Source organism: Staurois parvus, unplaced genomic scaffold, assembly GCF_062004578.1.
Source record: "Staurois parvus isolate SC_StPar_1 unplaced genomic scaffold, SC_StPar_1.0 ptg000088l, whole genome shotgun sequence".
In the NCBI taxonomy this organism is placed as follows: domain Eukaryota; kingdom Metazoa; phylum Chordata; class Amphibia; order Anura; family Ranidae; genus Staurois; species Staurois parvus.
In genome coordinates, this window is record NW_028317884.1 from 1,655,662 (window position 1) to 1,900,570 (window position 244,909).

The 244,909-nt window shown below is 44.2% G+C and overlaps 2 protein-coding genes and 3 long non-coding RNA genes across 8 annotated transcripts; 2 read left to right on the forward strand and 3 right to left on the reverse strand.

Moving 5' to 3' along the window:
* Window positions 1-4,651: 4,651 nt before the first annotated feature.
* Window positions 4,652-29,804, reverse strand: VDAC3 (voltage dependent anion channel 3). Its single transcript, XM_089670249.1, has 9 exons — window positions 29,719-29,804; window positions 18,203-18,273; window positions 16,556-16,605; window positions 14,268-14,420; window positions 14,118-14,170; window positions 11,687-11,914; window positions 11,420-11,570; window positions 10,418-10,475; window positions 4,652-5,425 (listed from the first exon to the last, which is right to left on the reverse strand). The coding sequence occupies exons 2-9, from the start codon at window positions 18,267-18,269 to the stop codon at window positions 5,334-5,336; spliced, it is 852 nt and encodes a 283-aa protein (XP_089526375.1). The 5' UTR covers window positions 18,270-18,273; window positions 29,719-29,804; the 3' UTR covers window positions 4,652-5,333.
* Window positions 29,805-37,187: 7,383 nt separating this feature from the next.
* Window positions 37,188-119,258, reverse strand: IKBKB (inhibitor of nuclear factor kappa B kinase subunit beta). Of its 3 annotated transcripts, none has more exons than XM_089670251.1 (23): window positions 119,091-119,258; window positions 108,159-108,281; window positions 106,645-106,739; window positions 105,272-105,389; window positions 103,599-103,668; window positions 102,449-102,537; window positions 101,385-101,474; window positions 99,284-99,408; window positions 96,671-96,778; window positions 95,345-95,474; window positions 84,808-85,002; window positions 80,530-80,644; window positions 78,675-78,798; window positions 77,738-77,889; window positions 72,941-73,002; window positions 60,833-60,942; window positions 59,193-59,242; window positions 59,007-59,106; window positions 57,328-57,475; window positions 55,363-55,418; window positions 46,533-46,623; window positions 46,106-46,151; window positions 37,188-37,243 (listed from the first exon to the last, which is right to left on the reverse strand). In XM_089670251.1, the coding sequence occupies exons 1-23, from the start codon at window positions 119,100-119,102 to the stop codon at window positions 37,203-37,205; spliced, it is 2,250 nt and encodes a 749-aa protein (XP_089526377.1). In that variant the 5' UTR covers window positions 119,103-119,258; the 3' UTR covers window positions 37,188-37,202. The 3 variants fall into 3 exon arrangements, with proteins under 3 accessions (XP_089526377.1, XP_089526376.1, XP_089526378.1); XM_089670250.1 differs by lacking the exon at window positions 37,188-37,243 and adding an exon at window positions 42,143-43,519; XM_089670252.1 differs by lacking the exon at window positions 37,188-37,243 and having other exon boundaries at window positions 43,606-46,151; window positions 119,091-119,257.
* Window positions 119,097-206,274, forward strand: LOC149468371 (uncharacterized). The gene is made up of 5 exons (XR_016311727.1): window positions 119,097-119,288; window positions 121,780-121,900; window positions 152,951-153,080; window positions 164,021-164,092; window positions 206,230-206,274. It is a non-coding gene; the product is annotated as an uncharacterized LOC149468371 (long non-coding RNA).
* Window positions 206,275-213,058: 6,784 nt separating this feature from the next.
* Window positions 213,059-220,425, forward strand: LOC149468372 (uncharacterized). Of its 2 annotated transcripts, XR_016311735.1 has the most exons (3): window positions 213,059-213,091; window positions 213,887-214,016; window positions 220,156-220,425. It is a non-coding gene; the product is annotated as an uncharacterized LOC149468372 (long non-coding RNA). The 2 variants fall into 2 exon arrangements; XR_016311734.1 differs by lacking the exon at window positions 213,059-213,091 and having other exon boundaries at window positions 213,098-214,016.
* Window positions 220,426-220,485: 60 nt separating this feature from the next.
* On the reverse strand, window positions 220,486-223,365 carry LOC149468373 (uncharacterized). The gene is made up of 3 exons (XR_016311736.1): window positions 223,294-223,365; window positions 221,549-221,637; window positions 220,486-220,564 (listed from the first exon to the last, which is right to left on the reverse strand). It is a non-coding gene; the product is annotated as an uncharacterized LOC149468373 (long non-coding RNA).
* Between the last annotated feature and the right edge of the window lie 21,544 nt (window positions 223,366-244,909).

Genomic DNA, 244,909 nt, shown 5'->3' on the forward strand with positions numbered 1-244,909 from the left:
TGAGGTGGCATGGATAGGCGGCACTGATAGGTGGCACTGACTGGTGGGCACAGGTAGGTGCACTGCTGGGTGGCACAGGTGGGTGGAACTTGTGAGTGGCACTGCTGGGCACCGATCCCTGCTCTAACAATCGATCTGACAGCGTGAGGAAATTGCAGCCGAGAACCGGCAATTGCATTTCCCGGTGATCAGTGTGTCATTGGACACGGCTGATCACGTGGTAAAAGGCCGCTGTGATTGGTCTTTTACCACATCACGTGATCAGCTGTGTCCGTAGGACACAGCGATCACGGAGATCGCCGGCGGCGCGCAGGAGAGCGCGTTCTGGGAGGACGTCCTATGACGCCCACCCAGAACTGGCCGGCCGCAGTGTAGCTGTCATTCGGCTATCTGCGGTCGGCAAGTAGTTAAGGAAGGAAGGCAGCAAATGTTGTACATGCTGGTTACAGTGCATTTCTCTCTGAAATTCTGAAAAATGGGTCGTTCCAGACATTGTTCAGAAGAACAGTGTGCCTTGATTAAAAAGTTGGAGAGGGGAAAACATATAAAGTGCAGAAAATGATAGGCTGCTCAACTAAAATGATCGCAAATGCTTTAAAAGGGCAACCAAAACCTGAAAGACGTGGAAGAAAGCGAAAAACTACCATTCGAATGGATAGAATAGCCAAAATGGCAAGGACTCAGCCAACAATCAGCTCCAGGAAGATCAAAGAAGGTGTAAAGTTCCCTGTGAGTACTGTTACAATTAGAAGACGCCTATGTGAAGCCAAGCTATCTGCAAGAAGCCCCCGCAAAGTCCCACTGTTGAAAAAAAGCCATGTGCTAAAGAGGTTACAATTTGCCAAAGAGCACATTAACTGGCCTAAAGAGAAATGGCGCAACATTTTGTGGACTGATGAAAGTAAGATTGTTCTTTTTGGGTCTAGTGGCCGGAGACAGTTTGTCAGATGACCCCCAAACACTGAATTCAAGCCACAGTACACTGTGAAGACAGTGAAGCATGGTTGCGCAAGCATCATGATATGGGGATGCTTCTCATACTACGGTGTTGGGCCTATTTATCGCATACCAGGGATCATGGATCAGTTTGAATACATCAGAATACTTGAAGAGGAAATACCCTTGAAATGGGTGTTCCAACAAGACAACGACCCCAAACACACAAGTAAACGTGCAACATCTTGGTTTCAGACCAACAAGATTGACGTTATGGAGTGGCCAGTCCAATCCCCGGATCTTAATCCAATAGAAAACTTGTGGGGTGACATCAAAAATGCAGTTTGAGGCAAAACCAAGAGGAGAGCCGGTAATCGGCATTCCTCAGGAGGAGACATCTACACTGATCATCAGGTCACTGATCATCAGGTCACTGATCATCAGGGCAGCCCCATCAATGCCACATATCAGTGCCTACCAGTGAACATCAATTTCATATATCAGTGCCCATCTGAGCTGCCTTTCAGTGCCACCTAACAGTGCCATATATGAGTACTGCCTTTCAATGCCCATCAGTGATGTTTGTGAATGCCCATCACTGCAGCCTCATTAGCACACATCAGTGAAGTAGAAAAATTACTCAATTACAAAATTTTCTAACAAACTAAGAAAAAAACTTTTTTTTAAAAAAATTTTCAGTTTATCAAAAAATAAAAAAAACAGTGGTGATTAAATACCACCAAAATAAAGCTCTATCTGTCTTAAGAAAATTATAAAAATTTCATATGGGTACAGTGATGCATGACTGCGCAATTGTCATTCAAAGTGCAACAGCACTGAAAGCTGAAAATTGGCCTGGGCAGGAAGGGGGTGAAAGTACCCGGTAGGCTAGTGGTTAAACCACTGAACAACTACTGTGTCAATGAGCTGTGAAACCTGACCTTAAATACACATTAAGGCAATAAGCATAGACAATGTCCTGCCCAAGCCATCTAAAGATAGTGAAATGGTGCATCGTTATGTGGTCCATGCAAGAATACAAAAAGGAATCCATTTTCCTGAAAGAAGCAATGTCTGAGAGACAATCAGCCTAAACCTCATTCAGGCAATGGAAAGATGGGTGATTTTGGTTTACCTGTAAAATACTTTTCCTGACCTACATCACAGGGCATCATATACTGTACATGACTAGTTGGATTATGCTGCCACTTTCAAGTGAAAGGACACTGACCAAAAAAAGCAGGGATCCCCACCCTGTCATAACCCCTGCCAGCACAGCTAGCTAACCAGTAATGAGGAACACAAGAAATATGGGAGGGATCTCTTGTGTCCTGTAATGTACTCCAAGAAAAGGAATCCATGGAGGGATAAACATCTACCTTGTAGAACTAGGCAAACGTGAAGAGAATAACAGCAGCATTTCAAACTTGAACAGAAGCCTAGTAATCACTTTTGGTTAAATATGCCTTGACCTGGAAAGGAGGAACCTTGCCATTTCGACCAGACAAATCCACCTTGAAATGGAGCAGAGCCCTCATATCCCTCTTGTATTGAACTGTATTGTTACTGTATTGTCTCCCTTTATATTGTAAAGCGCTGAGCAAACTGTTGGTGCTAAATAAATCCTGTATAATAATGGTGGACCAAGATGCAGCCTGACTCTTATATGGACCATCAGACAAACAAGGAATCAGGCTATCAACTTCAGAGAATCAGAATCGCAGAGAAACCAGGCAGGATTACAAACATCTAACTAGATTTAAGACCCTCTACATAGGTCTTGTTGCCGGTTCACATATATGCTGATTGGATGCAGTTTGAGCCATAGAACATGTGAAAAAACATTGCTTCCTATGGTGCCTGTTCACATACACTATATTGTCAAAAGTATTGGGATGCCTGCCTTTACAAGCACATAAACTTTGACATCCAAGTCTTAGTCCGTAGGGTTCAATATTGAGTTGGCCCACCCTTTGCAGCTATAACAGCTTCAACTCTTCTGGGAAGGCTGTCCACAAGGTTTAGGAGTGTGTCTATGGGAATGTTTGACCATTCTTCCAGAAACACATTTGTGAGGTCAGGCACTGATGTCGCACGAGAATGCCTGGCTTGCAGTCTCTGCTCTAATTCATCCCAAAGGTGTTCTATCGGGTTGAGGCCAGTCAAGTTCCTCCACCCCAAACTCACTCATCCATGTCTTTATGGACCTTGCTTTGTGCACTGGTGTGCAGTCATGTTGGAACAGGAAGGGACCATCCCCAAACTGTTCCCACAACGTTGGGAGCATGAAATTGTCCAAAATGTCTTGGTATGCTGACGCCTTAATCGTTCCCTTCACTGGAACTAAGGGACCAAGTCCAACCCCTGAAAAAAAAAACCCCACACCATAATCCCCCCTCCACCAAACTTTACACTTGGCACAATGCAGTCAGGCAAGTACCATCTGACAACTGCCAAACACAGACACATTCATCGGATTGCCAGACAGAGAAGCATGATTAGTCTTTCCAGAAAACATGTCTCCACTGCTCTAGAGTCCAGTGGTGGCATGTTTTACACTACTGCATCCAACACTTTGCATTGCACTTGGTGATGTAAGGCTTGGATGCAGCTGCTCAGCCATGGAAACCCATTCCATGAAGCTCTATATGCACTGTTGTGCTGATCTGAAGGCCACATGGAATTTGGAGGTCTTTAGCTATTGACACTGCAGACAGTTGGCAACTTCTGTACTTCAGCATGCACTGACTCTACTTTGTCTTGGCTGAGTTGCTGTTGTTCCCAGTAGCTTCCACTTTGTTATAATACCACTAACAGTTGACTGTGGAATATTTAGTAACAAGGAAATTTCACGGATGGAGTTATTGCACAAGTGGCAACCTATTATGGTACCACACTTGAATTCACTGAGCTCCTGAGAGCGACCCATTCTTTCACAAATGTTTGTAGAAGCAGACTGCATGCCTAGGTGCTTGATTTTATACACCTGTGGCCATGGAGGCGATTGGAATCCAATGATTTGGAGGGGTGTCCCAATACTTTTGGCAATATAGTGCATGTCCCAGTGCACTGGCAGTGCGGTTTAAAAATGAGTCGTACAATTTCTGAGCAGTGCCTTCAGGTTCAGGTGCGGATTACAGGCTATTGACTTCTATGGGAACCGTTTCTAAACTGCTTATGTGTGAACAGGATAAAATCCTGAGCTAATCCTATCCTGAACCGCTGATCAATTAGCTGTGAAACCTGAGCTGCTATCCGCACTGCATATGTGTGAATCAGCTCTTAACAATTAGCCGTCCGGCCTATAGCCATTTGGCGGCCGCAAAAATGCTGCAGATTTCCGGGGTATACGCCATTTGGCGTCCTCCGGCACATGTGCAGTTCACGCGGTTGCAGAGCCGCGCAGCGGCGCGATCTGTCACCAGCTGTGTACCTCGGACACGGCCAATGACAGATCTGAGTACCAGCCCCCGTTGACACAGGTACCTATAGAATCCAAATTTCCTATTTAGGACAGTCCTATATAATTAGAAGTGTTGGTAATGACCTGACAAGGCAAATAAACTCCCAAATATCTTGCATAAAAGTTAGTTTTGTGTCTAAACGTTTTACCAGCATGCCATAATCTTTCTATATGGGAATACCAAACCCTGAGTCAAATCAAATACATTATTTAACTTCAATAGAAACGCAAAACAGCAGCAAACAGACTACATTTTCCAGTGTGCAGGTGGCCATCTTTATTACAATATCTCAAATATTAAATTACTTCATGATAACACTCTCGACAATGGGGTGTGCATTATTGGAACAGTAGTAGGATGAGCAGCATTGTCATTGCTATAGACAGGACCCTGGCCAGAATTTCTGCCTTGCCCTGGACAAAGTGCTACAACTTCATTGTAAAAGCAACTATCAGAGGGGCAAGACCCACCTACTGCAATCAGACAACTAGCTCAACACCTATGTAGAATTTCCTGGGAACTATGGAAATGGCTTCTTACGGTAAACTGTAGTGTACATTGCAAATAACAGCCTGATGCTGCTGGAATACAGATCAGAGGAATGGGGTAAATTGTGATCTCCGTAGAGCTACTCAAGAGAACCAGCCTAATTCCCTAAAGGGACATCAGGTGATTTATGGCCATTTCTACATCTCAGACTGTCATAGAGAAGGATGTTGAAGTGACAACCTTGGAGCAGTATTACCCTCTCCTGAAGCTGTGGAAAGGGTAACACTACTCCACAACCTCTGCACGCAGCTTCTGAAGATGAAGGGGCCGTTGGCACTGCTCGTACATCTCATGCTCTGTGCGAGTGAATCACATCTGGTTTGTGGTCGTCTCTTGTGGGAAGAAGGGCTGGGGCTCCAGGATTTTCACATGACAAACACCTCCTTATGCTTCCAGCTCAAAGCCCAAGCCCACCTTGTGACCTCCGGAACTAAAGTTCTTCCCGTTAATCAGAGCAGAGACAGTCAGCTTCACACCTGTAAATAAAAGTATAATTTCTGGTTAAAATGGAAATCTGTGGACTACCCTCAAGTGACAGATAGCAGTCCCTCCCTCACACACCTATTTGTTACCAGAATTGGGTGATGCAGTGTCACTACAATATGGTATCAAAGTGACCATAATGTTTTAAAAGATAATGCATATAGTGAGAATACTATTTTTGATTTTTCATCATTTCTATAATGGAAGAATACATAATACTGTAGTTCACATATTTGTGTTTTCACAATAAAATGCAGCGCACAACAGATCCAGAGTAACTCACAGTCATAACCGCAGGAAATGTAAACCCTGCAAAAAAAACAGCTGACACACAGAATATGATTTTTTTTTTTTCCCCCCAAAGTACCTACAATAAGCTTTCCTCAGAGTCTGCAATAAAAGAGAAACTCTGGATGGCGGGTGTACTTAAAGGAAATCTAAGGTCACAGACTATGCTTTCATTTTTTTTAACATCAGCATTATAGTAATATTACAAATAATAGTTATTGACAATCCAATATACGCTTACTTGAAATCTCCTTCCATGTTGTGAGCGCTGCCTCTCTGCTGGCCATCTCTTGCCACAACTTTCTGGATTCCCTACATGCTTAGCAGTTCTCCTCTTCTGTTTACTTTCCATTTCTATGGTACCTTGCTGCCTGCAAGCTGCAACTCCTGTACCAACTGTACCTCCTGAAACTCCTCCGAAAATTAGAAGGCAGGTTCTGTGACATGTATGACACAGCAGTGTCTACTCACACAGGACATAGTGATTACATGTCACAGAATGCAAGGACGCAAATTAAGTTTGAAACTTTGTGTTGATACACACACGATCATTTAGATTATTAGTAGTAGGTTGAAAATAATTGAAATACAATGTGGAAATGAATATAGGAGTTTACATTTTGACCATAGGCATGCTTTAAAAGCAGGGGTGTCCAAACTTTTCACTTTCCTGGGCCATGCTGGAAGAAGAGGAATGGTCTTGGGCCACACATAAAATACACGAACAATAAGGATAGCTGATGAGCAGGGCACAGTGAACGATCACTGATATAGACAATTACCCTGAGTAATAAAACTTCATTTTTTTGTAATATTTTTTATTATACATGTAAAAGAGGGCAACATAAAACTAGTGCAATATCTGACAAAGTTTTTGGTAAACTAACACATCAATATATAGTTCAATGGATGCAGTAGCAATTCTCAAAGTGCTCATCAGATATTTTGATTTTAATGTTGCCCTTCATGTGCTTCACAAGTCTATTGGTAATCATACATTTTAGGCATACTTCTATCTACGCTTGTTCTTTCTGCTAGGAGCTGGCAGAAAAATCCAGCAAAAAATAAAAATGCTCCTTTTGGCATTCAATTATGCCCATTTACAAGCATATGACATTTAGGAGTGTATGTGCATAAACTCAGAATAAATGCATATCCCAGCAAATAATATAACTGGTGGTGAAATTAGTTTACAAACCTTTATTTGGATTTAGCCACGTATGTGCATAAATTATGCCAGTAAGCTCCTCTCTGTTCCCCCTTGAACACTGCTCTAAAATACAAATCTAAAACTCCACTGTGCATGGACACATTGGCTGAAATGCAGCTACCTTCATAGGCATTAAAAGAAAAAAAAAAAGAAAAAAACTGAAAATGCATCTAAAAGCTGCATTTGTTTCTGTGCATGAGGCCATAATGTGTATTCATCTCTATCACTATGGCTGACATAGTAAGCACAGGCAGCACAAAAGTTCTATTGGTTTATTTGTTCCCAGTTCAAACCAGCACAATGGTGAAACATCCTGCATCATTACGAAGTATATTGCTTCATTAAATTTTAAATACAATTTGCTAACAAGACTAATGTGAAAAGAACTGAAAAGTGATGATCGCAGCTATCAATAAGATCTTGGTTTCTGTAGCAAGGCTGACTTCACAGCAGGAAGCGGTCATCCATGTACAGAGATCCCCAAGTCTAGGGATATCCAGAGCACTCAGAATCCTAGAGGCATATTGCAGGCACCGCTTCCTGCCTGATTTTAAAGAGACCCTGTCACCAGACCATTTACTTCAACAAAAATCTTACCATAAAGTTATATGTACATTTAAAGTGGTAGTAAACCATGGCTTTTTTTTTTTTTTAAACCTGCAAGACAATGGCATAATGTGCTAGTATGCGTCACATACTAGCATATTATTAAGTATTTAACGTAAAACGAAACCCTCCAGTGTCACTGCTGACAAGGCTTCAATCTTCACCCATTCTTCCTTCCAGGATTGCGTGCTCCAGCCTTCTGACTGACCGAGCTGCGATGACATTACGCCTGCACATGCGCGTGTAGGTACAAGTTTAAAAAAAATGACTTTACTACCACTTGATTCTACTTTATGCATGTTAATTACTTGTAAAGCCTCCCTTGTGTAGACATCCAAAAGGTTCAAGACTGCTGCTGGGGTCTACCATTTTGGATGTGATGGCAGCAGACAATGTCAATCTGTCAATCAAGTGACACTCTATAGTATTGTAGTGGTGCAAAGCTGGGCCAACACAGCCAGTAATTAGACACTCCCAGAAGAAGAGAAATCTATGACATGCAAGAAGGGAGGGGAAATGTGCGCTAGGGAACAGACTTATCCCAAAGAAGTCGTTATTTTTACAGAGGCATACTGAAAGTGAATAAAAAACAATAATGGAGAAGAAAACTGCTGAAAAGTAAGCATTTTTTCTGTGCTTTTATCAGACATTTTTCCAATTGTTTACAGAGTCTGTTAAAGGACTTATATCAGCTTTCATTAATTAGTGTGTACTAGGTTTGCATAAAAGTCGCAAAATGAACAAAGCAAAGCTTCGCTGATACCAGCACAACTACGACAATCTTGTTTTAAATGTAAACCACAGCAAATGTTCCTGTATCCTCAATTACAGGGATGTTGAATTTGTATCGCCTGACGCCCGGGACATGTAGTTCTAAGCGCCGGGCAGGTAGTTTTTTTTTTTTTTTCAACCTTCAGCCCTACTGTGGGCAAGCAGCAGGGCTCACCTGTCAGGTGAAAGCATTCGGGCAGCTGCGCTGCCACCCGATTGCTTTCACACAGCCCACTACGGTGTCAGCCTCCGTCCCTTCCCGTGCAAACCTCCGCCCGCCATGTCTGTCGGACTCCTCCTGCCCATTTGCGGGCCTGGGACTGGTTCAGCATGCACCGGTGGCTAGAAAGGAGGAAGGAGAGCAGACACGTCCACTCCCCTCCCATTCTTGTCCTACCCTGGAAGTGACGTTATGATGTCACTTCTGGGTCCCCGGTCACAGAAATAATGTAATGCAGTGTGATGTACACTGTATTACAATCAGGGGAGACATGCATGGTCTTTTAGACCCTGGATGTCTCAATAAAGAGAACCTGTCACCAAAAATCACATAGGGGACTTTTTGGCAAAAACTTCACATGGGCCTGGACATGTGCTTTCTTGAGCAGAGGGACCTTGCAGGCACTGCAGGATTTCAATCCTTGTCGGCATAGTGTGTTACCAATTGTTTTCTTGGTGACTGTGGTCCCAGCTGCCTGGAGATCATTGACAAGATCTTCACGTGTAATTCTGGGATGATTCCTCACTGTTGTCATGATCATTGACACTACACGAGGTGAGATCTTGCATGGTGCACCAGACCTAGGGAGACTGACAGTTGTTTTGCGTTTCTTCCATTTGCGAATGATTGCACCAACTGTTGTCACCTTCTCACCAAGCTGCTTGGCGATAGTTTGGTAGCCCAGTCCAGCCTTGTGTAGGTCTACAATCTAGTCCCTGACATCCTTAGACAGCTCTTTGGTCTTTGCCATGGTGGAGAGTTTGGAATCTGATTGTTTGATTGCTCCTGGGAAAAGGTGTCTTTTATACAGGTAACAAAATGAGATTAGCAGCATTCCTTTAAGAGAATGCTTCTAATCTCAGCTTGTTACCTGTATGAAAGACACCTCTTAGCCAGAAATCCTGCTGAATGATAGGGGTTCAAATACTTATTTCCCTCATGAAGATGCAAACCAGTGCTTAATTTGTTAGACATGCATTTCTTTTGAATTTTTTGTTGCTATTCTGTCTCTCAGTGTTACAATACACCTACCATTCGATTTTTAGACTGATCATTTCTTTGTGAGTGGGCAAACATTCAAAATCAACAGGGGATCAAATACTTATTTCCTTCACTGTATAAGGACTTTAAAAGGGTCGCCTATAGAAAATATATGGTACTGAAGTTTGCTGCCATTTTACGAGTGCATGTAAATTTAAGGTTTGACAAGTTGAATAACTATTTACTCGGTGTAACCTCATCTTTTACATTTTACCAAAAAATAGCATAATTTACTGCTGTTTTGTGCCCTAAAATTAACTTAAGTGTATTTTTTACTGACATTTTGCATTTTCTAGACCGTTGTGGTAATATTGTGCTACCACTATTTTTTTCTCTAGGATCTCTGCTTTCAGAAAATATCATGTTTGCAGATTTTTGTAATCTTCAAGCCCAAAATGAAAAATCTTCAAACACAAAAACGGCTCTGGCAGCGAAAGGGATAAAGGATAAGCCCGACACTCCCCTTTTCTGAGGAGCACCCAATCAGTGCTCATTACACTGCAAGGTCTCTTCCCTCCCTGCTAGTCCCCAGGTGCGGTGCTGGAGACAGGCAGGGAGGGGAGGAGAAACTATACAGCACAATGTTAAAAAAATTTAATGTTTAAGTTGCCATAAAGCCCCACACATTCCTAAAAACACCTCAGATTTAGATACAGATTTTTGTTAAAAAAAATTTTTTATCTGGACAAGTAGATTGGGACCCAGATTTAGTCCTTGGACAAGTAGTTTTTTTCAAAAATTTCCACACCCCTGAATTATATTATTATAGAGCGAGTCAAAACAATTCAAGACATAAGATTACTTCAGAAACACACAAATGAACAAGAAAAGAGGAAAGCCAGCACATACCAGGCCGCAAGCTCTGTGTGTAGCCCACTCCAATCAAACTGGCATTGTTAACTTTGGCCTAGAAAAAAAGAGAAAAAATTATGTTGCCACCAATTATATCCAAAATTTGGAGTAGGTTGGGGGCTGTTTTTTAGGTGCAGATCTATAAAAAAAAAATGGTTGTCCTGTGTGACATTCACCTCTTGTCCCATGAATATATGAAGGCTTTTGTATAGTCCTGTGACACATCTCTGCTTGGTATATTACAAAGCAAACAAAACACAGCCTCAGCTGCAGTACAAGGGTCAAGTAAGGAAATTAACTCTGGAACTGATGACCATTAAAAGGAAAGCAGTGTGCAAAGAACTAGCCATCATTATTGCTTTGGGTCTCCCTGCAGCTGATTTTTCTTCATCACTGATCTACCATGCAATCTTCTGCACTGTGTGGAAGCGGCCACCTTGGTAGAAGCAGGACTTTGCTTCCTGCTGTCAGAGCTCCCCAGCAAGGAGATTAGTGAGCTGCATAGCAGTAATATCCCAAAATCTCACTGCAAATCTTCTAGCAGTCAGACACAGAAGTGCCTTACAACTCATATAGAAATGCGGCTATGAGGCTGTAAATGAATAATTGTCTAGGCATACTTACATACCAGGATGTTTGTAGGGTACTACCTAAGCACTATCCCCAATAGTAGAACAAATCTTCACTTTGTGAGTTAAGTTCCACTTAAAGATGCTGGAAAAGCTGTAACTACCCTGCAATCCAGCAAAAAAAAAATTAACATTTGAATGATGAAGAAACCCCAACAGATGCACTGGAGTTCTAAATCACCACCCTCCCATTTTCCAGCCAAATTACTTTACTACTGATAGCTGCCTAATGTTGCTCTCCAATTCTTAGCAAAGTCCTGGATTTAGGAAATTACAAAGTGGTTTATTCCACAGACATCAATCCTGAAACTGTGCAAGACAGGGATTACAGGAAATATCAGTACCCACATAAAGTAAATAGGATACTTACAGAGAGGGTGGTGTTTGAATCCAGCTGGTACTTGGCTCCAATGCCAAAGCGTGTGTTGTTGCTACCTGCACTCCATGCCAGGCTCACAGAGGTCTCCACATCCTTATTGACCTTCTGATAGATAGATCCTCCAAACTCAGTGCCGTCATTCCTGGGTGACAAAGAACCAGAGGACTGTCATTCAGCACAGACATTACAACAACTGAACTACAAAGGTCAATTCCCATCACAAAGTAGCGTTCACGCGCAGCAGTAAATAACACTCACACGTTTGTATGCAGTTGGAAGTCTCCTGCCATGTAGCCCAGGGCAAAATTATTCTGTGCCAATCTGGATTTGGCAGTGTCGAAGGACATCTGATAGCCAGCCAGCCATCCTTGGTAACCCAGGACTCCCCAGCCAGTGATGGTAGGACCAGCCAGGTCCAGGTCAACATCAACTCCCAGATTTGCATAGTCTCTCTTATAGGAGGTCTTCAACTTAGCACTCTTCTTGCTGAAACACACAAACCAGTTAACTATATTGCACATTGACTTTACTTGTTCACACACATGCGGCCATTTTGTGTGCTGTTACAATAAACAATTCTGTATGTCCCTGGGACAAAAGGCACAAATGTGTATTGATTCAGAATGCTATCTACATGTAAGTAAATGTCCACATCAATCTAGTCTGGTCACTAAATAAAGAGAAAATACTCTTTTTATATTCTTACATCTAAGGAAGTGATTGTAAAGGTTCCATTTTTTTTTTATACAAACATGTCATATTTACCTGCTCTGTGCAATGGTTTTGCATAGAGCAGCCCCGATTCTCCTCTTCTCGGGTCCCCTGCCGACGCTCCAGGCCCCTTTCCCCTGAGTGCCCCAGAACAAGCTGCTTGCTCTGGGGGCACTCATGTGTGCTCGCTCCCGAGCCATGCTATGGGTCTCTATGAGACCCACCCCTTGCTCCCTCCTCACTGGCTGTGATTGAAAGCCAATGGCTCCTGCTGCTGTGTCTCAGCCAAGGAGGTGGCAGAGACCCAGGGGAGCTTCTGCTCTTGTGCACGTCGCTGGATCTGGATTGGGCTCAGGTGAGTATAACAGGGGGGCTGAGGGGAAGCTGCACATTGAAGAATGCATGAAGGTAAAAAAACCTTCAAGTTTTATAGTGATATTAAAGCGGAGTTCCACCCAAAAGTGGAAGCTCCGCTTGTTTGCCTCCTTCCCCCCCCCACCACTGCCATATTTGGGATTGGGAGCGGATACCTAGTTTTGACAGGCACCCACTCCCACTTCCGGCTCAGTTCACCGCGGCGAAGTGAGACGGAAGTTCTGCCCCCCTCCTTCCTCCCGTAGTCTGGGAACTTTCACAGGTCCCAGAAGAGTGCCGGACCAATCAGGATAGACAGCGCAACTCGTGCATGCGCAGTGGGCACCCAGCTGTGCTGTCGCAGCCTGGTGCCCACAGTTGTGATGCCGGCGCAAGAAGGAGAGAAGGGACAGCACGGGTGAGCACGTCGCTGGACCCCGAGACAGGTGAGTGTGTATTTATTAAAAGTCAGCAGCTACAGTTTTGCAGCTGATTATTTTTAATAAACACAAAAATGGCTGGAACTCTGCTTTGGAGTCCACATGTGTTTCAAAATCTGATAAAAATAACATAGCTCACATGTGCTGGCAGGATCTGTGAAGACCTTTAGAATTCTCCCCACCATGCATACTCCTGCATTGTACTACAGCTCTACATGCAGCTATTCAGAGTGCCACACGCACAGCCAGAGTGGAAAAGGGACAACGCAAAAGCCAAAGTCTCTCCTCCTGCTTCACAGCAGTGATTGACAGTGGCTGGCTCTGTGTCCCTCTCACGCTGGCTATGTGTGTAGCGTTCTAAACAGCTGCACATAGAATTGAAGTACAGAGCAGAACCATGCATATTGAAGAGACTACTACAGGATTCCATAGGTCCCAGCAGGGCGGTGGATAAGGGGGCACCACTGGTCCTCCTTTACAAGGCCCAGGCCAGCAGGTGGGTGATAGGCATGGGGGGGGGGGCGCAATTATTGGAACCGATCTCCTGTATGGCCCTCTCTGCAGCAGCTGAAAGCTGGTTTCTTCTTCTCTCCCTCCCACTGGCTTTCAGTTGCTGCAGAGAGCTATATAGAGGATCAGTTCCTGTAATTTCACCCCCCCCCCCATGCACCCATCACCCTCCCTGTGCACCATACATTTCCCCCTGCTGCCCAGGCCAGCCTGTGTGCTCCTGCCCCTGGAGTGCTGCCCACTGGCAGCTGCAAGCACACAATAGGATCCTTCAGGATGGAGAGTAGGGGAAGGGTCCGCTAACTAAGTAACATTTACCAGCCCCTTCCTTTCCTGAATGAGCACAATGAGTGCTCAATACCAATCACCAACTGTATTTATTAAAATTGAAGCATAGTAAACTTTTTTTTTGGGGGGGGGACCCTATCAGGTTGGCTGTATGGGGTCCTGTGGTTTCTAAGAGCAGCCCTGGGTTTCAGTGGCACATAACGGCAATGTAGCAGCTTGACCTTGGGACAACTGTAAAAGGAAGCTTCAAGCAGGACATTTATTTTAAAAAAATACATATAAAAAGCATGTAAATTATGTAGTTGTATCTTATGAAAACATTTACCACTTTAAACTCAATGCCATGGACAACAGAGAACTTTTATTCTTGAAAAAGTGCCACTCACCCAGTATTGGGTACAAACGTAGTGTCCAGTGCAAGCTTCAGACCTTTAGCCAACTGTAAAAAATACAAATTAAGACAAGGAAGACATTAACCCTTTGTACTCCTCATGTAATACTTGCCTCCTCCATTAAACAGAAGTGCTATAGCTCACCTTGTCTTCCAGGGACACTTCAGTCCCCAGGGTGTTGTCTGTGTTCCACTTCTGGGTAAAGGTGATTCCTGCATCTGGTACCTTGTACTTGGTCTCCAAGTTACCGGAAGCCTTCCCTGTGTCAGTGTTTGAAGAGCCACTGCTGGTAAACTCCTAGAAATAAAGTAGGAAGGAAAAGATGTTACTTGTAACTGACCTGCATCCATTTCTGCAGTTTTACTAAAGCAACAATATACAGACCCTTGGAAACACTCCACTATGTCACCTGATACATACTATATTTATCAAGCTGTGTATGAGTAAAAGCAATACAGAGGACATCGGAGAATTGTAAATCTGTTGAGTATGTTACAGAAACCTTTCATCATGCTAGGAAATCTCTCTCTGGTAGGGCAGTCACCTGCACAAGTAGTAACTAGCTGCAAATGTAGAGACGGAGAAATGCACTAAAACTGGAACTCAAAGTAATCTTGGCTGCTTTTCAGGAATTGGTAGAATGATTAAAAAACAAATGTGTGAGTGTCCAGCAGAGCCTAATGTCAGTACTTTTTTTACTCTACAAAGCAAAGAGCTTATACAATAAAGTAGTGCCCTGAGCAATGATATACAAAACCTATCCAACCATAGCAACCAACAGATTTAATCAATTACTTGATTGCAGTAAACTAAAATCTGGATGCTACAAGTTGTTTCCCTTGTACATTTATTACAATCTGAACGCTGTTATTAAAAAAACCTCAAATGCTCTGTAAGGCAAATGCTTCTTAATCATCTTAATATGGCTTCAAATCATTTTGTGAACTAAGGGGTTTAATTCTCAGTCTGAAATCAACCTGCCACCCTTTCCACTGGCAACTTTTGAAATCTGCTTTTATCTATAACCCGATCCAACTGGCAGCGTTAGTACTTACACCTATATATGATGCCAGCTTGTACACCTCACATGTTGTAAGACAGAGACACAATGCAATAGACATCCTCAGTACACAGCTTTGCTACTTCCAGATCCCAAAGGGGCACCAATGGCACTACACACATTACCCAGCACACCAGACCTTTCTCCACCCAATTAAAAGACATACAATTCCAGTAATATAAATAACATAAGAATGCAGCGCTTCAAATATCAAAAGATGCAATGTAAATAAAAGTCCAATTCGCATATGAAGACAGAATACATTCCTCTTCGTTAGGACACCAATATTATCATGATGCTTTAAATTTGATCAAGATGGGAAGAATTCACCATCACCAACACCCAAAGAAATTCAGCCTCTTACTAGACCATATAGACCCCCAATTACGGATGGGTGAAAATATGTGACAGAAATCCCAAAGATCAAAATGTGGACCTGGACGCTAAATAGCTCCAAAAGGATCAAGCTGTCTCCCAGTAATGAGTGGATAAATATCCGCTGAATTGATCCCAAAAATAAACCATGGTTCAAAATGATGAAAATGGCTCCGAACTAATTGCTCCAGAGAGTAGACCTGCAGAAAATGGATTATCCTCATAGAGGACAGTCCCAATTTAAAAAAGCAAAAAAATCCTTAGTGTAGTAATTTATAAAATATTTTTGCCTTAAAACGTAGTATCAAACGTACATCAATGAAAATAATAAAACAGCATGTCACCATAGGAAACAATATGTTTCAAACCAATAAAATGGCTGCCACGTTCCAGTATGTAATGACGTCACTCGCTCTGGCTCCTCCCTACGCATTTCGTTTGGGGGTGTATATGGTCTGGTAAGAGGCTGAATTTCTTTGGGCGTTGGCGATGGTGAACTCTTCCCTTATTCTTGATCAAATTTGAAGCATCATGATAATATTAGTGTCATAACGAAGAGGAATTTATTCTGTCTTCACATACAAATTGGACTTTTATTTACATTGCATCTTTTGATATTTGAAGCGCTGCATCTTTATGTTTTAGTATATGTATTGTTGCCTGCAATATTGTGGTGGCTGCGCATGTTTAATTAGATGCATATTTACCATAGAGCAGAATTGTTAAAATATTTAATTCCAGTAATATGCAGTGGGGGAACTGGTGGGTAAAAGACACCATCTGAAGTGGTAGCATAGGACCATTATTAGGCAGCAGAGAAATTAAGGTGGAAAGCAATATACTAAGCCCCAGTCCCTTACTAAAAGCAAGAGCTTTATTTTGTCTTACCATCTGTAGTTTATCCAGGCCGCATGGAGAGGAGGAAGAGAGTTCATATTACAAATAAAACGTATTGACAGATATACATAAAACAGTATATAAGCAGAGAGCCACTTACAACCCCACTGGAGGACTTTGTCTTCAGCTCCAACTTCACAAGACCGAACCCTACAATACAAAGCCATCACATTTCCAGTTTCAAAACAACAGAAGTTAATTTTTCCTTTGATACAGCCTGCAGCTTCAGGTCTCAGTTTAATTCAATGATTGAGCACATGTAAGTATGCACTTAAAACGGCTGTAAACCTGTAACAGGAGAGAAACTCAGTTTCTCTTCTATATGTCCACACAAAGTCCATGACTACATATTTTGTTCATAGCAATTGTAAACCTACCTGCTGAAGTGACTAGCCTTAAGTGATACATAGAGATGAAGAAAATCCCCCTATATAAGCTGTACCTGTTTATCTGGAGCCTTCAGAGTCCAGAATTTACACAGCATTTCTGAGTGTCAGACAGCAGAGGGCAGGGATCTCATATCACAGACTGCACAACAGAGAGCTGAGTGCAATCTGAGACATGAACAGAGGGAATGAACCCCCCCAAAACATAGTATCACAGGGAAACATGCACAGTTGAGGCTGTCAATCATCTGTATGCTGGGGAAGGACCATCTCCCAGGATGGTCTGGTGTGGGCATAGACCACGTTTCAAACACAAGATCTGTGAGCCAAATCCAGCCCACCAGGCTATTTCATGTGGCCTTTGCACCCCTACTGCAGCTGCGGCATGCCCCTGGACTCCGCCCCACCTTGTCTCAGCAGTCAGCATCAGAGAGGACAGAATTCCTCCTACAGATCCTGCGCCTCTCTAGGTGGCAGGAGCAGCGCCCCTTCATCTCCACTTCCATTGGTCTCAACATTCAGCAGCAGAATCCAGGACTCCTCTGGTCTCCCTCCAGACTTTGCCTGTTCTGCTTCACTGCTCCTCCTCCAGCTTCCTCCTGGCAGAAGAACAAGGTAATGGGGTGCACTGTGATGTAAGGCGGGGGCTCTTGACATTTAGTCTTGCAAATACAACTGGCCCTTTGAGGGAAAATATAATGCTCAAGTGGCCCGTATTTGACACCTCTAGCATAGACTTTCAGAAGTGAATCTTGCAGATAGCAGAGGAATAAAAAAGTCATACTAGGTGCTTTGGACAGACGTACACACTGTAAAGGGTATGCTTTGTTCATTTCTAATTTAAGAGGTTTACAAATACTTTATATACAAAAAGTCCCTATGCACTATTGTGCTACCAACTGCAACCATGATGTAGGGGCCAGGATCAAGACACAGTGGTGATTACTGTCAGTACAGAGTTCAATAAATGCATTAAAATTGGGTGGATATCAGCTAATCCTATAAGTGTCAAAATATATAAATCTATGTCCCTGGTCTCATCATTAGATATCTGGCAGTGTAATCATCCCACATAAATGTGACAGAAGCCAGGCAACACCAATTTGTGTTTTCTCTAATGTTTACATACTAGGAATGGCTATCTCTGGACTGGATCATGCCAGAAACAATTCCCTGTGTATGAATTATGAAAACCCAACAAAAGGAATTAATTTTGTGTCTTTCAGCTGCCAAAATCACTGTACCAGTACTATAATGTAAACAGGGCACAGATACTGTTGGCAATACCCTCTCTACTGATATATCTACCCCTCTATGCAGTGCCAGCTGTCTATGGGCACTTGACACTGAAAAAGACTTACCATAGCCTTTATTAAAAACATCACGGGCTGCCTTGCCCAGGTCTGCGTAGTTTGGTGGTACAGCCATGACTCTGTGAGAAGAAATGACAGTTAAATGACTTCTCTTTACCTGTATTCCCACCATTCTTAAACGGTTCACCATTAAAACATACCAATGCTAAAACAGGACCTTTTGCTTACTGTATCACAGCAAGGTTGCTATCTCCTTCAACTGCCTGAAGGTGCAGCAAAAAGATCTTACCCTCTTTACTCGTACTGGTGACCACTGCCACCAATACCAGGAAATCTAACATTTTGTGTTATCACTAGAACAGGAACTATGAAGAGATTTACGCTCACTTCCCGCTGTGTCTGGATAAAGAAAAAAAAGGAAATCCCCCCAATGGGACACAGATGGCAAATTAATTCAGAAAGAGATTTAACCATTCTTTGTGTCAGACTTTAACCTTTTTAACGTGAAGGAAATGTTATGGTCCCAGGGAACCCCTTTCTAATAGTTTATCTACATTATGGCACATTAGCAGAACAATAAGCTGCAAATCTACGAGTAAGAAATACTTAAGAGTTAGGCCTCATGAACATGGATGCTTAGTAGCTCCTGTGTGCTGAGGCTCAAAGCCCCCCATCGATATCTGGTGCCACCGGAGAGCTGCACACGGCTGCCAATACAAGTGAATGGCTGTATGGGTAAACACCAATGCTTTCTGCAACTGTGCGTACCTGCGCATGTGGCACACCTCCACTAATGTGAAAATGAATGATGCACTTGTATTGGCGGCTGTGACTGCCAAGTGTGGCTCTCCAGCACACAGGAGCAATACATTTTTCCTTTTGGGTTACGCTTTAAATTCTCAACCCTGAAAATAACGATGGTTTAACTGCTATCCACAAGCTAGAGAATGGGATATCAAGACAGCTCATAAATCCCTTCCTTCTAGCATGACTTATCAGGAAAGGCAGTAGCAGCTGATGGATTTCATTCAGTAAGCCCAAAATGTCTGCCTCTCCTCCACAGAGGTGACTTGTCTACAGAGAAGTAGAATGTATCTTCCCCATCTTCTAAAAAATATTTGTCATATGAATAACAGCCTAAGCTGTGCATAAACATGGCAGGTGCTGAAAGCTGCAGTCACATGACCACTTAACTAATGGCATTCAGCAAGTGACAGAAGACAGCTTCCATTGTACAGATATGCCATCCCTCCTCGCCACATGAGATAGTCTGCAATAAGCCTCTTATTTTTTGATGATCTAATCCATTTAAAAGATCAGAGTCCACTCAGCAGGCATACAGTACACTTTCTGCACAAAACTGACCAGAGTAAATATGCCTCATTCACCATCAACATCTCAGAGGAACCTGTCCTGCTCATTGCAGCCAACCAGATTGACACTTTAAAACAAAATGGAAGAATCTGGTTGCTACAAGAAAAGACGTTTATTTTTTTACTAACCTTTTGGTTAATGAGACCCAATAAGTATCTCTAAATGAACATGTCACAATGAATTCTAACCTAACAAAGGACCTCATGGGTCATTTTCTTCTTTTGAAAATGGCATATGTTCTATCTGAATTGGTTGACAAGAAGCAATAATGGTGTACATATACATATACACACACTATATTGCCAAAAGTATTGGGACACCCCTCCAAATCATTGGATTCAGGTGTTCCAATTACCTCCATGGCCACAGGTGTATACAATCAAGCACCTAGACATGCAGACTGCATCAACAAACATTTGTGAAAGAATGGGTCGCTCTCAGGAGCTCAGTGAATTCAAGGGTGGTACCGTGATAGGTTGTCACCTGAGCAATAAGTCCATCCATGAAATGTCCTTGCTACTAAATATTCCACGGTCAACTGTTGGTGGTATAACAAAGTGGAAGCAACAGCAACTCAGCCACGAATTGGTAGGCCACGTAAAATGACAGAGCGGGGTCAGCGAATGCTGAAGTGCGCAGAAGTCACCAACTGTCTGCAGAATCAATAGCTAAAGACCTCCAAACTTCGTTTGGCCTTCATATTAGCACAACAGTGCCTAGAGAGCTTCATGGAATGGGTTTCCATGGCCACGCAACTGCATCCAAGCCTTACATCACCTTGCTGTGCAAAGCATCGGATGCAGTGGTGTAAAGCACTCTGCCACTGGACTCTAGAGAAGTGGAGACGTGTTCTCTGGAGTGACGAATCACGCTTCCCTGTCTGGCAATCCGATGGACGTGTCTGGGTTTGGCAGTTGCCAGAACGGTACTTGCCTGACTGCATTGTTCCAAGTGTAAAGTTTGGCAGAGGGGGGATTATGGTGTGGGGTTGTTTTTCAGGGCTTGGGCTTGGCCCCTTAGTTCCAGTGAAGGGAATGCTTATGGCATCAGAAAACCAAGACATTTTGGACAATTTCATGCTCCCAACTTTGTGGAAACAGTTTGGGGATGGCCCCTTCCTGTTCCAGCATGACTGCGCACCAGGGCACAAAGCAAGGTCCATAAAGACATGGATGAGTTTGTGGTGGAGGAACTTGACTGTCCTACACAGAGTCCTGACCTCAACCCGATATAACACCTTTGGAATGAATTAGAGCGGAGACTGTGAGCCAGGCCTTTTTGTCCGACATCAGTGCCTGACCTCACAAATGTGCTTCTGGAGGAATGGTCAAACATTTCCATAGACACACTCCTAAACCTTGTGGATGGCCTACCTAGAAGAGTTGAAGCTGTTATAGCTGCAAAGGGTGGGCCAACTCAATATTGAACCCTACGGACTAAGACTGGGATACCATTAAAGTTCATGTGCATGTAAAGGCAGGCGTCCCAATACTTTTGGCAATATAGTGTATATAAATATGTGCTTTGTGATGCTATTCATGCCCAATTTCCTGCAAAGCTCCACCATGATTGCCATACTGGGGATCCCGTTTCAGCACATATGAACTGCAATATTTTAGAACTGTGTTGCGGTGCCATTTAACTAATCCCTTCCAACGAAAGATCCCCACAACAAAATAACCCCCCAGCAACAATAGACCCATGCCAACAATAGATCCCCGGCAATACAAGACCCCAGCAGCAACAAAAGTCCCCACCAGCATCAATAGACCCCCAGCAGCCAGCATCAATAAACCATCCAGCACCCCTTGCAATTACATACATTTGGAACTGAAAGTGTTGGGAACTGCATTCCTGCTGAAAAACAGCCCTGGTTATAAACCCAAACAGTACATTGCTATGTCTATGCATTTATTCCACTATAAGTAAGAAAAACGGCTTAAAAAGGAGCTCTTCTGAAGATGTACTCTGCCCAAGACTGTTGGACTGCCAGTCCAGTTCATTTTAGTAGTAGGATTACTCCATTGCTCTGCCAGGGTTCAGCATAGCACTTTCCCTCCCCACCTAATAGCCTAAGGCATGCCAACCAGTCTAAGCTGCATGCATAACATAACTGTATGTGTAATAGGTTAAAAGTCTTTAAAACAATGTGGAATGAAGGAAAACCTGCAGTCATATACCTGTTATATAGTGTTGTCCATAGAGCCAAATGACAAAACCAGTGAAATGCTAACCCCTCCCCCACCTCTGGAGATTCTGCAGAACTTCCATTATCAAGGAGTGATGCTGCTCCTGACCAGAGAGAATGACAATGTGAAATCAAGTACTACAGTAACCCTGCCAGATTTTTAGCCAGCAACACAATTACAAGTACGACGTAAGTCTAAGTGATCCGACTTGGCAATACGTCAGGCCTGATGGTCCTTATTTATAAAAGTATCAAAGTCAAAAATATTGGGGTTTTTTTCTCACAATTGTCGGTCTTTTTTTATAGCACAAAAAAAAAAAAAAAAAAAAAAAAAAAGGATCAAATACCACCAAAAGAAATCTAAATTTGTGGGGGAAAAAAAAGGACGTAAATTTCATTTGGGTACAACGTTGCATGACAGAGCAATTGTCAGTTAAAGTAACGTAGCGCCATAATGCAAAAAAAGGCCTGGTCAGGAAGGGGGGGGGGGGTAAATCCTCAGGAGGGCAAGTGGTTAAAAAAGGCAGTTATTTTCAATTGAGGTCAATGAGAGGTGAAAACAAGTCACCTGGGTGAAAATCAAGATCCTTTATACTTGTGTTCATGTTTTATGAACTGAGCCTATGGTCTCCAAAGTGTGCAAAACAGCATCACATAACAGAGCCCTATAGGGAAGAACAATGTAAACAACTGCAGGGCCCATGTTTGATCTGGTTATGGCTACTTAGTAGCTAGATGACAGCGTGTTATCAGCATGAATTTAAAGGCAGTGTTTCTCAACTCCAGTCCTTATGGACCCCCAACAGGTCATGTTTTCAGGATTTCCATTATTTTGCACAGGTGATTTGATCAGTTTCACTGCCTTAGTAATTACCACAGCTGTTTCATCTGAGGGAAATCCTGAAAACATGACCTGTTGGGGGTCCATGAGGACTGGAGTTGAGAAACACTGATTTAAGGAAACAACAATCAGACCTCGCAAGTCATCTCAGATCTCACTGATTGCTATTATTATTATTATACAGTATTTATAAAGCGCCAATAGTTCGCTCAGCGCTGTACATTACAAAGGGGGACAGAACAAGAACAATACAATACAATGCAAAACATGAGGGGATTGAGGGCCCTGCTCTTTCGAGCTTACAATCTAGGAGGGGGGGGATGGTGGCACAGGAGGAGATAGCTGTGGGGGATGGAGTGGTAGGAAGAGTGGAGGAGGTCGGCAAGTTAGCAGGGGGTGGGGTAGGCTTCCCTGAAGAGATGGGTTTTCAGGGTGCGCCTAAAGGGAGGAGAGTAGGTGATAATCTGATGGGTTGGGGCAGGGAGTTCCAGAGGATGGGTGATACCCTGGAGAAGTCCTGGAGGCAGGCATGGGAGGAGACCAGGGAACTAGAGAGAAGGAGGTCTTGTGAGGAGCTGAGTGTGCGTGCTGGGCGGTACTTGGATATTAGGTCAGTGATGTAGTTCGGGGCAGTATGGTGGACAGCTTTGTACGTCAGTGTTAGGATTTTGAATTTGATCCGTTGCGCAATCGGAAGCCAGTGGAGGGATTGGCAGAGGGGGGTGGCGGAGATGGAGCGGTTGGAAAGGTGAATGAGTCTGGCAGCCATATTTAGGATCGACTGAAGCGGGGATAGCCAGCGGCGAGGCACGCCAATGAGTTGCAGTAGTCGAGTCGTGATATGATGAGGGAGTGGATGAGCTGTTTAGTGGTTTCTGGGGTTAGGAACGTGCGGATTTTGGCAATGTTGCGGAGGTGGAGTCTGCACGAGTTTGTTAAAGATTGGACTTGGGGCTGGAAGGATAGGTTGGAGTCCAGAATGACACCAAGTACTCTGGCCTGCAGGGCGGGTTTGATGGTGCCGTTGTTGGATGTGATGGAGAAGTCAATGGGGGGTGGTGTCCGGGCTGGGGGGAAGACAAGAAACTCGGTTTTGCAGAGGTTCAGTTTAAGGAAGTGGAGCGACATCCAGTCTGATATGTCGCTCAGTAGGTGTGTGATTCGGGCGGAGACCGAGGGGGTGAGGTGGGGGGTTGAGAGATAGATTTGTGTGTCGTCGGCATAGAGGTTGTAGTTGGAGCCGTGAGAGTGTATGAGTTGGCCGAGGGAGGAGGTGTAGATGGAGAAGAGAAGGGGCCCGAGGACTGCTATAAAAAAAGTCCCCCTCATCCAAACTACACTAAACTGTGTACACGATCAGAAAATTGTACGAAAAATGCTGCTTTCAAAGTAATCGTACGACAATCTGATCGTTCGCACACAGCAATCATCTGAAATTACTTGAAGGGACAAGCATGAAAATATTTCTGGTACGATACCAGATACGATATTCGTTTAACCAGTACAGTTTTCATCTGGAAATGCAATACAAATACATTACATCACTTCCGAATTTTTATTCTGTCGTACGGGAATTTTTGTAACTTTAGAAACCTCTTCACTTTTGATAAGAGACTGACATTGAGGAAAAAAAATGGACGATCATTTGTCCGATATTCTAAACGTATATATGGGGCTTAAAGGACACCATAGATTATGCAACTTTCTTTCCTTCCACCATGCAAGGAATGAAATAAATTCACTTGATTCCCCCATCAAGACAGTCAGTGTTGATGGAGGAAATCCCTCCAGCAGTGTTATTGGGTTCTGCTGGCAGGGAGCTTTCCCAGCTGGCAGAACACAATGATCACTGCTAGCGGTTATAGCCACTGGCAGTGATCACATGTAAGAAATCCAACAGGCTGGTTGTACCCATGTCGATCAATGAATTGAATTTGGTACAACCAGCCTGCCCTTTGATGGATTGAATCTTGGCTGGTCCCTACTGAACCGGACGCAATTCAACCCATCTATGGCTGGTTTAAGTAAAGGTAAATCCAAAGGTAAGTATAAATCTTTCTTCAATAAGCATGCAGATTTACAACTTGAAATAGAAGGGAAGATTAAACTATTAACCAATTTATAACTCTAACCTTCCCATTGCTCTTTTTCTCTGTAGTCACAGGCTTCTCTGTGTATTGTGGAAATCAACAATGGGGCTGAATTACACAGAGCCGTGTCATAACCCACCAGAATCCAATGCTCCGTCTAGGCATTGTCGGCAGGGGACGGAGTTCCCTCCCACAAGCTACATAGAGAGAAGCAAGAGCTTTGTGGTCACGTGACCGAATAGAAAAAGTGTAATAAGAAAGAACTTATATTACAATTTATTGGAAAATGCACGCAGGGCGATGGTAAGCAATGGAATACCAAAATTTAAGTTGGTTTAGAGTTTAGCCTTTCCTTCTACTTTGACCTCTTGCTGCCCACGCAACACATATGTGCCAAGAAGGTTTGACTTTAGCGTCCATGCACCACACGTGTCCATGGGAGGCAGAGCTTTCTGTGATGAAAGTACACTCACTGCACTGCCCAGCACAGTGATTCAGCTGTCAAAGGCATCTCTTGATCCATACTAATGATTGAGGGTTGGCATGACCAGCTTCCAATCATGTGACAGCTAATCACAGTGGTCATGTGATCAGCCAATCCCTAAAGGCCCTATTAGAGGGATGCTGGGGCTAGGCAGGAAGAGGTTACGACTACAGATTCAGATTCTAACATAAGCCCAATTGTTATGGTTATTGCTTTCTAAAACAGACACTGTCGCTGCAAAATAAAAAAAAGGTGCAGAAGAAAAAATACTCACCTGTCTGGCGGGTGGTGCCTCCAGTCTTAGTTGTCTTTAAGATCCACAGAATATTTAGCATAACACTTATGGCGTTTAGGATGCCTGGTCCCCGCAATGAGCACTGTGGCTCCACCCACCAGGTCACTACTGTGTCCTGTAGTAACATTCAGGTTGGAGGGTAGAACTACAACACTTAGGAATCTGAAACTCTCTAAATGCTATGCTAAGAATTCCTCAGCCTCCATAGCTCTTCAGAGAAATCAAAGATCTGAGGCACTGCCCACTGGACACGCAAGCATTATTATTTTTGTGCTTTTGCAGGCAGCTCTTTCCCCTTCTTTTTTCAGAAAGAGTTTTGCATTAAATCTCAAATTCCAGGAAATGTGAAAATGACTCCTTGCAGTGGGGCTGTGCCCACATTGCAAGGGTTGCTTGTTCCTTTAGGCCAGAGACCTGAGAGGGAGCAGTATGTAGGACCTTTAGAAGTCTTGTTAACGAAGATTTCCATCTTTTCCCTAACTCTCCAAAGGTCCTCACGTCATGGAGACCAATGCAGGGTCCACATCCATGTACTAGACGAGGTGAAACTGAGGGACAGTCCACCACCGAAGTGTGGGGGAGAGCCATTTTCCAGGGGAAGCAGAGGATTAGCTAAGTAAAAGAGCTTCTCAGCTCCCCTAGTCTAAATGAACTATTAACTCTTGCAGTACAGGCACACCCCCAGTGCGAGGGATAATTTTCAAGTTTTCCAGGCTTTAAAGAGTATTCCCCCCACAAGGCAACTGTGCACAGAAATCCAGACCTGCCATGGCTCACCTACAGCAATGACCATAACCATAGCTACATTTCCCACAATTTCCAATCACTATACCTGCAATGCATTATTAAGCATGTCACACATCCAGGTGAGGATGACCTAAACCATACGTATGTGATCAGTGCCCCCCCCCCATGTACTAGTACAGCCTTAAGGTTTCTTCAGGGGTGCCTTGGCAAAATGTCTAAAAATTGCCCCAAACTTGTATACAAGCCAGCGGGTGGAACAAGTCTGCCTTTTAGTTACACAAAGCCACAGGTTTTCATTGTGCACCATTACAACCTTCTAGCCGCTGGCATCCAGACAACCAATGACATCATCAGTTGATAGGGAGGATGTCAGCTGCCTGTACAGCATCCTTGTCTGACCCTCTCCTGCCCCTCTCTGTCAGTGCTGGGGTCACATTAGCACAGTGATGGAGAAATACTGAGGGAGAAGAGAAACATTGGAATACTAGTCAGTACCAGTGTGCAGAAGTGTATTTGCTTTGGCAGAATAAATCACCTCTAATGTTGGGAGTCCTACTTGTGTGGATGCTGCTGCATTATATAAAACTAGAGTAGTTTTTCACATTTTAGAAAGGGTTGCATCAAGACTATCCATAATTTTAAAGAGTGCCTTGACTGAAAAAAGGTTGAGAAACACTGTACTAGTATACCTGTATGTACATCTATGTACTATATGCTGAGATCCCATACAGTACACCCCTCCCTCCTCAGCTCCAGACATATAACATTCCTATAGTAAAAAGGATAACTCACACTGACTTCCATCAGCCCTATATACTAGGGCTCATTCACACTTTCAGTGCTCTTTGAGGAGCGATCAATGTTCAGATTGCTCTTCAAAGACCATTTGAAAGGCGATTAGGAAACACTGTATCGCCTCTTCACCGCCTGCTTTAACCACTTGATCACTGCAGTGCACATGGATGCAGGCTGCTTGTAGAGCAGCTTGAATGGGTCGCAGTCAAGCAATTAGAAGTATAATGCGTGTCATGGCCACAAAGCAAAGCATTGCGACTGCAGCATGTGGACACCCCAGGTTACTACCTCTGCAGCTAAAAGGGATAGTGGTTGGGGATCAGTAAAAACACGGCACAACCACAGGGTTTCACCACCTCCCAACCTTACATGAGAACCAGCCCAGCACGGTCCACCTTTTGTAGCCATGTAATAAATGCACCTGCATTAATTAGAAAAAAAAATCAATGCATCATACCGGTAGGTGCAAAGCTCAGGTTCCTGCAGACTCTTTTCCCAGCCCCAGGCCTGTATGGTGGTTCAGACCGTCTACTATGGGGCTGGAGGAGACAAACAATGGACAAAGGGCTAGTTCACACTAGATGCAGTCCAGTGCACTTTTTTCTGCATCAAAAATGCATGCACAGTGTTTTCCATGTATTCCAATGGCCTTGGTTCACACCAGTGCAGTCAGTTCCAGTCAGTTTCCGATGCAGAAAAAAGTAGAACATGCTGCATTGTTTCCGCACAGAACCATACGGGAATATGGCAAATTGCATCAAAACTGCACCGGAGCTGCGTGTGGCATGAACTGTAAGCAAAAATGTATTCGGAATGCATCTGGAGTTTTTGTAGTGTGAACCGGCCCTAGTTTTTAGGTGTGCTGTTGAACTCTATTACAACACGCATTTTATGAAAGACCATCAAAGATGCAGCATGCAGGACTTGTATTCATGAAAATGCATCTTCTAATAGTTTCCTGCCAGCAAACCTAAAAAAAAGTGTGTACACTGCACAGATGTGAAAAGGGCCTAAGGGCATGTTCACAGTAGCAGGGTGGTAAAATCCCATGGATGAGCCATATTTTCACCACCCCTCAACCACGCCCCCTTCAGAAGCAGAGGCTACGGCTGGGGGTGCACACATGCCCTGGTAGGAATTATACCCCTTGACGCTTTCGGTGAGTGTAGCACCGGCTGAGCTCAAGGCATCCAAGTGAATGGAGACACTCTGCAGCCACATGCAATGCTAGTGCGGGGTTCTAGAAGTAAAGCAGGTGGTAAGGAGCTGACACAACACTGCCTGTCAAACGCTCTTTGAAGAGTGATGTGAACATGGATCGCTCTTCAGAGACCAAAGCAAGTGTGAACAAGCCTAAGGGCCTCATTTACACCTGCTTTGCTTTTTGAAGTGCAATCCGCATTCAGATCGCTCTTCATAGAGCAATAGACAAGTGTTGAGAAGGCGCTGTATCGCCTTGTCAATGCCTGATTAACCCCCTAAATCCTGGGCAGCCCCACCCAAATGGTTGCAGCTCAGCCTCATTCACAGTACAGCACGCCAATCGTGATATCCTAGATTGTAAGCTCCCAGGATCAGGCCCTCCTATCCCTCTTGTATTGAGCTGTATTGTCTCCCTTTATAGAGGGTAACATTCCTGCAATGCTTGTGAAGCAAAGCATAGCGGCTGTGGCAAGTGTACATCTCTGGTCACTGCTGCAGCACCAGCCAAAGGAGAGTGGTTGAAGGACGGTAAAAATGCAACCCAACCGTGGGCCTCTACCACCCCCCTCCCCCCAACACAAGTGTAAATGAGCCTGAAAAGAACACTGACATCACTTGTGAAGAGGTAATCTGTGAGCCCCTCTGCCACTGTGGTGGATGAGACTTGTAGTCTTCCCATTCACAGATCAATGTAAATGCATGATGTGGGCAGCAGGTAGCGCCACGCTAGATGCAAACACCACGTCTTTGTGGGGAGAAGCATCCTACGATTCAGGTAAGGGGGGGGGGGGGGGGAGAGGTTGGGGAATATGACCACATTAACTACACCCCTAGACTGCATTCATTCCAGAGGGATGCATTGCTACTATCCCCCTTTGGGCTGCATAGGGTAGCCCAGTCATTTGCAAGGGCTTCCATACGTACAACAAACGTGGCTCATGTACCTTTCTTGGCACTGAGCAAAGCACATTTTGCACTCCACCACAACAAAACGCAGGATTACTGCCCAAGTTTGGGGCGCCATATAAAAATCATTGCGCCACAAGCATGTTGTGCATTCCTGAACGGTTCAGGTGTGAATATGCTCTATATATTGGGGTGATGTAAAACATGGTGAGAAAGGTGGAGTATTCCTGTAAATCAGCACACCAGCAGCCTGGTGACATCCCAGATGACCCCTCCCATATCCCAGATGTGTAAACAACCCTCCCCCAATCCCTGGACACAGGGCATCCCTCCACGACAGCCCACCCATAGCCGAGGGGCCCCTCTACTACATACTGGCTCCTCCCAGGTCTATGGATCTTTCCATTCCTGGTCTCATTCTTACCATACCTCCCCCCATGTACTCCTGTATTGTCCACCATATGTGAGACCTCCATCAGTCTGGGCAGCTGTGAGTGGACCAAAAGTCCCAGCATGGCCCAAAATGCAGGTCATGGTGCCCCCTCCACAGGCTGCCTAGAGCTGAGCGCCCATCGCCTGACCAACCTTGTCCCCTCTCACAGTCTCGCAGTCTACCCCGAAGTCACCCCAGCCCCGGTCACCTGTCCCCAGCTGAAGGTCTCTGCGTCGCTCAGCGCCAGACGCATGCGCGAATCCCCCAATACTACTGTAGGACCACATGACACGCCCAGCCACACCCCCCAGCGCTAGAGGGAAGCCGTACATGCCTCCCATTGGCTGCCAGAGAGTCGGAGGACCTCACGTCCCACCGCAAGATCAGTTATCACCATAGAGTCCCGCGTTCCTCGCAGAGGGACTCCATCCTAGCTATGCTGTCATCTCTATGATACTTACACTTTGCTCCAAGGGGGTGGCTGCAGACTGGAGCTGTATTTTAGGCAGGAACATGTGACCTCCACTCCACCATTTTTTAATGAACCTTAATGTAGCAAAGAACCAATAGCTGCAGACTGGAGCTCCATTCGACAAGAAACATGTGACCTCCACTCCACCTTTTTTTTTTTTTTTTAAATGAACTCCGCGACGCTGCGTCCCTAGCAACCAATGAGTGCCATCCAGAACTCTTCAGCGCTTCTGCTCAGTCAGGTCCCATCACTGCTGGGGTCATGAGGTATCCGGCGCTATGGAGTGTCAGTCCGATCCACCATGACGATTCGGACTGGGCTGTCAGTAGGATCGGATACGGTCCGACATTCAGGGAGAGTGGTTCTAGCGGGAGGGCCAGGGACACAGGCAAGGCTGTGTTATACAAGTGCAATGATTTCATATATTTTAAATCATATTAAATGAATTGCTCTAGGGCTTGCACTTCTTCCTTGTTTCCCTCCTTTGTCCCATCAGAGAATGGTGAAGTTAGCAAGGGGGTCTGGCTGCAGACTGGAGCTCCACTTTCGACAGGAACCATGTGACCTCCACTCCATTTTTAAAAAAAATATAAACTGACAACCAATGGTTGCAGACTGGAGCTCCACTAGACAGCAAGCATGTAACATCCACTCCAATTTTTTTCTCTTTTTTTTAAAATGAACTTTAATGCAACAAACAAGCGAAAGACACAACTCGAGGATGTGAAGGTCACATGTGTCCTGTCGAGTGGAGCTCCAGTCTGAAGCCATTGGTTGTTACATTAAAGTTTTAAAAAAAAATGGTGGAATGGAGGTCACATGTTTCCTGTCAATGGTGGCGCTTTAGTCTGCAGCTCGAACCCTCTAATTTGCACAGAGGCTGAGGCTTGTGTTGCTTTCCATGCAGCTGGGTAATGGCTGTTTGAGTATTAACCACTTCAATACCGGGCACTTTTACCCCATTCCTGCCCAGGCCAATTTTCAGGGTTCAGCGCTCTCACACTTTGAATGACAATTGCACGGTCATACAACACTGTACCCAAACTAAAATTTTAACATTTTGTTCACACAGCTGGAGCTTTTTTTGGTGGTAATCAATCACCACCGGGGTTTTTATTTTTTGCTAAATTCACAAAAAAAAAACGAAAATTTTGAAAAAAAAAAAACCACGTTTTTCTTTGTTTTTGTTTTAAAAGTTTGCAAATAAATAATTGTTCTTCATAAATTTAGGCCACAATGTATTCTGCTACATGTCTTTTATAAATAACCCAAATCAGTATTTATTATTTAGTTTGTAGGAAAGTTATAGAGTTCACAAACTATGGGATATATCTGAAAATTGATCAATCCTGAAGTACTGACAGCCAATCTAATTTCTTGAGGGCCAAGAATGTCAGAACAGTACAGATATCCCCCAAATGGCCCCTTTTTGCCATAATTTTTCGAAGAATGAAGAAATTTAAAAACATTTTTTCACAATTTTTTTTTTTTTTTACATACTGTCACCAGTGCTTTTTTAAGATTTTGTTTTCATATTGCACTATGACCAAAGTAGCATAATGTTACTATAGTAACACTGTACTACTTTGGGGAAGTGATCAGTGTATTTTTTTCTTTTTTACACAATTTGATTATAGCAAAGAATTTCTTTGCTATAAGCAAGCATTTAACTGAAATAAAATTGATTCATTCAGGTTTTTTGTTGTTGTGATTAGCTGTGATTCGCCACGGCTAATCACATGACCCAGATGGACTGTGATTGAGCCAGCCTGTGCATGTGATTGCTGTGACCATTCACAGCTAGACACACTTATATACAATGGATGGCATGAAAGGAAGTCATCCATTGTATACAACTGTCATGTGACCTGCTATGATTGCTCACAGCAGGTCACATGGTAGTGACAACGGGGCAGGTAAACAGATCTGTCATCGGCCACGTCCAAGGTACACGGCCGGTGACAGATCTCACCATAGCGCGGCCCTGCAGGTACGTGCAAAGCGCGATCCGGGAAGGACGTCATATGGCGTCCTCCCGGAGAGACTAAGTGTGTGCCCGTCCGCCATTTGACTATAGGCAGGTGGCAACTGGGTAAAAACAACTGGGTGACCCTAAGTAACTACTTGAGTTCCAGAAGATTTTACCCCCTTCATGACCATGCCATTTTTTTCTTTACCACATTGTGCTACTTTAACTGGTATTTGCGCAGTCATGCAACACATATAAATGGGAAAAGAACGAAAATTTAGAAAAAAAAAAAACCTTAGACTGAACGCCTTTCAGGACAGCACCTGAAGAGATCATAGCTCCAAGCAAGCCTACTTCGTAACCCTCATTACCACCCTCTCCACCTGTCCTCGTCGGCTCTTCTCCACTTTCAACTCCCTGCTCCCCCCCCCCCCCCCCACCTCCACTCAGTACCTCACTCACCGCCCACGAAATTGCCAATCATTTCCAAAACAAGATTGACACAATCCGTAAGGACATTGTAAATTCACAATCTACCTCTCCACCTAGCCTTCCTCCCTCCATCACCCCATCAACTCTCCCCTCCTCTGACCTCGCAACCACACTGCCCCCCACCACACCTAATGTCCCGCACACTATAACCTCCCCAACACTCCACTCCCTCAGCCCTGCTACCACTGAGGAGGTCACTAAGGTCTTCACTGAAGCCCGCCTAACCACTTGCCCCCTGGACCCTATCCCCTCACAACTCCTCCGGTCACCCCCCTCCTCCATCATTCGCTCCCTCACCCACTTCTTCAATCTCTCCCTCTCTATTGGCGCATTCCCCTCCCCCTAAAGCACGCGCACATCACCCCCATATTCAAAAAACCCTCCCTGGACCCCACTGACCTGAACAACCTTAGACCCATCTCCCTGCTGCCACTCACCTCCAAGCTCCTTGAGCGCTTAGTCTACAATCGCCTAAGCACCCACCTCACTGACAACAACCTCCTTGATCCACTACAGTCTGGCTTCTGTCCCCTACACTCCACTGAAACTGCCCTACTTAAAATCACTAACAACCTGCTAACCGCCAAAGCTAATGGCCACTTCTCAGTCCTCCTACTCCTCGACCTCTCCGCAGCCTTCGACACAGTCGACCACCCCCTCCTCCTTACTAAACTACACTCCCTTGGCATCAGGGACTCTGCTCTCTCCTGGTTCTCCTCTTACCTATCCCAACGCTTCTTCAGCATTACCTATAACGCTGCCACCTCCCCCTCTCTGTTGGGGTCCCCCAAGGCTCTGTCCTCGGACCCCTTCTCTTCTCCATCTACACCTCCTCCCTTGGCAAATTGATACACTCCCACGGCTTCAACTATCACCTCTATGCCGATGACACACAAATTTACCTCTCCACCCCTCACCTCACCCCCTCACTCTCCGCCCGCATCACCCACCTCCTAAACGACATATCAGACTGGATGTCGCTCCATTTCCTCAAGTTAAACCTTTCCAAAACCGAGCTCCTAGTTTTCCCCCCAGCCCGCGCCCCTCCCCCATCCTCTCCATCACGACTAACAACGCCACCATCAATCCCACCCCACACGCCAAAGTCCTAGGTGTCACCCTGGACTCAAACCTTTCCTTCCAACCTCATGTCCAATCACTATCAAATTCATGCAGACTCTACCTCCGCAACATCTCCAAGATACGTACGTTCCTCACCCCAGACACCACTAAACAATTCGTACACTCCCTTATTATCTCACGCCTAGACTACTGCAACTCCCTTCTCACCGGCCTACCCCAACACACGCTATCCCCGCTCCAGTCTATCCTGAACTCAGTGGCTAGACTCATCCACCTCACCAACCGCTCCACTTCTGCCACCACCCTTTGCCAATCCCTTCACTGGCTCCCGATTGCCCAACGCATTAAATTCAAATTACTAACTCTGACATACAAAGCCATTCATAACGCCGCCCCAAACTACCTCACTGACCTGATACCCAAATACCACCCTACCCGTGCCCTTCGCTCCTCACAAGACCTCCTACTCTCTAGCTCCCTGGTCTCCTCCTCCCACGCCCGACTGCAGGACTTCTCCAGGACTTTCCCCATCCTCTGGAAGATCCCTACCCCCAATACATCAGACTGTCACCTACCCTCTTCACCTTCAGGTGCACCCTGAAAACCCATCTCTTCAGGGAAGCCTACCCCACCCTCACCTAACAGCCATTCTCCTCCACTCCTCCTACCACTCCATCCCCCACAGCAACTTCCTTCTCTACCTCTACCCTCCTAGATTGTAAGCTCGAAAGAGCAGGGCCCTCAAACCCCTTGTGTATTGTATTGTTACTGTATTGTCTCCTGCACTGTCCCCCGCTTTAATGTACAGCGCTGAGCAAACCTTTTGGCGCTATATAAATACTGTATAATAATAATAGCCCCACCCGTAATCACAGGGAACACCACAATTAAAAGTCTGTTTCTTCCACCATGTAACCTCTGCCATGCTGTAAAAACAGAAACAAACACCATGCCAACCACAGAATTACAGACATAAAAGTCACAAAAAAAGAGGGGGGGTTAGATGCTACTGTCTTGAACGGCTCATTTCAGGACAGCACCTGGAGAAGATAACCGAGTAACTTACCCCTAGGGTGGGACTACTGCTTGTAGGACCTTCCTGCTGAAAGACTGGTCCACCGCAGCCAACAAGTCCACTCTATAATGGTGTATAAATGTGGAAAACCTGGACCACGTAGCTTCTTTGCAAATCTGATCCGGAGATGCACCAGTCTAAAAGGCCGCCACCAATCTTGTAGAGTGTGCTTAACACCCAGAGCGATCAAGGCGTTAAATGTGTGCCTAACTACGTGTGAAGTGTGCTGGTTTTACTACTAGATCTCTAAGTTTCTCATCCCTGCTTTGCTTGTTCCCTCTGTCAAGACAGAGCTCTGGGAAGTTATTGTACACAGCCAATCAGCAGGTCCCTGCTGTGAATCATTGGCCGGAACTTACTGACAGGCTCCCGCTATAGCAATCACAGTGGGCGCTGGCCAGGGGGCACGGATGAAACCCAGAAATAGGCAGCAACATATGGTTGTGTCGGTTTGCCTACAGCGGCCACCCGTCCGCAGTATTGTGGGTGGGCAGTCGTTAAGTGGTTAACCAATTGCCCTCCAGAGGATTTACCCCCTTTCCTGACCAGGCCATTTTTTTGCGATACGGCGCTGTGTTATTTTAACTGACAATTGTGTGGTCATGCAACGCTGCACCCAAATTAAATTTATGTCCTTTTTTTCCCACAAATGGAGCTTTCTTTTGGTGGTATTTGATCACCTGTGTGTTTTAAATTTTTTGTACTATAAACAAAAAAAGGCCGACAATTTTGAGAAACGTTTGCTATTAAACATGTCCAGTACAAAAATGTATTCTGCTACATGTGTTTGCTAAAAAAAATTCCAATACATGTAAATTAACTGAAAGTTATAGCATCTGCAAATGGCGGTATATATACTGGAATATTTTTTTTTTTATACTAGTAATGGTGGCAATCAGCAACTTATAGCAGGACTGCGGCTGGCAGTCTGACACTGAGGGGAAATAACTAATTGCCACTACCATCCCACTGACATTAATACAGTGATCAGTGCTAATAAAACTGGGCAGAAAGGTGTTAACATCTGGGGCGATCAAAGGGTTAACTGTGTGCTGTTTTACTGCAGCGTGCTGGTGCTGACGGGTGAGGTCTGTATTGTTTACATACAGACCTCTCCTCTGTCAGTGCTTTTCCAAGTGCTGGCGGGGAATCTCCAGCCGAGACCCAGTGATCAACAGCTGTAGCCGCCAATGGTGGCATGGGTAGGGCAGTGTACACGCATGTGCCCCCTAGCAGGAGAAAAACGGCTGAAAAAGCCATTTGCAAATGTGTTTACATGAGCCAAACACTTGGACTTTTATTCATTTTATTGGCCAGAATAATAATTTATTCTGGCCACTGAAATGAATAAATGCTCAAGCTCAAAACATGCCTGTAAACATGCTTAGGTGCGTCTACATGTGTTTACGTGTTTTTTAGCAGTAACATGCTCCTCTCCCGAATGCACTGGCTCTGGCTTTTTTTTTTTTCTGCCTGTGTTCATGGACACCTAGGTTAACATTGAAGCAGGGGCGGACTGACCATTTGGAAACTCGGGCACTGCCCGAGGGCCCGGGGTCAGTAGAGGGACCCATGAGATGCCCCTGGTACCTTTTTCATAGGCTTTTTTGAGTTTGGGCAAAGATACAGGGGCCCCATGATCCCTTATTGCCCAGGGGCCCCATGAGTTGTCAGTCCGCCCCTGCATTGAAGGGAGTTTAGAGACAGAAAAAAAGTCAAACGTCCTTAAAAGTGGCATTTTTGATGCCCAGTGTGCATGAGGCCTAAAGCAAACAGTTACAAATAAAAACAAAAAAAGAGATTCCTAAATTTGTAAGCTCTCATGAGCAGGACCCTCTGGACCAACCCTCCTGGATTGGGATTGTAATTGTACTGTCTCTCTTTATTTAAAAAAACCTGCAGCACAAGCTGTTGGCACAATATAAATCATGTGTAATAATAAGACTGGTACTAAATATAGTAATTGTAACTAGATATATATCATACCTGGCTGGTGCCCCTGGAATCTGGAAATCACTGTGGATACTGATGGGCACTTGAATGCACAATACATTCTCCAGGGGGTTGGGAGTTAAAGCAAAGGTTTGTTTTTTTCTTTAGCCTGAAGTTCAGCATTAACCACTTGACTGGGTTTTCCCTGCTTGACGACCAGGGCCAGGGCATTTTTTTGTGATTCAGCATTGCACTACTTTAACTGGCAACTGCTCGGTCATGCAATACTGTACACCAATCTTTGGAACCCTTGAAATAACTTTCCTGTCTCAGAGAACCCCTGCTATAAGTTACTATATTTTGTACTTTCTGTTATAAAACATATCCAATTAAAAAAATACAATTTCTTCATAAAATTAGACCAAAATGTATTCTACATGTGTGTGGTAAAAAAAAAAAATCCAAATAAGTGTATATTAATTGGTTTGTGTGAAAGTTATAGGGTCAACAAACTATGATATATATACTGGAATTTAAACTACTATGACGTTAAAAGCATAAGGGGGCACCTCTAAGTGCAGTATTAAAAAACACTTTATTAAAACCATCATTATTGCACTCACATGAGTAGACAAGAAGATAAGTCCCTTTGCACATATTGCGCATTCATCAGTGGAAACGTCTGTCTTTTATTTGGGGCTCCACATGACCTAGAATTAATAAACAGCATTTATTTGCCCGTAGGACCAAGAGGGGATTGTCCATCCCGAATCTTCAGGCTTACTATTTAGTGGATAACATTGCTTCCCTAGCCCATTTTCACGCATCTTGCAATATTCCCCTGTGTGCTACTGTAGATCTGATGGACTCCCACCCGACACCACTTTCTTCTTTACCGTGACTTCCACCCTATTCATCACCCTTCACCTCTTAGTCTGATGTTGGCACGCACACTTCGACTTTGGGATTCTATTAAATTTTCCGCTAGTCTCATGTCTGCCCATCTACCTTTGCTGCGTTTGCTCCACAACCCATTATGTCTCCTGGGTGTTGGTAACCCCGGACAGTTCGCATGGTGGCTGGCTCATGGTTTCCATGATGTGCATTCTTTGCTCTCTACCACCCGAATACTCACCTTTGAGACTCTGCGTTCCTCTTATGATATCCCGCTGCGGGAGCACTTTGGCTACCCTCAACTCTGCCACTTCATTAATACAAGCACATTCGGGACGCTATAGGCTGACCCCCTTTGAAACTCTTTGCAGAAATATACCCCATGCTTGATTTCTCTTGTCTACTCTGCGATTATCTCTCACAGAACACCCAAGGTTCATTCTTATCATCAGCAGTGGCAGTTGGAACTAGGGGGATGTCTAGAACAGCAAGACTGGCGGATCATGACCTAAGCATTGTCAAAATGTTCCAGGAATGTTATCATTTTAGAAAATACCTATAAAGTCCACTATAGATGGTATTACACGCCTGCCCATGTGGACCATTTTATCCCCTCATACTCCCTGACTTGTTTTTGGGGTTGTCAACAAATAGGCACCATGGCTCATATTTGGTGGACTTGCCCCAAGGCTTGCAGATTGTGGATAAGGGTTTATGCCCTTCTTCGCACTATGTTTCATACAAACATTGCAACTTGGAAGACCCCCCCCTCCTCAGCTTCGAGGCAGTCAAGAATCGGATGAATTTTATAATGGTTAATGAGAAACTGACGGCTATGCTGTTAGACCAGCAATGGGCAAACTACGGCCCGGCGGACCTTTTAATCCGGCCCGCGGAGCTAGGCTCCCGCTAGGCTCCTCTCACAGTCCGCCCTGAAGACCGGTGTAGCATGAAAATCTGTCTCCTATGAGGATCTGTCCCCCTCGACGTATCTGCGCATGTGCCGGAGATCGCCGATCGGCTGCTAATGCCTGAAACTGGCACATGCGCAGATACGTCGAGGGGGACAGATCCTCATAGGAGACGGATTTTCATGCTACACCGGAACGGCGCGGGAACACGGCGAGAGGAACGCGCGGAGCAAAGGTAAGTAAATTGACACGGGGACTTAATATGGGGGATGAATTACTATAGGGGGGATGAATTACTATGGGGGATGAATTACTATATGGGGGATGAATTACTATGGGGGATGAATTACTATGGGGGATGAATTACTATATGGGGGATGAATTACTATATGGGGGATTAATTACTATGCTTACTATGGGGGAATATTACTATACTTACTATGGATGACACATACACACCATTCATCTACTCTTGGTCCGGCCCTCGGGTCCAATCTATGAACCCATTGCGGCCCTCAAGTCAAAAAGTTTGCCCACCCCTGTGTTAGACACTCACTTGAAGTTTCTGCAGATCTGGGGTCCCTGGCTTAATATAGCCCATCTAGGTTTGACCAGACCTTTTTATCGATATAGGATTTTTCTTGTACAATCAATCCCATGGAGCCTTTTCTTTGTCTTATCTTTCTTTTCTCCCGTTCTCTTTTCTGTTCTGTTGGTTTTCATGATATTTGCGCTGATGGTAATTTTCTCTAAAGAACTATACCAGCAATATTATATGTGCCTGTTGAAATCCCTTGGGAGTCCTGGATGTGAAGTACCAATATGCATACAGTGAGGTTCTGTGTTCCATTTTCCCTGCTTTCTGCATGCGGACTTTGTGATAGTTTCTGGCCTTTGCTTACTGATTCATTGGTCTTTATTGTCTGCTGTTTATGCAAATTATTGTGTTTTCAGTCATCTCTTCATGTACTGCACGTGTACTGTTTATTTCTTCATCTATACTTCAGCGCATTTATTGTACTCTTCATCAGAAAATTTGTATGTTTTATTTATGTATGTCAGTGATTTTGTCTATGACTGTTTCTCTGATACTGTCTAATCTATAATACAATTAATTGCAAAAGAAAATAAATAAAACTGGAAAAAAAACACTCATCTGCATTCTACTGTACTGAAGATCATTTAGAAGTACATTACATTGCCAAAAATATTGGGCCACCCCTCCAAATCATTGGATTCAGTTCATCTCCATGGCCACAGGTGTATAAAATCAAGTACCTAGGCATGCAGACTGCTTCTACAAACATTTGTGAAAGAATTGGTCGCTCTCAGGAGCTCTGTGAATCCAAGCGCGGTACTGAGATAGGTTGCCACCTGTTCAAGTCCATCCATTATATTTCCTTGCTACTTAATATTCCACGGTCAATTGTTAGTGGTATTATAACAAAGTAGAAGCAACTGGGAACAACAGCAACTCAGCCAAGAAGTGATAGGCCATGTAAAATGACAGAGCGGGGTCAGCGCGTGCTGAAGTACACAGAGCGCAAAAGTCGCCATCTGTCTGTATAGTCAATAGCTACAGAACTCCAAACTTCGTGTGGCCTTCAGGTTAGCGCAAGTGTATAGAGAGTTTCATGGAATTGGTTTCCATGGCCGAGCAGCTGCATTCAAGTCTTACATAACCAAGTGCAATGCAAAGGGTCGGATGCAGTGCTGTGAAGCACTCCGCCACTGGATCCTAGAGCAGTGGAGACGTGTTCTCTGGAGTGATGAATTGTCCGCAGAGGTTGAAGGGGTGGGGGAGTCAGCCTGTCAGTGCTCAGACCATACGCATCAACATTTTTTGGTCATATGCCTTATTATTATCATACTTACTATGTCAATTTTTTCATGTGAAATCCAGATAATGGTTTAGAAAATAAGCGGACTATGTCCTAAATTTACTTCATGACCTAGATTTCTATACTACAGCTCTCTCTGGCACTATCCCTCCTATTCCCACATCTTACACCCATTTCATCTGGGTTTTCAATAACCCTTCCTTGGTGCTGGGACTATAGCATGTGTGGCATCACCCTGGACAACCATAACATTCTCTTCTATTTTTCTCTTCGATAGTGGTGAGGCTCTCTCCTTTTATTGTTTTTGTTTTATCGTGTGTATTGATTCGTGTTATTACTGCAATTAAAGATTTATAAATTTTTCTTATTACAAGCCGCAGTTTGACCTCTTTTGGACCCGCTTGACTTAGGCATCTTGTGCCTCTGTCATTGTTTTCTCTTTTTCCTTCAGACCATACGCAACAACTCTGCATCAAATTGGTCTGCATGGCTGTCGTCCCAGAAGAAAGCCTCTTCTAAAGATGATGCACAAGAAAGCCCACAAACAGTTTGCTGAAGACAAGCAGACTAAGGACATGGATTACTGAAACCATGTCCTGTGGTGTGATGAGACCAAGATAAACTTATTTGGTTCAGATGGTGTCAAGCATGTATGGCGGCAACCAGGTGAGGAGTACAAAGAAAATTGTGTCTTGCCTACAGTCAAGCATGGTGGTGGGAGTGTCATGGTCTGGGGCTGCATGCTTGCTGCTGGCACTGGGGAGCTACAGTTCATTGAGGGAACCATGACTGCCAACATGTACTGTGACATACTGAAGCAGAGCATGATCCCCTCCCTTCGGAGACTGAGCCGCAGGGCAGTATTCCAATATGATAACGACCCCAAATACACCTCCAAGACAACCACTGCCTTGCTAAAGAAGCTGAGGGTAAAGGTGATGGACTGGCCAAGCATATCTACAGACCTATACCCTATTTAGCTTCCTCAAATGGAAGGTGGAGGAGCGCAAAGTCTCTAACATACACCAACTCCGTGATGTCATCATGGAGGAGTCGAAGAGGACTCCAGTTGCAACCTGTGAAGCTCTGGTGAACTCCATGCCCAAGTGCTGGAAAATAATGGTGGCCACACAAAATATTGACACTTTGGGCCCAATTTGGACATTTTCACTTAGGGGTGTACTCACTTTTGTTGCCAGCGGCTTAGACATTAATGGCTGTGTGTTGAGTTATTTTGAGGGGACAGCAAATTTACACTTATACAAGCTATACACTCACTATTTTACATTGTAGCAAAGTGTCATTTCTTCAATGTTGTCACATGAAAAGATAGAATAAAATATTTACAAAAATGTGAGGGGTGTACACACTTCTGTGAGATACTGTAAATGGCCTACACCTATAGCAAGGGCTCTATTCAACTTTGGCCAAAGCTGCACATTTTGTTTTTATCTACAGCCACCCCTTCCCTTCATAGGCAGTTTAATTTGTTAAAGGTGAACAAATCCTTTAAAGAGGTTTATACTGTACATGTTTACGGTTTTCTGAGTATCACTCAAAAATCAAACCAAACAGGCCATCTGACCTGGTACATCAGCACAGAACGAGCTTTACTGGATTCTTTAAACACCTTAACGTGTTTTTTTTTTTTTTTTTTTTCTTTTTTTTTTTTTTTTAGGGGGTTTTAGGTACAATTGTCATTTAACACAGGTGCAAGATGTTCTTAAAAACGGTGTCAGCATTGGAAGATTTCCCCCCTATTCCTGTTCTGGTGACAACTAAAATGTGGGGATTCTCATAACTTTTTGTCCCACTGATAAATGGTCACTAAGAAAAATAAAAAGTGTGAATCTCCTTTGTGCTATCCACACCATTAGTGTCAAGCTGTTGCTAGTAAATGGCTGTCAGTTTCCAATACTGACTGCTGGACACACGGAACGCAGACAGAATTAAAACATGGTGCTTTTCAGATACCACATGCCATGTATTATATGGCTGTTTAATGCTCACAGAGAAATACTATGGTGATTTTCATTTTAAATCAGAGAATGAAAAGCCAAAGGTCTCAATCAAAATAGGAATAGAGACCTGACCCACAATGGTTCTGAACACGTTGGTGTAGGAAGGAAAGGATTCCATCAAATGAAGAATATCCCAGGCTAGAAGCCCTCAGCCTCATACCAGGTGAAGTATGCATTTTAAATATGATGGCAGACCTTACAAGACATAGACATCTTAGCTTTTAACACCATGGGAATCAGATTCAGAGATGCCAGTCTCTCAGATCCTGGCTTTAATAGTCATGCCCTTAAGCCACCGACTGTGAAGCAGGATGGCGAATTGGCCCTTGAGACAGAAAATCCATACATACGGAAAAAGCCCATGGGGTGTCCGCCAAGAATTGTATCAGGTCAGGGTACCACATCTACCTAGGCCAGTGTAGAGCTATGAGAATTATCAGAATACCATCCATTTGATCCTGCAAAGCAGGCAAGGAAGAAGTCTGAAGGGGGAAAGGCAAACATCAGGTTTCCTGTGAGTCATCAGAACATCCATTGCTTCCACTAGATGATCCCTGTACCTAGAGACAAACCTGTCCAGTTTGTTGAATCTAGAAGCCATGAGGTCCACATCTGGCATCTACTAGCTGTGACAAGTTCTAGAAAACTGCCAGGTTTAGGGACCACTCCTCTGGGTCCAGATGCCTCATACTGAAGAAGACAGTCTACCAATTGTCCACATCTGGGATGTAAATTGTTGACAAGGCAGGACCATGAACCTCATGTTAGGACAGGATCTTTTACTGCTCTTGTTATGGCCATACTTCTGATTCATCCATGATGGTTGATCTCTGCCACAGCTGTAGTGGTATCTAATTCAACATCGGATGACCCTCCAGTCAGGTAGTCCAACGCTGCAAGAACAGGCAAATCACCTGAAGTTCCACGATGTTGATGGAGAGATAAGATTCCTCCAATATTCCACTTCCCCTGCACCAACAGGGTGCCCAGGACGCTTTCCCAACCCAAGAGACTGGCATCCATTGTGAGGATCTTCCAAAAGAAGCGATGGAAGGAATTTCACCTCTAGAGCTAGATTTCTGAGCCATCAAGCTTGGTTTTAGACTTCGAGGATGCAGAACTGGGGTGAAAAAAAACACTTTTTGATCTCCAGCAAGGTTTGAGTTCTCGCAGAAAAAAATGGTACACTTGTTACCAGTAGCATCCATAGTAGACTCAGAAAAACAATGGGCTCCATTCAAATTCCTCTCCCGCCTATGACTGGCAGTGCACTTTGGCAGCTTCCTGGTGGGATAGCTCAGGTGGGTTCAGACTAATCTCTGAGATCAAGTAAGAATGTGATATATGAACATTATGATAAGGTACAGTTTACAGTCAAAATCAATATTTATATAAACGACACAAGCACATATTAAATCAGTTTAATTATCAGTAATAAAACACTGTAGTGCACTTTGTCACTACACAGCATAAAGGCAATAATATTATATTATTATTAAAATGCATTTAGTTAAAGACAAAACAGTTTTTTTTACATAAAACATGGAAAAATATACATTTATAAAATAAAATATACTGTAAATTCCAAGTACAAAAATATTTAACATTTCTTATTTCCTGAATATAACCAACTTTTGCAGTTAAAATGCTTTCAGTGGTTGAATTCTAAAGCATCATAAGGTTTGACTCTAAGGAAATCAGTAGTGAAAGAATATGGAGGTTGACAATGCTATCCTTTTCTGTCTGAAAATACTAGTTGCCTGGCCATTATGGTGATCCAGAGGCTTCAAAAACTTCTGAGGCACAGACACACAAGTATTCTGGTCAGTTGTCCAAACTTCAATCTGATCCTTTAAATCTAATGGTTTACTCTCCAGGTCAGTCATAGAGCCCAATTCTAAGTGTGGATATACATACCTTACAGTGACATCACAGGTCTTCTTTATACTTAGTGGTGAGATTCCAACTGCTACATAGAGCAGCACCATATAATGACATAATGCCACTCTCTGCAGCATAAACCTGTGACTCCAGGATATGGGGCAGGCCCTTGACACTCTGGGCTCACAGAAGTGGGTTGCATGACACTGGGCGTCATTGAAACTAGGAGAAGTAACACTGGATTGGAGTTTTTGGGGGGTGAAAGTGCCAGAGATAAGGTGGGTATTGCAGTTGGAGTTTGTTTTTTTTCTTTTTTTTTTTTTTCCAACTTTAACTGGCACTGATCAACGTAATTTTTGCCATGCTAACAAAGCCAATGTAGCCAGGTAACTAGTACTCTTAATAGGAATGTCATCATTGGCAGCCCCTTCTTTCAGTATTGGTTTCAATATAAAAGCATCTTAAAATCAAATAACCATACTGCACTACCTGTTTACAGTCTGCATGTGGCAATTTACAAATCTGCACACTCAAATAAAAAACACAACGCTAACTTACATGTACATAAAGTCAAAATGTATTAGATGGCTTGCTAACATCTCTTCTTTGGAAGGCTGCAGTTCCATGTTATGATGCGGACTTTGTGGGACTCTATGGGCATATCTCTGCACCCATGTTCCCAGTACCTCCTATCTGCTAGTAAGTCTCAGTGTTTGATTATTTAAACATTCACCTATTTTCCATGACAATGAAGACAGCTGGAGGCACAGGAACTCCAGTCAACCCTTCTATGTTTGGTGGATAGACAGAACTGGGAATTGTGAAGAGGAGAACTCACCACTGGCATGTTCAAAAAGAATATGAATTGTCAAAGCACTGGCCTCCTACCACAACTGTTCTGTCAATTCATGGTGAACTGATCTTTGCATTTAAGGAGTAGTCACAACATCACCATTAGTATTCGGTCACACTGAATCCAAGTTTGAAATCATGTGACTTCACTTGAAGTCGCACAATTTCAAAGTCAGATGTCTGTGTGACTTGGAAAACATTTGTATGACTTCATGCACAGATCTCTGTGCAAATCGCACCTGAACTTGCAAAAAGTAACACATTAACTAGTTTTGTAATGGGAGTTGGAGTCACGCCAATTTGACAGCTTTCATTGCAGACAATAAGGTGCAACTTGTCATGCGATTTGAAACTATCATATCGCATGACAAGTCACACCAGTGTGACTGGGGACGTATTGTGGAAGGCACATCTAGTGACACGTGTAGAATATATTTAATATTATACATAGCCATTCTGTGTTCTGAATGTCCCAGAGAATCAGTAGAGGCTATTGACATCACTACGGAACTGGATACAAAGTGAAACAGGCGTGCCTGGAACTGCGTGCACTATTGTATTCAAAGAAGAATTAATAATATTTGGAGGCATAAGGCACATCCAGCATTATAGGTGTAAAAGTTAGGGTTTACAGTTATTGTCAGGCTATGCTTTTTATTTGGACAGAGCAGGGAAGACCCCATCAGCAAGATTTACCCTCACTTTTTATTTCTGTGGCTCTACAAGAGCATAGAGGTGAGTATGTGTGTGTGTTTTTTTGTTTGTTTGCAACCTCAAACTTCTCCTTTAAGAATTAGTTTTAGGGATTGGGTTGGGGAGTAAGCTTTAGGGTCAGCCATAAAAGGCAATGGGATTTTTTTTTTTCTTTTCTAGCAATGCAAACCCTGTGGCAAACATTGCCACTGTCAGGTTCTAAGCGCTAAACTCTAATGTAAGAAAAGGCTTCTTAGTATAAAAACCAGCCTAGGTTGGCCATTGCAATTCATCAGCTTTTTACTTTCTTTGTCTTTGACATGATGGTATAAGCCGATTGGTTTTTGAGGAACGGTCTAAACCTTAGATCTAAATGCCTGCCTCCACTGTCTAAGGGAGACCTGTACATGATACAAGTATCTGCTTATAATCCTTTGTTGTTGCTGGAGAGCCTCACGTTGCGGTGATTTGATACCCACCTCCTGCTTCCTCTTCCTGTGGAGGCAGCCAAGACCAATCAAAAGACTGAAAAAAAATAAATAGATAGATGAACAATGCAGAACAAAATGCATTCCATGTGTGATCAGAAGATACAAAGCATGGGACTGGGGGAGGGGAACCAGATGTGGGATCCAGGCTGTGTACTGTTGGCCATGTTATGCAAGAGTTCAGAAAGATAGTGGAAAGTCTGAGCATATTTCAACAAAGCATACAGAGCAGAAGTATCACTGTCACTAAAGATTATGCCTATCATTACCCTCGTTGGCAGAGTAGCAAGCATGTACAAAACACCCATTTAAGTATGCTACAATTTTCGTGGTTGGAATTAAAAATGACAATTATACCTTTATTAATCACCATGACAGGCAATGCTATGCCTGCACTTCCACTGCAGACAGTACTCACCATGAGACTGGAGTCTGGCTCTGTCATTAAACTTTTCACAGAAGACTCCAGGTCCCCACACAGCCTATGGGACTCTGAAAGAAGATCCTCACTGTGGGCAAATACACAAAAAAGCATTAAAAAAAAAAACTCCTTACAGCCATTTACTGATTTAAATAAGGATCTAGAGCCCCTTACATATGGTGTGTATTAAAGTGTACACCTTTGGAGGGCCATGTTTACCTTTATGGGGATGCACATATGAATCTGGGGAGGCACCAGGCCTCTGGATGCCCCCCTACACCCTAGAAGCCCAGTTAAGTCAGCTAGTTGGTGTTCGACTGTAAAACATTTTCCATATCAGACATTTCCATTTGGTTATAAATAAACCATCTCATCACTGAGGAATGTGATCTTAAAAACCAGTGTTGAACAGTATCACCCCACAGGAGGTATCCTATTTTGCATTCAAACACCCTCAAAGAGTCCTGATTATTTGGAAAAATTGGACAAAAGACCATCCAGTGGTTGGATGAACACCTAGCTGAGGTGTGTCAACGTGGGTGGCACTTTAGTATGCTTGTAAAAGGGCAATCTGCAATTTGTTTCCTCTCTCTGTGCCCCAGCCAAGACACAGAACATAAAGAGGTATTAATCTCACTTTTTTTAAATTGCTGACTAGTAGAGCTTTTATGACAGAAGAAACCCTATCAGTATAGCATACTAGCAGATTATGGCATTAACCTGCAGGGGGTATGATTAAAAAACTATTACACAGAGTTTACTACTGCTTTAAGAGGACTGACAGTTTGTGTAATGTAACATCTCTTCTATTTTTATTATTACATTTAGATCTATTTATGTACTTGTTCTTGACTTTCTCTCTTTGTAGTTAAACAAAACCTTTGCTTTTTTAACACTGATTTATCACTAATAATATTATCAGGAGATCTAACAGTTCAGCCTAAGTGGAACTGCACTACATCTGAGCACCACAAACCAAACATTCTATTTATTTAATTGTTATTATTCAAAGCAAACTCACCCATCCATCCATGTCTCCATGCTTTATTCTGCTGAAAAATCATTTTAAAAAACACCCCTAGCATTTGTCAGTGGCCATCTTGAGTAAGGGCAGATGATTCATGTAGCATTTACTTCCTGGAATCCATATGCCCTTGGCTCAGGCATTGGCTGAGCTAAAAACCCTCCCTCCCCTCCTGAAGACTGCTGGGATGTATGACATAATTTGCCTAGGTACAGAAACCAAGAAGTAAATGAAGAAATGTAAAAAAAAAAGCTACTAATGCTAGCAGCAGAAGGATTAAAAATAGTCCATGTTGATAGAGAGAGTGAAGTTCCACTTGAATTCAGGGGCATACACAATTGAAGAAATATTTCAGCTGGTAAATTAGCCCTGTCATATTGTTAAGTACTGTTTCTTTTTTTTTTTTTTTAATTTAAATATTTATTAAATTTTTCATGTTAATACAAAAACCCATAAAGGGGAAAAAATTCTCATACAAATAGACATTTATAACATTTCTACCTTTCCCTTACTAAAAACTCTTTTCTTTCCCATCCCACTACCCCCCCTTTCCGCCCCTTATCCCCCCACCTCCTCCTCCTCTGCAGACTCTAGCCCATTCTACTCTCTTGAGGCTTATTAATTTTTTACTAACATCCTAGTTCATGTTTTCCTATATTTTTCTTTCAATCCTGCTCTTTCCCACTTTTCCCATCTCCTAAAATAAACTCTCATCCTATCTTCCTGCATATGGTATGCTCTTTCCATTCTACCTATCTGGTTTACTCTGTTAATCCAGTCTTCCTCCTTCGGTACCTCAGATTTCAGCCAAAACTTGGGTATCAACCCCTTCGTCGCATTCAAGAAGTACCATATACCTGAATCTTTATATTTATTTACAGATGTCTCCACATTGTGTAGGAGGCACGTCATTGGGTCTAACCCTATGTCAATTTCAGTTATATCTTCAATCAATTTGACTATTATCTTCCAAAAAGCTTGGATTTTCGGACATTCCCACCATATGTGAAACACCGTGCCTATCCCTCCACATCCTCTCCAACACAAATTTGAATTTGAATTTTCCCCACTCATCTTGTGCTCTACACGCGGTGTAATGTGCAAACGTGTCACACACTTATAATTAACCTCAACCTCTCTCATACTAACATTATCGTGTATCAATCTAAACATCTTTCTCTGTCTATCCTCATCAATCCCAACTCCCATATCTCTTTCCCATTTTGTTATAAAGATTAACTTTGTGTTTGTGTCTAATTCTGTGAGTATTCTATACACTTTTGAAATACTGTACTTCCCATCCCTTCGTGTCTCTAACAACCTTTCAAACATATTCCACTCCTGTTTTGATCTCAGGGGTTTCGGTAAATTTCCAATAAAACATTTCAATTGATGATATTTCCACTCATCTATTCTAATAAAAATATCTCCCTTCTTCTCTATTAAATCTTTTAGTGATCTCAATTCCCCCTCCACCAAAACATCTCTCAGTTGGGTATCCTCCTTTCTAAACCATCTCCCTGATATCTTAATCTTTCCCGGGGGAAAGTACTCAGTGTTTGTGAGAGGCATTAATATAGAATTAAAATCCCATTTCATACTTTTGTGTAAATTATCCCATACCCTGAAGACATTTAAAGTGTAGGTACTTGTGCTTTCTTTAATTCCCCTGAACTGTGGTGGAACCCATATCATCTGACTCAATCTAATGCCACTAAGATCATTTTCAATTGTTACCCAGCTTTTCCCCTTATGGTTAAATGTCCAGTCATATATTTTTGCTAAAACCACTGCTTTATAATATCTCTTGACATCTGGTAGACCCAATCCCCCTTTCTCTTTAGTCCTACTCAATGTTTCATATGCTATTCTAGGTTTTTTATTCTTCCATATGTATCTTGTTAGTATTTTTTTCATTATCTTGAAGAAGGCTTCTGGAATTTTAATCGGTACCATTTGAAATCTATACAGTATTTTAGGCATGATTACCATTTTGACTAGGTTTATACGTCCTATCCAGGATGGGTTTCCTCCTTCTAGTCTTTTTAAATCTTCTCTGATCTCATTTATCAAAGAGATATAGTTTAATCTATACAAATGCTTAGATGAGGCAGTGAGTTTTATTCCTAGGCATTTTATCTCTTTTTCTCTCCATATAAAAGGGGAATTCTTTTTGTAGTTTTTCTTTTTCATTCTTTGATATATTAATATTCAAGATCTCTGTTTTCGTTGGATTAATTTTTAAATTTGATAGTTCACCGTACTCCTTCAGAATCTTCATTATATTTGGGAGAGTTATTCGGGGATTCCCCACATAGAATAATAAGTCGATTAATTTTTAAATTTGATAGTTCACCGTACTCCTTCAGAATCTTCATTATATTTGGGAGAGTTTTTCGGGGATTCCCCACATAGAATAATAAGTCGTCCGCAAAGGCCGCTACTCTATGTTCTATGGATTCTATCTGAATTCCCTTTACCGATCCACTATTTCTTATTATTGACAGCAGAGGTTCGAGTGACAATACATATAGCAAAGGGGACAGTGGAAAGCCCTGTCTTGTACCATTAGACATTCCAATGGGTTCTGATCTCTCCCCATTTACCGTGATGATTGCAGTGGGCTCCCTATATAATTTACTTATCCATTCTCGCATTCTATCACCTATCCCCAGCACTTTTAAGTTGTCCATCATAAAACCCCAGTCCACTCTATCAAATGCCTTCTCTGCATCAATTGACAAGAGCACCACCGGGGCTTTCCCTTTTCTACTTTTCTGAATAAGCATCAGGGTTCTCAGGCCGTTATCTCTACCTTCTCTCCCCGGTACAAAGCCCACCTGGTCTCCATGGATCCATTCAGGCATCAGATCTCTCAACCTGTTTGCTAACACCTTTGCATACAGTTTAGTGTCTGTGTTCAATAATGAGATCGGTCTATAGCTGGAGCACTGAGATGGATCTTTTCTCTCCTTGTGAATAAGTACTACATGGGCCTGTAGGGATTCTCTCCTCACTTCCATCCCACCTCCCAGGGCATTCATACATTTCTCCAACTTGGGTAACAGTACTTCACTAAATTTCTTATAGTATTTAACTGTGTAGCCATCCGGACCTGGGCTTTCCCCCGCCCCCCTGTGCCTTTTAATGCTATTTTGATTTCTTCCTGGGAAATTTCTGCATCTAGGGTGTTCAACTGTGCTTCACTTAATTTTGGTAATCCCGCATTTTTTAGGTATGTCATCTTTTTTTCATTAATTCCCTCTTGAGCTTCTTTTAGAGGGCCTTGGGGACTAATATTATATAACTTTTTGTAATACTCCGTAAACACTTTAATAATCTCTTTATATGAGTGGACCAACTCCCCCTTTGAACTTTTTATCTTTTCTATATAGATCCTATTTTTCTTTTTGTTCAGAGCTCTCATTAGATATCTTCCTGGTCTGTCTCCCCATCTATATCTCTCGTTCAAAACCCTGTTGTATACTCTTCTCCTCATCCATCAACCTCTCTAGTTCATCTTTTTTATCCAATAACTTCTGTCTCGTATCTTTTGTTATTTTCTTCTTATGGATCTGCTCCAAGTCCAATATTTCTTTTAAAAGCCCACTGACCCTCTCTCTTCTTTCCTTTTTCTTCCTTGCTCCTGCCGCAATCAAGATTCCTCTTATGAATACCTTGTGGCTTTCCCAGACTGTAGCTATCGATACCTCCTCTGTTTCGTTCTCCTTAAAGTATACCTTAATCTCTTTCTCGATTTTCTGAACTAAATCCTCATCCAGAAGAAGAACCTCATTTAACCTCCACCCTAATCCTCCAGTCCACCTTCTTCCCCATCCCATTTTCATTACGACCGGAGCGTGATCCGAGAACGTCCTTGTCTCTATGTCAATTTTAACCAGATGATCTATGAGTTGATGATCTATTAAGATGTAATCTAATCTCGAGTATATCTCATGTGCATTAGAGAAGAAGGTATAGTCTCTGTCTTTCATATGCATTATTCTCCAGGTGTCCACTAGTTGATATTCATGCATCACTTTTTTCAAAGATCTCAGAGACCTACTCCCCTCTCTTTGCACGAAAGAGGTATTATCCTTTTGTGGGTCCATACAGAAATTTAGGTCTCCAGCTACTATCAAGCACCCTTTTTTAAATTCCATTAATTTTTTCAACAAACCTTTCATATACATCTCCGGGTTTTTATTAGGGCAGTATATGTTGGCTAAAGTACACTCAATCCCCTGAAGTCTACCTTTTAAAAATAAAAACCTCCCCTCCGGGTCGGTTCTTCTATCCTCCAGCTCAAATCTCATATTCTTTGCCAAACCTATTGCAACCCCTTTTGCTCTTTTAATTGGGGAATCTGCATAGTACCATGTTGGGTAGTGTTTGGATTTCAATTTCACGTTTGCCTCTATCTCAAAATGCATCTCCTGTAAAAATACCACTGACGTAGCCCTATGATGTAACTCATTAAATAACCTAAATCTCTTCCCTGGACAACTCAGCCCGTTCACATTATAGGTTATAAACTGTATTTCTTCCATCATTCCCAATTAACTCCATCTCTCTTCCAGATTGCATGACAGAAGGGATAAAGAGGAAGAGGCAGAGTATTAACCCAATACCTCCTCCCCTCCCTCCCTCCCTCCCACCCCACTCCTATCCCCTCCTCCCATCCCACCCCCTTCCCTCCCCCCCCTCCCTTGCCTTTCCCTCCATCCCCCCTCCCAACCCCATTTTTCCCCCCTAACCTCACCCCCACCCCCCTCCCCACCACTAGGCATCTAATATACCTACTAATCATTTGTGGTTCTAAGAACCACTGTTGATTATTTTTGGGGTTTGAACTCTGTCCATGGACAGCTCCTCCTCCTTCACCCTCCTCCCCAGCTGTTCCCGTCCGTTATCTCATTCTTTCTTTACTTTTAACAATCCGTGGTTTCACCCCTAGGGAAAATCTCAGGAAAATCTCTATTTGGACAGTAATTAATTCTACTTTCTCCCTCTAACAGTCTGCCATTCCTTTTGTCTTGCTTCTCCTCCTTTATTTTCTTCTTCCCATCCAAGGATCTCCATCCTCTGCAACTCAAGTTTTTCACAAAAGTCTCTCATATCTTCTGGGAATCTCAGGTAGGCTGTTATCCCATTTTTCCATCCAATCAGACAAATTGGGGTTCCCCATCTATAGAGCACCTTCTTTTTTCTCATCTGCTCTGTCAGTGGTTTCAAAGTTCTTTTTCTCCACAAAGTTTCTGGTCCAAGGTCTGCAAAGATCTGAATATCCATTTCTCCATATTTAATCATTTTTTTTCCTTTAATCTTCCTCCAGATCTCTTCTCTGTCTCCATATCTATGTAATTGGACTATAACATCTCTTGGATTTTCCTTCCCGCCACTTTGAAACTTTCCTTTTCTCCAAACACCATCTGTTTTAATCACCTCTGATGCAGCTCTATTCAATATGGAATTTAAAATTTTACATATTTCTTTTTGTAATATTTCCCCTTCTATAGTCTCTGGGATTCCTCTCAGCCTTAGGTTGTTCTTCCTGTCCCTATTTTCTTGTACTTCCAATTTATACAGCAGCTTTATTTGCGTTTTCTCCATATTTTTTACTTTTTCCTCCAATTGAGATATATTCTGGGCCTGATGTTTTACTTTTCCTTCCATTTCCTCCACTCTGGTCAGCACCTGCCCCAGATCCTTCCGTATAGTTGCCATTTCATTCTTTATTATCTTTTCTAAGGCCTCAAACATTTCTGCCATCTTTTTATTTGGTGCTTGTAGATCACTTTCCATTTCTCTCCCATCCACTATTTCTGATATCTGCTGGTTAGTGACATCCAAGCCCAATGATAATCTAGGGCTTTTTTCCAGACTGGTATCCCCTTCTCTTTTCCCGTTTATACTTTGTGGTCTTTCTGGGGTTATATTTCCCTGCGATGTATATTTTTTAATTGTTCCTGATTGGGATCCTTTAAGACTACTTCCTTTAATGCTCTTATTCTTCATGTCTTCTATAGGGTTCTTTAATTTTTCCATATGCTATTAAATAGTATACTTCTATAATAGGGTCCCCTTTTAGCCTGTTAGGTTATCCTCTAGTTTTCCTGCTTTAATTACTAAGTTAGTCTCTCTTTCCAGATACCCTGGGAATCCCCTCCTTTCTCTTCTCTTTTGTTTTCTATTTTGTTGTGTCACATGCAACAAGTAAATACAAAGGAAACAATAACCCACAATTTTATGAGTTTTTTTTTTTCAGTTTTCAGCAGCTTCCACTCACCCAGCTCACCCCTCCTTCTCCTCGGTCTGGCTCCAGCTTGCTGTCTGTAGTTCCACTTAGATTGCTTGGGGATTCCACAGGGTCCTTTCCTTTTACTTTTCCCCCTCTTATTTCTTCTCCTCTTGGGGTATTTTTGGTTCCTGGATCAGCAGGTATTTTTTCCTTTCCCCCCCTTCGGTGCAGGCTCAGCAAGGGGGGTACTCGGAGAAGCCGCCTTGTCTCTCCCTGCCTCTTGTGAGACGCCAGCCGGCTTTCTCCTTTCCCAACACTCCTTTGCGGCTGGTCACATGGTCCCGCCGTCCTCCTGTCACCTCGGCAACCCGGCTCTCTCACTTGCCGCTGTCCGGGCAGACCTAGCCCGCATCAACAGCTCCTCTCTGTCTCTGCACCAGGGATCCACTCTGCCGTCGGTTACCCCGCTCTCCAGGTACCTCTTCGGCCGCTCATGCCTCTTTCCGTACGGGGTAGCTGGGGAGGGTCTGGACGGAGGAGTCCCGTCGGAGAGCTCCTATCGCATGCTCTCCGGCGCCGCCATGTTCAGGCTCCTCCCCCCTGTTAAGTACTGTTTCTAATACAGTTTCTGCTTATTTTAGCCATAGCATCTATAATTGACACTATATGGCAAAAAGTTTATGGATACCTGACCACTAAACCCATTCCAAAACCATGGGCAAAATAAAGAAATTGGCCTCCTCCCTTTGTGGCTATAATAATTTGGCTTGGCATTCCAAAGGTGTTCAGTAGGGTTAAGGTCAGAGTTCTGTGCAGGCCACTCAAGTTCCCCTAAACCAAACCAAGTATTATGGAGCTGGCTTTGTGCTGAATCACAGAAGGATCTTCCCCACACCGTTGCAACAAGGATGAAAACACAGTTATCTGTGCAGCACAGTGGCTCAGTGGTTAACACTTCCACTTAGCAGCACTAGGGTCCTCGGTTCGAATCTCAACCACAACACCACCTGCCTGGGATGTACATGCTCTCCCTGTGCTTGTGTGAGTTTCTGCTGGATATTACGGTTTCTTTCCGCACTCCAATGACATGCTGGTGGGTTTCTAAATTGGCCCTACTATGTGTGTGTATGAATGTGAGATCGGGACCTTAGACTGTAAGTTCCTGGAGGATTATGGACTGATGTGAATGTACAATATATGTAAAGCGCTGCGTAAATTGACAGCGCTACAAAAGTACCTGTAATAAATAAAATGATTTGCAATAAATGTCTATGCAATTTGTAGCATTAACAATACCTTCCAATGGAAAAGCCTGAACTCAATAACTTGGAGGGGAGTCTACATAATTCTGAGAAGGACTATACCTTTCTTCATCAAAGAGGCTGCCATCCAGAGGTTAGAGATGCATGGCAAAAAATTAATCTGTGCTTTTTAGTTTACAGAACAGCAGCCAAGAAAAGCCCACAAACCAGCAACTGGTATCTTTGGACCAGTTTCAAAGGACTTTCCATTCTCATTTCCCACATGCATTTTCCCCTGTTACAGACCATCACTGATATTACCTTTTCTTCACAGTCTCCTGAACAGGGGGGGTGATTCCAGGACCCCGAACTTTACTCTGAGCAGAAAAAGACAAAAGCATCATGACAGAAAAAAGTCATACTATAAACATATGAATATGACATCACATTTATAGGTCGATAATGCATTCATAATTGACAGCATATCAGATGTCTGACCAGACATTTTGCTAGTTTACTCTTTCTGTCTTACTTTTCATGCTCATGGAGGCCCCTGCATTCTGAATCAATATAATGCGTAACAGGATTACTGGCTAGTCAAAAATGTTCTATAAAAGTTTTTATCTGAACTCCAGGATACCATATAAAGAATTCCAAAACTTTAGCTCCTGCCAATATGTGTTGGCAAGGCCTCCATCTTCTATCATTTTCTACTCCCAAATCAGCTTCCCTCATCCCCTCTCCCTCTCTGTTGAGTGGCACATGGTCCCTGGATGCCGAGTTCAAAAAGGCATCAAGGCCCAGCGGGAGAGCTCATGGCTATCAACCCCAATTAGCCTGGCCCCCATATGTCTGCGAGACTCTGCTTGGAAAAGGATCGTAAAACCATAAACCAGTCCCTCGCTGAGCTTCAAAGACATTCCAGATAAGCCATAAAGCAGACATCACATTCAAAATCCACTTTCCCCTATGATTACATATCTTGGAATATGAAAGACTTACATAAAAACCAGGCATATATTCAGACCGGTCACTTTAATATAAGTCATCTGATATATTACACCCTCTAGCTGACACAAACAGGAGAGCAGAAAATGATATCTCCTTAACCATCCCAGCAGGTATGTCATATTTCATATCTAGACGTTCAGCAGATGATTCTGCGTATTAATCTACCCGTGAATAGAATGTGACATGTACCTAGGAAAAGTTATTGACCATAGTATAATTTACGAGGGATTTGGTCATAGCCTGAGCTCCCCGCCTACAACACCCCTCCCCAAATGAGGCGAATAGTTCTCTGCTTTAAGGAGACACCCTGCTGAGTTCCTAGAAAAAGGCTGTTATGCTTGGAGTTAAGCCAAGCTGAGTGGAGTTGGAGTTGAAGTTGAAGAAGCTTCCTTTTAACATTGGAACTAACTTAAGGAGATAAGGCCCTTTTGCTCTGACACTTGAAAGCTGCTTAAACCAAGGCTGACAGCAAGTACTTTATCCCTCTAAACTTCTTTCTGTTATCTCTTTGCTCTGTTATTGCTCTCTGTATATTTATATATATATATTGGCTACATCTTTTTTCTGTAAATATTTTTATTGCACCCTTTTAGTAATCTTACTTTCTGAAAGTGTTGAAATGTTTCTACAGCTCTTTAATGTAAACTAAGAACCCCTGTCTCTGAAAAGCGCTGTGTGTGTTTAACCCTCTGTGTACCCTGCCTGCGGTGACAGTGGTATACAGATGATTATTCAACCATCATAGTGTTATTGCTAATATTGCTGAGTTTCCTCTCTGTACAAAAAGGAGGTGGTGGCAGTGTGAAGGGTTAATTGCGTAATTAACCAGACTCAGCAACAATCGCTCCCAGGCTGCAAGTACACAGATTGTGGTCCATTAGCTGGAAAATCTTTGTGCAGGGTGCAGCTGGGCGTGGCATTGTTACGCACGTGACAGCGCGGTTTTAGATTGGCTAGTCCTTTGGTCACGAGTTTGGTGAGAAGGGCTGGGGTCTGACGCCGCGATCGTCACAGCAAGTAGTAGTGCTCTGGCAGTGGATCAGGTCAGTAGTGGACAGAATGGAAGGGAAGAAAATACAACTGACAATGCAACTTGTTCATTTTCCCTACAAGTTTCATAATTTAAATGTAGGCCTGTAAACCAGGAAAACCATAAATTCAGAAAATCATGATCACATGATACAAAGTCACTACAATCAGTAGGACAGCCTTACTTGCACACAAATGGCCAGAATAGTACAATCCATCATATGTATTGGAAAGGTTTTTGCTTACACAAGCAATCCTGAGTAGGTCCCAGAGCTCCTGCTGCCTCTTCTCCTGTCTCCTCACTACCATCTTCTCATCTTCTCTCATCAAGCTCATAACCTCCTTCACCCGGGGAGCAAGCTCCAGAGCTTTCCTCTTACACAGCACCGTTTTGCTGCAGAAGAAAGGAAACCTATACATGAACAACCAACCAGAGCCACCAGAAATACTGACATCTATGGATTAAAGGCCAAGTTCAAATTAAAGAAAAACAAATGTGCATTTATTTTTGTTTTTTATTGGAGGGAGAAGAGAGGGAGAAGAGAGGGAGAGGAGAGGGAGAGGAGAGGGAGAGGAGAGGGAGAGGAGAGGGAGAAGAGAGGGAGAAGAGAGGGAGAAGAGAGGGAGAAGAGAGGGAGAAGAGAGGGAGAAGAGAGGGAGAAGAGAGGGAGAAGAGAGGGAGAAGAGAGGGAGAAGAGAGGGAGAAGAGAGGGAGAAGAGAGGGAGAAGAGAGGGAGAAGAGAGGGAGAAGAGAGGGAGAAACACTCCTCTTCTGGTGACTACAGTCACATAGACTAGAACAGAAGGAAAACTCAAAATATGGAGTTGTCAATAGAATAGAAATAAAGAGAAAATCTTCCAATAGGGACACATGTTCTGGTGACAACTGTCTAACAAGGGTTTCCATCACTTTAGAATGATATCCTCTCACTGTTGAAGCTAAGTTTACCTTTTTACAGCAACTAGCCCATGCAGACAAAGGGCCGCAGTAGATTTAAATAAACGGTTGCAGTTTGTTACACTATAGTTAGATGCAAAGGCCATAACTGTAGGCCATTTCTGCCCCCCTGTATAGCCTGGGCCAAATACTCCATTGTTTACATTGTTTATGTCCTGTGTCAATTGCAGGGCACAGAAGCCACTGGTGCTTGGCCCTTAGTATCAAAGGAGTGAGTATGTTTCCTGCTTCAAAAGCTGTGCATGCATAATGTGCACGCTAATTCTGCCTATCCAAGCTGCAGCTGAGCTCAGCATTGCCAGGATAGGCAGAGAGAGTGAGTGCACTGCACATGCGGATTTTGAGAAAGGATGAAACACAAAACAAAAAGGATGTGAACAATGGAGTATTTCGTCCCGGGTGCATGGGGGGAGAGAAACAACCTACAGGTAAAACTGCGTATTCCCTACTCTATCCAAAACAAAGCAAAAATAAAACAAAAACACTTACATACACTGTAATGTAACTTGTTGCACAGCTGATATATAGTTTAGACTGTTCTTCTGCGGGATTATGAGATACGAAGTAAGCTGCTAAAGACTGGAGTTCTGCTTTAAGTCATAGATCTGTTAATATTATCACACATGTGTTAAATAAAAAAAAAATCCAAAAAAGGATCACGGTTTCTGGCTGGCATTACCAAAAACGTCTTGCTTGCTAAGAACAGAAAAATCAGTTGTTTGAGGTGCTGGAAATAAAAACTCATGGGGTACCAATTTATAAGATATAGAGGCATTCAGCAGATAAATGTTTTGTGAAAAAACATGATGAAAACAAAACACATCAAATAGTGAATATAAAATATCTCCTGTGGCTTCGTAAACTAAGACTAGTGCTCTTTAAATGGACAGAGGGTGGGTATAAAAAGGTTGGCACAGACTACAGATTTTAAAACAAGTGGAATCAGGCCCATTATTCAGATAAGTACCTGAGCTGGTCATATATTAAAATAACTCTCTTCTCAAAGCTCTGAATAGCCTGCAGAAGGAGGCGCACCATCTCTTGACTGTCCCCTCCTGGTCTCTGATCTGCAGGAAACAAACACATTATGACAGGAAATTATGTCCCAGTTTCTGAAGACCTACAAAGCAGCATCAACAGGAATTCTACATACCTCTCGGCCTCTCTCGCAGTTTCTTGTAAAGTTCCTTGGCCTGCTCCTCTCTGTGAATAAACAATAGTACAATATTATTGTTTTTAGCATCTAACACCTTCAATGCTAGATGCCCCTTTCAGACATAAAGAATATCTTCATATACACAAACATTCCTCAGAGATTTTGGTTCATATTGACATGAGTTACTGTTGCCTTTCTATTATCTCAAGCCAGTCTGCCCATTCTCTTCTGACATCTGCAAGGCATTTTCGTCCACACAACTTCCACTCACTGGATATTTTCTCTTTTTCGGGCCATTCTCTGTAAAACCTAGGAGGTGGTTGTGCGTGAAAATCCCAGTAGATCAGCAGTTTTTGAAATACTTAAAACAGCCCATCTGGCACCAACAGCCATGGCACATTCGAAGTCACCTAAATCCCCTTTCTTCCCCATTTTAATGCTCAGTTTGAATTGCAGCAAGTCATATTCACCACGTGTACATGCCTAAACACATTGAGTTGCTGCCATGTGATTGGCTGATCAGCATTTGTGTTACCAAGCAATTGAACAGGTGTACCTAATAAAGTGGCCGGTAAGTACATAGTTATTGCAAATTTACAAAGACTAGCACAGAGACAAATAGGTATCAACGTAGGGAAAAAAGCTACTGCAAGTTATTCATGTTCAAAATTATGCTACTTTTCTTTGATACTGCTACTTGTTCCTGTAAACTGTAAGGCTTCTTCACACTATATGCAGTTACCTGCATTTTCCTGAATTGAAAAACACAGGAAACTACAATGACACACAGAAAAGTATAGTTTTCGGTTTATCAAGTTCAGACCAGACTGCAGTGTTTCACTGCATTCCAAAGCAATGCGCTATTATATTTGCATAATACTGAACCACTCTGCATGGTCCTGCATGTCACTTAGGAAAAACACAAGCAACTGCACATAGTATGAACAGGCCCCTTAGTCAACCGTTTGCATATTTGCAACCAATGTATTATAGAATTAGTGACATACAATATATTCAGTTCAAACACTGAAAGAGGTGCATTTTAACATAATGTAATGCTATGTCTGATGATTAGAGGGGGATGTACAAACCAAGTGGCACACAATTTCACAGACAGAACAGTTATGGTGCCTGCCTATCCCCCTGAACAAAGGAACCCTCTTCCCTGTCTTCAGATGTTTAATAACGTACACCTGATGGCAGTGGTCTGCCACAATCTTTACATCCCGTGGGTACAATTTGCTGATCCACATCTCCAGTGCCAGAGATGACTCCATAAAATTCAAAGAGTTTACAGGAAAGGAATTTGCAGAGGCAGCCAGCACAGGGAAGATTTTGGCTGCAAAATGTGAAGACTGAAGCAGGCTATGGCAGTTGGAACTGGGAACCCGTGGTGGAAGAGAGGGGTGGAATTTGTTCAGGTAGGCTAGACAGGATAACAGTACTTTCTGTGAAGATGCAAGTTTTTATCTCCATACTTGTTCTGGATCAGTGTGTAACTACAGCTTCATGGAGAGTTTACATTTTCTCAGCTATTGGGTTTTCCTAATTATCTCTGGAAATCACTGCACTTGGCTTCATTAGGTAAAATTTAGTAACTGGAGTACTGTGGACCCATCTGAGTGCTAATCACCTACATGTCATCCAGAGTCCCACGATGCCTCCTGCCCAGTGGATTTCTTTGCAGATCCACACTGTCTGTTTGCAAGGCCATCATTTTTTCCACTAAGTGCTGTACTTCCTGCTCCTGTGAATTGCAGACAATAAATGGAAATTACTGTAACAATAAATGCAAATTTCAAGCAGTGTTTCTGGCTACATGACATACAGGAACTTTGATACGCCAAGGCATCTCCACTACACACCCCAAGTGCATGAAATAGACACAGGAGAAACTACAGGGAGGATTTCATGTCAGTCACCTTTGTCCTCCTCTCCCATTTAACTAACCAAAGCAGGTACTCCCATTGTCAACTTCATATGAATTTTGGGGTAAAGTTTTTGCTTCTGTTTTTTCGTTTAAGATATTTTAGAGTAGAAAGGGATTAGAACACCTGCCATGTTTTTACTACTGTCTGTGTCCCTGTTAAGGAGATTCACCCTTCCTATTTGTCTAGTGACCACAAGCACCGCGAGTGAAAGAAAATCCCAAATTTTGAGTGGTCGCCAAAACAGCAATAGAGTGGAAATCTTCCAATGGGAACTATCTGGGATTTCCTCTCACTTTCTGATGTAGCTATGGGTCAGGAAGTGAAGAGCAATTTCCCCAATGGGACACAGATGGCAAGAAAAAAACCCGACAGGATTTATAACCCTCTCTTACTCTATCTAAAAAGGAAAAACGTTTTGCCATCTGTTCCACTTTAAATTTCAGTCACAAACCAGGGGCTTATGACGATTTGCCAAAGAAGACTGAAAGATAATGACGAATGGAATATCTAAGATCGTACTAAATGCATTTTGTGAAAAAAGGCCAGGTAAGTACATGCCTTTATTTTGTAACAATATTAGCACAACACTGAACTCAATAACCTTCTCCTTTAGCAATGGAAAATAGTCAACAACTCTACTTTCTAGAACACATTTGCCTCCCTACCATAACCATCAGCATTAAATGGGTGTGCTTTCAGCGCATAGTCTGTATTCTTAGTTACTTGTTCCTGTATCCTGATCAAAAAAAAATTAAACAGCAAAGGGTATCTTGCTGATGCAAGGTAAAAAGTACATGTTGTTTATAACATTAGGAGCAGTGTGTTTATACCCTGCCTCAGCTTCTCTTGACCACCACTAAGGCCTTGTTCACACCATACGTGCAGAAAAGCTGATGGAAACTGATGTGCAGATTTCACTTGCAGGCACAGTTTACATCAGTTTTCATGCATGCTTCAATTACTTTTATACATGTTGCAGATGCACGTGATATTAGTGTTGTGGTGTCAACAAGGCATATAGAGAACAACTGATTTTGTTGTGCCCTTGCAGAACGCATGCAGACAAACTGACATCTCTGCACCATGGTGTGTACAAGCCCTAAAGGGCACTGAAGGGAAGATGCGAGGTACACTTTGTATTTGTGGAATGAACAGCCTGATTCTTGTCTTTGCTTCAGCTACTAGTGGTGGCCAGGAGCAGCTGCTGCAGGAAGAGAGGAAGTAAACATACCCTCTGGCTAGAGGTGCTTGTGTTTGGGCCACTCGTTTTTAAGCAAAAGAGGTAAATTTGGCTGCAGGACAAGTATGAATAAATAAATTCAGATACATTCTGAAAGTATACTTAAGTACAAACTGTAGTTAAAAAAAAAAAAAAAAAAATTGAGAAAATAAGCCACAATAATACACTCGCAAACTGCAATTCCTCCAGCAGTTGGTTATGAAAAGTGAATTAATTCCACATAAAATTGGCTCCAGTGTAACCATGGTGGGGAAATCGAAAGGTAGGTTTCTTTGTTGCCATAGACTAAAATTCAAGGTACAGTATATGTGCTCTGTACTCCAGGCCAGGAACCACTCAATAATAGTAAGTCTTGGTTCTGATTTAGAACACCATTTTGTGATAATAGGGCAGTCTCTGATACTCTGGGGATTAATAATGTCCCTCCACCACCAGGCAGTCAGGAGGCACTTAATTACAGAGAGACCTGCCTATTAGCAAGCAGGCCAAGTCTTCATCCTTCTATAGACACAAGAAAGAAGCTGGGGATGTGCTAGCTGCTCAAGGATGGACAGATATGTCCCCAGCAACCACTCTCAGAGATGTCTGTCTATGACAACCCTAAAGCAATGCTTCATTTATTAACACAAAAAAGATACATTATATTTTGAAATCATTTTTATTACCGTATTTTCCGGCGTATAAGACGACTGGGCGTCTAAGACGACCCCCTACTTTTCCTGTTAAAATGTAGTGTTTGGGCTATACTCGCCGTATAAGACTACCCCTCTTCCAATGCACACCAGTGGGAGGAATAGTGCCCCATCATTGGTGTCAGTGGGAGGAATAGTGCCCCATCATTGGTGTCAGTGGGAAGAATTGTGCCCCATCATTGGTGTCAGTGGGAGGAAGAGTGCCCCATCATTGGTGTCAGTGGGAGGAAGAGTGCCCCATCATTGGTATTAGTGGGAGGAAGAGTGCCCCATCATTGGTGCCAGTGGGAGGAATAGTGCCCCATCATTGATATCAGTGGGAGGAATAGTGCCCCATCATTGATATCAGTGGGAGGAATAGTGCCCCCATCATTGATATCAGTGGGAGGAATAGTGCCCCATCATTGGTGTTAGTGGGAGGAATAATGCCCCATCATTGGTGTCAGTGGGAGGAATAGCACCCCATCATTGGTGTCAGTGGGAGGAATAGCACCCCATCATTGGTGTCAGTGGCGGGAATAGTGCCCCATCATTAGTATCAGTGGGGGGAATCTGATCCGATATTAAATACAGTATTGCCAGAGAAACCGGAAATTATTTTTAGGAAAGTGGCACCACTTAGAATTAAGATTGCCCCCAATATAGTAGATCCACCCAAAAATACAATTATGTTTACCAATTTAAAAGGATTCCACCCCTGCAAGAAATGTGTCATTTGTCGATGCAGTAAACATACCGATAAGAGTAATCTACAACGAGGGGCAAATATTATGACATAGATGATTTTATAACTTGCACAAGCAGATACGTGGTATACTTGCTCCAATGTCCATGTAACCTTCAATATGTTGGGCGCACTACCAGACGCCTTAGAGACAGATTGAAGGAACATGTTAATAATATTAAGAAGGGGTATAAGGACCACTCTTTGTCGCAACATTATAAGATCCATCACAATAGCGATCCCTCGTCACTCAGATTTATGGGCATAGGCATTGTAAATGCTCATTGGCGAGGAACAAATAGAAAACGGGCAGTATCGCAGCTCAAATCGCGGTGGATCTATGAACTTGGTTCTTTACACCCCAGGGGATTGAATATTGATTTTGATCTGAATTGTTTTTTGGACAATAGATAATATGAGGAGGAAGTATATCAGTGTTTTCATGTTTACAGAGATATATATATGTATATATCTCCTATTTGAGTCTTTACGAGCATTTTATGAATAAATACCAATATTATGAATATGATTTTATATATATGCTACCAACATACATTATTGGGCCAAACTTTTGATGCTACCACTTATTCCTCGTCATCATTTTTAATGAGTTTTAAGGAGTTTTTTAATGAACTTTTAATGGGCCTTTTTGTGATATAATTGATTAAGTATCACATTCTTTTATTATGTGTTTTTATCATGTATCCGGTATTCTGTATTTTGATTGTAGTTTATGACCATATGTTTTCATATATATTTACATATAGTACTGGTTGATTCCAATTTTAATGTATATCTTGTATTTTTATCTGATCATATATCCCGTGCGCTATTTATATTTGTATACTCATGGAAAATATTTATGTCTTCATTAACCCTTTACCTGTTTTGATTATAAACTAAATAGGAGTGATTTTATATATTATATGAATATATACATATATATTAATTCGCATGTTTTAAAACAACCTTTTTTTCACTTCTAATTACTTTTAAAATTACACCCTGTGCACCAATCCAGAGTCTACAGGTGTAAGTAATTATCTTCCTGGTCAGTACAGGGGTCCCAAAGGTGCTATAGGAAGGTTCTGCTAGAACAACCTGGAATAGTTAATACTACTCCTATCTCCTTATACTGCCAACAAAATGTGCACTGTAGAGGACTTCCTGCTGTGGATCGCATCGCGAACCACGACAAAATGGCGCCGATCGTACGCGCATGCGCAGCAGCTTGGAAAGACTATGCCGATGTTCTGCGCATGCGCCGATAGCCGACAAGATGGCGGGCGCATGATGCTAAAGTGTCATTTACACATATAAATAGCAGCTAAACAGATGTCCTGGTTGCTGGCCCTGAACCCTATGAATACGTGCATCGCACGAAACGCGTCAGGGGGGCAGCAGCAGCAGGACACCTCACCACCATTGGTGGACACCTGGAAAACGTATGGTCAGTAAACTTTATATCTATAATCTTTTCATGTACCCCACACCTACCAACCCTGAATAAAGATATCTGAAGCAGTATCACACTATGAGGTCTCTTATTGGGCACTCGGTGTGATTGCTATCATTCGCAGTGCCCATCTGGAGGATTCTGGACCCTTGGTGGTGATACCTGGCAGCAGTTCTGATGATCTTACTTCTGTGGAACCGGGATGGTGATCTGGGGGCAATCTGATCTGGGATCTGATGATCGTTTTATGGCCTGGTGACGCAGGCTTACATATTGCGTATGTTAAACGCACATCTGGTGAGTGCGTTTTTCACCTATTTGTGTGGTTCACACTTATCACACCTTGGATCAGGACGTCCACTCACCTGAATTAGGATCTCTCCGCGATCCACACTATTATATTGAACTTTTTGAATTCACAGATCACCATTGGGGTGATATCACGCATGTGTACAAATTCACACAAACTCACACTAATATATTGTGTGTATTAACTGTGTATTATTTAGCGCTGCACCATTCTATGTGATATATATGTTTCATCGGAGGTTTTTGTTTGGTTACCTTTTCGGTGTATCAGCTGCTCATCATTTTTGTTGTATATACATATTTATATACCTTTCCATTTAAGTAGCGCTCACTGTAATACTTTTTACCAAATTCTTGTCTGAACCATTATCTAGTTTGAGCTGCAACTTGTTCATTATGACGGATGTCTTTGAATTTAGATCCATGCGCAATAGAATTGCGGACGATGTATTCTCGGTGGATCAAAATATTGATGATTTGCAAAGTACTTTTACACATTTGCAGAATTTAACTTCAGCAGAAATAAGGACTCTATGGGACATTTCCTTCTTAGACAAATATGTTGGGGAGGGAATGGTCCCCAGATCCTTGAGATGGAGTATTCCCCCAGAACATGAAGATGTGAATGGGATTGAGGAATGGTATCAATATTTTAACATAGCAGGAGTAGACATGCTAAAGTTCCTAATCTTGAGGAAAAAGAAAAAGTTACAATATCTGGATGCAGAGATAAATAAGGTTAGAGATAAACTCACTCCCTTTAAGGATAGTGAGGAATATGTAACAGAATCCAATAAACTTAAGTCACATATGGAAAAATTGGATAAGGAACAAAGAATAAAAAAACGTAAAAAATATGTACGAGATTACAAAGATTATCAGGAACAGCATGTATTTAAGTGGCAAATTAAAACGGAGGATCTCAATCCACCTAGAACCAATATTAATTTCCACACTCCCAAACCTCAAAAATCATCTGGTAAATATAAAAATCAATCTAAACAGGGAGTACAACCCTACAATAATTTTAGGCCCAATGCCAACCAAGCATATAACATACCCACTCATAATAGGTACGAATCCTTAAACGTTATAAGGAATGAGGATGTGGGGGCACGCAATTTTAATTGGCATCCAAGGGACCAATCCCCAAGGGGACAACACTATGGTCAATCACAACATGGACCAGCCCAATACCAACATAATAACAATGGACCTAAACCCAATCATTATCCATCTGGACATCCTAATAGTAGGCCCACATACCATAATGGAAACAATATGGGTCCCAGACCTCCGGTGTATTATAGTAATGATAATTCTCCTGGGGGAACATCGAACTACCAGAGGGAATATAATGAACAAAGGAATAAACAACCCACATCACAGAATTTTTTAGGGGGGAATTCGGCACGCAAAAGAAGTGCCGTAGAAGGGGGAAGAGGGGAGGCAAAAGGGTCAACAAACCCCAAAAAACGCAAAACATAGGAATATTTAATTTAAGTAACACAACTTTGACTAATCAAGAATTACAACTTTTGAACAAGGGATTAAAATTTGCCCCAAAAAAATCATTGAATAAATTTCAGACATATATAGACATTAGGAAATACATTAGACAACTATCATTGAAAAAATACTTCCACAATAAACCAACCACACAGAGTATGAATAATGCTGGCAATATTAATTCTCACTTAAGAAATGCGTCATTATTCAATCCTCCTCCTCAAAACAATTCTTATATTAATGCTTTTAGAGACACAGTGTTTAAGGATTTAGAAATGATGAAAATCAAACCAGTAAATAAACAGGATTCTGCCAAGATAGCTGTAGAAACGTTATTAGAGAAAAAGGACCTAGTAATACGTCCAGCTGATAAAGGAGGGGGTGTTGTGGTATTGAATAAATCTGATTATATAAAAGAAGTGTACAATATTCTAAGTGATAAGGAAACATATTCTCTCCTACCAAAAAATCCACTTAGAGAATATAAAAAAGAACTCACATCCATCATAAATAAAGGATATACTGAAGGAATCTTAAATAAGAAAGAAAAACTTTATCTCTGTCCAACAGTACCTAGACTTCCGGTCATGTACATATTACCAAAAATCCATAAGGATCCCATCAATCCCCCAGGGAGGCCTATAATCAGTGGCATTGGGTCTTTATGTTCAAGAGTAGGCGAGTATATCGACCATTTTCTACAACCTCTCGTCATAAAGACACCAGCCTATCTGAAGGACACAAAGCAAGTGCTCCAGGATATCAATAATATTACTACGAATAAAGGTACTTTTTTGGTTACGGCAGATGTAACATCCCTGTACACAAGTATAAAGCATTCTGATGGGATGGAGGCTGTTGGTTTCTTTTTAAACAATTGTGATTCTAATCATATGTCTGATTCACATAAGAACTACATTTTAACTTTATTAGACTTTGCGATGACGAGGAATTATTTTTGGTTTGGCCACAACTTTTATTTGCAAGAAAAGGGCGTAGCTATGGGGGCAAAGTTTGCCCCCAGCCTAGCTAATTTGTTTATGGCCAGGTGGGAGGAGGATGTCATCTACGCAAGAGACTGGCCCGAGCTTTCATTTTATCGTAGATACATTGATGACATCCTCCTCATATGGAATGGGGACGAACAAGCCCTTTTAAATTTTTTTATTACCTTGAATTTTAATTCTTTAAACATTAAGCTTATGTTTGAATATAGTCAAATCAGTGTTAATTTTCTAGATTTGGTGTTAACAAACTATAACGGTAAAATAGTGACTGAAACCTATTTTAAACCAACGGATAGAAACGGCTTCATTTCAACAGACAGCTGCCATCATCCTGTTTGGTTACGCAATATACCAAAGGGTCAGTTCTTCAGGATCAAGCGGAATTGCACCAATGTGGAGACCTATTATAAACAGGCCATGATTCTTAAGGATAAATTTGTGGCAAAAGGCTATGATGGCTCCACCCTTGATCAAACCATTGATCTCATAGGAAAATCAGACAGAAATTTGATGTTAAATAACATCCCTAAACTAAAACCAAAACAGATATGTCCGTTTATTACGAATTACTCTCTGCAATACAAAAAGATCACGAGCATTATCAATAAAAACTGGGGGATTTTAAAATCTGATCCGATATTAAATACAGTATTGCCAGAGAAACCGGAAATTATTTTTAGGAAAGTGGCACCACTTAGAATTAAGATTGCCCCCAATATAGTAGATCCACCCAAAAATACAATTATGTTTACCAATTTAAAAGGATTCCACCCCTGCAAGAAATGTGTCATTTGTCGATGCAGTAAACATACCGATAAGAGTAATCGCTTCACATATATGTATATATCTCGTATTTGAGTCTTTACGAGCATTTTATGAATAAATACCAATATTATGAATATGATTTTATATATATGCTACCAACATACATTATTGGGCCAAACTTTTGATGCTACCACTTATTCCTCGTCATCATTTTTAATGAGTTTTAAGGAGTTTTTTAATGAACTTTTAATGGGCCTTTTTGTGATATAATTGATTAAGTATCACATTCTTTTATTATGTGTTTTTATCATGTATCCGGTATTCTGTATTTTGATTGTTGTTTATGACCATATGTTTTCATATATATTTACATATAGTACTGGTTGATTCCAATTTTAATGTATATCTTGTATTTTTATCTGATCATATATCCCGTGCGCTATTTATATTTGTATACTCATGGAAAATATTTATGTCTTCATTAACCCTTTACCTGTTTTGATTATAAACTAAATAGGAGTGATTTTATATATTATATGAATATATACATATATATTAATTCGCATGTTTTAAAACAACCTTTTTTTCACTTCTAATTACTTTTAAAATTACACCCTGTGCACCAATCCAGAGTCTACAGGTGTAAGTAATTATCTTCCTGGTCAGTACAGGGGTCCCAAAGGTGCTATAGGAAGGTTCTGCTAGAACAACCTGGAATAGTTAATACTACTCCTTCTATCTCCTTATACTGCCAACAAAATGGCGCCGCACTGTAGAGGACTTCCTGCTGTGGATCGCATCGCGATCCACGACAAAATGGCGCCGATCGTTCGCGCATGCGCAGCAGCTTGGAAAGACGATGCCGATGTTCTGCGCATGCGCCGATAGCCGACAAGATGGCGGGCGCATGATGCTAAAGTGTCATTTACACATATAAATAGCAGCTAAACAGATGTCCTGGTTGCTGGCCCTGAACCCTATGAATACGTGCATCGCACGAAACGCGTCAGGGGGGCAGCAGCAGCAGGACACCTCACCACCATTGGTGGACACCTGGAAAACGTATGGTCAGTAAACTTTATATCTATAATCTTTTCATGTACCCCACACCTACCAACCCTGAATAAAGATATCTGAAGCAGTATCACACTATGAGGTCTCTTATTGGGCACTCGGTGTGAGTGCTATCATTCGCAGTGCCCATCTGGAGGATTCTGGACCCTTGGTGGTGATACCTGGCAGCAGTTCTGATGATCTTACTTCTGTGGAACCGGGATGGTGATCTGGGGGCAATCTGATCTGGGATCTGATGATCGTTTTATGGCCTGGTGACGCAGGCTTACATATTGCGTATGTTAAACGCACATCTGGTGAGTGCGTTTTTCACCTATTTGTGTGGTTCACACTTATCACACCTTGGATCAGGACGTCCACTCACCTGAATTAGGATCTCTCCGCGATCCACACTATTATATTGAACTTTTTGAATTCACAGATCACCATTGGGGTGATATCATGCATGTGTACAAATTCACACAAACTCACACTAGTATATTGTGTGTATTAACTGTGTATTATTTAGCGCTGCACCATTCTATGTGATATATATGAATAGTGCCCCATCTTTGGTGTCAGTGGGAGGAATAGTGCCCCATCTTTGGTGTCAGTGGGAGGAATAGTGCCCCATCATTAGTATCAGTGGGGGGAATAGTGCCCCATCTTTGGTGTCAGTGGGAGGAATCGTGCCCCATCATTAGTGTCAGTGGGAGGAATCGTGCCCCATCATTGGTGTCAGTGGCAGGAATCGTGCCCCATCATTGGTGTCAGTGGCAGGAATAGTGCCCCATCATTGGTGTCAGTGGCAGGAATAGTGCCCCATCATTGGTGTCAGTGGCAGGAATAGTGCCCCATCATTGGTGTCAGTGGCAGGAATAGTGCCCCATCATTGGTGTCAGTGGCAGGAATAGTGCCCCATCATTGGTGTCAGTGGCAGGAATAGTGCCCCATCATTAGTATCAGTGGGAGGAATAGTGTCCCATCATTGGTGTCAGTGGGAGGAATAGTGTCCCAACATTGGTGTCAGTGGGAGGAATAGTGTCCCAACATTGGTGTCAGTGGGAGGAATAGTGTCCCATCATTGGTGTCAGTGGGAGAAATAGTGTCCCATCATTGGTGTCAGTGGGAGGAATAGTGTCCCAACATTGGGGTCAGTGGGGGTGGAATAGTGCCCCATCATTGGGGTCAGTGGGGGGTGGAATAGTGCCCCATCATTGGTGTCAGTGGGGGGTAGAATAGTGCCCCATTATTGTTGTCAGTGGGGGGGGGGGGGGGGGGGAGGAATAGTGCCCCATCGTTGGTGTCAGTGGGGGGAATAATGCCCCATCATTGGCATCAGTGACACCAATGATGGGGCACTATTCCTCCCACTAACACCAATTACACTTGCTGACCCCTGTTCTAGTATGGTGCTGCTGCAGCCAGTATATGTGGTTGCAGCAGCACCTCTGGACGGCACACTTACCGGCCGCGCCTTCACTCGATTTTCGCGGGGCCGCTCGGCTCCGCCTCCTCGCTGGTGATTGGCCGCCTGTGTGCCTTTCCTGAGCTACAGTTCTGGCGGCCAATCACCGGTGAGGAGGCGGAGCCGAGCAGCCGCACGAACATCCAGTGGCCGAACCGAATGAAGGAACAGCCGCGCTTCCTGGACCAGATCGTCGTGGGACCGGAGCCAGGTAAGAGACAGCAGCCCCTGCCCCTGTACTTAGTGTCCCTTCCGTTGGAAAGGGGGGGGGGGCGGCGGCGGCACCACGCCGCCGCCCCCCCCTAAAAAAGTGTCAGCATGCCGTATACCGGTGTATAAGACGACCCCCGGCTTTAGAGAAGATTTTCAAGGGGTAAAAAGTCGCCTTATACGCTGGAAAATATGGTACATACCTTGTTTTAGACCCAGTGCTTATTATCACTGGCTCTCAATGCGGGCAGATCATGACTGGTGGAAGTGGTTGGCAGGGTGCTGTGCATAGCTTTCTGAAACATCTAAGCACTGTGTCTCTGTACTTCTCCCAACAGCCCTGATGCAAGCAGCAGACTGGCTCTCGGAAGGTATTAAGTAAATATCAAAATGCTTTGATGGATGGAGTAAGTGTCAAGGAGTGTGCATACCTAGTTAGGCTGAATTTGCCTACAGACTGCATTAGGTAAAGCCCACTTACAATGCAGAGTTTCCACGACTGAAATAACTGAAATCCAACGATGAATGAAAACGGCAGGTCAAAGACAGTAAGGCTGGGGAGAAAAGAGCTAGCTGTTGCTGGATGTACTCCAGCCAGAAAATGAGACAGGTTCTACTTGACTTGCTACAGCTTTTAATGCACACTGAGAAGCCCACAGAGTGCAGTGAAATCAAAGTAAGCATTTTCAGTACAGGAGTACAACTGTGACAAAGCTGCTGACTTTTAAAATGCAGTCACTTACCTGTCCCTCGGTCCAGCGGTGTCCTCACCATGGCTGGTTTCATCGGCTGTCTTCTCTCCCTTGCGCCAGCATCTTCAGTATGGGCACCCGGCTGTGACAGCTTGCGGCTTCACAGTCGGATGATCACTGCGCATGTGCGAGAACCGCTGCACTTTGTGAATGTCACGTAATCTTCTGGGACCTGTCACTTGTCCCAAAAGACTACAGGGAGGGAGGGGGGAGGACAACTTTGTCAAATTTGGGTACCTGCTCCCCAAAAGGTGCCAATCCTTAACGGGGATGGGGGAACAAAGCCTTAAAGCAGAACTTCTTCTTTTGGGTGGAGCTCTACTTTAAGAAACATCAGTCTGTCAACTGTGGGTTATAGAACCAAGTTGAAGAACTTTATTCCTTACACTTCAGCAAATGTATTGAACATGGACAAATCATCTAGAACAGGGGTCTCTAAACTATGGCTCTCCAGTGTTGAGGTACTTCAAGTCCCATGAGGCCTTGCAAGACTGACAGCCACAGGCAAAACTCCAAGAGGCAGAGGCCTGATAGGACTTGTAGTACTTCAACAGCTGGAGGACCATAGTTTGGAGACCCCTGATCAAGAATTTGTGATGCAGATTCAAATCCAGAATGAGTTCACTTACTCTTCCACACAGCTCAACTGCCTGCTCCATCTCTTTCCATGTAGACAGCAGCTTTTCAGAGGCTGAAAAGAGATAGGATAATGTAAGCATTAACGGACAGTGAAGAAAAAAAAACCAAAAAAAAACAGTCCATTACATAAAGCCCGATTAGAAGCAAGGTATCAGAAATGAAATTACTTTAACCACTAGCCTACAGGGCACTTATACCCCCTTCCTGCCCAGGCCAATTTCCAGCTTTCAGCGCTGTCACACTTTGAATGACAATTGCGCGGTCATGCAACATTGTACCCATATGACATTTTTATCATTTTTTTGAGCCAGATAGAGCTTTCTTTTGGTGGTATTTAATCACCTCTGGGATTTTTATTTTTTCTTAAACCAAAAACCACTGAAATTTTTGAAAAAAAAAAAACACGTTTTTTATTAGTTTTTGTTATACAATTTTGTAAATAAGTGATTTTTCTCCTTCACTGATGTGCACTAATGTGGCTGCAGTGATGGGCACTGATAGGCTGCACTGATGGAAACTGAAAGGTGGCACTGATGGGGAGGCACTGGTAGGTTGCACTGTTGGGCATTGACAGGCATCACTGATGGGCACTGAAAGGCAGCACTGATACATGACACTGATATATGGCACTGATAGGCGGCACTGACTAGCACTGATAGGTGGCACTGACTGGCAGCTCAGATGGGCACTGATATGTGGCATTGATGGGCACTGGCACTGATGAGCACTGACAGGTGGCACTTCTGGGGCCACACTGATCATCAGTGCTCTGATGATCAGTGTACATGTCCCCTCCGCGGAAAGCCGATTACCGGCTCTCCTCTCCTCTCGAGCTGTCAGCGTGACAGCTCGAGAGGAGAGAAATGCCGATAACAGGCATTTCCGTGTTTACATGTGATCAGCTGTGATTGGACACAGCTGATCACACGACTGAGCCGACATCTTCGGCTCTTTCCGTGATCCGCTGTACCGGCAATCGCCGCGCTGCGCGCTCCTTGAGCCGTGCATGCGCAGTGAGAATGGTAGGATGTCATATGACGTCCTATCAGAACGAGAGAACCACCTTGCGCCCGTCATTGTACTATAGGGCGGGCGGAAGGTGGTTAAATGAAGTGCGTGGTTAAGGGACCACAATGAAAGTTTTTTCTGCTGTAGTCCTCACCTACTAGCCGATTTTTTTTTTTTTTTTTAACTATACCTTTATGAAATGTATCGCTGATTTCACCCTCCCAGAAGGCAAGAGAAGCAAAATGGCCAATTATCAAAATTTTATATACATATCCAAGAAATTTTTTTTTTTGTTTACAAACGATTTTATTGTACATAAGTAGATAGTAAAACAACAGCACAGTATGAAAGTGATATTGTCAACAAAAATATGGCACATTTGAACCGTACAATACATAAAAGTATATTAACATAAAAAAGAAGATAGAGGAAGAAAGAAAGTTATGAGTGCATGAGATACATAAATGATAAAACAGATTGAGTGTTACAGCTATCAACAATATATGTCAGCCATTCTTTACCGGGGATGTTGTCAATCATGCAATAAATGTCTACAATCCTTCCATGACTCCCATTTTTTTATCGTATAAGTGCATCTTATCCAGTAGTGTATAATGAATACGTTCCATAAGCATTACAGCGTCAATTCTGTGTAAAACAGAGTCCAAGGGTACAGCATTAGACCGCCAATGCAGGGCAATGGACCACAAAGTGGCAATACATAATGTATGTAGCAATCTCAGAGTGGCATCAGAGACCCCTGGGATATGAACCCCCAATAAACAGGTCTGTATAGACAACTGTATCGGGTTGCCCGATAGTGAGGTAGCCACCTCAGATATCTTACGCCAGATCAAAGATATGTTTGGGCAATCCCAAAACATATGGACCAAAGTACCTGTGCGGCCACAGCCCCGGAAACATAAAGGGGATGTTTGTGGGAACATTGTATGTAGTCTGGACGGAGTATAATACCATCTGGTTAAAACTTTAAGGACCGTCTCACGAACCGAAAGAGATCTAGAGCTCTTGCATATATTATCCACCATGGAGTCCCAATCCTCATCCGAAAAAGTGATACCACAATCCTCCTCCCACCTCTGCCTGTACATAGGAGGAGCATGAAAAAGACAGATCAAAAATTGGTGATAAAGATCTGAAATAAGACCCCTACCTCTAGGAGAGTCACGGCTGACACGCTCAAAAAAAGAGATCGGAGAAGACGGGGTAAGGCCAAAGTGCGCATTAAAAAAGTGCCTAATCTGTCTATAACGAAGGTACTCACGAAGAGGAACATCAAATAGCACGCGCAGCATATCGAAGGTAATACATATCCAAGAAATTTAATTACAAACAGGATGATAAAAATGATGTACAAAACCCAAAACTTTACTTTTTAAAAAGGGAGCATTCCATCAGAGATCTCAGCTTGTCTACAATTCTCACAACAGCTGCACACTGAGCATTCAGCATCACACAGCCCATGAATACTTTTTTAAAGCTTAATATACATATTGCAATATGACCGCACAATCTCTGTATGATAACCTTTAGATTTAACCAGAACCATGTAATATAAACACCTAACTGAAGTTATATAGTTAGATCAACTTTACCTATAAATATTAAAATCCAGTTATATTTTGTGCATTTAGGAAAGAATACAGGCTCTTTTTTTTTTTTTTTTTTTTTTTTTTTTTAAAGTAGTCTACGGAGCTGGCCAGAACCAGTTCTTGAGGAAGTCTATTCCACATTTTCACCACTCTTACTGTGAAGATGTCTTTCTGTATCTGGTAGTTAAATCTCTTTTCCTCCAGAAGTAAAGGGTGGTCCCTTGTCCTCTGTGATGACCTAAAAGTGAATAACTCTACATCAAGTTCACTATATGGAGCATCTATGTATTTATACATGTTGATCAAATCCCCTCTGAATCTCCTCTTCTCAAGAGAGAATAAATTCAGTTCCTCTAATCTTTCCTCATAGCTGATCTCCTCCATGCCTCTTATCAGTTTGGTTGCCCTTCTCTGTACTTTCTTCAGTTTCCCGATATCCTTTTTGTGAATTGGTGCCCAAAACTGAACTGCATATTCCAGATGAAGTTTTAATAATGATTTTTACAGAAGCAAAATGGTATTCTGCTCTCTGGAGTCTATACCTCTTTTAATACAAGAGAGGATTTTGCTCACTTTAGAAACTGCAGCTTGGCATTGCATGCCATTATTAAGCTTGTGATCTACCAGAACATCCAGATCCTTCTCCACCATTGATTCCCCCAGTTGTCCTCCACCTAGTATGTACGATACATGCATGTTTTTAGCTCCCATGAGCATAACTTTACATTTATCAACATTAAACTACATTGCCACAAAGCTGCCCAACTTAACAGTGAGGTCAGCTTGTAAACTGGAGACAACCTGTATAGTTGTTATTCCACTGCATAGCTTGGTGTCATCTCCAAAAACTGAAATGGTACTATAAATTTAAGACCCTATATTGTTTATAAATATACTAAAAAGTAAGGGTCTCAACACTGAACTTAGGTACATCACTAATAACCTTACACCGTACACAGTATCAGTCATTAAGTCCTAACCAATACTCTCTGAATTTTATCTTTTAGCCAGTTTTCTATCCATTTACAAACAGATTTTTTCAAGCCTGTAGACTTTACCTTACACAACAGCCGTGTGCGGGAACTGTGTCAAACGCTTTTGCAAAATCCAAGTATACTATATCTACAGCCACTCCTATGTCTAAGATTTTTCTTCCCTCTAGGCAAGAGAAGCCCTGTGGCTCGATTTACACTGATTCGGTGCAAAATTCGCACCGACTTCTGTACATTTCCTGCACCACATCAAAATCACGCGAACCACTATGCATGTGTACGTTAAACGACACCATAAAATCCATTCTCAAAATGCAGCAAGATTTGCAAAATCGGATCCGGTGGGTGTGAACATCCATGCAATCGGATTCTGGGGCAAAAAAATGGTCTTGCATGATTTTGGTGCAGATCTGGTGCAATTTGAGCCATATAAAATGAATGGCTCAAATCACACTGCTGCAGAATCGCAAGCGAATTTGCGAAGGAATGCGGTGTGATTCCTGTGCAAATCACAACACATCAGTGTGAACCAAGCCTCAGCCTTGGAAAATTTTCTCTCTTAAAGTTAAGTGTTTTTATCTTTCAAGTATGTGCTTGTTGTTTACAGCTAACAATCAGGAAGGCTTTTCCTACATAACTGTTCACTGACCTAAAATAGATTGCACATTCAGACTATAAAACGCATGGGGCAGCACAGTGGCTAAATGGTTAGCACTTCCACCTGGCAGTACTAGGGTCGTTGGTTCGAATCCCAGCCCCGGCACCTCCTGCCTGGAGTCTGCATGTTCTCCCTGTGCCTGCGTGGGTTTCCTCCGGGTACTCCGGTTTCCTCCCACACTCCAAAGACATGCTGGTAGGTTAATTGGATCCTGTTTAAATTGACCCTTGTATATGAATGTGAGTTAGGGACCTTAGATTGTACGCCCCTTGAGAGTTAGGGACTGATGTGAGTACAATATATATGTAAAGCGCTGCGTAAATTGACGGCGCTATATAAGTACCTGAAATAAATAAAAAAATAAATAAAATGTCAAGCTTAGAGATGTCAGTTATTAGGAAGCGAAGCAAAGCAGAAGAATGTTAAGGCTGAAACAAGGGAAGAGTCAATCATGAAAGCTGCAGTAGTAAACCCAAACATTACTGGTGGTATTACTCTCTAATAGTGATAACTTACTGATGCCAAACTCCATCTGCTCACTATATTTTTCTAGATCAATCTGGATACTGCTGCGGAAAAAATCCAATTTAGCTTTTAGCTGCTCACACTCTGAGGTCATGAGGTTCTTCTTTTTGGAAAGCTCAGTATTGTATCGTAGTAGGTTAACCCTGAAATACACAGCTTGTTAGCAACAACACAGAAACAGGACCACATATGCAACAAATTCCATGGGCTCCCATTTAGTAGCATAGGTAAACAATACATGTTGCTTATTTGCTACCTTTTGTCTGTTAAATATAACACTAGGCATTTTAAACATTGTAAGTATCACTGTGGACCACAAAACACCTCTCTTTGTTATGTAAAAGAGAACGGGGTGTTATGTAGTCCTAAAACAGTGTCATGTTATGTTTAACACACTCCCTGTCCTAGGGTGACCACACTGCTCCGTACGGTTGTCACCCAGGACAGAAAGTGTGTTAAAATGAAGCAAACGACAGTTTGAGAAAAATAGAAAACTAAAGCAACCACCACATCTAAGGACAGGTAAATTGAAATACTATTAATGTTTGTTCTTGCATTTAGGTACACTTTAAAGCATTAGCTTGTTACCCAGGGCAATCACACCCTTTTTTACAGGGTGGTTTTGCCTTTATGGTGACAGGGTTTCTAAACCGTGCCTATTCTGTTTGCAAAGGAAAAAAATAAAGATTCCACACCTTAGCAATATTCATGTTTGTGAACAGACCATCTTGGAAAAAAATAATCTGGTGCTAAAATACTTAAATGTTATTCCCATGTTCCAGTAATCTGACCCCAAAACCAATTCTATAGATAACACAACTGATAATATATGTGGGAACAGTGAAATCACATGCGTGTGTGAATGTCATTCAGCATGTAGTACAGTATTGAAGGCCTGAGTAATGGGGGAGATGTGTGTTTGCCTTACATAGTGGCACGTTGTCCCATCTGCAACTTGGCACAGTCCTCTTTCAACATTCGTATTGTCTGCCAGATCTGTCCCCACACTCTGCGGAGTTGTACATAGGACAGAGTGTGTTTGGGCTCCTGCACTGGAAACAGATCATAAGAAGGATGGAGTCATTTAAACACAGTTGTAAGGGATTGAAAATTACACATTCTCTCAAAATACAATAAAAGGTATAGTCTACCTTTTGTATAAAAAATAAAAATACTAAATGCACCCAGCAAAACATGGAAAAACCGCCAGCTATTAAAACCGTGCACATGCAACCATTGGACAAGGGACTATCTCTCCCGCTTATTTGATCCAGCAATATTAGGGAACCTTCTCATGCTATTGGACCCTGGCAACATATTAGTCCCTTATGTAGAGTATGATTGGTACATCTCCATTTCCAAAACCAATATGAACTTGGAATGTCTGCCTATCACCCTGGTGCCACCGAGAAGTGGTTACTCTTGGAGACTACTGGGGTGGTGTTCTTCACTCTTTTTTTTTCCTCTTTTTCCATTTCTCTGGTAGGATTTCGGAGACAGTGGCTACATTTATGCCTTTTGGTTTTAATAACTGGCGGTTTTTCCATGTTTTGCTCCAATGCCGGGCTATGCATCATGCTTTATTTAGGCACTTCTGAAAAAGAGATCATGGTCTCAAAACGCGTCAAGTGCCCGCTTGATTTATATTATCTTTCCTACCTGTGTATTCTTTGTAACAGATGTGTAATGTATAACTGCCATATTTTGTATGTCTATGTGAATTTTTAACACTTTGTGTAAAATAAAATATGGTTCTACAAAAGTTTTTACAAATTTAATGATTCTACATGCTCTGTTTGTGCCTTAAAATCCCACAAAAAGAGGGTTTTCCATGTATGTAAGGGATGATGGCACTTCTTGTTACCACACCCACTATTTTTCTTGGATAGGAAGGGTAATATCCTGGTCATCGCTGCAGCGGGATTACTTTTGTAGACGGCAGAAGGGGGTCTCCACACCGCCTCCCCAGCATCCAGCATTTAATGGGCTCTCCCATGAAAATCGGGGAACCTGGTATGGATGCATCCGGCGACATCCTGTTCCTAAGACACAGTGGGAGGAACGGATTCAGGCTCCGTAAAGAAGCCATTACCAGCTTCAACAAACATCAGATCACACTGATATTGGTGCGATCTGATGCTTTGGAGGCCAGAGGAGAGATCTGGGGTCTAATGTTTACATTATTTGTGATAGCAATAAAAGTGATAAAAAAAAACAAATAAAAGTTACAGTATAAAAAGAAAAGTTTTAAATCATCGTGTCGCACCGTACTCATGAGCAAAGGTGAACGCATGCTTCACCCCCACACGCATATGGAAACGGCGATCGCACCGTTGTGTGATCATGTGAGGTATCGCTGCAAATGTCAGAGCAAGAGCGATAATTTTAGTGCCAGACCTCATGTGTAACTCTAAACTGGTAACCTATAAAGGCTTTTAAAGCATTTTTAAGTACCGTAGTTTGGTGCTGTTCCACGGGAGTACGCAATTTCAAAGTGTGACAAGTTAGGTATCCATTTACTCAGCGTAACTTCTTTTACAATTTACCAAAATATTGGGTATTCTATTGTGTTTTTGTGCATTAAAATTCATTAAAGTGTATTTTTCACAAAAAAATTGAGTTTGAAAAACTGCTCAAAAAATATACGTTTGGGGTTCTAAGTAGTTTTCTAGCAAAAAAATTATGTTTTTTTCATGTAGGAGAGGAACGTCAGAATTGGCCCACACTGGAAGTCTAAAATGTAACCTGGTCTGCATTTTATTTAAAGCCCATGATATACTCACAAACATAGGCAACACTGTCAGGATGAGGTCGGTGTGAAATCTGGGGTTCATACACTGTTTTCCGATTATCAAAGAGAAATATCAGGTCACATTCCCCCTGACGCCCATCATTGACCTATTGCAAACATAATGTTACATAAGTTAAGGTTTAGCAGTTGATCTCGTTCTAATTCCCATTGCCTTATATAGAGAGAGAAGCAGTTCCGATGCAATCAATAGCCTGTTGACACATCTCTAACAGGACTGAGCAACTGACTGCTCCCTGTACAAATCCCTATTACTAAAATCACAAAAAACACTAAACTACAGGAATTCAGCCACTTTAGACTATGTGAATGCATACCATGAGTTAAGTCAAATGAGGTACATGCCACCTCCTGGACTTATCTGTTATTTAGATCTGACAGGTTTATAGCACTCCAGGGGCTCTGACAGAAGAAGAGCACATACAACAGTTATGCTCACACCTCACCTCTGCTGCCCATTCACATAAGCATTTGTTTCTGTAATTAGGCAGGAGGAGGGAAAGAGTGGGCATAGCAGCTGCATCACCTCTACACTTGCAGGGACTGAGACCAGAGCATCCAGCATTTGGAGCTATGCTCTTGGAGCACAATAAACCTGTTACATGTAAATTAAAGAGATAAGTCCAGGAGATGGCAAGCAACTTGATGGACTTGACTCATGGCATGCCTGCAATTTATACAAAGTAGCTGAATTAGTGCAGTTCAGCTTTAAATAATTCTAAATATAAAATATTGCTTTAAGGAAAACACGGCAATAATAGTAGTATTTTGGTAAACCTTTAATACCCATAGTATAATTTATACCTCTTTAAGTAAATTAAGCTATACAGGGATATATGATCTGTATTGTTATTGGTAGCACTGAAATTGACCCTTTTTTAAATCTGTATAGACTTGATTTGTGTGCACAGATTACTGAACCCTGAAAGGTCAGCTGGAAGCTAAATGATACATTTTGTAAGCTCTAGCACAGGGGTCGTCAAACTGTGGCCCGCCGAGGACATTTATCCAGCCCGCCAGGCAGGGGTGTATCTGCCACGAGGCAAGGGACTAGGGTTTGGCAGGTCGCATGCAGTGTCCTGTCTCTCCGCCCTCTCCTCTCCAAGCTGCGGAAGTTTCATGTGTGTGTATGGGGCCCGGAAAGCGCCGCTCCTTTGTGTGTGATGATCGGATCAGGTAGGATGGGGATGGCCGGGGATTTACAGTGGGATTTACACCCGGGGTGACACGTTGTCCGCCAGCCTGGAAGAGGAGAGGTGAGGAGGGGACAAGTTAGTCTGGAGAGCGGCACTTCTCACACATCTGGGACCCCGGGCTGTCACCAGGATATGAAGGTGACTCCGGACTACACATCCAGGGAGGGGACAGACACACTCCTCATATATGGAGTCCATCCTCGTTATCAGTATTCACCCAAGACTCTCTGTGCTCTGCTTCATACATGGGGGGTCAGTGTATATAGAATAGATGGGGGGAGAGGGGGGGGGGTCAGTATATAGAATAGATGGCATCATGGGGGGGGGTCAGTGTATATAGAATAGATGGGGGGGGTCAGTGTATATAGAATAGATGGGGTCATGGGGGGTCAGTATATATAGAATAGGTGGGGTCATGGGGGGTCAGTGTATATAGAATAGATGGGGAAAGGGGGGGGGGGGGGGTCGGTGTATATAGAATAGATGGGGAGGGGGTCAGTGTATACAGAATAGATGGGGTCATGGGGGGTCAGTGTATATACTATATACACTGACCCCCCCATGACCCCATCTATTCTATATACATTGACCCCCCCATCTATTCTATATACACTGACCCCCCATGACCCCATCTATTCTATATACACTGACCCCCCCTCTCCCCCATGTATGAAGGAGAGCACAGAGAGTTTTGGGTGAATACTGATAACGAGGATGGACTCCATATATGAGGAGTGTGTCGGTCCTCCTGTGGAATGCCCCCTCCCTGGATGTGTAGCCCGGAGTCACCTTCATATCCTGGCGACAGCCCGGGGTCCCAGATGTGTGAGAAGTGTACACAGATCTGACCCAACAAGGTGTCCTGCATTTACCGTATATTTCGCTGCATAAGACACACTTGGGGGGGAATGTCTGTGCGTCTTATGGAGCGGCCGGCCCAGTATTCCCGCCGCCGTTGTATGTCCGCAGTCTCTGGTCATCTCCTGTACTGTGTCCGCAGTCTCTGGTCATCTCCTGTACTGTGTCCGCAGTCTCTGGTCATCTCCTGTACTGTGTCCGCAGTCTCTTGTCATCTCCTGTACTATGTCCGCAGTCTCTGGTCATCTCCTGTACTATGTCCGCAGTCTCTGGTCATCTCCTGTACTGTGTCCGCATTTGTTAATAGTTTTTTTTTTTTAAACTATAGTCTGGCCCTCCAACGGTCTGAGGGACAGTGAACTGGCCCCATTTAAAAAGTTTGAGGACCCCTGCTCTAGCAGCTAAGAAAGCACCTTAAAAGGAGGCATGGAAGACCTCTGACTGATGCAATCTCACAACATGCCTGGTTCAGTCTGTCACCTATATGCAGGAAAAATCAAAATTACAGTCTCCCTCTGAGAAGAGGCATTTAAGGGGGATTTCATACTCTAGTGGCCCACATAGTAAATATAAAGAGTCCATATAGTAAACCTGGTGTAGAGTTTTTCACTTTAAGGTAACTGCAAAGGACAAATGGGTACTCTGCATCAGTAGGAAAAGAGGTTTAACCTCCACATAAGGAAAGGCTTCTTCACTGTAAAAGTTGTGAAAATGTGGAAAAGACTTCCCCAGGAGTTATCTCTAGCTAGCTCTGTAGATTGTTTAAAAAACAAGCTGAATGCATTCACATATAGAAAAAAATTGATTATTATATAGTATATTTATGTAATATTTAATATATTTAAAGTAATAACACTGTAGATTGCTGATCCAGGTAATAACGGACTGCCTTTTGGGGGAACAGGAAGGAATTTTTATTCCTGTAGGAGCAAACAGGACCATGCTCTATAAAATGTTTTCTCTTCTTCTGGATCAACTGTGGGTGTAAAGCTTTGTGTATGCAAGATTTGTTGTATTTATTAATATTTCTATTGACTCAGCTTTATGGATTTGTGTCTTTTTTCAACCTAACTAAAACATACAACTATGTATATTCAGAGTAACCCATACAAAAAAGTGAGGATTTTTTTCTTGCACTATGTTTTTATGCTAACATTGATCCTAAACAAGTCCCTGCTCATTTAGGGTGAATAATAGCATGAAAACCTTTTGTGTGAAAAAAAAAACTTGTCACATTTACCGTTTCAATATTCAACATATTTTTGTCCATCTCTAGATCCCTTTAAAATGGTACTGTCACCACAGACTACAACACTAATAAAAAAAAACCTGTATTTCATTTGAAAGTTTTAAAAAGTAGAGGTCCAGCCTAAAAATAGACAATACAATGTGTTTGCTATGGTCTGTTTAACCAGAAAAATCTCTTCTGTATAATTTTCTAGTTTAGTTTCACTTTGTTGCACCATGCCAACTCCCATCTCACTGTCTAATGAGACTGCTTCAGTGACCAAAAGGATGACAATTGTTAAGACCTTTGCCATGAAATTAGAGACAGTCAAACACCAGTAACAAACTGAAACTTAATCAGAGGGGCACAGAAGTATTTTTCTAGCGAATGTCAGTATTATCATGCCTTGGTGGTCCTTCATTTGAAAAGTTTAAAATGACATACAGGTTTACTTTAAAGCAGCTGTCTCCAAACTTTCTAAACAAAATGGCCAGTTTACTGTTCTTCAGTCTTTAGGGGGGCCAGAGTGGCCAGTGGGAATAAAAAAGTGCCCCAGTGTCAGTGGGAGTAAAGAATGTCTCGGGCTTGGAGAAAGAATAGTGCTCCACGATTCATATTAATGGGAGGAATAGTGTCCCATTATTGGTATTAGTGGGAGGAATAGTGCCCCATCATTAGTATCACTGGGGGCAATAGGGCCTAATGGTTTACATCAGTGGAAGTAAAAATGCCCCAATGCTGGTGTCAGTGAGAGACATCGTTCCCCACTGATGTCATTAGAAGAAATGGTGCTTCCTTGTTGGTGTTAATGGGAGGAATACTACCCCAAGGGCCAGAAAAAGGCAAGCAAAGGACCGCAGTTTAGAGACCCCTGCCTTAAAGCGTCAATGCTCTAAGCTTGTAATGTTTATTCTGCCTGAAGAATGTCTACTGAAGCAACAGAGATGGATGAATGTCCCCACATCCTCACCATGCTGTCTGCCACATATTGTACGAGAGGTTGGTGGGGATTCAGAGCCAGACCTGAAGCCTGTAATAGTTCTTGCTCGTCCTCAGGAATGCCAGTGTCCTGTTGTACGCGGGTCTTCAGAGACTGCAGTGTCTCCCCTTCAGTTACTGGGTACATATGCACACGGCCAGACACCATGTTCAATACGGAGAGCAGCTAGGAGCAAAATAAACGAAAAATAAAATCAAAGAATGGAATATGAAGTGTTATTGTATCAGATCAAAAGGAAAGTCCGGGAGGCCGCACTAGAGCACATATCCACTTTATTGTATAGAAAAGCAGCTTAAAAAGGGGGAAAAAAAAAGGTTCACCAGTATCGCGCTAACCTCAGCGCTTAATTATAACCCACTGGTGGGTTTTGATTAAGCGCCGAGGTTAGCGCAATACACATGAACCTTTTTCCCCCCAACTGGAATACAGTATGGTGTTTTTAAGCATTTTTACACACAATAAAGTGGATATGTGTTTTAGTGCGGCCTTTGATCTACAGCACAGGTGTGCTAACCGGGCCAGCACACACACTAAAAGATTGTGGAGTGTGGGAGTGGTGAGCCAACCTGGAGCAGCACTATCTTCTCTTTCTGTAATTGTATCAGGCCAAGAACATCCACGTGTCCATAGAAATGGCCAGCAACTCACAAGTGTTTTGTATGAGGTGGGGACGTTATATATAGCCCCTTGTGGAAAGGGGATGTATCAATGTTTTTCCACTATTTGGTATTTTATGATGTAAAGAGGAGAAAATGCTTCTTCAAGTGTATTTGGCCAATTGGCCACCATACAAGTCTGCAGTCAAACAAAACCCTATAAAAGTAAGGAATGACTCACACCGAGTCTTTATGAAAACAGCTATCAATAATCCCATCGCACACGATCCTGGAATAGGCTGAAGAACAGACGGATGCTGCAGCAGCAGCCAGATGGAGCTTGGTACTATCACAGACCAACACATATTTGCCAGCAAACCAAGGCTCTCAAAAGAACGTTAAAGAAAAAAAGAAAAAATTTAATTCAAAGTGACTACATCACAGTGGAAGGGTGCAACATTTTGGGGCCACACGGGACCCCTACGTCAGGCATTTGAGGAAGCACTCTTCTACTGTGATGTGGTCACTTTGAATAAATGTTTTTGGGACACCGTTTCAATATCCATGGTGTGCTGGCAAATATACATGTTGATTATAGAAAAAGTTACAATAATGCTATTACACTAAAGAAAATCCTTGATGTGAGGTTGCAAGCATAGATTTCACCTCAACAATAATCATACAGCTTTACAGAAGATGGTTAAACTCTACACAATAAAGGGACTTGGGGGGGAAGAAAAAAATACAATGCATTTGTTAACATTCTCTCAGGTCTAGTCATTGATATTTTCTTCCAGCAGAGGTCCGAACAGCATGTTTGTGTGAGGACTGAGATCCTTCACATCATAATTTACCCCTCTCTTTACATCAGTCCTCAGCTTCCCTTCATCAATGGCATGGTGTTTACAGGTTGAAGGACCAAGGCAATGTAATCTGTAATTAACCGCTTTCCTGCAAGATATAGCAGATATACTGCTACAGGGGGGCAGGGGTGCACAAAATCACGTATATATGTGATTTTGCAATTCCGAGGAGGGGGGCACGCGCACGCCCTACCTGAGCCACTATTCGCAGCCTCGGCTGTCAATCACCGTGTCCCGTCCGGTGATTACTCGCCGACACCCAGTGATCGAGGAGCATTACCGACGGAGGGAGAGAACTGTATGTAAAACAATACGGTTCTCTCCCCGGTCAGCTCCTGCACACTGCTTTGCATGGCTCTGCATAGCAGAGCCATGCAAAGCAGTGTGCTTACAGTTGAAAGTACTAACACAGCACACAGTTAACCCTTTGATCACCCCACATGTTAACCCCTTCCTGCCCAGTGCCATTAGTACAGTGTCAGTGCTTTTTATTAGCACTGATCACTGTATGGGTGCCACTGGGGATGTCAGTGACACCAAGTCAGTTCCCGCTATAAGCCGCTGATCGCCGCCATTACTAGTAAAAATAAAATAAAAATCTCAGTATATATACACTGCCATTTGTAAACGCTATAACTTTCAAGTAAACACATTAATTTACACATATTGGGATTATGAGACATGTAGCAGAACGCATTTTGGCCTAAATTTATGATGAAATTTGTTTTACATTTTTTTTTACTGGAAATGGAAATAGTAAAAAATATAGTTTTTTCTCAAAATTGTCTCTTTTTTTTTTTTTTTTCCAAAAAAGAGGTGTTTATTGAAAACAAAACACACAGATTGATACAAGACAGAATAAAATTTCAAACGGGTTGAACATAGGTCATGTGGCAAAACATATATCATACAGAAGAGCATGAAATCCAAAGCAGAAATGAACAAATTGGATGAGTAAAACCACGACAAGGTTGTGCCTGCAATATTCCAGTGTGCTTGTCAAACGAATAGAGCAAGAAGGCACCAGGCATTCTACAGTAATGTCTCAAAGTATGGTGCTATGGAGGAAAGGAAGGTGCGTACAATATCTAAGCAGAAGTCCAAACTACAGGTTTGAGATAGTGGAGGTGGCGGAGAGCGTATATGGGAGTAGATAGTCATGGAAATCGCTAATGGGAAAGGAGATAAGATGTTGACATCATGCCTAATGCTCTGCGGAATAATTATCTGGAGCTTGTACAAGCATAAGAGAGGAGAAAAAAAAGAGGAAGGAGAGAAGCGCGAAGGAAAGAAAGAGAAAGAAAAGGGGAAGAGAAGAAAAAAAAAAAAAAAAAAAAAAAAAAAAAAAAAGGGGGGGGGGGGGGAGGGAAACATATGGGTAGAAGGGAGTGAGGGAGGGGGTGACTGCAAAAAATTATTGGATCATCAATACGGGTCATATCAGGTGCGGTAGAAGTCTAAATTAACCTTAGTTGCAAATAAATGTGGGATGTACACGAAGGAGGAGGAGTATGTTGACCACCATCGGGTCAAATACAACTGAGTTACAACAGTAGGGAACCTAAGTCAAGTCAAACAGGTTGGTCCATAAGAGACTGATATGCAGGGGTGGTCAGGAAATGAGTCCAACAGGCCCAAGTGTGGGAAAATTTCGTAGGGGTATCAAGTGCAGTCGCAATCAGTTCTTCCATAACTGCCGTTTTACCCACTCGGGTGAGCCAATCGCGTATAGAAGGAGGGCGTGTGGAACCCCACAGAACAGGGATGCAGAGTCTGGCTGCATTGATCATGTGCATAGCTAAGGATTTGAAATACTGCCCCCCGGAAAGGGAAGAGTGATGAAGGAGGAATTGAGCCGGAGAGAAATCCACAGGCAAGGTAGTTACAGACACCACTAGCCTGTGTACTTCTTGCCAAAACGGTTGCAGAACAGAGCAAGACCACCAGATGTGAAGGAATGATCCATCTGAGGTCCCACATCTCCAACAACTGTTGGGGAAAGCGGGGTTGAACCGATGAATTTTCCAAGGGGTTCGGTACCATCTCGAGGCTATTTTGTAGCCATTTTCCTGAGTCGAGACGTTGAGGGAGCATTTATGGGAATGCTTAAATACCCGGTCCCAGTCTAAGTCCAATAGATTAGTTTCAAGATCTCTATTCCACGCTCGACATGATGGGAGGGAGTCATAAGTCCGATTCTCCAGTAGGAGGGGATAGATCTCCGAGATCAGGTGCTTTCGTGGTTCAGCTTTAGCGCAGATAGTTTCAAAAGGGGTAAGAGAACGGCCCCAGTCGAACGGGGGTTTCTGTGAAAGCAGATAGTGTCTAATCTGAAAATATACCCAAAAAGGGAAATCGCGGACACCTAGACTTTCAGTCAGTTCTCTGAGTGTTTTCACCTTGCCTTTGTGGAGAAAATGTTTCACCAAGATCTGTTTATGCGGCCAAAATTTCAGTAAGAAGTCCTTGTGCATTCCTGGAGGGAAAGCAGGATTGAGACGAATAGAGGTTAACGGGTTGGGTGTTTTGGAGATGGATGCAAATTTACAAGCCAAGCGAAAAGTTTTTAAGGTAGGCCCCACTAAAGGGTGAGTGAGAAGGGTATGAGGCGTGTGCTGCGGCAGAAGCCAAGGAATCGATGCCAGGGGTAAGGGTGAGCACGCATCTTCTATATATATCCAGTCCTTGGAGGCAGTGTGAACGTGCCAATCAACTACCCGGGAAAGGTGACATGCCCAGTAGTAGCGGTGAAGGTCAGGGAAGCCAATTCCACCTCTAAGCTTAGGAAGGGTCATTTGGGAGAAAGCAATGCGCGGACGCTTATGATGCCAAAGGAATGATGAGCAAAGTCTTTTGCACGATATAAAAAAGACAAGGGGCAAATGAATTGGCAATGTTTGGAAGAGATATAGAAGGCGAGGAAGTATATTCATTTTGATTATTGCTGCCCTTCCAAACCAAGAGAAGGAAGGACGATGCCATTTATTAAGGTCTTCCTGCAGAGAGCGCAGAGCGGGAAGGAAATTTTTCACATAGAGGTCGTCCAGATTACGGGTAAGCTGAATACCGAGATAGGTTAAGGATTCCTTTTCCCAATGGAATGGGAATTGGAGCTCACAGGAGGAGACAAGCTCAGCAGGCAGGGTAATGTTAAGGGCAGCCGACTTGGAGAAGTTAATTTTAAAATTCGATAAGAATCTGAAGAGGGCAAAATCCTTCAGTAGGTTGGGCAAGGTGATGTGAGGATCAGCAAGAAATAGGAGAATATCGTCTGCGTAGGCTGCGAGCTTGTAGTCTTTGTCCGCTACCCTAATCCCCTTGATATCGGAATTCGAGCGAATTTTCCGTAGCAAAGGTTCAAGGGAGAGGACAAACAGGAGCGGAGAGAGGGGGCATCCTTGCCGTGTGCCATTCCTTAGATGAAAGGAATTCGATAAATGACCGTTCACCCTCACTCGAGCTGTCGGATCGGAGTATAGGGCCATTATGAAGTTAAGCATCTTCTCACCTAAACCCAGTGCTACTAGAGATGCCTTCAAGAAGTCCCACGCAATCCTATCGAAGGCCTTTTCTGCATCCAGGGAGAGAAAAAAACCAGGAGAGTTAGACTTATGGAGCCAATGATTAAGGTTAAGGGCCTTAATGGTATTGTCCCTTGCTTCTCTCCCAGGGACAAAACCCACTTGGTCTAGGTCAATCAGGGAGGGGAGCAGGGGAAGAAGACGATTAGCGATGATCTTCGCAAATAACTTGATGTCCACATTCAGCAAGGAAATGGGTCTGTAATTAGAGACCTGTGTGGTATCTTTCCCACTCTTAGGGATAACTGTGATGTGAGCCTCCAAAAGGCGGTTTTGCGATCGGGAAGGATGAGAGAGAGTATTGAAAGCCAAAAGAAATGGGACACTCAGGATATCCAGGAAAGATTTATAGTAAGCTACTGTAAAACCATCAGGGCCCGGACTCTTACCCGGTTTCATCTGTTTTGTCGCGGACTGAAGCTCAGTTAGGGTCAGGTCCCCTTCCATAGCCTGAACCAGATCTTCGGAGAGGGCCGCAGGACCGTAAAGGCGAAGGAATTCGGAGATCAAGGAGGTTCTGGACCTGTCTGTATGTATAGGGGGACGTTCCGGAGAAAGATTGTATAAATCTCTATAGAAGCGTTCAAAGTGGGAGGCAATATCGGGGTCAGATGTAGCCTCGGTGCCATCAGAGCCCCTGATTTTATGTACCGTCATGCTGGCTCGTTTCTCACGAAGCGCTCTAGCTAGAAATTTCCCGCTCTTATTTGCGAATTCGTAGTACAGTTTTTGAGAAAGAATGTATTTTTTCCTAACAACCTTACCCAATTCCGTAAGAAGTTGTGAGCGAGTATTTGTAAGGTCTGCAAGGGTCGACGCAGCCAGAGTCCGCTTATGTGCTCTCTCCAAGGAGTGAATCCTGTCTGTGAGGAGTCTCAGGCGCTCCTGCTTGGCTCTCTTACGTCTCGACGCAGTAGCCATGAGGATACCCCGTATAACACACTTATGAGCTTCCCACTGCGTGAGGGGAGAGGTGTCCGATGAGCTATTCAAAGAGAAATATTCAATCAACTGAGAGCGGATCTCTTGTTCAATAGCAGCGTCCGCTAGAAGGGAAGCATCCAGACGCCAATATGTTGAGCGTGAGTGAGCAGTGGGGAACCGGAGAGACATAGTGATGGGATGGTGATCTGAGAGAGTCATCGGTTCTATGGTAGCAGCATGGAGGAATGGAAGATCTGATTGCGACAGAAAAAAGTAGTCTATCCTAGAGTATTTGTTGTGTGGCGGAGAGAAAAAAGTGTAGTCTTTGACGGTAGGGTTGAGGATACGCCAGGAGTCGTGTAGTTGCAAGAGCTGAAGTTGTATGCGTATTTGCTTCAGAGCCTTGTAAGGCAAAAAAGAACATCCCGAAGAGGAATCTATCAGGGGGCTCAAAGGTACATTCAAATCACCTCCCAATATCAGCATCCCTGATTGAAAAGCAGCTAAAGTGGAGGTAAGTGAACGCATAAAAGGGACCTGTTTAATATTGGGCGCATATACGTTAGCAAGTGTGATTGGTCTGTTGGCAAAGACTCCCTTTATAAGCAAATATCTACCTTCGGGGTCCGCCAGGGAATCTGCTATTTGGAACGGAAGGTGCCTGGCGAACAATATGGCCACCCCCTTTGATTTAGCTAGAGGGTTAGTGGCATGGAGGACCGTAGGAAAGTGGAAATTATATAACTTGGGAATGGAGTCTTGTCGAAAGTGCGTCTCTTGCAGAAAGACCACATCTGCTTTCTGTTTATGTAAATAGGAGAGAAGCATGGAACGTTTTTCCGGTGTGTTCAATCCCTTTACATTTAGTGAGAGGATTTTCAAAGACAAATGACCCGCCATTGAGGTGGAAGAGAGCATGATTGCCATCTAGTGTCGTCTAAGTCAGATGTAACGGTGTACTACGGATCAGGAGGGGGGGGGAAGGAGGAGGGGAGAAGGGGAAAAAAAAAAAAAAAAAAAAAAAAAAAAAAAAAAAAAAGGGGGGGGGGGGGAAGTAGAAGGAGAAAGAAAAAGAAAACAGACGTATGAGAACAAGAAAAGGAAAAAGAGGAAAGTAGGTAATAGACGGCTTGGGGAACAGACCCGCTGTTCCACGTGAGAAAAAAAAAAAAAAAAAAAAAAAAGGGAAAGGAAGTTCAGGAAGAAAAAGAGAGAAGCGCGAGAAAAAAAAAAGGGAGAGAGACCAGAAAAGATATAATAATCGTAGCCGAATAGAGGAATCAGTATAAGCTCACTGAGCTCACTGTGTGGGGGTCAAAGTCGACGTAGAACTAGGAAGTGAACCATTGCCGGCCGGCATCCCTCTGTGAGCAATGATGTAGAGGGAAAAAGGAAGGATGCGGGGTACGAAGGGTGCAAATAGTGTCGGGAGTCCTATAGATTAAATAACCAGAAAATGACCACCTGTCCTCTGCGGGGAAAGAAATGTAACGTAACGCTCAAAGGGTGAGAACTGGGAGAAGGGGCATAGGCGCAATATGACTGGGGGGGTCGCAAAACGAGGAGCAACAGTACACTATGTGTAGAAAAAGTGCGCGGACGCTTACAAACCAGGATAGCCTATACTAGTGTGAGATCAAGACCGGTTAGGGACTCAGCAATATGAGTAGAGTAGTGAGGGGCCCTCACAAATATTACAGGCAAACCGTATCATAAGGCGTAAGGAAAATTAGACATCAACAGCAAAACATGTGAAATCGTGTCATAACAGGCTTAACACACAGAAACCCCTAAGCAACCACCGGTGAGCGACTAAGCTTCTTAGAATCAAAACCAGGCATGCAAGCTTATAATCTGAAATGAGCTAGCTGATATGCATATATATATATACACATATACATACATGTACACATACACCTACAAGAACATATAAAAAAAAAAAAAAAAAAAAAAAACCCCCACACACCCATAGAACAAAATGACCTCTGAATCCTCCGAGTAGCAGGGGGGGCGGGCATCACCTCTCCCAGTTCAGCATAGTAAAGGGGACGAGGAGGCGAAAGGGGGATGTGTACGAGGGTAATCGAGGGCGTGATAGTCCTCAGGTTAACCTCGTCAGTCAAAGTAGTAGGTAAGGACAACCCGGAGAGAAAAAAGGAGGACTCAAATCCGGGTGAACTATCTAGTGGCAGAGGGAGGCGATGCTCATCCACACAGCCAAACTCCATGTACAGTAATTGCCGCTACCAACCCCTATAACGCTACTGCCCATCCCAGCATACAGTAACCATATCCCCTCAAACCGCCCCCCAAGAGAGAAATTAGGTCACTGACACAATCCCACAAAGAGAATACATTACAGATCAGGCAGAGGCGTCATCCGAAGGACCAAGATGTGCCGGGCAGTCCAAGGTGTAGGGGGAGCGAACAGCGTAATACTGAGCAGTCTCTTGCAGGCCGCAGGACATCTTCAGGGACGTAAGATTGAAGCTCATTTAATACCATAAGGACGGAGCTGAAGGATGGAAGTCTTCCAGAATGCAGACGGATGGTCAGAGGGCCCAGGAGGCTGTGAAGAGGCGCAGGTCAAGAAACAGCGGGGGGCGGAGAGACTGCCAAAGGAAGCTGAGTGTGTTTGAGCGATGACCTGGATGGATCCAAAAAAAAAAAAACTGTTCCCCAATGTGGGGGGTGAAACCGGTTTGCATACGGTCAATGTCCGTTCCCATATCATGTAGGGAGAAGTGAGGAGGCCCTTTAAGTGTATACAGGGCCATAACTGTATGTAAGTTCTGTAGAGCAGAGGATGTCATCCTGGTGGAGAAGAGGTATGTGTCGCAAAGTGTAAGTTCAACAGGCATTGATCAGTGCACAAAGAGGTAACTGGAACTTTCGTGGCAAAACTGTAAGAAAGCGTTCGTGGAATTGGCCAAATATAGAAACCTGGCGAAAACAAGCGCCGGAAAGGTATTGCTGTATGTGGATTCCGGACTATTAGATTTCGCGCCGCGGCTTCCTATGTGCAGGAGAGGCCGTCGGGCTGAGGATGGCTGTTGCGCCCCCTGTGGGGAGTCTCGGAGGAGTCGTCGGAGGCATCCGACCTCTACGGTTAGATTGAGCATGCCAATCCATAGCACTGTCCACCGATCCCGGGCCCTGAACTGGTGGCAATCTTATGGAGCTGTACCAGTCAGGTAGGTCAATCAAAGGTATGTCCAGGGAGGAACAAAACAATGGCAATTCTTCAGGGGATCTCAGGTTGCATGATTGTCCGTTAGCTTGTACAGAGAGGCAGAACGGGAACCTCCATCTATAAGTGATGTTACGTGATCGGAGCACGTCCAGAAGGGGACGTAATGCACGGCGTTGTTGTAGGGTAATGCTGGATAAGTCTTGAAACAGTTGTAAGTCTGCGCCTTCATATGAAAGATGCCTTCTGCCTCTAGCACATCTGAGGATATCCTCTTTGAGCGGGAAACTTACAAGGCAACAAATGACATCCCTGGGTGGGTCTGCGTCTCCCCTCCTAGGGCGGGTCGCTCTGTGTACACGTTCGATGTCAATTGGGGTTGCTGGCGGGCGACCAAGGAGGTCATTAAATATGGCCATTACCGCATTGGGGATATCGTTAGTTTCCACTGATTCTGGGAGACCACGTATTCTAATGTTATGTCTGCGGCCACGGTTGTCTAGATCCTCAACATGTCTGCAAAGTTCTCTGATAGTAGAAGTGTGCCTCACTGATTTTTGGTGTATGTCTAAAATGGCAGATTTGTTTTGCCTGGAGGTGGATTCCACCTGCTCCATGCGTGAGCCCATGGCCCTTATATCCTCCCTTAAATCTCCTAGGGCATTAGTGAGCGTGGCAGACAGGGTGGCCTTGATGTCTGCTGCCACTGCATGAAGATCCCTTAAGGACAGGGATTGGGATGCAGGATGGATGTCATGGTGTGGCACTGTGTCCGGAGCAGCCGACAAGGCAGAGCAGGAGGGAGCTGTTACATCAGCGGCAGCAGAGGGAGGGGGCGAGGGGGATGCAGAGGGAGAAGGAGATGACTGCGGCCTTTCCCTCTGCTGCTGGGAGCGGAAGAGCTCCTGTATATGCCGCCCCTGCATTCCCTGGCTCCGTGGGGATCGTGATCGGGCACCGGCTGATGTCCGGTCCGACTTCCCCATAGTGAGACAGCACTCACTCACCCCGCTCCTCCGTAAGGCGGTGTCGAGGGATCCGGCCGGCGGGAGCTCTCACTCTAAGCGGCCATCATCCAGCCGCGGCAGACCACGCCCCAAATTGTCTCTTTTTTTATAGCGCAAACAAATAAAAAAAAAACGCACTGGCAATCAAATCCCACTTAAGGAAGCTCTATTTGTGGGGAAAAAAAGGACGTAAAATTTAGTTTTTGTGCAGTGTTGCATGACCACACAATTGTCAGTTAAAGTAAGCAAAAAATGGCCTGGTCAGGAAGGAGGGGTAAATCCAGGACACCATTATACAAATTCTCCCATCATATCACTCAGCTTAAAAGATGCAATCATTGCTTACCTTGAGGTTCAGAATGGCATCCAAGGCTTGGAAACAGCCAACATCTGGATTTTGGGGATCTGTGCCCCTTTGTCTGGGGTGTCCCATTAACATGCACTGCAGCCAACGCTCTAGTTTACTAGCCAGGATCCTATGATAGGGAGAAACAGAGTTTTGGCCAACTCATCAATTCATATGCAGCTCGGATAACATCCACTTCATATTCAATGAATTTATTCAGCTTTAAAAATACACCATATACTCACCTCTCTGGTGACCCATTTCTCCTTCCTCTACTCCTCTCTAGTTTTTCAGCCTCAAAAAGCCTTTTAAGCATTTGCCACTTCCTTGAGTGTCGGATACCTGTGTCCTCTTCTATGCACCAATGCCTTCCTCTGACCCCCTATGTCACTACAGGATCCAGCAATGATGTCGGGTGTCAGAAGAATGAGTCGGCACATAGTGGAGGACACAACCACCCGAAATTCCCATAAATAACTCCCAGAATAACACACTTCCTGTCTCTAAGTGGCTACGTTCACAGACCGCTGTTAGTCTACAGTATAGGGGTGATGTGGAGTTTAGTAGTTTAAAAAAATTATAATTGTTTCATGCTTTTAGTTTAGCTTACAGGAAGTGGCAAGGATACTGCATTTACGTCAGCAGAAACGTCAAGAAGTATTTCCTGTACTTGCTGAAAATGTTCTTAACCTGAAAAAAAGTGAATGCAGCCACCACATAAAAGCTACAAATAAATTACATTTTCAATTTTGAGTTTGGATAAAAATATGCTGCAAAAATTGTATGTTAACTTTAAATTTCTTTTAAAGAAACCTTCAAAACTAAACTCTTACAGCAAGAAAGGTCTTTTGGGAGGAGTATATTTAATCAGTCTCTTCTGCCAAAAACCCTTTTTGATGCCAGCCGGTATTTTCTTTTTAATCTGCACACAGACTGTAGTGGACATGAAGTACAATGTACAGTTTCTGCATCTTACAGATGGCAAGAATGAAGCCAGATGCTCAGAGAATGTACCTCCAAGGGGCATGTGCAGGAGTATCATCAGTAATCCCTACCTAATGGGTTAAGCAAGAAGACGACAGACCCAGTAAAAGAAGAAAAATTGCATGGCTGGCAGGGACAACGTGAATGTGGGTAGCTTGTACCTCATAATGCTGGAGGAAAGCACACCCAGATCAAAATGTGCAAGTATGCTGTGCCATCTCTATCATGGTGTAATTCTGCTTTAAGTACACAAAAATAAAAAACTATGTGCAACATATGATGAACATAAGCATAGTATGGAGGCATATAACAGTACAGGAAACAAATCAAGCAGGTTCTTACACATTCAGGTTATTGGGTGTTGGCAGAACACTAGAGAACTTCACTGCTCCCGACAGGTCTTCATACACCACAATGTGTTCATTGCTTTTCTCACGTACTTTTGCGTGCCTGAATAACAATAACATACATATGTCATTTGGATGGATTAGATCATAAAATAGTATAAAACACTAAAGACTGCTCCCATGAAAAAAGTCAAAACATGTTTATCAGGTCTTCAGGAAGACATGGAGACCATGGCATGGTATTTTGTCTATACTTATGCCTACCTTCGGGAGATCTCCTCCCCAGACCAAGTAGTATCGCTTTGACCACATCCGGACCTCGGGCAAGAGACAGTATTCTATGGCTTTACGCCGTTTTTACTTCTTTCCATGTGTGTCTACCCTTATTATTTGTATGTTGGCTTCTGCTCTCATCTTTTTTCTTTTTACCCCCTACCCATTTGTATCCTTCCTTCTCCCTTTTTTTCCTCTACTCTCCCCTCTCGTCCCGTTTTGCCCTTTTCCTTCCGTATCCCAATCCTGTCACCTAACTTATACAATTATATACTGTGGTTTCCTTTCACCATGCAGTGCCTATGTGGCGCTATGTTTATTACTTAGTGTTTCCATTTTTTACCCTTCGAGATTCCCTCGATGATTCTAACATTCTTATCCATTTATGTTAAAACAAGTTGCAGTATGCAGTTTCTAGTACCCGCTCCTGTTTGTTCGATATGCAATCTTTCATTAACCATGTGTTTATACTGTATCATGCCACGTTTAGTAAAATAATAGAATTGCAAGAAAAAAAAAAATATTATATATGTACTCCAGTCCAGATAAAAGTAATACAATAAAAATAAATTAATAAAATGGTGACAGTTCGTGATGAAAGCCATGCCTTTCTGATGAAGTGCTATTGCACGAAACGCGTTAAAGGGGCCTGCACGCCATGACGTCTATTGCACATTGGTCAGTAATTGTTTTTACTTGCTTTTATCTACATTTGAATTGTTTACCATGTGGATTAATAAACGCCAATTTTAAACTACTACACTATGGGCTATTTCTTGCTGCCTCCTTCGTGAGCCAAACATCCGTTCCAGAGCTCAAGTATCAGGAGTCTGTGACACATGACACCAACCCTAAGAATGACGCATGTCCTGATGTAAGCTGCCCAGTACCCTGTCCATTTCCTAGAGGGAGACAATGGTTTGGCTGCTCTATACCAGAGGAAGAAGAGTCCACTAAGACGGCCCAGCTCGTCCATCCCATCCCATGGAGGGGGACTTTTGGTTTATTTATCACATGCGTATTTAAAATACACATCTGGTGAGTGCGTATTTTTACTATTTGTCACCAGACCACTGGATCGTGAAGTCACTAAACTCCTGTATTGATCACTCATCACGAACTGTCACCATTTTATTAATTTATTTTTATTATTGTATTACTTTTATCTGGACTACATATTGATCTTAACATATTTTATTGAAGTACATACCTTTTAGCGCTGCACTTTTTATACAAATATTTATGAGGTTTATGTTTTGGTTGTCTTGCGTGCTATAGCTGCTATTATTTGAAGCTGAAGCGCTCACTGATAGAGAGATAAATAAATATATATATATATATATATATATATATATATATATATATATATATATAGATATAATTATATTTATCCAAAATGTACATATCCCACAGGAAATATGCAGGCAAAATGAATCCTCCAGCGTTTTGTGCATTAAAGCAGTAAAATGTTTGCGCCCAAATACTTACCCACCTCCAATGCCAATTGCAAGGTATCCCAGTTTAATAGAACAGATCCTCTTTTTATGGATTGATGTACATGTATATAGCAAGAGATGTTCTACAGCACATTGCAGGATTTATAAAGACTTGGTTACTGGGAGGACAGGAGGAAAATCGCTGCAGGTACCCAGAGGTACATATACCTGCAGCAGTCTCAGTCTGTTCTGAAATGTACAGCTTTGGCTTTTTCCGATATTGCTGAATCTTGTCGATTCAATTCCCATGACCTGAACATACCTTCTGGCCAGTGAAGCTGTCCAACATAGTGAGATTTGGGAGGCTGCTGCAGGAATGTAAACCTTTAGGTACCTACCCATCCTGCCAACAGCAGTGTGCTCCTCTTTTCAAAGTGACATGGTCTCTTTAAAAAAACAGCCAAATAACATAATGCAGTCATGTGGGGAAAGGAGCAAATGTAATAAAACATCCACACTAATCAAAATAAATTTATTATAGTACCAAAAAGGTATTTTGAAGATAGTTTGGCAATTGTAAAAAAAAGCAATAAAAACCGAAAAAACAAACAAACTGTAAATAACTTAGACTACTTGGTGAAGCACCCTCCTGAAAATTACAGGTTGGACTCTGCAAATGGGCAGAGTGACACAACTGTCCTTCTGACTGAAAAGGAAGCTGGGGACAGCACCCAAGCATGGAGAGGGTAAGTATAACATGGCACTATTTATTTGTTTCCCGGGGGAAACTAGGGGTAAAAAAAAAACAAAAAAAACCACAAAACAGAATACATGGAGTTCTACTTCAAGTCCCTGCATGTGCATTACACAAGCAGCATAAAATAGAACACCTTCCTTACCATTGCACCGGTTGCCAGTTTGGAAGAAAAGGACGAAATCCTGTTATACATTCAAATGCCAGCGTGCCAAAACTCCAGTAATCCACAGTGACTGTGTATTTCTGCTGTTCCAGTAATTCCGGGGCCTGAAACATAAATCATCACAAAACATTGCGGATGGCGCTGAACAACTATGGGCAAAATAGTGCAGACTGAGGTTAAATGGAGGAATAAAATGGTGAACAACCACTTGAGTTCCTGGGCCTTTTCTTCCTAAATCCCCTTGAGTCCCAGAGCATTTTTTTTGTTTCAGTGATATCTTGGTTCCACACATCTTTTAGCGTCTGTAGTCTACATCAACATAATATACAAAGTTTGTTTGGGACAAATGGGGCTTTGATTCGGTAGAAAATTAGAATACATATATTAATATTTAAACAAAACATATATTTACAACAAAAATAATTAACAAAGTCTGCTGTTTAAAATGATAAACAAAAGTATGACTTATGTAATGTGGAGGAACGGTAAAGCTCACAGCAAACGTATGCATTTTACTTTAGGGAAAGAGGGGGAAAAAAAGTTTGCGTAAATTGTTTGCATAGCATTAAGATAGGGATGAAAAGGCCACATATTAGCTCAATGGTGACTTGTTCACAGGTTTGGGATCACTAAAAATTTGAATGACGATGCGTTCACTTCCATGAGCAATTGATGCTTATATTGCAGACATGTAGTGCAATTTTTTTTTTATTTTGCCCTAACATACACAAAGTGGAAATAGCCTTCCTATACTGTACAGCCAAGGAAGCCGCAATCTAGGTGGCTGTTTGATCTGCAATTGTCATGGTGCTGCAAATGTGATCAGCTATGAGGCCAGCCATTTGAGAGCTTGAAAATTCATTTGACAGCCAACATAAGCACACTAGCACCTGTACCAGTTATCATTTATGGAATGCTTTGAATGTAACTCTTTTGGAAAACAGTTACATTGATGGGTTTAGTTCCACTTTAAATATGGTAACACAACCAGCCAGCGAGAAAAGTAGGTGCAGAGTCAAAAGGCATCTAATCAATGCAAATGAAAGTTGTGACTCCTTCATCAAGACAATTGAAAGACATCTTGACTTGCACCAGCATGTAGTCAGCTGCCTGTAACAGGCCTGGCCATAATTTAAACAGGAATAAAATACATTACATGTTAATAAACGTATCTTGGGGCAAGCTCCCACTACCTCTTTGCAATAATCTGCATGCTACTACAACCCACAGCAGTGCACATTAAATGCATTGGTGCCTCACCGTGTTATTCATTCTGAATGGCACCCCAATGCACCTGACTATCCTGCATCACAATGCACTAACTGCTAAAAAACTGTGCATAAAAATAATCAGTGTAAACGGGCTCTTACTCCTCATCTGAATAGTGTAACAATTCCTATAACACTCGCCCCAACCTCACACTATTTCACGTTTTATTCAAATAAGAACCAATTACGTTTTCTTTTAACCAGAATTATGAATTCTAATGAGTTAAAAAGTTTCCCAGTTTGATAATGACAACTAAGCTATAAAAACGTTTTCTCGCGGTGTCTTGGTCTGGCTGGAATAAATGTATAAATAACCAGTCCAGGGTGCGTTTCCTTTCCCACGGAAGTTGTGACAAACATTAGCAGACATATTTGGTTAAGTAGTGCAAGGAGTGCTAGTGATGAAAACAACATTCAATAACCAACAGCAACCAAGATACAGTTTACTACCGGTATGATGACTGCTGTTTGATTGTTATGGGTAATATCCCTTTTTTCTTAGGAAGATCCAGCCACCCTGCACAAGGAGAGAGCAGTTTGTACTACAGGAAGCTGCTGCGCAGGGGTATAGTGTCATACTGGATTACTGCACAGATATGGAAGAAATACACAAAGCACATCAAGAGTCAAGGAAGAATACACACAAATCTTGTATTTAGACATTGTTTGCTTATACCGGATTTCAGTTTTAGAACTGCCAGTATTTATGGATTCTGTTCAGAATGTGAAAATATGATTTGTTAAATAAAAGCACATATGCTTCCTATTGCTCAGATACATCTTGGCATGGATTTGTGAACTTGGTTACTTACCAGATATTGCAAGGTGCCCACAAAGGAGGTACATAGACTGCCCTGGTCCAGTTCTTTGGCATATCCCAGGTCTATAATCTTATGAATTAGCTAGAAATAATAAAAAAAAAAATAATACACATTGCAGCTGACAAAAAAAACATTATTTTGATTCTTTGAAATTTTTATCCCACCCTTTTTCATGATATTTTATATGGAAATATAATACTAATAGGAGGTATATTTAAAAGTGACTCTGTGACCACAGTGCCTTCAGCTACAGGGGACTGTATAAAACCCTTCCTGTCCTCTGCAGCTGAAGGCACTGTGGGTAATTCATCCTTAATGTTCATAGCAAGAGTGCTAAAGTCATTCTATCATCAATACAGCCTATCCTCCTAGAGTGGTCCTATTTTCACCTCAAAGATTAAAAGGTTACTGAGCCACTGCAGTAGGAAAACTGAGTTACTGAGTCACTGCTGGGAAGAAGGAAAAGGGTAGGCTGAGCTGTTTAGAGAACAACGTAGAGGCGTTTAATGCTTCTAATTTAAAAGTAAAGTGTATCATAATATAATACCAGTACTGGTATGTTAGTATTCTAGTAGTAGTTCACATAGGCAACTGGTATTGGTGTTGCTGTCACAGCAACTGGTATTGATGTTGCTGTCATAGCTTATTAAAACACCCCATGAATTTACCAAGTGTTAGTTTATGTTTGTGACACCCTCAGCAAGCACTTGACAGGATTTTTTGATGTTTGTCAGCAACAAGCTATGTCAGCCATTTCCCCATAATCATAAAAAACAACAAAAGACACTTCTTCAATGCAATGTACCCAATGACTTTCATACGTGAGAAAAAGCGGCTTGTGGCATCCAAATCACAGTAATCCAAAGCAATGGAAATGGAAATGTGAATGACAACTAACATATTCACTTACATGTGCAACATTAATATAAAGCAGTTTCAATTCTTTCCAATCGCTTACCAAACACCTGTTTTTAAAATCCATGTGAAAGTATCCTATAAGGTGGAATCCCCTTTCCTGATTAGCCAGCACTATGCCGCATGTCATGTTAACCTACCCTGCACTCCCCTTGCTGCAGCACAATGTTCTCAGGCTTCAAATCTCTGTGGATTATTCTATTCTCATGGAGATACCGGAGAGCTGAAGCTATAAAAAGAAAAAAAAATTAAAACATGCTCCTAAATATGTAATAATGCAACAGCCATTAGAGAGAACAGGCTGAAAGACATAAAAGAAAAAAAAAAAAAAAAAAAAAAAAAGGAAGAGTTCATGGCTGTGGACATGGTATTGCCATTATGTCCTACATCGAGACTAGCCAAGGTTTAACTCTTCTCTTTTTCAGTGATGTGAGAAGCATATTTGTGCTTTTCTATTTTGTGACTCATATACACGGTTTGCTATGTGCTAATGGGAATTGTCCCCCATATGTAGTTTTGGCATGTACTTTGCCAAGTGCACACAAAACAGTACAAGAGCCTCATGGAAAACACAGTGAGAAATATGTTTATATAATTATGAAGCACGTTTGTTGAGTTGTCACAAGAGTGAGAATAGAGGGAAAGTCTCAGTTCTGGTGACAACTGTCTGGATTTTCCGCATGTTGGAGAACTTCCTGTGATGTCTTCAGGAACTGAAGTGAAGGGAAATCTCCCCAATGGGACACAGTCCTTTTACCCACACTAACCATGTGTAATGAAATGTTTTGGCCCCTTCAATTATTTTTAGGCTATCACAAAGTCCACAAAAATATAAATTCACATATATGCTAGAAGGATATTAGAACTAGGTCACAGACCGGGTGCACTAAGTGGTAGCAGAGGACTGCAACTTGTTCTAGACTTTATTCATATAGGTGTAAAGTCCTGTACCCCTGCGCCCAGTGCTGTGCATCTGTCACCGCAAGGATGTAAACACTGGCATGTGTGGGAAGATCTGTACAACCGCTGCGTCTCCAGGCTGTCACTAATTTTGACAGGCTAGATGCTGTCATTTCCCAGGTGCATAAGCATGACTCTCTGAACAGACTTACAGGTCTATGCATCTGTGTGAATGAGGTCTTAATCTATGCAAGACTTGCAGTTCCAGTTTACTTAGGTCAGCTCAATGAAAGTAAATGTCAAGTAGTCATTGTGGCTTGCTGATGTCTGTATGTGGCTTTTTCCTTACTAAATAAGCAAGTAGCTGAGTATATTTAGAATAATACTCACAGATATCAGTAAGAAGAGTAAGGATCGATCCTTCCTTCAGTCCACAACAATTGTCATATTGATTCAAGTGCTACATAGAAGTAAAATCAATCAATGAAAAAGTACAGGAAAATTCCAAATCAGTTGCAAGTTTTTTTTCCCACTGCCTAGATACTGAGAGATATATCAAACCCTGCTATATCACGTTTTATGTGGGCAGGCTAAATCCTGGAGTATGTTCAGCAAAAATAATTTAAATTATATAGCCACCTACTATTGTGCTCTGAAGCCTAAAGACTGATAGACTGAGCTAGGAATACCCCTGCACAGCACACTTTAAAGTATATTCGGATGTAAGAGTCTCTCCCATACCAACCAATAGGATGTAATTTCTCTAGCACAGATATAAAAGTTAAATTGGTTCTACAGTTAAACATTTTTTATCTCAATGCATTATGTAGCAATATTGTTTCTCCCCCCATTACACTCATCTGAGTCGCCTCTTTGTCCAGCACTGTGCCAATCTGTAGTAGCTCTCTTTTCTCTCCCTTGGCTCCCTTTGCTGGGGCAGCGGGAGCCATAAGCTCCTGTTGCTGTCAGCCAAATCCTGTGATGTGGGAGTGGAGAGCAGGGCCAAGCTGCACTGTCTGAGTCTATGGATGTAGGCAGCACTGGTCGCTATTGAGCCCGCAGGTGTGCCTCCATAGCAAGTGGCTTGCTATGGGGGCCCAGTCAGAAGAGAATGAGCCAGAAACATGTGGAAGAGGTTTGGAGCCACTCTGTGCAATTCAATGTTTGCTATTTTAAAAAAAAATGACTTCACAATCACTTTAATGGGAACCTCCAGTCTGGTTCCTATGACCAAGCAACACAAAAGTAGAAACACTCCAATTTATAACTAGTTTTTTAAAGTAAGTTGCACATGGACAGGGCATTTCACAGAGCAATATAACGCAAATATTTCCCAGTACTTGCAAGCTTTTTACCAGATAACTAGCAAAAAAGCAAATGTAAACAATTCTATACAGTTTCAACAATTTGCATAAAAACAAGGTTTTTGTTGCATTCATTTGCAAATAAGCATAAAACACACTGCCTGGTTGTAAAATGTAGTCCCCAACTCTAGTTCAACAGAGCTCTCATGGTGGTCCTCAATTTTTTATTTTTTTTTTTGATATATAGGGTATAACATGAAGCTCTGTTAGGGCCTATTCAAGCTATTCCATTATGATGCAGCAAAACATGCATTTTGCTGCATACAAAATGCATTTCAAGTAGATATCCCATTCATTCCCTATGGGGCTGGTCCATACCTATGTGCTGCAAATTTGTGTGAAAGGCAAACACATGTGCATTACCATACACACTGCATGCACAAGGAAGAGGGGCCTCGATGAGGCAATGTGGTTTCCATATATATTTTCAAATGTATTCAATAGAACTTTGTTTTGATGCAAATTGCTGAAAATTTAATTATTGTTATGCTGGCTAGCAGGTACAGTATTAAGTGCTGGGAAATGTTTGTAATGTATAGTTGCTTTGAGCAATTCCACCTAATATCCTCAACATCGGTGTTTATATAAGCGATTGTGTGTTATGATCTAAATGTAGCAGCATAAATATCCTGGCAAGTATTTGAGGATATACATATTATATTGAATAGGTATTTGTAAGCTACATGTTGCATTACCTACCTTGCGCAAGTCACCTCCCAAGCAGAACTCCATAGCCAGAAGAGGAAGATCATTGGGTGCCAATTTCTGTAAACCTTCAGGCACCTCACGGGCAGAAACTACATTCTTGTGATTCAGTCTAAGACAGATATGTTAATATTCAGTAAACAATACATATGGCTCAAAGGACAGAAAACACACACACAAATGTGCAAGATAAAAAAAAAAAAAAAAAAAAAGAAAAGAAAAAAGGACACATATGGAAACAGGAAAGAGATGGTCAGGAATGAGAAGGAAAGCATTCACCACACATACATAACATGTTCATACTAGCCCTACTGGTAGCTTTGTCAGCTGGAGCTAAATTGCTTAGTACACTAACCAAGCTATGTCAGCTAAGGGGTGGAGCATCAGGGAAGAGAGAGGACTGTTTTAATAAAGGTGTAGAAGTTTCACCTTCCAAAATGAATGTTAGCAAATAAACTAAAGGGGTTTTGTTTTTGAATACCAAATCATGTGCAAGCAAAACCCCTGTTTTTTTTTGTTCCATAGCATGAAAAGCGATCCTCAGTAAAAATAGATTCCATTTTTTTTTTACTGACATTCACTTTGAACAGTCTACTCCTTTAGTAAACAAAATAGCAAATAATTAAAAAAAACCCCACAAATTTAAAAATAAAAAAGTAACTGACTTCAGTCAAAAATTTTAAGGGATAGTTCACCTTTTCAGAAAAAAAAAAAAAAAAGGGTGAACTAACACCCTTTACTCTCCCCATCCCGGGTCCCACTGTACTTACCTCTGTGGATGATGAACTGTCATTGCCAAAGCTGCTGGTGTAGCAGTCTGGGTATTTGGAATTCTCTTTCTTCTCCATCTTCCTGCAAGGCTTCTTGGACAGATCAGAGTGATTCTCTGTGCTGGTGCCAACCAATCAGAATCACTCTAAATCAGTCCCGGAAGTCCTGCAGAAAGCAGAAGAAGAAAAGCGGGTATTTAACCCAATGGTGGTTAGGACATCCAGTAGTTGTGTTGCGCCAGCATTATGTTTTTTCATTGTATACATGTGTATAATTGTATATATACACAAATACGCCTATACAAAATCCCAATGTTTTGAAACTTTAGCTGTACAGCAGTAGTGCCTTTGTTATAGCAAAAGTACAAACACAATAATTGCAGGGAAATCCCACCATCACAGCAACAATAAAAAATATTTAAGATGCTGCTTTAACCATAATGAACCCATCCAGAAATATAATTTCTGTATATCATATCCCTTATAACTGATTGACGCACGGGTGATAAAACGTCTCAGATATGTATTCACACAACTCAAAACCGCATGTATGCCATACCCTGACAAGTAGAGAAGAGAAACAGAAGATTATCTTACTTTTTCATAATCTGAATTTCTAAGCACCATCTCTCTTTGTTCTTTGGACTCAGCTCCTGTCGGCATTGCTTGATGGCAACTTCTTCCCCGCTTTCCTGTGTAAAAAAAAAAAAAGTAGAGAAGAAAAGAAATAAGCAAACGGTGAGAGTAGAGGAAAACATACAAGGAGTAGAAGAGAGGGACAGATGGCCACCAGAGTAGGATATAATGATCACTGAAAGTGGAGGTAAGAATGAAGTGAGAGCAAAGAAAGTGAAGAAGAAAAGCGCAGGGCAAAAGTTGGGAAGTAAAGAAGGGAGAGCTATGGAGACTGAGAGCAGGGAAGACGGGTAAGCAAACGGCAGGAAGAGAGAGGGAGCAGAGGAGCAAATGGTGATCATGAGAAGGAGGAGAGATGAGCAGAGGGTGAGAGCAGACAAGGTAGGAGGAAAAAAATGTGAGACAGCAAAGTTGAAGAAAACCAACTGAGCACGCAGGAGAAGAAGGAGATGAACAGAAGGTAAAAGTATACAGCAGGGGTGCCAAACTGGCGGCCCTCCAGCTGTTGAAAAACTACAAGACCCAACATGCCTCTGCCTTTGGGAGTCATGCTTGTAACTGTCAATCTTGCAATGCCTCATGGGACTTGTAGTTTGGGAACAGCTGGAGGGCCGCCAGTTTGACACCCGTGGTATAGAGGGAAAAAAATGAGCAGCGGATGCAAGCAGATGACGGTGAAGAGAATAGAGGAAGAGGAGGAATGAGCAAAGTGTGGGGACAGAGAAGAGGAAAGAAATGAGAAGACAGAGACAGCAGAAAAGAAAGTAGATTAATAGAGTGTAAAAAGAGGAGTGTTAAACAGAAAGTGAAAAAAAGGTGTAAAAGGTAACCATAAGGAACGAGCCGAGTAGGAAATCAGTAGGAGGAAAAGAGTAAGACGGCGTTAACAGTTGCATTGTGTATGTGAGTAGCTGTACGAAGAAAGCTCTATCTAATGCAATGAGAGACTGACAGTGCCCACAGCCAATCCCATGTAATCAGGTATGCAGTGATTACCTGTGGATGATTACTCCTGGACACAGTTTGTATGCAAGGTTGATCATCTGTAGGTATTCACTGCATTTCTAAATACATGCACACAGCTGCAAATGGCTGAGGGCTGTGTCAGCCTCTCAGTGCTTTTAATAGAGCTACTGGTCTGCAGCTGTTTGCATACACCCCAATGAATCTCTTGCAGGAATTTGCGGTCTGCCCCTTATTGGACGTATGAATGGGACCTAAAGGTTGAGGCTGGGTTTTGTGGTGAATGGTGTGGCAATATCCAAAAGATGCGTGAAAGGATGCATGTATAAGACAATGATCTACTGCCACTGACTTCAATAGAAAAGCATGTAGAGTCTCTTACACAAATAAATCTTCATAAGACACCCTTTATTTGTATTCTTATAGAGCACCCTTTTTAACCAAAGAGCTTGCACTGGTATACATGGGAGCCAAAGTGTTGTATGTACTTCTGTTGGAACATTTGTCCTTACCCTATTATTCCAGCGAAGGACATAACCAAATCCTCCAGTCCCCAGACGCTCCTTCATATCCCAGGGTCCACAGGTCTGTGTCTGTGAAGGTGGAGGCCAGCTGGTCCTATACTGGGACGCATCCTAAAGAAAAAAAAAAAAAAAGATGTCAATAATACTGTTAATTAGTACTGCAGGGAAACAAAAATTAGTATACATGTACAATAACGTTAGGCTTCAGCTGGAAATGAAAAATGACAAATGTTCTTTTATATATTATGTCATGCTAAAAGACACTTCACGTGTCCACCCATGTCTGCCAGGCACAAACTAAATGTGAAGGATGGATCTCAAAAAAAGAAAAAAAATCTGACATCTGTCCTGTCGTGATCTGCTCACGACTCTCTGCTGATCAGAACAGACTCCGCTCCATGTGAAAGGAGCCTAACTCATAGAAACATCAGATTTAGAACCTGTGACGAGATTTAGAACTGTTCCTCACCCCAAACAGATCAAATGAAGGTCAGAAGAAAGTCAACTCTAGGTCAAATGCACTGGTCAATGAATTCTGAAGGATCTCAGAATTGTCACACCCCGATGTCAAAAGCTCATCAACACAGGTCCTTAAGCCCTGTACACATGGACCAAATATCGGTCAGTTCAATAGAAACCAGCTGACGTTGTACACCCACATGTCCAACAGAAGCCAGGAAAACGGCCGTCTTCTATCGAACTGGCATGCTGGAAAACCAGTATCTAATTGGCATCCAATCAGTGCTGGCAGCCAATGGCTGCAAGGGCTGACCGGTGTGTTCTGGCAAAGATAGTACAGCAAGCTCCTCCCTTCTGGCAAGGCTAGAACAGCAAGCTCCTCCCTTCTGGCAAGGCTAGAACAGCAAGCTCCTCCCTTCTGGCAAGGCTAGAACAGCAAGCTCCTCCCTTCTGGCAAGGATAGAACAGCAAGCTCCTCCCTTCTGGCAAGGATAGAACAGCAAGCTCCTCCCTTCTGGCAAGGATAGAACAGCAAGCTCCTCCCTTCTGGCAAGGATAGAACAGCAAGCTCCTCCTTTACGGCAAGGATAGAACAGCAAGCTCCTCCTTTACGGCAAGGATAGAACAGCAAACTCCTCCTGAGCTATTCAGTTTTTTTTCCCCGTTTAGCCCACTGGTTTGAATGGAAAAAAAAAATGATAGTGTGTACCCAGCTTAAGCCTAGTAAACTGAAGTCTGACTTGCTTCATTATTTAATGTCTTATTAAAGAAGAGATGCAGGAAACTAGAGTGGAAAGTATCATTTACACATCAGTGCCATCCTATGCAAGTCTGTTTCTGAAAAGTAAATGCAGTAAGTACAGCACTGACATTAGTTCAGTGTGTCTGGTCCTTGTGCGCTCTACCTCTTGTACCTTGTATTATCTGAATTAGTCACTGGAAATGCAAGGTTATGGAGCTGCCATCTGTAGCTAGTAATTACTTGCCCACTTTCTGCAAAACAACATTTTGGCTATAGACACTTTACACCTTATGGGCCATGCTTGTCATATCAGGCACCTGAGGCTACCAGTCCTGCAATCCTGAGACTTTGGTGCCAAGAGCTCAACAACAAAAGCTAATCGCTAATGTAGAACTAAAGCCAAAATTTTATGGACGGTAAGGGAATGTTATAACCTGTCAGTTTTCTTTTTTTTCTTTGCAAACTGTGTCCCACTGGGGAGATTTCCCTTTAGTTCCTGACCCATACAGAGGGCTACAGTATGTGTTCTTATTACACTATGAATGGTTTCTATATAATATTGTATCTTTGATTTTCTGACTAGGGGCTCCTTTACATCAGGGGCATTAGGACTGTAGTTTGCAGCCATGCCGAGCACAATCTGAAACCAGAAGCAAGGCTTTGCATGCATTACTTAGCAGTGCAGTGTGACGCAGTCCACCACACCTTGCTGCGGCTGAAGGAACTTAATGAAATGTCACTTTGTAAAATTTCATTAAAATGTGAAAAAAAAAGGCGGTCAATGCAGGGATGTGCAATTCATATCGCCTGACGCCTGGGACATGTAGTTCTTGGCGCCAGGCAGGTAGTTATTTTTGCCTTTAGCCCTACTGTGGGCAAGCAGCAGGGCTCATCTGTCAGGTGGAAGCATACGGGCGGCAGAGCTGCCACCCAATTGCTTCCACACAGTGCCAGCCGCGGCCCCCCTGCCCACTATATGTCCCGGGCTCTGCTTGCCCATCGGTGGGCCCAGGACTGGTTCAGTGATGCCCGCGGTATGTCGGGATGCGGGTATAGAGAAGGAAGGAGAGCAGGCACATCCGCTCTCCACCCCTTATTGTCCTGACACGGAAGTGATGTGACATCACTTCCGAGTCCCAGTTGACCGATTCCCAGCCATCGTGGCCAAGAAAAAATGTTATGCAGTGCGATGTGCACTGTATTACATTTAGAGGAGCACAGGGGAGACATGCAGGGTCTTTTTAGACCCTGGATATCGCAAAAAAGAGAGCCTGTAACCAAAAATCATCCCATAGGGGACTTTTTGTCCCCTATGTGATCCCAAAAAAAAATAAATAAGGTAAAGACATTTTTTTTTTTTTAAATGCAAGTTACACCCAAGTATATAATCCCCCCCAGATTTTTCAAGGCCCCCCCCACCCCCACATATGTACGCATGCACGCACAAACGTAAAGGCATGCGTTGGGACGCCCACACATGAAAAACGACGATTGCAATACATGTTACATATCGCCGCGCACGTCAGAATGAGAGCAATAATTCTAGCACCAGACCTCCTCTGTAATACAAAACTGATGACCTATAAGGGCTTTAAAAGCTTAACTTAAGTGTATTTTTTACTGAAATTTTGTGTTTCCTAGACCATTGTGATAATGTTGTGTGACATAAAAAAATTGGAACTTCAGAAAATATATAATGTTTTGGAGTTTTATGCAATCTTCAGGCCTTAAATGATTTTTTAAATGTGTGCAAAAAAACGCAAAAATGGCTCTGGCAGCGAAAGGGATAAAGGATAAGTCCACCACTCCCCTTTCCTGACGAGCAGCCAATCGGTGATCATTACACTGCAAGGTCTCTCTCCTCCCTGCTAGTTTCAGGGTGCGGTGTTGGAGACAGGCAGGGAGGAGAGGGGGAGATAAACAGCGCAATGTTAGAAATATTAAACGTTTAAGTCGCCATAAAGCTCCTTTTGTTTTTAAAAGCCTCAGACATTCCATAAATCACCTCCTACATAAATACAGTTTTGGTTAAAATGTATTATTTTTTATCAGGACAAGTAGATTGTCATGAGGGACAAGTAGATTGGGACACCGATTTAGTCCCGGGAGTTTTTTTAAAACATTTCAGTGTTTAGGAGCTATTCACATTGAAAGCACCGTGATGTCACCGGCACATGAATACTGCTCTCTGAATGGAAGGCATGCCGTCCCTTCAGAGCTCTGTGCTGCGGCCGTGGCAGGAGTGATGTCATTGTGGCTTAGCCATTCAAAGGGCTGAAGCCCATGAATCCAGAAGGAAGACCGGGTGAAGATGGAAGCCTGAAGCGTTTTAAGGTAAGTATGCCATAATGTGTCAGTATGCAATGCATACTAGCAACATTATGGCTTAACCACCTGACAACCCGGCTATAGCTGAATGACGGCTACAGCGCAGTTGTCCAGTTCTGGGAGGGCGCCATATGATGACCTCTCAGAACGCACGCCCCACGCTGTCTGTGGTCGCTGTGTCCTATGGACATAGTTGATCATATGACAAGGTAAAAGTCCAATCACAGTGGCCTTTTACCAAATGATCAATGTCCAATGGCACAGCTGATCACAAAGTAAATACAGTTGCCGATTATCGTTAGCAATTTCCTCATGCTGTCGCAGTGCCCTGATTATCAGTGCAGCCCCAAATGTGCCCAGCAGTGGCGCCCAACAGTGCCCCCCCCCTCGAGTGCCCATCATTGCTACCTATCAGTGCAGCATCATCAGTGCCTCATCAATTCCCACTAGTGCCATCTCATCAGTGCCGCCTCATCAGTGCTGCCTATCAGTACCCATCAGTGCAGCCTCATCAACGCATATCAGTGGAGAAAATTTACTTGTTTATAATAGAATAATAGAAAAAAACTTTTTTTTCAAGCTTTTTTCGTTTATAGCTCAAAAATAAAAACCCCAGTGGTGAGAAAATACCACCAAAAGAAAGCTCTATTTGTGAGAAAAAAAAATTATAAAAATGTCATATGGGTACACTGTCGCATGACCGCGCAATTGTCATTCAAACTGCAACAGTGCCATTTCTACACATGCTGAGACACCTTGTCTTTCTTGTAAGCACAATTTGATTATTAAAGAAGCTATATCCCTACCATTGTCTACTGCACTATGTTGGTTGTACTTCGCTACATGTTATGATGCCATTGAGAACTGGATGATCTGTAGAGTGAGAAGAGCCCCCCTTTTCTAAGCGAGTGGACTATATTGGTCTGGTAAGGTGCACAAGATAGGAGGTGGCGGTCAGTGTGTTCACTAGCACTGAGAGTTGATGTTACGAGGGGAGCACGAGCAGAGTGAAAGGATTTTTGAAGATATAACACTGTGTGATTCCTTCGGAGGTATATTTCCTATGCGATGGCGGACGGATTTAGGAGCCCAACCACGAAGGAAGGTGGATTTTGTGGAAGCTTTTTCATATTCATGAGAGGGTAAGAGTAAGGATGACGGATGGTTAGAGGTGCACACACGGTGGAGTGATTTTTTTGCTATGTTGGATATCATGCGTTGCAGATAATGCACTATATGCGATTTATATTTTTTCGAGGGTACTAAGTATAGGAAGAGGTTTTTTTGTCACTTGTGGAAGAAGAATACTCATTAAGAAGATATCGGCTCTACTGGATGTTTTATATACAGAGACGCTGAATAAAAGTTGGACTTTGATAACCGGCAATTGTCAGAGGATGGATCGGCACCGATCATCAGGGCACTGATGATCAGTGCCCTGCAGTGCCTCCCACCTGTGCCCAGCAGTGCCTAGTAGTGCCACCCACCGGTGCCCAGCAGTTCTGCTAGTCAATGCTGGCCGTCAGTGCCACTCCTCATTGTCACCTATCAGTGCCGCTCATCCGTGCCACCTCATCAGTGCCACCTCATCAGTGCCACCTCATCAGTGCCACCTCATCAGTGCCGCCGTCCCTCAGTGCCCATCAGTGAAGGAGAAAAAATTACCTGTTTGCAAAATTTTATAAAAGAAACAAAGAAAAACTTTCTTTTTTTCAACTTTTGTTTATAGCACAAAACATAAAAACACCCAGCGGCGAGTAAATACCACCAAAAGAAAGCTCTATTTGTGTGAAAAAAAATTATACAAATGTCATATGGTTACAGTGTTGCTTGACCGCGCAATTGTCATTCAAAGTGCAACAGCACTGAAAATTGGCCTTTGCAGGAAGGGGGTAAAAGTGCCCAGTAGGCAAGTGGTTAAACCACCCAGGGGCCCACTTTACTACTGCTTAAGGCTAGGTTCACATTTGTTTGTTGTAGAAACATGTGTGTTCCTGTAATGCACAAAAAAAAAAAACACTGTTTCAGGCACATAGCAATTTGATTAATTTTCAATGGCTCCCCTACGCACTTTGTTCTCACACATACAAAAACACATGGTAATGAAGTACCACGTGTTTTGGTGCAGCACGATTTAAAAAAGTGTCCTGTACTTCTTTTGTGTGATTTTCACACATAGGGCGGCCCACTGAAATTAATGGGCTGGCCTAAACACGGTGCACAAAATTGTGCAAAAACGCATGGACTCCGCCGCACCAGTGTAGGTATGAATGGAGCCCATGAGGCTTTAAGAGACACGCTTTCCAAGAACCTCCTCCCTGACCGCACAGGCCCTAAATGTGGGCACCATTTGGTACAGGTTCAACCCTATCCAGCCACAATCTGCAAGAGACATTAACAGTCTTCAGTCAGCAGGGCTGGGCGCTGCACCTGTCCCTTCTGGGTGCACCAAGCCCCGGTACACACTAGTACGCTTTCTCCTGAGTTTGCTGTTGCACTGGCATGCATAGCAATGGAAATCACAGTATTCTCTATGGTGGCTGCTAACATCAATGCAGCGCATTTTTTGAAAAGGTGAAGGTGCTGCTTATTGCACAGCGCCACTGACGTCAATGGGAATGCATGGAAAGTGCATGTAAACTACAAGTAAATATATTGTACATAGGCTAGCGCTAGTGATGACTATAAAGCAGCTAGCACGCAAGGTATAGGCAACAATCCCCACAATTATATGTATAAAACTGTGCAGCGCTAAAATCACAATGAAAAAGTAAATGTATCAAGTGGAATGGTAAAATGCAATACATAAATATGTATGTATATATTTATATTTGCAAGTTTTATATATATTTATGTGTTGCACTTTACTGTTCCACTTGATACATTTACTTTTTCATTGTGATTTTAGCGCTGCACTTTTTTATACATGTAAACTACAAGCAGACGTTTTTAATGCAGAGCTTTGTGTATAAAATCCAGTCTTCTGCTTAAGGAAAAAAAAACAAAATACACCTGAAAACACACCAAAAAACGTGCTACAAAAACACACTGCAGTATACAGCAGGAACCGACCAACATGTATTGCAGTGATCAGTTTTTTTCATTCATCCAACCAGTTAAACAAAGAAAAACCTGCAGTGTGTACCTGGCGTAAAGTGGAACTAGACCCTCCTATCATTTACTTCCAAGGAAGCTGCCATTTTTACCTCTGTTTGATCTAAAGCTGCCATGGTGTTGCACAAGTGATCAGTCATGACAGCAGCCATTTGACGGCTTGACAGTTCAGTTGAGAGAAAAAGCAACTGTGACAGTTATCATTCATGATATGCCTTGAGTGTAACTTTTTTAGGGAACCGTTATATCACTGGCTTTAGTTCTGCTTTAAGACACCAGATGGGATACACAGCAGTTTGACAGCCCCATGTGCAAGGGGTCTTAGGGCTTGCTCACACCATTTGTGGTGCCAGTAGTGCCAACAATTCTTAAAATGGAACTAAACCCATTAATTTAACAATTTAAAAAAACAGATACATTCACGGAACATGTCAGAAATGATAACTGTCACATTTGCTTGTGTTCTCAACCAAACTGTCAAGCCATCAAATGGCTGGAGTCATAACTGATGACATGTGCAACACCATGGCAGTTGCAGATTAAACAGAGGAAAAGATGGCAGATTTTTGGGCTGAAAAGGACATCGGGTTTAAAATCAGCCTTACTGGCACCCCAACGCATCTAGGAAATGTGTGTGTTTTCACAGCCACCAAACTGCATGGTATCACAGTACCTTGTGGTTTGGTACAGTGTGATTTTTGGTGCAGTCCCAAGTGTTTGGCAGTCAACTGAAATTAATAGGTAGCCAGAAACATGCAAAAAACATTTTCTTGTGCAATCAAACTGCAAGAAAGAAGGGTTATAGAGATTGAGATCAGTCCATAATTTAGAGCCCACTTAGAAAGGAGTTGAGAGATGCTGCATTCCATTTGATGACCCAGAGGGAAGTCCTACCAGGATAGAGGTGTCTGTAAGAGGATCCAGCTGGCCCACTGAGATGTGAATTTTCTCAAATGCATAATGGAATTATGCATCTGGTGAGTGCGTAATCCTATTATTTGATCACCAGAAAAAGCACAGAGGATCACTATATTTGAAGCTTCACATCTTTTGATTGATATACAGACTTTGTCACCTATAGCACCAATTTTCACTATTTCTGGATGTGCGTTTGCACTGTTGTCACTTTGTTTATTTCCCTATGATTGGGAATGTGCATTTGTAATAATTGACACTTGATTGACATACCGTTGATAAGTCACTCATTTCTTAGCTTGTCAGCATCTGCACTTTATTGATCACATTTCTTTTACGATTTTTGCGCTGCACCTTTTATATATCAGTGTTAGTGAAACACATTGATCCTGTTTACCTTCTTTGACAGACCCAACTGGGACAGGGTCTTTTGGAGGGGACTGCAGGTCAACCTCTTGCCAACTGACCATGGGCCCTGGCATCTGAGGGGGTTCTATTCTTTGAGAGGTGTGTGCCTGGGGGACCTTTTGGAGTAGTTTACTTTGGATTCAAGTGCCTGTCTCCCCAAAACACACAGACTCTGAGAATAGAGCCCCCTCAAATGCCAGGGCCTATGGTCAGTAGGCAAGAGAATAGCCTGCAGTCCCCCTCCAAAAGACCCTGTCCCGGTTGGGTCTGTCACACCTTCTTTCATTACATCTGGACAGAAGAAAATAAAATCTTTCATATTGTAATATATTTCTTACCTGTCTGATGATATATTGTACGTGGCTCCACATGATGTTTTTAGATACATTTTTGTATTGTAACATTTAATGCTGTTTGTAATAAAGATGTGTATATTTTTGAACGTCGGTTATGTTTTCTACTATAGCACACTTAAAGCAGAGCTCCACCCAAAAGGGGAAGTTCCGCTTTAAGGCTTCGTCCCCAGTTACCCATTAAGGATTGGCACCTTGGGGGAGAGGGAGGGAGGGGGGGGTGACTGCTCCCACTTCCTCTACGATTGCCCATGCAATTGTAAATGGAAGTTGTCTCCCCTCCTCCCTCCCCGTAGTGTTCTGGGACACATGACAGGTCCCAGAAGATTACAGGTCTATTCACAAAGAGCAGCGCTACTCAAGCATGCGCAGGGGGGAATCAACAGTGAAGCCGCAAGCTGTCACAGTCGGGTTCCCACACTGAAGATGTCAGCGCTGAGGAAACGGGATGGTCGATCAACTCGCCCGATGTGAGGACACTGCAGGATTGAGGGACAGGTAAATGTCCAGTTTTTGTAGCTGCAGACATTTTTTTTTTTTTTTTTTATTCCGACTGGACCTCCGCATTAAAGTCCCTTCACTTGTATTCCCATCTCTCCCTTAGGGCATGAGACTAAATAATTTGTCCTGTGTACAGATGCACTTTTAAGCTGCTATCACACCTATGCGTTTGTGACCATGTTTTCAGAAACACGCCAAAACGCATGATGCGCCTGCGGTGCCATTATCTCTTAATGACAACCCAAGCGCAGTGCAATGTTGGTGCGTTTGTCATGGGAAAATGGAGGCAAAACACAGAACGCCAAATGTGCTTGGCTCAGTGCATAAAATGGCTCTTGAGCTTCTTTACCCGTCTGTCGCACGAAAGGTAGCCTATTCAAGTCAAAGGGCCATCGTGCTACAATATGCAAGGCGTTGCTATGCTCAGATGTGAATGTAGCTTTAGGGCCTGTTCACAATACATGCATTTCAGTTGCTTTCTTTTCTACATCCAAAATGTACAGAAAGTAGATTATACGGTTGTCAATGTCATCATTCACATCAGTGCTTGCAGTTCCAGTGTGTTTCGGTTGAAGAAAAAAAAAGTATTACATGCTGCATTTTTATCTGCACAGAACTCTACTGGAACGCAGTAAACCGCATAAAAAATGCACCGAAATGCACTGGAACGCACCAAAAATGCACTGGAATGAACATGTCCCTATTTAACCACTTGCCTACCGAGCACTTATACCCCCTTCCTGCCCAGGCCCATTTTCAGCTTTCAGCGCTGTTGCGCTTTGAATGATAATTGCGCGGACATGCAACACTATACCCATATGAAATTTTTATCATTTTTTTCAGGCACATAGAGCTTTATTTTGGTGGTATTTCCTCGCTGCTGGGTGTTTTATTTTTTTTGCTATAAACAAATAAAGAGTTGCATTGACGGGCACAGGTGGGTTGCACTACTAGGCACTGACGGGCACAGGTGGGAGGCACTGATCATCAGTGCTCTGATGATCGGTGCCGATCAGTCCTCTGACAATTGCAGGTTATCGGCAATACTTCCTCATTGGACACAGCTGATCACGTAGTAAAAGGCCACTGTGATTGGTCTTTTACATCACGTGATCAGCTGTGTCCATAAGACACAGCGATCACGGAAATAGCCGGGTGCGTGCCCCCGAGGGTGCACAGGAGGGCGTGTTCTGGGAGGAAGTCATGTGACGCCCTCCCAGAACTGGACAACCACGCTGTAGCCATCATTTGTCTATAGCGCGGTTGGCAAGTGGTTAAGTTGAAGAAAAAGAGAAAAAAAATTACCTGGAATGCATAAAAAATGCACTGGAACACATACAACGCACCAAAACGCATCTGGACTGTGTTTCTATACTGTGAACCGGCCCTTAGCACTGGTTCACACTAAATGTGACTTTGAAGTCGAGCGACTTCACTTCAAGTAGCGCGATTTCAAAGCTGCAGGTCAGTGTGATTCCAGATGTGACTTGCCCGGCATCTGTGCGACTTCATGCACTGATATCTATGCAAGTTGCATCTGAAAATGCCGAAAATAGTGCGGGAATTATTTTCAAAATTGAACGGTTCCATTGTTGACAATAGGGTGCGACTTGTTATGGCATGCTTAACTGTCAATTGAATGACAAGTTGCATCGATGTGATCCAGGGCTCTGTGAACCATCCCTAAAAAGATGGAAAATCAAAATGCAGGAAAGGGGGGGGGGGGGGCAAGCATTGTTTATACATCTCAGATGACTCCTCCAGAATCTAGAAAGATAAATACAGGCGTGCCAGTGTTCATGAGGCCTGAGTCTACACAGAGGACTGGTCTGGCCATCACTGGATGGTGGAGGGTAGATCAGACACCAGAATGAGGGAAGCACAGAGGAATCCCAGGACCTCCGGCTGCTCTTAGGACACACAGCATTCATGTGTTGTAGATTGGAATTTCCAGCCCAATGACAGTAGTACACACGGGGCCCCATTGTAAGAGGATCAGTGTACCTGACCGGGGACACTTCCCAGAACACAGACCGGGGCCTGATCAGCTGTGACCCATGTATGACATAGAGGTGGAGGAGGGGAGGTGACAAGTCGTACCTGGTGTGTCATGTGCGGGACTCAGCCTGGACTCTCCGTAGTCTCCGGTCTACCGTACTGCCCCTCCCCCACTCTTCTCTACTAGATACAGGACCGTCCTGCGCTGTGTACCCGTGTGCTGCCCTCCCGGCACTTCCTCGTTCACTTCCTGGTCTGATGTCATCTGGAAGGCGGGCTTAGCGTTAAAGGAGATCAGAGGTGATCGGAGTCATAGACCTGCACTGAGGGGCGGAGCTAAGGGGGTTGGTAGAGCTGTATGGCTGTCACCCTCTTGGTGTCTGAGTTACAGGAGAGCATTGGGGGCCCCATTCACAACCTTCACTCATGCTGTGCTGTAATATGACAGACCATTTTATTCTAATAGGTTGACAATGGATACTTCCCAACTGCCCCTGATTTCGGGGGATTGCCCCTTATTTCGAGGGGCTGCCCATGATTTCGAGGGACTGCACTTGATTTTGAGGGTCTGCCCCTGATTTCTAGGGATTGCCCTTGATTTCGAGGGACTGCACATGATTTCGAGGGATTGCCCCCTATTTCGAGGGACTGCACATGAGTTTGAAAGACTACCCCTGATTTCGAGGGACTGCACTTGATTTCGAGGGACTGCCCCTGATTTTGCGGGACTTTCCCCTCCTTCCTTCTCATTTGTCCCTCATTTTGTTCTGATCTATATAGCTGTATATAAAATGAACTATTTATCTTTCAAAAGTGTTTCACAGTGCTAAACCTTTCATCCAATTATTATATTATTGCATTTGTAAACTTCAAAAGCAAGTATAAAGGAATAGTAGTGGTAATAAAAAACGCATGTGGGTTTAGGTCATTTTTTTTTGTATACCTTTTCTTTAATCTCTTTGCCGCGGCGCTTCCAGGCCCTTTAAGAGTTTCAGAAGCCGGGAGGCGGGGTTTTAGGGTTTATGAGACTGCAGCGATTTGCCGTCACAGTGGTCACATGATCGGAAAAGGTCCCGATCAAAAGAGGAGATTGGGACCTTTCTGTGAGTCACGGACATACAGTCAGGTCCATAAATATTGGGACATCGACACAATTCTAACATTTGTGGCTCTATACACCACCACAATGGATCGGAAATTAAACGAACAAGATGTGCTTTAACTGCAGACTGGCAGCTTTAATTTGAGGGTATTTACATCCAAATCAGGTGAACAGTGTAGGAATTACAACAGTTTGCATATGTGCCTCCCACTTGTTAAGGGACCAAATGTAATGGGACAGAATAATAATCATAAATCAAACTTTCACTTTTTAATACTTGGTTGCAAATCCTTTGCAGTCAATTACAGCCTGAAGTCTGGAACGCATAGACATCCCCAGACGCTGGGTTTCATCCCTGGTGATGCTCTGCCAGGCCTCTACTGCAACTGTCTTCAGTTCCTGCTTGTTCTTGGGGCATTTTCCCTTCAGTTTTGTCTTCAGCAAGTGAAATGCATGCTCAATCGGATTCAGGTCAGGTGATTGACTTGGCCATTGCATAACATTCCACTTCTTTCCCTTAAAAAACTCTTTGGTTGCTTTTGCAGTCTGCTTTGGGTCATTGTCCATCTGCACTGTGAAGTGGCGTCCAATGAGTTCTGAAGCATTTGGCTGAATATGAGCAGATAATATTGCCCGAAACACTTCAGAATTCATCCTGCTGCTTTTGTCAGCAGTCACATCATCAATAAATACAAGAGAACCAGTTCCATTGGCAGCCATACATGCCCACGCCATGACACTACCACCACCATGCTTCACTGATGAGGTGGTATGCTTAGGATCATGAGCAGTTCCTTTCCTGCTCCATACTCTTCTCTTCCCATCACTCTGGTACAAGTTGATCTTGGTCTCATCTGTCCATAGGATGTTGTTCCAGAACTGTGAAGGCTTTTTTAGGTGTTGTTTGGCAAACTCTAATCTGGCCTTCCTGTTTTTGAGTCTCACCAATGGTTTACATCTTGTGGTGAACACTCTGTATTCACTCTGGTGAAGTCTTCTCTTGATTGTTGACTTTGACACACATACACCTAGTGGGAGGCACATATGCAAACTGTTGTAATTCCTACACCGTTCACCTGATTTAAAGTTAAAGCACATCTTGTTCTGTGCTCAAAGCGGTACATTTTTTTGCATGCAAATATGTATTTTTTTTATTGTAGGCCTGTAATTTTTAGGAATAACTCACTGAAATCTGTCCAAACAAGAGTCTAGTAAACATCCCGGGTATGATAAAATTTGAAACACGAAATCATAAATTATAATTTAATAAATAATCATAAAAAATAATAATACATTTAATTCAATAATATAATCAAACCAAAAAAGACTGAAATTTGAAATATTGCACCAAGTTCACACATCACTGAGCAAAGTCGCAAAATCATTTTCAGTGTCTGATGATGAATTTCCCCACAAATCATTATCACTCAATTCTGCAAGTAGTTCTAATTTACTATCGCTGTTCTCTAGCTGGTCTAAAACTGCTTTTGACCTAAAGGGACGCTTTTTGGATGCCATGGACGTTTCTCCGTTTCCAGGCAGAAAGAACAGTAAAAATGCCGGCAGGGCACAGGACAAAGCACTAGGGACAAAATGTATGTGAAATGGTTTGATACAGTAATGTTTTACTATGTGATTTTTGTGTATTTAGTGAATTTCACTTTTTCACATTTTTTAATTTCCCGCCAGTTCCGTCCCCCGTGCGTCCCGTTGCTCGCAGGGGATGAAACCCAGAAGACAGATGCCGGCATCGGTCGAAGGACATTGCCGGGGACACTGCAGGAGGGACATCGGGGGAGCGCAGGACAAGGTAAGTGAAGAAGAGATCCCGGAGCAGCGCTGCATGGTAAGCCCGAGTGTAGCTCGGGGTTACCGCTTGTGGTGCTGAAACTTTACCCCGAGCTACACTCGGGAATACCGCCAGCGGGGTTAATTCAGGTCAGATTGGTTATCCGAGCTATTTGTAGTGGAGGATTGGCCTCCTTACCCAATTACATTGCCTCAATAACGTCACACATTGCTCTATGGTTATGATCTTGTATCTATGCTTGTACCATTACCTGAATGATTATATTGTATAAACTTGTTTCCCTTCCTAAATAGAGAATTAAAAAAAATATATATTTTTTCTGCCTTCTTGTAACATCCTCTGTGAGCTCCTGAACTTCTTCTTTTCCCTCTTAATTCCATTTGTTTGGAACAAGCAGTGCCTGTTAGGCCGGCCATACACTATACAATTTTCTGTCCAATTTCTGCCCAATTTCCTTTAGATTTACCTTCAACTGTGTAGTGTAAGAGCCTTCCTAATTGGATACAATTGAAAGTGTTGTTTAGGTTTGTCCTCATATTATATGGTTTTTGGTAAATCTAAAGCAATTTTCTAAAGAGAATTGTATAGTGTATGGCCAGCCTAAGGTCCCTAACTCACATTCATACATACACATACTAGAGCCAATTTAGACAGGAGCCAATTAACCCACCAGCATGTCTTTGGAGTGTGGGAGGAAACCGGAGTACCCGGGGGATACCCACACAGGTACAGGGAGAACATGAAAACTCCAAATAGGTGGCACTGTGGTTGGGATTCAAACCAACGACCCTAGTTTTGCCAGGCAGAAGTGCTAACCATTTAGCCACTGTGCTGCCCAACAGATCTTATAGTCCTTAGTCCATCTCAGAAGCAAGCAAGAGAATGTGGCTACTTTCCTACATACAGTGGGACCATGGAAAATGAGCATAGACACTCTTTATCAGCTACATCACAGCAGCAAAAAAAGAGAATTTGAAGGTTTGGAGGAGAGCAATAGAAGAGACTTTTTCGAATTAAAGTGGTATTACACCCAAAAAAAAAACTCATATGTTGCATCTAACCATCATTTAGATGTGATGGCTGCATTCATTTTTTATTCGTAGGCTCTCCTTTTATTTTCACCTGGTGAACCAGCCAGTAAATCGGTTATTTTTTAAACTAGCTTCAACATAGCATTCTGTCATGAAAAAGTGGCAGTTAGAGGATTGAGACAAAGCATGGAACAGATACAGGGGTGCTTACAATGGTTGTCTTGTATTTATGTAAAAACATTTATTCTAAAAGGAAAAAACTATGTTTAACCACTTGCCTACCGGACACTTATACCCCCTTCCTGCCCAGGCCAATTTTCAGTTTGCAGAGCTGTTGCACTTTGAATGACAATTGCGTGGTCATGCAACACTGTAACCATATGACATTTTTATCACTTTTTTTTCAAACAAATAGAGCTTTCTTTTGGTGGTATTTACTCGCCGCTGGGTGTTTTATTTTTTGCGCTATAAACAAAATAAAAAGCAAAAAAGTTGAAAAAAAAAGTTTTTATTTGTTTCTATTATAAAATTTTGCAAACAGGTAATTTTTCTCCTTCACTGATGTGCATTGATGAGGCTGCACTGATAGGCAGCAGTGATGGGCACTGATAGGTGGCACTGATGGGCACTGATGAGGTGGCACTGATAGGCAGCACTGATGGACACTGATAGGCAGCACTGTTATGCAACAATGATGGGCACTGATAGGTGAAACTGATAGCAGCACTGAGGGGTGGCACTGACTGCCGGCATTGAATGCCAGCACTACTGGGCATTGACAGGCGGAACTGCTGGGCACTGATGGGTGGCACTGATGGGGAGCACTGCTGGGCACTGGTGGGTGGCACTTCTGGGCACCGGTGGGTGGCACTACTAGGCACTGATGGGCACATGTGGGTGGCACTGATGGGCACAGGTGGGTGGCACTGATGGGCACTTGTGGGTGGCACTGGTGGGCACAGGTGGGCAGCACTGGTGGGTGGCACTGCTGGGCACTGATCATCAGTGCCCTGATGATTGGTGCCGATCCATCCTCTGACAATTGCCGGTTATCAAAGTCCAACTTTTATTCAGCATCTCTGTATATAAAACATCCAGTGGGGCTGATATCTTAATGAGTATTCTTCTTCCACAAGTGATAAAAAACCTCTTCCTACACTTAGTACCCTCGAAAAAATATAAATCGCATATAGTGCATTATCTACAACGCATGATATCCAACATAGCAAAAAAATCACTCCACCATGTGTGCACCTCTAACCATCCGTCATCCTTACTCTTACTGTCAGGGATCTCCTCGATCCCCGCCGCGATGGGCTCGGCGCAGGCGCACTGCTCCACCCAGCGCACGGGCACTAGGTCCGGGCCGGCCGCGGCGTTCGAGTTCGCGCATGCGCAGTAGAAGCCGCGGCCGCCCGCTGGGCACCAATGGCAGCGCAGGGCGGGATATTTAAAGGTCCCTGAGCTGTCATTTCGTTGCCTTCTGGTCTTACCTGCTTCCTGTGTTCCTGTACCTGTGCCTAGTAAGTTATTGACCCGGATTGCCTTTGACCTTGCTGATTTCTCCTGCCCAGACCCTTGCTTGCCTGACCTCTCTCCCTGGATGCCCCTTATTAGATCTGACCTCCTGCTGCTGACCTGGCGTGTGACCCGACGATTCTCTGCCTGCTCCCTTGTACCTTACCGTCCTCTACAATACCGACTCGGCCTGTCTGACTACGCACTGGCTCAGCCATCCATCCATCCATCCCATCGGGGTCACCCGACCTCCTGACATCTGGCTCTCCCTGGTTGGAGCCCCTGGCGAACACCACTACCACTGACAGGTGTGCTCAGCAGAGGCGACCTGGTCTCGGGGTACTACAAGTCCATCCCCACCATCAGGGGCTCTGGTGAACAAGTACCCTGGGGCTTAGACTCCGCGCTCTGGGCACGCCTGACCAGTGGAGTGCTAGTGGTGCCGCTCGGCGGTCCCTCACAGTACCAGAAGGCCATGACTGAGCCTCGAGGAGGACTCTCCCCGTTGGACGAGGTTTGCAGGCACCTGGCTACCCTGACGCAAGCTGTAAACACATTACAGGACAGATGTCTGCAGATCGAGAATCGGTTTCAGGCCTGCACCATCTCTGTTCCTGTTTCACAGGCCCCGGCTCCTGCACCACCGGTCGCAGCAGTCCATGAGCCGGCTCCTGGGCCTCCCACATCACTCCCTATGGCGGTACCCCGAGTACCCTTACCCGAGCGCTTCCATGGGGATCGCACACGCTTTCGGTCATTCCGTGACTCCTGTCTGCTCTATTTTGAACTGCAGCCACGGACCTTTTTGACGGAATCAGTGAAAGTGGGGTTTGTTGTCTCCCTGCTGCAGGGTGAACCCCAAGACTGGGCCCACCGACTAAGGGGAAACAATGACCCTCACCTGGTTACGGTCGACAGCTTCTTTAACGCTATGGCCATCTTATATGATGACCCACAACGGGCAGCCTCGGCCGAGGCCACATTATACGCACTCCGACAAGGTCGGCGGGTGGCTGAGGAATACGCCTCTGACTTTAGGCGCTGGATGGGTGACACTCGTTGGAACGAGTTCGCACTCTTGCACCAGTTTCGTATGGGCCTATCAGAGGCTCTGAAAGACGAGCTCGCCCGGGTGGAGGTGCCCGAGACATTAGAGGACCTGATTGCACTCACTATCAAAATTGACCGTAGACTACGGGAGCGCAGATTGGAGAGGTCTGGTCAGGGTCGCGGAAATCCCTGGGGGTCATTTCAGGGATCCAGTCAACATACTAGGCCAAGCACCCAGAACCTGCCGTTTGAAGATGCTCCCGAACCCATGCAGCTAGGCCTGGCTCGGCCTAAACTATCGCCTGAGGAACGCCAGCGCAGACGCTCCCAGAATCTGTGCCTGTACTGCGGCGAAGCTGGTCACATGGTGCGTTCCTGCCCGCAGAAACTGAGTAAGTTCACCTCATCTTCTTTATCTGTTGGCAATATGAACCCGTCCCAGTACTTAGTTGTTCCCCTCTCCTTTCAGCTTTCAGAAAGGACCGTGGAGGTGACGGCCATAGTTGATTCGGGGGCATGCAGCTGTTTTGTGGATATCAATTTTGCTCACCAGCAGGGTATTCCCCTCCGCCCAAAGGAGAAGGGGTTTCACATCTTTTTGGCTGATGGTTCCCGGATAAAGTCAGGGGTGGTTAACCAGGAGACCCCTTCCATTGTGACTTCCATTGCCGGTCAGCACCGGGAACTCCTCCGCCTGGATGCTATTGCATCACCCCTTTTCCCAGTCATTCTGGGGCTCCCTTGGTTGCGGGCCCATAACCCCCAAATTGACTGGGAAACTGGGGTTGTCTCGTTCCCTTCCCCATATTGTCGGGAACTGTGTCGAACTTCGGGCCCGGAGGTCCCCCAGGTCCTCCTGTGCTCTGAAGGGGATGACAGCCTAAAACAAGTGATCCCTGCAGCCTACCATGAGTTTCTTGATGTGTTCAGTGAACGGGGAGCAGATGCTCTACCCCCCCACCGCCCATATGACTGTCCTATTGATCTGTTGCCCGGTTCGGAAATTCCGTTCGGGCGAATTTTTCCCCTTTCTGAGCTAGAATTAGGGGCCCTGAAGGACTATATTGAGGATAGCCTCCGAAAGGGATTTATCCGTCCCTCCACTTCCCCAGCAGGTGCAGGGATCTTCTTTGTAGAAAAGAAGGACAAGACTTTGAGGCCATGCATTGACTATCGGGAGCTGAATAGGGTCACCGTTAAAAATCGTTACCCATTACCACTGGTACCTGAATTATTCCAGAGCCTAAAAACTGCAGTAGTGTTTACCAAGTTGGACTTAAGGGGAGCCTACAACTTGGTTCGCATAAGGGAGGGGGATGAGTGGAAGACGGCCTTCCGCACCCGTTTCGGCCATTTTGAGTACCTGGTCATGCCTTTCGGGTTGTGCAATGCGCCAGCCACCTTCCAACACTTTGTGAACGACATCTTTAGGGACTTCCTGGACATCTTTGTCATCGTCTACTTAGACAACATTTTAATTTTTTCATCCTCCCTGGGGGAGCACAGGGTACATGTATCAAAGGTGTTGGGGCGGTTGCGGCAGCACGGGTTGTACGCTAAAGCAGAGAAATGCTGCTTTGAACAGGCTAGCGTTACATTTCTGGGTCTGATCATCTCCACCACGGGGGTCGCAATGGACCCTCAGAAGGTCTCAGCGATCCTAGATTGGCCTGAACCCACGGACAGGAAAAGTGTCCAGCGTTTTATTGGGTTCGCAAATTTTTACCGGAAGTTCATCAAGAACTTCTCGGGTCTGGTCTCCCCCATCACTCAGTTAACCAAGCTTGGGACGCGATTCAGATGGACGCCCGAGGCACAGGAAGCTTTTGAAGCATTAAAAAGGTTATTTACCTCGGCACCCATTCTGGGCCATCCCGACGCCTCCCTGCCCTACATCTTAGAAGTAGATGCATCTGAAAACGCGGTTGGCTCCATCCTTTCCCAGCGGAAGGGCGCCAAGGAATTACTCCACCCAGTAGCATTCTTTTCTCGGAAACTTACCTCTGCGGAGAGGAACTACGACATTGGGGATCGCGAGCTACTGGCTATCAAAACCGCTTTAGAAGAATGGAGGTACCTGCTGGAAGGTGCCTCCCACCCCATCCTGATATTCACGGACCACAAGAACCTGGAATATCTGAGGACGGCCAAACGTCTACGCCCACGACAAGCAAGATGGGCATTGTTTTTCTCGAGGTTCCAGTTCCACATCACATACAGGCCCGGCTCGAAAAACACGAAGCCTGACGCGTTGTCACGCATGTACGAGGACACCAAGGAGATTCCAGTGCCCGACACTATTCTTCCTGCAGGAAATTTCTTGGCCCTTCAGACAAACCTTCACTCCGAGATCCTGAGAGCGTCCACAGCAATGTCCACCTCCGATGGGGCCCCCCTCCAGAACAAGGAGGGACTCCTATGGAGGGAGGACCGGATTGTGGTGCCAGAGGATGCCCGAACCTTAGTCTTGGGACATTGCCATGACCATCCACTGGCAGGACATTTTGGGCCGGTCAAGACCCTGGAACTTCTCCGACGTTCCTTCTGGTGGCCGGACATGGCCAAGGATTGTAAGAACTACGTGGGCTCCTGTGCCATCTGCCAGCGGAACAAGCCTTCAAGGAATAAGGCGTGGGGCCTGCTACGTCCATTGCCCATCCCTGAACGACCCTGGCAGAAAATCTCCATGGACTTCATAGTCGAGCTTCCACCTTCACTGAACCACACAGCAATTCTCGTGGTCGTGGACCGCTTGTCCAAGATGGCCCATTTCATCCCTTTACGGAAAACCCCATCAGCAGCCGAGACGGCGCAAGTCTTCATCCGAGAGATCGTTAGACTGCATGGGGTTCCCGAAGACATCGTCTCGGACCGTGGGGTGCAGTTTACCTCGCGGTTTTGGAGGGCATTGTGCAAAGCCCTGGATATCAAGCTGTCCCTTTCCTCGGCTTTTCACCCTCAGACCAATGGCCAGACCGAAAGGACCAATCAGACCCTGGAGCAATACCTTCGATGCTACACATCATTCTCTCAGGACGACTGGGTGCCACTCCTCCCTTTGGCGGAATTCGCGTACAACAACGCTTGCCATTCAGCAACTGGACAGTCCCCGTTCTTCGCCAACTATGGGTTTCATCCTGTCTTCCTCCCGGACTTGGTCCCGGAATGCCCGATTCCAGCGACACAGGATGCACTGACCTTCTTCACCTCCAACAATAGGAAACTACAGGAAGCCATCCGTCAAGCCCAAGAGGACTACAAGAGGGCTTTTAATAGGAAGCGAAGAGGGGATCTGGTGTTGCAGCCCGGAGAGAAGGTTTGGCTGGCTACGTCGAACTTGAGGTTGCTCTGCCCGTCAAAGAAGTTGGGACCTAAATTTATAGGCCCTTTTTGCATCAAACGAATGGTCAATGAGGTGGCCTATGAACTTGTTCTCCCTGAGACACTCAAGGTCCACCCTGTCTTCCACGTGTCCCTGTTGAAACCAGTAGTCCCTGATGCCTTCCCAGAACGGGAATCCAGGCCCCCGGAGGCCGTAACGGTTGAAGAGGAAGAAGAATTCGAGGTGGAGGCAATCCTGAAGTGCCGACAAAGGGGGGGCCAGACCCAATTTCTCATCAAGTGGAAGGGCTACGGCCCTGAGGACAATTCGTGGGAGCCAGCCCATAATGTCCATGCACCTAGGCTTGTCCGGGGGTTTCTTCGTGATCACCCGTGGTGGAGAGATCGGGTGGGCATCCGGAGGTTGCCCGTAGGGGGGGGGCAATGTCAGGGATCTCCTCGATCCCCGCCGCGATGGGCTCGGCGCAGGCGCACTGCTCCACCCAGCGCACGGGCACTAGGTCCGGGCCGGCCGCGGCGTTCGAGTTCGCGCATGCGCAGTAGAAGCCGCGGCCGCCCGCTGGGCACCAATGGCAGCGCAGGGCGGGATATTTAAAGGTCCCTGAGCTGTCATTTCGTTGCCTTCTGGTCTTACCTGCTTCCTGTGTTCCTGTACCTGTGCCTAGTAAGTTATTGACCCGGATTGCCTTTGACCTTGCTGATTTCTCCTGCCCAGACCCTTGCTTGCCTGACCTCTCTCCCTGGATGCCCCTTATTAGATCTGACCTCCTGCTGCTGACCTGGCGTGTGACCCGACGATTCTCTGCCTGCTCCCTTGTACCTTACCGTCCTCTACAATACCGACTTGGCCTGTCTGACTACGCACTGGCTCAGCCATCCATCCATCCATCCCATCGGGGTCACCCGACCTCCTCACATCTGGCTCTCCCTGGTTGGAGCCCCTGGCGAACACCACTACCACTGACAGGTGTGCTCAGCAGAGGCGACCTGGTCTCGGGGTACTACAAGTCCATCCCCACCATCAGGGGCCCTGGTGAACAAGTACCCTGGGGCTTAGACTCCGCGCTCTGGGCACGCCTGACCAGTGGAGTGCTAGTGGTGCCGCTCGGCGGTCCCTCACACTTACCCTCTCATGAATTTGAAAAAGCTTCCACAAAATCCACCTTCCTTCGTGGTTGGGCTCCTAAATCCGTCCGCCATCGCATAGGAAATATATCTCCGAAGGAATCACACATAGTTTTATATCATCAAAAATCCTTTCACTCTGCTCGTGCTCCCCTCGTAACATCAACTCTCAGTGCTAGTGAACACACTGACCGCCACCTCCTATCTTGTGCACCTTACCAGACCAATATAGTCCACTCGCTTAGAAAAGGGGGGCTCTTCTCACTCTACAGATCATCCAGTTCTCAATGGCATCATAACATGTAGCGAAGTTCAACCAACATAGTGTAGTAGGCCAGGGGTGGGCAACTGTGGCCCTCCAGCTGTTGGTGAACTACAAGTCCCATCATGCCTCTGCCTTTGGGAGTCATGCTTGTAACTGTCAGTTTTGCAATGCCTCATGGGACTTGTAGTTCTACAACAGCTGGAGGGCCACAGTTGCCCACCTCTGTAGTAGGCAATGGTAGGGATATAGCTTCTTTAATAATCAAATTGTGTGTACAAGAAAGACAAGGTGTCTCAGCATGTGTAGAAATGGCAAACAGTATGAAAAACCTTCTCCAAAATGGCCGCTCCGCAACTTCCGGTTTACGGCCGACGTTAGGTCCCGACATGCGTCGTCACTTCCAACTTCATCTGAGGAAAAGGTTTTTCATACTGTTTGCCATTTCTACACATGCTGAGACACCTTGTCTTTCTTGTAAGCACAATTTGATTATTAACCATTTCAATACCGGGCAATTTTACCCCTTCCTGCCCAGGCCATTTTTCAGGTTTCAGCGCCCGCACATTTTGAATGACAATTGCGCAGTCATACAACACTGTACCCAACTAAAATTTTATCATTTTCTTCACACAACTAGAGCATTCTTTTGGTGGTATTTAATCACCGCCGGGGTTTTTATTTTTTGCTAAATTAACAAAAAAAGTCTGAAAATTTTGAAAAAAAAACACTTTTTATTTGTTTCTGTTATAAAAGTTTGCAAATAAATAATTGTTCTTCATAAATTTAGGCCAAGATGTATTCTGCTACATATCTTTGGTGAAAATAACCCAAATTAGGATGTATTTTTTAGTTTGTAGGAAAGTTATAGAGTTCACAAACTATGGTATATTATTATTATTATTATTATTACTACGAGTTTATATAGCGCCAAAGGGTTTGCTCAGCGCTGTACAATAGGGGGGGACAATACATGGCACAGTACAACAAAGACAGACAGCGTATGAGGGGTAAGAGGGCCCTACTCTTACGAGCTTACAATCTAGGAGGGAGGGGGTAAAGGTACAGTAGGAAGTGGCTGGGGGGGATGAAGTGGTAGGAGGAATGAGGGAGGATGGCCGTTAGGTGAGGGTGGGGTAGGCTTCCCTGAAGAGATGGGTTTTGAGGGAGCGCCTGAAATATCTGAAGTATAAATGAAGTATAGATCTGAATATTGATCAATCCTGAAGTACTGACGGCCAATCTAATTTCTTGAGGTCCAAGAATGTCAGAACAGTACAGATATCCCCCAAATGACCACTTTTTGCAAAGTAGACAGTCCGATGTATTTAATAAGAGGCATGGCGAGTTTTTTGAAGTTGTATTTTTTTTGTCATAATTTTTCGGAAAATGAAAAAATGTAAAAAATTATTTTCACAATTTTTTTTTACATACTGTCACCATTGCAGTACAGCGTCATCATATAACTGGCATGGCGGTGATCAGGGACACTGACTGGTGACAGTATGAAAAAAAAAATATATATATTTTTTTTTAATTTTTTAAATTTTTTTTTATATTTCACTATGTCCAAAGTAGTACAATGTTACCATAGTAGCATTGTACTACTTTGGGGAAGTGATCAGTACTTTTTTTTTTTTTACACAAGTTGCTTATAGCAAAGAATTACTGTGCTATAAGCAAGCATTTACCTCAATGACATCGATTCATTCAGGGTTTTTTTTTTGTGCTTAGCTGTGATTTGGCCACAGCTAATCACATGACATGTGCATGTGATCGCTGTGACCATTCACAGCTAGACACTAGTATACAATGGATGGCATGAATGAAGACATCCATTGTATACAACTCTCATGTGACCTGCTGTGATTTGTCACAGCAGGTCACATGGTACCGGCAACGGGGCCGATACTCAGATCTGTCATCGGCCGTGTCCGAGGTACACGGCCGGTGACAGATCGTGTCTCTGCGCCGCTCTGCAGGAGCGCAAACTGCGCATGTGCGGGAGGACACCAAATGGTGTCCACCTGGAAATCTAAAGCATTTTGCCGGCCGCCATTTGGCCATAGGCCGGGCGGCGAATGGTTAAAGGAGCAGTCAGGCACCGCCCCGCGGGATCTCTAGTGTCCCACAGAACAGGATTCCCCAGGGCGCGGAGGTCTAAGCCCCTGTCTGCCTTTTCACCAGAGCCCCTGATGGTGGGGATGGACTTGGTGCGAGACTGAAACCATACTGAGTGCACCCAACTGTGGTAGAGGGGTCCCACCGAGGGTACGTGCCGGGGGGGGGGGTGAGCCTGCTGTGAAGAGGCTGACAAGTCCAGGTCCCGAGCGGGATGGGTGGATGACAGTCAAAAGGTCCAGGTCCCGAGCGGGATGGATGGAGGAGTGAGCGTAGTCAGACTAGCCAGGTCGGTAACGGTGGAGGCAGGTAGGTACCAAACAGTAGACAGAGAGCAGCCGGGTCACGAGCCAAGGTTCAGCAACGGGAGGTCCAATAGTAATATACAACAGGCAGGAGAGTAGTCAGGGACAAGCCGGGGGTCAGAGCAGGAGAAGGTCAACACAAATCAGGACAAGCAGGACCGGCAACAGGAACACACTTCAGAACACGGGTACAGGAACTAGACCTTGCGGCAACCTAGTCACCGTCTGGCCAGTTTAAATAGTGCGCCCTGCACAGTCATTGGTGCAATTACCGACGCCGACGCCCAGGTCCTAGTGCCTGTACATTAGTGCACCTAGGCAATCTGTGTATGTGCAGACCTGTGCGCCGCTGCGAGACCCGCAGTCCCTGACAGAAGCTATATCCCTGCATTTACCGGTGACCTGCTGTATCATTGGACACAGCTGATCACATGGTAAAAGGCCGCTGTGATTGGCCTTTTACAACATCACGTGATCAGCTGTGTTCGTAGGACACAGAGATCACCAGGTGTGCGCCCCCAGGGGTGCGCGGGAGGGCTCGTTCTGGGAGGACGTCATATGACGCAATCCCAGAACTGGACAACCACGCTTTAGCTGTCATTCGGCTATAGCGTGGTTGGCAAGTGGTAAAAAAGTGTTAGACCCCGGTTACACCACGGTGCAAAGACGTCAGTTTTTCTGCACGCATTCTGCAAGGGCACAAAGAAAACAATTGTTCTCTATGTGCCCTGTTCACACCACAACTAATATCATGTGCAGATTTTTTCCTGCGCAGGAATCTGCAACGTGTATAAAACTCATTGAAGCATGCATGAAAACTGATGTAAACTCGTGTCTCTTCAAGTGAAATCTGCACATTTTTTCAATTTGTTTTTCTGCACTTACTGTTTGAATAAGGACTTAGCTGGAGTTTGGATTTAAAATGGAACTAAACACATCAATGTAATGGTTTAAAAAAACAGTTCTATTCCCAGCATGCCGAGAGAGCTAACTGTCACATTTGCTTGTCCTCTTAACCAGACTGTCAAACCATCAAACGGCTGGTGTCATAACTGATCATATGTGCAGCACCATGGCAGTTGAAGATCAAACAGGGGCTAAGATGGCAACTTTCTGGGCTGAAAAGGATAAGAGGGTTTAGATATTATTATTATTCAGGATTTATATAACGCCAACAGTTTGCATAGCACTTTACAATAAGAAGGGAGACAGTACAATTACAATACAGTTCAATCCAGAAGGAATAGGAGGGCCCTGCTCAAGGAGTTTACAATCTACTAATTTAGTTCCACTTTAATTCGCTAGACAAATCCATCTAAATCTTCTATTACATCTAACACTACTCTATCCACAGACTGACAATACTGCTGTCCAAAGGTGTCTCTGTTGCTCCTACAGTGGATTGGGGACACCTTAGAGTTGGAAATACACACTTATTTTTTTGTCAGCTGATCCAAAAAAAATAAATGAATAGATTCTTCCACCCACAAAAGCAAGGTGGTTGGTGGAATCTTCCCACTGTCTGACAGCAGGACTCCTCCGCTATCAGAATACACTGATTGATGAAATTTGAACAGGGAGGGCCACATGCAGATCAAAATTCAGCCAGTCCCTAATGAACTGGTCAAATTTTGATCTGTGTGTACCCACTTTGAGACAGAAAGTGTGTTACTAGCCAGAAACTGGTGAAAAAAAAGGCCTAGAAAAGAAAACTAATACAGCCTCCACATTTAAAGCGGAACAAAACATGCAATACTTACCTCTCCTTCAGTAGTCCAAGGTTCCTCGCCAGCTCCAGCATATTCTACCCATCTTCTTCCGAATGCGGCGGCCTTAATTGGCCACTGCAGGATGACGTCACTCCTATGCATGGACAAGAATCAGTCATCGTGGCACACAGGACCTGCACATGCAGCTTAATACATTCTAAAGAAGACTGTGAACAGGTAGGTAGGTTTATGTTTTGGCAGAAAACACATTGCATGTCTCTTCTGCAGTAAACAGCCTGCCTGCCCGATTCCAGTTTTTTAGTATACAATTTTAGTTCTGCTTTAAGGATTAGTAAGCTGCATATTGTATATATTCCATTTTATTTTGGGGTTTAATATCACTTTTGAAATATACACTATATTGCCCAAAGTATTGGGACACCCCTCCAAATCATTGGATTCAGGTGTTCTAATCACCTCTATGGCCACATGTGTATAAAATCAAGCACCTAGACATGCAGACTGCTTCTACAAACATTTGTGAAAGAATGGGTCGCTCTCAGGAGCTCAGTGAATTCAAGGGTGGTACCGTGATAGGTTGTCACCTGAGCAATAAGTCCATCCGTGAAATTTCCCTGCTACTAAATATTCCACGGTCAACTGTTAGTGGGATTGTAATAAAGTGGAAGAAACTGGGAACAACAGCAACTCAGCCACCAAGTGGTAGGCCACATAAAATGACAGAGCGGGGTCAGTGCATGCTGAAGCGCACATTGCACAGAAGTCGCCCACTATCTGCAGAGTCAATAGCTAAAGACCACTAAACTTCGTGTGGCCTTCAGATGAGCACAACAACAGTACATAGAGAGCTTCATGGAATGGGTTTCCATGGCTGAGCAGCTGCATCCAAGCCTTACATCACCAAGTGCAATGCAAAACGTTGGATGCAGTGGTGTAAAGCACTCCGCCACTGTACTCTAGAGCAATGGAGACGTATTGTCTAGAGTGACCAATCACGCTTCTCTGTCTGGCAATCCGATGGACATGTCTGGGTTTTGGCGGTTGCCAGGAGAACAGTACTTGCCTGACTGCATTGTGCCAAGTGTAAAGTTTGGTGGAGGGGGACTAAGGTGTGGGGTTGGGCTTGGCCCCTTAGTTCCAGTGAAGGGAACTCTTAAGGCATCAGTATACCAAGACATTTTGGACCATTTCATGCTCCCAACTTTGTGGAACAGTTTGGGGATGGTCCCTTCCTGTTCCAACATGGCTGCGCACCAGTGCACAAAGCAAGGTCCATAAAGACATGGATGAGTGAGTTTGGGGTGGCCAAAGTCCTGACCTCAACCCGATAGAACACCTTTGGGATGAATTAGAGCGGAGACTTCTCGTCCGACATCAGTGCCTGACCTCACAAATGTGTTTCTGGAAGAATGGTCAAACATTCCCATAGACACACTCCTAAACCTTGTGGACAGCCTTCCCAGAAGAGTTGAAGCTGTTATAGCTGCAAAGGGTGGGCCAACTCAATATTGAACCCTACGGACTAAGACTTGGATGTCATTAAAGTTCATGTTCATGTGTAAAGGCAAGCGTCCCAATACTTTTGGCAATATGGTGTAGATTTTTTTGAAACCCGAATTTAGTGTCCATTTAAAGTGGAACTTTAACCACTTGCCCTCCTGAAGATTTACCCCCCTTCCTGACCAGGCCATTTTTTGCGTTACGGCGCTGCGTTACTTTAACTGACAATTGTGCAGTCATGCAACTCTGCACCCAAATGAAATGTATGTCCTTTTTTTATTTTTTGCTCTATAAACAAAAAATGACCGACAATTTTGAGAAAAAAAAACAATATTTTGGACTTTTTGCTATTAAACGTCCAGTAAAAAAAATGTAATAAATCAAATTTTGTCATAAATTTAGGGCAAAATGTATTCTGTGACATGTCTTTGCTAAAAAAAAAAATCCCAATACGTGTAAATGAATTAGTTTACATGAAAGTTATAGCGTTTACAAATGGTGGTATAGATAATAGGATTTTTTTTTCTTCTAGTAATGGCGGCAATCAGCGACTTTTAGTGGGTCATTCTGACACTGGGGGGGAACTAACTTGGTGTCACTGACACCCCAGTGACACCAATACAGTGATCAGTGCTAAAAAAAAACCACTGTCTCTGTACTAATGGCACTGGGCAGGAAGGGGTTAATGTTAGGGTGATCAAAGGGTTAACAGTGTGCTGGGAGTGTTTTACTAGGGGTGGGGGGGTGTGTTCTTCACTGTAAGCACACTGATCGGGATGGCTGTACTGTGCACAGCCATCCCGAGCAGTTTGCTCGAGCTGACAGGGAGGAAGAGTGTTTGTAAACAAAACAATCTTCCTCATTGTCGGAGATGTTCAGTAATCACTGGGCACCAGCGGGTAATTACAGGCCGGGACTTGGTGATTGACATCTGCGGCCGCGAATAGCAGTCTGGGTAGGGTGCGTGCGCCCCCTACCTGGGACTGCAGAATTACATATTTATACACGTGATTCTGTGCACAGGTACTGCCCTATAGCAGTATATCTGATATAGGGTGGTCCTTAAGCGGTTAATGAAAAAAAATCATGAACAGACAGAATTTGTAATGCAAAAGAGACATACAGGGGTAGATTTACTGAAACTGGTGCAGTCAGAATCTGGTGCAGCTGTGCATGGTAGCCAATCAGTTTCAGCTTGTTCAGTTATGCTTTGGCAATAAAACCTGGAAGCTGACTGGTTTCAATGCGGAGCTGCACCAGATTTTGCACTCTCTAGTAAATACCCCCCACAATGTCTCTTCTGCATTAAAGTTGCTTACGTGCCATGGCCGGATCTAGGGGGGTGCTTGGGTGGGCTGCACCCCCCCAGATTTCAGTTGTGCCCCCCAGACTGCTGAGCTCCACCCCCCCCCCCCCGGGACAAGGGAAAGGGAGCCTAGAGCAATTAAGAAAGTGACGAAGAAGAGAGAGCAAGGAGGAGATGTGCAGTGCAGGGCAGTGCTCTGCCCCCTCCTCCTGTCAGAACAGTGCTGCTCCATATAGCGGATGACACAGGATCGCTCTGACCATCAGGCTGTACTCAGTTTCATTACCCGCCCCCTTTCTACATTTGCTGCTGCTGGGGGATGAGCGGTCCGTGGAGGAGATCGAATCTGTGTCATCTGCTATATGACAGGGAGGGGGTTGTGCTAGAAGTAAGAATTTAAGGGAATTTTTCATAGGGAGGGGATTGGAGGATGGGGATTGTGGGGGGGGGGGGGGGGGGGATTTGTACTAGAAAGGGGGATTAGCGGAGGGATTTGTGCTAAGAAGGGCGATTGGGGGGGGGTTGTGCTAGATGGGGGAATTTGTGCTAGAAAGGGGGGTTGGGGAGGTTTGTGCTAGGAGGGGGGATTAATGGGGGGATTTGTGCTGGAAGGTGGTGAAGAAATTTGGGTTAAGAGGGGGGATGGGGGGGATTTATGCTAATAAGGAGAATTTTGGGGAGATTTGTGCTTGGATGGGAAATTTGAGGGGAAAGTGGATGTGTGCATGGAGGGGTAATTTTTGAGTGAGGTAGATTTGTGCTAGGAGGAGGTATTGGGGGCACTAGAGGTGGGATTGGGGGCGAAGATTGTGCCGGGATGGGGGTTTATACTGGGAGGAGGAGGATGTTTTTGCATTATTTTTTGCCGAGAATTTTGGCTTGCAGACAAAAGTTATGCTTGGGGGGGAGCGTGCTGATTAGTGCTATTTTTTTTCAGGGGGAGGGATTTATGCTGAGACAGGATGCTCAAACATAGGGGGCTTGGTATGTCATCTTCACCCTGGGAGCTAGATGACCTTGTTCTGACAACACACACAGGACAGTCAATAGATGTCCTCCTCCCCACACAGCACATAGTTGAGATCAGATTCCCTTTCAGACACAGCCTCAATCTGCAGTGTATAGCTGGCTGCTATGTTGCAGTTTTGACCCTGTCCTCTTCTCTTCTGACCCCTGTCCTCTACCCTGCTGACCTTCTATACCCTGCCCTTCTGACCCCTGTCCTCCATCCTGCTGACCCCCACACACTGCCCTTCTGAGCACTGTCCTGTTGACCCCCTTTTTCCTGCCCTACTGCCCTGTCTTCTGCCTTACTGCCCTGTCTTTGCCCTGATAACCCCTTCCACCCCACCCTGCTGACCCCTGTTATCTCGCTGTTGACCCCTGTCCTTTGCCCTGTTTACCCCTATCTTTTGCCCTACTGAACCCTTGTATACTGCCCCACTGATTCTTGTACACTCTCCTGCTTATCTCCCATCCTTTGCCCTGCTGACCCCTATCCTGCGCCCTACAGAACCCCTTGTATACTGCCCCACTGACTCTTGTACACTCTCCTGCTTATCTCCCATCCTCTGCCCTGCTGACCCTTATTTTTTGCCTTACTGACCGCCTGTAAACTGCCCTACTGACTCTTGTACCCTCTCCTGCTGACCTCTCATCCTCTGTTATGCTGACCCCTGTACACTTCCCTGCTAACCACTGTAAACTTCCCTTCTTTCCCCTTTAAACTTCCTTGAAAACTCACTGTAAACTGCCCTACAAACTAATGACCTCTGTATTCTGCCCTACGAACTGCTTTCCCTCTCTCTCTGCCCTGCTGGCCCCCCTGTACACTGCCCTACTGACTTCCATACACTGCCCTGTTGACCTTGCATCCCCTGCCCCCCTGATGTTTTTTACTGCACCCCCATATCAGACAGGCTAGATCCGGACCTGTTACCTGCCCCTCTGCACAAACAGCTTAGTATAGAATGTCGGAGATGAATGACCTCGCACACGTGCGGGAGTGATGTCATCTTGGCCTGGCCAGCTCCAGGACATCACAGTGCAGGAGAGAAGGTGTGTATAGCTCCGCTTCAAGAATACATTTAGTACCCAAGCACACCTTCCAATGGACATTAGTTTGTTGCAGTGCGCTCCCAAAAAGAGGTGCAATGGGTTCCAATCAGAAACCTCTTTGATTAGTATGACTTCAGCCAGTCCATGTGTTGATCATCTGTAGTTGATGTGTGCAGCTCTTTTGTCTTTCCTCTGATCGTTTCCCCTGGAGCAGCAGATGTTAAACCTGAACTGTCTGTGTCGGTGTGAGTTGTCGGTGCGAGTCACTTAGCTCTTCTTCTTGTTACTGGCCAGCTGTGACTTTCTTTACTTTAGAAATGATTTTATGAACAAGAAGCCTAATGAAAGTGACAGCCAAGGGTCAGATGTGATATGCTAGATATAATTTGGTCCTAATAAATACTGCACTGCTTACTTTCATTTACAGATATTTTGAATTACAGAAGCAGAAGATGGTAGAGACTCACACTCAGGGGCGGACTGACAACTCATGGGGCCCCCGGGCAATAGGGGATCAGGGGGCCCCTGTGTCCTTGCCCAAACTCAAAAAAGCCTCTGATAAAGATACCAGTTGCATCTCATGGGGTCCCCTACTGACCCAGGCCCTCAGGCAGTGCCAAAGTTTCCAAATGGTCAGTCCGCCCCTGCTCACACTGACATCAAGGGGCATATTTATAAAGCTACAGGTGTATCTTCCTGGGGAATGTGTGTTAGATTACAGTGACTGATTCACTTACATTGAATGTTTGGTGTATGTTGTGACGGAATGCGGCATCCGACCCCTGCCCTTCTCACCAACTCGTGATCGAAAGACCAGCTGATCTCGCACTGCGCTGTCACTAGCATAACAATGCCACTCTCAGCTGCGCCCTGCACAAAGATTTTCCAGCTCGCGGGACTACAATCTATGTGCTAGCAGACTGATTGTTACTGGGTCAGGTTAATTACACAATTAACCCCTCACACTGCCACCACCTCCTTTTTACAGAGAAGGAGGAAACTCACAAATCTTAGCAATAACACTATTATATTAGTATAAGCGTCTGTAATACACTCTGTCACCACAGACAGGGATATTCAGAGGGTTATTACATGCATTAGCACTCTTCAAGAGACAGGGATTTTTTAGTTTGAATTAAAAGCTTTAGAGACAGTTTCAACACTTTTCAAAATAGGAATTATTATTAAAAAGGTCAAAATGGTGCAATTAAAACATTTACAGAAAAAGATGTTAAAAAAACTTAAAGAGAACAATAAAAAACAGAAATAAAAGGAAGGAGTTCAGAAGGCAGAATACTTGCATTATCCTTGGTTTTAGCAAGTCCAATTGCCTTGGCTCTCAAGTCTGTTAGATGTTTCCTGATTGATGTTATATGAGAGCTCTCTTTTCCAGTCATGTCAGTCTTTTTCTATTATATTAAAGGGGTGTGGCCTGTTTTAGAGGAGGAGCCTAATCATGGCGGCAAGAGAGAGGGCGATGTGATGACCGCCCTCCTTCCCTAGATCTTCCCCATGTAATGCTGCAAAGGTGCCCGACTAAAAACCTACGGGTGAGAGGGGGTCCCGGAGGCGAAGCGGTGAGGACGGAGCCGCAGGAGTCCAGGATAGCGGGACGACTGGGAACCTTCACGCCCGAGACTGCTGGGAACGCAGGTAACACGAGGCGGTCACGTGACCTGCCGAAAGGGAGCTCTGGGAGATAGAGAGACCGGCCGGCTTCCCGACTCAGGAAGAGACGCCGGCTCTCTCACCGACAGTGCAGGTGGACCGGCTCAGTGATCCGGCTTAGCAGGAGAGGAAGGAGAGAAAAGCGGCTGGCCTCCTGTGGAGTCGGAGCCGGTTTAATAGAGAAATACTCCTGACTGCCGGTTACCCAGGAGTGAAGCGGACAGAGAAGGAAAAAAGGGATTCGGAGAAACCCCTCCACCCCCCCCTCTCCCCCCCCTCCAGTCGAAGGGAAAAGGAGCAGAGCCACACCAGAGTACTGAGATCCTAAAGGACAGCCTCACTGGAATAAAGCAGCTGGAAGGAGGGTGAGTGAGAGTGTCTGGATTGTATAGTAAATTTGTTCATGGACAGTACCTTGGTGTAGCAGGAGAAGTATATATAGAGAAAAAGGGGGGACCACCAAGTAGGTTGAAGAAATTAGAATCCATCTAAAGGACTCACTGTCAGCATATACCCTAAAGTTTAAAAGAAGAGAGCCTGGATATATATAGAAAATATGAAGAGCAAAAATAGTAAAGGGAGTGGTCCCAAGCACGCCCAATCTGGAACAATTAGAAAATTTACGTCCCAAGGTAATGTGACCCCAGAAAGAACTCAGGGGGCAGGTGAAAAAAGTATAATGGAAAACAGTATGGATAAAAGTGCCAGATCTCCTGTGGAAATGGATAATAACCAACAAATAACAGGGGAAATAGAGCTAAAAGAAAATGAAGGAGAACTACAAATCCCAAATAAAAAGGAGATGGCAGAAATGTTTAGAAATCTGGAAAAATCAATTAAACAGGAAATGGGAATTATTCGGAAAGACCTGGGACATCTCTTGAATAGAGTAGAAGAAACAGAAGAAAAAATCAAAAAACATGCTCAAGTTATTCCTGAACTGAGAAATCAGATAATGGAGATTAGGCAAGAACAGACAAAATTGGGATATAAGTTGGAGATACAAGGTAACATGCATAGGAAAAATAACCTCAGGATAAAAGGAATCCCGGAGCTTGCACAAGATAAAGACTTAAGAGAGACAATACATAAAATTTTAAACTCCATTATGGGTAGATCCAGAACAGAGACTTTCCTATTAGACAATATATATATAGATTAGGAAGGGTCCAACGAGATCTGGTGGAAGAGAGACCGAGAGATGTAGTGGTACAATTTAATAAAAATGGAGAGAGAGAAGAAATATGGAAGAAGATAAAAGGAAGATATAATATTGAGTATGAAGGAAAAAATATACAAATTTTTGCAGACTTGACACCTGAGACATTATGGAGAAAGAGATCATTGAGACCACTAATAGAACAGATGAAAAAACAGAATATACAATATAGATGGAGTGGCTCAATGTGTCTAATCGGATGGAAGAATGGAGTTACTGCATACCTGAGATTTCCTGAGGAATTGAGAGACTTTTTTGATAAACTTAACATTCAAAGAGTAGGGATTCCAGGCTGGGAGGAAGAAGGAGGGATAAATGCTGAGGGAAAAGAGGAATGGCAGCAAGTTAGAAGAAAGAATAGAGAAGGGATGGAAAGGGGAACATTGAGGGAAATGGAGGGAAGGTGAATCGTACAAGGTTGGAGTTCTACCTCAGGGTTAAGATCCAAACGTGACATTAGGTTCACAAAGGATCAGATGGCAAAAAATAGGCCTGGTGGGGGGGGGGGGTGAGAGGGGGAGGGTTGAAAGGGTTGCCGAGAGGGGAGGGGGGAGGAGGATGTTGGGGAGAGGGGAGGGGAAAGGGGAGGGTTATGGCGGGGGAGGGGGAGAAGGATGGTATAGGGGGAAGGTTTTAAAAATACTCTGCATAGGGAGGAGATGTATACAAGAAATATGGAAGATATAAAATTTATAACATATAATGTAGAGGGGTTGAATAGTCCTGGGAAGAGATTTAAGCTATTTAAGGAGTTGCAACATAGAGAAGCTTCGGTAGTTTTTTTTACAGGAGACGCATTTTGAGATTAAGTCAAATATTAAATTAAATACCAGAAATTATCCAACATGGTTCTATGCAGACTCCCCAATTAAGAGAGCTAAAGGGGTGGCAATTGGGTTTGCTAAAAATGTAAGGTGGGAGGTGGAGGAGAGAGAGACGGATCCTGAGGGGAGATTCTGGTTTTTGAAAGGTAGATTGCAGGAAATAGAGTGTACAATAGCGAATATTTATTGCCCAAATAAGAGACCAGAGGTATACCTGAAAGGGATATTAAGAAAATTGATGGATTTTAAAAAGGGAAGACTGATAGTGGCGGGAGATTTGAATATATGTTTAGATCCACAGATGGATACAACTTCTCGTGTGCAACGAGAGGGAGGTAGGTCTATGAGGACCTTAAAGAAGGAGATACATGAGGGTCAACTAGTGGATATATGGAGAATAACGCGTGGAAAGGAAAGAGACTATACCTTCTTCTCTAATGCACACGAGATTTACTCGAGATTGGATTATATAATGGTAGAACATCAACTTATTGAGAGGGTGGTTCAAGTAGAAATAGAGACAATGACTCTCTCAGACCATGCCCCAGTTATAATGAAGGTAAGATGGGGGAGACAGCTGACAAGGGGGGTAGGATGGAGGTTAAACGAGGCCCTTCTACTAGACCAAGAGATCGATCAGCAGATCAGAAAGGAGATGGAAAGATATTTTCAGGAGAACGAAACAGGGGATGTCTCAGTGGCCACTCTCTGGGAGTCCCATAAGGTATATATTAGGGGTATATTGATTGCGTTAGGGGCAAAAAAGAAAAGGGAAAGGAGTAAGAAAATGACAGGGCTCTTAAAAGATATATATGACCTGGAACAGATCCATAAAAATAGAATAACAAGTGAGATAAGGCAGAAGGTAATAGGAAAGAAGAAAGAATTGGAGATATTAATGGAAGAAGAAAGGAGGAGAGTACTCAATAAAGTAGCAGGGGAGAGGTATAGATGGGGAGATCGACCAGGAAAATATTTAATGAAAGCCCTGAGAAAAAAAAAAAGAAATTACATAGAGAAAATAAGAAACCCCAAGGGAGAAATGGCTCACTCTACTAAAGAGATCGGGAAGGTGTTCAAGGATTATTACAGTAAGCTGTATAATATTAATTCTCAGAACTTAGTAAATAATAGTGAAAATGAGAACAGAGAAAAAAGAAGGGCATATTTAAAAAATGCAGGACTACCAAAGATAGATGAAGATCTATTGAAATCCCTGGAATTAGAAATCACACAGGAGGAAATAAAAATAGCATTAAAAAATACTAAAGTGGGGAAAAGCCCTGGCCCAGACGGATATACCGTGAGGTATTATAAAAAATATAAAAAAATATAGTGAACTGTTAATACCTAAATTGAAGGAGTATATGAATGCCATGGGTGGAGAAATGGAGATTAGACAGGAATCCCTACAAGCCCATGTAACACTTATACACAAGGAAGGGAAGGACGCTACTCAATGTTCTAGTTATAGGCCAATTGCACTCCTAAATATAGATACAAAGTTATATGCAAAGGTTTTAGCAAATAGGATGAAAAATTTAATGCCAGAATGGATCCAGGGAGATCAGGTTGGTTTTGTATCGGGGAGGGAGGGTAGAGATAACGGAATTAGAACTATCTTGTTGATCCAGAAAGCTAAGAAAGGGAAAACTCCGGCAGTGGTGCTCTCGATCGATGCTGAAAAAGCTTTTGATAGAGTAAACTGGAGCTTCATGATGGATACCCTAGAGATCATGGGAGCAGGTGGTAGAATGAGGGAGTGGATAGGAAAGTTGTACAAAATGCCATCTGCGGTTATTTTGGTTAATGGTGAAAAGTCTGAGCCCATAGGGATGTCAAATGGGACAAGACAGGGATGTCCATTGTCCCCATTGCTGTATGTGTTATCATTGGAACCTTTGTTAGAAACAATTAGGAAGAACGTAGATATAAAGGGAATACAAATAGGGGAAACTGAACATAAGGTGGCAGCTTTTGCAGACGACCTGTTGTTTTATGTGGGAAATCCTAGGATAACACTCCCGAATTTAATAAAAAGTTTAAAAGAGTATGGGGAAATATCAAATTTAAAAGTCAACCCGACAAAAACTGAGATCTTAAATATAAATCTTCCAAATAGTGAGAAAGAAAAGATACAAAAAGAATTCCCTTTTATATGGAGAGATAGAGAGATAAAATATTTAGGGGTTAAACTTACTGCTTCATATACAAAATTGTATAAATTAAACTATATTGCTCTTCTAAATGAGATTAAGGAGGAACTGAAGAAACTGGGAGGAGGAACCCCTTCCTGGTTAGGACGAATAAATCTGATAAAAATGATAATTGTACCCAAAGTCTTGTATAAATTTCAGATGATCCCAATAAGACTCCCAGAGGCCTTTTTTAAAGAAATTAAAAAGATGATAACAAAATTTATATGGAAAAATAAAAAATCTAGAATATCCTATGATTTGATGAGTAGAGGTAAAGAGAGAGGGGGATTGGGAGTGCCAGATTTTAGGAGATACTATAATGCTGTAGTTTTAACAAGAATTTATGATTGGACACACAATATAAGGGGGAAACGGTGGGTTAAGATAGAGAATGATCTGAGTGGAGTTGACCTGAGTAGAAACATATGGGCACCAGCACAATATAGAGGTTTAAAAGATACCACGAGTGTGTTTACACTGAATGTTTTAAAGGTTTGGGATAATTTACATAAGTATATGCATTTTAATTCACAATTAATGTCACTAAGGAATATGGAGTATTTTCCACCAGGTATTGAGGGGAGTATGGGAAAATGGATTAAAAAAGAAGATATTCAACTAAGGGATATTATGGACGGACAGAAATTGAAAACATTGAAAGATTTAAAGAAAGGTGGAAGGGAACTTTTTATTAAGATTGATGAGTGGAAATATCACCAATTAAAACACTTCGTTGAGGGTCTTCTGAAACCTATAAGAGGGAGAAAGGAATGGAACTTGTTTGAGAGGTTGTTGGAATCACGGGGAGATGGAAAACGGGGCACGGCAAAAATCAATAAAATTCTCACTGAGTTAGTCACGGAAGTAAAACCAATGTACATAGAAAAATGGGAAAAGGATTTTGGGATAGAGATAGATGAGGATAAACAGAGGAAAATATATATACTCACACACGAAAATATTAGCATGAGAGAGGTGGAGGTAAATTATAAGAGTTTGGTAAGATGGCACATCACACCAAATGTGGAACATAAAATGGGTGTAGAGAGAACACAAGAGTGCTGGCGTGGGTGTGGAGAGATTGGTACGTGGTTTCATACTGTATCTGGTGGGAGTGCCCAAGGATTCAAAGTTTTTGGGAGACAACGGTCAACTTAATAGAGAAAATCTCAGGGATAAAGATAGGATTAGATCCAGAAGTGTGCTTATTACATAAAACAGACCTACCAGTGAATAAATATAAAAACTCGGGTATATGGTACTTTGTGAATGCAGCAAAGGGTTTGATACCTAAATTCTGGCATAGTTTAGAGGTTCCGAGAGAAAAGGATTGGGTAGAGAGAGTAAATCAGATTAGTAAGATGGAGAAATTGTACTATATCCAAGAAGATAAGATGGAGATATATAATAGGAGATGGGAGAAATGGGAAGATTTTGTACATCAAACGAATATACATGAAGCAATGATAAGAGAAGTTTCTTGATTTTATAGGGAAGGAAGTAAGAGAAAAATGCAGAGTGGGAGGGTGGAGGGATGTGGTAGGGTGTAGGGATAGAGCTAAGGGAAAAAAAAAAAAGGAGGTAATAGAAGGAGATAGGATTAAGAACTTTATATATTATATGAGAATGTTGATGAAATGTATTGTTATGTTCTTCTTTCTTTTTCCTCTTGTTTTTTTATATGTATTTATAAATATGAAAATTTAATAAATTTTTGGATTAAAAAAATAAATAAATAAAGGGGTGTGGCCTGACCAATCATGACCAACAAATCACCAATCATCCAGTTTGGGGATGGGTGCTAGGCGGTAACCAAGGTTATGACCAAGTCCCAACTGCAGTTTTATACTAATATTAATAACTACCAGTATGTACAGGTGGTATTCTAGCAACTGGCAGATTAATATTCAGAATTATATTTCAAACCCAAGGATACCAAACACAGTGTACCCTTGTCACCCAGGAGGGAAGAGACTGCTTTCTTCTCTCTCCTAGGTGCTAATATAGTCATGTAAGGCCTTGTTTGACTCACATTAAAATGATCTATCCAAATATATACCAAATATTAATGTGCCCAGTTCCTGCTGAACTTTATGAATTGTTACATACATGTGGAATGGACATTTTATGGCATGCTCTGTATTCCTAGAGCCCTAATGGCCTAGCAGGTCATGCCTGACTAAGTTATTGTTTTACGATCAGGCAGAGGAAAGTGGTTTTCAAAGCAGACCTCCTACACCAGACTAATTAGCGGTTTACAGCTCTGGAGCTTCATCTAGCTGTGTTTTATTTAAGATAAGAGGTCCTTTGGAAGTCCATTCAACTTACAGCTATAAATTCCATTTCAAGAGGGAGGAGGGAGGAGAGACAAAGTGGCTGAGGCCTAACAAGATGGCTGTCACGTACAACGTCCATGTCTCTATTGTGTACAATCATCACATATGTCACATCTGCTGATTCATAAATATGCCCTTTGCAGAGCACAGTTGGTGGTGATCAGCTACATTTCTAGCACACTGTGGTGGATTGGACCCATCCAGTGGTCATCATGTTGGCAATGGAAAAGTAAAAAACTGTGGACTGGGCTGACACCAGGCTCAGGGTAGAAAACACCTTCAGTGCACCTATATGGTTTGTTAGACTTGCATTTGTGGGAAGTAAAAACACGTGATATTGCATCATTTGTAGGAAGGGAAGGAAGGAAAGAAAGAAAGAAAGAAAGAAAGAAAGAAAGAAAAAGAAAGAAAGAAAGAAAGGCACCACTGCTTGTAAGGAAAGCAAGCATCAAATACCAAGTGGAAAGAAGGAAAATATGGGGAGATGAAGATAGGAATGAAAGAAAGGAGGAGAGAAAGGTGGGTGAGAGGAAAATATAGGGTACCAACAGACAATGTATAAAAGTATAGAGAAAGTAGAAGAGACAAAGAAAGACACAAAGGTAAAGTGGAAGAAAACGTAAAAAATCTGCTTTCAGAAACTTTCATCATGGAGAGTAAAGAATACCATGCAGTACATTAATTCACCAGCAGGGGGAGCAAGTGTAGTGTTTATAACCTTCTAACTGAAAAATAGAAATAGATTTCCACAAAGTAGTAATCCCTAAACTCAATGGTTTTTGGTTTGCCAAAGTACTATCATACTTACCGACATCTTCATCTCAGTTCCCAAGTCACTGTGAGCCCTGCCCATGGCCAAGGCATATCACACCTTCTTTGCCATTAGTCCTGCCCCAGATTATGCCCACTTTCTGGTTGGTACTGCTACTAATTATGCAGGAGCCACCCTTTCACAGCTACAATCCCCTCAGTAATGTCCTTTCTTTGAGGCACTGTGCATGCTCATTAACTGAAAAGGAGTAATGCTGAGATCTCGGGATGCAGCCCGGCATACAGTATTGTCAAGGCATACACTTTAAAGAACAAGGGTACAATACATTTTAACCACTTGCCCTCCAGAGGATTTACCCCCTTCCTCACCAGGCCATTTTTTGCAATACGGTGCTGCGTTATGTTAACTGACAATTGTGCGGTCATGTAACGCTGCACCCAAATGAAATTTATGTCCTTTCTTTCCCCACAAATGGAGCTTTCTTTCAGTGGTATTTGATCGCCTTTGTGTTTTTTATTTTTTGCTCTATAAACAGAAAATTACTGACAATTTTGAGAAAAAAAAGATATTTTTGACTTTTTGCCATTAAACATGTCCAATAAAAAAATTTTAAAAATAAAATTTTGTCATAAATTTAACCCAAGATGTATTCTGCTACATGTCTTTGCTAAAAAAAAAAAAAGACGTTATAGCATTTACAAATGGTGGTATATATACTGGAATTTTTTTTTACTATTAATGGCGGCGATCAGCAACTTACAGTGGGACTGCTGGACTGCGGCGGGCATTCTGACATTGGGGGGGGAACTGACTTGGTGTCACTGACATCCCCAGTGACACCAATACAGTGATTAGTGCTAATAAAAAGCACTGACACTGTACTAATGGCACTGAACAGGAAGGGATTAACATCTGGGGCGATCAAAGGGTTACTTTTGTGCTGTGTGCTGTTTTACTACTTGGGCTGTGTGTGTGCTTCGTTGTATGCACACTGCTGTGTATGGCTCTGCTATGCAGAACCATACAAAGCAGTGTGCAGGAGCAGACAGGGGAGAGATCTGTATTGTTTATACACAGGTCTCTCCCCTTTCGGAGATACTCGGCGATCAGCAGGTGCCAGCGAGTTATAACCGGCCAGGACTCGGTGATTGACAGTTGAGCCGCAAATGGTGGCGTGGGTAAGGTGCGCGCCCCCTCCTCGGAACTGCAAAATCATATATATAATTTTATAAGAAAAATGCTGGCTGCCGAGCAGGAGTTATAGTCGAGTGGCTCATCAGACTTAAAGTATAACTAAAGGCAAAACTTTTTTTTTTTTAGTTTTGGGTAGACTGGAGAGGAATTAGAATGCCTGCCAGGTTTTGATTGCTGTCTGTGCCCCCGCTAAGGAGATTCACCCTCTCTATTTGTCCTGTTTATCATTGAAAGTGAAACTAAGAAAGTCCCTAATTTCTGGGTTGTCCCAAGAAAAGTAATGAAGGGGAAATCATCCAATGGAGACACTAGTTCTAATGACCTCGTGGACCCAAGGAATTCCTTTAATTTCCTCTCACTTCCTGTATGGCTATGAGACAGGAAGTGAAGGGAAATCTCCGCAATGGGACACAGATGGCTAAAATAATCTGACGGGTTATAACCCTCCCTTGCTTTATCCAAAATCAAAAAAAAAAGTTTTGCCTTTACAGTAGTTCTACTTTAAGCTGAACTCCAGGCACAAACACTTTCATTTCGATATATTCTTCAGTAGCCACAAGGTATGTAAGTCCACTTATGTGCACCTTATGCTCTTGAAAACCCAGATATTACCTTGTTAAAATATTTTGTTGTACATTGCCTGTGCAGAGAGCAGAGAAGCCTAGCAGCTCCACCCTCCACAGGCTGCCTGCAGAAAATACAGCAGGAGGTGGATACAAGACCGGTCACCATACACATGGAGAGTGAGCAGCAGTGACCAGCAGGGGTGGACTAACAACTTATGGGGGCCCCGGGAAATAGGAAATCATGGGGCCCCTGTGTCCTTGCCCACACTCAAACCACACCCAAAAAAGCCTATGAAAGGTACCAGGGGCATCTCATGGGGCCCCCTACTGACCCCGGGTCTTCTGGCAGTGCCCGGGTGCTCGAATGGTCAGTCCGCCCCTGGTGACCAGTTTCTTTTTTTATTACAGGAAGTTCCTGCTCAGAGGCAGAAATGTCTGCACAGATCTAGAAAAAATACACAAGACTTCACTTAAGCCGGCCATAGATGAATTGAATCTTAGTCAGTTGAGCAGGAACCAGCCAGTATTTGATCAATCTTTGGGCAGGCTGGCTGTACTAAGGTTGATCCATCGATCGACTTCAGTGTAACCAGGTGGTCAGATTTTTTTGGGTGCAATTACTGGCATTGGCTATAGCTGCTAGCAGTAATTATTGTGTTTTGCCAGCTGGTAAGGCTCCCTCCTGGCATAACACAATAGACATTTCCCTATCAACACTGTGTTGGTGGAGGAATCCAGCAATTTTCTTTCCTGCAACCCATGGTTGCAGGAAGGAAAATTGCTTAATGTATGGCTGGCTTTAGTTGCCTTCTTTCCCAAGCATTCCTTTTCTCCCACAGCTCTGTTTTTTGGCTTAAAAAAACTCCAGTGCTCTTGGCAGAAAAAAGCGCTAACTTTGAGCGGTTTTGTACTAGCGTTTAGCAGCATTTAGGAGCGTTTAGCGTTTTTTCCTGCCAAAAAAATGCTCTAAAAAAACGCAAAGGAGAAAGGGGTTTTTTTCTGCCTCTAAATGCTTTGCTTAAAAAAATGCCTCTAAACTACATAATGCGCATAGTAACCTAGTATAACATTAGTTGCTTCTACCGGCAAAACGCTAAACTCATCAAGGAGCAGCATTTTTTTAAGCCAGTGTGCCTGGAGCCTACAGCTTTCAGACACAAGAAAAGATAGCCCTGTGTATGCCCAGAGACACTTCAGTTCATTTTTTTATGCCATCCTAGACAGTTATTGGACATTCGCGAAAGAGCTACGAGGGCTACGATTAATAGAAGGGAGGAGGCTGTGTTAGAAAGTTGACTCTTCGTGGAATAGTCAAATTTTCTGTCAAGTTTAAAATAAAATTATTTTTGGAAATGAAAAACACCGCAATTAATCATTGACATACTTTATTTTTCTGTGTTTTTACTTGTAGGGGACCACCCCCTAATGCAGAGGTCTCCAAACTGTGGCCTTTAACCTGCCCTTGGGGAACTTTTCCTCTGAATGATACAAGGCTCTATTTCTCCCACTGATACCTACAATGGTGCACTATTTCTTCCACTGATACCAATGATGGGTTACTTCCACTAATTCCAATGATGGGGCATTACTCTTCCTTTTACTGACCACCAACCCTAAGCCATATTTATTCTCATGCATCCTGGTCCCTGGACATTTTCTACCCTCACTGACCACAATCCGGCCCCCCTAAAGTCTGAAGTACAGTAAACTGGCCCTTTGAATGGAAAATTTGGAGACCCCTGCCCAAATGCATTCTGGCTGGCAGTCACTTTAAAAAAGAACTAAACCTTCCTATTCTGTACAGGCAAGAAAGCTGTCATCTTAGGCTTGTTTGACCCGCAGTTGCCTTGGTGCTGCACATGTGATGTTTTATGGCACCAGCCACTTGAAGGTTTTCCAGTTTGGCTGAGAGCAACAGCCATATGTGACAGTTCTCATTCACAACTTGTCTTAAATGTAACTTTTTTGGGGGCAACAGTCAAGCCTGTGGGTTTAGTTCTGCTTAGGTGCTGGAGTCACATAGCCGGGGCATTTAGCTTTGTATTCTTCCGCTGATAGGATGGCGCGGCAATGCATTGGTAGCCAGATTTTAGTCTCGTTACACGGGCAAGGAGAAGGTTCCAGGGAGAGTGTGGGATGCTGGAGGTGATCATCAGGCAGGCAGGGAGAGCTGTCAGGAGACTTCGGAGAAAGATAGAAGAGCCCATATGCATGAATGTCACAGGAGGCAGTAAGTAACACTCCCCAGGGCTCTTTGTTGGTTTAGTGCCACTGTTGCTGACCTCTCATGTATTTTTGCTGCTCATACGGTATGAACGATTGCACTATTTGGCCTCATGTACTTGGCTGTACGGGGCCATGTATGATATAATTATTGCATATGTCTGGTAAATCCCAAAGCTGCATACAGTCTTCCACAGAAATGAATAGCTATGAGCGGCTGTATGTGGGTATATGGTGGTAATGGCATCCACCCATGTATAGCGTATGCATGTATTCCTTGAATACAAAAAGTCTGCTTTGGGAAATCATTCCGTACGCTATACATTGGTTTACACAAGTACTGGCATATACCTGTGCACTGCCATTCATGTCTATGGGCAGTTGTATGCAGCACTTGGACTTCTCGAGTGCAGAAATATGACCATATTTACATCATGCTTTTCCTCATATATGTCCGTGTGCATGAGGCCTTTGGATACAAGGACTGTGGCATATGCTGCATTGTGTGTTCACCACAACTGACAGTAGGAATTCTCTGGGTTTAAAATTTCATTTGTTCATGCATTTCGGGGCTTATCGTCATCCTTAAAACGATCCTGTATTTTCATGTACAAATATTATCCTAAAAGTAAACATTTTCAACAACTGCGTGAAGTTCCCTTAAAGTGGAAATAAAGTGTGCTTTATTCTTCTTCCCGTCAGTGATGGAACATCAACGAACCTCCCCCAGCACCAACATCTTCCCCCCATCTTCTTCAGGATTCAACATCTTCAGCCATCTGGATTGGTTCAGCGGGATGACATAACTCCTGTGCAGCTGGCAAGCAGGAAGGTAAGACTCTTTTATTGCAGAAGAGACACAGTCTCCTCTTGAACCTCTTTACCGCTTCCTGGTGGAATTTTAAATGGGCTTCAATGCCAGGAATCGGAGCAGCTTCTCTATCATGTGACTGCTGAGATTGGCTCTCACAACAGACTCATGATCAGGAGCCTGATCTGCCACATGATCGGGTGTGCTCCCAGGTACGTCAGTGTGCTGGGAGCACACAGAACCCCAGGCTACCATTGGCCCATGGTAAAATTCCGCTGTAAAGCTGGATTCTAGTCAGGGAGGCTGGATTCTTGTCAGATGGAAAATGCTATTTAATTTTGCTACAGTATGTATTAAAGCCCAACTTGGGCCTGGGGTAGGGAGGCTTTATTAAAAATAAATTACACAGCTAACATAAATTATTTAATTTCTAGTTTGGGTAGTGTGAGAAGAACAAAGCTAATTCTGAGACGTTTTTGTCTCCATAGGCTCTATGAAGGGCTGTAAAAATGCTGCTGGGAGTTTGAGGGGGACTGCTTGCAGTAGACAGAGTACACGGGGCAATATTTTAATTTTAATTATAGCTGCCCTTCCGAACCACGAGACAAGCCCCTTATGCCAGTTTTGGAGCTCCCGGATATCTCGAGGGAGAGGTAGAGTAAATTCCTGGTGGAATTTTAAATGGGCTTCAATGCCAGGAATCGGAGCAGCTTCTCTATCATGTGACTGCTGAGATTGGCTCTCACAACAGTCTCATGGTCAGGAGCCTGATCTGCCACATGATCGGGTGTGCTCCCAGCTACGTCAGTGTGCTGGGAGCACACACAACCCCAGGCTACCATTGGCCCATGGTAAAGTTCCACTGTAAAGCTGGATTCTTGTCAGATGGAAAATGCTATTTAATTTTGCTACAGTATGTATTAAAGCCCAACTTGGGCCTGGGGTAGGAAGGCTTTATTAAAAATAAATTACACAGCTAACATAAATGATTTACTTTCTTGTGATATCTGCCTCCTGTAGGGAATACTTTTTTGCACTGCATTGTCAGAAAACATTTTCAAGAGTCAACAGGCTAGTAGGAAGAGAAAGCAGAACAACAAGCCTATTAGTATGCTTAGTCTCCTTGAATGTCCAGTCACAGGCTAGGCTGCTGACCAAACCATATTACTTAAGCCCCAAAATTGGTTTAGGGGGGGGGTTTAAACAGGGGAAAAAAAGGGAAGGGAGGGGTTATTTCATGAGAGTAGGTGCTGAAGAATCCATGTTTGTACATGGGTGTGGATTATGAGGTTGAGGAATTTACCATTTCTTGGAAGTGGATCCAACAAGTAGGTGAATTTTGTGGGAGTATCCTGCGCTATGTGAATCAGCTCTTCCATGGCAGTCATTTGTCGAATGCGATGAAAGCATTCGAATAAAGTGGGTAAGGTGGTAGAACCCCACTTAGGGGGTATGCAGTGTCTAGCTGCGTATTAAAAGATGCATGGCCAAGGACCTATGGCATGCAGACTTTGAAAGTGAGGAGTGGTGCAGCAAGTACTGTGCTGGAGTGAAATCGAATGTATATTTAGCAATAGTATCATGTATTTCTTACCAGAAAGTTTGCAGTACCAGGCATGACCACCAAATGTGTAAAAGGGTACCAGGTTCAGACCCGCATCTCCAGCAAAGTGGGGAAGTTGTAGGATAAAATTTATGAAGCTGTGTTCTATGCCAACCTGATAGTATTTTGTAACCCGTTTCTTGCGTGGTCACATTTATTGAACCCTTGTGCAGGTGGGTTAGAAGTCTCTCCCATTTCTCATTGGTTAAGTCCAGGTTAAGCTGCTCCCTTTTCTGACACATTGTGCTGACCTTCGGCGTATTGTTGGAAAATAGAAGTGAATACATATCCGATACCACGTGACATTGTGGTGAGGATCTGGAACAGATGGCTTCAAAAGGGGTATGAGGACGAGACCAATTGGAGGAGGTGGTAGGGTAGTTGAAAAAAATGTCGTAGATGTACATATGTCCAGAATGGGAATGTGTGATCAGGCATCTTGGCCTGAAGTGCCTTGTAGGATAAAAAGGCACCCTAGTGGAAGAAATGTTCTGCGCATATTTTTTGGTATGGCCAATTATCCGCCAGAAAGCGGGATGACATTCCGAAAGGGAACTCACTGTGGGCCCACTATTGAATGATTTTTATATTTGGTAGGGACATGTTGGACAGGCAACCATGGTATTAGTTGTAGGGGAAGCTTGGAATCGGCACTCTCCAGTTGTACCTAGGCTTTCATTTTCCCTTGCAGGGTCCAATCTACGATCCTGGATAAGTGGCCTCCAGATATTATCTATAAATGTCAGGTAAACCTATTCCCATTTTAGTTTGGGTAGTGTGAGAAGAACAAAGCTAATTCGGAGACATTTATGTCTCCATAGGCTCTATGAAGGGCTGTAAAAATGCTGCTGGGAGTTTGAGGGGGACTGCTTGCAGTAGACAGAGTACACAGGGCAATATTTTAATTTTAATTATAGCTGCCCTTCCGAACCACGAGACAAGCCCCTTATGGCAGTTTTGGAGCTCTAGGATATCTCGAGGGAGAGGTAGAGTTTAACTCATATAGGTCTGGTGGGCGGGTTGGCAGCTGGACCCCTAAGTCAGCCTTGACAGTTATGGCAGGGAGACATATAATGCAAAGGACATAGAAAAGTTAATCTGTAGATTGGATAGTGTGCTGTAGTGGGCAAAGTAATTTAGTAGATTAGGGATGGTGAGTTGTGGGTCTGAGAGGAAAAGCAAAATGTTGTCTGCGAACACTGCTATTTTAAAGGCAAATTTGTCTTTAATATTTTTTGCATCAAAATTGAACAGAACAAAACATGAGAAATAATAATATATATAAGTAAATGAACATAAAAATTGCACAGATGTAGCAATGAGCCATGGGGATGAGTGAAAATGTTTCCATACAACTGCAAATGGAAGGATCAATAACACAAAGTACAGAGTTATGAAAAAGCGCAATTTCCAGGGGGCATCTGCGGGCGAGATGTATGAAACAAAATGAGAGAACTCCGCACAGCCACATAAATAAATCTGAGCTGAGAAAGAAGAGGAAAAGAGAAAAAAAAGAAAAAGGGGGAAAAAGAATAAAGAGGAGCGAAAAAGGAAAAACCAGTTTTAGAGGCAGTGAAAGGTAAATAAAGAGAGGGTCGGGAGACTGTAATGGAAAAAAGCAGAACCAAGGCAGCTCTCCATAAGTATGCAACGGGGTGAATCCACCACCAGCACCTGGGCGCGGTCCACAGGGCCAAGTTGGTGTGCAATCCAAAATGTAAATGAATGAATCAGGGGAGCAAGGTTCAACTTCCCCAGTGCACAGCAAAGGAACACATATCTCAGTGAGTCGAAGAGGAGGAGAAATGGAACGCTGCTAACTTATGTTTGTTCAGAAACGGTAATTCCTTTAATGTTAGGGTTAGCTCGGATTTGCCTTACTAGGGGCTCAGCTCTGTCTCTCCAATCTAAGCATTGAAAGTGTGATCTCTATAACCTACAGTTGTGATGAGATAACGATAACTCCAATCTTAGTTGAATAACACAGGCAGTGACTCTATGTAGAGAACACTGGGGTGGTAGGTGCTGCTTGATCTGGGCGTTCCCCGCCTTGCTTTGCCTCAGGACAATTGTTTGTGAGCGTAGTAGAGTTGTGCGAATATTGATGAAGAGCTTGTGCATGGATATCACTGTCACACTCTATACATTTGATGATCGCTTTACAGTCCTTTGCAAAGTGCTCTGTGGAGGCACAGCATTTGTAGCAAACCCCAAATTTCTTCAAAAGTTCCTTACGTTCTTGGAGGGTTTTCTTTCTGAAGCCGATACATTTCTTAAGTGGATGTGGTTTGTTATGTATTGGATATTGCCGATTTTGGTCCTCAATTCTCTTGTTTTGATCACTCTTTTCAAGAGCTGTAGCAGGTGCAGGTAGAACATTAGTCCTTTTCACTAACTCTGGACCTCTATGGTCTCTGTGTGACATACGTGTGTTTGTAGGTCTTGGAGAGAGTGTACTGAGAAGATTACAATCCCCATAGGAGAAACTTAGGTCCTTCTTAGTGTCTGCAATTCTTTTGGTGAACTTGCAGAAGTAGGAAAAAGGAGGAAAAGCAACTATATGTTCTTCCTTATACTTTGATCCAAGAGCTGCCCATCTTTCTTGAATTCCATATGGAAGCTTGAGAACAATAGATTTGATGCCATGAGAGGTGTCAAGGTAACTGAGACCAGGTAAGTTGATGTCAGCCATAGCAAGTTGAAGCTCTAATAGAACATCGCTGAGTTCTTGAAACTTTAGATTGTCGCTAGCAGAAATCCTTGGGAAGCTTTGCAACCTTTTGAATAAAGCTTCTTCAATGGCATTTGGGCTGCCAAAGGTATGTTCAAGTCTGCCCCAAGCAGCATTAAGGCCTGCAGCAGGGTTGTCAATATGAACTGCTTTGAGCCTCTTGATGAGTTCAGTGGACTGGGGACCTTGCCATCTGATGAGTAGATCTAATTCCTCTGTGGCATTGATGTCTAGGTCACTCATTGTGGCCTTAAAAGTGGATTTCCAGCCTCTGTAATTTTCAGGCTTGTCATCAAACTTGGTAAGGCCTGTCTTAATAAGTTTTCTGCGGAGCATGTATTTAGCAAACTGTGACAGGTCCGTGTTTTCAGATTTTGAGTGCATGACTGCAGGTGGAACATAGTTGGTTGTGACGGTTGGTGGACTTATGTGGAGTGATTTGGGAACATATGTTGCTGCTAAGGCATTCAATGCCCGAGCTGGCTTAATGTCCATTGGCATGTTGGTTTGTAGAGTAGTGTGGTTGCTATAATGTACTCTGTTGGTGCCAAAGTATGATGGACGGTCTATTAAATACACAGCACTGTCTGTGGTTAGCTGAGATGCTGCAGTCTGATGTATTGGAGGATATAAGGGCAAATCGCCTTGAGGTACAGTAGGTGCAGAGAAGAGATTTTTATTGAGTACTTTGGCTGCTGTGACAGAGAGTTGACATTCTGGAGAGGTGAGGAATCTGAGACATAAGATACAACTAAGTGTCTGGAACTGTTGTCTCATTTTCACTAGCGGCTTGTCCTAAGACCCTTAATCTTGCCATGGCTGTGGCATGCTCACATTGTTTTTTCCAAAACTTCATTTTCTTTTACTTTCTTATAATTTCACAGACAAGCCATGTGCTAATCCATAGAGATGCAGTGAATAAACTTGCAGTTGTAAGACATTCACATCAATAATTTGTCCTGACACTGATGAGTGTTATGCCGAGATATACTTGCAGACATGTACAGGTTTGTGTAGAGATGGCTGCACTCTGTTAGCTGCTATATCCAGTGTCCATATAACATCTTACTGTGTATCCAAAGCTAGCAAGGATCCTATGAAGACATTTCACTGATCTTTTGACTGTTCTGTCTCTCCAATCTAAGCATTGACAGTGTGATCTCTGTAATTTACAGTTGTGATGAGATAGCGATAACTCCAATCTTAGTTGAATAACACAGGCAGTGACTCGATCCAGACGACACCTTGTAGATCTTGTGAAGTCTATTCCATAAACTGAGAGAATCTTATGACAATGAACATCGGATAGGTCAAAAGATCATAATGTGATCTACTTCATGACATGAGGCTTGAAGCTGAAATGCGTTACTGGGAAAAAGGGTGGGCTATCTATACAGCATGAACTAAACCAAAGGAAAGGGAGGAGCAGAGACAAAATACAAAGAACACTTAAAGGCATATGACAGTCATGTGAAACATGACAGCCTCTAATGTGAGAACAAACAGGAGTGGGCATCCTTGTCTAGTACCATTTGATATGGAGAAGGCCATTAACTCTAATTTGTGCAGTCGGAGCAGAATAGAGAGCTAGTGTAACGTTCCTGGTGGTGGAGCCTGACGTGTGGAGGTAGGCTTCTCTTACATCTCCGGCTTAGGAGTCCTGGTATTGATAGGAGCACCTGAGCACAGAGTGGGCTCGAGTGCCTGACTGGTTTTCTGTTGCAGGATGCCGGAGAGCTGCACAAGGTTGGAGGATGAGCAGGTAGTGCGTTGCTGTGGGCAGGCTGTGTTTGCTGAAAGGCAGGCTGGCTTTGCTGATAAGCAGGATGTGTGTTTGCTGTGGAGCAGGCTGTGCGTTGCCGATGAGCAGGCTGTGCATTGCTGTCGAGCAGGCTGTGCCAAAGGAAGACCGTCATGGCAAGTGACACAAGTCAGCTGGTTCAGATGCTGAGAGCAGGGTCAGGCAGTCTGGGTTGGCAACTGAAAAGCAGATCAAGGTATAACACTGCAGTCAGAAATGTCAAGATCAGGCCAGGGTTGGCAACGGTAGACAGATAGCTGTATAAGAAGGAGCAGGCAGAGAAGAAAACCAAGGACAAGCCAGGGGTTGGTACAGACAGTGTTCAGGCAAAGTCAGGGAAGATCAAGTCGGTAACAGAGATGTAATACAGGAAAAGGTTTCATGTTCATCAGGGAACGTAATAGACCAAGTGGCAAGGACCCCAGGCTATGGTGCAGTTTAAATAGCTGCCTGGTGTTTGTGCGTGCTCGCACACTTGGCCGCGCTCCCATTCTCACACGTGCGTGCTTTCATGCATGCGCACCCGCGAAATGGCCGTCAACAACTGTTCTGCGCACTGAAATGTATCTTCCCTGACAGCTAGGATGAACATGAGCATTTGATTCTGGATGCCAATCTTTTCCAGTACTGCTCTGATGTAATCCCAGGCCACCCTGTCAAACGCTTTCTCCGCATTCAAGGAATAGGAAAAACCCATGTTGTTTGGAAGAGGTCAGCCAGTGATGTAGATTTAGGGCTTTAGGGTGAGAATATCTGCAAAACTCTTTTAATAAGCCATCAGGGCCTGGGCTTTTCCCTGTCTTTAGTTGTTTGAGGGCAAGGGTCAATTCTTCTGTCATGAGCACTCGGACTACGTTTCCCAGATCAGTCTGCGACAAGGGTTTTGGGCTGTATTGGGGAAAAGAAGTCAGCCATGAGCTTTCGACGAGAGGCTGGGTCTTTCAAAGGCTGAGAATCTGTCTACAGACCTGTGTAATACTGCACAAATTGTGTGGCAATATCATTTATGGAAGCTAGGAGGCGTCCATCAGAAAACTTGATGTGACGAATTGAAGTAGTATGTTTGGGCAATATATGTTACATAGTTATCGTACATAGTTAGTCTGGCTGAAAAAAGACAAAAGTCCATCCAGTTCAACCATTAAAAAAAAAAAAAAAAAAAAAAGAAGTTATAATCTTATGACCACAGTTGATCCAGAGGAAGGCAAAAAAAACCCCCTGCAAAGCATGATTCCACATTTTCACAGCTCTCACTGTGAAGAAACCTTTCCGTATTTGGAGATTAAATTTCTTTTGATCCAGACATAAATAGTGCCCCCTTGTCCTCTGTGATGACCTCAAGGTGAATAGCTCTACACCGAGTTCACTATATGAACCACTGATGTATTTATACATGTTGATCATATCCCCCCTTAATCTCCTCTTCTCAAGAGAGAATACATTCAGTTCCTCTAATCTTTCCTCATAGCTGAGCTCCTCCATACCTCTTATCAGTTTAGTTGCCCTTCTCTGTACTTTCTCAAGTTCCCCAAATGTTCTTTTTGCGAATTGGTGCCCAAAACTGAATTGCATATTCCAGATGAGGTCTTGCTAATGATTTGTACAGGGGTAATATGATCTCTCTCTGGAGTCTACAGTGAGGAACAGAAGTATTTGAACACCCTGCGATTTTGCAAGTTCTCCCACTTAGAAATCATGGAGGGGTCTGAAATTCACATTGTAGGTGCATTCCCACTTTGAGAGACAGAATTAAAAAAAGAACAGGAAATCACATTGTATGATTTTTAAAGAATTTATTTGTCTTGCACTGCTGAACATAAGTGTTTGAACACCTAAGAAACAGCAAGAATTCTGGCTCTCAAAGACCTGTTACTGTGCCTTTAAAAAATCCACCTCTACTCCACTCATTAATCTAACTTAGTAGCACCTGTCTGAGCTCTTTAAAGACACCAGTCCACACCACAGTCAGTCAGACACCAACTACTACCATGGGCAAGACCAAAGAGCTGTCAAAAGACACCAGAGACAAAATTGTGGACCTGCACAAGGCTGGTAAGGGCTACGGGGCAATTGCCAAGCAGCTTGGTGAAAATAGATCAACTGTTGAAGCAATTGTTAGAAAATGGAAGAGGCTAAAGACGACTGTCAGTCTCCCTGGGACTGGGGCTCCATGCAAGGTCTCACCTCCTGGGGTATCACTGATGATAAGAAAGGTGAGGAATCAGCCCAGAACTACGAGGGAGGAGCTGGTCAATGATATGAAGAGAGCTGGGACCACAGTTTGAAAGGTCACTGTCGGTAGAACACTACGCCGTCATGGTTTCAAATCATGCATTGCACGGAAGGTTCCCCTGCTCAAGTCATCACATGTCCAGGCCCGTCTGAAGTTTGTCAGTGACCATCTGAATGATCCAGAGGAGGCATGGGAGAAAGTCATGTGGTCAGATGAGACCAAAGTAGAACTTTTTGGTCTAAACTTCACTCGTCCATGTTTGGAGGAAAAAGAAGGATGAGTTGCATCCCAAGAACACCATCCCTACTGTGAAGCATGGGGGTGGTAACATCATGCTTTGGGTGTGCTTTTCTGCGAAGGGGACAGGGCGACTGCAATGTATTAAGGAGAGGATGAATGGGGCCATTTATTGTGAGATTTTGAGCAATAACCTCCTTCCCTCAGTCAGAGCATTGAAGATGGGTCGTGGCTGGGTCTTCCAACATGACAACGACCCGAAGCACACAGCCAGGATAACCAAGGAGTGGCTCCGTAAGAAGCATATCAAGGTTCTGGAATGGCCTAGCCAGTATCCAGACCTAAATCCAATAGAACATCTTTGGAGGTAGCTGAAAATCCATGTTGCTCAGCGACAGCCCCGAAACCTGACAGATCTAGAGGAGATCTGTGTGGAGGAGTGGGCCAAAATCCCTGTCGCAGTGTGTGCAAACCTGGTCAAGAACTACAGGAAACGTTTGACCTCTGTAATTGCAAACAAAGGCTTCTGTACCAAATATTAACACTGATTTTCTCAGGTGTTCAAATACTTATGTTTAGCAGTGCAAGACAAATAAATTCTTTAAAAATCATACAAAGTGATTTCCTGAATTTGTTTTAAATTCTGTCTCTGGGAATGCACCTACAATGTGAATTTTAGACCCCTCCATGATTTCTAAGTGCGAAAACTTGCAAAATCGCAGGGTTTTCAAATACTTCTCTTCCTCACTGTATACCTCTTTTAATGCAAGAGAGGATTTTGCTCGCTTTAGAACCACAGCTTGGCATTGCATGCCATTATTAAGCTTGTGATTTACCAGAACTCCCAGATCCTTCTCCACCATTGATTTCCCCAGTTGTACTCCCCCTAGTATGTATGATGCATGCATATTCTTGGCCCCCAAGTGCATAACCTTACATTTATTAACATTAAACCTCATTTGCCACATAGTTGCCCAATTAAACAGATCATTGAGGTCAGCTTGTAAGTTGAAGACATGCTGTAAGGACGTTATTCCACTGCACAGCTTGGTGTCATCTGCAAAACATGGTGTCATGTTTGCTAGGGTAATTGGTCTATCATAAAGGGTACCTTTTAGGAAGAGATGCCAAACGTTCTCATCTGCCAAGGTTTCGGTAATCGTTAGAGGGATGTGCTTGGAGCTGAGGATGGAAACCCCTTTGGTTTTAGTTGGGTTATTAGTGGCATGATGTGCTAAGGGGTAGTGGTGATTAGTTAACTTAGGGATGTGATCAGTGCGAAAATGTGTTTCTTGGATAAACACTACGTCAGCCTGTTGTTTGCGCATCAACAGTAGGAGCTGTGATTTTTTTTTACAGGGACATTGAGTCCTTGCGCATTTAGTGTTATTAATGTAAGGGTTCTAGATATAGTCAGCTGGTGATGTGAGCGCATCGTAGTTGAGTGTCAGGTATCTGGGAAGAGAATCAGCAGGGATGGTGCAGTCGTGTGTTGGGAGAACGATAGGCACTAATTTGTGGGGCAGCAACGAGAGAGGGTGGGGGGGGGGGAGACTTCTCCGCAAAGAGGGAGAGGGAAGAAGGGGTAGATGGGACACCGGTCATGGGGAGATGAAGAGGGGATGGGGGGGAGCTAATCTAGGGAGTCATTGGTATGGATAGAATAAAGGGAGAAGGTGTAATGCAGAGGCAGGGATGAACCAGGTAGACTGCCCTTGTGTATTCCAGGACGTTCTGGAGGGATTCTGTAGGCAAGGAGAAATAGTGTACTAGGTGTTTTGAAAGCATAAATTTAGCGCAGTGCGGTGATGTGACCTTAGGGTACGCTGTTTATGCAGCAGCGGCTGAGTGGAAGGGATTCTAGAGTAAGGAGGGGTCCCTGTCAGATGAGATTAAAGAAAAGGGTGAAGTAGCCAATGTCCTATGTGGATGACTATTATAAAATTCTATTTCAATTCAATCTTTCAGTAAATTAATTTAAAATGGTTGTAAACTTCAGACATCATATATGAACAAAACATGTCCCTTTGTAGTGCATACTAGTCTCAATTAAGCACACTAAATATAACTTCTGTCTACTGCATTATTTATGTCTGATTAATGAGGTTACATTCTGTAAAGTGTTTTGTTATATCTGATGAGTTACAAATACCTATTGATCTTGGTGGAATTCTTGTGATCTGATAACTTCCTATGTCCTCTACCTGTACTGACTGTTATCAGTTATATTGTTCTCTAAGAACATCAGATCCAAATCCATCTATGTTATGGCTAATAGAAAACGGGCAGGGTTTCCTAGTCCTTTCTTGTTTATGTTGTCCTGCTTTAAAAGAGTGAGTGACTGTTGTTATCCTAGGACAAGAAGTGAAAATAAAGGGAGAATAGCTTGAAAAAAGAAAACTAATGCAGCCATGACATCTAGAAAAAGGTAAAGTACAATATATTTCATTTTTATTTTGAGGCTTAGATATGCTTTAAACGGGACCTGTAAGAATAGGACCTGCTATTGCTGACTGTATTTACGTAAGGCCTTGGGGCTGTCATCTCCATCCTTACTGATCTATGAACAAACTAAAGCAGTAGTAAATTTGCAAGAAAAAACCTGGACCCCCTGCAGGTTTGTCATGAAGTGCTAGTATCCACCGCATATTAGCACATTATGACAGACTTACCTTTCAAATGAAGCCCTCCAGCAATGCACCGTCACCGCTGCTAGGCTTCCATCTTCACTCTGTCTTCCTTCCAGGTTCACAGGCTCCAGTCATTTGAACATTCTGTGTGTCCTGAATGCAGACAGTAACCGCACATGTGCATATTATGACATCGGCTATTGTCAATGTCAGTATCTCTTCAATGGTGCACATTTATTGATTGTACCTACAGGTAATATTACGCCTTATTGTAAGCTTACCTGTAGGTACAAGTTAGAAAGCAGATTCCCACCACCTTAATTGATCAAATCGTTACCATCAAATAATTTTTACATGAGAAACTTTTTTAATGCAATGCAACATTTTATTTTAAATGGAACGTACTGTATGCTATTTGCAAAATATTGTCTGAAATGAAAATGTATTCCCACAGACCTCATTGTAAATTATTTTGCTCTGTATCTTGTTAGATTGAAACGGCTTGGCATATGTACACAAATGATCAGTGTAATATGAGTTAGGTTGGGTGCACGCAGGCAATTTTTGGTATAGTGTTCATTGTCCAGATTGTCCTATGATTAATCCCTAGCCACTGTGACACATAGGGGACAAAGGCGTGTAGCATGTAGTAGCTATTAATCTTTAATCATCATCACTAATTCATTAGCACATTGCTCCAGGTAAATGCAATCGAACGTTATTACACACAACTGTATGAGTAGTGATCACTAGTGATTAATGGCAGGGTATTAGGCGATCATCACTTTTGTAAAAATCATCTATGTGTGCCTGGCTTTAAGTCCCTAAACCTGCTAATCAAATAGGCAAAATTTTATTCATTACAAGCTAATGTAAAAATTACCCTGGTGGATCTACTGGAGACTTGTGGTATGTGTCTTTTTCTGTATCATGGTATGAAACAGGCATTGTTTGCTATAATGAATACCCTAAGAGCCTATACAAGGGAATACAATACCAGCTAAACAGGTCTATTCTCTGCCTGTATTTCTGAAAGACTGGACCATTTACACCATGGGGAGTTTTCTTGGTGATTATTTATTTTCATTTTTCTCAATAACCTACAAATCTTTTGCTTAGTAGCCTGATTTCTATATGGCCTCAGCAGTAGTAAAGCAAACAGGAAGAGATTATAAAAAAATGGATTAAAGATGAGCTCCATTCTCGCTGTAAAAACTGTAGCTGCTGACTTTTTAAAAACAGCCACCTACCTGTCCTACGATCTAGCGGTGGTGTATTCACACCAGCCGGGTTCACCTGCCATCTTCTCTCCCCGGCATCTTAAGTGTGGGCACCCAGCTGCGACAGCTTTGGCTCCTCAGCCGGGTGTCCACTGCACATGCACGATTGTGAATGGTCCTGTAGTCTTCTAGGACCTGTCACGTGTCCCAAAAGACTATGGGGGGTTGGAGGACAACTTCCGCTTCTGATCACCTAGGTGGTAGAAATGGAAGTGGGTACCTGTCAAAATTGGATACTCTCTTCCCAAAGGTGCCAGTTCCTCACAGGGAGCAGGGGATGAGTCCTTAAAGCAGAACTTCCCGTTTTTAGGTGAAGCACTGCTTTATGACCTCGTTCACAGCAGATGTGCTTAAAAATTGATGGGAAAAGCATTTAATTTTAATTAAAACTGTCTTGAGACAAACATGGAGGCTGCTGTGGTGTCCATGCCTGATTGCCGGACCCACCCAATACATTGATGGTTCACTGATTTGGAAGAACCATCATCGGAGATCTCTACAGAGCCACAGTTAGCATTGCCAGGAAGTCTATACCATTATATTTCCTCACACTAGCCACATCTCTGTCAGAGCTGAAAACTAGTTGGTGCATAAGCGAGTAGTGAGGTAAGTAAGGACCTCCCAAGCTTTCCCTGCGTCATGTGACTACAGAGCCTAGGGTAAAATAAAGAGATCCTCACTCTGTGGCAGGTTCCACACTGGTGTTAGACTCTGACAGGGATGACTGGAACTACCCAAGGTCTGCAGCAGCAGCAGAAGCACCTACTATTCGCTTACTCCTAGGTAGACCAAGTAAGAAGGCATCTCTTCCCAGACCAGCAATATAACCTGGGAATTATCCCCACTGACCGTCACCCCTCTACTGGCCACTAATGTAAGCGAGGCACCCCTCTACTGACCACTGATTTAATTGTGGTCACAAACAGTACAGAGAGCCTGTAATGGGTAGAGCTATTCTTGTCCACCTTCAACATACTCTGTACTGCTCATTCACCTCCAATACTTCAATATACTTTTCCTCCTGACTTCTTCCAGCATCCCATTCACAGTTCCTCTCCCCCATTTCCAGGACTCTTCTACGCTGCTCCTCTTGTCCGCCACCAGCACCCCCTGTACTGCTCTTCTACCACATTTCTAGTACTCTTCATGAAATACTCCCTTCCTCCACCTACACCCCTCCTTTTCATTCTCTTGCAGTTTTGCCCCCTATGCCATGTCTGTTCTTTGTAAGCATCCTTTCCCCCAGATATGCACTTCTCTACCTGCTTTGGTGTCCTGCCAGGGAGCAAGCAACATGCCAACCACAGAAAGGTTTGCTTGACAGAAAAAACCCCCATAAATAATAACATAAAAAAATAAAATAAAAATATAAAAAAAAGTAAAAAAAATTATAATTTCCCCTACCGTCTTTCAGGCCAGCACTCTGAGAGACCTCGGCTCCTCCCCATCTGAGGAAACACCTCCACCTACAATAAAAAAGCTCCACTCCCCTCTGACCTCAGTTCAGGTGTTTCCTCCGGTGGGGAGACACGAGGAGGCGCAGGAGGAGGTTGATGAGCTCCTGGGGGCTATATTCAAAACCCTGGACATTAAGGAGGAGGTTAAGGCCTTATCTCTCCACGACCAAATGTATCAGGGATTGGAGGAGCACCAGCACAGAATGTTTCCTGTGCATGACATTTTGGTGGACACGATTAAGAAGGAGTGGCAGGACCCGGAAAGGAAACCGTTCTTCTCAAAAGCGTTGAGAAGGAGGTTTCCGTTTTTGGAAGACCCGGAGGTGGTCTGGAACAAGAGCCCCAGGCTAGACGCGGCCTTTTCCCAAACGACCAGGAGAACTGACCTAGCGTTTGAGGACATGGGGGTCTTACCAGACTTATTGGACAGAAGGGCGGAGTCTCTCCTTAGGAAGGCCTGGGACTCGACCCTGTACAACCTGAAGCCGGCCATGGCTACGACAGTGGTAGCCAGGAACTTAGAGTATTGGCTTACACAATTACAGGCCCATATTGTGGCAGACTCTCCCAAGGAAAAAATCTTGGCCTCTTTTGAGACCCTTTTGCAAGGAGTGGGGTATATTGCGGATGCTTCCGCAGAGTCGGTGAGATTGGGGGCCAGGTCTGCTGCCCTGACCAATTCAGCCAGAAGGGCGCTGTGGCTAAAGACATGGCAGGGGGACATCACTTCAAAAATTAGGTTATGCGGCATCCCCCTCACAGGAGACTGTCTGTTCGGCCCGGGGTTGGAGGAATTATTGAACCGGACAGCTGATAGGAAAAAGTCCTTCCCCCTCAAGAGGAAAATGCAGGAGGGGGGGACACGGAAGGCCCGCCCGGCGAAGAGGCTGAGCCTGCGACCGCCTGGTCAGGGTAGGTCGGCTGGACAGAGAGGTAGGGGAAGAGGGGGAGCGATTTTTCGCCCTCCTGAGCAGCCCCAAAAACCAAGGTGACTTGGTTCCTCCTGTGGGGGGAAGATTGGCGGCATTCCTCCCACAGTGGGAAGCCGTGGTCACCAGCCCCTTCATTTTGGATGTCATCCGAAGGGGTTACCGGTTAGAATTTCTGAGCCCGCCACCCGAGACTTTTCTGGTGACGACCCGTCCAAGGGATCCGACGAAGGACGCGGCTCTGGTGGGCGCTTTGGAGATTCTAGAGTCCCAGGGGGTCATTTCCAGGGTTCCAGTAGCGGAGCGAGGGAAGGGAGTTTATTCCCATGTGTTTGTGGTTCAAAAGCCGTCTGGGGCGTTCAGACTGATTTTGAACCTGAAACCCTTGAACAAGTCAGTGCGTTACCGGAGGTTCCGCATGGACTCCATTTTTACAATCAGGTCCCTAATCCCACCAGGTACATTCATGGCATCCATAGACTTGAAGGACGCCTACCTACACGTGCCCGTGGCGGAAGCCTCTCAGAGGTTCCTCAGGTTGGCAGTGGGGGGGGAGGAAGGAATTCGACACTGGCAGTTCAGGGCTCTTCCATTCGGCCTTTCCTCCTCGCCAAGAGTATTCACCAAGGTTCTGTCGGAGGCACTGATTTCTATCCGCTTAAGGGGGATTTCAGTGGTGGCCTATCTGGACGATTTGCTGCTCTTCGCGGATTCAGAGGCTCACTTACGGCAAGACCTGGTTATAGTGAGGAACCATCTGGAAAGCTTGGGGTGGATTTTGAATCTGGAGAAGTCCTGCCTGGTGCCTTCTCAGAAGGTGATTTACTTGGGCTACACTCTAGACTCGGTAGACCAAAAGACCAGCCTGACTTTGGAAAAAGTCACCAAGTTGGAGGCCGGGGTCAGATTACTGCAGGGGAGCAGGTCGATGTCCATAAGACAGGCCATGTCGGTACTTGGATTGCTGGCAGCGTCCATTCCGGCGGTTCAGTGGGCAGGTCTGCATATGCGTCCCCTCCAGTTGTGGATCCTGAGGGTTTGGGACAGGAGGTGTCACTCCCTAGAACGCAGGGTCTTGGTGCCCCCCAGTGTGAAAAGGTCTCTATGGTGGTGGAGGAGATCGTCCAGCATAACTCAGGGGCTGTTGTGGTGCTTTCCGATTTCCGCGGAGGTCACTACGGATGCCAGCGCCAGGGGCTGGGGAGCCCACCTGGGAAATTTGGTGACTCAGGGGGAATGGTCCTTAGGGCAGAAGGGCAAATCCTCGAATTGGAAGGAATTGAGGGCAGTGTGGGAGGCTCTGCACTCCTTCCAGGCGGGGGTCACGGGCCAGCACGTGTGTGTCCTGACGGACAATGCCACGGCAGTGGCTTATATAAACAGGCAGGGAGGGACGCGGAGCAAGGCCCTCGGGGCCTTAGCGGCAACACTGTTGTCCTGGGCAGAGCTGAATTTGGCGTCCCTGTCTGCGATACACTTAAAAGGGGAGCTGAACCAGAAGGCAGACTTCCTGAGCAGGACTCGGCTCAGGGAGTCGGAATGGGCCTTGAACCCCGATGTCTTTCAGGAGATTGTGCGAAGGTGGGGATCCCCGGATGTGGACCTTTTTGCCTCCGGAAGGAACAACAAGGTCCCAAATTTCTTCTCTCTATCCCGCTGGGACGGGTCCAGAGCGGTGGACGCATTAGGTCAGAGGTGGGACTACCGGCTTTGTTACGCCTTCCCCCCGGTTCCTTTGCTCCCCCTGGTCCTGAGGAAATTCAGGACAGAGGGGACCTCGTTAATCCTGATAGCCCCCTTCTGGCCGCGGCGGGTGTGGTTTGCGACCCTAAAGAGTTTGGCCTCTCGTCCACCCTGGGAGCTGCCACCAAGAGAGGATTTGTTAACACAGGGGCCGGTTCTTTGCCCCAGCGTAGGGAGATTGCGGTTAACGGCCTGGTTTCTGAGCAGCAGCTCCTCTTAGAGAAGGGGTTCTCGCCTAGGGTGGTGGCGACATTACTGGCCAGTAGGAAGGAGGAGACCCAGGCCATTTATGGTAGGGTCTGGGGTTGCTTTACAGCCTGGTGTGACCGGACAGCAGTGGCAACCCATAGTTTGGTTTCCGTGTTGGAATTCCTGCAGGCGGGAGCGGACAAGGGATTGTCTGTCAGCACGCTCAAGGGCCAGGTCTCGGCCCTCAGTGTGTTCTTGGAGACGCCCCTGGCCAGGGAGGCGTTGGTGAGTAGGTTTTTCAAAGCTCTGGTGAGGCAGAGGCCTCCGAGGTCCAGACCATTTCCGGTGTGGGATTTGGCCAAGGTGCTTGGGGGGATGACTAGGGCTCCGTTCGAGCCCTTGGAGTCCTGTCCGATAGGTGAGCTCACCATTAAAACGGCTTTTCTGGTGGAGATTACCACGGCTAGGAGGGTGTGTGAGATGGAGGCCCTCTCGATCAGAACACCTTATCTCCGTATTTTTTCAGACAGGATCGTTTTCAGACCAGACCCGTCCTTCATTCCGAAGGTAGCTCGGAGTTTCCAGAGGGAACAGGACATTGTCCTTCCCTCGTTTTTTCCTGACCCGGTGGGGGTAGATCAGGAGAGGTATCATTGTTTAGATGTCAGAAGGTGCGTTCTCCAGTATCTAGAGAAATCTAGGGAGTTCAGAAGCACCGAATCCCTTTTTGTTTTTTTTAAGGGGGCTAGAAGAGGCAAGAAGGCGTCTAGAAGGACGCTGGCCAGCTGGCTACGGCTGGCGATTGCAGGAGCGTATCAGGCAGAAGGCCTGGAGGTCCCGGAGGGTATCAAGGCACATTCCACCCGAGCAGTGGCGGCTACCCAGGCAGAGTTAGCAGGGGTTTCCCCAGGGCAGATTTGCAGAGCGGCAACATGGTCCAGCTATGACACATTTGCCAAGCATTACAGACTGGACCTGGTCTCGGTGCAGGAGCAGGACTTTGGTCGTAAGGTCTTACAAGCAGTTAGCCCGCCCGAAGGGTGAGTACTCGCTTATCCTCTCAGAGTGCTGGCCTGAAAGACGGTAGGGGAAAAACCTAGTTACACTTACGGTAACGTCTTTTCCAGGAGTCTTTCAGGCCAGCACCGGTTTCCCACCCACTGTTGATATTGGTTATGTGAAGATGGCTTATTATGATTATGTTGTCTCGCATTGTGTCTCCCCAGATGACCGGAGGATGCTTGGAGAACTGAGGTCAGAGGGGAGTGGAGCTTTTTTATTGTAGGTGGAGGTGTTTCCTCAGATGGGGAGGAGCCGAGGTCTCTCAGAGTGCTGGCCTGAAAGACTCCTGGAAAAGACGTTACCGTAAGTGTAACTAGGTTTTTTTTTGGTTATAAACTAATTTGGGTTATTTTTTTTACTAAAAAGATAACTGAATACATTTTGGCCAAGATTTATGAAAAAAGATTATTTATTTGCAAAATTTTATAAGAATAACACTTTTTTCAAAATGTTTGGACTTTTTGATTTATATAGCAAAAAAAAATTTGGGGATTTGTCAGTTGCAAAATAACAGAAGAGCCAGGTGTCACTGCTTGCTAGTCATGTAGTATGTGATGTCATTATCTTTCTCTGCTGCAATGTGAACTATACAAAGATCTTCATGTGCCTGAAGTCTCATAATTCTGGCCAAACACATACAGTTGTTTTTTTTTTTTTGTTCAGCCTATGGGCTGAATCAAAAAAATCCAATGAATTCCTCCATCCAAGTTATAGAGGGCAAATGCACTAATCCTTCGCTGCGGCCGTGGTATTTTGACAGCCACAAGGGTACAATGGTCCAGCTATCCTGGACTTGAACTTGTGGAAAAAAAAACAGACTCTTGATAGTCTCATTATTTTAATTTATTGTTTTTATTTTTTATTTTGTTTACAAAATTATGAAAAAAATGTGAGTAAATAAAACAACAGTACTCAAATACACAAAAAGGGAAGAACACTGTGTAGAGCAAAGAAACACCTCTCCGTTCCATTCTTGTCTGTGGGAGGACTTGACATCCTTGTCTACAATGCAGAACCACTGTTTCTCCATTGTGTGTGCTGCTGTTAAAGGCGCCATGACAAAACAACCACATACAGCAAGCAAAAAGCCTGTGGGAGCAAGATATAACATAAAGTGATTGTAAAGGTTATGTGTTTTTTTAAATTACACAGGTCACACTTTCCTGCTCTGTGCAATGGTTTTGAACAGAGCAATCCAAACCTCCTCTTCTGGGGTCTCCTGCTGGTGCGGTTTGCGCCTTCTCCTCTCCATCTGCAAACTGCTTGCTATGGGGCCAAACAAGCAGGCTCATTCCTGGGACGGCTGTGTAAGTCTATAGACAGATATAGCGTGGCTCAGCCCTTCACCCCACTCCCTTCTCTTGGTATTTAAATGAGAACAGCAGGAACCAGCATCTCCAGCTTCTGCTGAGTCTCCTGTACGAAGAGAGAGAGCAGAGAGGAGCTGCTGCAGAGGGCACAGCACTGGACCGAGATTGGTCTCAGGTAAGTAAGTATTTTAAGGGGTGGGGGGAGGCACAGACACAAGAAGGTTTTTTTCCTTAATGCAGAGAATACATTAAGGTAAAAACCTTTTTGAGTTTAGAACCATTTTAAGTATTTCTCGATTCTACTTAACCTCCCTGGCGGTATTCCCGAGTGTAGCTCGGGGTAAAGTTTCAGTACCACAAGCGGTAACCCCGAGCTACTCTCGGGCTTACCATGCGGCGCTACTCCGCGATCCCTCGATCACTTACCTTGTCCTGCGCTCCCACGATGTCCCTCCTGCAGTGTCCCCGGCAATGTAATCTGGCGGATGCCGGCATCTGTCATCTGGCTTCTGTCCCCTGCGAGCGTCGGAACGTACAGGGGACAGAACGGCGGGAAATTTGAAAATGACAAAAAGCGACATTCACTAAAATCACTACAATCACATTGTAAAACATTACTGTATCAAAGCATTTCACATACATTTTGTCCCTAGTGCTTTGTCCTGTGCCCTGCCTGCATTTTTACTGTTCTTTCTGCCTGGAAACTGAGAAACGTCCATGGCATCCAAAAAGCGTCCCTTTAGGTCAAAATCGGTTTTAAACCAGCTAGAGAACAGCGATAGTAAATCAGAACCACTTGCAGAATTGAGTGATAATGATTCGTGGGGAAATTCGTCATCAGACATTGAAAAAGATTTTGCGACTTTGCTCAGTGATGTGTGAACTTGGCGCTATATTTCAAATTTCAGTGTTTTTGGTTTGATTATATTATTGAATTAAATTTATTATATTATTATTTTTACGATTATTAAATTATAATTTATGATTTCGTGTTTCAAGTTTTATCCTACCCGGGACGTTTAATAGACTCTTGTTCGGACAGATTTCAGTGAGTTATTCCTAAAAATTACAGGCCTACAATAAAAAAATACATATTTCCATGCAAAAAAATGTACCGCTTTGAGCATAGAAATATGGACATAATCAGACCGCTAAGGAGGTTAATCCCTACAACTAAACAAGGAATTAAATCTTGCTTTTTGAGTGAAGGGCTAATGATACTAATATTTTACTGGAGTTTAGATTTTAGTAAACTAAGCTATCTTTAAGTCAGTCAAGACTTGCAGCTTCACAGTTGACTGCCCACTACGCATGCATCAGCCAGGCCTCGCTATCTGAATCGTCCCGCAACCTCCTGTGACATCTCCCAGAAGGTTGCAGGTGGGGGGGTCTGAACTTCCGTTGCGATCACCTAGACGTTCATAGCAGAAGTGGGAACGGGTACCTGTCACCATGTGATAGAGAACGGGGGGTGGGGGGGGGGGCAGAACTTCTGTTGTTGGTTGAAGTTTCCCTTTAAATACACCAAAAACAACAACCTATTAAAATAAAAAAAAAGTATGAAAAGCTAAATTGGGAGCTACCACTTTGGCAAAGTGTTGCTAATATCAAAATTGGAAATTTTTCCAAAATCACTTAGCTGATCCCTACTGGCAGTATACATGGATGTTGTAACTAGTCTAAAGCTGGCCATACACTGATCAAAATGTGTCTGTTCCAGTGTGTTGTCCTCCCCGCTTTACAGAAGATAACTATCTAAAAGATTTCTGTCGAAGGGACATATTGGAAAATGTTTGGACTATCAGCAGCTGCAGCCAGTTAACTACAGCAACTGCTCAGTGTATTCTGACAGCAACAGGGGATGTTGTTAAGACAGTGTCTCAGCAGGGAGATTCCTCCATGTACCTCATGTGGATGCAAGAATCTGTTCATCAGGGCAAACAAAAAACTAATGTAAAAGGAAAAAAACTGTATGGCCAGCTTAGGTAATGCAGTTTACTGGTTGATGCAGCAGAGCTGTGTGTAGTAAATGCTAAAAGGCCAGCAAGCTCTTCTGGCTGTGGTCAGGGTAGACATCAGTGATACTTATGAAATCGTATAATGCTGCGCTGTTGTACCTTCAATTCCATACCTTCAGCATTCTGTGACCTTCACATGTGATGTGATGTGCAATAGTATACAAGAAAACCAGTAAATAATCTCTATAACAACTTGTGTAATACTATAGACTACTACAGTGATACGTGAAATAAATAGTGCTCTAAAACACCTCTCACTTTGGTGTTAATAGAAAATGCCAGTGACCATAAACAATACTGAAATAAAAGAAAATAAATAGAACCAAATGAATAATAAAACCAAATGAAAAGTAACATGTGAAGTCTCTCTTTAAATGCATGGAGGTTGGAGGATTCGTCCAGTGGAGGTACCCCGATGCATTAACCTTTATAGGTCTATGTATATCTCCATGAAGGTGAGAGTTCTGTGAGCAGTGAGGTGGCATGATTGATGTATATTGCAAGCCACAGTGGAGCGCTATTATGGATGGTGATGGTTCCTGAATCACAAAAGAAGTCTTGTGTTGTTGATATATAAACTTTCCAGGCAAATAAGGAGGGACTTCACACCTCAATGTTCATTGGGTTTTATTTTTCATTTGGTTAGAAGCCCGTCTCACTACCTGCCCCCTGGATCCTGTCCCCTCACAACTACTACGATCACCCTCTTCTTCCATCCTATGCTCCCTCAACCACATCTTCAATCTTTCCCTCTCTACTGGTGCCTTCCCCTCCCCTCTAAAGCATGCGCACATCACTCCCTGGACCCCACCGACATGAACAACTTAAGACCCATCTCCTTGCTGCCATTTGCCTCTAAACTCCTAGAACGCTTAGTCTACAATCGCCTGAGTTCCCACCTCACAGACAACAACCTTCTTGACCCTTTACAGTCTGGCTTCCGCTCACTCCACTCCACTGAAACTGCCCTAGTAAAATTCACTAATGATCTACTAACAGCTAAAACCAATGGCCACTACTCCGTACTCTTACTACTTGACCTCTCTGCGGCTTTTGATACGGTTGACCATCCCCTCCGCCTCAAAAATCTCCACTCTCTTGGTCTCAGAGACTCTGCTCTCTGCTGGTTCTCCTCCTACCTATCGCAGCGTTCCTTCAACGTTACCTATAACGCTGCCTCCTCCTCTTCACTCCCTCTTTCTGTAGGGGTCCCTCAAGGTTCTGTCCTTGGACCCCTTCTCTTCTCCATCTACACCTCCTACCTTGGTCACTTGATAAACTCCTATGGCTTTAAGTACCATCTCTACGCTGATGACACACAAATCTATCTTTCTACCCTTCACATTACTAACCTACTAAACGACATATCGGCATGGATGTCACTCCACTTCCTCAAACTCAATCTTTCCAAAACTGAGCTCTTAGTATTCCCCTCATCCCGTGCCCCTTCCCCTGACTGCTTCATCAAGATCAATAACACAATCATCAGTCCCTCCCCTCATGCCAGGGTACTAGGTGTAATCCTAGACTCCCATCTGTCCTTTCAGCCCCAAATCCAATCACTGTCCAAATCTTGTAGACTTCACCTCTGCAACATCTCCAAGATACGCCCGTTCCTAACCACGGAAACCACTAAGCAACTTATTCACTCCCTTGTTATATCTTGCCTTGACTATTGAAACTCCCTTCTCATTGGCCTACCGAATCGTAGGCTATCCCCTCTTCAGTCTATCATGAACGCTGCTGCCAGACTTATCCAACTTGCTAACCGTTCTGTATCTGCCACCCCTCTCTGCCAATCCCTCCAGTGGCTTCCCATTGTCCAATGGATAAAATTAAAAAAAAACATTAACAATAACGTATAAAGCCATTTATAACTCTGCCCCAAATTACATCATTGATCTTGTCTCCAAATATCACCCAAACCGTCCTCTCCGCTCCTCGCAAGACCTCCTGCTCTCTAGCTCCCTTGTCTCCTCCTCCCATGCTTGTCTACAGGACTTTTCCAGAACTTCCCCCATCCTCTGGAACTCTCTACCCCAATTTATCAGACTATCGCCCACTCTGCTCACTTTTAGGCGATCTCTGAAAACCTATCTCTTCAAGGAAGCCTATCCTGCCCTCAGCTAACAATGCAATCTTCTACTCTTCCAACCAGTCCATCCCCCACAGTTACTACCTTTTGTACCACTAGCCCCTCCCTCCTAGATTGCAAGCTATAAGGAGCAGGGCCCTCCTTTCCCTCTTGTATTGAACTGTATTGTTGCTGTATTGTCGCCCGTTATATTGTAAAGCGCTGAGCCAACTGTTGGCGCTATATAAATCCTGTATAATAATAATTGTTTTTATTTTATTTCAGCATTGTTTATGGTCACTGGCATTTGCTATTAATATCCAAAGCTGGCCATGCATTATACAATTTTCCTTTAGATTTACCCAAACCATGTAATATGAGGTCAAACCTAATCTCTTTCAATGTGTATGCAATCAGGCAGATCCTTGCAGTACATAAATAGGGCTACCCTGTTCAACTTGCCAGCCAGCTAACCAACAGCATTGGTCAGCATCCCCAGTCTAAAAATGGCTTTTATCAGCAAGGAACATGGATAGGTATCACTTATCAAAAAGGGGAATAAGAAAGTCAGTTCAATTTGCCAGCCAGTTATCCAACAACCGAATTAACCAGTCTAACATGCGTTTAAAAACAGGGGTTTAGTTAGCACACATTTGCAAATACATACGTAAGCCACAGAGCCACATCACGGCACCCCGACATTCTGTGGTCCTAACTCTACAAATTTTGGGAGTCCTCATAGTAGAGGCACATGCATTTAATGGATAGACCAAGGGCAGGTGGACCTGAGGGAGCCCACCCCTCGTTAAAGTTACAGGAGCGCACGGACACCCAGCATATAGCACAATGGCAGCCAGGGTATCCGATGCACCAACAGACAACAAAAACTACATTCAAAAGACTTGTCATGGCCCCAGGTCTGTAACTGGCTTTTTCAGCAGTGAACACGGACGGGCATCGCATGAGATATATAAATAGGGCTACCCTGTTTAACTTGCCAGCCAGCTAACCAACAGCATTGGTCAGCAGCCCCAGTTTAAAAATGGCTTTTATCAGCAAGGAACATGGATAGGTATCACTTATCAAAATGGGGGATAAGAAAGTCAGTTCAATTTGCCAGCCAGTTAGCCAACAACCAAATTAACCTAACAACATACGTTTAATGTATTTGCAAATGTGTGCTAACTAAAACCCCTGTTTTTAAACACATGTTGTTAGACCGGTTAATTTGGTTGTTGACTAACTGGTTGGCAAATTGAACTGACTTTCTTATTCTCCTTTTTGATAAGTGATACCTATCCATGTTCCTTGCTGATAAAAGCCATATTTTAAACTGGGGCTGCTGACCAATGCTGTTGGTTAGCTGGCTGGCAAGTTGAACAGGGTAGCCCTATTTATATATCCCTTGCAGTACATAGTTGAAGGTAAATCGAAAGAAAATTGAACAAGAAAATTGTACAATGTATGGCCAGCTTAAGTGAGAGGTGTTTTAGAGCACTATTTATTTCACAAATGGTATTATTGCAGTAGTCTATATTATTACACAAGTTGTGATTGAGATTATTTACTGGTTTAATGCAATATATAAGGCATATATAGAAGTATAGAACCAGTGCCACGGAAATTATATAAGACAACAGTAAGCTGCAGAACCTAGCCTATAAACTTATAGGATATATAAAACTTCAAAAAAATAGATTGCACTTAAATACATACAAAACAAAAAATGTGACAAAACAATAAAAAAACTATATTTTTTAAATCAAAGTGAAATCCAGCAAAAAAAATAAAGTCCAAAAGTTCAAATAATCAATAATGTCCAAAATAATTAATCGCCAAGTGAATCCACCACCAAAAATGGTTAAATAAAACTCACCAGAGTAATATGCTGATTGTTAGAACCAGCATATAGCACTTGTTACTCTGGGAGCAATGATTAATATGGTGAGAAGAAATGAGGGATGAACTCCAACAGATGATGTTCTGCAAAGCTGAAAATCCAATCCAAAGGTGATTTAGTATCCAAACTGAGAGATGATCAGACCGTTACTCGAAAGAAAAAAGTGAACAATCATGGTGCAGTATTTTTTAAAAAACATCAAACTTTAATGAAGAAATGCACTTACAAGCAAGGTGTCCAGACTGATACCAGTATAGACAGCGTGTGTAATGAATACAAGCGACTCAGACCCAGCTAAACATGCACATGCAACGTGCAAGCAGACCAGGAGCGTGCTGAACGTCACATCCAAAGGCACCGCCCTAAGCTTTTCGCCATCGACGTCCTCCATGACGTCGTCCATGAGGATGTCGATGACGAAAAGCTTAGGGCGGTGCCTTTGGATGTGACGTTCAGCACGCTCCTGGTCTGCTTGCACGTTGCATGTGCTTGTTTAGCTGGGTGTGAGTCGCTTGTATTCATTACACACGCTGTCTATACTGGTGTCAGTCTGGACACCTTGCTTGTAAGTGCATTTCTTCATTAAAGTTTGATGACACTTTGCTGTTATACAGCCTCCATCGCGGTGTAGTGATGTTTCAAAGTGCCTGACCATTATACTGGCTGGAGTGGCAGATGGAGATAACAAAGTACATGCAGCATGGACCAGAGGGATGTGGGGAGGGTATTGTGAATTAGTTCACTTTTTTTGTGAAAAGGTGAGCTAGCGCTTTAAAGCTGAGGACCACTAGGTGGTTACTTTTACGAACATATTTTTTTAACGTTTACTACATTACATTAGGAAAGATAATTGCATGTGATACATTTTAGGTCCCTTGGACATGGGGCATCTACCCTGCTGGGTATTTATTTCTAAACACCTAGGACTCTAAGCACGTGTACAATTCAATGCAGCATTCAGCTCTGTCCAATCACAGCATATTTCAGCCTGCCATAGGCTATGAAAAGCTGCAGGCAGAGGGGCTGGATGCTGCACCCGTGACTCTTGGGTGCAAGAAGTGTTCTGATGTCAGCCCAAATTCAGCATTATTCTTTAATTTCACTTTCGATGATAATGGTATACAGAGATGGTAAGTCTCCCCAACAGCAGCACAGACAGCAATAAAAAAAAAGTGACAGGTGTTCTAATCCCTCTCCACTGCACCCAAAACAATAAACTGTTTTGCCTTTATTGACACTTTACAATGATTCTAAACCATATGTCTTTAAAATACTAAACATTTTATACTGACCTGCTCTGTGCAGTGGTTTTGCACAGGGCAGCCTCGATGGCCTCTTTTAAAGTCCCCCACTAGCACCCCTGGCTCCTCTTTGGTGAGTCCCCTCATAGGAAGATGCTTCTTATGGGGGCTCTTGTGTGGGCTCACTCCCAAGCCACGTTGCCTGTGTTCATAACTCGGCCCTGTGCTATAACTCGGCCCTGTGGGGAGAGAGAGGAGAGAGCTGCTGCTCTCTGTCACAGCGCTGGATTGAGATTGGGCTCAGGTAAGCATAAGGCGGGGCTGGGGGAGTCCTGGACACAGGAGAGATTTTACCTTAATGCAGAGAATATAGTAATGTAAAAAACCCCTTAAAGTGGAACTTTACCCATAACAACTTGATAAGCAATAATGTTCTTTAGCAAGGAACATTCCACATTAATAATTACACTACCAAAATTAGTGTGTGTTGTAAATTGCCTCCAGCTTTGTTCCTGTTTCTTCTTGCTGGAGGCTGCCGTTCTGCTGAAGCCCAGAGCCCCTGAGCAGCAGTAAATCTTTAGGGTGTCAGCAGATCAGTTCCTATATTTTCAGCACAATGTGGAAAAATAGAGAGCAACTGAGCATGTGCAGAGTAGGGTGAGACAGTGTGTCACTGGATTTTAAACCATATAGGCACTTATCTTTAAGGTTTTATATAGCTGTACCTGCAAAAGGTACCAACCTGAAGTGATCTAGCAAGACTTAATTTTCTGACTAATGTTCCACTTTAAGTCTTTAGAACCACTTTTAAGAGGAAGTTCGGTCTCTAAGAAAAAATGAAAAGCAGCTACAAATCCTGTAGCTGCTAACTTTTAATAAATGGACATTTACCTGTACAAGGATCCACTGTCATCCTCACCCGGACTAGTTTTTCACTAGCCTCTGGGTTCCCGACACCAACATCTTAACTGTGGACAGTTGCCTCACAGCCAGCTGTCCACTGCGCATGCGCAAGCCCATTGTGTTTTGTAAATGGTCCTGCAGTCTTCTGAAACCTGTGATGTGTCCCAGAAGATTGCAGGGAGGAGGGAAGGAGAACTTCTGCTTAGATCATCTAGGCGATCCAAGCAGAAGTAGGAGTGGGTACCTGTCAAAAGTAGGTACGTGCCCCCCCCTCCAGAATTACATGCCAAGTTAGGCAGAGGAGGGAGGGGGGGGGGGTCCTAAAGCAGAACTTCCCCTTTTGGGTGAAGCTCCTCTTCAACCACTTTACTATCGAGCTATACGGCTACAGCGCGGTAGTCCAGTTCTGTGAGGGCGTGATATGACATCCTCCCAGAATGCGTCCCCTGCACCCCCCTAGCGGTTTGCATCCAGCGCTGTGATCGCTGGGTCCTTTGGACATGGTAAAAGGCCAATCACAGCAGCCTTTTTCCATGTGATCAGCTGTGTCCAATCACAGCTGACCTCTATGTAAATACACTTGCCGGTCATCGGCAGTACTTTCCTCTTGCTGTCACAGCGTGAGGAAAGTACTGCCGGTAACTGGCAACTGTCAAAGCAGACATCGGAACTGATAATCAGGGCACTGACTATCAGTGCCTTGATTATCAGTGCTGCTTATCTGTCCCCAGCAGTGCTGCCCATCAGTTCCCAGCACTGCCACCAGTCGGTGCCATCAGTCAGTGTTGCTAGTCAGTGCCCATCATTGCTGCCTATCAGTGCCACGTATCAGTTCAGCATCATCAGTGAATCCTCATCAATGCAGCCTATCAGTGCCCATCAGTGCTGTCTCATCAACACATATCAATGAAGGAGAAAAATTACCTGTTTGCAAAATTTTATAATTGAAACAATGCAAACTTTTTTTTTTTCAGAATTTTTGCTCTTTTTTCATTTACAGTGTAAAAAATAAAAACACCCAGTGGAGATTAAATACCACCAAAAAAAAGCTGTGAAAAATTGAAAAAAAGGCTGAAAATCGGCCTGAGCAAGAGGGGGGTAAAAGTACCCGGTAGGCAAGGGGTTAAGGAGCAGTTGTATTACTTTACACACATCCTTTTCTTCAAGACTGACATCTAGTGGTGAGAAATGTGCACTGCAGAAATCAGATAAGGCAGAAACTATTAACCACTTGCCCTCCAGAGGATTTACCCCCCCCCCCCTTCCTATTTCAACTGGTAATTGCGTGGTCATGCAATGCTGTACCCAAACAAAATGCTGTACCCAAACTGGTAATTGCGTGGTCATGCAATGCTGTACCCCAACAAAATTAATGTCCTTTTTTTCACACAAATAGAGCTTTCTTTTGGTGGTATTTGATCACTGCTGGGTTTTTCATTTTTTGCGCTATAAACCCAAAAAGACCGAAAAGTTTGAAAAACAATTATATTTTTTACTTTTGGTTATTAAACATATGTAGTAAACTCCAAGTTATTCATACATTTAGACCAAAATGTATTCTGCTACATGTCTTTGGTAAAAAAAAAAAATCCCAAAAAGTGTATATTAATTGGTTTGTGTGAAAATTATAGCGTCTATAAATGACTGTATAGATATTGGAATTTACGCCATTTTTTTGCTTTACAGCGCTGTGCTCGTTTAACTGACAATTGCGCGTTCATACAGTATTGTACATAAATGAAATTTGTCATTTTTTTGACATAAATAGAGCTTTCTTTTGGTGGTATTTGATCACCTCTGGGGTTTTTTTTGTGTGCTATAAACAAAAAAGACTTAACTTTTGAAAAAAATTATTTTTTTCTCATTTTTGTCATAAAAAATATGCAATAAACTCAAATTTCATCATACATTTAGGCGAAAATGTATTTTGCTTCATGTCATTGGTAAAAACAAAATCCCAATAACTGCATATTAATTGGTCTGTGTGAAAGTTATAGCGTCTACAAACTATGGTATAGTTACCGGAAATGATAAAAAGAGAAAAACAGCGCCTCTGAGTGTAAACTGTTAAAAAGTATTTATTGGTGAACATGATTAAAACCATTCACATGTAGGTGGTAAAGATCAGGCTCATAAGGGGTTAACAATGCACAATGCCACCTGATGATCTGGACCAGAGCACAAGAGTACAAGAGTGCAGCCTGCACAGCAGGGAGCACTGGAGATCCAGATCCAGGAATGTGGGTGCAGCAGCAGGCAGGTATGGCGACGACCAGGATACAGGTCAGGTGCGGATGCAGGAATGTGGGTGCAGCAGCAGGCAGGTATGGCGACGACCAGGATACAGGTCAGGTGCGGATGCAGGAATGTGGGTGCAGCAGCAGGCAGGTATGGCGACAACCAGGATACAGGTCAGGTGCGGATGCAGGAACGTGGGTGCAGCAGCAGGCAGGTATGGCGGCAACCAGGATACAGGCCAGGTGCGGATGCAGGAACGTGGGACAGCAGCAGGTAGGTATGACGGCAACCAGGATGCAGGAACGTGGGTGCAGCAGCAGGCAGGTATGGTGGCAACCGGGATACAGGCCAGGTGCGGATGCAGGAACGTGGGACAGCAGCAGGTAGGTATGGCGGCAACCAGGATGCAGACCAGGTGAGGATGCAGGAACATGGGTGCAGCAGCAGGCAGGTATGACGCCAACCGGGATACAGGCCAGGTGCGGATGCAGGAATGTGGGTGCAACAGCAAGTAGGTATGGCGGCAACCAGAATGTAGACCAGGTGCAGATGCAGGAGTGTAGGTGCAGCAGCAAGTAGGTATGGCGGCAATCAGAATGCAGACCAGGTGCAGATGCAGGAGTGTAGGTGCGGCAGCAGGTAGGTATGGCAGTAACCAGGGTGCAGGCCAGGTGTGGGTGCAGAAACGTAGGTGCAGCAGCAGGTAGGTATGGTGGCAACCAGGATACAGGCCAGGTGTGGATGTAGGAATGTGGGTGCAGCAGCAAGTAGGTATGGTGGGAACCAGGATGCAGACCAGGTGTGGATGCAGGAACGTGGGTGCAGCAGCAAGTAGGTATGACGGCAACCAGAATGCAGACCAGGTGCAGATGCAGGAGTGTAGGTGCGGCAGCAGGTAGGTATGGCGGTAACCAGGGTGCAGGCCAGGTGCGCGTGCAGGAAAGTAGGTGCAGCAGCAGGTAGATATGGCGGCAACCAGGATACAGGAACATATGTGCAGCAGTGTCAGACAAGCCGGGTCAGGATCAATCGGGCAGATCAGGTACAAGGGAGCAGGCAAGCGGATAGTCAGGGATAAGCCGAATCGGTGCAGGCAGAGTTCTTTTTTGGTCAGGGTCAGATCAGATACAGGCAACAGAATCAGGTTATCAAGTACAGGACGTTATAGACCAGAAGGCATAGGCTAAACTGTGTTGGTGATTTAAATAGTCCGCCTTGCGGTGACGTGTACGCTAGTGCGCATGCGCGCAACCGCACGCTCTCGCGCATGTGCACTCGCACCGCTGTGGCTAACAGGGATCTGATGCATAGATGCGTGACAGCAAGGGAGCGATCCTTGACACTACCATTTTAGATTTACACAGGAGGTCTAGTGCTAGAATTACTACCCTTGATGATGACGTTCGCGGCGATACCTCACATGCATGGTACAACTGTTGTTTACATACCAGCATGGGGTCAACGCTTGCACATGTGTGGGCAGGGTGAGGGTGTTTTTTTAAATTATTTTTACACTGTCCCTTTCATTTTTTTTTCTTTTCTTTTTACTTTTATTGTTATCACAGGGAATGTAAATAACCCCTGTGAATGCAATAGGCAATGACAGGTATTCTTTTATGAGAAATCAGGGTTCCATTAGACTCTTGATATCTCCTTGTCCCTTACATCATCTGATCTACCCAAAATCGGTGTGATCAGATGTTTTCCCAATTTAAAAATAGTGCTGTTTATATCCTGTGAAACTGAAGTGATGAAATGTTCATAGCTTCCGATATCTTAGACTGTAGATATGATTGGCGCCATTCCAGTCTCCAAACAGCTCTATGGTCAGCCAGCAGAAACACTGGCTGCATTCTCATGTTCCCCTAATGCAGTATTTCTCAACTCCAGTCCTCATGGACCCCCAACAGGTCATGTTTTCAGGATTTCCATTATTTTGCACAGGTGATTTGATCAGTTTCACTGCCTTAGTAATTACCACAGCTGTTTCATCTGAGGGAAATCCTGAAAGTATGACCTGTTGGGGGTCCATGAGGACTGGAGTTGAGAAACACTGCCCTAATGGCACGGACTGCCCGAGAAAGCCGTGGAAGGCAACTGGGGGGGGGGGGGGGGGGGGGGCATCTTCTCACCTTCTCCCGCTGCTTGTTAAAGCAGTTGCAGGCATCACCCTGGTATAATCATTCAAAGTCCAGTGATGTTCCAGTACAACGCTGGTCCTTTGTTGGGTATATATGCTATGTTCTTTTTTTTTATGTAGCCTTTGAAATAAAGAGAAGAAATCTCTGCCAAAAAAATGTGTGCCCACCATTAGAATATACCACTCTGCATCCACCGACTTCTAATGGTGGCCACACATGAAATATTATTTTTGTTCAGCCCGTGAGCTTCCTCTATTCGCATCGATGGATGTGGATGAAGAAATCTCTGCCAAAAAAAGATTAAAAATATATGCCAAAGTATAGAGGCCATCCACCCACTGGTCACCCCAGGCCCCCATGCTTGGGCATTTTTAACTGTGGATGAAAAATCTCATCCAACAGCACTGCACACACTTACTTATGTATATTCTGAGACCAAGACCCTGTTGCTGTCAGAATAAACAGATTGGTGCTGCAGCTGAATGCCTGCAAAGAAAACAGCAGTGGTTAACAGTAAAACAATAACAATATAACAGTAACTCAATAATGAAACAACTATTTTTGTTATTGGATAGCAGGTGAGACATCAGGGGTCTTTTAGACTTACCCTCTCTGTGCAATGGTATGGCACAAAGCCGCCCTAAACATCCTCTTTTGGGGTCACTCGCCAGTGATCTTTGCTCTTCCTCCACCTGAATTTCAGGCTCCGCCGCTATCAGCAAACCCAGGACAAGGACCAGCATGGCGTGTGCCATCGGGTAGATGGGAGGGAGATTAGCAAACGTCTGTTTGGTTATCTGCCTTTCCTGTTAAACAGTTGGAAATTTTTTTTTTTAGTAAAATAACAAACATGTTATACTTACCTTCCCTATGGTTTTGTACAGAGTAGCTCTGAACTTTCTCTACTGGGGTCCCGCTGTCATCAAAATATAATTTCCAGGTTCAGGTGTCCCTGGCTGGGGAAGAAACTAATGGAGCGATATCTGATATTTACATTTATACATTTACACCTCATACAGTTATGCTTTTACATTTTATACATTTATACCTTTATATTTATGTATTTTTGTAACCACTTGAGCTCCTGAGGATTTACCCCCCTTAATGACCAGGCCCTTTTTGCTGTTTGGCGCTGCACTAATTCAAATGATATTTGCGCGGTCATGCAATGCTGTACCCAAATGAAATTTACGTCCTTTTTTTAACACAAGTAGAGCTTTCTTTTGGTAGTATTTGATCACCTGTGCGCTTTTTATTTTTTGCGCTATAAACAAAAAAAACACGAAAATTTTGAAAAAAAACAATATTTTCTACTTTCAGCAATAAAAAATATATCGTAAACTCAAAGTTAGTCATACATTTAAGCCAAAATGTATTCTGCTACATGTTTTTGGTAAAAAAATCCCAATAACTGTATATTGATTGCTTTGTGTGAAAGTTATAGCGTCTACAAACTATGGTATAGATAATTTGAAATTTACACAGCTTTTACTTTCTGACCGCCCATCACATCTCTTGAGGTGCTAAAATACCAGGATAGAACAAACACCCCCAAATGACCCCTTTTCGGAAAGCAGACACCCTAAGCTATCTGCTGAGAGACATATTGTGTTCATGGAAGATTTATTTTTTTTCCACAAGTTTCTGGAAAATGACAAAAACTTTTTTTTTTGTTTGTTTTTTTTTACACAAAATTGTCATTTAAATGATTTATTTCTTGCACAAGCCAAGGGTATATGTGGAATTACACCCCCAAATACATTCTGCTACTTCTACCGAGTATAAGGATACCACACGTGTGACACTTTTTGGGAGCCTAGCCACATACAGGAGCCTGAAATCCAATGACCACTTTGAAAGCCTGAAGGTGCGTAACTTCTTCATTTCACTTCCCCACTACCTATCACAGTTTCGGAGGCCCTGAAATGCCAGGAAAGCACCAAACCCGCCCCAAATGACCCCTTTTTGGAAAGTAGACACTCCAAGGAATTTAAAAAGAGGCATGGTAAGTATTTTGCAGATCTCATTTTTTATCACAAGGTTTTGAAATATAAAAAAGAAAAGAAAAAATATGTTTTTATTTTCTTTCTTCATTTTCCAAAAACTTGGGGCAACAAATGAGATCTTCAAAATACTTACCATGCTTCTTATCAAATTCCTTTGGGTGTCTACTTTCCAAAAAGGGGTCATATGGGGGGGGGTTTGGTGCTATTCTGGCATTCCAGGGCCTCCGAAACTGTGATAGGTAGTCAGGAAGTGTAATGAGGAAATAAAGCCCTTTAAAAGCCTGAAGGTGCTTATTGGATTTTGGGGTCCTGTACTTGGCTAGACTGCCAAAAAGTCTCTCATATGTGGTACCCCCATACTCGGGAGAAGTAGCAGAATGTATTTTGGGCAGTAATTCCACATATACATATGGCTTGTGAGAGCAATAAATTATTTCAATGACAATTTTGTGTAATTTTTTTTTTTGTCATTTTCCAAAAACTTGTGGTAAAAAAATAAATTCTTCTATTGATTCAACATGCCTCTCAGCAAATAGTTTGGGGTGTCTACTTTCCAAAAAAGGGTCATTTTGAGGGGTGGGGGCATTTTATGCCCAGCATTAGAAGTTTATGCCACACATCACTCACTCTTCTAACCACCTGAAGACCAAGCCTTTTCTGACACTTTTTGTTCACATTAAAAAAATCAGTATTTTTGCTAGGAAATTAAAGTGAACCCCAAAACATTATATATTTTTTAGAGCAGACACCCTAGTAAATAAAATGATGGGTGGTGCAATTTTTTATCTCACATATTACTTACACAGTGATTTTTAAAACGCAATTTTAATTAATTTTTTAATTTTAATGCACAAAAACACAATATATTGGCCAATTATTTGCTTTGATATAAAAAGATGATGCTATGCTGAGTAGATAGACACCAAACATGACATGCTTTAAAATTACGCATGCCCTGTGTAATGGCGACAAACTGCATACATTTTTAATATCTATAGGCAACGCTTTAAAAGCCTTTACAAGCTACCATTTTAGATTTACAGAGGAGGTCCAGAGCTATAATTACTGCCCTTGATCTGACGTTCATGGCGATACCTCACATGCATGGTGCAATCGCTGTTTCCATACTGGCACAGGGTCAACGCTCACGACCGCAGGTGTGCGCATGCGCGGATGGGCGAGGGTCCTTTTTTTTTTTTTTTTTTTTAAATTTATTTAATTATTTTTACACTGTCCCTTTAATTTTTTTTATTTTAAATCACTTTTAATGCTATCTCAGGGAGGGGGAGGGGGGGGGCATTTTCTCCTGCTGCTTGTAAAGGCAATCCTGCAGCTAATTAACCACTAGGAATGCTTTTACATGAAAGCCCATTGCTGGCTGAAAACAATTATACCAGGATGATGCCTGCAGCTGCAGGCATCACCCTGGTATAACCATTCAAAGTCCAGTGATGTACCAGTACGTCGCTGGTCCTTGTTGGGTGTATATGCTATGTTCTTATTTTCTTTATGCAGCCTGTGGGCTGAATGAAAAAAAAGAGAAGAAATCTCTGCCAGAAAAAGTGTGTGGTATGCCCACCATTAGAAACCTCCCTGCATCCACCCACTTCTAATGGTGGGCACACATGAAATGTGCCAACAAATATAAAATACATATGCCGAAGCATAGGGGCCATCCACCCACTGGCCACCCCAGGCCCCCATGCTTTGGCATATATTCTCTTTTTTTTAACTGCGGCTGAAAATTTTCATCCGTCAGCACTGCACACACCTACTTATGTCTATTCTGAAAGCAAGACCCTGTTGCTGTCAGAATAAACAGGTCAGTGCTGCAGTTTGACATTCCTGCAAAGAAATCAACAATGGTTAACAATAAAACATAAACTCAATAAAACAACTTTATAATTGAAAGATCTCTGCAAGGAAAAGTGTGTGGCGGTATGCCCACCATTAGAAACCTCCCTGCATCCACCCACTTCTAATGGTGGGCACACATGAAATGTGCCAACAAATATAAAATACATATGCCGAAGCATAGGGGCCATCCACCCACTGGCCACCCCAGGCCCCCATGCTTTGGCATATATTCTCTTTTTTTTAACTGCGGCTGAAAATTTTCATCCGTCAGCACTGCACACACCTACTTATGTCTATTCTGAAAGCAAGACCCTGTTGCTGTCAGAATAAACAGGTCAGTGCTGCAGTTTGACATTCCTGCAAAGAAATCAACAATGGTTAACAATAAAACATAAACTCAATAAAACAACTTTATAATTGAAAGATCTCTGCAAGGAAAAGTGTGTGGTGGTATGCCCACCATTAGAAACCTCCCTGCATCCACCCACTTCTAATGGTGGGCACACATGAAATGTGCCAACAAATATAAAATACATATGCCGAAGCATAGGGGCCATCCACCCACTGGCCACCCCAGGCCCCCATGCTTTGGCATATAGTCTCTTTTTTTTAACTGCGGATAAAAAATCTCATCCGTCAGCACTGCACACACCTACTTATGTCTATTCTGAAAGCAAGACCCTGTTGCTGTCAGAATAAACAGGTCAGCGCTGCAGCTGAAAGCATTCCTGCAAACAGAAATGGTTAACAATAAAACAGTAAAAGTAAAACAATCACAAAAATGACAACAAAAAAAACTATAACTATTTTTGGTTTTTACATTTTTTTATTTTTTTGGGGGGGATTTGTATTTTTAATTTTTTTTTTTAACTTTTTTTTTCCAAACTTTAAACATTTTTAAAACAGCTGGTAGGGTCTCTCCAAATGCGATAGCCAGTTTCCTGACTACCTAACATCTTTCGAGACCCTGTGTAAATGTGCCCTGATCTGTGCCGTGCTGTACCCTATACTAATAGTCAACTAGTGTATGGTAGAGGCGGAAGCAGGGCTTGACGCAGAGGCCAGGCTGGCCAGGACAGGAGGGACAACAATAGCTGCTGTCACGCCTAATTCCACGTTTGCTGCAGACACAACATCTTTTTTGGGGTCTTCTTTGGGTTGGGGTACCAGGAATGTTATCGGGAAAACGTCTCTCATGCAGACGGCTAACTGCATCTGGGATGGGGGTTTGGGGCGCAGCACCTTCTGGATACAAAAGGGCCCTGTTGATCTCTAACTGGAAATTTAGGTATGATCCACTATGTCCAGTTGCTTTATAGAGAACAAAAGCGTTATATACAGCCAATTGAAATAAATAAACAGACACTTTTATGTACCAGCGTCTGGCTTTTCGGGAAACTAAGTACGGCTTCATCATCTGGTCGTTGAAGTCCACCCCTCCCATGTTAAGGTTATAATCGTGGACACAGAGGGGCTTCTCAACAACACCAGCTGCCGTGGTAATTTGGACGGTCGTATCTGCGTGAATGGAAGACAGGAGGTAAACATCCCGTTTGTCCTTCCACTTCACTGCGAGCAATTCTTCATTTCTCAAGCAGGCTTTTTCCCCCTTTTTAAGACGGGTATTTACAAGCCGTTGGGGGAAGCCCCGGCGATTAGATCGCACAGTGCCACATGCGCAAATTCCCAGATTGAACAAATATCTAAACAGTAGCACGCTTGAATAAAAATTGTCCACGTATAAGTGGTACCCCATATGGAAAAAGGATGACGCCAAGTCCCAAACTATCTTGCCACTGCTCCCCATGTAGTCTGGGCATCCGGGGGGCTCCAAGTGACTATCTTTTCCCTTGTAAATCCGAAACTTACATGTATAGCCTGTTGCCCTCTCACAGGTCTTATACATCTTGATCCCATATCTGGCACGCTTGCTGGGGAGATATTGTTTGATTAGAAGGCGGCCAGAATATTGAATGAGGGACTCATCGATGCAGATGTTTTTATGGGGAGTATACACATCTGCAAATTTTTGGTTAATGTGATTTACGAGGGGCCGAATTTTGTGGAGCCGGTCAAATTCAGGGTCACCCCGAGGACGACTGAGTGTGTTGTCGTAGAAGTGCATAAAACGCATTATCGTCTCATATCTCTGCCTGGCCATGGCAGCAGAGAACACGGACATGTGAACAAGCGGGTCTGTGGACCAATACAACCGCAATTGATTTTTAATATTAATGCCCATGTTGAGGGTTAGGCCCAAAAAAACTTTAAAATTCGGAAACCGTAATGGGTTTCCATGCGAATGGTCTGGCAAGGTATGAATTTGGGTTGGCGGCGATATATTTTCTTGCATATAAATTGCTTTGATCCACAATCAATGCATAAAGATCTTCTGTGAAGATCAGCTCAAAAAAATCAAGGGGAGTATTTAAATTTACTTGTGTACTAGCGGCAAACTGGCGCTATCTGGGAGGGGTGCTAACACTATCGGAAGTCACCAGTGATACTAATACAGTGATCAGTAAAAATCTGTTCACTGTAATCAATGACACTGGTGACAGGGCAGTGAAGGGGTTAACTGGGGGGGGCGATCAAGGGGTTAAATGGGATTACTGGTGTACTGGCGGGCAAACTGGCGCTATCTGGGAGGGGCGCTAACACTATTGGAAGTCGCCAGCGACATACAGTGATCAGTAAAAATCTGTTCACTGATCAATGACACTGGTGACAGGGCAGTGAAGGGGTCAACTCGGGGGGGGGGGCGATCAAGGGGTTAGACGGGATTACTGGTGTATTAGCGGGCAATCTGGTGCTATCTGGGAGGGGCGCTAACACTATCGGAAGTCGCCAGCAACACTGTTACAGTGATCAGTAAAAATCGGTTCACTGGTGACAGGGCAGTGAAGGGGTTAACTGGGGGGGGGGCGATCAGGGGGGTTAAATGTTTCCTAGGTGTGTTCTAACTGTGGGTATGTGCTGTTTTACTCACTGTTAGTATGTCTTCTTCTCTGTCTGGAACGGAATGTGTCCAGGAGGAGAAGGATGACATCATATCCTGTCCTGTGTAAATGTCAACACAGGATAGGACAGGGACCGATCATGTGATTTCAGCCAGACATCACTGGCTGAAATCTAATGATTGATCCCTCCGGGATCGAATGGTGTCACCCGCGGGTCGGCGGGAGCGCGCGCGCGCCCCCTGCTGCGAAAATGTCGGGAGCGTGGAGCCCGTTTTAAAACGTGGTTTTGCGCCCCAGTGCCGCCCTGCACACGTATATATACAGTGGCAGGGCGGCAAGTGGTTAAAACGTTTTCAAAACATCAAGAGCTACAACTAATTCAAAACTACTACAACCATCTTGTATAAAGAGAAAATATATGTTATACTATACATTTACACGTACACATTTCATACATATTAATTATAATGCAGTGTACAATTCCTCTGGGGAGAACTGCTGCTCTAGGTCACAAGCGAAAATTGGCTCTGTTTAGGGAAGCACAGATATATCGGCGGACGAAAACAGTGTTCTCTGCATTCTGCCAATGGGAAAAATGGTGCAGATACAAGCAAAGGCATGTCACATAGACTTTCATGGAGAAACACCCCTTAGTGACTTCAGTGCAAAATTTGCCAGCCAGATTTATTACGGTTTAAAAAAAAAAGCAGGGCTAAAGAATGAAAATAAAAGAACCCGCCCGGTGTGTGTGTGATCAAATATGTGGGTTGCCTACACCATACACAAAATATTTTAAAAGACCTCCTGCGTTTACATGGAATCCTAACCTTAAAAAAAAAACTGCTGGCATTAAACTTATACCCAAAATAAGTGAATGATCAATCAATAAACAGTGCAGCGCTAATCAATAATATATATATAAATATCCAATAAATAGGTGATACAATAAATAAACTCGATATACACCCCTGGGAGTATATATCCAAAATAATCAATAATAATATATTATTATCATGCGTGTAATCCCTTATAGGGAATATCTGGTGCAAAACGTGATAAATATAATCATAAAACAATATAGTGGCAAAAAAACGTATAGTGCTCAAAACAAGTGAACCAATAATCAATTTAAAAAAAAATGTCCAAACAATTGATAAAAGTAATGCAATGCTTAGTGGTAATCTTCACACTCCACTCTTTATGCAAAGAATAATGTGCAGTGTGCGTCATTCACACGTGCCAATCCTTAATGGCCAGAATGCCCCCTCCCCTCCTTACTTAGACCCCACAGGGCCAGCACGCTTTAGGATCAAGCGATCCTATCAGAATGGATTCCTCTCTGGATCTCGCCTTCCCCCTCCAGCATCCACCAGACTAGCAGCCAGCTCCTCCCAGGGTCATAATGAAACACAAACAGAGACCCTCCATAGTGCAACCAGTTTTATTAAACAATAAACAGATAGATAATAGAGTTCCACACATTCGTGATGATTCAATCCAGCTTTCTTACCACATGCTATGGGTGTACTGCATGGGTAATACAACAGGGTGTTCCAATATGGCCCCCACGCCGGAAATGACGTCACCGCGTAAGCTCCTCCCAACGTACCGACGCGTTGCGTCACGCTCAGCACGTGACTTCATCAGGGTAACGCCCATAAAGTGCGTTCCCTTAGTCAGGCTGAGTCCAGGTTTATTTATGAGATGCGTACTCAGACCCCGAGGGGTCTAAACGTGGATTTTGACTTGAATTGTTTTTTAAGTGATTTTTGATAAGGATTATAGTTCATCTGCACATTTTATTGGATTTTAATATTTATTTTATCTATAGTATCCTGGTATATATTATTGATTTATTAATTAGTAGTGATTATGTTCATGTTGTGAACCTTTGGTATGGGTGTCTGTATGGCCGAATAGGAAGGGAAGAGGGAAGGGAAATGCGGCTGCATGGGCAATACATGCCCCCGCCCCTCGGTTTCCGCCCCGCCTGGTGAGTGATCTTCATGTCTACTGGGGGGGAGAGAGCTGACAGGCAGACTGACCAGAGACTGCCAGGTGGCTGACCGAGACTGACTAGAGACTGCCAGGTGACTGACCAGTGACTGATCGAGACTGCCAGGTGACTGACCGACTGTACCAGGTGACTGCCAAGTGACTGACCAGAGACTGCCAGGTGACTGACCGAGACTGACCGAGACTGACCAGAGACTGACCAGAGACTGCCAGGTGACTGACCAGAGACTGCCAGGTGACTGATCAGAGACTGCCAGGTGACTGATCAGAGACTGCCAGGTGACTGATCAGAGACTGCCAGGTGACTGACCAGAGACTGCCGAGTGACTGAACGAGACTGCCAGGTGACTGAACGAGACTGCCAGGTGACTGAGCAGAGACTGCCAGGTGACTGACCAGACACTGACCAAGACTGAGCAGAGACTGCCAGGTGGCTGACTCATACCACTAACTGACACCTTCTCGCTGCTCATACCACTAATGACACCTTCACACCGCTCACGCCATTAACTGACACCTTCTCGCCCCTTATACCACTAACTGACACCTTCTCGCCGCTCATACCACTAACTGACACCTTCACAGAAAGATGTGGCCGACCACTAAGTTCTGCCCAGCAAACATTGGTGCACTAGAGACAGTGGGGGTGCACGGGGCGGGGGGGAATTTTTGTGTTGCCTAGGGCAGCACAAATCAGAAATACATCACTGACTACTATAACTGCTATACACCACTGTAGGCATCCTGTATGAAAAGAAAACATCTGTTATACTACACATTTATATTTTTATACTTTTTTTTTCATTTCATCAACTACTATAACTACTACACACCACTGCAGGCATCCTGTATGAAAAGAAAACATCTGTTATACTACACATTTATATTTTTATACTTTTCTTTTTTTTCTTTCAAATCATCAACTACTATAACTACTACACACCACTGCAATCATCCTGTATGAAAAGAAAATACATGTTAGATACGGATGTGCACCAAACACATAACACCATTTACACTGTCAATGAAAAACCTGCTGTTGATCATGTCTTCAAGGCTCAGGTTGTTTATGCCCTCCAATGTGATTATCCGGCGCTGGTGTGGAATAGCAGCTCGGCACATGGGACAGGTGGCACTCTCCTGAAGCCATTGTAGAATGCAGTAGGTGTGAAATTTGTGATTGCAGGTCAAGATTGTAGAGTGCTGACTGTCTTCGTACCCTGCAAAACAAATGGGACAGATTGCCCCCTCCTCGCCGCGCTGCTCCATGGCTGGTGGTGGTGGTGCTGGATGGCGATGAGCAGCCCTGTTGATGGCGTAATCCTGTCTCTGCCGAAGCAGCAGTCTGGATCTTGTCCGATGGGCTACTGGAGACTCCTGGACTTCCTGACGTGAGAGCCTTCCCCGACATCTGCAACGTGCAGATCTCGGCATCCTAATGGTGATGGATGGCAAATCACCTGGAAATAGCTATAAAATAAAATATTAATAATAATAATATTTAAACAATATTATTATAATGACAAGAGCAGTATTTCTGGATATTAAGCAGAAAAAGCTCAGGTAATCGCTTTGAAAAGCAGTAGATCGCAGGAGAAATTCCAACGATCCTACTCGCTCGACTCCCAGCGTAAGAGTGACTTGAGCCACAGCCACAGCCAATCACAGCCAGTCACAGCCAGCCACAGCCAATCCCAGCCACAGCCAATCCCAGCCACAGCCAATCACAGCCAGTCCCGCCCCTGTCACTTTTGAGGCCTACTATGAATTGTCATGGAAACCCAGGCCTAAATAAATTTGATATAATTTTCTATGTAATGTTCTCATTTTAATGGTGATTCCTGAATTCCGCCACTAGATGACAGCAAAATTGCAATAAGTTTCACTCCTCCACAGCGGTAATCCCGCACATCGCCACTGATGTCTCCCTTCCCAATCGGCTCCGTTTTCTTTCCTCTGGCGGCCATCTTGCTTTCTCAGAGTGCAGTGAGCCGACATGAAGATTACAGGTGAGGGGGACAGAGAGCCGGGGGTGGTGAGGAGAAGGCCGCGGTGAGGTGTAATGGAGGTCGGGCAGGCGGATGGTGTAGGCCTAGGTGTGCTGTGGAGGAGGGGCTGAGGTTGCAATACATAGAAGGCCTGAGGGGGTGTGGAGAATGCCCAGGATGGTGTAGGCCGCGATGTGCTGGATGGAGGAGGAGGGGGATGGAGTGTGTGGCCGGCTATAGAGGTGGTCATGACCAGGAAAGGTCTGGGGACAGTCATAGTGTGAGCCCCCCATCACTCCCCCATCCATGTCTGCCATCCCTGGCCTGCACAGGGCAGAGCTCATTGCTTTCCTTTCCTGTGTGGTGGGATTTGCGGCTGGGAGTGCGCTGATGATCTCTCCTGTAGGCCCCATTCACATCTGGCGATTTGGTATCGCTGGAGGGATGGCCGCAGTTCTATCACTGCACTAACTCGCACTGCAATCCTGGCAAAACGCACCACATGCGTTTGTATGCCATTCATTTTTAATGTCATCTCAAATGTGCAGCTTTGCAGCACAAGAGAAGCACACGTCAATCCGCTTGTCGCCTATAAAGGAGCAGAAGCTTCTATTGGGTGACGAGCTTTGTGCGAAGCGGTGAGCAGAGCAAAAATCGCACCTTTTTGCCAGGATTACAGTGTGATTTGGAATTGCAGTAATTCCAGCCGCGACCCCAAATCGCCAGAAGTAGCTGTCCACTGAGACCCATGCTGCGCAGCTTTCATTGCGTCTGCTGGAGCCGGAGGTGCGCAGTTTTCATTGCATCTGCTGGAGCCAGAGGTGCGCAGTTTTCATTGCGTCTGCTGGCTCCAGAGGTGCGCACTTGTCATTGCGTCTGCTGGCTCTAGAGGTGCGCACTTACCATTGCGTCTGCTGGCTCCAGAGGTGCGCACTTGCCATTGCGTCTGCTGGCTCCAGAGGTGCGCACTTGCCATTGCGTCTTCTGGCTCCACAGGTGCGCACTTGCCATTGCCTCTGCTGGCGCCAGAGGTGCGCAGTTGCCATTGCCTCTGCTGGCGCCAGAGGTGCGCAGTTGCCATTGCCTCTGCTGGCGCCAGAGGTGCGCAGTTGCCATTGCCTCTGCTGGCGCCAGAGGTGCGCAGTTGCCATTGCCTCTGCTGGCGCCAGAGGTGCGCAGTTGCCATTGCCTCTGCTGGCGCCAGAGGTGCGCAGTTGCCATTGCCTCTGCTGGCGCCAGAGGTGCGCAGTTGCCATTGCCTCCTCTGGCTCCAGAGGTGCGCAGTTGCCATTGCGTCCGCTGGCTCCAGAGGTGCGCAGTTGCCATTGCGTCCGCTGGCTCCAGAGGTGCGCACTTGCCATTGCGTCCGCTGGCTCCAGAGGTGCGCACTTGCCATTGCGTCCGCTGGCTCCAGAGGTGCGCACTTGCCATTGCGTCCGCTGGCTCCAGAGGTTGCGCAGTTGCCAGAGGTGCGCAGTTGCCATTGCGTCCGCTGGCTCCAGAGGTGCGCAGTTGCCATTGCGTCCGCTGGCTCCAGAGGTGCGCAGTTGCCATTGCGTCCGCTGGCTCCAGAGGTGCGCAGTTGCCATTGCGTCCGCTGGCTCCAGAGGTGCGCAGTTGCCATTGCGTCCGCTGGCTCCAGAGGTGCGCAGTTGCCATTGCGTCCGCTGGCTCCAGAGGTGCGCAGTTGCCATTGCGTCCGCTGGCTCCAGAGGTGCGCACTTGCCATTGCGTCCGCTGGCTCCAGAGGTGCGCACTTGCCATTGCCTCCGCTGGCTCCAGAGGTGCGCACTTGCCATTGCCTCTGCTGGCGCCAGAGGTGCGCTTTGTATCCACTGGCGCTAGATGTGCACAGCTTTCATTGCGTCTGCTGGCGCCAGAGGTGTGCAGTTTTCATTGCGTCTGCTGACACATATGCTGCACAGCTTTTGTTTTCTGCTGGCGCCAGAGGTGCACAGCTTTAATTTTGTTCGCTGGCGTAAGATGTGAGCAACTTTCATTGCTTCTGCTGGTGCCAGAGGTGCGCAGCTTTCATTGCATTTGCTGGCCCCAGAGGTGCGCAGCTTTCATTGTGTCTGCTGGCGCCAGAGGTGCGCAGTTCTTATTGTGTCCACTGGCACCAGTGCGGGTGGCCGTTGTATACAGCTCCTCTAGTGTGCATTGGAATACGTTGCAAAAAATGCAGTTGAACTAAAATTTTGGTGCATTGAGGTGTTAAAATCCACTGCTATTGTGCGATCCTCTGGAAGGGTCGGGGCCACACTTGAGGCCTTACTTCATTTTTGCGTTGACCTCCACTGTTGGATTCCAGCTAATCCCAACAACCAAATGTAATATATTGCAGCGTTCCAGTCCTCAGATGGGCATTAGATTTCATGTTCACATTTGCTGGATGGATTAGATTTCATGTCCACCCCTTTCACCTGGTGATCCTTCAGTAACACTCTTCCTATCCAGCACTGCATGTACAAAGAGGGAGCGATCTTTAAAATGGTTTTAGGGCCCGTTCATACCGCATGCAGTCTAATGCATTTTTTTCTGCATCAAATACTTTTAGACAGTAATTGACATGGATTCCAGTGGCAGAGTTCTCACCAGTGCAAGCACGTTCCAGAACAGTCAAAAGTAGAACATGCTGCCTTTTTTCTGCATGGAACTGTGCTGGAACGCGGCAAAACACATCAAACACACCGGAATGCACATGTCACTAATTAGGCCCCTTAGGGGCCAGTTCCCACCACAGAAACAAAGTCTGAATGCTTTTTTTGCATGCATGTTCTTGATGCATTCCGATTCATTTTGATGCATTTTCATTCTGTGGACTGTACTGGCACGTATTGCAATGGTGTAAACTGTACCGTCCATTGATGCAGCAAATAAACGTACTGGACGGCATGTGGTGTGAACCGGCCCTCACACTAGTGTGACTTCTGATGGATTTGGGTTGCACACAATTGCAGAATGAGGGAAATAACATTTTTCAGCGGTGCCCTTTTATTTCGGCCCTGTAGACTAATATAGAAATTCACGGAAGTGGCATCAGCATTAGATATGAAGTAACTCCTATGTGACTTTGGTAAGAAGATTTTTTTTTCTACCCTTACCTGTCCTCCCAGGTCATTCTTGCTGCCTAAAAGCACTCCTCCTCCCAAGCACATTCCATTCACATCCTGAGCAGAAGCTGTAGCAGAAACACTCATTCCCATTTTTGATTTTGTGCGATTTTCACATGTAAACATATGTCACGCATAGGGCAGCCCATTTACTTCCCAATGCTTATTTGTGGTGGTGGCTGCTCTAGTTTTCTTTTATAGGCTGCTTTGTTCCCTTTATTTTCATCTGGTGATCGATCCATTAAGTCTATTTTTCAACAGAAGCAGCTGTCCTTCATATGTAGCAGTTAGAGGTTTGAGACTAACTATTTGCCACTGACAGGGAAGATTACAGTGATCAGCTTTTATTTATCCCAAAAGCTAAAAAAACACAGTTTGCTGTAACTGCTTGTGAGACTGACGTGTAAGCTGCGGTTTGACTTGGTTTGTTTAGTGTATTTAAATCTGCTAGTACATTTAACACTCCCCTCTCACCAGACTGACAACACTGCTGTCCAAAGTTGCCCCCTGTGCTCATCCATCCAGAGTGGGTACGCTCTTAATGCAGGAGGTGTGTTACTGGACTGATCACCAGGTGAAAACTAAGGGGGGGGGGGGAAGAAAAACTAATGAAAAAAAGCTCAGATACAGGTGCCGAAAAATCTCGCCTGCCATTGCCGCCGCCCACCCGTCATCCGCTGCCGCCATTGGCTGCCACTCGGTAGTTCAGCCTTACCTGAGAAACCATCGATCCCGACGCTTGGCATAGAGGTGTGTGAAGGAAAGATAGCCGCCACACATCTCTATGCCTTTGGAGGACCGGATCGATGTCATTTCCCGTTTCGGTCGTTTTTTGTTTTTTTTTAAAGCACTAGATCAACGTTTTTTTTTTTTTTTTTTTTATCCAATACTTTACATTGCAAAGGAGAGATATTAGGTCTTTTTGACCCCATATCTCTCTATAAAGAGGACCTGTCACTAATTTTTATCACAAGGGATGCATGTATTTCTTGCGATAAGAGTAAAAGTAATTAAATTTTTTTTTAAAGGAACAGTGCAAATAAAGAAAAAAAAAACATTAAATAAAAAAAAGAAGTTTAAAGTGCCCGTCTCCCCGTGCTCGCACATAGTGGTAAACACATACGTAGGCCATGCCCACATATGTAAATGGTGTTCAAACCACACATTTGAGGTGTCGCCATGAACGTCGGAGCAAGAGCAATAATTCTCGCACTAGATCTCCTCTGTAACTTTACACTGCTGACCTGTAGAAATTTTTAAAGCATCACCCATGGAGATTTTTAAGTACCGCAGTTTCATGCCATTCAACGAGTGTGCACAATTTTAAAACGTGGCATGTTGGGCATCTATTTACTCGCCGTAACATCCTCCTTTCATATTTTCCAAAAAAATTGTGTTATATATTGTGTTTTTTCAATCAAAGTGTATTTTTTTCATAAAATTATATATTCATTTTTAAAAACTGCATTTTGAATTTTCGGTTTCAGCACCAGAATTTTCATTTCGGTGCACCACTATAGTGCAGTACCCATGTGTAAGAGGCAGGAGGGGGTGGGCAAATTTGGTGCCACCAGAAAGTGTTGAAGCTTTGCCCAGTCAGAACAGTTTGAGTTTTAGAAGTGACAGTACGTTAAAAATAAAAAAAAACCTATCAAACAAGTGGAGATGTTGCCCATATCAACCAATCAGATTCCAGCTGGAGTGTGAATAGTTACTAAACTAAAATGGCGCTATGAGCAAATGCTTTTTTGATTTGGATGGTATTCCCTGGTTTAATGGGAAGTTTTCAGACTCACTCCTCTGCTATTATTGCTGGTTATTTTTAGTATTCATGAAAGTATAAATTTAGCCAAAATGCTTTGATTTTTTTTATAAAGCAGTTAAGGATTCTAACACTTGCTGAATTTATACTTCTATTTGGGGTTCTGTTATAAAGTTTTCTCGTCCATTACTGTCAGTGACAGGTTTTAGCATGCATATATGTGGCCTCTAGATGGGTGGGCTCAAATGTCCCAAATGTCAACATTTTTGTGCGCTCCCAGCACAATTACCGGCAGATCCTGGAAAGCTCCCAATGCCTACTTGCGAAAGGGAGCTTTCCGATCATGTGACTGCCAATCACAGTAGTCATGTGATCAGAGTGTCTGCCTCCCAGCATTTTGAAGCTCTTATAAAGGGCTGGGAGGTGGCGGCAGAAGAGGGTAAAGCTGGCTATACAGGGGTGTGGAATTTGTTTTAGAAATTTCTTGTCTAAGGAGTAAATCAGGGTCCCAATCTACTTGTCCCTGATGACAATCTACTTGTCCTGAAAAAATAAAAAATAACTAAAACCGTATTTAAATCTGAGGTGCTTTTAGTAATGTCTTGGGCTTTTATAAACGAAAGGGGCTTTATGGCGACTTAAATTTGAATATTTTTAACATTGCTCTGCTTATCTCCTCCTTACCTTCCTGCCTGTTTCCACCATCGAGGACTAGCAGGGAGGGGAGAGACCTTGCAGTGTAATGAGCACCGATTGGGCGCTTGTCAGGAAAGGTAAGTTTCAAGCTCTCTAAACGCTCAGCAGAAGCGCGTCTGTTGAGCGAGTAAATGAGGCGCTGACTCCAATAAGAAAAAAAAACTTTACTCCCTCAGGTTACCCTCATATCACTGGGCGCCATCGGGTAATTACTGGCCGGGACTCGGTGATTGACATCCGTGGCCGCGAATGGCAGCGCGGGTAGAGCGCGTGCGCCCCCTACCTGGAACTGCAAAATGGTGTGTGTGTGTGTGTGTGTGTGTGTATATATAATATATATATATATATATGTGTGTGATTCTGTGCACAGGTGCCGCCCTGTAGCAGTATATCTGATATAGGGTGGTCCTTAAGCGGTTAATGAAAACAAATCATGAACAGACAGAATTTGTAATGCAAAAGAGACATACAGGGGTAGATTTACTGAAACTGGTGCAGTCAGAATCTGGTGCAGCTGTGCATGGTAGCCAATCAGTTTCAGCTTGTTCAGTTATGCTTTGGCAATAAAACCTGGAAGCTGACTGGTTTCAATGCGGAGCTGCACCAGATTTTGCACTCTCTAGTAAATAACCCCCACAATGTCTCTTCTGCATTAAAGTTGCTTACCTGCCATGGCCGGATATAGGGGGGTGCTGGGGTGGGCTGTCTTTCCCCCCAGATTTCAGTTGTGCCCCCCCGAGACTGTTGAGCCCCCCATCCCCATACTCAGTGCCGGAACAAGGGAAAGGGAGCCTGGAGCAATTAAGAAAGTGACGTAGAAAAGAGTGCAAGGAGGAGCTGCTCCATATAGCGGATGACACAGGATCGCTCTGACCATCGGGCTGTACTCAGTTTCATTACCCGCCCCCTTTCTACATTTGCTGCTGCTGGGGGATGAGCGGTCCTTGGTGGAGATGGGGGCAGAGGATTTGAGCTAAGAGGTGGCAGGGGATTTGGGCTAGGAGGAGGCTTGGGGGGGAATTTTTGTGCTTATTTGTGCTAAGAGGTGGCGGGGGATTTGGGCTAAGAGGGGGCAGAGAATTTTGGCTAAGAGGGTGCAGAGGATTTTGGCTAAGAGGGGTCGGGTGATTTAAACTAAGAGGGCTCAGGGGATTTTGGCTAAGAGGGCTCAGGGGATTTTGGCTAAGAGGGGGCAGAGGATTTTGGCTAAGAGGGGGCAGGGGATTTTGGCTAAGAGGGGGCAGGGGATTTTGGCTAAGAGGGGGCAGGGGATTTTGGCTAAGAGGGGGCAGGGGATTTTGGCTAAGAGGGGGCAGAGGATTTTGGCTAAGAGGGGACAGAGGATTTTGGCTAAGAGGGGGCAGAGGATTTTGGCTAAGAGGGGTCGGGTGATTTAAACTAAGAGGGGGCAGGGGATTTGGGCTAAGAGGAAGCAACGGATATGGAAAGGGAGAGGATCTGTGCTGGGAAGGGTACCTTGGCAGGTGGTTGTGCTAGAAGTAAGAATTTAGGGGAATGTTTCATAGGGAGGGGAATGGAGGGTGGGGATTTGGGGGGGGAGATTTGTGCTAGAAGGGGGGATTAGCAGGGGGATTTGTGCTAGAAGGGGGGATTTGTGCTAGGAAGGGCGATTAGCGGGGGGATTTGTGCTAGATGGGGGAATTGGGGGGATTTGTGCTAGAAAGGTGGGTTGGGGAGGTTTGTGCTAGGAGGGGGGCTTAGTGGGGGGGATTTGTGCTAGCAGGTGGTGAAGAAATTTGGGTTAAGAGGGGGTACTGGAGGGGAATTTGTGCTAGGAGGGGGGATGGGGGGGTTTTTGCTAAGAAGGAGAATTTTGGGGAGATTTGTGCTTGGATGGGAAATTTGAGGGGAAAGTGGATGTGTGCATGGAGGGGTAATTTTTTTGAGGTAGATTTGTGCTAGGATAGGGTATTGGGTGCATTGGAGTTAGGATTGGGGGCGAAGATTGTGCCGGGATGGGGGTTTATACTTGGAGAAGGAGGAGTTTTATGCATTGTTTTTTGGGGAGAATTTTGGCTTGCAGACAGAAGTTATGATTGGGGGGGAGCGTGCTGATTAGTGCTATTTTCTTTTTTTTCAGGGGGAGGGATTTATGCTGAGACAGGATGTTGAAACATAGGGGGCTTGGTTTGTCATCTTCATCCTGGGAACTGGATGACCTTGTCCTGACAACACATACAGGGCAGTCAATAGATGTCCTCCTCCCCACACAGCACATAGTTGAGATCAGATTCCCTTTCAGAAACAGCCTCAATCTGCAGTGTATAGCTGGCTGCTATGTTGCAGTTTTGACCCTGTCCTCTCCTCTTCTGACCCCTGTCCTCTACCCTGCTGACCTTCTGTACCCTGCCCTTCTGACCCCTGTCCTCCATCCTGCTCACCCCCACAGACTGCCCTTCTGACCACTGTCCTCTGTCTTTCTGACCCTTTTCTCTGCCCTGCTGACCCCTTTTTTTCTGCCCTGTCTTTGCCCTGATAACCCCCTCCACCCTGCTGACCCGTTATGTCGTCTGTTGACCCCTGTCCTTTGCCCTGCTGACCCCTATCTTTTGCCCTACTGAACCCTTGTACACTTCCCTGCTGACCTCCCTTCCTCTGCCTGCTGACCCCTATCTTGCACCCTACAGAACCCCTTGTATACTGCCCCACTGACTCTTGTACACTCTCCTGCTGACCTCTCATCCTCTGTCCTACTGACCCCTGTACACTTCCCTTATTTCCCCTGTAAACGTCCTTGATAACTCGCTGTAAACTGCCCTACAAACTAATGGCCTCTGTATTCTGCTCTGCTGACCCCTATTTTGTGCCCTACTGACCGCCTGTAAACTGCCCCACTGACTCTTGTACCCTCTCCTGCTGACCTCTCCTCCTCTGCCCTGCTGACCCCTGTACACTTTCCTTCTTTCCCCTGTAAACTTCCTTAATATCTCGCTGTAAACTGCCCTACAAACTAATGGCCTCTGTATTCTGCCCTACAAACTGCTTTCCCTCTCTCTCTGCCCTGCTGGCCCCCCTGTACACTGCCCTACTGACTTCTATACACTGCCCTGTTGACCTTGCATCCCCTGGCCCCCTAATGTTTTTTACTGCACCCCCATATCAGACAGGCTAGATCCGGACCTGTTACCTGGCCCTCTGCACAAACAGCTTAGTATAGAATTTCGGAGATGAATGAAGTCGCACACGTGCGGGAGTGATGTCATCTTGGCCTGGCCAGCTCCAGGACATCACAGTGCTGGAGAGAAGGTGAGTATAGCTCCGCTTCAAGAATACATTTAGTACCCAAGCACACCTTCCAATGGACATTAGTTTGTTGCACTGCGCTCCCAAAAAGAGATGCAATGGGTTCCAATCAGAAACCTCTTTGATTAGTATGACTTCAGCCAGTCCATGTGTTGATCATCTGTAGTTGATGTGTGCAGCTCTTTTGTCTTTCCTCTGGTCGTTTCCCCTGGAGCAGCAGATGTTAAACCTGAACTGTCGGTGTCGGTGTGAGTTGTCGGTGCGAGTCACTTAGCTCTTCTTCTTGTTACTGGCCAGCTGTGACTTTCTTTACTTTAGAAATGATTTTATGAACAAGAAGCCTAATGAAGGTGACAGCCAAGCGTCAGATGTGATATGCTAGATATAATTTGGTCCTAATAAATACTGCACTGCTAACTTTCATTTACAGATATTCTGAATTCCAGAAGCAGCAGATGGTAGAGACTCACACTGACATCAAGGGGCATATTTATAAAGCCATGAGACACTGCAGGTGTATCTTCCTGGGGAATGTGTGTTACATTACAGTGACCGATTCACTTATATTGAATGTTTGGTGTATGTCACATCCACTGATTCATAAATATGCCCTTTGCAGAGCACAGTTAGTGGTGATCAGCTACATTTTCTAGCACACTGCGGTGGATTGGACCCATCCAGTGGTCATCATGTTGGCAATGGAAAAGTAAAAAACTGTGGACTGGGCTGACACCGGGCTCAGGGTAGAAAACAGCGCGATCCCAGGGAGCGTGCACAGGCAGTGAATGTGGGGCCGTTTATAAACGGCCACCCGCTTCGGCACTGCTCCCGTCCGGCCGTTTATTTACATGGGCCGGACGGGAAGTGGTTAATGTATGGCCGGCTTTAGTTGCCCTCTTTCCCAAGCATTCCTTTTCTCCCACAGCTCTGTTTGGCTCTATACACACTGGCTTACTCCAGTGCTCTTGGCAGAAAAAAGCGCTAATTTTGAGCGGTTTTGTACTAGCGTTTAGCAGCATTTAGGAGAGCTTAGCATTTTTCCTGCCAGAAAAATGTTCTAAAAAAACGCAAAACGGGTTTTTCTGCCTCTAAATGCCTTGCTTAAAAAATGCCTCTAAACTACATAATGCGCATGATAACCTAGTATAACATTAGTTGCTTCTACCGGCAAAACGCTAAACTCATCAAGGAGCAGCATTTTTTTAAGCCAGTGTGCCTGGAGCCTACAGCTTTCAGACACAAGAAAAGATAGCCCTGTGTATGCCCAGAGACACTTCAGTTCATTTTTTTTTGCCATCATAGACAGTTATTGGACATTCGCGAAAGAGCTACGAGGGCTACGATTAAAAGAAGGAAGGAGGCTGTGTTAGAAAGTTGACTATGGAATAGTAAAATTTTCACATCTGTGCGGGTGGTGCGGCTGCTGATCCGCACAAAAATCCGTGCAGCCGCACCACCCGCACAGAGGAATGCGGACCCGCGGGCGGGTGCCATTAGTTCTAATGGTATGCCGCCCGCACCGGAAAATGCAGCTGTACTGGGAACCAAGGTTCTCGTGCGGGCTGCATTTCAGAAGCAGTGCAGGGACTTCTTCCGTGGGTATCACGGGGTACGGGAGTCTATTCAAATGAATGGGCTCTTGTGGCCGCGCAATACGTGGCCGGAATGGCCGTGTATATGTGAACCTTGGGTTAAGGCATTTTTTGAATGAATAAAATGATTTATGGAAATGAAAAACACAGCAATTAATCACTGACATACTTTCTTTTTCTGTGTTTTTACTTGCAGGGGACCACCCTCTATTCCATCCTGGCTGGCGGTCGCTTTAAAGAAATGCCCGTAGCGAATAGGGAAGAATGGAAATAGCGCAGGGCATACATGACTAGGCCCAGAGTGGTTGGGAACGGAAAGGGTTAAAAAATTTAGCTCCAAGGGGTGGGGAATGGGATTGGGAATAATTGGATTGGCAGACGTGGAGTGTAGGAGGTGTCTGTGGCACCGTAGGGTGGGGGTTGCTGCGGAAGGGGAGTCATTGCAGCTGGATGAGTGCAAGGACCAGAGCTTCATTTGAGCTGGGTCCTGCAATTCCCCCTCCTATCTGACCTGCGGCATGGAGGCCCTGGTGGCACAGCTTCGGGAGGCGGCGGAAGAGCGAGGTATGGGCTGGTTGCAGGGCCGGGTCTCTGATCTGTTGGGAGACCCGGTCTTGTCACCAGCAGCGGGGGGGCGGGGGCGCCCACGTGCTCGGAGGTCTAGGCCTCCGGAGCGCTTTAGTCTGGCCCCGCCCCCTGGAGCTCAGCGCCGCATTGGGAGCCCCCCTCGGGACCCTCTGGCCCCGCTGGCAGGGCGCTCACTGGCCTCTGCTAGCGGCGGTGCCGGGAGGAATCCCCGGCGATGGCGGAGCTCGGCGGGCGGGGTTTCGTCGGGTGGCCCCTCCCCCCCGCCCGCACGGAGAGGAGGACGACACGTGGTGTGCTCGGCGGGCGAGGTTTCGCCGGGTGGCCCCTCCACCCCGCCAGCACAGAGAAGAGGCCGTGGAGTGCGCTCGGCGGGCGGGGCTTCGCCGAGTGGGCCCTCCGTCCCGCCAGCGCGGAGAGGAGGCCGTGTCGTGAGTCCGGTGGGCGGGGTTTCGCCAGGTGGCCCCTCCCCCCCGCCCGCACGGAGAGGAGGACGTGCAGTGCGCTCGGCGGGCGGGGTTTCGTCTGCTAGTCCCTGCCCCCCGCCCGCACGGCGTGGCGGCAGGAGAGGGAGTGCTTTTACCGGCTCCTCCGCTGACATTGTGCCTGTCAGGGAGGGAGCTCGGCGCGGGAGGCGGTCAGCTGCGGCTGCTGGGCTGTCCCCTGATGCGGCTGGTGGGCCCCCTGGACGGTCGGGAGCCGGGGCTCCCAGAAGCCGGAAGAAGACGTGCAGCGCTGGGCGGAGTGCTGCTGGACGGAGCCCAGGGCTGGCGACAGGCATGGCTGGTGCCCAGAGGCAGAGTCGGGAGCGGCACAACCCTGCGGGACCCGTGGCTCCTGGGACTGGGAGGCCATCCGGTCGTCGAGTGGTGGACGAGAGGTCGGAGGGCGAGCTGTCTGAACCCGATGCGGGGGTGACGGCTCGTCGCTCTTCATCGATGGAGCGGGAGTGCGCGGCTGATGGGACATCTCCTGGGCAGCCTGGTGAGTTATCTGTTCCTGTGTCTGTCTCTTTTTCTTCTGCGTTGCGGGATCTGCTGGGGGGCGGTCAGGCCGCCCCGGTGGGTGCGGCCTCGGCGGCGGTCGTTGGCGGCGTTCCCCTGTCTGGTTTTGGTGGGGGTCTCGGGGAGGTACTTTCCGGTTTGCGGGACTTGGTGCGGCGGCTGGAGCGGGGCGGTGTTGGGACCCCTGGGCCTGTTTCTGCGTGGCTCCCGCCGGCCGGTGGGGACGGGCTCGCGGTTCCGGGACGGGACAGCGGGGTAGTGCGGGGCCTGGGGGTCTCTTCTCCGCTTGGTTCTGGGCCTGGGGTGGTTTCCGCGGAGTCTGGGATTATGGGTTCTGCGGTTCCTTCCGCGTTTTTGGGGGAGGGTTCGGGGGTGTCCGGACCTGTCGGCATGGCGGACTCTGCGAAGGGGGAAGTGTATGTGTGTTTTGAGGGCCCCTTGGGTGCGCATTTGCAGTCGGCCGTGCGGGAACAAATTTGGAACGGGGAGTATGTGGACATATTCACGCTCTTGCCTTTGGAGCGTTTTCCGTTTGATGGGTCCCGGGTTGATGACGGTAGACGGGAGGATGCGGAGCGGCGGCGTTTTCGGCTTATTCCCCGTACTTTTGCGAATTGGTTGCAGGCTTTCGCAATCATGGCCAGTGTCATTGGGGAGAAAGCTCCGGAGCATTGCTCGGCGTTGTTCTGTTACCTGGACGCCATTAGTGAGGCTCACAGGGTTTACGGCGGGTCTGCGTGGCTTCGGTACGATGAGCAGTTTAGGCAGCGGAGGGCTGTTCGCCCGTCTTTGCGTTGGGACCACAAGGACATTGGCCTTTGGATGCGGCTCATGGCGCCGCCGCGGGCTCCTGGTCCGTTTTTTCAGGGCGGGGCCGGTGGTTCGTTTTCCCCGGGACAATCGGCCGCCAAGCGTAGGGGTTTCTGCTGGCAGTTCCAGGAGGGCACTTGTCGTTTTGGAGGGTCCTGTAGGTTTAGGCACGAGTGTTCCGGGTGCGGTGGATCCCATCCTTTCTCGCGCTGCTTCAGGCGGGGTAGAGGCCCTCCCGGAGAGCCTGCGGGTAAGAGGGACGACGCCGGTGCGGGTGGAAAGGATGGAGCCTTTCTTAAATAGATATCCTGATCGGGCTGCGGCGGTGCTGCTGACGGCTGGTTTTTTGGAGGGTTTTCGCATCCCCTGTACTTTGACTTTGGCCCCCCCCTTAGCTCGGAACTTACGGTCGGCCTTGCAGCATGCTGAGGTGGTTTCGGCTAAGTTGCGGAAGGAAGTGGGGTTGGGTCGTATGGGTGGTCCGTTTACTTGTGCGCCGTTTGCGGATCTGGTGGTTTCTCCCTTGGGGGTTGTGCCTAAGAAGGAGCCAAATGCGTTTCGGTTAATTCACCACCTGTCCTTCCCTAAGGGGGGGTCGGTGAATGACGCTATAGATCCGGAGTCGTGTTCGGTGTCTTACACGTCCTTTGATGCGGCAGTGTTCTGGGTTCGTCGATATGGGCGCGGTGCACTCATGGCGAAGTCCGACATTGAGTCGGCGTTCCGGCTGTTGCCGGTTCATCCGGACAGTTTTCGTTTTTTGGGTTGCCGTTGGCAGGGCGCGTTTTACGTTGATAGGTGTTTGCCCATGGGGTGTTCTATCTCTTGTGCGCTGTTTGAGAAGTTCAGTTCGTTCGTGGAGTGGGTGGTTCGGGATGTTTCCGGGGTGAATTCGGTCATCCATTATTTGGATGATTTTCTTTGCGTGGGTCCGCCGGCTTCCGGGGTGTGCGCGGTTTTGCTTGCTACGTTGCAGCACGTTGCTGACCGTTTCGGGATTCCTTTGGCGGCTGACAAGACGGAGGGTCCGGCTTCGGTGATGACTTTCTTGGGCATTGTTTTGGATGCTGGCGCCATGGAGTGCCGGCTGCCGGAAGAGAAGCTGTTGGCCCTTCAGGGTGAAATTCGTGCGGTTCAGGGGAAGCGTAAAATTCAGCTGCGGCCCTTGCAGTCATTGTTGGGAAAACTTAATTTTGCTTGTCGGATCCTGCCGATGGGTCGGGTGTTCTGCCGCCGGTTGGCGGCGGCGACGGCGGGTATTGCCTCCCCTTTTCATTTCATTCGGCTGACTCGGGAGCATCGGGAGGACTTGCAGTTGTGGCACACCTTTTTGGATTCTTTCAACGGCCGGGCGCTTTGGATGTCGGGCCCGGTTAGTAATTTTGACTTGGAGCTGTTCACGGACGCGGCGGCTTCTGCGGGATACGGGGCCTATTTCCGGGGTCGGTGGAGTGCGGCCTCGTGGCCGGCTTCCTGGCGGGAGGCAGGTTTTCTCAGTAACCTTGCGCTGTTGGAATTGTTTCCAGTGGTTTTGGCGGTTGAGGTTTGGGGGGAGAATTTTCGGAATCAAAAGGTGCGTTTTCACTGCGACAATTTGGGGGTGGTTCAGGTCATCAATAGGGTCTCGGCTTCTTCCCGACCGGTGGTGGCCCTGCTTCGCCACTTGGTGTTGCGTTGCTTGCAGCTGAATGTTTTTCTTCATGCGGTACATCTCCCTGGGGTTGACAACTCCTTAGCTGACGCTTTGTCTCGTTTTCAGTGGGACAAATTCCGGGAGTTGGCGCCGGCGGCGGAGCAACACGGGGTTCCTTGTCCCGACTGGCTGTGGGAGATTGCCTTGGAGTCGTTGCGGGGTGGATCCGGCGGTCGGTGAGTGAGGCGACTTGGTCTGCTTACTCTACGGTCTGGCGGGAATGGCTGGAGCTGTTGGGGCTGGTAGCTATTGATCCCTGGGGGCCGGAGGTGCGTGTGGCGGTGTTGTACTTCTTGGCGCGGAGTTTGGAGCGGGGGGTGTCGGCGTCCGCAGTGGATCGCCGTCTAGCGGCATTGGCGTTTTTCTTTAAGTTGCAAGGGTGTAGGGATTTTACTAAGGATTTTTGGGTTCGACAGGCTTTGCGGGGTTATCGGAGGGCTCATCGTTGTAGGGATTCTCGTCGTCCGGTGTCGTTCGAGTTGTTGGGGTCTTTGTTTGAGCATTTGCGGACTGTGTGTTCTTCGGATTTTGAGGTGGTTTTATTTCGGGCTGCCTTTGCGGTGGCGTTTTTTGGGGCTTTGCGCATTGGGGAGCTCGTTAGTCCGTCCAAGTCGGTTCTTGGGGGGTTGTTGGTGGAGGAGGTTGTGTGCTCCGAAGATTGGGTGGAGGTTCTGGTCCGTCGGTCTAAGACGGATCAATTGGGCAGGGGTGCGAAGGTGCGTTTTTTCGCTCTTCCGGGTTCACTGGTGTGCCCTGTTCAGGCGGTTCGGGAATTTTTGTCCCGTCGCCCTGGGGGGCGGGGGTCCTTTTTCAGGCATGTTGATGGCTCCCCTTTAACGCGTTTTCAGTTTGTGGCGGTTTTTCGCCGGTGTTTGACGGCTGCTGGTTTGGATGCGTCTTTGTATGCGTCGCACTCGTTTAGGATAGGGGCTGCTACGGAGGCGGCCAGGTGGGGGCTGTCGGAGGATGTGGTGAAGCGCATAGGTAGGTGGGATTCCCAGAGATTTCGCCTGTACGTTCGGCCGCATTGGTTGCGGGCTTAGTGGGCGGTCCTGTGGTTTGGGTTGTGGGAGGTTGTTGCGGTTCTGTCCCTGTGCTGTTTTGTTCTGGCGGTATTGTTTCTTTTCTTTCAGGTGGAGCGGTGTGCCTGGTGTGGATCCTGGGTCACTCGTATGTTTTTGGGGGGCCAGGCGGGCGGATGTTCGGCCTAATGGCAGGCAGCTGGGGTTGGATAGACGGGAGGTTTGTGTCCGCTGGTTAGGTGTGTCGGGCATGTTGTGGAGTCGTGTTGTGCCAGAGGTGCGGCGTTTTGCGCGGCTGGATAGGCCACCGGATGTGTTGGTGATTCACGCGGGTGGCAACGATTTGGGGGGTAGGTCCATGCGGGAGCTGGTTAGAGATGTCAAGCTGGATTTTCTTCTGTTGCGGCGTGAGTTTCCGGGGCTGGTGGTGGTGTGGTCTGACATGGTCGCCCGCACTTCTTGGCGCTTGGCGCGGTCGGTGGAGCGGCTCAACAAGGCCAGGATTAAGGTCAACCGGGAGGTGGGGCGCTTTTTTAGTCGTAATGGGGGATTGGTGGTTCGGCATGTGGAGTTGGAGGTGGATACTTGGCGGTACCTTCGCAGTGATGGAGTGCATTTGAATGCGGTGGGCACGGATTTGTGGTCCCTGGAGCTGCAGGACGGCATTCTACTGGCGGTTCGTTTGTGGCGTGGCACGCATGGGTAAGGGCTTACCCAGCGTGCTGTGGCGGTTGTTGGTCTTTGGAGGCGGTTCTCATCTTGGAAGGAAAACAATGGTGTGGGACCCCATCCGAGGTATGGGGGGCCCGGTGGATATTCCCAGTTAACCAAGGTTTAGCTGGAAGGTGGTGGTGCTGCACTGCGGACGGTATGGTTGTCTCCGAGCTGGTTGGTTGCGGCTGGAGGCCTAGTGTATAGGGTTGTCCGCAGGTGCATTTTGGATCGTTTGTGGGTGCCTTTGAAGACCAACAACAATTCTTTGGTTTCGTTAAGGAACGGTTGATGTATGTAAATTGTGAAGTTGTTAATAAAAGGCCATGTTGGCCATTTACTCCAAAAATGGTGTCATGTTTTTTGTAACGTTTATTTGGTTAAGGGGGGGGGGGGGGGTTTGGGGTGGTAAGGATAGGCAATGGTGGAAGTAGGAGTGGACAAGCCTATCTATGGTGCAGTAGTCAAGAAATGCCCGTAGCGAATAGGGAAGAATGGAAATAGCGCAGGGCATACATGACTAGGCCCAGAGTGGTTGGGAACGGAAAGGGTTAAAAAATTTAGCTCCAAGGGGTGGGGAATGGGATTGGGAATAATTGGATTGGCAGACGTGGAGTGTAGGAGGTGTCTGTGGCACCGTAGGGTGGGGGTTGCTGCGGAAGGGGCGTCATTGCAGCTGGATGAGTGCAAGGACCAGAGCTTCCCTCCCGCCCTCCCTGTTAGGTTGGGTATCGGGTCTTGTCCGGGGGCAGGTGCGGTTGTTGGTCTTTGGAGGCGGTTCTCATCTTGGAAGGAAAACAATGGTGTGGGACCCCATCCGAGGTATGGGGGGCCCGGTGGATATTCCCAGTTAACCAAGGTTTAGCTGGAAGGTGGTGGTGCTGCACTGCGGACGGTATGGTTGTCTCCGAGCTGGTTGGTTGCGGCTGGAGGCCTAGTGTATAGGGTTGTCCGCAGGTGCATTTTGGATCGTTTGTGGGTGCCTTTGAAGACCAACAACAATTCTTTGGTTTCGTTAAGGAACGGTTGATGTATGTAAATTGTGAAGTTGTTAATAAAAGGCCATGTTGGCCATTTACTCCAAAAATGGTGTCATGTTTTTTGTAACGTTTATTTGGTTAAGGGGGGGGGGGGGTTTGGGGTGGTAAGGATAGGCAATGGTGGAAGTAGGAGTGGACAAGCCTATCTATGGTGCAGTAGTCAAGAAGAACTAAACCTTCCTATTCTGTACAGGCAAGAAAGCTGTCATCTTAGGCTTGTTTGACCCGCAGTTGCCTTGGTGCTGCACATGTGATGTGTTATGGCACCAGCCACTTGAAGGTTTTCCAGTTTGGCTGAGAGCAACAGCCATATGTGACAGTTCTCATTCACAGCTTGCCTTAAATGTAACTTTTTTGGGGGCAACAGTCAAGCCTGTGGGTTTAGTTCTGCTTAGGTGCTGGAGTCACATAGCCGGGGCGTTTTGCTTTGTATTCTTCCGCTGATAGGATGGCGCGGCAGTGCATTGGTAGGCAGATTTTGGTCTCATTACACGGGCAAGGAGAATGTTTCATTTGGCCTCATGCACTTGGCTGTACGGGGCCATGTATGATATAATTATTGCATATGTCTGGTAAGTCCCGAAGCTGCATACAGTCTTCCACAGAAATGAATAGCTATGAGCGGCTGTATGTGGATATATGGTGGTAATGGCATACACCCATGTATAGCGTATGCATGTATTCCTTGAATGCAAAAAGTCTGCTTTCGGGAATCATTCCGTACTCTATACATTGGTTTACACAAGTACTGGCATATACCTGTGCACTGCCATTCATGTCTATGGGCAGTTGTATGCAGCACTTGGACTTCTCGAGTGCAGAAATATGACCATATTTACATCATGCTTTTCCTCGTATATGTCCGTGTGCATGAGGCCTTTGGATACGAGGACTGTGGCATATGCTGCATTGTGTGTTCACCACAACTGACATTTTCAACAACTGTGTGAAGTTCCCTTAAAGTGTGCTTTATTCTTCTTCCCGTCAGTGATGGAACATCAACGAACCTCCCCCAGCACCAACATCTTCACCCCATCTTCTTCAGGATTCAACATCTTTAGCCATCTGGATTGGTTCAGCGGGATGACATAACTCCTGTGCAGCTGGCAAGCAGGAAGGTAAGACTCTTTTATTGCAGAAGAGACACAGTCTCCTCTTGAACCTCTTTACTGCTTCCTGGTGGAATTTTAAATGGGCTTCAATGCCAGGAATCGGAGCAGCTTCTCTATTATGTGACTGCTGAGATTGGCTCTCACAACAGACTCATGATCAGGAGCCTGATCTGCCACATGATCGGGTGTGCTCCCAGGTACGTCAGTGTGCTGGGAGCACACAGAACCCCAGGCTACCATTGGCCCATGGTAAAGTTCCGCTGTAAAGCTGGATTCTAGTCAGATGGAAAATGCTATTTAATTTTGCTACAGTATGTATTAAAGCCCAACTTGGGCCTGGGGTAGGGGGGCTTTATTAGAAATAAATTACACAGCTAACATAAATGATTTACTTTCTTGTGATATTTGCCTCCTGTAGGGGATACTTTTTTGCACAACATTGTCAGAAAACATTTTCAAGAGTCAACAGGCTAGAAGGAAGAGAAAGCAGAACAACAACCCTATTAGTATGCTTAGTCTCCTTGAATGTCCAGTCACAGGCTAGGCAGGCAGGCTGCTGACCAAACCATATTACTTTAGCCCCAAAACAAACATTAAATATATTTCCGTTCACAAATTCTTAGATGTGGTGGCTGCATTGATTTCTTTAGATTTGTATAGGTCTTTTATTTGTGCCAGTTAGAGTGTAGAGACAAACCATATCTCTAAAGAACTAAAAAAAAAAAAAATAACATTTTGAAATGTTTTTCTTTGAACCAGGTAAACTTGTATATCTATCCATACATTTCTCTGGGGGAAAAAAAGCTTGACTTGTAGAGAGATCAATGACTTCAGCTAAAATGGACACATATACAAGTGACTGCTCCTCATGTCTTTTGCTGTAAACATATAGATTCATAAAAGATTTACATTAGAAATTAGTCTGAAGGTAAAGAGCTAAATAAGATTAATATAAAAAGTTTAAAATATAACTATAGCAATAAAAAAAAAGACTGAAACTGTTTTATTTTCTTTTTATTTGTCAGGATTGTTCTGCACTTCTACTACTAGAGGCAGTCATTTAGATTTTGTACTGGGCACTATGCCTTATCTATTGTACAAAGCCAACCCTCTCAGCATTTGATAAAACATGTTCCTGTAAAGCCGTAGCACTCAGGTAGCTCATTTTTTGCTCTTGACATCAACAAAAACATCTGCAGATAATATTCTGTGTATGTTAAGCCGTAGACGGATCAAATCTTGGCTGGTTCATTAGGGACCAGTAAGATATAGATTCATGTATGGGCGGGCTAGTTGTATTGAAGTCGATCCACCAATAGACTTCAGCACAACCAGCCTGTTAGATTTTTTGCATGCGTTTACAGCCGGTCGCTATAGTCGCCAGCAGTGATTATTGTGTTCTGCTAGTCAGGAAGGCTCCCCGCCGGCAGAACACAATAGTGCAGTGGAAGGGATTCACCCATCAATATTGACTGTGTTGATGGGGGTTTGGCTGCTCTATACCAGAGGAAGGAGAGTCCGCTAAGACGGCCCAGCTCGTCCATCCCATCCCATGAGGGGGACCTCTGGTTTATTTATCACATGCGTATTTAAAATACGCATCTGGTGAGTGCGTATTTTTACTATTTGTCACCAGACCACTGGTTCGTGAAGTCACTAACAACTCCTGTATTGATCACGCATCACGAACTGTCACCATTTTGTTAATTTATTTATTTTTATTATTGTATTACTTATATTACTTTTATCTGGACTAAAGTACATATTGATCTTAACATATTTTATTGGCGTTCATACCTTTTAGCGCTGCACTTTTTATACATATATTTATGAGGTTTATGTTTTGGTTGTCTTGCGTGCTTTAGCTGCTATTATTTGAAGCGCTCACTGATTGAGATATATATATATATATTTATCCAAAATGTACATATCCCACGGGGAATATGCAGGCAAAATTAATCCTCCAGCATTTTGGACATTAAAGCAGTAAAATTTTTGCGCCCAAATACTTACCCACCTCCAATGCCAATTGCAAGGTATCCCAGTTTAATAGAACAGACACTGTTTTTATGGATTGATGTACAGTTGCAAGAAAAAGTATGTGAACCCCTTGGGATTACGTGGAGTTTTACAGGAATTGGGCATAAAATGTGCTCTGAACGTCATCTAAGTCACAACAATAGAAGAACACAGTCTGCTGAACATAATGCTACACAAATATTAGATGTTGCCATGGTTTAATTGCACATGACATGTAAACATTCACAGTGCAGGGAGGAAAACGTATGTGAACCTTTGGACTTAATAACTGGTTGACCCTCCTTTGGCAGCAATTACCTCAACCAAACGTTTCCTGTAGTTGCAGATCAGACCTGCACAACGATCTGGAGTAATTTTGGACCACTCCTCTTCACAAAACTGTTTCAGTGTAGCAATATTCTTGGGATGTCTGGTGTGAATCGCTCTCTTAAGGTCATGCCATAGCATTTCAATCGGGTTGAGGTCAGGACTCTGACTAGGCCACTCCAGAAGGCGTATTCTGTGCTGTTGCAGCCATTGTTTTGCTGAATTACTTGTATGCTTTGGGTCATTGTCCTGTTGCATCACCCATCCTCTGCGGAGCTTCAGTTGGCGGACAGATGGTCGTACTTTTTCCTGCAAAATGCCTTGATAAAGTCTGGAATTCATTTTCCCATCAATGACAACAATCCGTCCAGGCCCTGAGGCAGCAAAGCAGCCCCAAACCATGATGCTCCCCCCGCCATGTTTTACAGTGGGGATGAGGTTTTGATGTTGGTGTGCTGTGCCTTTTTTTCTCCACACATATTGTTGTGTGTTCTTCCCAAACAACTCAATCTTGGTTTCATCTGTCCACAGTATATTTTGCCGATAGTGCTGTGGAACATCCAAGTGCTCTTTTGCAAACTTCAAACGTGCTGCAATATTCTTTTTGGACAGCAATGGCTTCCTCTGTGGTGTCCTTCCATGTACTCCATTCTTGTTTAATGTTTTCCTTATTATAGATGTGTCAACAAAAATGTTAGCATGTGCCAGAGATTTCTGTAGGTCTTTAGCTGACACTCTGGGATTCTTTTTTACCTCATGCAGCATTCTGCGCTGTGCTCCTGTAGCCATTTTTACAGGACGACCACGCCTAGGGAGGGTAGCAACAGTGCTAAACTTTCTCCATTTGTAGACAGTCTGTCTTACCGTGGACACATGAACATCAAGGCTTTTGGAGATACTTTTGTAACCCTTTCCAGCTTCATGCAAGTCAACAATTCTTGATCGTAGGTCTTCTGAGAGCTCTTTTCTGCGAGGCATGGTTCACATCAGACAGTGCTTCTTGAAACCAGTAAACCCAAAACAGGTGTGTGTTTTTTAAGGGCAAGACAGCTGTCAGCAACACATCCAATATCATCACACTGATTGGAGTCAAGGTTGGCTCACTCCTGGCTCCAATTAGTTCTGGGAGAAGTCATTAAGCTAGGGCCTCACATACTTTTTCCTCCCTGCACTGTGAATGTTTACATGTCATGTGCAATTAAACCATGGCAACATCTAATGTTTGTGTAGTATTATGTTCAGCAGACTGTGTTCTTCTATTGTTGTGACTTAGATGACGTTCAGAGCACATTTTATGCCCAATTCCTGCAAAACTCCACGTAATCCCAAGGGGTTCACATACTTTTTCTTGCAACTGTACATGTACATAGCAAGAAATGTTCTACAGCACATTGCAGGATTTATAGAGACTTGGTCACTGGGGGGACAAGAGGAAAATCACTGCAGGTGCCCAGAGGTACATATACCTGCAGCAGTCTCAGTCTGTTCTGAAATGCACAGCTTTGGCTTTTTCCGATATTGCTGAATCTTGCCGATTCAATTCCCACGACGTGAACATACCTTCTGGCCAGTGAAGCTTTCCAACATAGTAAGATTTGGGAGGCTGCTGCAGGAATGTAAACCTTTAGGTACCTACCCATCATGCCAACAGCAATGTGGTCCTCTTTTCAAAGTGACATGGTCTCTTTAAAAAACCGGCCAAATAACATAATGCAGTGATGTGGGGAAAGGAGCAAATGTAATAAAACACCCACACTAATCAAAATAAATTTATTATAGTACCAAAAAGGTATTTAAGATAGTTTGACAATTGTAAAAAAAAGCAAACAAAAAAAACAAACAAACTGTAAATAACTTAGACTACTTGGTGAAGCACCCTCCTGAAAATTACAGGCTGGACTCTGCAAATGGGCAGAGTGACACAACTGTCCTTCTGACTGAAAAGGAAGCTGGGGACAGCACCCGAGCATGGAGAGGGTAAGTACAACATGGCACTATTTATTTGTTTCCCGAGGGGAAACTAGTGGTAAAAAAAACAAAATACATGGAGTTCTACTTCAAGTCCCTGCATGCGCATTACACAAGCAGCAGAAAATACAACACCTTCCTTACCATTGCACCGGTTGCCAGTTTGGAAGAAAAGGACGAAATCCTGTTATACATTCAAATGCCAGCGTGCCAAAACTCCAGTAATGCACAGTGACTGTGTATTTCTGCTGTTCCAGTAATTCCGGGGCCTGAAACATAAGTCATCACAAAACATTGCGGATGGCGCTGAACAACTATGGGCAAAATAGTGCAGACTGAGGTTAAATGGAGGAATAAAATGGTGAACAACCACTTGAGTTCCTGGGCCTTTTCTTCCTAAATCCCCTTGAGTCCCAGAGCATTTTTTTTGTTTCAGTGATATCTTGGTTCCACACATCTTTTAGCGTCTGTAGTCTACACCAACATAATATACAAAGTTTGTTTGGGACAAATGGGGCTTTGATTCGGTAGAAAACTAGAATACATATATTAATATTTAAATAAAACATATATTTACTACAAAAATAATGAACAAAGTCTGCTGTTTAAAATGATAAACAAAAGTATGACTTATGTAATGTGGAGGAACGGTAAAGCTCACAGCAAACGTATGCATTTTACTTTAGGGAAAGAGGGGGAAAAAAGTTTGCGTAAATTGTTTGCATAGCATTAAGATAGGGATGAAAAGGCCACATATTAGCTCAATGGTGACTTGTTCACAGGTTTGGGATCACTAAAAATTTGAATGACGATGCGTTCACTTCCATGAGCAATTGATGCTTATATTGCAGACAGGTAGTGCAATTTTTTTTTTATTTTGCCCTAACATACACAAAGTGGAAATAGCCTTCCTATACTGTACAGCCAAGGAAGCCGCAATCTAGGTGGCTGTTTGATCTGCAATTGTCATGGTGCTGCAAATGTGATCAGCTATGAGGCCAGCCATTTGAGAGCTTGAAAATTCATTTGACAGCCAACATAAGCACACTAGCACCTGTACCAGTTATCATTTATGGAATGCTTTGAATGTAACTCTTTTGGAAAACAGTTACATTGATGGGTTTAGGTCCACTTTAAATATGGTAACACAACCAGCCAGCGAGAAAAGTAGGTGCAGAGTCAAAAGGCATCTAATCAATGCAAATGAAAGTTGTGACTCCTTCATCAAGACAATTGAAAGACATCTAGACTTGCACCAGCATGTAGTCAGAAAGCTGCCTGTAACAGGCCTGGCAGTAATTTAAACAGGAATAAAATACATTACATGTTAATAAACGTATCTTGGGGCAAGCTCCCACTACCTCTTTGCAATAATCTGCATGCTACTACAACCCACAGCAGTGCACATTAAATGCATTGGTGCCTCACCGTGTTATTCATTCTGAATGGCACCCCAATGCACCTGACTATCCTGCATCACAATGCTATTTCACGTTTTTCAAATAAGAACCAATTACGTTTTCTTTTAACCAGAATTATGAATTCTAATGAGATAAAAAGTTTCCCAGTTTGATACTGACAACTAAGCTATGAAAACGTTTTCTCGCGGTGTCTTGGTCTGGCTGGAATAAATGTATAAATAACCAGTCCAGGGTGCGTTTCCTTTCCCACAGAAGTTGTGACAAACATTAGCAGACATATTTGGTTAAGTAGTGCAAGGAGTGCTAGTGATGAAAACAACATTCAATAACCAACAGCAACCAAGATACAGTTTACTACCGGTATGATGACTGCTGTTTGATTGTTATGGGTAATATCCCTTTTTTCTTAGGAAGATCCAGCCACCCTGCACAAGGAGAGAGCAGTTTGTACTACAGGAAGCTGCTGCGCAGGGGTATAGTGTCATACTGGATTACTGCACAGATATGGAAGAAATACACAAAGCACATCAAGAGTCAAGGAAGAATACACACAAATCTTGTATTTAGACATTGTTTGCTTATACCGGATTTCAGTTTTAGAACCGCCAGTATTTATGGATTCTGTTCAGAATGTGAAAATATGATTTGTTAAATAAGGCACATATGCTTCCTATTGCTCAGATACATCTTGGCATGGATTTGTGAACTTGGTTACTTACCAGATACTGCAGATACCAGATAGGTGCCCACAAAGGAGGTACATAGACTGCCCTGGTCCAGTTCTATGGCATATCCCAGGTCTATAATCTTATGAATTAGCTAGAAATAATAAAAAAAAATAATACACATTGCAGCTGACAATAAAAAAAACCAAAACATTATTTTGATTCTTTGAAATTTTTATCCCACCCTTTTTCATGATAATATTTTATATGGAAATGTAATACTAATAGGAGGTATATTTAAAGTGACTCTGTAACCACAGTGCCTTCAGCTACAGAGGACTGTATAAAACCCTTTCTGTCCTCTGCAGCTGAAGGCACTGTGGGTAATTCATCCTTAATGTTCAAAGCAAGAGTGCTAAAGTCATTCTATCAGCAATACAGCCTATCCTCCTAGAGTGGTCCTATTTTCACCTCAGAGATTAAAAGGTTACTGAGCCACTGCAGTAGGAAAACTGATTTACTGAGTCACTGCTGGGAAGAAGGAAAAGGGTAGGCTGAGCTGTTTAGAGAACAACGTAGAGGCGTTTAATGCTTCTAATTTAAAAGTAAAGTTTATCATAATATAATACCAGTACTGGTATGTTAGTATTCTAGTAGTAGTTCACATAGGCAACTGGTATTGGTGTTGCTGTCACAGCAACTGGTATTGATGTTGCTGTCATAGCTTATTAAAACACCCCATGAATTTACCAAGTGTTAGTTTATGTTTGTGACACCCTCAGCAAGCACTTGACAGGATTTTTTGATTTTTGTCAGCAACAAGCTATGTCAGCCATTTCCCCATAATCATAAAAAAACAACAAAAGACACTTCTCCAGCGCAATGTACCCAATGACTTTCATACGTGAGAAAGTGCGGCTTGTGGCATCCAAATCACAGTAATCCAAAGCAATGGAAATGAAAATGTGAATGACAACTAACATATTCACTTACATGTGCAACATTAATATAAAGCAGTTTCAATTCTTTCCAATCGCTTACCAAACACCTGTTTTTAAAATCCATGTGAAAGTATCCTATAAGGTGGAATCCCCTTTCCTGATTAGCCAGCACTATGCCACATGTCATGTTAACCTACCCTGCTCTCCCCTTGCTGCAGCACAATGTTCTCAGGCTTCAAATCTCTGTGGATTATTCTATTCTCATGGAGATACCGGAGAGCTGAAGCTATAAAAAGAAAAAAAAAATTAAAACGTGTTCCTAAATATGTAATAATGCAACAGCCATTAGAGAGAACAGGCTGAAAGACATAAAAGAAAAAAAAAAAAGAAAAAGAGTTCATGCCTGTGGACATGGTATTGCCATTATGTCCTACATCGAGACTAGCCAAGGTTTAACTCTTCTCTTTTTCATTGATGTGAGAAGCATATTTGTGCTTTTCTATTTTGTGACTCATATACACGGTTTGCTATGTGCTAATGGGAATTGTCCCCCATATGTAGTTTAGGCATGTACTTTGCCAAGTGCACACAAAACAGTACAAGAGCCTCATGGAAAACACAGTGAGAAATATGTTTATATAATTATAAAGCACGTTTGTTGAGTTGTCACAAGAGTGAGAATAGAGGGAAAGTCTTTCAGTTCTGGTGACAACTGTCTGGATTTTCCGCATGTTGGAGAACTTCCTGTGATGTCTTCAGGAATTGAAGTGAAAGGAAATCTCCCCAATGGGACACAGTCCTTTTACCCACACTAACCATGTGTAATGAAATGTTTTGGCCCCTTCAATTATTTTTAGGCTATCACAAAGTCCACAAAAATATAAATTCACATATATGCTAGAAGGATATTAGAACTAGGTCACAGACCGGGTACACTAAGTGGTAGCAGAGGACTGCAACTTGTTCTAGACTTTATTCATATAGGTGTAAAGTCCTGTACCCCTGCGCCCAGTGCTGTGCATCTGTCACCGCAAGGATGTAAACACTGGCATGTGTGGGAAGATCTGTACAACCGCTGCGTCTCCAGGCTGTCACTAATTTTGACAGGCAAGATCAGCAATGGGCAAACTACGGCCCGCGGGCCGTATACGGCCCGGCGGACCTTTTAATCCGGCCCGCGGAGCTAGGCTCCCGCTAGGCTCCTCTCACAGTCCGCCCTGAAGACCGGTGTAGCATGAAAATCTGTCTCATATGAGGAACTGTCCCCCTCGACGTATCTGCGCATGTGCCGGAGATCGCCGATCGGCTGCTAATGCCTGAAACTGGCACATGCGCAGATACGTCGAGGGGGACAGATCCTCATAGGAGACAGATTTTCTTGCTACACCAGAACGGCGCGGGAACACGGCGAGAGGGACGCGCGGAGCAAAGGTAAGTGAATTGACACAGGGGGGACTTGGGGACTTAATATGGGGGATGAATTACTATAGGGGGGATCAATTACTATAGGGGGGATGAATTACTATAGGGGGGATGAATTACTATACGGGGGATGAATTACTATACGGGGGATGAATTACTATGCGGGAATATTACTATACTTACTATGGATGACACATACACATCATTCATCTACTCTTGGTCCGGCCGCCCGGGTCCAATATATGAACCCATTGCGGCCCTCAAGTAAAAAAGTTTGCCCACCCCTGGGCTAGATGCTGTCATTTCCCAGGTGCATAAGCATGACTCTCTGAACAGACTTACAGGTCTATGCATCTGTGTGAATGAGGTCTTAATCTATGCAAGACTTGCAGTTCCAGTTTACTTAGGTCAGCTCAATGAAAGTAAATGTCAAGTAGTCATTGTGGCTTGCTGATGTCTGTATGTGGCTTTTTCCTTACTAAATAAGCAAGTAGCTGAGTATATTTAGAATAATACTCACAGATATCAGTAAGAAGAATAAGGATCGATCCTTCCTTCAGTCCACAACAATTGTCATATTGATTCAAGTGCTACATAGAAGTAAAATCAATCAATGAAACAGTACAGGAAAATTCCAAATCAGTTGCAAGTTTTTTTCCCACTGCCTAGATACTGAGAGATATATCAAACCCTGCTATATCACGTTTTATGTGGGCAGGCTACATCCTGGAGTATGTTCAGCAAAAATAATTTAAATTATATAGCCACCTACTATTGTGCTCTGAAGCCTAAAGACTGATAGACTGAGCTAGGAATACCCCTGCACAGCACACTTTAAAGTATATTCGGATGTAAGAGTCTCTCCCATACCAACCGATAGGATGTAATTTCTCTAGCACAGATATAAGTTAAATTGGTTCTACAGTTAAAACATTTTTTATCTTAATGCATTAAGCAGCAATATCGTCCCCCCCATTACACTCACCTGAGTCGCCTCTTGATCCAGCACTGTGCCAGTCTGTAGCAGCTCTCTTTTCTCTCCCCACTCTCACAGGCTTTGCTGGGGCAGCGGGAGCCATAAGCTCCTGCTGCTGTCAGCCAAATCCTGTGATGTGGGAGTGGAGAGCAGGGCCAAGCTGCACTGTCTGAGTCTATGGATGCAGGCAGCACTGGTCGCTATTGAGCCCGCAGGTGTGCCTCCATAGCAAGTGGCTTGCTATGGGGGCCCAGTCAGAAGAGAATGAGCCAGAAACACATGTGGAAGAGGTTTGGAGCCACTCTGTGCAATTCAATGTTTGCTATTTTAAAAAAAAATATGACTTCACAGTCGCTTTAATGGGAGGCTCCAGTCTGGTTCCTATGACCAAGCAACACAAAAGTAGAAAACACTCCATTCAATTTATAACTAGTTTTTTAAAGTAAGGTGCACATGGACAGGGCATTTCACAGAGCAATGTAACGCAAATATTTCCCAGTATTTGCAAGCTTTTTACCAGATAGCTAGCAAAAAAAACCCAAAGTAAAACAATTCTATACAGTTTCAAGGATTTGCATAAAAACAAGGTTTTCGTTGCATTCATTTGCAAATAAGCATAAAACACACTGCCTGGTTGTAAAGTGTAGTCCCTAACTCTAGTTTAACAGAGCTCTCATGGTGGTGCTCAATTTTTTTATTTTTTTTGCTATATAGGGTATAACATGAAGCTCTGTTAGGGCCAATTCAAGCTATTCCAGTATGATGCAGCAAAACATGCATTTTGCTGCATGCAAAATGCATTTCAAGTAGATATCCCATTCATTCCCTATGGGGCTGGTCCATACCTATGTGCTGCAAATTTGTGTGAAAGGCAAACACGTGCATTACCATACACACTGCATGCACAAGGAAGAGGGGCCTCGATGAGGCAATGTGGTTTCCACATCTATTTTCAAATGTATTCAATAGAACTTTGTTTTGATGCAAATTGCTGAAGATTGTAATTATTGTTATGCTGGCTAGCAGGTACAGTATTAAGTGCTGGGAAATTTTTGTACTGTATAGTTGCTTTTATGCAATTCCACCTAATATCCTCAACATCGGTGTTTATATAAGGGATTGTGTTTTATGATCTAAATGTAGCAGCATAAATATCCTGGCAAGTATTTGAGGATATACATATTATATTAAATAGGTATTTGTTAATTACATGTTGCATTACCTACCTTGCGCAAGTCACCTCCCAAGCAGAACTCCATTGCTTTGTGCATACCTCACTACTATGTAAGAGCAACACAGCTTTATACACTAACCAAGATATGTCAGCTAAGGGGTGGAGCATCAGGGAAGAGAGAGGACTGTTTTAATAAAGGTGTAGAAGTTTCACCTTCCAAAATGAATGTTAGCAAATAAACTAAAGGGGTTTTGTTTTTGAATACCAAATCATGTGCAAGCAAAACCCCTGTTTTTTTTCATTCCACAGCATGACAGGCTATCCTCAGTAAAAATAGATTCCTTTTTTTTTTCCCAGACATTCACTTTGAACAGTCTACTCCTTTAATAAACAAAATAGCAAATAGTTTAAAAAAAAAAATCCCACAAATGTAAACATAAAAAAGTAACTGACTTCAGTCAAAAATTTAGAGGGATAGTTCACCTTTTCAGAAAGAGAAAAAAAAATGGGGTGAACTAACACCCTTTACTCTCCCCATCCCGGGTCCCACTGTACTTACCTCTGTGGATGATGAACTGTCATTGCCAAAGCTGCTGGTGTAGCAGTATGGGGATTTGGAATTCTCTTTCTTCTTCCTCACCTTCCTGCAAGGCTTCTTGGACAGATCAGAGTGATTCTCTGTGCTGGCGCCGACCAATCACAATCACTCTAAATCAGTCCCGGAAGTCCTGCAGAAAGCAGAAGAAGAAAAGCGGGTATTTAACCCAATGGTGGTTAGGACATCCAGTAGTTGTGTTGTGCCAGCATTATGTTTTTTTAATTTTATACATGTGTATAATTGTATATATATACACAAATACGCCTATATGAAATCCCAATGTTTTGAAACTGTACAGCAGTAGTGCCTTTGTTATAGCAAAAGTACAAGAAAACCAAATGAAGGTAAGCATGCAGAAGGAGAAGAAGAAGAAGAAGAAGCAGATGAACAGAAGGTAAAAGTATAGAGCTGGGGTGCCAAACTGGCGGCCCTCCAGCTGTTGCAAAACTACAAGTCCCAACATGCCTCTGCCTTTGGGAGTCATGCTTGTAACTGTCAATCTTGCAATGCCTCATGGGACTTGTAGTTTGGGAACAGCTGGAGGGCCGCCAATTTGACACCCGTGGTATAGAGGGAAAAAAATGAGCAGAGGACGGGTTTTGTGGTGAATGGTGTGGCAATATCCAAAATATGCGTGAAAGGATGCATGTATAGGACAATGATCTACTTCCACTGACTTCAATAGAAAAGCATGTAGAGTCTCTTACACAAATAAATCTTCATAAGACACCCTTTATTTGTATTCTTATAGAGCACCCTTTTTAACCAAAGAGCTTGCACTGGTATACATGGGAGCCAAAGTGTCGTATGTATTTCTGTTGGAACATTCGTCCCTACCCTATTATTCCAGCGAAGGACATAACCAAATCCTCCAGTCCCCAGACACTCCTTCATATCCCAGGGTCCACAGGTCTGTGTCTGTGAAGGTGGAGGCCAGCTGGTCCTATACTGGGACGCATCCTAAACAAAAAAAAAGATGCCAGTAAGACTGTTAATTAGTACTGCAGGGAGACAAAAATTAGTATACATGTACAATAACGTTAGGCTTCAGCTGGAAATGAAAAATGACAAATGTTCTTTTATATATTATGTCATGCTAAAAGACACTTCACGTGTCCACCCATGTCTGCCAGGCACAAACTAAATGTGAAAGATGGATCTCAAAAAAAGAAAAAAAAACAACAAAACCTGAAATCTGTCCTGTCGTGATCTGCTCACGACTCTCTGCTGATCAGAACGGACTCCGCTCCACGTGAAAGAGCCTAAGCTCATAGAAACATCAGATTTAGAACCTGTGACGAGATTTGCTTTTTTTTTTTTTTTTTTTTTTACAACAGAACTGTTCCTCACCCCAAACAGATCAAATGAAGGTCAGAAGAAAGTCAACTGTAGATCAGATGCAGCGGTCAATGAATTCTGAAGGATCTCAGAATTGTCACACCCCGATGTCAAAAGCTCATCAACACAGGTCCTTAAGCCCTGTACACATGGACCAAATATCGGTCAGTTCAATAGAAACCAGCTGACGTTGTACACCCACATGTCCAACAGAAGCCGGGCAAATGGCCGTCTTCTATCGAACTGGCATGCTGGAAAACCAGTATCTAATTGGCATCCGATCAGTGCTGGCAGCCAATGGCTGCAAGGGCTGACCGGTGTGTTCTGGCAAGGCTAGAACAGCAATCTCCTCCTTTCTGGCAAGGCTAGAACAGCAATCTCCTCCTTTCTGGCAAGGCTAGAACAGCAAGCTCCTGCCTTCTGGCAAGGCTAGAACAGCAAGCTCCTGCCTTCTGGCAAGGCTAGAACAGCAAGCTCCTCCTTTCTGGCAAGGCTAGAACAGCAATCTCCTCCTTTCTGGCAAGGCTAGAACAGCAATCTCCTCCTTTCTGGCAAGGCTAGAACAGCAAGCTCCTCCCTTCTGGCAAGGCTAGAACAGCAAGCTCCTGCCTTCTGGCAAGGCTAGAACAGCAAGCTCCTCCCTTCTGGCAAGGCTAGAACAGCAAGCTCCTCCCTTCTGGCAAGGCTAGAACAGCAAGCTCCTGCCTTCTGGCAAGGCTAGAACAGCAAGCTCCTGCCTTCTGGCAAGGCTAGAACAGCAATCTCCTCCTTTCTGGCAAGGCTAGAACAGCAATCTCCTCCTTTCTGGCAAGGCTAGAACAGCAAGCTCCTGCCTTCTGGCAAGGCTAGAACAGCAAGCTCCTGCCTTCTGGCAAGGCTAGAACAGCAAGCTCCTCCCTTCTGGCAAGGCTAGAACAGCAAGCTCCTCCCTTCTGGCAAGGCTAGAACAGCAAGCTCCTCCCTTCTGGCAAGGCTAGAACAGCAAGCTCTTCCCTTCTGGCAAGGATAGAACAGCAAGCTCCTCCTTTCTGGCAAGGATAGAACAGCAAGCTCCTCCCTTCTGGCAAGGCTAGAACAGCAAGCTCCTCCCTTCTGGCAAGGCTAGAACAGCAAGCTCCTCCTTTCCGGCAAGGATAGAACAGCAAGCTCCTCCCTTCTGGCAAGGATAGAACAGCAAGCTCCTCCCTTCTGGCAAGGATAGAACAGCAAGCTCCTCCTGAGCTCTTCAGTTTTTTTTCCCCCCCGTTTAGCCCACTGGATTGAATGGAAAAAAAAATGATAGTGTGTACCCAGCTTAAGCCTAGTAAACTGAAATCTGACTTGCTTCATTATTTAATGTCTTATTAAAGAAGAGATGCAGGAAACTAGAGTGGAAAGTATCATTTACACATCAGTGCCATCCTATGCAAGTCTGTTTCTGAAAAGTAAATGCAGTAAGTACAGCACTGACATTAGTTCAGTGTGTCTGGTCCTTGTGCGCTCTACCTCTGGTACCTTGTATTATCTGAATTAGTCACTGGAAATGCAAGGTTATGGAGCTGCCATCTGTAGCTAGTAATTACTTGCCCACTTTCTGCAAAACAACATTTTGGCTATAGACACTTTACACCTTATGGGCCATGCTTGTCATATCAGGCACCTGAGGCTACCAGTCCTGCAATCCTGAGACTTTGGTGCCAAGAGCTCAACAACAAAAACTAATCGTTAATGTAGAACTAAAGCTAAAATGTTATGGACGGTAAGGGAATGTTATAACCCGTCAGTTTTCTTTTTTTTCTTTGTAAACTGTGTCCCACTGGGGAGATTTCCCTTTAGTTCCTGACCCATACAGAGGGCTACAGTATGTGTTCTTATTACACTATGAATGGTTTCTATATAATATTGTATCTTTGATTTTCTGTGTGACGCAGTCCACCACACCTTGCTGCGGCTGAAGGAACTGAATGAAATGTCACTTTGTAAAATTTCATTAAAATGTGAAAAAAAAACGGTCAATGCAGGGATGTGCAATTCATATCGCCCGACGCCTGGGATATGTAGTTCTTGGCGCCAGGCAGGTAGTTATTTTTGCCTTTAGCCCTACTGTGGGCAAGCAGCAGGGCTCATCTGTCAGGTGGAAGCATACGGGCGGCAGATCTGCCACCCAATTGCTTCCACACAGTGCCAGCCGCGGCCCCCCTGCCCGCTATATGTCCCGGGCTCTGCTTGCCCATCTGTGGGCCCAGGACTGGTTCAGTGATGCCCGCGGTATGTCGGGATGCGAGTATAGAGGAGGGAGGAGAGCAGGCACATCCGCTCCCCACCCCTTATTGTCCTGACACGGACATCACTTCCGAGTCCCAGTTGACCGATTCCCAGCCATCGTGGCCGAGAAAAAATGTAATGCAGTGCGATGTGCACTGCATTACATTTAGAGGAGCACAGGGGAGACATGCAGGGTCTTTTTAGACCCTGGATATCTCAAAAAAGAGAGCGTGTAACCAAAAATCATCCCATAGGGGACTTTTTGTCCCCTATGTGATCCAAAAAGAAAAATAAGGTAAAGACTTTTTTTTTTTAAATGTAAGTTACACCCAAGTATATAATCCCCCCCAGATTTTTCAAGGCCCCCCCACCCCCAAATATGTATGCACGCACAAACATAAAGGCATGCGTTGGGACGCCCACACATGAAAACGACCATTGCAATACATGTTGCATATCGCCGCGCACGTCAGAATGAGACCAATAATTCTAGCACCAGACCTCCTCTGTAATGCAAAACTGATGACCTATAAGGGCTTTAAAAGCGTCACCTATAGAAAATATAGGGTACTAAAGTTTGTTGCCATTTCACGAGTGCAAACAAATTTAAGGTTTGACATGCTGGATATCTATTTACTTGATGCAACCTTGTCTCTTATATTTTACAAAAAATTGGATAATTTATTGCTTTTTGTGCCCTAAAATTAACTTAAGTGTATTTTTTACTGAAATTTTGTGTTTCCTAGACCTTTGTGATAATGTTGTGTGACATAAAAAAATTGGAACTTCAGAAAATATATAATGTTTGGAGTTTTGTGCAATCTTCAGGCCTTAAATGTTTTTTTAAATGTGTGCAAAAAACGCAAAAATGGCTCTGGCGGCAAAAGGGATAAAGGATAAGTCCACCACTTCCCTTTCCTGACGAGCAGCCAATCGGTGCTCATTACACTGCAAGGTCTCTCTCCTCCCTGCTAGTTTCAGGGTGCGGTGTTGGAGACAGGCAGGGAGGAGAGGGGGAGATAAACAGCGCAATGTTAGAAATATTAAACGTTTAAGTCGCCATAAAGCCCCTTTTTGTTTTTAAAAGCCCCAGACATTCCATAAATCACCTCCTACTTAAATACAGTTTTGGTTAAAATGTATTATTTTTTTATCAGGACAAGTAGATTGTCATGAGGGACAAGTAGATTGGGACACCGATTTAGTCCCGGGAGTTTAAAACATTTCAGTGTTTAGGAGCTATTCACATTGAAAGCACCGTGATGTCACCGGCACATGAATACTGCTCTCTGAATGGAAGGCATGCCGTCCCTTCAGAGCTCTGTGCTGCGGCCGTGGCAGGAGTGATGTCATTGTGGCTTAGCCATTTAAACGGCTGAAGCCCGTGAACCCGGAAGGAAGACCGGGTGAAGATGGAAGCCTGAAGTGTTTTAAGGTAAGTATGCCATAATGTGCCAGTATGCGGTGCATACTAGCAACATTATGGCTTAACCACCTGACAACCCGGCTATAGCTGAATGACGGCTACAGCGCAGTTGTCCAGTTCTGGGAGGGCGCCATATGACGACCTCTCAGAGCGCACGCCCCTCGCTGTCTGTGGTCGCTGTGTCCTATGGACATAGTTGATCATATGACAAGGTAAAAGTCCAATCACAGTGGCCTTTTACCACATGATCAGCTGTGTCCAATGGCACAGCTGATCACAAAGTAGATACAGTTGCCGATTATCGGTAGCAATTTCCTCACGCTGTCGCAGTGCCCTGATTATCAGTGCAGCCCCAAATGTGCCCAGCAGTGGCGCCCAACAGTGCCCCCCCCCGAGTGCCCATCAGTGCAGCATCATCAGTGCCTCATCAATTCCCACTAGTGCCATCTCATCAGTGCCGCCTCATCAATGCACATCAGTGCTGCCTATCAGTACCCATCAGTGCAGCCTCATCAACGCATATCAGTGGAGAAAATGTACTTGTTTATAATAGAATAAAAGAAAAAAAAATTTTTTTTCAAGCTTTTTTCGTTTATAGCTCAAAAATAAAAACCCCAGTGGTGAGTAAATACCACCAAAAGAAAGCTCTATTTGTGAGAAAAAAATTATACAAATGTCATATGGTTACACTGTCGCATGACCGCGCAATTGTCATTCAAACTGCAACAGTGCCATTTCTACACATGCTGAGACACCTTGTCTTTCTTGTAAGCACAATTTGATTATTAAAGAAGCTATATCCCTACCATTGCCTACTGCACTATGTTGGTTGTACTTCGCTACATGTTATGATGCCATTGAGAACTGGATGATCTGTAGAGTGAGAAGAGCCCCCCTTTTCTAAGCGAGTGGACTATATTGGTCTGGTAAGGTGCACAAGATAGGAGGTGGCGGTCAGTGTGTTCACTAGCACTGAGAGTTGATGTTACGAGGGGAGCACGAGCAGAGTGAAAGGATTTTTGATGATATAAAACTATGTTTGATTCCTTCGGAGGTATATTTCCTATGCGATGGTGGACGGATTTAGGAGCCACGAAGGGAGGTGAATTTTGTGGAAGCTTTTTCAAATTTATGAGAGGGTAAGAGTAAGGATGACGGATGGTTAGAGGTGCACACACGGTGGAGTGATTTTTTTGCTATGTTGGATATCATGCGTTGTAGATAATGCACTATATGCGATTTATATTTTTTCGAGGGTACTAAGTGTAGGAAGAGGTTTTTTGTCACTTGTGGAAGAAGAATACTCATTAAGAAGATATCGGCCCTACTGGATGTTTTATATACAGAGACGCTGAATAAAAGTTGGACTTTGATAACAGGTAATTGTCAGAAGACGGATCGGCACCGATCATCAGGGCACTGATTTTCCGTGGTCTTCCGGGTCTTTTGGTGTTGCTGAGCTCACCGGTGTGTTCCTTCTTTTTAAGAATGTTCCAAACAGTTGTTTTGGCCACGCCTAATGTTTTTGCTATCTCTCTGATTGGTTTGTTTTGTTTTTTTCAGCCTAATGATGGCTTGCTTCACTGATAGCGACAGCTCTTTGGATCTCATCTTGAGAGTTGACAGCAACAGATTCCAAATGCAAATAGCACACTTGAAATGAACTCTGGACCTTTTATCTGTTCATTGTAATTGGGATAATGAGAGAATAACACACACCTGGCCATGGAACAGCTGAGAAGCCAATTGTCCCATTACTTTTGGTCCCTTAACAAGTGGGAGGCACATATGCAAACTGTTGTAATTCCTACACCGTTCACCTGATTTGGATGTAAATACCCTCAAATTAAAGCTGACAGTCTGCAGTTAAAGCACATCTTGTTCGTTTCATTTCAAATCCATTGTGGTGGTGTATAGAGACATAAATGTTAGAATTGTGTCGATGTCCCAATATTTATGGACCTGACAGTAGGTGGTGGGAGTGCGCAGGGCGCGCACTCTCAGCACATACGTATTTTCTAATTGCACGCAAATATGCGGCCTCTTGGTGTCAAGGCCCACACGCCGAGAGGCCGCATATGTGTGCGCTCGGCGTCAAGGAATTATAGGGTGTGGCAGGGTGTGTGTCCTATTCCTACATACATTTGCTAATAGGCATCCCTTGTTCCCATCTCAAAAAGTTGAGAGGTAAGCCAATGCACCAGAACAAACCAAAAAAAACAAGGACAGGTGCCTTTTATCTCAGGGTTCCTTCACATCTGGAGGCACATCTGAATGCACGCGCTTGTTTTTTGCACGTTCCTGCTCATTGCTTTAGGGCCCTATGCATGTGAAATGCTAAAAAGTACCAGCATAATTTTTAAAATCGCACTGCACCAAAACACAAAGGTACCAAGGTGCCATGTGTTTAGGCGGGTACAAAAACTTGTGTGTTTGCTAGATGTATGGAGGTCCCGTTAAGAATTAAAATGTTACTAAAACCAGGACCCTGCATTCACTGTATCTGGTCTCCCACAGTACACACAACATGGAAATGCCATTATTTTAGTAAATATAAATATATTTTTTCATCAGCAGTTAGAGCAGTCTTGTGACTTCTATCAGTGTCCAGCAGAGCACATGTTAAAGCTTGTCGGAGGAGTTTTTTCTGCTGTAGGAGGATGTGAAACCCCCTGACCTCTGTCTGGACAGTGCTGATTGGCCCTGTGCTGATCACATGCACTCCCCAAGAAAGAAAAAAAACCCTCACTAGCAATACACACCAAACTGAGCATGTGCAAAGTGTCTCCTCACGATATGTCTTATCGGGAGATAAGAGGGGGGACACTGGAAGAAGGGGAGGATCAGAGAAGTCAGGATCAAACAGTGTTTTTACACAATGCAGAGGATTAACCCCTTAGGTTCCAAAGTGAGTATAACAAGCATGCTTTACTGCATATACAGCCTGATTTTACTGTTGTGGGATTAGTAACTCTTTAATAGCAACCGCGTATGTCTGCAGACAGCAGTGTGTTTTTTGTGTGGTCAGATTTGCGTGCCACCCCACACGGCACCTGGTGTGAAACAAGCCCTCAATGCAGCGTACCATAATACACTGTCATTTTTATTATTTGTATTTTTAGAATGACTTTCTCCCCGGGGACTCAGGGTGCTTAGGAGGCAAGGCAGCCATCTTGAGCGCACTCAGTTGCCAATGAACCTGCCATGGTAGTGCGTTATCTTGCAGCATGCTGCATCTTGTGTGCGTTTCTTTAGGGCCCAGTCATGCTATGTCATTGCAATAATACATGTGTTACCACAGGCTTTACTGCACATAAAGGCGACACTAAACAACATCCGTATCCTCCAAAAAGAATCCGTATACATCCACTAAGTAATGGCCCTGTAATCTATTTTTCATGAAATTGTTTCTTCCTAAAGAGATAAACCATTTGGTAGAACTTGTCCTCTCCTCGCAAAACAAGCGTGACGCAAGTAAGAAAACCTATTTCATCTGCACCAACCGCTCCTATCCCCCCCCCACCCCTTATTTTTATTTCCATCCTTCTCCCTATCCCTTTCCCCTCACTTCTTCTTTTCTCCCTACCCCTCCCACTTCGCTTCTCTAGTACCCTCCCTGGTGGTCTGATTATGTCAGTATTTCTGTGCTCAAAGCAGTACATTTTTTCGCATGCAAATATATGTTTTTTTTTATTGTAGGCCTGTAATTTTTAGGAATAACTCACTGAAATCTGTCCGAACAAGAGTCTAGTAAACATCCCGGGTAGGATAATACTTGAAACACAAAATCATAAATTATAATTTAATAATCATAAAAAATAATAATATAATAATACATTTAATTCAATAATATACTATATTTTTCGCTCCATAAGACGCACCTGACCATAAGACGCACCTAGGTTTTAGAGGAGAAAAACAAGAAAAAAAATATTCTGAACCAATGGACTGCAGACACAGTACAGGGGATGACCAGAGACTGCGGACACAGTACAGGAGATGACCAGAGACTGCGGACACAGTACAGGAGATGACCAGAGACTGCAGACACGGTACAAGGGATGACCAGAGACTGCGGACACGGTACAGGAGATAACCAGAGACTGCGGACACAGTACAGGGGATGACCAGAGACTGCGGACATAGTACAGGAGATGACCAGAGACTGCGAACACAGTACAGGGGATGACCAGAGACTGCGGACATAGTACAGGAGATGACCAGAGACTGCGGACACAGTACAGGGGATGACCAGAGACTGCGGACATAGTACAGGAGATGACCAGAGACTGCGGACACAGTACAGGAGATGACCAGAGACTGCGGACACAGTACAGGAGATGGTCAGAGACTGCGGACACAGTACAGGAGATGACCAGAGACTGCGGACACAGTACAGGAGATGACCAGAGACTGTGGACACAGTACAGGAGATGGCCAGAGACTCCGGACACAGTACAGGAGATGGCCAGAGACTGCGGACACAGTACAGGGAATGACCAGAGACTGCAAACAGTACAGGGATGACCAGAGACTGCGAACACAGTACAGGGAATGATCAGAGACTGTGGACATAGTACAGGGAATGACCAGAGACTGCGGACACAGTACAGGGAATGATCAGAGACTGTGGACATAGTACAGGGAATGACCAGAGACTGCGGACACAGTACAGGGAATGACCAGAGACTGTGGACACAGTACAGGGGATGACCAGAGACTGTGGACATAGTACAGAAGACCAGAGACTGCAGACATAGTACAGGGAATGACCAGAGACTGCGGACACAGTACAGGGAATGATCAGAGACTGTGGACATAGTACAGGGAATGACCAGAGACTGTGGACACAGTACAGGGAATGACCAGAGACTGTGGACATAGTACAGAAGACCAGAGACTGCGTACACAGTACAGGGGATGACCAGAGACTGTGGACATAGTACAGAAGACCAGAGACTGCGGACATAGTACAGGGAATGACCAGAGACTGCGGACACAGTACAGGGAATGACCAGACACTGCGGACACAGTACAGGGAATGATCAGAGACTGTGGACATAGTACAGGGAATGACCAGAGACTGCGGACACAGTACAGGGAATGACCAGAGACTGTGGACATAGTACAGAAGACCAGAGACTGCGGACATAGTACAGGGAATGACCAGAGACTGCGGACACAGTACAGGGAATGACCAGACACTGCGGACACAGTACAGGGAATGATCAGAGACTGTGGACATAGTACAGGGAATGACCAGAGACTGCGGACACAGTACAGGGAATGACCAGACACTGTGTACATAGTACAGAAGACCAGAGACTGCGGACACAGTACAGGGAATGACCAGAGACTGTGGACATAGTACAGGGAATGACCAGAGACTGCGGACACAGTACAGGGAATGGCCAGACACTGTGGACATAGTACAGAAGACCAGAGACTGCGGACACAGTACAGGGAATGACCAGAGACTGTGGACACAGTGCAGGGAATGACCAGAGACTGTGGACATAGTACAGAAGACCAGAGACTGCAGACAGTAAAGGAAATTACCAGAGGCTGCGGACCTTTGGGCAGGGAGGGGGAGCGTGTACCTGAATTTGATAGCTACCCGCTCCCACTTCCACGGAGTTGTCCTTCCTTCTTCTTCCCGCGGCAGCTTCTGTGACAGTCGGGTGCCCACTGCGCATGCGCGAGAAGCGCCGCGCTTTGTGAATGGCCCGGAGCCTTCTGGGACCTGCCATGTGTCCAAGAACACACCGGACCATTCACAAAGCGCGGCGCTTCTCGCGCATGCGCAGTGGACACCCGGCTGTCACAGAAGCCGCCGCGGGAAGACTGCAGCGCTGGAGCGAGGAACAGGTAAGGTCCTGCAGGAGAGAAGAGCTGAGCGGCCGGCCCGATATTCTGACATGGTGGCGGCAGAAATACCAAACCGGCCGCTTTACATTCGCTCCATAAGACGCACTGACATTTTCCCCCCTTTTTTTGGGAGAAAAAAGTGCGTCTTATGGTGCGAAAATTACGGTAATCAATCCAAAATGTTTGAAATATAACGCCAAGTTCGCACATCACTGAGCAAAGTCTCAAAATCGTTTTCTGTGTCTGATGACGAATTTCCCCACAAATCATTATCACTCAATTCTGCAAGTAGTTCTAATTTACTATCGCTGTTCTCTAGCTGGTCTAAAACTGCTTTTGACCTAAAGGGACGCTTTTTGGATGCCATGGACGTTTCTCCGTTTCCAGGCAGAAAGAACAGTAAAAATGCAGGCAGGGCACAGGACAAAGCACTAGGGACAAAATGTATGTGAAATGGGTTGATACAGTAATGTTTTACTATGTGATTTTTGTGTATTTAGTGGATGTCACTTTTTCACATTTTTAAATTTCCCGCCAGTTACGTCCCCCGTACGTCCCGACGCTCGCAGGGGATAGAACCCAGATGACAGATGTCGGCATCGGCCAGAGGACATTGCCGGGGATACTGCAGGAGGGACATCGTGGGAGCGCAGGACAAGGTGAGTGATCGAGGGATCCCGGAGCAGCGCCGCATGGTAAGCCCGCGTGTAGCTCGGGGTTACCGCTTGTGATGCGGAAACTTTACCCCGAGCTACACTCGGGAATACCGCCAGGGAGGATAAATCAGGTCAGATTGGTTATCCCAGCTATTTGTAGTGGAGGATTGGCCTCATTACCCAATTACATTGCCTCAATAACGTCACACATTGCTCTATGGTTATGATCTTGTATCTATGCTTGTACCCTTACCTGAATGATTATATTGTATGAACTTGTTTCCCTTCCTAAACAGAGAATTAAAAAAATATATATATTTTTCTGCCTTCTTGTAACATCCTCTGTGAGCTCCTGAACTTCTTCTTTTCCCTCTTAATTCCATTTGTTTGGAACAAGCAGTGCCTGTTAGGCCGGCCATACACTATACAATTTTCTGTCCAATTTCTGCCCAATTTCCTTTAGATTTACCTTCAACTGTGTAGTGCAAGGGCCTTCCTAATTGGATACAATTGAAAGTGTTGTTTAGGTTTGTCCTCATATTATATGGTTTTTGGCAAATCTAAAGAAAAAATCTCAGGAAAATTGTGTAGTGTATGGCCAGCCTAAGGTCCCTAACTCACATTTAGGAAACCGGAGGAAACCGAAGTACCCGGGGGAAACCCACACAGGCACAGGGAGAACATGAAAACTCCAGACAGGTGGCACTGTGGTTGGGATTCAAACCAACGACCCTAGTTCTGCCAGGCAGAAGTGTTAACCATTTAGCCACTGTGCTGCCCAACAGATCTTGTAGTCCTCAGTCCATCTCAGAAGCAAGCAAGAGAATGTGGCTACTTTCCTACATACAGTGGGACCATGGAAAATGAGCATAGACACTCTTTATCAGCTACATCACAGCAGAAAAAAAAAAGAATTTGAAGGTTTTGAGGAGAGCAATAGAAGAGACTTTTTCGAAGTGGTATTACACCCAAAAAAAAACTAATATGTTGCATCTAACCAACATTTAGATGTGATGACTGCATTCATTTTTTATTCGTAGGCTCTCCTTTTATTTTCACCTGGTGAACCAGCCAGTAAATCGGTTATTTTTTAAACTAGCTTCAACATAGCATTCTGTCATGAAAAAGTGGCAGTTAGAGGATTGAGACAAAGCATGGAACAGATACAGGGGTGCTTACAATGGTTGTCTTGTATTTATGTAAAAACATTTATTCTAAAAGGAAAAAAACTATGTTTAACCACTTGCCTACTGGACACTTATACCCCCTTCCTGCCCAGGCCAATTTTCAGTTTTCAGAGCTGTCGCACTTTGAATGACAATTGCGCAGTCATGCAACACTGTAACCATATTATATTTTTATCATTTTTTTTTTCAAACAAATAGAGCTTTCTTTTGGTGGTATGTACTCGCCGCTGGGTGTTTTATTTGTTGTGCTATAAACAAAATAAAAAGCAAAAAAGTTGAAAAAAAAGGTTTTATTTGTTTCTATTATAAAATTTTGCAAACAGGTAATTTTTCTCCTTCACTGATGTGCATTGATGAGGCTGCACTGATAGGCAGCAGTGATGGGCACTGATAGGCAGCACTTATGGGCACTGAAAGGTGGCACTGATGAGGTGGCACGGATAGGCAGCACTGATGGACGCTCATAGGCAGCACTGATGAGGCGGCACTGATATGCAACAATGATGGGCACTGATAGGTGACACTGAGGGGTGGCACTGACTTGCACCATTGAATGCCACCACTGCTGGGCACTGACAGGCGGAACTGCTGGGCACTGATGGGGAGCTCTTCTGGCACTGGTGGGTGGCACTACTAGGCACTGATGGGCACAGGTGGGTGGCACTGATCATCAGTGCCCTGATGATCGATGCCGATCTATCCTTTGACAATTGCCGGTTATCAAAGTCCAACTTTTATTCAGCATCTCTGTATATAAAACATCCAGCGGGGCCGATATCTTCTTAATGAGTATTCTTCTTCCACAAGTGATAAAAAACCTCTTCCTATACTTAGTACCCTCGAAAAAATATAAATCGCATATAGTGCATTATCTGCAACGCATGATATCCAACATAGCAAAAAAATCACTCCACCGTGTGTGCACCTCTAACCATCCGTCATCCTTACTCTTACCCTCTCATGAATTTGAAAAAGCTTCCAGAAAATTCACCTCCCTTCGTGGTTGGGCTCCTAAATCCGTCCGCCATCGCATAGGAAATATACCGAAGGAATCAAACATAGTTTTATATCATCAAAAATCCTTTCACTCTGCTCGTGCTCCCCTCGTAACATCAACTCTCAGTGCTAGTGAACACACTGACCGCCACCTCCTATCTTGTGCACCTTACCAGACCAATATAGTCCACTCGCTTAGAAAAGGGGGGCTCTTCTCACTCTACAGATCATCCAGTTCTCAATGGCATCATAACATGTAGCGAAGTACAACCAACATAGTGCAGTAGGCCAAGGGTGGGCAACTGTGGCCTTCCAGCTGTTGATGAACTACAAGTCCCATCATGCCTCTGCCTTTGGGAGTCATGCTTGTAACTTTCAGGTTTGCAATGCCTCATGGGACTTGTAGTTCTACAACAGCTGGAGGACCACAGTTGCCCACCCCTGTAGTAGGCAATGGTAGGGATATAGCTTCTTTAATAATCAAATTGTGTGTACAAGAAAGACAAGGTGTCTCAGCATGTGTAGAAATGGCAAACAGTATGAAAAACCTTCTCCAAAATGGCCGCTCCGCAACTTCTGGTTTACGGCCAACGCCACGTCCTGACGTGTGTCGTCACTTCCAACTTCATCTGAGGAAAAGGTTTTTCATACTGTTTGCCATTTCTACACATGCTGAGACACCTTGTCTTTCTTGTAAGCACAATTTGATTATTAACCATTTCAATACCGGGCAATTTTACCCCTTCCTGCCCAGGCCATTTTTCAGGTTTCAGCGCTCTCACACTGTGAATGACAATTGCGCGGTCATACAACACTGTACCCAAACTAAAATTTTATCATTTTCTTCACATAACTAGAGCTTTCTTTTGGGGATATTTAATCACCGCTGGGGTTTTTATTTTTTGCTAAATTAACAAAAAAAGACTGAAAATATTGAAAAAAAACACGTTTTTCTTTGTTTCTGTTATAAAAGTTTGCAAATAAATAATTGTTCTTCATAAATTTAGGCCAAGATGTATTCTGCTACATGTCTTTGGCGAAAATAACCCAAATTAGGATGTATTTTTTAGTTTGTAGGAAAGTTATAGAGTTCACAAACTATGGTATAGATCTGAATATTGATCAATCCTGAAGTACTGACAGCCAATCTAATTTCTTGAGGTCCAAGAATGTCAGAACAGTACAGATATCCCCCAAATGACCACTTTTTGCAAAGTAGACCATCCGACGTACTTCATAAGAGGCATGGCGAGTTTTTTAAGTTGTATTTTTTTGTCATAATTTTTCAGAAAATTAAAAAATTTAAAACATTATTTTCACTATTTTTTTTACATATAACTGGCATGGCGGTGATCAGGGACACTGGTGAGAGTATGAAAAAAAAAAAAAAAATATATATATATATATATATATATTTTTTTTTTTTATTACATTTGTTTTCTTTTTTTAAGATTTTTTTTTTAATATTTCACTATGTCCAAAGTAGTAACCATAGTAACATTGTACTACTTTGGGGAAGTGATCAGTATTTTTTTTTTTTTTTTACACAATTTGCTTATAGCAAAGAATTACTTTGCTATAAGCAAGCATTTACCTGAATGACATCGATTCATTCAGGGGTTTTTTTTTTTTTTTGAGCTTAGCTGTGATTTGGCCACAGCTAATCACATGACATGTGCATGTGATCGCTGTGACCATTCACAGCTAGACACTAGTATACAATGGATGGCATGAATGAAGCCATCCGTTGTATACAACTGTCATGTGACTTGATTTGATTGGTCAAAGCAGGTCACATGGTACCGGCAACGGGGCCGATACTCAGATCCGTCATCGGCTGTGTCCGAGGTACATGGCCGGTGACAGATCGTGCCGCTGCGCGGCTCTGTAGTAGCACAAACTGCGCATGTGTGGGAGGACGCCAAATGGCGTCCACCCGGAAATCCATTTTTTTTGAGAAAAAAAAGTTAGTTCTGCTTTAAGGATTGGTAAGCTGCATATTGTATATATTCCATTTTGTTTTGGGGTTTAATATCACTTTTGGAATATACACTATATTGCCCAAAGTATTGGGACACCTCTCCAAATCATTGGATTCAGGTGTTCCAATCACCTCCATGGCCACATATGTATAAAATCACTACTACTTCTACAAACATTTGTGAAAGAATGGGTCGCTCTCAGGAGCTCAGTGAATTCAAGGGTGGTACCGTGATAGGTTGTCACCTGAGCAATAAGTCCATCCGTGACATTTCCTTGCTACTTAATATTCCACGGCCAACTGTTAGTGGGATTATAATAAAGTGGAAGCAACTGGGAACAACAGCAACTCAGCCACCATGTGGTAAGCCACATAAAATGACAGAGCGGGGGCAGTGCATGCTGAAGCACACATTGCACAGAAGTCGCCCACTATCTGCAGAGTCAATAACTAAAGACCTCTAAACTTTGTGGGGTCTTCAGATGAGCACAACAACAGTGCATAGATAGCTTCATGGAATGGGTTTCTATGGCTGAGCAGCTGCATCCAAGCCTTACATCACCAAGTGCAATGCAAAATGTTGGATGCAGTGGTGTAAAGCACTCCGCCACTGGACTCTAGAGCAGTGGAGACGTATTCTCTGGAGTGGCCAATCACGCTTCTCTGTCTGGCAATTCGATGGACATGTCTGGGTTTGGCGGTTGCCAGGAGAACAGTACTTGCCTGACTGCATTGTGCCAAGTGTAAAGTTTGGTGGAGGGGGATTATGGTGTGGGGTTGGGCTTGGCCCCTTAGTTCCAGTGAAGGGAACTCTTAAGGTGTCAGCATACCAAGACATTTTGGACAATTTCATGCTCCCAACTTTGTGGGAACAGTTTGGGGATGGTCCCTTCCTGTTCCAACATGACTGCGCACCAGTGCACAAAGCAAGGTCCATAAAGTCATGGATGAGTGAGTTTGGGGTGGAGGAACTTGACTGGCCTGCACAGAGTCCTGACTTCAACCCGATAGAACACCTTTGAGATGAATTAGAACGGAGACTGCAATCCAGGCCTTCTCGTCCGACATCAGTGCCTGACCTCACAAATGCACTTCTGGAAGAATGGTCAAACATTCCCATAGACACACTCCTAAACCTTGTGGACAGCCTTCCCAGAAGAGTTGAAGCTGTTATAGCTGCAAAGGGTGGGCCAACTCAATATTGAACCCTACGGACTAAGACTTGGATGTCATTAAAGTTCATGTTCATATGTAAAGGCAAGCGTCCCAATACTTTTGGCAATATGGTGTAGATTTTTTTGAAACCCGAATTTAGTGTCAATTTAAAGTGAAACTTTAACCACTTGCCCTCCTGAGGATTTACCCCCCTTCCTGACCAGGCCATGTTTTGCGTTATGGCGCTGCGTTACTTTAACTGACAATTGTGCGGTCATACAACTCTGCACCCAAATTAAATGTATGTCCTTTTTTTTATTTTTTGCACTATAAACAAAAAAAGACCGACAATTTTGAGAAAAAAAAACAATATTTTGGACTTTTTGCTATTAAACGTCCAGTAAAAAAATGTAATAAATCAAATTTTGTCATAAATTTAGGGCAAAATGTATTCTGTGACATGTCTTTGCTAAAAAAAAAAATCCCAATACGTGTAAATGAATTCGTTTACATGAAAGTTATAGCGTTTACAAATGGTGGTATAGATAATAGGATTTTTTTTTCTTCTAGTAATGGCGGCAATCAGCGACTTTTAGCGGGACATTCTGATACTGGGGGGGAACTAACTTGGTGTCACTGACACCCCAGTGACACCAATACAGTGATCAGTGCTAAAAAAAAAAAAACACTGTCTCTGTACTAATGGCACTGGGCAGGAAGGGGTTAATGTTAGGGGTGATCAAAGGGTTAACTGTGTGCTGGAAGTGTTTTACTAGGGGGTGGGGTGTTCTTCACTGTAAGCACACTGATCGGGATGGCTGTACTGTGCACAGCCATCCCGAGCAGTGTGTTCGAGCTGACAGGGAGGAAGAGTGTTTGTAAACAAAACAATCTTCCTCATTGTCAGAGATGCTCAGTAATCACTGGGCGCCAGCGGGTAATTACAGGCCGGGACTTGGTGATTGACATCTGCGGCCGCGAATAGCAGCCTGGGTAGGGTGCGTGCGCCCCCTACCTGGGACTGCAAAATTACATATATATACACGTGATTCTGTGCACAGGTGCCACCTTGTAGCAGTATATCTGATATAGGGTGGTCCTTAAGCGGTTATTGAAAAAAAATCATGAACAGACAGAATTTTTAATGCAAAAGAGACATACAAAGGTAGATTTACTAAAACTGGTGTAGTCAGAATCTGGTGCAGCTGTGCATGGTAGCCAATCAGTTTCAGCTTGTTCAGTTATGCTTTGGCAATAAAACCTGGAAGCTGACTGGTTTCAATGCGGAGCTGCACCAGATTTTGCACTGTCTAGTAAATACCCCCCACAATGTCTCTCCTGCATTAAAGTTGCTTACCTGCCATGGCCGGATATAGGGGGGTGCTGGGGTGGGGTGCTCAGGTGGGCTGCACCCCCCCCCCCCCGATTTCAGTTGTGCTCCCCAGACTGCTGAGCTCCACACCCCCCATCCCCACACTCAGAGCTGGGTCAAGGAAAAGAGAGCCTGGAGCAATTAAGAAAGTGATGAAGAAGAGAGAGCAAGGAGGAGAGGTGCAGTGCGGTGCAGTTTCATTACCCGCCCCCTTTCTACATTTGCTGCTGCTGGGGGATGAGCGGTCCTTGGAGGAGATAGGGGCGAGTAATGATACTGTGTACAGCCCGATGGTCGGAGCGATCCTGTGTCATCCAGGAGGAAGGGGCAGAGCTCTGCACAGTGCTGCTCCATATAGCAGATGACAGATTCAATTCGACCATCGGGCTGTACACAGTTTCATTACTAGCCCCCATCTCCTTCAAGGACCGCTCATCCCCCAGCAGCAGCAAATGTAGAAAGTGGGCGGGTAATTAAACTGAGTACAGCCCGATGGTCAGAGCGATCCTGTGTCATCAGCTATATGGAGCAGCATTGTGCAGAGCTCTGCCCCTTCCTCCTGTCTGAACAGCGCTGCTCCATATAACGGATGACACAGGATCGCTCTGACCATCGGGCTGTACTCAGTTTCATTACCCGCCCCCTTTCTACATTTGCTGCTGCTGGGGGATGAGCGGTCCTTGGAGGAGATCGAATCTGTGTCATCTGCTATACGACAGGGAGGGGGTTGTGCTAGAAGTAAGAATTTAGGGGAATTTTTCATAGGCAGGGGATTGGAGGATGGGGATTGTGGGGGGGGGGGATTTGTAGTAGAAGGGGGGATTAGCGGGGGGATTTGTGCTAGGAAGGGTGATTAGCGGGGGGGGGGGGGGGGGTTGTGCTAGATGGGGGAATTTGTGCTAGAAAGGGGGGTTGGGGAGGTTTGTGCTAGGAGGGGGGATTTGTGCTGGGAGGTGGTGAAGAAATTTGGGTTCAGAGGGGGGATGGGGGGGATTTATGCTAAGAAGGAGAATTTTGGGGAGATTTGTGCTTGGATGGGAAATTTGAGGGGAAAGTGGATGTGTGCATGGAGGGGTAATTTTTGGGTGAGGTAGATTTGTGCTAAGAGGAGGTATTGTAGGCATTGGAGGTGGGATTGGGGGCGAAGATTGTGCCGGGATGGGGG

What these genes read in the sequence shown, in the direction of transcription:
- VDAC3 (XM_089670249.1), bottom strand. Translation starts at nt 18,269, where the DNA reads ATGGCTGTACCACCAAACTACGCAGACCTGGGCAAGGCAGCCCGTGAT. An exon ending in TGTTTTTAATAAAGGCTATG is followed by an intron (nt 16,606 to 18,202) that starts GTAAGTCTTTTT and finishes TTTGTATTGTAG; the next exon opens with GGTTCGGTCTTGTGAAGTTG. An exon ending in CAAAGTCCTCCAGTGGGGTT is followed by an intron (nt 14,421 to 16,555) that starts GTAAGTGGCTCT and finishes CTTTATTTCTAG; the next exon opens with GAGTTTACCAGCAGTGGCTC.
- IKBKB (XM_089670250.1), bottom strand. An exon ending in AATATGTGGCAGACAGCATG is followed by an intron (nt 80,645 to 84,807) that starts GTGAGGATGTGG and finishes TGTTTGCAATAG; the next exon opens with GTCAATGATGGGCGTCAGGG. An exon ending in GCAGATGGAGTTTGGCATCA is followed by an intron (nt 73,003 to 77,737) that starts GTAAGTTATCAC and finishes ATCTCTTTTCAG; the next exon opens with CCTCTGAAAAGCTGCTGTCT.